This window comes from Prionailurus viverrinus, chromosome A2 (assembly GCF_022837055.1).
Source record: "Prionailurus viverrinus isolate Anna chromosome A2, UM_Priviv_1.0, whole genome shotgun sequence".
NCBI classification, from domain to species: Eukaryota; Metazoa; Chordata; class Mammalia; order Carnivora; family Felidae; genus Prionailurus; species Prionailurus viverrinus.
In genome coordinates, this window is record NC_062562.1 from 95,675,153 (window position 1) to 95,948,743 (window position 273,591).

The 273,591-nt window shown below is 36.4% G+C and overlaps 3 protein-coding genes, 1 long non-coding RNA gene and 1 pseudogene across 13 annotated transcripts; 3 read left to right on the forward strand and 2 right to left on the reverse strand.

The window, feature by feature from the left end:
- The first annotated feature begins 37,904 nt into the window (after window positions 1–37,904).
- Window positions 37,905–192,206, forward strand: AKAP9 (A-kinase anchoring protein 9). 6 transcript variants are annotated; one of them, XM_047830631.1, is made up of 51 exons: window positions 37,905–38,179; window positions 60,503–60,730; window positions 64,269–64,313; window positions 74,004–74,057; window positions 74,423–74,593; window positions 75,812–75,967; window positions 76,812–77,009; window positions 82,214–84,601; window positions 89,957–90,170; window positions 92,020–92,099; window positions 94,782–94,920; window positions 95,361–95,446; window positions 99,414–99,525; window positions 100,194–100,392; window positions 104,619–104,715; window positions 105,907–105,999; window positions 112,971–113,312; window positions 114,559–114,783; window positions 115,857–115,997; window positions 116,485–116,588; window positions 117,326–117,421; window positions 118,988–119,193; window positions 126,577–126,809; window positions 144,353–144,515; window positions 145,429–145,641; window positions 148,013–148,245; window positions 149,177–149,296; window positions 153,434–153,610; window positions 154,239–154,343; window positions 159,454–159,606; window positions 159,960–160,139; window positions 160,979–162,052; window positions 163,415–163,555; window positions 164,034–164,522; window positions 165,191–165,254; window positions 165,570–165,691; window positions 166,273–166,464; window positions 166,729–166,917; window positions 171,989–172,133; window positions 173,458–173,677; window positions 174,383–174,533; window positions 175,909–176,577; window positions 177,261–177,469; window positions 178,103–178,208; window positions 179,704–179,886; window positions 181,099–181,299; window positions 182,155–182,387; window positions 184,293–184,378; window positions 185,544–185,673; window positions 187,085–187,224; window positions 191,662–192,206. In XM_047830631.1, exons 1-51 carry the CDS (start codon window positions 38,132–38,134, stop codon window positions 191,694–191,696), a joined length of 11,778 nt encoding a protein of 3,925 aa, XP_047686587.1. In that variant the 5' UTR covers window positions 37,905–38,131; the 3' UTR covers window positions 191,697–192,206. The 6 variants fall into 6 exon arrangements, with proteins under 6 accessions (XP_047686587.1, XP_047686603.1, XP_047686610.1 ...); XM_047830647.1 differs by lacking the exon at window positions 117,326–117,421; XM_047830654.1 differs by lacking the exon at window positions 115,857–115,997.
- LOC125161420 (uncharacterized) lies at window positions 121,523–121,653 on the forward strand (annotated as a pseudogene).
- Window positions 192,207–193,941: 1,735 nt separating the features above from the next.
- On the reverse strand, window positions 193,942–215,010 carry LOC125150647 (lanosterol 14-alpha demethylase). 4 transcript variants are annotated; one of them, XM_047830802.1, is made up of 10 exons: window positions 214,883–215,010; window positions 212,108–212,206; window positions 208,431–208,607; window positions 207,072–207,198; window positions 205,412–205,586; window positions 203,534–203,653; window positions 202,683–202,878; window positions 200,992–201,087; window positions 200,241–200,409; window positions 193,942–194,201 (listed from the first exon to the last, which is right to left on the reverse strand). In XM_047830802.1, the coding sequence occupies exons 1-10, from the start codon at window positions 214,922–214,924 to the stop codon at window positions 194,023–194,025; spliced, it is 1,380 nt and encodes a 459-aa protein (XP_047686758.1). In that variant the 5' UTR covers window positions 214,925–215,010; the 3' UTR covers window positions 193,942–194,022. The 4 variants fall into 4 exon arrangements, with proteins under 4 accessions (XP_047686758.1, XP_047686773.1, XP_047686765.1 ...); XM_047830817.1 differs by lacking the exon at window positions 214,883–215,010 and adding an exon at window positions 213,893–214,118; XM_047830809.1 differs by lacking the exon at window positions 214,883–215,010 and adding an exon at window positions 213,701–213,798.
- Window positions 215,011–233,950: 18,940 nt separating this feature from the next.
- LRRD1 (leucine rich repeats and death domain containing 1) lies at window positions 233,951–257,172 on the reverse strand. Its single transcript, XM_047830722.1, is given in 10 exon segments — window positions 233,951–234,119; window positions 234,121–234,135; window positions 234,780–234,897; window positions 237,178–237,339; window positions 251,230–251,428; window positions 255,165–255,463; window positions 255,466–255,648; window positions 255,651–256,693; window positions 256,695–256,797; window positions 256,800–257,172. Coding segments are annotated over 10 exon segments (2,592 nt in total). The 5' UTR covers window positions 257,101–257,172.
- On the forward strand, window positions 253,082–266,040 carry LOC125150668 (uncharacterized). Of its 2 annotated transcripts, none has more exons than XR_007146431.1 (4): window positions 253,082–253,372; window positions 257,016–257,111; window positions 265,035–265,121; window positions 265,658–266,040. It is a non-coding gene; the product is annotated as an uncharacterized LOC125150668 (long non-coding RNA). The 2 variants fall into 2 exon arrangements; XR_007146434.1 differs by having other exon boundaries at window positions 253,082–253,232.
- The last annotated feature ends 7,551 nt before the right edge of the window (window positions 266,041–273,591 follow it).

The following is a 273,591-nucleotide window of genomic DNA, read 5'->3' on the forward strand; positions in this document are numbered from 1 at the left end:
TTAGCCTGGCAAATTTGCTGATTCCAGACACGATATGATCCTGGATTCCCACAGTAGTTAGAGTGCCACCATCAGCAGGACAGAGTTGGCCAAGTGAAACACAGTAATAATTTGAGATCCCATTCAGCCTCAATTCCATTCAGCCTGGTGAGTTTAAATACCTTGTGGTTGTCTGATCTTATAGTACCATGCTTTCAATTCAATTTCGATTCTTAATCACTGGTGGAAAATAGTGATCTTACCACAGAGGAGGGGAGTAAATATTCACAAAATAGAATAAGATCTTCCTTGTCCAAAACTGTCTCACTTCCTCTTTACAGTATTTCTTGAAATTCCACCTTTAGAAATTTATTCCTTGGTATTTGTAGCATGGTGATTTTAAATGCTAAACATATGTTCTAAATTTAATTTTTATTTATTTGAGAGAGAGAGAGCATGCACATTTGAGTGGGGGATGGGGGAAAGGAACAGAGAGAGAGAGAGAGAGAGAGAGGAGAGAGAGAGAATTGCAAGCCGGCTCCACACTCAGCACAGAGCCCAATGCAAGACTCAATCCCATGACCTGGGATCATGACCTGAGCCAAAATCAAGAGTAAGATACTCAACTGCCTGAGCCACCCAGGTGCCCCTAAATCCTAAACATATTTGAAAGTGTAAATAAATTAAGCCAATAGTCAGCAAGCTTTTTCTATAAAGGGCCAGATAGCAAATATTTTAGGTTTTATGGATCATATACCAGCTTTTTTGCACATTCTTCTTTTTTCTTTCTTTTTTCACAGCCCTTTAAAAAATGTAAAAACTGTTAGCTCAAAGGGTACCTGGCCACTGGTCATAATCTGCTGACACCTACATTAAACTATGTTAATAGTATTTAAAAACATCATATAACACTATCTGCCAGATACTATTCTAATCATTTCACCTGTATTACTCCATTTAAATCTATGATGGAAATAATGTTATCTCCATTTTATGCATGAGGAAACTGAAATAGAGGCTAAGTTGCCTAAGCTCACACAGCTAATAAGTAAGTAGAACCTAAGAAGTCCACTCCAGAGTGTGTAATTGTAATTGCAATGCTATGCTGACACCCAGAGAAACAATATTTTAATTCACTGTGGAAACTATAAAAATAGAAATATTTTTCTATAGAAAATAGAAAAAGAGGGCAAAAAAATTCACCCATAATTCTGTCACCTAGAAATAATCACTATTTACATTTTGTTTATATTCTCCCAGAATACTCCTAAACATAAAATTCTTTTCTTTATTCAGCCTACGAGGTAGGTATAATTTATACATGAGGAAACTGAAGCTTAGATGGATTAAGTGAATTTTTCAAGATCATAAAGGTAATATGTGTGTGGAACTAGGATTTCAACCGAGGTTGTTTCTTCCAGAACCTGTGCTCTTAACCCCTGGCCTAGACTGTTCTTGAGTTTATGCTTACTTGTCACATTTAACAAGACCTTTTCCTTATCATATTTATAAAAAAGTCACTCATATTTTCTTCCAGTACTTAATTATTTTTCTTGTTTTTCCTTTAAATCTTTGAGTTATCTGTATTTTTTTTAATGGTTATTTATTTTGAGAGAGATTGCATGTGCACATGAGCAGGGGAGGGGCAGAGAGATAGGGAGAGAGAATCTCAAGCAGGCTCCATGCTGTCATCACAAAGCCCAATATAGGGCTCAAACTGCCAAACCATGAGATCATGACTTGAGCTGAAATCAAGAGTTGGATGCTTAACTGACTGAGCCACCCTGGTGCCCCAAGTCATCTGTATTTTATTTTGTAATAAGAAGCAAGGTAGAGATTCAGTTCTGTTTTTTTTCCAAGTTGGTAGTCAATTGTTACAACATCATTTAATGTGTACTTTCTTTGCCCACTGCTTTGAAGTGCGTCTTTATCGTATACTAAATTACAAAGTAATCAATTTTGAATGACTGCATTCCATTTTTGGAAGAGATTTCTCAAAGTTTTGTTGTGATGATCTAACTTAAGGGTTGATATGAAGAAAGGAAAGTAGATTTCAGCCTGGTGTTACGAGAATTTTTCTTTATGGGTGATTTATCCCTTAAAAAAAATAAATACCAAGAATTCAGATGAGCATATTTAGCTCCAACTCTACAGCTCTTATACAAGTATGAAAAGTGGAAACTCAGCTTGAAGGAATATTGATGATTATCTTGTCCAACCCCCAAATTTATAGGTAAGGAAATGGACCCAATGTGGTAAAAGATTACTTTTCTAATAAATAATAGTGTCTATATACTACATAGACTTCTTTCAAATGCAAGCAAATACAACTCAACTAATTCAAGTAAAAAATGGGGGAAATTTTTTTATCTTATAACATGAGAGGAAAAGGGGCTGAGATTTCCTCAGGCATTACTAAATCCAAGAATTAAATTAGGTCCATAGCTCTCTCTGCATCTCATCTCAGATACAGAGGGATGCTTCCCTCTGTATGTATCCCTCATTCTTTCAGTCTCGTCTGTGGGACAAAATACTGGTTGCAAGCATCTCTAAGGCTACATCCTTTTAACTAGAAACTCAAGACAGAAGAGAGAAATTCTCTTAATCTTGAACATAAAATCCAAAATAAGGATTCTGATTGGCTTTCCTGGAGTCATGTGACCACCCCTATTATTTCAGGGGAAGTGTGAGGCAAGCAGCATATAATGTGATTGGTGTTATTGTTGCTAGAATGAAGAAAGGTAAGTTGGGCAGACAAAAACTCTATTACTATAGTTGGAGAGCCAGAATTGGACTTGAGATCTTTGATCTCCTGTCTCAATCCCCTTCTCATTCCTGCATTAATTCATTTAATACATATTTACTGAGCAGTCTAGCAAGATTGTATTTAGCTGCAAGTAACAGTGGTAATTTACACAGCAAAAGGTCTAGAGATAGGAGTGGGTTTTGGCATTGTTTTATATCAGGTAGCTTCACAGTTTCCCAAGCACAACACTGTACTTCCTTGCCTCTGATCCTTTGCCCACTCCTCTGTTCACCATCTCCACTTGTCAGGTACTCTCTTAGTCTCAGTTTGTTAGGGCTATTATAACACAAATGCCATAGACGAGGTTGTTTAAACAACAGACATTTATTTGTCACAGTTCCAGATCAAGGTGGTGACAGATTTGGTGTTTGGTGAAGTCCCACTTACTGGTAGTTGACTGTCTTCTCACTGTGTCTTTACACAGCAGAAGGGAGTAAGAAAGCCCTTTGTGGTCTCTTTCATAAGGGCACTAATCCCATTCATAAAAGCTTCAACCTCATAACCTAATGACTTCCCAAAGGAAGGCCCTACTGCCTAACATCATCACATTGGATATTAGGATTTCAACATATGAATTTTGGGGGAAACACAAACATTGAGTCCATAATGGTCACTTAACCTAGAAAAGGTAATACCATCTCTCCCTGAAGCCTTTCCAGACCCCCATTCAGAATACATCTTTCCCATTTCTGTATTTCTGTAGCACTTTATGTAATCATTGTTAACACCAAATTTATTCTACCTTGTATTTAAATTAATATGGTGCATTCATATCAATCTCTGTTATATCGCAATTTCTTAAGGGCACAGACTCTCATTCATCTTTGTGGAATCCAGGTGCCAGCTGTCCTCCCATCATCTGGTTCTGCCAGCTGTACATCCTATCCTCCTTTCTAGACCCAGAAGTCTAGAACCCAAAACCACTTAGAATTCTGCCAGAGTAAACCATATCACCTGAAAACATTAGTGAGCAAAGCAGACTCCACTGCAGGCTTTGTCAAGGAAGTTACATAACACATTACACAGAAAATCAACTCTCAGGGCACCTGGGTGGCTCAGTCAGATAAGCATCCGACTTCAGCTCAGGTCATGATCTCACAGTTCATGAGTTTGAGTGCCACATCGAGTGAGCATGAGCTCCACTTTGGGTGAGACCTGTTTCTTTCTCTCTCTCTCTCTCTCTCTCTCTCTCTCTCTCTCTCTCTCTGTCTCTCTCTCTCTCTCTCCATCTCTGCCCATGCTCACTTGCACCCTCTCTCTTCAAAAAAAAAAAAAAAAGGAAAGGAAGGAAGAAAAAGAAAGAAAATCAACTCTCAGATCCTCACTGGCTCACATTTTCTTCTTCCTGGGTCATCCTCCAGACTTCAAACTCCTTTCCCCAATTTTTTGCCTAAATTCAGAGGTGCTCCAGCCCTATCTGTACACTGGCACACCTAAACCCAGCATTAGGCTCCATAAAATAAAGTCCTGTCTAGGTAACAGGTCTCACTCTTCCCAGTAGTGGGGTTTCAAAACAGATAATATTAAATCATGCTTGTAATAGTTAACATTTGTTATTTACTGTGTATAATGTACAGTCATCCCTGCAAGGCATATGTTATTTCCATTTTACAGTTAAAAAAAAGGGAAACAGGAAAAGGGTAAATAAATAAATAAATAAATAAATAAATAAATAAATATTACACAGCCAGAAAGTAAGAATCAGAAATCAAAATCAAACCCAGGAAATTTGAACCCAGAGTCTGGGCCCTTAATAATTAAACTCTACTAACCTCTATAGCACCTAATACAATGCCTTTCCTGGTAAGTACTCCAGATATTGGTTGGATTAAATTTACTTATATTTCTAAGATCATCAGAAATATCCTAGTTTCTTATGTTTCTTTTTTTTCCCAGAAGTAAAAATTTATTTTTGTTTATGAAATACCAAATATCCATTGTAGGAAAAACAAATTATGTTAAACTAAAGCAAAAATTATGAGTATATTGCAACTTTTTGGTAGTTTTATTTTTCTCAGCTTTATTGAGATATAATTGGCAAATAAAAGTTATATAATATTTAAAATGTACAGCATGATGATTTGATATATCTATCCATTGTAAAATGATTACCATAATCAAACAAATTAACATCCATCGCCTCACATAGTTACTATTATTTTATACTGTGGTAAGAACACTTTAGACCTATTGTTAGAAAATTTCAAATGTACAATAATATTATTAACTATAGTCACTAATGCTGTACGATGGATATCTAAAGCTTTCTGTTTGTTCTGCTATTAACTGAATGAACGAACTGACTAATTTACTGACTATGCAACTCAGCTCCCTTATCTGAAAATTCATTCATTCAGTTGGTCATTTAATATTTATGCATCTACTCCGTGGGCACTAGAGAAACAATGAAGCATAAGAAACCCTCCCTGCCTTTTAACAGGTCTGTGGAGATATTCACAGTCCAAAAGAGAAGTGTTAAACCAGATAATATTGAAGGTCCCTTCCAGCTCTAAAATTTTGTGATTCTGTTGAATGGGAAGTTTGCTCTGGTGGTAGATTACTGTCCTTGTCTAGATATTGGGAAGGAGAGATGAGAGTGCTTGTCGAAGGATCACTGAGGACAGAATTTAAGGCTGCCCCTAAACCAAATAGCAAAGAACAGGAACCCTTGCCTACTGCCCTCCAGCCTTCCTCACTGTACTCCTAACTCCACTATGGGTTCAGATGGCTGGTATCCTCCTGCTTCCCTTTGAGTCCTCCAAACCCCATTTTGACACGAGGCAAGCCAACTGATTATGAAGTGTTCCCTACTCCAGAGCTGCCCATAGAGTATCTCTCTTCACCTTTACCCATGATCTTGACCTTTCCACTCTGTTTCTCTGGTATCCTGCTGTTCTCAGTCCTAGTTGCACATCACCCAGGGAGCTTTTTGCACATACTGACACCCAGCTCTCCACCTCACACATACTGATGCCCAGCTCTCCACCTCTAGGGATTCTGATTTAATTGGTTTAACATGAGGCCCAGATACAGCTCTAGTTTTGGGGGGGGGGTGTTTTGTTTTCTTCTTAATCCTCAGCAGATGATTCTAATGTATAGCCAGAATTGAGAACTACTATGCCTTAGCCACAAATAGCTTAATTTTCCCCAGCTGTTTAAGGCCACTCTCTGGATTCTGGGACCAATTCTGTTTGCAGCCGGTAAAAATTCAAAGAACCTTAGCTAGCAGCTCAGCAGCTCAGGGCTTAATCCCGCTGTGGCCTAGACTCCCAGTTCCAGCAATTAAAGACTGTTGTTATTCCTTGTGATTAACCTCCTACCCCAAAGGAACATGGGGGAGTAAAAGAAGGTGAAACGGTTGCTGGAGAGGCAAAGCTAGAGTTAAGCAGGTGTTTACTCTAATGCCCTCACGCTCCTTCTGCCCCTTCTGCCATTCCCTGCTTAAACCTCGGTAACAATAAAGAGTATTATCCTGAATAAAGAGTGTCACTTGGTGACAGCCATAGACAGGAAATTATCTAACCTCACATCTCTCAGCCACACATATGTCAACCTGCCAGATGTTTTTGTTTATTTCAGTACACACACTTCTGTTAGTGATACCTGAATAATCTCTTTCCCTAAGATATTTCATCTTTAATCTCCTTTCCTTTTTTCTCCCTCTTTTAAACTTGTATTTAGCTAAATCCAGAATCTTCTCCTATCTCTTAATCCATTTCTACAAACCTCCCTCGACATAACTGTGATCATGCCTAAGCATAAGACTAATACCAGCAGTGTCTTTAAACCAGAACAAAGGGAGGTAACATTTTTGAAAGTGCAGTTGTGACATGAAAAGAAAACCTCTAGAGTCCATGAAAGTGCTAATAAAACTCTTCACAATTCCCACAAAAATCTATATTCTCTTTATTGTCCTCTAATAAAACCTTTTATTCAGGAACCAGCATTCAACTTAAATATTATTTTTAATCAGTTTGTTGTTTTCTGCTTTGATACTTGTTTTACACAGTTTTGGTTTTTACTGTTTTATTGAGCTGTTAATTTCCATATATATATTTTTTAATTTACATCCAAATTACTTAGCATATGGTGCAACAATGATTTCAGTAGTAGATTCCTTAATGCCTCTTACCCATTTAGCCCATCCCCCCTCCCACAACCCCTCCAGTAACCCTCTGTTTGTTCTCCATATTTAAGAGTCTCTTATGGTTTGTCCCTCTCCCTGTTTTTATATTATTTTTGCTTCCCTTCTCTTATGTTCATCTGTTTTGTCTCTTAAAGTCATCATATGAGTGAAGTCATATGATTTTTGTCTTTCTCTGACTAATTTCACTTAGCATAATACTGTCCAGTTCCATCCACGTAGTTGCAAATGGCAAGATTTCATTCTTTTTGATTGACGAGTAATTCTCCATTGTATATATACACCACATCTTCTTTATCCATTCATCAGTTGATGGACTCTTTCCATACTTTGGCTATTGTGGATAGCACTGCTATAAACATTGTGGTGCATGTGCCCCTTTGAAACAGCACACCTGTATCCCTTGGATAAATACCTAGTAGTGCAATTGCTGGGTCGTAGGGTAGTTCTATTTTTAATTTTTTGAGGAGCCTCCAGACTGTTTTCCAGAGTGGCTGCACCAGCTTGCATTCCCACCAGCAATGCAAAAGAGATCCTCTTTCTACACATCCTTGCCAACATCTGTTGTTGCCTGAGTTGTTAATGGTAGCCATTCTGACAGGTGTGAGGTGGTATCTCCTTGTGGTTTTATTTTGTATTTCCCTGATGATGAGTGATGTTGAGCATTTTTTCATGTGTCGGTTGGCCAACTATTTTTTCTACTATTATTTATTATAGCACTTTATTTTATAGATTAGAGTATTCCCCACCCCCTTACTCTCAAAGGACACGTTCCAAGACCTCCATTGGATGCCTGCAACCGTGGATAGCACTGAACCCTGTATATACTATTGTTTTTTCCTGTACATACTTATCTATGATAAAGTTCAGTTTATAAACTGGGCACAATAAGAGATCAACAATAATAATAAAAGCAATTATGACAATATACTGTAATAAAAGTTACATGAATGTTGTCTGTCTCCCTCTCTCAAAATATGTTACTGTAATGTACTCACTCTTCTTGTGATGGTGTGAGATGATAAAATGCATACATGATGAGATGAAGTGAGGTGAGTGATGTAGGCATTGTGACATAACATTTGGATACTATTGACTTTCTGCTGATTTCGTCAGAAGGAGGATCATCTGCTTCCCGACTGCGGTTTACCGCAGAAAATTGAAACCACAGAAAGTGAAACCACAGATGAAGGGGCCTATTATATTCTCAGATTAGCACCACCTATAACACTGTCTTAATCTAAAATTCTACTTTGGGTACCAAAGCTTTGGAACCCAGTTCATCTGTAAATTGAAGACTACACTCCCTTAACTAAGAAGTTTGCTTTCTAAGGTCACAGGAACTGTTCTTAAGGTTTGCCAAAGGAGAGGAATGAATATGACACAGATTTTAATGGCATCTGCTTCTGTTGATAAGATTGATGACTTCCCAGCCATATGTGAGATGGAAGGAGTTACTCTCTTCTTTTGCCCAGGGGACTCTACTATATATTTGATTTTCTTAACTCCAAGGAAAGCATGGTGACATAGTACCACATGTACCCATTTAATTCCATGACAATCTGAAGAATTGATCCCTAATTATAATGTCTACAACTATTCTCAGAAGATTGCTTTAAAAAATCAAACATTAGTCTAATTAAAGATACATTCTAAAACATATTAATTTTTTCACATTAAATATAAACTTTAGTTTGATTTTTTTTCTCTATTTTGACCAGGTACTGTTATTCTCTGTGAACATTAGCAAAAGACAAAAAAAAAAAAAAGAGGGTGAGAGAGAATTTTCAAATATTTTAAAGCACATGAAACAAAATTTTTTTCTGTTATATAGTGAAGTATGTGTTCTGTATTGCTCTTGAGAATATCACAATCATGATTTATGATCTTTATGTATTTTTAGTACATATTTAAATTAGTCATTGTGAATCAGCTATCCTAAGATCATTTAATTAATTACCTGCATTATCTAACCCCTACTTAAATTTCTTCTCTAGACATATTACTCCTACAGACTAAATTATTCATCTCACTAAACTTTCTAAGCTGACAAAGCTAGCTAAAGTGCTATTGTGAAAGCAAGTCTCAGCTCAACAAATACTTTCTCTTTTATTAAAAGATAAGGGTAAAGAACTATCATGTCTAAAAATAGATACTTGGAGCTTAAAATCTGTCAGACCATATGTTGTACAACTCCAAGATCCAGGAAACAAAGACATCTTTCTCCTGGGGGTATGTATTATTATAGTCATTCTAGGAGATCAAGTGCCAGTCCATATGTATGATTATATAGTCATTTAAATATCTTTAGAGGAGAAACAGATTATGAATTCCTGGGGATGGTGAAGGGAAAACATTAGTCAGCTGGCACTGATCTGATCTGCATGTATTTGTACTTAGTTGTGAGAATGCATGTGACAATGTGATTTTTTTTTCCCAGTTTCCTTGAGATTTCTTTTAAGGAAATTACTTTTCTTGTTTCTCTTTAACAATCAGTGGGATGACCACAAAATATAAGATTTGAGGCTATCTTTACCTATAAGCAGGATAGTATTTTACAAAATGTTATATAATCTTTGTAATTCTTTTTCTGTATTGAAATTTTAAACTTTTTTTCTTGTGTATGTATGATTTTATTGTTTTAAAATTTAAAAACTCCTTTTAAAACAAATATGTTTTCAAACCTACCTCAATTAATCTCTAAATATGTTTTACATATGTAGTACACATTTTATAACATCGAACATATTCTATATGGTGCAAAACCAACCATATTCAGAGATTTAATTATAGTTTGATGCTAAAATATTGTTCCGAGACTGTCTACATAGTACACTGAAGCAATTTGGCAGTTACTGAGTTCGGACCACAAACAGTTCCAGAGGGGATTCTTCTCAACTTTTATAACTATCAGATCTCCACTTCTCTTTAAATTGCAGAGACCCAACTACATTGGCATATTTACAAAGCCAAACACTTTTAAAATGTTAAGGGTAGGGGCAAAATGGGTGGCTCAGATGGTTAAGTGTCTGACTCTCGATTGTGGCTCAGGTCAGGATCTCACAGTTCATGGGTTCAGGCCTCGCACTGGGTTTGAGCTAACAGTCCAGAGCCTTCTTGGGATTCTCTCCCTCTCTCTCTCTCTGCCCCTCCCCTGCTCGCTCTCTCTCTCTCTCAAAAGAAATAAACTTTAAAAAATGTAAATAAAATGTTAAGAGTAAGAGGTTCAACTCTTCTCTAATTTCTTGGCAATGATTGCACAGGCTCCTTGTAAAAGTAGAAATGTCTGCTCTTTGTCAACTATCAAAAGACTTTCAGTCCTCTTCAAGTGATGGAAAGGGAAGGAGGAAATGAATAGCAATATCAGACAGTATTTCTTCAGAGACATGAGGTTATATTTCTTTTAGGTTAGAGAAATGTTTGTATGTACTTATATGTGTATGTGAAGAAAAATGTACATACATGATATAAAGATACAAAAGTATATATAATATAAATTTAAATCTCTCTCCTTTTCCTCAGTTACCCAGTTCCCTTCTCTGGAGGCAAACACTGTGCCCAGTCTCTTAGAGATTCTTCCAATGATAATCCATACATTTGCCAACATACGTGTATAATTTCTTTCTCTTTCTCTTCCTTCATTCTAAAGGTAGTATACCATTTCCTTTTCTCTGTTCCTTGAGTTTTCATTCTTGAGTATTGTTCCAAATAAGTACATACAAAAGTCATTATTCAAGCTGTTGTCTGTATAGTAAGGAATCCACTGTACAAGTATACCATAATTCATCTAGACAGTTTCTTAGTAGCAAGCATTTACTAATGTTTCCCATTTTTGCTATTACAAAGGGGCCACAAAAAATATTTCATTTGCACATATTTTCTGTTGTACATATGCAAGATTATGGAATAAAAACATCGGAGTTGAAAGTACTGGGTGAAAGCGTATGAACATTTTAAATTTTGACAAATAGAACCAAGTTGCCGTCCATGAACACTGTACCAGTTTTCACTCTGGCAGTAATTTATGAGAAGGCAGCAATGTTTTTGACTAGCGCCCACTTCATATTTGTACTCCAAAAGGAATCAAAGCACCACTGTATTTTCTTACATGTTATAAATGTCAGGAAACTCTAGCATTTGAAAAATGGAAAATATAAAGAGATAGAAAGCTGACAGAATATAGTAACCATTCTATTTGTTGAAAAGCAAGAAAATTACCATGTTACGAGAGAATTTTGAAATATATTTTCTCAAATCATGAAAACTATTAAATATTTCTATTTCTATTGATAATGCTATTATTAAAAGTAATAAAGAGTCATTGCCAATAATAACAAAAGAGATATTGAGTAGAGTATTCAAAATTTTCATGATACATAAAACAAATATATAATTGGACTGTGACTTTTTAGAAATATGTATTGCAATAATAGGAATCATAATGTTCAAAGACTCTAACCCTCAAATTACTAATAGCTATTCTGGAAGTACATCTTAAAATAATTTTGGAGAAAAAAGCCCTTGTACGTATATTTAGTTGAGCTATAAAAATTCTTGACCAGAAGACCAGATACTATGTTATTCATAAAGTGAAAAAAGCTTTATAGATTTATAAAAATAGCAGAAATGGTATAGAAAAATCTAAGTGCATAGTTTTGGAGGTAAGAGTCTTAAGCAATATGAATATAAAAACAGATAGTTCTGCCTTTGGTAAGGTTTCTATGAGTACTGGGTGATTGTTCCATAAAAAGGACAATAGGTATGTATTGACACCAGCTCAGATTGTCACTTCTAGATTTTTGTGATGTAAATAGATAAAAATGTAATTTTATGAACCGTTGATGGAGGCACCTGGCTGGCTTAGTCAGTAGAGCTTGTGACTCTCAATCTCAAGGTCATGAGTTCAAACCCCATGTTGGCGTAGGTGTGGAGCCTACTTAAAATTAAAAGAAAAAAAAAGAAATGATAAATTAAGATCAGAGCAATCTGTTCTATAAAATTTTGTAACAATCAGAAACAAAATTAAAGTCCCCTTTATTAAGAAAAGATTCTCAATAATTCTCAACCATCCTTTTGTCATCCAAAATTTATTTTGTCATTCAAAATTCATGCTTCACTGAAAGTTAATACCACTGTGTGTATTTTTCTCATAATATTACAGGGATTGGACCGATAGTTCAGTGGGAAACCTCATTATTGAAACTCTGATTATAGAAATGACTGAACAAGCAGTTTAAAAGACAGAGTTCCACATAGCTGGTTATCACATTTAAATTGTGTCTAAAAAATACCAAAGAAAACAATTTGGTCAAACAACTCGTCAAGTCAATGAATGAAACATAAAATCAGTCAAACCAGTCTTCTGACATCAAGTAATGGGCAAACTGTCACTTGTCTGGATTTTTCATATTTCACTCAAACATTTGTCATTCTGTAATTGTAGCCCCTATCCTCAGGTGACAGCAAAAAAGGTGGGAAAAACACTTCTTCACAATAGTCCTTTAAATTAACCTAATTATATAACTGTCACATATTTCAATACAACGTATTAGTCAACAATTAAGACTACAATGAAGGATGCACAGCCCATGACAGTGAAGCAGTGCTGCTCTTCAAGAAGAATGGGCAAAATCTACTAAAATGATTGTGTTTAACACTAATATTAAATCTTCTGGCCTGATTCACTCACAGTTGCATTTTCATCATCGTCATCATTCCCATTCCCATTTCTAACATCTGCATCATATATGGTACCAAAAAACTAAGTAGTTCTAAGCTTAAAGGCTCAATTCTCTTTATCCTCTTGTCTTTTTGGCACTGATCTCATTTCTGCAGCTATTTGATGTTGGCCATCATTAAGATGTCCTGGAATTTTACACACTAGTATCTTCTCTCTCAAGAGGATAACATTTCATGCAATTCAGAAGGATAAAGAGAATTGATTTGTTATCTCTTCAGATAAACAGGTCTCCTGGTACAAACGTAGGCGTCAATCTCAGGATTTCTAGAATAATGTATCTTACATGTTCCCCAGATTCTGCTACCATGGTGACAGACTAACTGGTAACATTCTGGATTGCTTTATTGTAACAACTGGTTATGTTATTTCTTAAAGCAGAAAAATGATTTTAAAAAATAAGTGACTAAAATGAAATGTTTTTCAAATCGTTGTCACTTTTTCTATTTATTTATGCTGTCCCAGCTAAACACAAGATCTAGACTTACTTAATATCCAACTGAATTTCTGATGTGCTTTTTCTACTGTTTTCTTCATCCTTATGCCTTTGGAAAGGCATTGAATTCATTAATAAACAGGACATTTAGGCACCCTGACAAGCAGTATCTGCATAGCCAACTAAAAATCATCCATACTGGTTGACTGGATTCAATTATTAAAATATCCAGAAAAAACAGGATGAAGTATTTCTTTTTAAATTATGTTTGTTCTTGAAGCAAAGATTACCAAATGAAGAAATTAGCCAGACATGTAATTACTTCCTTTCACACTTTGCACTTAGAGTCTTAAAAAGACTCTAAGATAAGATCACAATGATTTGTTTTCTATAAAAATAGCTATAGGTAATGAATGCTTTACTTTTATTAGCTCACTTATGTCTTACACCAATCCTAGAAATTAGAAAGTATTGTCCTTGCGTTACAAGTGAGGAGAGTGTGGCTCAGGAGAGTTAGATAACTCGGCTACAGTTACACAGTTAGTGAGGTTGTGGCAGAGCTGGACTTGGAACCAGATCTATCAACTCTGAATACCAGGCTCACTTATTTGTAAGTGAAAGCAGAGACATTTCATAGATATTCGTCTCCAGAGAATAGAGCCAGAGGAAATTAAATCATAACAGGAAGTATCAAAGATATAGAGAAAGCTATTTTAACAGTGAGGATGGGATGGGGAAAGAAGCATCCAGGGGTTATTACTATAGCATTGGTAGTGTCCCAGTTCTATTGAGTGGTGGCTTCACTGGTGCGCCTTATATTACAATATTTTATCCCTTATGTATGGATTATATTTTCAGTATGTATTGAAGTATGTAATAAAACATTTTAATTTAATTTTTTAATGTTTATTTATTTTTGACAGCAGGGGGTGAGAAGGGCAGAGAGAGAGAATCCCAAGCAGGCCCTGCACTGTCAGCACACAGCCGAACACGGTGCTTAAACCAACGAATCGTGAGATAATGACCCGAGCTGAAACCAAGAGTCAGACACTTAGCTGACTGAGCCAGGTGCCGCTGTAAAAAAAACAAAAAAAAACCAAAAACAACAAACAAACAAAAAACAAAAATAAAAACATTTTAAAAGAAAATTTTAAAACAAATGAGGGGTATTGTGAAATTTTTGTCTAAGTATCTTAAAAAATAAAAACAGATATTTTCCCCTGAGTAAATGTAATTAATGTGTGGGTTCCATGCAGCCCCTCATGGCACACATAGAAGTTCTGGCCAAATACTTAACCTATCATTACTGTTTCTTTGCTATTTCTATGTCAGAACTCAAATGACTCCACTTGGTATTAGAGAAAATCTGTTGCTAAAATAATATTAGAACAAAATCCCAAGAGGATTAATTCTTCTAGGAAGGTCATTTCAATTCAAGTGGACAATTTTGAATTTGAATTTCAGTATTTGGGTAACTCCTATTAAACCAACACATACCTCTCCTTGATATTAAGATACTAGATTGAGTGTTTAGAATGACAAACCATTGTAATATCATCACATTAAAGTGCAAATATATCCATTTTCTCAAAATAGTAATGGTTTCTTTTTGCTAGCACAACTGACTTAAAGGAAAGCAGACCAATGCACAATTGCTTCAGTATTATCCCATTCTCACAGATACCTAATAGGCCAACACATACTGTGGTTTGGTTTTATTAATTTTATTTTTTTAATTTATTTTATTTTTATTTATTTTTTTGAGAGAGAGAGAGACAGAGTACAAGCTGGGGAGGGGCAGTGAGAGAGGGAGACACAGAATCCAAAGTAGGTTCCAGGCTCTGAGCTGTCAGTACAGAGCCCTATGTGGGGCTTGAACCCACAAACCGTGAGATCATGACCTGAGCCGAAGTTGGAAGCTTAACCGATTGAGCCGCCCAGGCTCCCCTTTAAGATTTTAAGTAATCTCCTGACCCAAGATGGGGCTCAAACTCACAGCCCCAAGATCAAGAGTCACCCACTCTACTGACGTGAGCCAGTCAGGTGCCCCTGGTTTTATTTTATTTATTTATTTATTTTTAATTTTTTAATGTTTATTTATTTTTGAGAGAGAGGGAGACAGAGCGCAAGCAGGGGAGGGGCGGAGAGAGAGGGAGACACAGAATGCGAAGCAGGCTCCAGGCTCTGAGCTGTTAGCACAGAGCCTGATGCGGGGCTCGAACTCACGAACCGTGAGATCATGGCCTGAGCGAAGTCGGATGCTTAACAACTGAGCCACCCAGGCGCCCTGACCCTGGTTTTATTTTTAATTGTAAAAGCTATCAAGCCTATGGTCATAAAAAATCAGCCCCTAATCCCACGTTTCAGTGGTAACCATTGTCTTTTACTTTTTTTTTTTAAGATTTTTTTCTTTAAGTAATCTCTGCACCCAATATGGGGTTCAGACTTACAACCCCCAGATCAAGAGGTGCATACTCTACCGACTGAGCCAGCCAGGTGCTCCTGTCTTTTACCTATCTATATTTGGTTCCTTTTATTTCTTCCATAACTCTAAATGACATTTTCATAATGCTGTTTCTTCATTTCATGTCAACTTCTTAAATTTTAATTCTTTACTTTTATTGAAATAACATTTATATAACCTAAAAAGTCAAATAGTACTACAAAGCTTAAATGAGAATAGTAGACTTTGAGGGTCCTGTCTATTTCTGTCTCTCACACTCAGAGTCCAGAGGCAGCTTCTTTCTTTCAACTCTTTTATCTCTTTCTTTATTTATATTCATAATTCTAAATAATATGCTTATACTATTCTGTTTATTATTCCATTTTGGATGTGTATATGTCTCCTTTTTACTATGAAAAATCTGGATTCAGTTCCTCTATCTAACTTCTCCACATTCCTTTTTATTTTTTAAGATTTTATTTTTAAGTAATCTCTACACCCAATGTATAGAGATCACTCACAATCCCTAGATCAAGAGTCGCATGCTTTACTGACTGAGTCAACCCAGCGCCCTTCCCCCACATTCCTTTTTACTCACCTTCCAACTTTTGGTCAAATCATTTGACCATTATTTTACATAATTATTACTATTCAATATTATTCATAACTAAGCCACACAGTGTTGTTTCTATTTATCTGTCATAATTGTTTCATGAACTCTTCAACAGTGCAGAAGTCCTTATGAGCAAACATCAGGTGAGCTCTCAGTTCTGGTTTTCTTCTCAGAGACATTCCTCATGGGGTCCAGCGCCTCCTGCCTCTGTCTGGATTGATCACTCTCCAGATGTTCTGCATGGCAACAGCCTAGAATTTTACTAAGTATTATCCTAGCTTTGGATACTAAGTATTATCCCAAGTTTTCCCTTTGTGTCTCCCCTTGTGTTGAATCTCTTGTTTCCTGGAGCCTATATCTTCCTATTTCTTGTTTGTTTTTTTTAAATCTCATTTTAATGAAGTCTATCATCAATAACTTCTTAAAGAGTTCATGAGAACAATATTTTTTAAATCTTGCAAAACTGAAAGTGTCTTTAATTTACTCTCCTTAGCAGTTTGTCTCGTAATCTGGAGACTATATAAATCATTTTCCCCTACATTTTTTATGTTGTTGGTCTCTTGTCTTCCAGTTTCCAGTATTGCTGTTGAGAAGCATTGTGCCATCAGGATCCTTGGATCTGGGGTGGGGTTTTTTTTCCCCTCTATGGGAGCTTTTATAAACATACATTCCTTTATTCACAAACATTTATTGAGCAGCCATTTACTGTGCCAGGTTCTGATTTAGAAGCTAGGAACTATAGCATCAAGAAAACAAAGGCATATATCCCCATTTTTGTGAAGCTTACATTCTAGTGGGGGAAGGCCCACAAATAATAAACAAGATAAGTAAGTAAAATATGTAATATATTAGATAATTATAAGTATTTGAGCAACAGAGGAGAATATGAAGTATAAGAGGTGGAAATCTGGATCCCTTAGAAGGGAACTTTGAGGAAAAACTTGAAGGAAGTGAAAGAAAAAGCCCCCATATCCAGGGGATGACCATTCTGGACAGAGAGAACACTAAGTGCACAGGTCATAAGACCATTGTTTAAGGAGCAATTAAGAAGGCAGCATGACTGAAGCAAAATGAACAAGGTAAAAGGCAATGAGGTCAGATGGAGTCGGATCTTACAAGAACTTGGCTTAATTTTTTAGTTATTTAAATCCAATTAACACACAGTGTAATATTAGTTTCAGGTGTACAATATAGTGATTCAACACTTCCATACATCACCCAGTGCTCATCACAACAACTGTACTTCTTAATCCCTATAACCTACTTAAACCATCTTCCACCCACCTGCCACCTGGTGACCATCAGTTTGTTCTCTGTGGTTAAGGGTCTGTTTCTTGGTTTGCCTCCTCTCTCTCTCTCCCCCTCTCTCTCTCTCTCTCTTCCCCCTTGCTCATTTGTTTTGTTTCTTAAATTCCACATATGAGTAGAATCATATGGTATTTGTCTTTCTCTGAGTGATTTCACTTAGCATAATACTTTCTAGCTCCATTCGTGTCATTGAAAATGGCAATATTTCATTCTTTTTTTTAAAGTTGATTTATTTATTTTGAGGGCATAAGAGAGAGGGGGGAGGGGCAGAGAGAGAAGAAAGAGAATCCCTAGCAGACTCTGCACTTGTCAGCTCTCAGCCTGATGAGGGCTCAAACTCACGAACTGCAAGATCATGACCTGAGCTGAAATCAAGAGTCAGATGCTTAACTAACTGAGCCACCCAGGTTTCCCAAGATTTCATTCTTTTTTATGGCTGAGTAATAGTCCTTTGTATATGTATACCACATCTTCTTTATCCATTCATCAATTAGTGGACACTTGGGCTGTTTCCATAATTTGGCTATTGTAGATAATGCTGCTATAAACATTGGGGTGCATGTATATATCCCTTTGAATCAACATTTTCATATTGTTAGAGTAAATACCTAGTAGTACGATTGCTGAATCATAGGGTAGTTCTACATTTTTTAAAGTTTATTTATTTATTTTGAGAGAGAGAGAAGAGACAGCAGAAGCAGGAGAGGGGCAGAAAGAGAGGGAAAGAGAGAATCCCAAGCAGGCTCTGTGCTGTCAGCATGCAGCCCAACACAGGGCTCAATCTTATGACCATGAGATCATGACCTGAGTCAAAACCAAGAGTCAGACGCTTAGCCAACTGAGCCACCCAGGTGCACCTATTTTTAACTTTTCAAGGAAACTCCATACTGTTTTCCACAGCAGCTGCACCACGTTGCATTCCCACCAACAATATAAGAGTTTTTCTGTTCTCCACATCCTCGCAAACACCTGTTGTTTCTTGTGTTTGATTTTAGCCATTCTGATAGGTATGAGGTAATATCACATTGTAGTTTTGATTTGAATTTTCCTGATGATCAGTGATGTTGAGCATCTCTACATGTGTCTGCTGACCATCTGTATGTCTTCATTGGTAAAATGTCTATCCATGTCTTCTGTCCATTATTAAATTGGATTATTCATCTTTTGGGTGTTGAGTTTTATAAGTTCCTTATGTATTTTGCATACTAACCCTTTATCAGATATGTCATTTGCAAATATCTTCTCCCATTCCATAGGTTGCCTTTTAGCTTTGTTGATTATTTTATTTGCTGTGCAGAAGCTTTTTATTTTGATGAAGTCCTGATAGTTTATTTTTGCTTTTGTGTCCCTTGCCTCAGGAGATATGTCTAGAAAGAAGCTGCTACAGCTGATGTCAGAGAAGTTACTGCCTGTGTTCTCTTGGATTTTTATGGTTTCCACTCTCACATTTAGGTCTTTAATCCATTTTGAATTTATTTTTGTGTATGGTGTAAGAAAGTGGTCCACTTTCATTTTTTTGCATGTTTCTGTCCAATTTTCCCAGCACCATTTGTTGAAGAAACATTCTTTTACCCATTGGATGTTCTTTCCTGCTTTGTCAAAGATTAATTCACCATATACTGTGTGTTCATTTCTGGGTTTTTCTATTCTGTCCATTGATCAATGTGTCTATTTTTGTGCCAGTACTATACTGACTTGATTACTACAGCTTTTTAATATAACTTGAAGTCCAGAATTGTGATGTCTTCAGCTTTCATTTTTCTTTTTCAAGGCTGCTTTGGCTATTCGGGGTCTTTTGTGGTTCTATACATATTTTAGGGTTGTTTGTTCAAGCTCTGTGAAAAATGCTGTTGGTATTTTAATAGGGATTGCATTAAATGGGTAGAATGATTTGGGTATTATGCACATTTTAACAATACCTGTTTTTCCAGTTCATGAGCATAGAATATCTTTCCATTTTTTTGTGTCATCTTCAATTTCCTTCATCAGTGTTTTATAGTTTTCAGAATACAGGTCCTTCACCCATTTGGTTAGGTTTATTCCCAGGTATCTTACTGTTTTTGGTACAATTGTAAATGGGATTGAATCCTTAATTTCTCTTTCTACTGCTTCATTATTGGTGTAGAGAAATGCAACAGATTTCTCTATGTTGATTTTGTATCCTATGACTTTACTGAATTCATGTGGCAGTTCTAGCAGTTTTTTGGTAGAGTCTTTCAGGTTTTCTGTATATAGTATCATGTCATCTGCAGATAGTGAAAATTTTACTTCTTCCTTGCTGAGTTGGATGCGTTTTATTTCTTTTTTAAAAATATTTATTTATTTATTTTTATGAGAGAGAGAGAGAGAGAGAGAGAGAGAACACAAACAGGGGAGGGGCAGAGACAGAGAGAGGGAGACACAGATCCGAAGCAGGCTCCAGGCTCTGAGCTGTTAGCTCTAACCCATGAACCATGAGATCATGACCTAGCCGAAATCAGATGCTTAACCTATTGGGCCTACCAGGCGCCCTGGATGCCTTTTGTTTCTTTTTGTTGTCTGATTGCTGTGGTGGGGACTTCCAGTACTATGTTGAGTAAAAATGGTTAGAATGGACATTCTTGTCTTGGTCCTGACCATAGAGGAAAAGCTCTCAGTTTTTCCCCATTGAGGATAATCTTAGCTGTGGGGTTTTCATTTATGGCCTTTATTATGTTGAGGTATGTTCCCTCTAAGTCTACTTTTTTGAGGGTTTTTATCATGAACAAATGTTGTATTTTGTCAAGTGCTTTTTCTGTGTCTATTGAAATAATTATATGGTTCTTATCCTTTCTTTTATTAATGCAATGTATCATGTTGATTGATTTGTGAATATTGAACCACTCTGGCAACCCAGGAATAATTCCCACTTAATAGTAGTGAATGTTTTTTTAATGTATTGTTGGATTCAGTGTGCTAGTATTTTGTTGAGAATTTTTGCATCTATGTTCCTCAAGGATATTGGCCTGTAGTTCTCTTTTTTAGTAGTGTTTTTATGTGGTTTTGGTATTGGGGTAATGCTGAGCTCATAGAATGAATTTGGAAGATTTCCTTCCTTTTCTATTTTTTGGAATAGTTTGAGAAGAATAGGTATTAACACAAGAACTTAGCTTTTTATTCATAGGGTGCCTGGCTGGCTCAGTTGGTAGAGCATGCTACTTTTGATCTTGGGGTTGTAGGTTCAAATCCCATGTTGTATGTAGAGATTACTTAAAAATAAAATATTTTTTTAACGTTTATTTATTTTGAGACAGAGAGAGACAGAGCATGAACAGGGGAGGGTCAGAGAGAGAGAGGGAGACACAGAATCTGAAACAGGCTCCAGGCTCTGAGCTGTCAGCACAGAGCCTGACGCGGGCCTTGAACTCATGAACTCATGAACTCATGATCATGACCTGAGCCGAAGTCGGACGCTTAACTGACTAAGCCACCCAGGCGCCCCAAAAATAAAATATTTTTTAAAAAGCTTTTTGTTCTAGGGGCGCCTGGGTGGCGCAGTCGGTTAAGCGTCCGACTTCAGCCAGGTCACGATCTCGCGGTCCGTGAGTTCGAGCCCCGCGTCGGGCTCTGGGCTGATGGCTCAGAGCCTGGAGCCTGTTTCCGATTCTGTGTCTCCCTCTCTCTCTGCCCCTCCCCCGTTCATGCTCTGTCTCTCTCTGTCCCAAGGATAAATAAACGTTGAAAAAAAAAATTAAAAAAAAAAACCTTTTTGTTCTAAAAAAAATTAGGTGCTGTTGGAGAGTTCTGAGCAGAAATGTGACTGCTTTGACTTTTGTTGGCTGGGTAAATAATCACCTGTGGGCAGAGTAGGGCAAACACTTAGAATGCTATTGCAGTAATTCAGATGAGAAGTAGTGTGGCTTGGACCACAGTGGTCATAGTAGGATATGAGAAATGGTCAAATCCTGGGTATATCTTAAAGGTAGAGCTAACAGTTTTTTCTGACTTACTAGATGCAGAGTGTGAGAGAAAGAGAGGAGTCAAACATGACTCCGAGGTTTTTGACCTGCAAAAATAGAAGAAAGGAGTTGCCTTTGAGGGAGGTAGAGAAGCCTGTGGGAGGAACAGGTTGGAGGGTATATATCAATAACTCAGTTTTGTTCATATTAAATTTGAGATACCAAATGGAGATAACAAAAAAAGAGAGTCTGGGGAGAAGTCGAAGCTGAGATGTAAAGGTAAGAGTCATCGGTATACTGATGGTATTTAAAGTCATGTGCCTGGATTAGATCACTCAGGGAATGTAGTAGATTCAAAAGTCCAAAGACTGAACCCTGAGGCACTCCAACAATTGGAGGTTGAAGAGATAAAAAGGAGTCAGTAGAAAAGACATAAAAGGAATAGCCAGAAAGTTAGGAGGAAAACTATGTAAAAGTTATATATCCCTGCAAGTCAAGTGAAGAAGTTTCTCAAGGAGGAGAGAGTGATTGTGTGTGTCAAATCCTACTGATAGATCAAGGAAGATGAGGCCCAATAGATGATCTTAGACTTGGCATCATGGAGATCATCAGAAACTTCTGGTAGAGCAGTTTCAATGGCATGATGGAGATGAAAAAATGATTAGAATGGGCCTAAGAGAAATGGGCAGAGAGAAACTGGAGACAGCTGGAGAGTTGCTGAAAAGAGAAGTAAAAAAATAGAACAATGTCTGGGGAAATTAAGCTAACAGAAAGTTGGTTTTACACACACAAGTAAACAGAAAGAAAGAAAGGGAACATATTTATATTCTAATGAAAAATGATCCTGTAGCAAGGGAAAAATCGATGATTCAGGAGAGAAAGGGGAGACTTGCTGGAGCAATCTCCTTGAATGGGCAAGAAAGGATGAAATCTAACACACAAGAGGAGGAGTTTGCCTTTGCCAGAAGAGCTCATCAAAAGTGACGAGAGAAGGTAGGACATGGGCCTCACAATGCAGGTAGGAGGATGTTGTGGTGGTGAAAGTTTGTGGAAGATCTCTTTTAATTGTTTCCAATTATCTCTCAGCAAAAGAAAACAAGGTTGTTAGCTGAAAGTGAGGATGGTGGAAGAGGGTTAGAGTTCAATAAGAGAGGAAAAGGTATGAGGTAGTTACTAAGAGAATGAAACATGGAAGTATAGCACGAGTAATGTAGCATTAAGAACCCACTAGGGGTGTCATTAATTTAAAGTGAAACCGATTCAGCATGGGTTTTTTACAGTCTTCTTGCAGAGGGTTGGGTACAAAGAGTGAGGTTAGAGCTGTATTTAACCAAAATTGTTGTTTTCTCAAGCAAGGGCAAAGAAGGAAGAAGAGCAAGGAAGATGAGGATACAAGATCTCCTTATCCCTAGAGTTCTGTTATTTCTCAGTGACTGCCTTGGTGGAGTACTTCCATTCATTATGCTAGGCAATCTGTAGGCTCTTTCAAAGTGGAATGTCATGCTCTTTTGTTTTGGGAAATTCTCATGTATTATTTCTTTCGTATTTATCTCCTCCACTTTCTCTGTTATCACTTTCTAAAATTCCTACTAGCATTGGATGTTAGATCTCTAATTTTCTTATTTTTTCTCATGTATCTCCTTCTCTGCCTTGTTTTGTTATACCATGAGAAATTTTCTGAATATTAGCCTCTAACTCTTCTATTGAATTTTTCATTTTCACTCTTCTTTTTATTTTCTAAGAGCTTATTCTTGGCCACTAAATATTACTTTTTTTATAGCCTTCTACTTTTGCCTCATGTATACAAACAATACCCTCTCTTGATCTCTGAGGATATACATTATATGTGCTTAAATTTTTTTTCACTCTCTACACTTTCTCCATTTTCTCTAAGTTCCTTGGTTTATTTTGGCTTCCATTTTAAATGTTAAAAGTTTCCTTCAAGTTTCTGGTAATTCTTGATTGTTTGTATGCAAATATATATATATGTATGTGTATATATATATTTGTATGTATAGGGAGGGCTCACTGATGAGTGGGCTCCTGTAAGGGAGATTTACCATGACTATTGAGTTAGAGGGCTTCCAATTACTTTCTCATCTTCTCTTGGAGTTATCCATTTCCTCAGGATTCTTTCAATACCCCATATAGGAGTATTTGTCCAGCCTCCAAAATTCTGGAAGCCAAGAAGAGAAATGGGAGCAGAGAGGTTTGCTAAATCTTATATCAGTTTAGTGCTTTATTCCTAACCTCAGCTGTTCCTGGTATTTATAGGTTCAGAACCTCTCTGATTCAAAATTTCTAGATAGGACTTCTGATACCCAGCTCGGCACATAAGGAGCTTGGAAATCTGTCCTAATAAGTAAAAAGCTGAACAGGCTGAAAAATCAACAACTCTTCTTTGATCCATGAGAGGGGAAGACACAGGGCGAATAGCTGCTCCCAAGAGAGACGGGTGAATACATGGAAGTCATGACTAGAGCAGAGACTTGTGGGTGGAACTGGCTGGGGGAACCAGTCAATTGATGAATTTCTGGAGGTTCAGTGTGGACAAGTATAAGAATTAAAAACTTGGATGTTTATATGAGGTTGAGAGTTAAAAACTTGGACGTTTATATGAGGTAGATAATTGAGGCTTGACCACTAAATATATATCCATATTAGACATACAAGAAATTAAAAATAATTCAACAGAATTCAACAGCAGCAGTTCTTAATTTTATCTCTTTGCATTCTCCAACCCTGCAGAAAATGATTAGCAGATTGTAAATGCTGCTTCTGTTTTCTGAGAATGAAAGAGCATAGTATAATAGCAAAGCTTCATGACTTGACCAAGAACTATTTTTATGAGGATTTTCCAGATGCTTTCTTTTTTATTATTATTTAAATTTTTTTAATGTTTATTTATTCTTTGAGAGAGAGAGACAGAGCATGAGTGGGAGAGGGGCAGAGAGAGGGGGAGACACAGACTTTAAAGCAGGCTCCAGGCTCTGAGCTGTCAACACAGAGCCCGTCGTGGGGCTCGAACCCACAGACCATAAGATCATGACCCTAGCGGAAGTCAGACGCTCAACTGACTGAGCCACCCAGGTTCTCCCCCACCCCCGTACTTTCATCAACTGAGTGTGTGAGGGGGAGATGCTAGTCTCTATTTGTATAATTTTACTAAATGTTTTCTCAAAAGGTCTTTGATTTTTTTCCTTGTTTGGAAAAAAAGGTTATTTAGTGTTTTGAAACCACTTTTTGACTGACCAGTTTTAATTAATGGTTTTGCAATTATGCCACCACTGTATCTTAAAGATTAAAAAGATGAAATTGCAAAATTGAAAATATTCTAGTTACGTTTAGAAAGTTTCACTGTGGGAGCACCTGAGTGGCTCAGTTGGTTAAGCTTTCAACTCTTGATTCTGGCTCAGGTTATGATTTCATGGTTTCCTGAGTTCAAGTCCCATGGTGTGTGCACTGATCATGCAGAACCTGTTTGAGATTCTCCCTCTCTCTCTCTCTCTCTCTCTCTGCTCCTTCCCCACTTGCACTCTGTCTCTCCCAAAATAAATAAATAAACTTTTTAAAAAAAGTTTCACTGTAGACATTACATGTTATTATCATTTAGATTCTTTGAGATACTACAATGATCTTCTTAACAGATTATAACTGATCATTATTTTAATATCTTATGCAAAGTTTTACCATCATTTAAATGTTAAAATGAGGACAGATTATGGAATGTGTCAAGCCACAGAATTGCAGTGTGGTCTACAAGAACTATGATTAATAGCCACAATATCTTTCTTTCAAAGTAAGATTGCCTTTTAATTTTTAAGAAAAATCCAGTTTTTGAATAAACAGTTACAAGAACACCCTATGGGTGATCTGAAATTATCATAGTCCTTTTCATGTATTTATAAAATTCATACAAAATATATTTCATATGTTTAAAAAAAAGTCCTGCTTTAAACCTAATAAAATCGTGATGCATTGTCCTTGGAAGCAGGAAGAAAGCAAACATAGTCATGGTTAAGGGTACTAAATTTTACCATCTGAAAGACCCAAGATCAATTCCTGTATCTGCCTTTTATCAGCCCCATGACCTTGGGAAAGTTGCATAATCTCTCTGCAGTTCACTGTCCTCATACCAATGTGGAGATAATATGTTCTTCATAGAGTGGTTAGAATTATGTTGAGATAATGTGAATGAAGCATTTAGACCATGACTGATAGGTATCAGCCTGCATAATTTCTTCCTTTTTTAGCAACTGTAGTTTTGTTCCCTTTTAGGAACTGAAATTCTAAAACAAAAAAATGTGGTGTAACAACTTGTTTTTTATTCTTACTTGTTCTCTTCTTTATTTAAAAACCAATACTTCAGTTTTGTAAATGCACATTCTAGTCTATCATTACTAATATTTAACCAATAATGAGGTAAATTTCCTTGATATGCCTGTTGTTCTCATGTCAGTGCTTCTATGATGATAAACCATTTGGGGCCATTGTCGAATCCCATTGGGTGATGTGGAATGTAAACAAGTCACATAATACGAAATCATTACATCACTAGGTTCATCCAGAAGTCCAAGTAAGTGTATTTTTAATTTCATTGATTAACCTAACTATGGTAGCTAGAACAAATCGGAATTTATTTTTCTGACCTAAGAATTCTGGAGGTGAACAATTTTCAGTGGCTTAGCAAAGTTAGAGCAAATATCTCTGCAATTTTCTTGGTCTTTGAGCACAGACAAAATGACTGTGGGAGCTCTAGGAATTGTGTCCAGGAAGAAAGGGTATTGGCTGTAGAACACATGAGTCATCTCTAGTGCTTTCTTTATCCTTTTTTTTTTTATTGTACTATAATTTATATGTAGGAAAATGAACTATCTTCAATATACCAATCCATGAGTGTTAACAAATCTATAAATCAACACATAGAATATTTCTGTCATCCTTGGAAGTTCCCTTGTGCTTCTTTTCAGCCAGTTACCTCACCCACCCGAAGCCACTGTACTTCTGATTTCTATCAGTAAAGCTTAGTTTTGCCTTCTTGAATTTCATAAAAATGAAACCACACAATATATACACTTGTCTGTGTTTTTTCACTCAACATAAAACTTTTGAGATTCTCTTATGTTATATGTATCAAGAGATTGGACTTTTTATTGCTGAGTAGTATTTCATTGCCTGTGCCTTTTTAGTCAGAATACCAAAAACTTTCTAAGATACTTGTCTAGTAAATATCTACTTGCATCTCATGGGTCATACCTGGTTACGTGGCCAGTCCTTGTTGCAAGGGAGGCTAGGAAAGTATTTGTCTTTCTAGCTTCTATCATGGGAGGTTAGAAAAGAGGATCAAGTTGGGAATGGCTTTTGAGTAGCCAAACAACAACACCTGCTAAAATGAATTTCAAATTTTTAAATTTTATGATGAAACTTAGGTTTAATTCTTTTTTTTTTAATTTTATTTTTAGAAAGAGAGACAGAGACGGAGAGAGCACCAGTAAACACACAAGCAGGGAGAGGGGGAGAGGGAGAAAGAGAGAATCTCAAGCAGGCTCCACATTCAGCGAGGAGCCTGACACAGAGCTCGATCCCATGGCTGTGAGATCATGACCTGAGCTTAAATCAGGAGTCTGACGCTCAATTGACTGAGCCACCCAGGCGTCGGGGTTTCATTCTTTTTATTAAAAAGTGCTGGTTATCTTGTTTCTCTTATTTGTATATTACTGTTTGAGAGGCACAAAAAATTCCAAGGTAAATATAAGCTTTAATTGGAAAGAAACCAGTGAAAAATATTTTAATGAGAAATGAAGCTGTTTGCTTCACAATTAAGAAAATTTTCTTAAATTACAATATATAAATTGTTTGAAAGAGAAAAATAAAAAATAAAATTATGAAATGTGTAATTGGAATACTAAAAAATATTGTACAAAACTGCACTGTCCAATATAATAGCCACTAGCTGCATTTGCCTACTTAACATAAAATAAAATAAAATAAAGTAAAATAAAATAAAATAAAAATTTAGTTCATCAGTTTCATTAGCCTCATTTGAAGTATGCAATAACTGCATACTTCCATGTATGCAGATATAGTGGCTACCATGTTAATGCAGATATAGAATATCTGAAATATATAGAATATTTCTTCAGTCATTGTGGAAAGTTCTATAGGGCAACACTGCTCAAGAAAGAGGGACAAGATAACAAATAATAATTATTTGCCATCATTGGAATAGAATCTTAATTGATTTGGAGAAATATAAAAGAGTGGTGGGTAATTTTACTACAGAAAGATTTAGCTAGTAGATTTGGAGAACTAATCAAAGAATGGTGGGGGTTTTACCACAGAAAGATTTAGTTAATATTTAAGTGAATATTAGTGCCAGAGAGGGAGAAAGAGAGAAGTAAAATTTTTTTGTCAGTAAGTACTTATTGAGCACGCATGATGTGCCAGACTTTGGGAGTATACCAATGAACAAAATAAACAAAATCACTGTTTGGGGGGCATTTCTGGCATGAGATGGAAGACATAATAAACAAATGACACCAGGTAATGACAAGTGCTATGAAAAAAATGAAACCACGCAAGGAATGAAGGAGGACATTTTTATAGAGTATTCAGGAAAGGCCTTCTCTGATACAATGATAATTGTGCGGAGACCTGAAGGGTATTAGAAAGTGAGCGGTCTGGCCACCAGCAGAAAGAGCATTCTAGGCAGTGGGAATATCAAGTTCGAAGACCCTGAGTCAGATAACACTTGGCTTTTTGAAAAAAGGCCAATGAGGCCAGTGTGGCTGGATCAGAGTAAGTAAGACAGAGAGGGTAGATGAACTCAGAGATGAAATCTGATATGCTTTATGAGGATTTGGGATTTTACTCTAAAAGATATGGAATGCAATTGAAGGATTTTGGGTGGAGGAATTGATATGGGACTTATATTTTATAAGGATCAGTCTGACTACCATGTAGAAAATATACTGTGAGGAGGCAAGGGGAGAAACAGAGAGGCCAGTTATGACCTGAGCAAAAGTCAAGGTGAAAGATCATGGTGGCTTGGACCAGGGAGGTACTTGTGGAAGTGAGGATAAGTGGCAGGGTTATGGATATATTTGAACACAATTTACATTAGACTGAATAAGAGTCATGAGAGAAAGAGAAGGGACAAGGGTGACTCCAACATTATTGGTCTGAGGAACCCCTAACGTAGAGTTACTATTTACTGGGAGAGGGTAGACTATTGGAACAGCAAGTTTGGACATATTTAAATGTATATTGCATATTCAAGTAGAGTTATCAAGTAAGTGATTAGATATTTAAAGTTGGAGTTCAAGAGAGAGTCCAAGCTGGAATTATATGTAGGCAGCATAGAGGTGGTGTTTTAGGCAATGGCACTAGGTGAGATCACCAAAGTAGTGAGTGGAAATAGAGGAAAGATGAGGACTGACTTTGGGCACTGAAGCATTTAGAGGTCAGGAAAATAAGGAGGAAATAGATGTGAGCATTGGATTTGGCAACATGTTGGCCATTGGTGACCTCGACAAAAGCAGTTTGGGTAGAGTTGTGGGGATGAAAGCTTGCTCGCCACTTCTAGCCCCAATGGCACGAAGGTCTTGGGAAGAAACAGCTTCCACTTAAGAAGACTGCAGGGAAAGCAGTATGGTAGGGGAGAGTAAGTTTCAGCAGATGAAAAAGCAAAGGAAAAGATCAGAGAAGAGGTTTCAGATATTTGAGATTTTGCTGACTATACTTGGTGAGTTCCAAAAGGCACATTGGAAAAGTTTGATTTGAGAGATGAAAGAGAAATAGTTGGAAAGGAAGCAAAAGATAGGGGTTGTATTACAGAATATGTGAAAGGTTCTACCAAGTTTTAGTTTAAAATAAGAAGAAGAGATCCCTCATTGGGAATGCTGGCCTTGGAGAGCCAAGACAACCAGACTTTGCTCCAGGCTCCTTAGCCATGTTTGTCTGAAGTGGCCTTTAGCACTGTACTTCCTCCACAAGAACTGTGATTAGCTGGCTATGTTACTGCAGGACTGGTATGGTGTGTGTGTGTGTTCTTCCTGTCCATTCACTGTGGGTTCCAGGAGAGGTTGGAGTGTGTGTGTGTGTGTGTGTATTTTAGAGGGAGAGGCTAAGAACCTTTGGACACAGGAGTCATGCTCCCTCCAGTTACTGAACTGGTGGACATTTCCTGAGAGAGGAGTTGTGTGTGAATTGTCTCTTGGGTCTCTGGGGCATTCGTGGTGTTAGACGAAGATGAGGGACCTAGAACCACCCAGCAAGTACCACTGTGGTTTGTCAGCTGCTAAACTGGAGAAGCATGTGCCCTACAGAGCAAGCTATTGCCTCCAGTGTCTGCAGGACCCTCCTCTGCTGTGACAGCACTGCTGCCCCAGGGGCAGTGGTGTTTTTCAAAGGGACCTATTGTAGCCACTTTATGATCACAAGCCTTAGTGTGACTCAACACTTGTGGGCTTTCCATTCTGTCTATATCTATGTGCATAGTAACACCTAATCTGGCAGAGGTGGGCAGAATGTCTTCACAATGTCATATTGCTACCAGATGTCACACTGGCCTCTGAGGAAACTGTACTGTCTTGTTTCTACATTAAGTACGTAGTCACATGAATATACTGCCATGTCACTGTTAATATTACTAGTTTTATACTTGGAAAATGGTACTTGCCTCTTTTAAATCTTTTCTCTATTTAACCTCCTTTTTCCCATCTCAGTGCTCCCTTCCTAATTGAACAATGTCTTAAAAAGCAATTAAGTAATTAAATGTCTCTAATCTTTAAAAAAAAAGTGGAGAATTAAAGCCATTAACTGCATGATTCAGTCATTTGCTGTGCTCAAGTGTTCTAGAGTATTGCATTAATTCTCTTGTTTAGGTTGTATCATGCAGATACAACTTCCATAAATTATCAAAGATAAAACATATGGAATTAAAGAAAGGGAATCAAAATTGCATATAGGCTTTGTGAATTTGTTGTTTCCACTACTTTCTCATCTCTAGTTACTAGAGGCTCATACATGATTGATACAATAATTTGGATTAAAATATATGGAACAGAAATTATGACAACAAGGATTGAAAACCAATACATGTTTTTCATTAACAACAGGTAATTGGAAGAAAACCAATCATGGAAAGTACAGCAATGCCAATCATAGAATGTGTGATCTGTTTCCAATTTTATGTCTTCACACATAAGCCTTTTTAATTTTTTAATTGACTCCCTTGGTCTGTCTAGGTAGGACTGAATTTCATTGATATACAAATCAATATTCCCTATTACATAAGAACGCAGAACTAATCAGATGTACATGCTGGTAATGAGGACAAATTCGGTGAAATCATTATTTATAGCAATAGATAAAGCACAACATGCTTAAAAATACTTATTTTATTTTATTTTATTTTATTTTATTTTATTTTAGAGAGAGCACGTGTGCAGGGGCGGGGCTAAAAAGAGAGAGAGACAGAGTAAGAGAGAGAGAGAATCCTAAGCAGGTTCCATGCTCAGTGCAGAGCCCAACACAGGGCTTGATCCCACAACCCTGGATCAATCGAATTCAAGAGTCGGATGCTCAACTGACTGAACCACCCAGGTGCCCCTTAAAAATATTTTTATATAAATGAGTTGTATATCCTGTATTAATAGGTTTCTTTAGAGTTATTCAGGTCATGAGTATCCTTATGAATAAAATGAAAATCAAATATTGATTGGCAATATTCTTAATCAAAGACTTTACAACCAATGCTAAATCATCATGCTAAATATACTGTTTTTATATATAAGGGTTGGAAAAATAAATAATGCCTTTTGAGTTATAAAATATATTCTATGAATACCATCTTTATTAGACTTTCACTGATTAGGACTCTTGTGTTTTGCCAACCTGGTGTGTTTGAAATAGTGTCTGAGTATAGTTGTAATTCACATTTGTTTTATTATGAGCTAGATCCAGCATTTTTCCATATGTTAAAGAGCTATTTACATTACTTTTTCTGTGAACTGTTAATATATTTGTCTGTTTCTCAAACATAGATTTAAAGACTACCTTCCTTTATTAGAATTATATCATATATACATTTTGCCAAATTTAAATTCTACAGCAAAATCTATACTTAAAATGGTAAAAAAGAAATGCTAATTTCATATCTGTGTTGGTAATGTATTTAGCATTGCTTATATAATAGAATCTGTCTCAGTCTGTTTGGGTTATGCTAATAGAATACCATAAACTAGGTGGTTTACAAATAAGAGAAATGTATTTCTTGCCGTTCTGGAGGCTTGAAGTCTGAGATCAGGGTACCAAGGTGGCTGCGTTCTGGTGAGAACTCTCTTCTGTGTTGTAGAGCCAACTTCTCATTATATGTTCACACGTCAGGAAACGAGGAGGGGACTCTCCAGAATCTCTTTTATAAGGGCACTAATCCTATTCATGAGGGCTCTGCTGTTGAGACCTAATCACCTATAAAAGGCCCTACCTTCAAATATCATAACAACACGGGTAAAATTTCTACATATGGATTTGGAGGGGGACACAAACATTCAGTATATAGCATCACTCACCTCAGACCACCTGCATCACTGACACAGTAGGTTGCCTATTAAATGTGCAGATTCCTAGGTCCCTTAGGTCTGAATCAAGCCTTCTGACCTAGAAATTTACATTGCTGATAAGCACTCAATGTAATTCATATGCATATTAAGGTTTGAGAACCCCTGTAGTAGTAGAAATCAGCAAATGTGGACATCAAAAGAAAGCCAGTATAGTAATACTTAGACAAACTAGATTTTAAATCAAAGACTGTGACAAGAGATGAAGAAAGGCACTACTATATCATAATAAAGTGGACTATCCAACAAGAAGATCTAACAATTATAAATATCCCCAACATGAAAGCACCCAAATATATAAAACAATTAATAACAAACATAAAGCAACTCATTGATAGTAATACAATAATGGTAGAAGACTTTAACAGCCCACTTACATCAATGCACAGATCATCTAAGCAGAAAATCAACAAGGAAACAATGGTTTCGAATGACACACTAAGCAAGAAATCTGGACATTAACAAAATATAAAAAAAAAATTTTTAAGCTACTATAGAAATGTTTAAAGCTTGAGGTTAAAATCACTCTTGTAAAGGAAAATCAGCAAACTTTATAATTCTAAATCAATTATATCTGTAGACTTTGAAGTTCTATATTTTAAACCAGTAACTTAGGGTATTTTCTTTCAAAAATTAGTACTGTCATATCTAATTTTATCAATATAGATGTCAGATTCAATTCCTTCTAATACATTAACTCTTTTAAATCTTTAGATAGTTTTTAGTACATGATTGCCAGAGAATTCCAACTGGTATTCTAGTCATTAGGTTAGAAAAAGGAGTTTGTGGGCACCTGGCTGTCTCAGCTGGTGGAACTTGCAACTCTTGACTTTGGGGCTGTGAGTTAGAGCCCAGTGTTGGATGTAGAGATTACTTAAAAATAAAACCTTTTAAAAAAAGAAAAAGAATTTTGTGATGATTTTTGGCTGATAACTTATTCCAAGAGACTCGCTAGTAAAATTTTATAGACTACACACACACATGCACACACAGAGGAGTATATAAACACGTTCAGAATTTTCTTCCATACCTTCACAGAGGTGAATTCTATTCCTGGTTTCTTGGATGAATGATGAGAGACTGGAAATTAATGTGAAAATACATAGTAAAAATATATATTAATTCTGGAGATACACAAAAAGTTCAAATATTTTATATTATTTTGCCTATAGTTTAAATAGAATACTGTTTAATAGATCTTTTTGTTAGGTTCCTTAAAAATGGAAAGAAAAGTTATACTCAGATCACCTTTGGCAATGGAATTTTAGTACAAGGATTTACTGAGATATAAGGTAGCCCAGGACAATATTCCTGATTCAGTTACTCCAGGAACTTCCCAGACTGGAAAGTATAGCGTGACAGGTCTCATGGAAAATTGGAATCATGCCTATATTCTCTTAGTTCATAAGGAATTTTTACTTTAGAGAGGGAGAGAATGTGAGTAAGCCCATATACAACCATTCAAAATGGAGTGCCAAAATTGGTTAGAATTTTAATGCCACACCAACACAGGAGTTCAGCCTCCTTTGTGTCCAGTCTTCACAGAGGTTCAAACATTTGTAGCCCAGGATGAATAGGCTGGTTTCACTCAAATCTAACACAAGTCATAGCAACTCAGAGCAGTTTGCTTAAGGAGGACATCATAAGTATAGTGGGTATTCAGCATTTCACAAACACAGCTGAAACAGAAGAGACACTGAAATACTAATTGTTTAAAATTTCCTTTCATATTTAAACTAAATGTATCTTGACTCTAAAAACTACATGGACCCTTGATACAACTCTTTTGGAAACTCATATAGTTTATATTTTTTGCTTGGCAGTATTAAAATCCTTGAAGATCTGAAAATACAATATATTCTATTCAGTAATCAATTGCAATGTCTTGGATTACTGGTTTATAATTCCATTTTGATGATAGTAACACCTTAGGTTTCTCATCATGGGTTTATTAAGCCACTTTAAACAAGTACTAATTTCATAAGTCATGAATAATCTTTTGAAACTTAAAATATTAAGCAAAAATGTCTTAAGTTTTACTTAGTACATTCTGTAAGTGTGTACTGATTTTGTTTGGAGAAGCGGTTTAGCAAAATGGAATAACACTTAGATCAGGGATCTGGGACTAGGACATGGTAGGACTTTTCCTACCTAACCATGGAATTTGGGCAAGTTATTTAATCTCTTAGGCCTTTGTTTCTTATTCTACAAAATGTGGAAGATAAATCACTATTCTTCTTCCTATATTCTTTATTATATATACTTCATTTCTATTAATAAGTAAAAATAACCATTTTTGGTTTTAGCATTTAATGTCTCCTTTTTTTTCAGTTTAACCTTAATTACAAAGGGCCCTAGTCACTTCTGGAAAATAAACTAAATAGTATGTCCTGTAAATATTTGTCTGACGAAGCCTGTGACATTGTGTATGGATTTCTGGCATTGCAGGAAATGTGATTCAGCAATCAATGCATGGGGAGCCCCATGAGCACCTGTCCGACTAGAATGGGGAGTTGGTGAAAGAGGGGAGTTGGAGTTATGAGGCATAGTAAAACTGGGATAAGTTATGTAAGGCTTTGAATGATGGATTTAGGAATTTGAAGTTCATCTTACATGCAATAGGGAGTCATGTTTTAAAAAAAATTTTTTTTAATGTTTATTTATTTTTGAGAGAGAGAGAGAGACAGAGCGCAAGCAGGGGAGGGGCAGAGAGAGAGGGAGACATAGAATCCGAAGCAGGCTCCAGGCTCTGAGCTGCCAGCACAGAGCCTGACACAGGGCTTGAACCCAGGAACCATGAGATCATGACCTGAGTTGAAGTCAGATGCTCAACCGACTGAGCTACCCAGGTGCCCCAGGGAGTCATCTTATAATGGAGTGAAAGTTGTATCTTAGAAAGGTAATCTGACAGTTATGGGGATTAGTACGTAATGGGGAGGAATGAAGCCAATATACCAGTTTGGAATCTTCCAAAGTTTTCAAAGTGTGAGATAATGAGGGTCTAATCTACCATGTTGACAGTGGGAAAGGAAAAGTTGAGAAGGAATTAAAATCTGGGAAAGAAGGCAAAACAGGGCATGTTCCTGATAGATATGATGGATGAGGTAGAGACTAATACAAGATGTCTCCAAAATTTTAATTTGAGGAAACTGGAAGAAGGTCATTAACTGAAATAGAGAAGTTGGAAACGTTGCTATTGGAGGGAAGATCTTGAGCTTTGTTTTAGGCAATTTGAAGGGCAAATGATGGTGAGAAATGTTTAGTGCCATTGGTAGCTGGTAATGTCTTCTAATTAGGGAAGAAGCAAAGCTGTAAAGATTGACAAAATGGTGAAACAGCAGCATAGATACTGTATTTGGTTTAGCAGAAAAATATAGATGAAAGTTTTGTCTGAATAATTTTTGACCAGGTTATAATAAGATAACAGTTTAATATCATACAATCTTGTATCTGCATAGAAGACCTGTCTCCTGAACTCCAGACTTAGAGAGCCAATTGATGTCTTTGTGACATCAATTCTTGGATACCTAATATGTGTCTATAACTTATGTCCAAAACTGAACTCTTGGTCTCCTCCAAATTTGCTTTTCCCTGTCTCACTTACTGGCAATTCCATCGTTTGATCAGGCCAAAAACATTGGAGTCAGCCTTGATTCCTCTCTGTCTCAAACTTCACATTCAACATACAACTCCTATGGCACTATTAGTTGCATGTTCAAGATATATCCAGATTCTTATTTACCATCACTACGACTGTCCAAACTCCCATTATCTCTTGTCTGGATTACTGCAATAGCATTCAAACTGATCCCCCATAGGCCATCCTTATAACAGCCATATGTACTTTAACAACATGTGCCAGATCATGTCACTCATCTCAGCATTCTCCAATGGCTCTCTGTCTCACTAAGAGTAAAAGCCAAAGTCCTAATGACCTTCAGAACTCTATAGGATCTGGCCTCCTGTTACTTCTCTGACATCATCTCCTACTGTTCTCTTGGATCACTCTACTCTAGCCACCCTTATTTCCTGCTTTTTCTTTAATATGACAGCCATGTTCTAGCTTCAGGGCCTTTAGACTTACTATACCCTCACTTATCCCCATGGCTCATTCTCTCATCTCTTTCAAATCTTTGCCCAAATACCTTCTCAGGGAATGGATGAATGAATGATGTGAATAGGTGCCATCAGGAGGCATCAGAGCACTAGTGCCACATGCCCTTCTAACAGAAGTCAACACATAATTACCTTTCAACATTTATTGAACACCTATTACATATAAAACAGATGTGTATGATTGGCCGGTGTTAGTGAAGGGAAACGTTGAACTAATCTTGTTGCTTTAGAAGGTTCTTGAACATATTTAGCACATACTGGAGCAAACAGCTGACTTCTGTAGTCACTGAGAGAGCAGTATCTATTAACAAGCAAATATCTTGTCAGATAACCTAGGGCTTCCACCTTCTAGGCAATCAGGATCTACAAACGTAATCCTTCAATCCAGGCAGTAATGAAATCACTGCACGATTATAACACCTGGTTCTAGTCCCAGGTTGACTCTTAGCTTTGATGGGTGACTAAATTACTTCTCTTATTGGCTCAGTTCTTTTATTCTTATGATAAAATATCTAATCTCATCCATTGCCCAATTCAGGTTAAGGTAACAGGTTAGTATACACTCAGGTGTTACAACTGGCACATATATGTATGCATTGTGGAGTTTGAGAATACAAAGTCTTTTTTAAATGTAAGAATTTCTAAATTAGAGCTATTTAAAACTAGTCTTCAGGTTGTGGTAGACTTTAAAACTTTAATCTTTCCACTTTTAATCCTATTTTCACTAGCACCACTTCTGTGGTTGAACTCATAGCTTATTTTAGTTCACGCCTGCTAGTATTTGAGTCCACCCTAGCTCAAAACAAAGGAGAAACATGATCAGCCTGAGTTGTCAACCTGAGACATTAACATGTGTAGCTCACCTCAGAAATGCCTTTGAGGGTAAGACAGGCAGTCACAGATATTGACTCACATATATTAACAACCCTTCCAAAACTTCCAGGTAAGCCGAGGGAGAATCAGTAACTTGTTCAAGGTCATTCAAGCTAGAAAGTGCATACTGGCTTTTGTTCCCAACCCAGGTTCCAAAGCCGAGGTTCCTTTCAGGACATCATTGCTAAGAGGGAGATCCAAAGCGGAGTGGAAGGAGAATAAGCTATGGTTGGATACTTCTAAATGTGGTGGAGGGAACAAAGAGATCATAAAACCTATTTGGGGCGGCGTGTGAGGTGGGCCTTGAAGGATAAACCGGAGATTGGGCAGGCCGGTGTGGGGAAGAGCGAGGCGCTTTCAGCTAACGAAGTAATGAGAGCTGCTGGCCGATCTCCCAGTTCTTCGACTGGAGGAGTCGTTCTAGGTTGAAAAAATAACGTCCGGTGGGTCTTTTCTTCTCCCCCTACCCCAATCTTTTCCTTTGGGGCTTTTCAACGGTCACCGACTTCACCGTTAGGCATATATTATTTTTATAACTTGAAAAATCTCCATGTTTTAAAAAAGCGACCACTGAGTCCCTTGCACAGTGGGTGGAGATCCCACCAGACCCAGGCACACCCCCTCTCTCCCAGCTCCTTAGCCCGGCTGCCACCAGGGGAGTGTTTGTCCCCGGGGAAGGGCGCTCACCCCTGCGGTGGTTTTTGTCTGTGGGAGCCGGGGTCCGAGCAAGGGTTCTGGCAAGGGCGGTCCGGGCCTTGGCTCGCCAATCTGGCGGGGGCGGGGCGGCACGTGGGGCGGTGCCGCGGGCGCACCTGCCCGGCGCGGCTGGGCTCCCGGCGGCTGCGCGGACCGACGTCTTCCCTCCTCTATTTCCCCCTGCCTCCCGCCTCCCGCCTCCCGCCTCGCCGTGTGTTTACGTGGAGACGAAGATGGCGGCGACGGTGACGGCGTTGCCCGTGCGGCTGAGCACGGTCAGCCAGTGAGCTCGTAGACTGGTTCCACTTTGGGCGGAGGGAGCGCCAGGCCCGGCCCTACTCCCTGGGACCGCGGAGCTTGCGGTCCCACCTCTGTCGGAATCGACCTTTCCTTTTTACCCCCGACCTTCCCTGTGTTCCCCCAGCCTTTTCTGCAGAGGCCATGGAGGACGAAGAGAGACAGAAGAAACTGGAAGCCGGCAAAGCTAAGGTAAGAGAGCCGGAGGCTGCTGGGCCCGCGGTGGGAGGCGGTGGCTGGAAAGGGGTGGGAGAGGGCCTGGGAAGCGGAGATCGCAGTCCCGGTTCGCTGCCCGGGAGGGAGGTGCCGCAGGATCTGAATTTTCCCCTTGCCTTCTTCTTTCCTTCTTCCAATTAAAAAAGCCTGGTATTACTATCTAGCAGAGGATACTTCCGTGATGATTGGGTAGTGTGTCTCCTTTCTTGTGAATGCCCAAATTAAGTCCCCTCCTTTACTGTATTGCTATAAGCTGGTATTTATTGCTTCTAAATCTCCAGCCTTTCAGTTTTAGGGAGTTCCCTGGGTAGTGCAGGCATTGTGCTTTTCAGGGTGGGGATTTAGAGCTTTTCTTTATTTGGTGGGGGATTTGTACGCTGATCATCAGCTTAGCTTTCTTTGGTGGCACGCTGGCACTCTTGGATATGTGATTGGCCTGTGACAGCTGCGTTAGCAGTGGCTTGAGTGTGCCACAAGTGCCAGCTGTGAAGTTCTCGTTAGGGCTGTTTTTAGAAGCGTAGCTTTGTATACTTGTGTTTGGAGGTCTTTGTCACGGCATGCGCTTTTGTATTGTGTGGAATGTTAATGCAGTCTGTGAATGGAACTGCGGGAGACGAAAGGTTCCATATTATAAGCAACACCTATAGAATTCCTTCTTTAAATAATTGAATTGTTATCTATGTCTCTATGAGTCCCTATTTTATGTCTGTGTGAAAGAAAAAAACGTAAAACAATACAAGACTATGCACAGGTACTATTTACTGGGCTTCGTGAAAAATTTAATACAGTCAAGATATAAATAAAATAGCATATTTCTTTTAAAAATTACATATTCGAGTATATCTTCTAGCTGGCTTCAAAGGCCCCCTTCCTCCTTATGACAATGTTACTTTTATAGTTTATATTCTGTCTTATTAGAAATAATTGTTAGCAATCATACTTGGACCACAATTAAATTATAATATTAACTGTTTTTTCTGTCTTCCTCTCCTTTCCAACCTAAAAATAAAAGAAAGGGGATCCATGATTTCAGTAATCATTGAAGGGTCATACCATGGAGAGATGCCAAGTAGATGCTCAACACAAGTTTTTTAAATGAATATGCATATAAACCAGCTTCATATTTCTGAAATACATTTGGCTTTCCCATAAGTTTCTTCTAAGATCAAAGCTTAAGTGCTTTTATGTTACCAGGTAAATTATTACTTTAAAGTCTGTAAATGGAGGGAAGGGGGAATCATGACATCTTCAGAAGCCCAAAGTTGCTTACATTTCTGCAACCTGAGGGTCTGAGCAAGCTCTGAATCCAAGAAGGTGGAGGTAAAATGTGTTTCTTCTTTGAAAGCATAGATATTCTAATTAGACATTTTTGTTACTTCAGAATTTGGATTCCCTGCCCCCAGAAGCATCTTTCCTAAAGGTATATATAAAGCAGTCTTACAAAACATTGTTTACTTTGGGCCATACATATAATAATGGATTTATTTAAATTGATGTGGCCCCACCCCCAAAAATTCTGGTTTATTTGTATGTGTGTTTTGTCCTCCAAAACTCTGCGTATAGGTTAAAAATCTTTTTCTTTTAATAATCACTTTTATTGTAGAAGATTATCACCTCTAGAGTTGAGCCCAATTTTTCTAGTCAGAAATCTGTCAGATTTATAAGGCAAGATACGTTTGTTGGAACGTTAGCTGTGTAATGTAGAAACACTGGAAACAACAATCATAGAAAATATTAGAATAAATTGTTTTTTCAGCCATATCATGTAAGTTCGGTGGAATATTATACAGCCATTAAGATTATGAAGACTGATAGAATATGGAAAATAGATTGAAAACAGCATCATCAAAACTAGTGTGTATACATTATTTGTAGAAACTTGTGTGCTTTTAGATTAGGACTTAAAAACTTTGTATTGTAAAGTCATTTAGCAAACCTACATTGAACTCCTGTTTTATACCAAGAGTTGGAAATTTAGAGGTGGTGACAGTCTCTGTTCTCAGGTTGCTCACAGTTTAGTGGGAGAGACAGACATTGAGTAAGAACAATGAAAGAGAAGAACAGTAGGATTTTGGATGAATTTTTTCATTTGTAAAAGTGCGATAAATGTTGCTACCTTGTTTAGGACTACTTTACAAAAGAAGGTTCTTGATGTTAATGCCGCCAGGCATGGTGCCTACTACATAGTAGGTTCTCAATAAATATTTGCCTAATGAATGAATGAGCAGAATAACCATGAGTCGTTCATAGTACTACTTTACTAGCAAGTTATAATTTAGTAACAGTAATCCAGAATTCCCTTAATTGGAAATTGTTATAGCTGGCCTCAGAAATCACTTAAAATGATCATTCCCAAAACTTATTTAGAAACTTGGTTTTCTAAATGGCTTGTTTATTCATTGGACTTAAATATTGTATTTGATAATACAGTAGTTTTATGAATCACAACTTCTGCATTTTTTTCTTAGTGTTTGGTAAGCTAGTCATTGAAAAATTTCCTTTTTGTATCTAGACTTTATAAATGATTATTTTTATGACTTGAGTGCAGTATAGTATGCTTTATAAAATATTTTATAATAACCAAAATCTGCGATGGTAGAATAAATTCTGATATATGTAGCCACTAAAATAATACTAGGAAGACTTTGAGTTGGGAAAATGTCCACAAATAATGCCAGGTTAATAAAAATGTTACCATAAAAGATGTATGTACATATGTATATGTGAAGACACTTGAAAAAAATGCACTGAGATATAAATGATGGTTCTCTCTTGTGTGGTGGGTTATTGGCAATTTTGTTTTCTTTACACTTAGTATTTTCCAAATTGTCCACAATATATTTCTTTTAGGATTAGTAAAACATATTTAAATGCCATTTTTAAATACAGTAAAAGCTTATCAAATACAATATAAGGAAGAATTTGTTATATTGTAGTATGGTTATTACAGAGAATAAAAAAATGAGGCACAGAATAAACTAGGTTTCCAAAGGACCCTCAGTTTGGTGTAGTCCTGCAACCTTAGTTCTTATTGTTGCTTGTATTACATATTTGGGAGCCTATAGTAGACTTGCACAGACTCCCTTTCTGTTTTGTAGTTCTGTTTTCTTTGCTGTGTATTCTCATTGCCGTGGTCACAGTCATCTTGCCTTGCTCCATCTGATCTGCTTCTTCCCCTAATTTGCTATTTTAGATTTGCTGTGACTAGACAACCCAGTAAGTGAGTGTGATAGAATGGTTTATAAAAATCAAAATCAATGAAGCCCAGTTAGTGGGCTTTATGACAGTTCAGTTTTTCTACTACCTGTTGGTTTTTTTGGTTGCTCTTGGGTCCTCAGCTACTTCCTTGGTATTAATGTAGCAAGAAGCCGGACCCATGGAGATGTGAGACATTACTGCATTATTATGTAAATATTTTCACAGCTGGACTAACCCTATTTACCGGCTGCTAACAGGGATGGCACTACATAGGCTGTCCTTGTGTTAAACTACTTTAAGTGACTTCATTTTTTTTCCAAGTGAAATTATTTACACTGTTATATAAAGAAAGTATTGTAATGTTAGTGAACAAAATTAGAGGACAGTTGTGTATTTAATATTATTAATGTTAATTACTTCTGTAAATTCACATTGGGTATACTTGACATTCTATCATGTAGCAGAATACAGTAAAACCAAAGTTTTGCTATTCAGCATTGTATGTAATTGGCATTATTTGGTGAATAATTATTATTGCTATTTTTTTTTAATGTTTATTTTTGAGAGAGAGAGACAGTGCAAGCGGGAGAGGGGCAGTGCAAGCAGGAGAGGGAGACACAGAATCTGAAGCAGGCTCCAGGCTCTGAGCTGTCAGCACGGAGCCTGACGCAGGGCTTGAACTCACGAACCATGAGATCATGACCTGAGTCAAAGTCTGACCCTTAATCGACTAAGCTACCCAGGCACCCTCTTTTGGTGAATAATTATTAAAATTTTTGCCTCTTGCACTCAGTAAGTAGTAATTATATGATTTTTGTTTAATGAGCATTTTGAAGAGTAGTGCCAATTGTATGCAAAAAAGGACAGTGCTCTGTACAAGCTGTATATTAGGTTATTGACAGCTAGACTTTTCAGTTACTACTTCCACTCTGATAGACAAAGTTACTTATGGTGTAAAATTGTTCTCTGCATATTTCAGATACACTGCTCCACTACTAAGAAAGTTGCTCTTCATCCTTGTTTCTTTAAAATTTTTTCTTTCTCTCTTTCTTTCTTTCTTTCTTTCTTTCTTTCTTTCTTTCTTTCTTATTATCATTTACTGTAACAGTTCATTGTGACTTAAAAACTAATTCATGACCTTCAGGCTTTGTTGAAAAACAAAATATCATTTTTAGGTTACGAGCCTTAAGAGGGATAATAGGGAGAAAAGAATGAGTAGAATAAGCTTCTTAAAACGTATATTGAAGAAAGGTTTCTAAGGCAAATCCAAGAAATGTCAGGAATCAGATCAGATGAAAGATCCAACAAAGAGAGATTTAACAAGCAGGTCCCTCGTGTCAGTGAAACTGAAAGCTGAATGAGAACATGGAAGAGAGGAAGTGAAAAAGATAGGATATATCCAAGTGATTAGAATATCACTTGCCCAATAGACAAGATTGGACAGAAATTATTTTTACTAAACAAAAACTTTTAATACATAAAGGTTGTAGGAAGAGCTAAACAATGTCTGCAAAATATCTCTTATAGGCCTACTGATTTACTGAAATGTAAACAAATTTCTAGTATGGAACTAGAAAAAGTTCTCATGGTAAATTATTAAACATTAGATGATAAGGAGCATTATTTATATTTCTTTAAGACACCACTAAAATTGAAATTAGTCATTTCATTGGTTAGCATCTCTTCTAAAACTTTAATTTGGAAAAGCTTCAGAATTTTAAAAAGTTTATTTATAGAGGCTGTTTTGCATCTAGGGTCTATATGTGTGGGAATTTATCATACTGCTACTTGGCATACTAGAAAAGGCAGTAGGACTTTAGAGACATTTATTTGCTTATTTGTTCAGCTGACATTTTTGAACGCCTACAGTTGCGACTGTGGACTTTTACTTAGCAAGCATTATTTAAATTATCACGAATTGTGTACTTTATGATCTTTGAGAATAATCCTGTTGCAGGACATGAATCTCAACAGGTGTTGTGAAGAATAAGTGAGATAGTGATTGAGAACTTTTTGAGTTCTCATGCTAGATACAAAGAAGCTGTCTGTGATTTTTTAAAATTGAGATGAAATTCACATAACAAAAATTAACCATCCTAAAACAATTCAGTGGCATTTAGTAAGTACACAGTTTGTAACCACCAGTTCCATGTAGGTCCAAAACATTTTTATCATTCCACAATAAAACCTTGTACCCGTTAAGCTGAAACTCTCATTCCCTCCTTTTACCAGTCCTCAGCAACTACCAATCTGCTTTCTGTTTCTGTGTGTACCTATTCCAGATATTTCATATAAATGCACTCCTGTTTGACCCTTATCGTCTGGCTTTTTTCACTTGGTATAATATTTTCAAGGTTCATCTGTGTTGTAGTATGCATCAGTATCTCAGTTCCCTTTTATGGCTGACTATTCCATTTTATGTAGCATTTACTACATGTTGCTTATTCATCCATTGATGGGCATTTGAGTTGTTGCCACCATTTGGCTATTACAAATAGCACTGTGATGAGCATTCATATATAAGCATTTGAGTACCTGTTCTCATTTCTCTTGAGTATATACCTAGGAATGGAATTACTGGATCATAAATTAATTCTGTGTTCTTTTAAGGAATTGCCAAAGTGGTTTTCCAAGTCAGCTGTACCATTTTACATATCTGCCAGCAGTGTATGAGGGTTCTGATTTCTCCATATACTCACCAACGTTTGTTTTCTGTTTTGTTTTTTTAAATGTTTATTCTGAGGGAGAGAGAACATGGGTGGGGGAGAGGCAGAGAAAGAGAATCCCACACAGGCTCCCCAAGGTCAGCACAGAGCCTGATGTGAGACTCGATCTCTGGAACTGTGATATCATTACCTGAAATGAGCTGAAATCAAGAGTCAGACACCTAACCAACTAAGCCAGCCAGGCCTCCCTGTTCTCTATTTAATTATAGCCATTCTAGTGGTGGGAGGTGGTATCTCCTTTGTTTTGATTTGTGATTTTCTTCCTAGTGATTGAGGATGTTGAGCATCTTTTCATGTACTTTTTGGCCGTTTGTCTATCTTCTTTGGAGAAATGTCTATTCTAAAGTCCTTTGCTTATCTTTTAATTAAGTTGTTGCCAATTGTTATATAATATTATATTTGTATGCATTTTTTTCTGCGTACAGAGAATGAGAATACATGTGCTTGGGCAGACAGTAGAGGGGCAGAGAGAGACATACATTTCAGTAGGATCATCTTCCATCTTTTGCTTGTTTGTTTATTTATTTTGAGAGAGAAAGTATGAGTAGGGGAGGGACAGAGAGAGAAAGAGGGAGAATCCCAAGCAGGCTCCACACTGTCAGCTTGGAGCCCGATGTGGGGCTTGAACCCTTGAACCTTGAGATCATGACCTGAGCCAAAGTTGGATGCTTAATCTACTGGACACCTTGGTGTCCCCATCTTGCTTTTTTTTTTTTTTAAGCCCTTAAAAAATTTAAACTTAAAAAAGGTTTAAAGCAATTTAAACTGTTGCTTCCTTTGAATATTAGGTTCTTGGTGAGTTGATTAGAGCGTGATGCTAAAGTTTGATTTCTGTGTGGGCCAGTGAGTCATTCCATTCCCCGGCCAGCTGTTTTACAAGTGCATGCAATTGGTCCAAGGGTCACCTGTTGGGTTTTTGGCTTGATCGTTACCAATCCATTTTTACTGTGGGAACAAAGTAACCCAATCTTGTTTAGTAACAAAAGGGTCTGTCATTTTCATATGTGAACACACTTGATCTGTACCAGTATTTCACTAATATATTTCCCTTTTACTATTAGTGTTTTTGTGGTAGTAGTCATCAAAATATATTTAGGGTACTTAATGTGATCTTGTATGCTGCATAGAGTTTAGGTTGATTTGCACATGGGTTTGACTCCATTAATTGTTCCAGAAGTTTTTATATGTTATTTATTTATTTTTTGCCTAGGTTATTTATTTAAATCTATAGATTATTTTGTACCATGAGAAATTCCTTTATCCTTTTTGTTCATGAACAGTATAGTGTTTGTTTTAAGTTGACATCAGTGTTATGATTGTTATTGTGGTATATACTGTTCACTTAGATTTTTATGTGGTCTGAATGTTTTTCTGTCTTTTTTCCCCCTTTGAAAAGATCATTTCTTAAAGCCCCAAAGTTACTATGTCGACTAGTAAAAACTACACTAAACTTTAGTATTTAAAATCCTAATCTGTAAAAATTTGAATTTGGAAATTGTACTGATTGAATATGTTCTCTGATTTACAGTTCTCTGAAAAACAGGGTATAAAATCTAGAATCATTTTCCTTTTCTTTTTTTCCCCCCTTTTTTTGGATAGTGAACACACTACAAAATTCCTTGTTCACTAAGAATCATTTATTGTGGTCTTTGGGATTAAGCTGTATGTATTCCTCAGAAGTCTCACTTTTATTCAAGTTGATATTGCCTTATTGTTTTCCGAGGGAAGAAGATATAGTTAGGGACCAATCATAACTACAAATATTTGTTGTCCATATTATCAAGAATCAAATTTAACATATGAAAGTATGTGAAGGAGATGCAGGGGATTGCGATGGACTTAGGGCAGTGGTCCCATTTAATTAACACACCATTTATGGTCTGTTGACTGTGCATATGTATGTTGATTTCATAAGTCAAATAAATGAGTACATACTCTAAAGGACAAGGTATTAGAAAATGTGTAAAAACTGCAATATCTGCTGGAAGTTTATATATGAAATAATGGGTTTTGGCTAAAAATTATAGAAACTATTTTCTATTCATAGACAACTTAAGAATACTGGAAATATTTGTAGGTAAAGGATTTTACATTTTCCCAATTAATATTTAAATTTTAATTTGCGTAAATTCCTTTTGTAATGAAAATATTTCTCTAAGCCTTTTTACTCAGTGACTTCCCTTTAATAAGAGAGCTCACTTTTCCACTTCAACCAATAGCACTTATAAAGTTTGAAAAGAAGAGAATAATTCAGGATATATATATGTGTGTGTGTGTGTGTATGTGGGTTTTTTTAGTTGAGAAGAGCATATATTAAACTTTTTTTTTAAGTTTATTTTTTGAAAGAGACCGAGACAGTGTGAGTGGGGGAGGGGCAGAGAGAGAATCTCAAGCAGACTCTGCACTGTTAGAGGCAGGGCGAACGCGTGAAACTGTGAGGTCATGACCTGAGCCGAAACCAAGAGTCCAGCGCCTAACCGGCTGAGCCACCCAGTCGCCCCAAGAAGAATATATAATTTTAAAATTCGAAGGATAAAATCCAGTATAAGTCATTTTAATAGGCCTCAGGGTTTTAATCTTAGGACAGAAGAGTCTATATAAAGTATTTTTTCCTTTAGGATTTGAATTTAAACTTAAAAAATTTTTTTTAAGTTTATTTATTTTTGAGAGAGAGAGCACGCAACCAGGGGAGGAGTAGAGAGAAAGGGAAAGAGAATCCCAGCAGGCTCCATGCAGTCAGCACAGAGCCTGACTTGGGGGCTTGGTCCCATGAACTGTGAGATCATGACCTCAGCTGAAATCAAGAGTTGGAGGCCCAACCAACTGAGCCACCCAGGCACCCCAGAATTTAAACTTTTTCGATGCTCTACAGTTCTTTTGTATCTCATGTGCCATCATATTTATGAGGCCTAGTAGTTTATACCTATTCAGAAAGCATCAGTTGAAAACTAAGATCCTCTGAAGTATTCTGGGATTATTTTCCTATGTCCTGCAAACTCATAACCCAATCCTGTTTATTGTTTTTTATTTTTTATTCAAAATCTGTCTCATACTTAGCCTTTTTCTTCCCATTCTAACACCATTCAATCAGTACCCAGTAAAACCAGGCCCACTTTACCTCACTTCCCTGGCACTCTCCTTTACCTTTCAGATCCAAATAGTCACCATATTCTGCTGGTTTTACCTTCTAAATATTTCTTGTGTTATCCCCACTTCTGTTCTTCATTATCTCTCACTTGGACAATGGGAAGGTTGACAGTGGAAGAAAGAATATAAATTCAGTAATAATAATAGCTACTAATTATTGAGCACTAATGCTAGTAGACATTATGCTAAGGATTTTATATTTATTACCTCATTTAATACTTACAGCTGTTCTAAGAGCTGTGGATAATGTTGCTATTCCTATTTTACGGGTGGGAAAACTCAAGAGGTTAAGTCATTTGCACAAAGTCATAGTGGCAGAGCAAGGATTGAAACCCAGTCTGACCCAAGAAATTTTGTCCTTAACTTCAACCTTACATGTGCTTTTAAGTCTTTTTTTTTTAAATTTATTTATTTATTTTGAGAGAGAGAGAGAGAGAGAGAGAGAGAGAGAGAGGGAGGGAGGGAGGGAGGGAGGGAGAGAGCCAGCCATGCACCAGGGGAGAGGAGCAGGAGGAGCAGCAGAAAGGAGAGAGAATCTCTGTGCTGATTGCACAGAGCCTGATGTGGGCTTGATCTCACAAACCTGTGAGATCATGACCTGAGCTGAAATCAGTAGATGGGTACTTAACCGACTGAGCCACCCAGGTGTCCTGGTAATTGTTTGTTGTGAACGATAAGGAAGATGTTATCATCTGAATGTTTGTGTACCTCCCCAAATTCATATGTTGAGATCCTAACCCCTTTGTTGGTAGTATTAGGAAGCGGGGGGGGGGGGGGGGGGGCCTTTGGGAAGTGATTAGGTCATGAGGGCAGAGCTAAGAGGGCAGAGAGAATAGGAGAGTTTGAGTGAAATGGGTGTCTGAGAGGGGCACCTGAGTGGCTCAGTTGGGTAAGCCTCTGACTTGAGCTCAGGTCATGATCTTGCTGTCTGTGAGTTTGAGTCCCGCAAAGAGCTCTGTGCTGACAGTTCACAGCTGGGAGCCTGCTTCAGATTCTGTGTCTTCCCCTCTCTCTGCCCCTCCCCCACTCACGCTCTCTCAAAACTGAATAAACATTACAAAAAGAAAGAGATAGGGAATGTGGGCATGTTTGGAGGGAAAGAGCTATTTGAGTAAGATGAAGGTAAGTTTTGTTTTGGATATGTTGAGTTGGAGGTGCCTATTGGGCATCCTAGAGGAATGGTCCAGTGTAAAATTGAATGTGTCTGCAGCTTCAAGACAGAAGCCCATGCTAGAGATAAATATTTGGTTTGAAGATACTCGCTGGCACTCTGGGAATGAGCGGTTCACTCAGGAAGAAGACTAATGCAGACTGAGTTGAATCCTGTGAAAGCACCCATGTTTAAAAGGCAAGTGAAGAAGTATCTGCACAGGACACTGAGACACAAACTGTTCACAAAGCTAGGAGTTGATGATATCTGTGAAATGGAGAAGACAGAGTTTTAAGTAAGGAGGAGTAACTAGTCAAAAATAAGCAATCAAGTGTAATGGAGACTTGAAAAGTGACCTTTAACTTTAGCAGCAATTGGTCAGAAAGGGAAATGTAGAATTCAGATTGGGAAATGCAGAATTCAGATTGGGAAATGCATGGGAATCAGGTGGTATATGCTAACTAACTTTTCAATATATTTACTGTGAAAAGCAGTATAATTGTAGTCGTTATGAGCTTGGACTAGACCAGACCATCTGGGATCAAATTATGGCTCTGCCATTTTTTAGCTTTGTGAATTTAGGCAAGTTACTTAACTTCTCTGTGCCCCTGCTCCCATCTGGAAAGTGAGAATAAAGAATAGTACCAGCCTTGGGCTTCAGCTAATATATATAAAGCTCTTAGAGTATTGTCAAATTATGAAAAGTGTTTGAGAAGTATTTTAGCTATCATCATCCTCTTCATGTTGGAGCATGGAGGGTCAAGCTATATAGCAGAAAATTAGATTCAAGACATAGGCGGGGACCAGCTAATGAGACACCATACGTGTTATTTAAAATAGTGTGGATTTTATCCTAAAAGTAGCAAAAACTGTTAAAAGAATGTATAGGTAGTATGTTTAAGCTCTGAAGAGATTATTCCTTTCCAAAAACTATATCCCCTAGTCAGTTAGGTATGTTGCCACCAGGTGGCAGTTCTGTTATTGTTATACCGATGGAGCAGTAAAACCATTTTTTTAAAAAAATATAAAATATTGACTTGATTAACATAGCTAAATGTAAATGCCCTAATTCTAGTAGGGCTTTTTTATTCTCAAAAACCTGAGGTGTTATGTAAGTGAAGGAGAGAAAGTAGAGGGTTATTTTAAAGATAGATTTCAAAGGAAGGTAAATGAAGTATAGTTGGGCTTCATGGGAAACTGAAAAGGCATTTGGAACCAGTGCTGTTCTCTACATCATCTCTTATCTTTCACGGTATCTGATACTCCTTTTGCAAGTCAGCTTCCTTTGCCTGTGCACTAGTTTACACGTGACCAAAAATTATAGGATGAGTCATCAAGTCTTTCTATTTAATGAGGTTGTTTTTCACCATATACACTTTTAAAAAAGAGAAGGGGAGAGAACATTAAGGAGTGTAAGCATATTTCTTTATAGAATAAGTATCTAGCCTAGTGGTTCCCAAACTTTGCTGCACAACAGAAGCACCTGGGAAACTTCAAACAGTTTTGAGTCCTAGGTCACACTCCATCCCCAAATCAGAATATCTAGGCTGGGAGCCAGGACTCACTATTTTTTAAAGATCCTCACTATGCAGTAAAGTTTCAGTTCCAGAAGCATCGCCACTTTGTGTGATCTGCAACATTGAGTGATTATACATCATGTCCTCTCTCATAAGTCAGTTACTTTCCTTGGTGTGCAACTGAGGACGTAGGAGAACTGGCTGTGTTGGATACAGAGAAAAATATTTCAGTCTGCAATATTACTAGTAGGTTTATCATGTAAATTGTACTTTATGGTTAATTTCAGGGATATTTATAGATTTCTATGATTATCATATCATACACTGATTTTAGAATCCTTCATGTAAGATGCATCTTCCCTCTGTTACCTTTCTGGACATCTTTCTTACCTCCTTGTTCCCTAATTCCAGAAGAATAGAATAGACCTCCCTCTTTTCTCCTCAAACTAGAGTGTGAGGAGAGGCAGGAGTGTCACAGATGGTAGGAGCTATGAGCACTGGCTAATTTCTTCAGAAGGAAATTCTGCATACTTTAAAAATACCTAAATTAATTATGTTTCACCTACAAAAGAATAAATATAAAATGTATAGGTAAGATAAATTATTTAAAAAACTACTTTTATACTTACACATCACCCAGCTTAAGAAATATGTACATTCAAATACATTTGAAACTCTTCCCCCTCGTATAATCTAATCTCACCCCCGTCGCACCTCAGGTAACCACAATTCTGAATTTTATTGTTGCCTTGCTTTTCTCGATCGTTTATGTATACATAAACGATTTATTCATTCTGTTTTTTAAATTAATGGTATGTTGCAAGCAGTCTTTAGTGATTTGCTTTATGTTCAATGTTAACACAGAGAGTGTTCTTTCCTACATATGATATTCTATTATAGGAATTTGCCTTAGTATCAGTGAGCATTTGGGTTGTTCCCAGTTTGTTTGTTTTTGTAACTACTGTTGCTGCTGTGTTAACTTTTGTCCATCTTCTGATGCCCAGCACGTGCCAAGGGCCCTGATGTGTGCAGAGATTGTGATCCCAAGATCTGTCAGTACTTGGGGAGTAGTGACTGTGTTGGGGAATGTGGCAGGAAGAGGAACTGAAGCCAAAAGCAATATTTGTAATATTTGTGTGTTTATTACATATCTCATTACATCACAGAAATGATCTCTGACAGATGTCCTTCAGAGCTGTTGATGAACACTGGATACCTGATGGGATGGGCCATGAACCAACCAGATGTAGCAGTTCTTCTATTATTAAGTTGACTAGATTAGTTCTTCTTTTATTATCAAATTGATAATTCCTGCAAAAAGAAGATACATGTATCAGAATAGTAGCCTCTAACCTGTGGCTTATAAATGAAACCTCAAGTGATAAACTGGCATGTGTTTATGTTGCTGAGAGAAATAGTATATTACAGGTATACCTTGATTTAAGAATTCTCCTTTGTAAAAACTGTATACTTCTTTCATTTATTTTTAAAAGAGATTAAACTTCATAATAGAGACTAGATAAGATCAGGGCAAAGTGCCATTCTCTCACTGTTCATTGTTAATAACTGAGGTGATATTGAGAAGAAGCAGAGGTAGATGGTGAGTGAACAGTGAAGGTGTAATGACCCGTCAGTGTTGTCAGTCGTGCTTATGAGGAGGTGTGGTAACAGTGTCTGGAGAGGCTGATGAAAGTGGCTAGGTCCCAGGACAGCTTATTCCTGGAGCTCTGCCTTCTTTCTGCTTTTTTGGGATGAGATTTGTGGTAGGTATATAGTTGTATTATATCCTTTTAAAAACAAGTGATATTAGGGGTGCCTGGGTGGCTCTGTCTGTTAAGCATCGAACTCTTGGTTTCGGTTCAGGTGAGTTTGAGCCCCGCATCAGACTCTGTGCTGACAGTGTGGAGCCTGCTTGGGACTGTCTCTCTCCCTCTCCCTCTGCCCTTCCCCTGCTTGAGCAAGCTGTCTCTCTCAAAATAAATAAATAAACCCTAAAAAAAAAAAGGTGGTATTAATTCGGTTAGTGAATATTCTTTACAGATCTGTGGGGGAGGAAGACAAAGATCTTTCAAAGAAGAAAACAATCACCCATAGTCTGAACCCACAAGTAATCACTCTTAGTTTGTTGATTCTTGGTTTCTTTGTATATTTTTAAATTTAACTTGTATCATACTCTTTATGCAATTCTGGCTTCTTTTCCCCTGACTTTATCTTGAGAGCATTTTCTCACATTAAAAATTTTTTGAAAACATTTTTGACAGTTACATAATTTACAGTGTATGATTATGCAATAATGTAACCATGGACCAGATATGTAATCTTTTTTTAATAATTTTATTTATTTTAAATAATCTCTGCACCCAGTGTTCAGCTCAAACTCATGACCCCGTGATCAAGAGTTGCATGCTCTTCTGACTGAACCAGTTGGGCACCCCATCTGTTTATTTAATTTTTTTTTTTTTTAATGTGTGAGAGAATGAGTGCAAGTGGGGGAGGGGCAGAGAGAGAGGGAGACGGAGGATCCAAAGCGGGTTCAACACGGGGCTCGAACTGAACGTACTGTGAAACTATGACCTGAGCCAAAGTCAGATGCTCAACAGACTGAGCCACCCAGGTGCCCCAACTCCATCTTTTTTTTTTTAAGGGAACTGTGCAGATATTCTGAAGTTCAGAGGAATAATGCCTAAAATTGTTGCTTAGTGTACCTCTTTTTTTTTTAAGTTTATTTATTTATTTTGAGAGAGAGCATGCATGAGCTAGAGAGGGGGTGGGGGGAGAGAGAGTCCCAGGCAGGCTCCACACTGTCAGCACAGAGCCCAGTGTGGGGCTTAAACTCATAAACCATGAGATTGACCTGAGCAGAAATCAAGAGTCGGACGCCTAACTGACTGAGCCACCCAGGTGCCCAGTGGTGCCTCTTTTTTAATCATTCTTTTTTGTTCAACAAATACTTATTGAGCAGCTATGTGCAGGGGCATCTGGGTGGCTCAGTCAGTTAAGCAGCCGACTCTTGGTTTCAGCTCAGGTCATGATTTCACAGTTCATGAATTCAAACCCTGCTTTGGGCTCTGTGCTGATAGTGCAGTGCCTGTTTGGGATTCTCTCTCTCACCCTCTCTCTGCCCCTCCTGCTCACTTGCACGTTTTCTTCCTCTCTCTTTCTCTCTCTCTCAAAAAATAATCTAAACAAACAAAAAGAACCTCTGTGAAGGCACTCTTCTAGACTTACAGTATTATGTGGGCTTTGATTTTGATTAAAAATCCCTGCCTTCCTGGAGCTTATCATCTAGTTACCTGTTCAGAAATAAGTTGACCGCATAATCAGTAACATGAGCCTAAAACAGTATTTTGATAATTTTATGTACTTAGAGGAGATTTGTTCTAAACACTAAGGTCATTCTACTTTTTATTCCGTATATATCATCTTTTTTCATTTGGGATCATTTAGTAATAGATACTGTCTATTGTATTGTTTTTTCAGTGTTTTTTTAAGCTTTTATAATGTAAAATTTTAGTTTTTCCTCCTTTATAATTGAGAGTAGGAAGAGGAAAAATGATAGGGAACAATTGAAAAAAATTCTTCAGTAGAGCCCTTAAAACTAGAAGAAACCTTAAAAGATCCTTCTAATCTACCTCTTCATTGTGCAGTTGAAGGTACTGAGTTCTGCTGAGGTCAAGTGGCTTGTCCAGCGTCACAAAGCTAGCTTATTAGAACCTCTTTAGATACAGTGGTCCAGTACTCTATTGTATGTAATCCATATACTTTTATGAAACTTTTTTTTTTTGATCATTAGGGAAATGCATTTTAAAGTGTATTTGTTTTTGAGAGAGACCGAGACAGCGTGAGCTGGGGAGGGTCAGAGAGAGAGAGAGAGAGCGAGAGCGAGAGAGAGAGAGAGAGAGAGAGAGAGAGGGAGAGAGAGAGAGGGAGAGTGAGAGAGAGAGAGAGAGAGAGAGAGAGAGAGAGAGAGAGAATCCCAAGCAGGCTCCACGCCATCAGCACAGAGCCCTCTGTGAGGCTCGAACTCACGAAACCGTGAGATCATGACCTGAGCCAAAACCAAGAGTCGGATGTTTAACCGACTGAGCCACCCAGGCACCCCTGAAACATGACTTTCATTCAACAAATGTTTGTGCCTACTATGTGCCATACAATGAAATGTGTTAAAATGTGCAAAATTAAGGTGATTCCTTAGACTGCAGAATCTGTTTTCTTCTCAGACATGGTGTTCCAAAACTAATTTAAAAAATCTACATTGAATGAGATTATAGTATATAAATAAGACTGGGGACTTAACAAATATAAAGTTCTGAGGTCTTTTCGATATCTGATATGTTGGGGGCTATTTGGCACTGTTATTTGGAAAATATGCTTCAGAGCATCCTTAAAATGTTGCTTTTGTCTTCATTGCTTTTCAGTTGCCCTACATACAAATTGTCTTTGGGTCAACTGTTGTAATCTTCTTTTTGTTTCCATAGTTAGGCCCCTGGAGTTTTGTTGTAATAGTTTGTACAGCATTCTTGTGCAACATTCATTAAGGAATATTAAAAAGGTTTAAAGGCAGCAGTGACAAGTACCAATAGTCACTGTAATTAGAATTAATTAGGATTTCTTAAATTTTCTACAGCAAAAATAGAAAATGGCTCAACTTACAGCTGTTTTTGGAAACTGGAGAGACTAGCTAACATTCAAGAAATATTTTATAGTGTTCTCTTTGGGTGTGTGTGTGTTGTTTTGGGTGTGTTTTTCTCCCAGTCTTGTCAAAAAAGTGTTTGTTGGTTTGGTGATTTCATATATTCATGCCTTTAAATTTAGCATTCTGGGATTTAAAGTATAATGACAAACGAGGGAGGAAAAGGAACTCAGAATGCATGGAATATAAATTGGCATCATGGAAAAACTACTGGATTTGGAGTCAGGGGTTCTTGTTCTCTTTTGCCACTTAAAACTGATTATGATCTGAGGCAAGTAATGCCTATTTGTCTTTAAATCTCAGCTTCCACATTCTTTTTTTCTAGTTGATATTCCCTGACCTCTCCCTACATCCGCGACCATATTAGGTCTTTCCATCGTAGGCTTTCTTTAGTACCTGTACTTTTTTTCAGAGTGCTTTTTATCTCTTGAAATGATATATTTCTGTGTTTATATATATTCTTCCTACCTCGATTAGAATTCATAGCAGTACTGTTTGTATCTATTTGATTCATTACTACCTGCTCTGCCTTTAGCACAGTGGTGGATACATGATAGGCAGTCAATAAATATTTTTTAAATAAATGAACTACTTAATACCTGTCATACGCTGAGTAATTTCGTTCACAGATATAAAATTCCACAACCACACCTCTTACAGAAAGCCTTCTTTGAGGAAATCAGGATATGAGAGGCTCCTGTACCATCTCTTTAAAGATGTATATATGGGAGTACTTTTGTTCATGAAATTTTACACAAACTTTTGTTTCTTACAACTCAGTGAAGTAATGGGCTGGCCTTGACTAAAAGATCATACTAGTAGGACTATATATTTTGATTCATGTCTAGCACCGTGCCTAGCACATGATAAACACTCAATGAATACTCAATAAACAAATATTACAATTAGTAGTTTTTTTGAACTGCCATTATAAAAACTTGACATGTTTTTATACCACATTTTTTAAGTTTCTTGTTTTATTGAGAATGATTACTTATAAATATTGAACTTAAGGAATAAATTATCAGTCATTTTTGTTTACTCATTTATTCATGTTCTAATTAAAGTAAGATACTTGCTTGAGATCTGAATTCGTTTTGAAAGACAAGTGTATGTGGACATAATATCTTTCCAGTAAATCTTGTAACTATTTCTGTGCCTACATATGTTAACATTTTTATAATTGGCTTCCAAATGACAAACACAGATGGCTGTAGTCTGAAGTTTCAGCATGTTTTAGAATAAATGTTTTCCCAGTAATTTAAAGTGTATCATTTCAATATCAGATGATTAGCTAATTGAGTAGAGTTTCTGATTTTTGCTTATCTGCTAGCTTGCCACTTTACAGATTTAAAATAAAAATAGCTTAAATAGCTATAATAAATTAGATTTATGGTATGATCTTATTCCCTCTCTCACATTTTTGTGAAACAGAACTCTTGCTGAAAAACAGTTGTGGGTTTTATTTATTTTTAAAACTCAAAGTATAATTAACATACAGTATTATATTAGTGTCAGGTGTACAGTATAACAATTCAGCAATTCTATATATTTCTCTGTGCTCATCAGGATAAGTGTACTCTCAGTCACCTGTCTCCCTAGCCACCTCCCCTCTACAATTTCTTCTCTGTATTTAATAATCTGTCTCTTTTCTGTTTGTTTTATTATTTTTTAAATGTTTGTTTAAATGTTTTTTAAATGTTTGTTTATTTTGAGAGAGAGTGTGTGCGCAGGGGGGAAGGGAAGAGAGAGGAAGAGTGAGACAAGCCCAAGCAGGCTCTGCACTGTAAGTGCAGGGCCCAATGTGGGGCTTGAACTCATGAACCTGAAATAAAGAGTTGGATGCTTAACCAGCTGAGCCTCCAGGTGCCCCTGTTTTGTTTTGGTTTTTTTTTATTTCCACATGAGTGAAATTTATGGTATTTGTCTTTTTCAATCTTATTTCACTTAATATAGTGCCCAGGAGGTCCACCCACATTATCTCAAATGGCACAACCTCATTTTTTATGGCTGTGTAATATTCCATTGTATATATGTGCCACATCTTTCTTATCCATTTGTCTATCAGTGGACTCTTAGGTTGCTTCCGTATCTTGGCTATTGTAAATAATGCTGCAATAAACATAGGGGTGTATATATCTTTTCAAATTACTGTTTTTATTTCCTTTAGGTAAGTATCCAGTAGTGGGAGTACTGGATCATATGGTAATTCTATTTTTAATTTTTTGAGGTACCTCCATTCTGTTTTCCACAGTGGCTGCATCAATATGCATTCTCAGCAGCAGTGCACAAAGGTTTTCATTTTCTCCACATCCTTGCCAACACTTGTTGTTTCTTGTGTTTTTGATTTTAGCCATTCTGACAGGAGTGAAGTGATATCTTATTGTTGTTTGATTTGCATTTTCCTGATTATTAATGACGTTGAGTATATTTTCATGCATCTGTTAGCCATGTATACGTCTTCTTTGGAGAAATGTCTCTTCATATCCTCTGTTCATTTTTAGTCAGATTGTTTTTTTGGTGTTGAGTTGTATAAGTTCTTTATACATTTTTATGAAACAGAACTCTTGCTAAAAAGCTATTGTGGGCATTATTTTTGAGAATTAATTTTGTCTTGTTTTTTGCCTGATGGAGGAAGAGATGGAAAGAGGGATGATTTTGTGTTTTAAATCATTTAATTGCTAATTTTATTTCTAAGACCATGGAACTTTTTTATATAGTAGAATTAGATATGCCTGTTATGTCATCTTAATTGTCTGGTTCTGTGGATCAGTGCTTAAAATGATTGTTTAGTGGTGACTTTTTGTGAAAGATAAATTATCTTTTTTTTCACTCAACGTGTATTTTTTGAGTACTCTTCTGGACTTTGAATATATAGCTGTGAGGAGAACAAAAGTCCTTACCCTCATGCAGTTTACCTTCTGATTAATTGTTCTGAAAATATAGTATGACTTCATATTATCAGTAAAAGACCCAAAACAGTGTCTTGGTAATTTTATGTTCTTAGAAGTGAAGTGATTTGTTCTGAACACCATAATAGAACCATTCTACTTTTTAAACAAAAATTTTATTTATTTTAAGTAACCACTATCCCCCATGTGGGGCTCGAAATCTCAACCCTGAGATCTAGAGTCTTGTGCTCCTCCAGCTGTGTTAGCCAGGCACCCCAAGATCCATTTTACTTTTAATCCATATCTGTCCATTAATAACTTTTGCATTTGGGTTCATTTAGCATTGGATACGGTTGTCTCAGAGGTGTTTCTTAAAAAATAAAATTTTTTATAATGCAGTTTTAGTTTTCTCCTTTGTACATAGAAATAAATATTAAATATAAGGGTGCCTGGGTGGCTCAGGTCATGATATCACGGTTTGTGGGTTCAAGCCCCACGTCGGGTTCTGCTGACAGCTCAGAGCCTGGAGCCTGCTTCGGATTCTGTGTCTCCCTCTTTCTCTGCCCCTCCCCTGCACGCACTCAAAAATAAAGAAACATTAAAAATTTTTAAAATATTATAAGATGTGTGTGTGTGTGTGTGTGTGTATGTATATATATGTATATAAAACAAATGGGAATTTCAAACAAAATTCTTCATCTTTGTCTTTATATCTTCTTCTGGGTATATTTTCTAACACAACATGGAATTTTAAGAAGTTTCTGAAGTTGAACTTAAATATTAAAAATGTCATTATTAACATTTTTCTTAGTTTTGTGCTCTCTGTGGGATCTTTTGAAATGTGCCTAGACTTTGATTCTATTTACAGATAATATATAATAGTGTTTCGGTTCATTCATTTTTAATGGAGGATTTGCTATCCTCCAAAGTAGTTTAAATGCATTCCAGCAGCTTACTAATGTACAAATAGAGGCAACTGGTCTTGCATCTGTTCCTTAAGCAGGCATGAAGTAGGAAAACAGGCTAGTTGCTAAATAACTGGGGAAAAATTTTTTTAATGTGATCTATTTTTACATTCTACAAAGTCAGTGATTGATATTTCCGATTTATGAATTAGACATATTTATTAAGTAATCACTTTTATATAGGTCATGTTTTTCTTCATCAGCAACAGACAAAATAAATATAAAATATGCTGTATGTTATTCTTTGGGTTCTGGTATTTGTCACATATTTTGATAGTTAATATCAGCATCATTATTAAGATTGCTTTAATACCTCATATGTGCTTGGTCTGAGTAGTTATATAATTAATATACTGATACTATATTTCTTCTTTTTAAGACACGAAGGGGTTTACACCTGTTCCTATGCTTTTGTTTCTTTCCTCTCAATGATCAAATAGCTCAAATTAAATTTAATAATTGGTGGTTAGTAGTTGCTTCATATAAAATTTAGAAAATTTGTTGCATAAAAAAGCAAATTTTGAATAAGTATAAGGAAAAATACCTGTAATCTCCAGTCTGGAGAGATACCAGAGTTGTGGTTATATTCTTTCAGAATTTATGCCTATGTGTATAATGTTATTAAAATTCAAGCTAGTTAGAATTGTTGAAGGCTGTGTCTTTGTTGAAAAAGAGAAAAAGATGGACACCATTTTCATTTTATTAAGAAACGGTTCTATTGCATATTATTTTATATACACTACTATCATAAACATGTTATTCTTTCATGTTTTTTGTATAAACATCTTTATTATTATTGCTTTATTAATATTGCTTTAATTGAGTTAATCCAGTATTGCCCAAAGTATGTAATGCATACTTCTGATTTTAGGTGATGACAAGATATTTTAGGTGATATCCTGATTCAGTATTAAATAATAGTGAATAGTACTGTAAGAAAGTTAATACCTTTCTAGTTTTTTTTTCATCCCATCTGCTTACAATAAGCCAAAAGTCTATTTGCTCATATATCCTTAATATTCCTTTAACACTTGCCTGTTGCTCTATAACCTTCAGCAGTAATACCTAACTAAAATTTTAATGTAGTTTTATTTTTCATTACGTTCATTTCTGTTTACTGTTTTATTTAAGGAAATCACAAGTAATACTAGCTTTTAATTTACACCAGGATAGAAAATCTCCTTTTAAAATAAATTTAGACAAGTATGCTAGTTAAAACATGTTAAGTTAATGATGAGTACAGATGGCAGTAGGACATTGCAGAAGTGCTGCTGATGATGTGCAAATGGTTAGGGGATAGGAAGCACTGTTGTTGGACATTTGAATTATTTCAAAATTTTTCCCATTGGATAAAAGGCTGCAGTGATCATTTGTACAACAAAATCTTTTGCATGGACTAATTACATTTAGTATAAATTAGAAATCCCAGAAATTTCACAAAGCAAATGCATTTAGAACTCTTATCCAGAGATTGCACTCTGACCAAGCAGTGACTGAGAGTGCCTGTTTTCCCTTATTCTGCCTATCTCTGGGCTCATTTTTTTTCTTTAGACGTGACATTTTCAGTTCTCAGTATTTGAATAGCATTATTCAGAAGTATCTTACTTCTTTGCAATTCAGTAGTTATATTAAGGATTCTAATAGTTGTCCTTTATTATTTCACTGATGATTTGATCTTGTAAAGAAAGTAACTCCAGGGGCGCCTGGGTGGCTTGGTCGGTTAAGCGTCCGACTTCAGCCAGGTCACGATCTCGCGGTCTGTGAGTTCGAGCCCCGCGTCAGGCTCTGGGTTGATGGCTCAGAGCCTGGAGCCTGTTTCTGATTCTGTGTCTCCCTCTCTCTCTGCCCCTCCCCCGTTCATGCTCTGTCTCTCTCTGTCCCAAAAATAAATAAACGTTGAAAAAAAAAAAATTAAAAAAAAAAAAAAAAGTAACTCCACAGATACTTTTTCTTGATCACCACTATGAAAAAAGCAAGTATCTCTAATGATAATGACAACTTTTTTTCTGTAGCTTGCCCAGTTTCGACAAAGGAAAGCTCAGTCTGATGGACAGAATCCTTCTAAGAAGCAGAAAAAAAAGAAGAAAACTTCAAGCAGTAAACAAGATGTGTCAGCATACCATGCTTTGAATCTTGAGCACTCAAGGAGTGATGAAATGTACATAAATAGTTCTCAGAGAGTAGGAACAGCTGTGACTCCTGAATCCACAATAATCAAACGTGACGAGATCTTTGTTGAAGTAAGTATTCATTTAAATTTTGAACATTAGAATTCTAAGTGGAAAGTTGTTGTAGTAACAGTACTCATTAGCACCCTGTGCAGTTTTTGTGTGCTTGATTCAACAAACGTTTGTAATACAACTGTGATATATCAAGGATTCAGCACCACGGATGCAAAGGTAGATATGACAATCTCTGCCCTTTAGGAAAGTCAGTCTAGGGGGGAAGGTGGATGTAAGATAGTCTGTGTACTCTGATTACAGCTGTGGTAACAAAAATGCATATGGTACCCTAGAATACCATGATTTGGGAGAATGCTAAATCGGCGTTAGCTATCAGCAAAGAAGTAGGCAAGACAACCTCTGTGGTAAAGAAGCAGCATTCACAAAGACATGAAACTGTGTGATGTGATTTGGAAACTGTAGGAAGTTTAGTTTTAAAAGGATCACAGAATGATGGGGATGAGTGGTGGTAAAGATGTGGGGCAGGAGATTGCACCTGGCCCAGAGAAGGCCCTAAACAGAGGCTAGTTTTCTTCTTCTCATTAATGGTGTAATTTCCAGAATATGGCAAAGAGGGAGAATTTAAAAGTGGATTGGGATGGTGGGTGGGATCAGCCACCAACTAAGACCAGGAGTAAAGAAGGTTGGGGTGCTTAGGAGAAAGAGTGGTGGAAAAGGCAGATAATAATTATAATTTGGATTGTGCCCTGTTATATTTATGTGGAAACAGAAAGACTTAGATATTATTTAGGATTTGAGCTTTATTCAAGAGGTCAGGAATGTTAGAGATTTGCTGTTCATCCTAAGAATGGATCTTTTTGAGATTTTCCTACTTAGAACTTGTTGAGCATCTTGGATATGTAGATTAGTGTTTTTCATCAAATTTGGGAAGTTTTCAGACATTGTATCTTCAAATATTCTTTCTGCTCCTTTCTGCCCCCTTCTTCTGGATCTCCTGTTATGCATGTTGGTATGTTTGATATTGTTGTACAGATCTGATGCTCTGTTCATTTTTCTTCATTCTTGTTCTTATCTTCAGACTGCCTAATTTCAGTTGAACTATATTAAAGTTTGTGGATTCTTTCTTCTTCCTCAGATCTGTTAAGCCCCTCTAATGAATTTTTCATTTCAGTTATTTTACTTTTAATTAATTAATTAATTAAAAAAAATTTTTTTAAATGCTTATTTATATTTGAGAGAGACAGAGGGCAAGTGGGGAAAGGACAGAGAGAGAGGGAGACAGAATCTGAAGCAGGCTGCAGGCTCTGAGCTGTCAGCATAGGACCCAGCGCAGGTCTTGAACTCATGAACCATGAGATCTTGACCTGAGCCGAAATTGGACACTTAACCGACTAAGCCACTCAGGTGCCCCCCTTTTTAATTTATTATTAAAAAAATTTTTTTAAACTAATCTCTACACCCAGCATGGGACATGAACTCATAACCCCAAGATCAAGAATTGTATGCTTCACCGATGGAGCAAGCCAGATGCTCCTCTTTGGTTCTAAGTTATTTCTCTTTAGTGATCTTCTCTATTTTGTAAGGCAGTATCCTTATAGTTTTCTTTAGTGTTTTAGACTTTATTTTATTCACTTAATTTTATTCACTTGAACATATTTAAAATGGCTAGGGACTGTTTCTAATGACTGCTGTTTTTCTTATGTATGGGCCGTACTTTTCCTTTTTCTTTATGTATCTTGTAATTGTTGAATCTGAACCTTTTAAACAGTAGAATATGGCAACTCTGGTGTTTGCTATAGTTTGCATATATATTTGTTATTTTTTCTGCAAAACATATCGGTATCTGGGCTTTTCACTAGAGTTAGCATTTCCACTGCAAAGAACGTCTTGTTCACCATTTTATCCTCAGTACCACAGCTTTTAGTACACAGTATATACATTTAATCTATAGCTGGTTAAAGGGCATAAGTGAATGAACCATGAGGGCTTAGGTCATAAAAGTATTTTTTTTTTAATGTTTATTTATTTTTGAGATAGGGGGAGACAGCATGAACGGGAGAGGGTCAGAGAGAGAGGGAGACACAGAATCTGAAACAGGCTCCAGGCTCTGAGCTGTCAGCACAGAGCCTGACACGGGGCTCGAACTCACAGACCGCGAGATCATGACCTGAGCTGAAGTCAGACACTTAACTGACTGAGCCACCCAGGCGCCCAGGTCATAAAAGTATTTTTGATTTGGGGTGCCTGGGTGGCTCAGTCAGTTAAGCGTCCGACTTTGGCTCAGGTCATGATCTCACAGTCTGTGAGTTCAAGCCCTGAGTCAGGCTCTGTGCTCACAGCTGGAGCCTGCTTGGATTCTGTGTCTCCCTTTCTCTCTCTCTGCCCCTCCCCCACTCATGCTCTGTCTCTGTCTCTCAAAAATAATAAATAAACGTTAAATGTTTTTTTAAAAAAGGTATTTTTGATTTAAAAGAGGGGTCACATAAGTTAGCAATCACCGAGACAGAATTTTAGAATAGGGTTAAGTTTATTTCTGTTCTTGGCATCAATTACTACATCAGAGAGTAGGTAGGCTTAGAACTTGGTATTGAGTGCTGAATAAAATTTCCTTAAAGTCTAGGTGAGAAAGGAGTCAATGATGGTTTATTTTTGTTGAATGAATATCTAGGTCTCTTTTCTCACTTGTAAAATGAGGGTCTTAGATGAGTGGGTGAACAGTAAAAGCAGTAAAAATTTAAGTTTCCTCCTTGACTCTTTCTAGTACCTATAAGCTGAGGGAAGCTTGGAAAAGCCATTCACCTTATACCCAAATTCCAGGGATGTAAGGATGAAACAGGGATGTCTTAGAAAGTGTTTTATAAGCTTCAAAGGTGTTAATAACAACAAGACTGTTATATTTCTTCAAGTTGTTAATCCTTTTCTAGCATCAAGATTTGATGGTTTTTTTAACCTTTTTTTTTTAATCTCTAGGTCCAACATGGGGCTCAAACTTATGACCCCAAGATCAAGAGTCATGTGCTCTACCAACTGAGCCAGGCACCCCAATGATTTTTCTTTTTGGAAAAACTGAACCCTTTTGACTAACATTTTAATAAAGATCTTTTAGTTAAAAGAGACGTAAGAATTTGAGGGATGATACCTTATTTGGTGCTTTTGTCTTATGAATGATTTGTATGTAGTGTATGTATGACTCTGTGTGAAAGAAAGTACCTCTTGATACATTTATATTTAGAAAAATGCCTTGTGATAAATAGCATATGTGTTATATAGCCATTGTGATTCATAATCAGAGTGAAAATTTTACAGGTTTGGGGGCACCTGGCTGGCTTAGTCATTAGAGCATGTGACTCTTGATCTTGGGGTTGGTTGTAAGTTCAAGCCCCACCTTGGGTGTAAAGCTTACTTAAAAAAAAATGAATAAAATAAAATCCACATACTTTAAAAATTTTTTTAAAGGTTTGAATAATTTTTACTAGTTTTTTAGTGATATTTTTATGTGAATTTTCCATCATATGTTACTAATAGTAATGGGTTAATAGAGTACAGTGGGAGGGAAAAAAGACCTTAATCTAATCAATTTTTACTTTTGTTTTAGCCAGAAAGTGAAATTTCAACTACAGCAGATGATTATAGTTCAGAGGTAAGAAAAATTAATACTATGTATAAATGACTTTTTATATTGATTTTGAAACTTCTTGATTATTAATACTTTATTTCTTACAACTCACATGCTTATGTATTTTTATAAATATAATGAAATATAGCATAACAAAATATAATGTAAATGACCTAGAAAACCTGAAGGTTTATGTTTTTCTCTATATATTTTTGCAGATTGTTAACTAAGGTCTTAAATCTGTTTGCATAGCTTTGACCTTAATTAAATAGAGGCCTTGAGTTTCTAGGAAAGTGATATTGAGATTCTAGGATACATGATTGTCATAAGGTATCCATATTCAACACCGTAAAATATTTCATTATACAGACTATTTCACCTTTTAAATAATGCTTTTTACAAATGCTTGAATTCTGTAGAATTATATGAATTCATTTATTGAAATTAATGTTGCAGCAGTGATTTTTAAAATAGGTGATAACATGTAATGTAGGCATTTGTCACATTAGGAAATATCTTTTTTATGTGTTGTTAATATATGTCATATGTTATTGTTTTATTATTCTTTTAGGTATCATTGTCATTTCTTTGGTCCAGAATTTGAGAATATGGAAAATTATTCTTTACTTTAAATAGTTCGGCAACTCAGTGTATTCCATAAGTTTTGATACATTGTAGGTTTCTAATACAAGGGGGAAAAAAGACAACTTAATATTCTTAAATGAACAAATTACTGTTTTGAAGTGCTAATACGAGTGAAAACTTTGATACTCCAAAAGTTTAATGTGCTTAAAAGCTGGGAATATACTTATTAGTAATCTGATCAGGAAAATAATTAACCAGGGTTAAGTAAATAAATTGGCACCTTGTTTACGCTATATAAAGTTGCCTATATGGGAAATATCTCAGTTTAAAATCACAGCTTGCAATTCTGAAAATCTAGCCTTGAGAATTTAAATTTGAAGCTTACATATGAAAACAACACTGTTTTTCCTTTTCTGTAATGCCTTATATTCTTTTAAAAATTTTTATTAAAAAAATTTTTAAGGCTTATTTTTTAGAGAGCGAGAGAGAGAGAACACAAGCAGGAGAGAGGCAGAGAGAGAGGGAGACAGAATCTGAAGCAGGCTTTAGTCTCTGTGCTGTCAGTGCAGAGCCCGACATGGGGCTCAAAATCATGAACTGCAAGATCATGACCTGAGTCGAAGTCAGACACTTAACCAACTGAGCTACCCAGGCCCCCCTAAAAAAATGTATTTTTATTCATTATTTTAAAATTGAAGTATAGTTGATACAAAATATTATAATAGTCTCAAGTGTACAACATAGTAATTTGACATTTATATACCTTACAAAATACTCCCACAATAAGTGTAGATACCACCTGTTATCATACAAAATTATTATTTTTTAAAGTTTATTTTGAGAGAGAGTGTGTACAAGAGCAGGGGAGGGGCAGAGAGAAAAGGAGAGAGAGAGGATCGGGCTCCAACTCAGGGCTTAAATTCACAAACTGAGATCATGACCTGAGCTGAAATCAAGAGTCAAACACTTAACTGACAGCCACCCAGGCGCTGTTACCATACAAAATTATTACAATATTATTAACTATACTCTTTATGCTGTACTTTACATCCTTGCAGCTTATTTATTTTATAATTTGAAGTTTCTATCTCTTATTCCCCTTTACTTGTTTAGCCCATTGCCCTACTTTTCCTCCCCTCTGGTAACCACCAGTTTGTTTTTTCTCTGTATGTACGAGTCTGTTTCTGTTTTATATGTTCATTTGTTTTTTAAATTCTACATATAGATGAAATTATATAGTATTTGTCTTTCTCTAACTTATTTCACTTATCCATGTTGTCACATATTTCATTCCTTTTTATGGCTGAGTAATCTTCCATTATACACAGACGTGCACACACACACACACACACCCCACATCTTCTTTACTCATTCGTTTGTCGATGGACACTTAGGTTGCTTCCATGTCTTGGCTATTATAGATAATGCTACAATAAACATAGGGATGCAATATATATTTTTGAATTGGTGTTTTCCTTTTCTTTAGGTGAATACCTGGAGATGGAATTAATGCATCCCATGGTATTTACATTTTTAATTTTTTGAGGGACTGCCATACTGTTTTCCATAATGGCTACACAAATTTACATTCCCACTGACAATGCACAAAAATTCCCTTTGTCCCATGTTTTCAGAAACACTTGTTATTTCATGTTTTTTGAAAATGGTCTTTCTGATGAGTGTGGGGTGATAGCTCATTGTGGTTTTAGTTTGCATTTTCCTGATGATTGGTGATGTTGAGCATCTTTTCTTGTTTGTTGGCCATCTATATGTATGTCTTCTTTGGAAGAATGTCTATTCAGGCCCTCTTGCTCATTTTTTAATTGGATTAGTGTGTGTGTGTGTGTGTGTGTGTGTGTGTGTGTGTGTGTGTGTTGAGTGTAATGAGTTCTTTTTATTAATTCCGGTATAATGAACATACAGTGTTATATTAGGTTCAGACATACAGTGATTCATCAATTTTCTGCAACACTCAGTGCTCATAATGATGTGTACCCTTTAATCCCCATCACCTATTTCACCCATCTCCCTTCCATCTCTCCTCTAGTCTCCATCAGTTTGTTCTTTATAGTTAAGTCTGTTTCTTGTTTCTTTTTTTTTTCCTTTGCTCATTTCTTTTGCTTCTTAAATTCCACATATGAGTGAAATCATATGGTATTGTTTTTCTCTGACTTATTTCACTTGGCATTATACTCTCTGCTATGAGTTTTTTTAATATATTTTGGAAATTAACCTTTCAATAGATATATCATTTACAAATATCTTCTCTCATTTAGTACATTTAGTAGGTTGCCTTTTAATTTTGTTGATGGTTCCCTTCATTGTGCAAAAAGTTTTTAGTTTGATGTAGTTTCAGTTTATTTTTACTTTTGTTGCCCTTGCCTGACAAGACAGATAGAAAATATATTCTAAGATTGATGTATAAGAGTTTACTCCCCATGTTTTCTTTTAGGACTTTTATGGTTTCAGGTCTTGAATCCATTTTGAGCTTATTTTTGTGTATGGTGTAAGAGAGTGGTTTCATTCTTTTGCATGCAGCTGTCCTGTGTTTTCAGCACCATTTATTGAAAAGAATATCTTTTCCCCATTGTGTATTTTTGCCTCCTTTGTCATAGATTAATTGACCATATAAACATGGGCTTATTTCTGGGCTCTCAGTTCTGTTCCATTGATCTATATATCCATTTTTGTGCCAGTATCATACTGTTTTGATTACTGTAGCTTTGTACTATGGTTTGAAATCAGGGACTATGTGTCCTCCAGCTTTGTTCTTCTTTCTCAAAATTACTTTCAGTTTTTTGGGGTCTTTTATGATTCCATACAAATTTTAGGATTATTCTGTGAAAATGCTATTATAGTTCAGATTGCTTTGGGTAGAATGGACATTTTTAACAGTATTAATTCTTTTGACCCATGAGCATGGTCTATCTTTCCCTTTATTTGTGTCCTCTTCAGTTTCTTTCATCAGTGCCCTAGGTATCAGTACAGGTCTTTCACCTCCTTGGTTAAATTTATTCCTAGATACTTTATTCTTTTTGATGCAGTTATAAATGGTATTTTTTTTAATTTCTCTGCTAGTTTGTTGATAGAGTAGAGAAATCGATAGATTTCTGTATATTAATTTTGTGTCCTGCAACTTTACTGAGTTCATTTATTAGTTCTGATAGTTTTTTAGTGGAATCTTTAGATTTTTTTATATATAGTATCCTATCATCTGCAAATGATGACTGGGCTGCAGCTGCTGTAGCTGTACTGGTGGACGGGGATGGCCCCTAGCAAGGCTGGCCAAGAGGCCAGGCTGAAGCTGCTGCAGGTATGCTGGCGGGTGGGGTAGTACGCAGTGTGACTGATTGGGAGGCTTGGTGGCCACTGTCTTGAGCCTGCAGGTGGGTGGGACTCCCTAGAGCAGGAGTCACTTTGGAAGGGCCCCTGCCAGGGCAGTTGGGTTGGTTGGGGTGGGTTCACAGGGGCAGGGAGAGTGGTGCTAGGAAGAGAGAGTGTCAGAACCAGGACCCAGCTGTGCTGAAGGAAGGCAAGAAAAATAGTGTGCGCCAGCACTTCCATTCCTGGAAAAACTTCCTGCAGATTCTTGCCCCTGGGGCACACACCCTAAAATTAATAATTTTTTTTCACATATAATCCAGCTGCTTTTCAAACTGCTGTCTTGTCCTGGGTCTCCGAGCAAGTGATGCTGTACACTGGCCTTTTAAGAGCAGAGTCTTGGTTTCTTATAGCCTTCTGGCTCCCCCAGTTAAGCCAATTTAAAACCAGATGTTTATGGGGGCTCATATTTCTAGTGCATATACACAGTATGAGGGCTTCCCGCTGTGGGGCTTGAACCCCTCACTCCTTGAGGAGGGCCTTCACACATGTGAGATCTCTCTTGCTTGTGGGTCGCTGCACAGGAAGTTTAGTTTCTGATCGTGTCTCTGCTCCTCCTACCCTTTTCCATGTGGCTTTTTCTTTGTATCTTTAGCTGTGGAAAACCTGTTCTGCTAGTCTTCAGGTTGTTCTCTGACAATGAGTTGGGGTGTATGTAGTTGCAGCCTTGGTGTGTTTGTGGGGAGAGGTGAGCTCAGGAACTTTCTACTTGGCTCTCTCTCTCTTTATAATGCCTTAATTCTTCTTCTTTTTTTTTTTTAAGTTTATTCAGAGAGTGTGAGCAAATGAAAGGAGCACAGGCGGAGGCGGGACATAGGGAAAAGGAGAGAAACTATCCCAGCCAGGCTCCACACTGTCAGCCCTGGCTTGATCCCACAAACTATGAGATCAGGAAGTCTAGAGTCGGTTGCTTAGCTGACTGAACCACCCAGGCACCCCTTTTATAATGCCTTAATTCTTATAGTGTCTTTCTTGATTAAAAGTTTCAGGTATTTTTGTTCTTGAACTGCCTTTGTCTTTGGGACACCCAAAGACTGCACAAAATGCATTTTTTTCTTTACACTAAGTTGAATTTTTTTTTTTTTTTAAATAAGCCAAATGGCTACAGGTCAGACCATCTCTTATATGCCTGTGAAATTTGGTTAAATTTATATAGCCTTTTTCTCACTTTTGGGATAAGAGAGTAAACTTTAGTTTTTATTAATATAGATTTGAAAGGTAAAAACATTAAGATTGTGGTTTTCAAGTTTTCTTTTTAAAAAACGATAATATTGGAAATTCTTGCTACAATAAGATATTTTTTGCCTAGATTTTTTAAATTGTAAAACTGGTGGGTATTGTGAGGTCCAGAAAAATGTATTCAAACTATTTATCTGTGATACCTAATAAATATGTGTTTTGAATTAAGGTACAAGTAATATTTAAATGTAAATCCTGCAAATAAAAGTTAGAATATGTTCACAATGATTCAACAAGAAAAATATTCTATGTGTATATGTGTATAATTTCTATATATTTGCATGTATAATTATATATATGTTTTATCATTGTATACATGAATGATTGTGTACATGAATAAATATATGCCTATACATACATGTGAAATTTTTTTCCAAACAAAAATTTCAGGAAAGATACTTCTCTTTGCTATGTGACATATCCTTTGATACTTTCTCTTTTTAATGCTGGTCACAAAAACCAAATTGAATAATGACCTATAATTTGAAAAAATAGTTTCTTAGAAGATTACATTGAAAACAGGTATTTATGAAATAATTTTTGACAGATTGACCTGATTTCAATCATAACCCTTGTGATATTATATATTTTGGGCCTGGATTCAGAATGGTTATGCTATGACAAGGTTACATATTCACTTTGTAGAAAACAGCAGAAAAATTTATTATGAAGTATTTGGTAGTGTCCCATTAAGATTGCTAACACGGAGGCTGGTTGAATCCATGACACTGGGCTAGTTGTGGGGGCTTTAGCCATTACTTTTGGTGATGTTAAAACTGGTGTGACTGGAGCTAGAATTACAGGGAACTTGTAAGCCATAGTCACACTTTCAGGAGGCAGAAGAATCATCAGTAAATGAAATTTGTCAATTAAGACGTAAATTGACCCTGTAATTCTTTTCATATTGGAAATTTTAAGGAATTATCTTTTAGTATCACACCCTCCCCACCAAAGGAAATTCCTTTCTAGGAAACACATAGATTACAACTTCATTACAAATGCCAGGTTTGCAGTGTTTAATAATCTTGATTACTCTTGTTTGCCCTTGAGTATTTTTAAAATTTCAAAATTAAAGTTTTTAATTGTGGGCTACGTAATTATCTTGTGTGTTATTTAAATATCACTGTCATTTTTCTGGGTTGTAGGGAAGTAAGGTAACATAAAAAAACAGGAGCTTTGGAAACTTGTGTTCAAATTTCACCTTCATCACCTCCGTGGTGTATCAACTGGGGCCCATCACTGAAACTCTGAAATGTAGTTTTTTTCATCTGTAAACAAGGATACCTACTTAACAGTGTAGTTGTGAGGGTTATCTGATAATAATTAGTATGGTGTTTAGTATATAAAAGACAATCAACAAAGGTTTTGTTTTTTTTTTTTTTACTGTTCTTCAGTAGAAATGTGCTCTTCCCACTAAGCATATGAAATGATTAATGAGAATTCTTTTAACAAATTATTCTCAAAAGGAGTTCAGAGTATGATTACTAGTTTAGAAATTTTCTGCATATAAATATGGTGTGCATTTAATTTTCTTGACTTCTTTGGCCGGTATTTTCGTTGGGTTGACTGATGGATTCAGGCTTAGAAATAATTAGATAATATTTTCCTATGACCTACCTAATAAGATCGGTTTTGAGTAAATATATACACAATTACATATACTAGAGAAATCAGACTGGATAAAAAAGTAGCCTTCTTACAAATTAATTTAAATTATATGTAATCTGTTAAGTCCTTCATGAAGGGACATTTCATATCCAAAAAGCCATATTAACATGAAATATTTTTATTGATACCCTTTGAGCAGGGTTATCTGGAGGAAGCTGTGAATATTGTAGGCAACCTAGACACAAGATAGGTAAATAAATGTACTATGCTAAGTGTGGAAAGATGAAATGATAGTAGAGCATACACTCTCATGGATTTCATGTGATTATTCAGTGCTTCTTAACCAAGTTGCTTATACAGTTCATGATATTTCTGAAATGGCAGGCTGGAGTTGGAGACATAGCCTTTAGCCATAAAGTTATATAAACTTAGCCTTCCAACTTTGACTTGGGTATGGTGTTTTGTTTTGTTTTGTTTTAGTGTCACCTTATTTTTTTTCTCACTCTCTGCATCAGTTTTATTGAGGTATAATTGACAATTAAAAATTGTATATATATTAAGTTGTGCAATGTGTTTGATATTCAACTTGACTTTCAATAAATGATTTTAGCCTCGTTACTTAGCTCCAATTTCCCCTAGGCACATTGAACTCCTGTAATTCTCATACACTTTTAGGAACCATCAGATTCTTACTTTATTAAAACATTATTAATATTTTTGAATATGTGTAAGTATAAATTAAGTATTATAAGGATATTAATAGTCTATTTAAATTAATGTCCAATGAAAGGAAAAAGTTTTGGTGTGAAGGCCATTTTATGGTTATAAAAAAGATCATCCTCTGAATCTTTCTGAATAGCAGTATTTTTATGAGGTGATACTTACCTCTACAGAACATTTAAAAATTTAAAATGTACCTGACTTGTACTTTCCCTAGTCTACATGTTATCCATGTAAATTGAGTAAATCTGTGAATTCAGAAAGAATATATTAGTACAGCCTAAAGGTTTAAGTAACTTTGTGCCACAGTAAAAAAAGGAGATTAAGGGAAGTTTAGGCTTTTCTTTAGCTGAAGGAGTTTGTCAATCTAATCTTCATGTTTCACGTTACTAATTTACTTTCATATTACAGTTTACCAAGTATGGTGTTAGAAGACTAATATAAGAAGGGTTGAATGCTCTATCTTTTAGGTATCAATAAAATATTATCCACATTAAAACAATAGAATAATTTAATGTTAACTGTTAGTGATTCCAATATTCTGAGTATTTCTATTCTAACTTCAGAATATAGTTTATTTTAGTTTAGTGCTGGTGAATAATCTTTTACCTATTTACATGGTATTAAATTTTTAAAATTTATTAATACTGATTTTTATGTTTATTATAAGAACATGTAATTAAGTTTTGAAAATGGTCTTGTATTTTAAGAAGCCAATACATACGAGTTTTTCAAATGTAGTTTTGCTTAAGTTAGATAAAAATTAAGCTGAACATTGGCTGTATAATGTGTTGGATACAATTATTATAAATCAGTAACTTACTACAGAGTTATATCATTTCCACTTAAGGAGTATCCATTGCTTACTATTATATTTGAAGCTTTTCATAAAATCTATTTCATAACACTGTTACTAGAAAGCAAACATTTTAGTAGATGCTTATTAAAATGCTTTGTTCCAGCATCAAGAAGAGCTAATTGAAATTTAGAAGGATTTAATTGGAAAGTTAACTTCAAGTGACTTGATATTAATAATTTTAATAGATCTAGTACTCTTATCTTCTGATAGTTTTTCACATACTGCAATATTGTGTTGCCATAAAGATGAGGTTTTTTGTTTTTTTTTTTTACTTTAGTTTTAAGAAAAACCAAGGAATGAAACTCTGTTAAAGAACTCCTAAATAGTATCTTCACCTTTTTTTTTTTTTTTAATTTTAAGTAGGCTCCACACCTAAAGTGGGGCAGGCTTAAACTCACGACTCCTAGTCCAGAGTCCCCTAGGTCAGGAGTCACATGCTCTACTGAGTGAGCCAGCTAGGTGCTGCAGTGCTTCCACTTTTTAAAGGGATGTGGTTCATATCCTAATTCTGGGATAGCCCGTCCTATATACTTCAGCAGTAAAAATTTCATTATCTTGGATTCTATTAATGTAGAATTCTATTCTATTCTATTAATGTGGAATTGTGAATAATTAAGATGTAAACAGGAATAAAGTTCTTTTGTGCACTGTTGGGGGAAGGAGGAGATTGTTAAATAGATTAATTGACCTGAAATTAATCTTCCACCAGGTCAACCCAGGAGACGTACTCTGTCATCCTTCTTCCTCCCATCCCCAAATGTTTGTGGTAGAGGCAGTAATATGTTATGGAAAATCTCTACATCAGTTAGGGTTGGCATGGCTGTCATTTCCCCAGGGAAAAGTTGGGGGAGTGTTGTTTACCTCTTCATCTCATACCCTTTGACCTGATTACCAACCTTCAGTGAATTTGCACAAGCAAATGATTTTACTTTAAAATGAATAGAGCTTAATCAAAAAACAATTATTTAAATGATTATAAGGCAGCATTTTGTAGAAGAGGATTTTAGTAACTTGAGGTCTATAATTCCCCTTCTGAAGACAAAATATAAACTGCACTTAGAACTTTGATTCATGTAAACAAAAATGTATAGTACAGTGTCTTCTGCATTGTAAGCCCTCAAGTGTTTTAGGAATCATTGGCATTTGAAATGATCATACTGTCTTTTATATATTTAAGTTTAATCGCTGTATCTGTTTTTGCCAATGAGGCATTTTCCCTATCCATAAAATATGCACGAATACAGTTAGCAGAATTATAATTGTTAGCTTTAAATAAAGTTCTATCTAAAATCATAATATATCAGGAAATTGTTTTTGTACAGGTAAATGGTTGCAGTTTTGTGGTGAGAACAGGAAAGCCCACAAATTTATTAAGGGTACAGTATTTAAAACTACTTATGATACTAATGTTTTACACTATCAAAAACCATCTGGCTTACTAACAAAGCTGTTTCCTGCATGCATTTCTTTCTGTGTGTGATTTCTAAATGCTTTTAATGTTTAACAAAACAAAATTAGCTGTCTTTTGTTATAAAGCTCAGTTATAACCAAATTTGTAGATATTTTGTTTTTGCTTTTAAGGTATATAGCACATTAATAACAAAGTAGGTAGTCATTCCAGTAAATTCTCAGGTGATAAGTGATATTTTAAAGTGGACTTTACTATGGAATTCAATATTTGAATCCCTCTTCCTGAGGAATGTTGTTAGTATGAATTATTAAATATCTTGGATTGATTTAGGAAGAAGAATTTGGTGCTGATGATTCTTATTCTGAACATGGAGCACAGTACAGTCAGACCCACTTAGAGATGATGGAAAATGAATTGGCTGGCAAACAACATGAGATTGAAGAGCTGAACAGAGAACTAGAAGAAATGAGAGCCACCTACGGGACTGAAGGGTTACAGCAGGTATGCCTACTTTATGTGGCTTTTGTTTTGTTACAAAAACAAAAACAGGAAATTTGAATGCTAGCATATGTAAATAGTACATAACTTAAGTCATAGTAACTTAAGTTACCTCATAATATTCTTATACATATCATAAACAACTTACTTAACACTAAGATTCCATGAATAGGGGTAATACAATCTGGAATCTTTTGTTTAACTTTATGAGATAGCTAGGCTGAAAGCACTTCAGTAGAATAGATGTTTTTGTAATCAGCCTGAGAGAAAATATGGTGCAAACCGCATCAGAATGTTATGACTTAAACTCATTAAAAATGTCAGCGAGTCCTTGTAAAGGGACCTCTTGTGGTTGAAATGACATCTGTTGTTTGTGGCAGTCAGTTATAAAACCAAGGTGAAAAAGACCATTGATGAAGACGACAGAATACATTTTAGTTTCATCCTCTCCAGGAGCAAGTGAGAATCGAACAGGTCTATGATGATGTTGCCTGGGAACAGATTGGGGCACCCCTGAATATAAAGGCACTTGTCCTTCTAGAAGCAGATAATCGATAAGTTAGACCTAGTGTATTTTGTTCATCAGGTAATTTTTTTCAAGTTGTTTTGGAAGTAAAACCAATTTCTGCAAGGTAATTTTTTCCAATATGGATGAGATTGCTTACAATTATAATCTGCCTGGGCACCTGGTTGAGCATTTGACTTAGGCTCAGGTCATGATCTCACGGTCTGTGATTTCGACCCCTGCATCGGGCTCTGTGCTGACAGCTCAGAGCCTGGAGCCTGCTTCAGAATCTTTGTCTCCGTCTCTCTCTCTGCCCTTCCCCGCTTGTGCTGTCTCTGTCTCTCTAAAAAATAAATAAACATTAAAAAACATTTTTTTTAATTACAGTCTGACAATGCGTTTTGTATATTTTTGAATAGTTGCCTGTACTAATAATCAGTTTTGTTCTAAAAATAAGTCTGGCAGGGGCACCTGGATGGCTCAGTTGGTTAAACATCTGACCCTTGATTTCGGCTCAGGTCATGATCTTATGGTTCATGGGATCGAGCCCCACTCAGGCTCCAGGCTGACAGCATGGAGCCTACTTGGGATTCTCTCTCTCCCTCTCTCTCTCTCTGCCCCTTCCCTGCTTGCACACACTCCTACACCCATCTCTCTCTCTCAAAATATATAAACTTCAAAGTCTGGCACTTACTATTTTCACTAATGTCTTTTAGTTACAAGAATTTGAAGCTGCCATTAAACAAAGAGATGGCATCATAACCCAGCTTACTGCTAATTTACAACAAGCAAGAAGAGAAAAGGATGAGACAATGAGAGAATTTTTAGAGTTGACAGAACAAAGTCAGAAATTACAGATTCAGTTCCAGCATGTAAGTATTACTAATAGAACAAAATTTATTAGATTTTTGGTAGTGAAGTTTTTAAAAAATGCTCATGAGTTTTAAAACAAATTTAAACTTAAAATCACATCTACTTATAATGTATCATGTTGGAAAAAATAACGAACACCTGTTATTAGGTTAACCAAGAATGTAACTAGTTCTTTTGTGGTTTCTTTGCTGTTATTTTCTTTGTTCATCCTTGTCTGTATACTGAAAGTCTACAATATCTTTTAAGTCTGATGGGTGGATTTTTGCAGAAATTAACATGTAGCCACATCCTACCTTTGCCAACCCTGGTATGATTTTATTTTATTTTCTAAAATGGTAACCAGATAGAATATATTTCATTTACCTTTAATCAGAGCCATAAGAATGTAATTGTATTAATCAAGGTTTCTGATGGCAAGTACAGAAAATAATTTGAGATAGGTTAAGCAAAAGGGAGAAATTTAAATACAGGCTTATATTACAGAATTCAAGGTGGAAATACAACCAGGCCTCTGAAAGGGATTGGAATCAGAAACTAGAAGGATATCAGGAATCCAGGAAGTACTGTCTTTCAGGCCCCTTTTCTTTCTGTAGGTCTGCCTTAGTCTTCCCTATTTTATTAGACTTTTTCTGCTTTGTCATGGGATAATCTTACTGTTCAGCTTGTATGATGTGCCCATACTCACCTGATAAGCCATGACAGCATGTTTGCTTGGGTTTCAAGCCTATGAATCTAGCAGATTTCCCAGAGAGCAATTGTGAGCTGAGTAATATCCCAAAAGATGTCTATTCCCTAGCGTAATCACTTCAGAATTTAACTTGGGGGTTTCTTTCTGTTTTTAAGTTACAGGCTAGTGAAACTCTGAGAAACAGCACTCATAGTAGCACAGCTGCAGATTTGTTACAAGCCAAACAACAGATCCTCACTCATCAGCAACAGCTGGAAGAACAAGACCATTTATTAGAAGATTATCAAAAAAAGAAAGAAGACTTCAAGATGCAAATTAGTTTCTTACAAGAGAAAATTAGAACATATGAAATGGTATGTTTATTTTAAGGAAGTTAGCCAATGTACAGCAGCTTTATAATTGAAGTTTTTTATGCAAGTGTTTATATTTTTTGTTATGTACATGAATTACAAAATTTCATAATTAAGAAATGTTCTTTATATAAAACAACTTATTTCAAAAGCAATCGGGAGTCTTACAATAATAGTTCTTAAGATAATACTAATTACTGAGTTCCTTGGAAGTGATCAGCCTATGTTAAAGTGAGTTCTCAGGAGAATCTAAATTTATAAACATAATTAACATTCTTTTTATCTTTTCATCTATAAGTATTTCTACTCATTTTACCAGTGGTTATGAAATTCTGAAAATATTTCCAAGAAAAAATGAAATTTTATGGATTTTAATTAGAAAAAAATAGTGGATTCTCCTTTCATGATAGTTATGTTTTATAAAGTTCCATGGAATACTTATTTAGCAAATAAGTGGTAATAGAGGAAAAGGGGGGAAATGTATTATATATTATGTATAAATATGTAAATATGTATGTGTGTATATGTATGTGTTTATACACACACATATGTATTCTAGAGAATATATTTATATATACATAGATACACAACATATCTCATAAGATTATAATCTTAAATCCTAAAAGTCACTCATCCCTGTAGGTTATATTTTATTTGTTTTTCAAAAGAGAAAATGGGGTTCACCTATGTTAAATGACTTGACTGAGGGTACCCTGCTGACACTTGTCAGACTTGTGATTCAAACCCATACAGCTGGCCCAGAGCCATATTTCTTGTGCTTTACTGCACTGCCCCCTCTTGCCTCCATCCTCTTCACCATCCATGTTTTCCTAATAAGATCTGCCTTCATAAAGGAAGTGACTCAGGGTAGGCTTTAGGAGGAGAGGATATTTGAGGCAGGTCTGGAATAATCTCTCTCTAATTATATTTCATTTTCTCAGCAATAGTTCTGTGTGGCACATAGTAGCTACTCAGTATTCATTTGGTAAATAAGCAAATACATTATGAATCTGAACTGATAGAGATAGGAAGGACATTTTAGAGGGGGAGTGTACATAAAGACCCAGGACAAAAGATGTTAAAAATAGATAGGTAGCAAAAAATAGTTTAACCAGAAATAGTCTTTGAAAGTCAGCCTTTGTAGGGGCACCTGGGTGGTTCAGTTGATTAAGTGTTCAACTATGGCTCAGGTCATGATCTCACAGCTTGTGAGTCTGAGCCCCACGTCGGGCTTTGGGCTGACAGCTCAGAGCTTGGAGCCTGTTTCGGATTCTGTGTCTCCTTCTCTCTTTCTGCTCCACCACCATCCCCCCCCCCCCCCCCCCACTTGCGCGCGCTCTCTCTCTCCCTCTCTCTCTCTCAAAGATAAAACATAAAAGAAATTTTTTTTTAAAGTGAGCCTTTATAAAGATATTTTTAACATGTATAATATGATGAAATGAAGCAATAAAAATAAACATTTCCTGGGGAGCCTGGGTGGGTCAGTCAGTTGAGTGTCCAACTTTGGCTCTGGTCATGATCTTATGGTTTGTGGGTTCCAGCCCCATGTCGGGCTCTGTGCTGACAACTCAGAGCCTGGAGCCTGCTTTGGATTCTGTGTCTCCCTTTCTCTCCGCCCCCTCCCCTGCTCACACTCTATCTTCTGTGTCTCTCAGAAATAATAAATAAATGTTAAAGAAATTAAAAAGAAAACAAAAGTGAGCCTTTTCAGGAGGGAAGAGTGGAGAGATACTCTAGGTCTCGTTATAAGAGCCTGGAAATTGGATTTTGTTGTATTTATTATATTCAGCAGGCAGTATTATTTGAAAGTATTTAAAACTCAAATAATTCATTATTTTATTTTTTAAATATTTATTTATTTTGAGAGAGAGAGAAAGAGAGTACACAAGCAGGGGAGTGGCAGAGAGAGGGAGAGAGAAAATCCCAAGCAGGCTCTGCATTGATTCCACACCTGAGCAGAAATCAAGAGTCAGATGCTTAACTGACTGAGCCACTTAGGTGCCCCAAATAATTCATTTTCATAGGGGGGAAAACCTTTGTTTATTTGAATGCTAGCAGAATTTTTTTTTTTTTTAAGTTCATTTATTTTGTGAAAGAGAGAGCGCGTGCACAAGTGGTGAAAGGGCAGAGAGAGGGAGGGAGAGAGGATCCTAAGCAGGCACCTCGCTGTCAGTGCAGAGCCCAATGCAGGAGCTTGATCACACAAACCATGAGATCATGACCTGAGCTGAAATCAAGAGTAAGATACTTAACCGAATGAGCCACCCAGGCGCCTCTGTTAGCAGAATGCTTTTATTATCAGTCTCTTCTTCTTTTTTTTTTAAATTTGTTTTAATTTTTTTTGAGAGAGAGAGAGAGAGAGACAGAGCATGGGCAGGGGAGGGGCAGAGAGAGACAGAGGGGAGACACAGAATCTGAGGCAAGATCCAGACTCTGAGCTGTCAGCACAGAGCCTGACCTGAGGCTGGAACTCACAAGCCATGAGATCATGACCTGAGCCGAAGTCAGATGCTTAACCAGTTGAGCCACCCAGGCACCCCAATTATTAGTCTCTTCTTTATTATGTATATATTTTTAAAATTTTCTCTCTCTCTCTCTCTCTCTCTCTCTCTCTTTTTTTTTTTTTAACTTTGAATGACTCCCCCTGAGCAGTAGTTCCATCAGATCAGCTGAGGGACTAGAGCATTAGGGTGATGGTTGAAACTGTCATGGTGATTCCAGCCTCATTCTCTTTACTCATAATATTCTGAACTTCCCATGGTGCAGTGGTCACAGGCAAGAAGTATATTATTCCCCACTGCCTCAAGTCTGTTTCCAAAAATAGAGGGATTGTATCTTCAACCACAGGGCTGTCTTTTCCAACACAAAATATATGGTTTAAAACCATATATTTTGAAATAAACAGTACTAAGAAAAATGAACCATGAATTTATTTAATAGTTGAATGAAGAATTATTGTTGCTTGCAGTTATATCACATGTTGGACAATTTTGAATTAAGTGACACTGTTTTATGAGGATTCCTCCTCCCCAATAGAAAAATCAGGAAATGGAAGTATTAACAGATGTTAATATTCCAAGTCTAAGTGCTTATTTAACAGTTCAACTGAAGTTGACCTCCGTGAACTAATTTTATTTTCTTATAGGTTCCAAATGCCTTCTAGATACTTTCTAGTATACAAAGATATTACATTTTTATATAGCACAATGTGCATAAAATACGTTAATACATTCATTTTCTTTTAGCCTCAAACATATTCTATGAGATAGAAGAAATGGTATTTATTTTACAGGTGAAAACACTGCAATTTAAGAGATTAAAGTGATTTAAATGTCATATTATAGTACAGAAGTCAGAAGGCTCAGCATTTGGTAATCACTTATGGTGACATTGGATGGAATATGTGATACCAAGAAAAAAGCTGATAGGATTTTGCTCAAGAGGCTTCACAGTATAGCTCTCGTTGCCTTAGTTAATTTATATAGTGCATATTCTGGCCTTTGACTTGTAGGCTCAGAAGTCTGGTTTTTATCCAGAGAGGGAGGCAAACCACAAGAGACTATTAGCTATAGAGAATAAACTGAGGGGTTTTTGAGGGGATAGGCTAAATAGAGGATGGATGTTAAGGAGGGCATTTGTTGTGACGAGCACTGGGTGTTATATATAAGTGATGAATCACTAAATTCTACTCCTGAAACCAGAAGTACACTGTATGTTAGCTAACTTGAATTTAAATAAAATCTTGGAAGAAAAAATAATTCTGATTTTTATCTTTTATCATCTGAGACTTGAGCTATCTCAGAGGTGAGCTCAGATTTTCCAAGTTCAAGAGGCTAAATGTTTAAATCTTGAAGATGAGATTATTAATTTACAGTGAGAAATGATTATCACCAGGACCTGCATACTTCAGGTTCATTGGATTTTACTTTCTTTCTCTGGGCAAATGAATTTGAAAAGCCAAATAATAATAATAGAAAGTTTGTTTAGTGAGCATGAGATTAAAGGATATTAGAGGAATCAAATGTTCAATAGCATTACGCTATGATAACCTGATGTATCCATCTCACAGAAAGAAAAGTCATGCCTGTGGACTGAAATTCTTAAATTCTGTTTGCTACAACCCCTTACATTGCTTTCTGTGTTAAGTATGGTTTTCCCAGAGTGATCAGAATTCGCAGTCTCACGGCACCTGGACTGTGGTGGAATGTGTACTGCCAACATTTCTGTCTCACGCCTTCCTTTTTCTAGGCTTTGACATTCTTTATTTAGATATATTAATAAATCCATTCAAGGTGCCTTTAAGTCCTCTTGGCCTTAGGACTCCTGACTCATTTAGGTGATTTTACTTACCTACTTGTGTTTGTTCCATTCTATGGATTATACTTTCTTTGTAGTTGGGACCTCAGCCCTTAAATATTTAGGCAACTAAGTGACAGAGGCAAAACTTTGTTTCTAGGGCTTTTGCTTGACTCCCTTATGTGATAACATTCTTAAGGATGATTGTGATTATGAATATGCCTTGGCCTGTGTCCTAGGTTTAGGCTTATATACAGTTCCACAGTAGAGTCCCAAGTCAGACGCGGAAAAAAATGTCTGCCCCGCTTTCAAATTTCTATTCAAACCCAAAGTCTAGGACCACGTTGATTTGCTATAAATGGTGTAGTTGTTTTGCATGTCACTTGAGGTCAGCCACAGGAATGAAACTAAGGCAGACCCATAAGAACCTGTTTTTGTTGTTTTAGTCTTTTCATAGCATTTGCTCATCAGACACCTTTAAGTCACTACAATACATAGAAGGAATCTTGATTTATTTTTAAGACTTTCTTCTGGAACTGTAAAGAGTACATAGTACTATACCTATAGAAGATACTAAGTTTATTAGTTAATAAGAAAGATGGAAATATAATGGTTTAGACATTTTAATCCTACTAATTTTGAAATTAATATTTTTCACCATAGCAGTGTAAGAAAAATTTCTTTCTTCAAGAAGACCAATGCTGCTGTAGTGTTTGCTCACAAATAGTGTTGGGTACACAGGTCTTATCTCACTGACTTGGGAAAAATTGAAGGGCAAGCCTAGCAGTTACTATTTATAAAATTATTGAAAAAAACAGACTTCTCTCAATATTTTGGTATTGAGATTAAGCAATGTAAGTTGCCAGGAACTAAAACTGACATTTTTATATTTTCATTTTTTCTTTCTAAAGGAACAAGATAAAAAAGTAGAAAGCTCAAATAAAGAAATACAGGAAAAAGATGCAATCATTGAAGAACTAAAAACAAAAATAATAGAAGAAGAAAAAAAAACTCTAGAGCTAATGGATAAAGTCACAGTTACTGATAAATTACTGGAAGAATTACAAGAACAGGTTGTAGGAAAGAACCAAGAGATTAAAAATATGAAATTAGAGCTGACTCATTCCAAGCAAAAAGAAAGACAGTGTTCTGAGGAAATAAAACAGTTAATGGGGACAGTTGAAGAACTTCAAAAGAAAAATCATAAAGATAGCCAATTTGAAACTGATATTCTGCAAAGAATGGAACAAGAAACACAAAGAAAGTTAGAACAGCTCCGGGCAGAGCTGGATGAGATGTATGGGCAGCAGATAGTACAGATGAAACAGGAGTTAATAAAACAACACATGTCTCAGATAGATGAACTTAAAATACGGCATAAAGAAGAAATGGAGAATGCTTTAAGATCATATCCATGTATTACTGTTAATGAAGATCAAATAAAAGTAATGAATATGGCAATAAATGAACTGAATATAAAATTGCAAGATAGTAATTCTCAAAAGGAAAAACTCAAGGAAGAACTAGGAGTAATTTCAGGAGAAAAGTCTACTCTACAGAGGCAGCTTGAAGACCTTTTTGAAGAATTGAGCTTTTCAAGGGAACAAATTCAGAGAGCTAGACAAACAATAGCTGAACAAGAAAGTAAACTCAATGAAGCACATAAGTCCCTTAGTACAGTGGAAGATTTGAAAGCTGAGATTGTTTCTGCATCTGAGTCCAGAAAAGAACTAGAATTAAAACATGAAGCAGAAGTTACAAATTACAAGATAAAACTGGAAATGTTAGAGAGAGAAAAGAATGCTGTATTAGACAGAATGGCTGAATCACAAGAAGCTGAATTAGAGAGGCTGAGGACACAGCTTCTGTTTAGTCATGAAGAAGAACTTTCCAAACTGAAAGAAGATTTAGAAATTGAACATCGAATAAATATTGAGAAACTTAAGGATAACTTAGGCATTCACTATAAACAGCAGATAGATGGCTTACAGAATGAAATGAGTCAAAAGATAGAAACCATGCAGTTTGAAAAAGATAGTTTGATAACTAAGCAGAATCAACTAATTTTGGAAATTTCAAAGCTAAAAGATTTGCAGCAGTCCCTCGTGAATTCAAAATCAGAAGAAATGACTCTTCAAATCAATGAACTTCAAAAAGAAATTGAAATACTCAGGCAAGAAGAAAAGGAAAAGGGTACTCTTGAACAAGAAGTTCAAGAATTACAACTTAAAACTGAATTGTTGGAGAAACAAATGAAGGAAAAAGAGGATGACCTTCAAGAAAAATTCACACATCTTGAAGCAGAGAATAGCATTCTTAAAGATGAAAAGAAAGCCCTTGAAGACATGTTGAAAATGTGTACTCCTGTTAACCAAGAAGAAAGATTACTTTTCACAGACTCCATTAAGTCCAAATCCCAAGACTGTAACTGGCAAAAAGAAATAGAAGTACTTACAGAGGAAAATGAGGACCTCAAAAAGCAATGTATTCAGCTAACTGAAGAGATTGAAAGGCAAAGGAACACTTTTTCATTTGCTGAAAAAAATTTTGAAGTTAACTATCAAGAGTTACAGGAGGACTATGCTTGCCTTCTCAAGGTGAAAACTGATTTAGAAGACAGCAAAAACAAACAAGAAGCAGAGTATAAAAGTAAGCTTAAAACACTTAGTGAAGAGCTTCATCATTTGCAAAGAATAAATCCAACTGTGGTAAAAATGAAAAGTTCAGTCTTTGATGATGACAAAACTTTTATAGGAGAACCCTTGGAAATTGGTGAGGTTGTTGAGAAAGATACAACAGAACTTATGGAAAAACTTGAGGTGACCAAGCGAGAAAAATTAGAACTGTCAGAGAAGCTGTCTGATCTTTCTGAACAATTAAAACAGAAACATGGTGAGATTAGTTTTCTGAGTGAAGAAGTTAAGTCTTTAAAGCAAGAGAAAGAGCAAGTTTTATTGAGATGTAGAGAGCTAGAAATCATCATTAATCATAATAGGAAAGAAAATGTAAATGCATGTGATGTTCCATTAGACTCTTTAAAAGATGGATTTGTGACAAGGACAAGCAAAGATTCTGGAGAGTCAGTTTCTGAAATAAATAAAGATTTTGGTGAAGAATCAAAAATAATGGAGGAAAATAAAATTCCTTTGGAAAATAGGACTGTTGGAAAAGAAGGCAAGCAAGAACAGTTGTTTTTGGGTCACTTGCCATTAGTGACAAGTGGATCATCACTTAGGACGACCGAACCAAGTAGAAATGATAAACTTCAGTGGGAACTTAGTGTACTTAAATCAGAGAAGGTATGTTTACTTACTTATATATGTTAAAGCACAGTGAAAATGTACATTTCATGCAAATAATGTTTTTATCTTCCTAAAACATAAATTTTACAAGAGAATGAAAGGGAGCCCTGTAATGTAATTCTCATTTGGGCCTCTCTTCTATCATTGCCTTTATCTATTTTTACTTAGCACAACTTTTGATCTAAGAGTTATGAATTTGGGCCCCACGAAGGGCGTAAAGATTGCTGTCTTTTTCTTAAACATTGTTGCCTTTTTTTCAGTTAATTTATGTTACATAGTCTGTTCATAAATAGCAATGGTTTCACATTTTCTTTGGAATGGCAAGAGTTTAAATAACTTTGTAAAGAAGTTACTTTGTAATATTTTGTTGTAATATCAAAGCTTGGTTTCAGCATTTTGTTTCACATTAGTGTTTTAAAAGTTCCACAACTAAAAATTAACTCTTAAACTTTAGTACTTTATATAGTATTTATTCAGTAGTTATAAAACCATCTTTCCCTGAAAGAAATCTCAACTTAAGTCCCAGAGTTTTCTCTGAGTACTGTGTAAAGCTGAAGGGGGTAAAAAGTATTCTACTTATAACTAAAGAATTCATATAATGAATAATAATAGATATATAATATCTGATGTTATATATAATAGTAATAGAAAATAATTCTGTATTAGACACAGTCTAATACAGTTAGGTTATAATATCTACTATTGTATATAATAGTAGATCTTATGTATTTATTAAATATAATAAAAATAGATATATAATAATAGATTACTCTTGACCAATATGCAGTTTGCCAGTTACTAGTATTAGAAATAACTGGAAAATTCCACTGGGTATTTTGTGTAATGCTGCTAAGTAAAGCTTTACTTTTCTTCACTTATGCAGCATATATTTATTGAATGTCTAACTAGGTATAGGGAGTATAGTAACAAGAGAAAGAAGATTCCTTCTGACAGCAGGAATATACTCTAGTGAGGGAGGCAGACGATAGACAAGGAAACAAGTGGAGTAGTTAGAAGTGGTAATAAGTCCTATAAAGAAAATAAAGCAGGGGCGCCTGGGTGGCGCAGTCGGTTAAGCGTCCGACTTCAGCCAGGTCACGATCTCGCGGTCCGCGAGTTCGAGCCCCGCGTCGGGCTCTGGGCTGATGGCTCAGAGCCTGGAGCCTGTTTCTGATTCTGTGTCTCCCTCTCTCTCTGCCCCTCCCCCGTTCATGCTCTGTCTCTCTCTGTCCCAAAAATAAATAAACGTTGAAAAAAAAATTAAAAAAAAAAAAAAAGAAAAGAAAGCATAATGTGATAGAGAATGATGGGTTGTGGTGGTGACAACATTAAATACTGAAAGGTCTGTTCTAAGAATTGACCTTTGAACTGAGATCTGAATAATGAGGAGGAGCCTACCACATGCAAATTAGGGCAATTGTAAAGACCTGGGTGAGTTGGAGGAACCAAATGAAGGTGTGTTTAGTTGAGTTTGAAAGCAGGAGAGTGGAAGGAAAAATGTTTGAAGAAGAAAGAAGAGACTAGATCTTGGAGAGCCTTTCAGACTTTGTAAGAAGTTGAGACTATTCTATACACAGTAGGAAACCATTGGAAGGTTTTCTCTTTTTACTTCTAATAAATACAGATCTTATGGAGTTACGTTACAATAAACCTATTGTAAATTGGAATATGTTAAGTTGAAAATGAAGTTAATGCACTTAACCTACTGGACATCATAGCTTAACCTAGTCTACCTTAAGCATGCTCAGAATACTTGTATTAGCTTACATACAGTTGGGCAAAATCATCTAACACAAAGCCTATTTTACAATAAAGTGTTGAATGTGTCATGTAATTTATTGAATACTATACTGAAAGTAAAAAACAGAATGGTTGTTGGGACACCTGGGTGGCTCAGTCAGTTAAGTGTCTGACGTCGGCTCAGGTCATGGTCTCACAGTTTTTGTGAGTTTGAGCCCCGCGTCGGGCTCTGTGCTGACAGCTCGGAGCCTAGAGCCTGCTTTGGATTCTGTGTCTCCCTCTCTCTCTCTCTGTCCCTCCCCTGCTCATGCTCTGTCTCTCTCTCTCTCAAAAATAAATACACATTAAAAAGGTTAAATTAAAAAAAAAAAGAACGGTTGTAAATGTATTGGCTGTTCATCCTTGTGATCATGTGGCTGACTAGGAGCTCTGGCTCGCTGCTACTGCCCAGCACAAGAGTGTGCCATACTGCGTATCACTGGCCTGGGGAAAGATCGAAATTCAAAATTTGAAGTACAGCTTCCTATTGAATGTGTATCACTTTTACACCATTATAAAGTCGAAAACTCCTGGGTCATAAGTTGGGGACTGTCTGTATATTTGCATTTATGATCTTATATTAAATGTAAAGATATTTTATATTTTAATAACTTAAATAGAGTTTAAAAATTCAAATTGCATAACGGTTAATGCTTCGTTAATTATCTGCAGTGGTTCTCAAAAGCATAATGTGATTACAGTTCAATTACTCCTGCAAATGTCAGAGATCATTTAAATTTTTTAAAAAAGACTTAATTGGAGTGAATTTGAAGCTGTCAAATGGTCAAATTTTCTCAGTAAGAATTTTACTTTCTCTACTGAAGACATTTTCAGTGACATTCAGATACCCTCTCCTTGACATTAACTTACATAAACTAAAGAGAAGCAAACTGGTAAATTCCTTCCCAGTTGTCACTACCATGACAAACCCTCTTACTGGGAGAGGGGAGTAAAGTGAGGGTGGGGGGAAGGAGATCACAGAAGAAATAGATGGATAATTTTATACAACAGTAACACCTACAAGCAATCTACTTATGCTTAGAAATAATGCTGACTCCCCCCAGAATACCATACTCTTGGATGAAATTGTCTAATAAACATGAAAAGGTGCTTTCAACCTTATGAGTCTCACAATAAAATGTGGTGAGGATATGGGGAGATGAGTACTCACATATGCTGTTAATGTCAATATAAATTGGTACAATTACAGAAAACATAGTTTGGTAAAATTTAATACATTTAATGTACATTACCTATGACCCTGCAGAACCATTTCTAGGTGGTTGTCAGTGTGGTCCCTGACTAGCAGTATCAGCAGCACTTGAAAACAGGTTAAAATTAAAATTTTGGGGCCCCACACCAGACTTCCTAAACCCAAAGCTCGGGGAAAGGGCCCAGCAATCTGTTTTAACAAGGACTCCAGGTTATTGTGGTGCCTGCTAAAGTTTGAGAACCACTTTATGAGGGAAACACAAGTATATTTGTACAGGGGCATATCTAAGAATTTACTGCAGTATTTTTGAAATATCAAAAAATTAGAAATAATAGTTGGTCTCCAAGAAGGAAATTGACAAATCATGTTGTATTCACAGATACTGTAGGACAGTTAAAATAAATTAACCTGTATCTACATGGATAGATCTCAGTATATTGAATGAGAAGAATGATTTGCAAAATAAATACCATTTTGCACCATTTATGTAAATTCTCAAAAACATAAAATATATATTGTTTACGTGTACTGAAAAGTGACAGTATAAGAAATGGAGTGGACTTGTTGCAAATTTATGATAATTATTGCCTCTGGGAAAGGAGGAATGGGAATATAGTGGATTAAATTTTATTTATGTTTTCTTTCTAAACCAAAAAAGTTTGTAGAAAGGAGAAAAATGGGGGGGGGGGGGAGGAAGACAAAATAATTGTATTTATTTGGGTTGTGAGTACATGTGTATTACATTATTCTTTTCATTTCTCTATATTTAAAATATTTTTATTTTTTAAATGCTTATTATTTTGAGAGAGAGTACAAAGTGGGTGAGGAGGCAGAGAGAGGGAGAAAGAATCCGAAGCAGTTTCCATGCTCTCAGCACAGAGCCCAATGTGGGGCTCACTCTCACAAACTGTGAGATCATGACCTCAGCTGAAATCAAGAGTCGGGTGCTTAACCAACTGAGCCACCCAGACAACCCTAAAATATTTTTAAATGATGAAACAGGCCATACTACTACTATACCATCTATCAAAGTTTACAGTAAAGTTGCGGTAATGGCAATATTGTGCTACTTTCAAAAGATAGGTAGATCAGTGCAACAGAATGAAGTGAGAAAAATCAGACTTCTCTCTTTTTTTTAATATATGAAATTTATTGTCAGATTGGTTTCCATACAACACCCAGTGCTCATCCCAAAAGGTGCCCTCCTCAATACCCATCACCCACCCCCCCCTCCCTCCCACCCCCCATCAACCCTCAGTTCTCAGTTTTTAAGAGTCTCTTATGCTTTGTCTCTCTCCCAGTCTAATCTCTTTTTTTTTTCCTTCCCTCCCCCATGGGTTTCTGTTAAGTTTCTCAGGATCCACATAAGAGTGAAAACATATGGTATCTGTCTTTCTCTGTATGGCTTATTTCACTTAGCATCACACTCTCCAGTTCCATCCACGTTGCTACAAAGGGCCATATTTCATTCTTTTCTCATTGCCACGTAGTACTCCATTGTGTATATAAGCCACAATATCCATTCATCAGTTGATGGACATTTAGGCTCTTTCCACAATTTAGCTATTGTTGAGAGTGCTGCTATAAACATTGGGGTACAAGTGCCCCTATGCATCAGTACTCCTGTAGCCCTTGGGTAAATTCCTAGCAGTGCTACTGCTGGGTCATAGGGTAGGTCTATGTTTAATTTTTTGAGGAACCTCCACACTGTTTTCCAGAGTGGCTGCACCAATTTGCATTCCCACCAACAGTGCAAGAGGGTTCCCGTTTCTCCACATCCTCTTCAGCATCTATATAGTCTCCTGATTTGTTCATTTTGGCCACTCTGACTGGCGTGAGGTGATATCTGAGTGTGGTTTTGATTTGTATTTCCCTGATGAGCGATGTTGAGCATCTTTTCATGTGCCTGTTGGCCATCCCGATGTCTTCTTTAGAGAAGTGTCTATTCACGTTTTCTGCCCATTTCTTCACTGGATTATTTGTTTTTTTGGGTGTGGAGTTTGGTGAGCTCTTTATCGATTTTGGATACTAGCCCTTTGTCCCATATGTCATTTGCAAATACCTTTTCCCATTCCGTTGGTTGCCTTTTAGTTTTGTTGATTGTTTTCTTTGCTGTGCAGAAGCTTTTTATCTTCATGAGGTCCCAATAGTTCATTTTTGCTTTTAATTCCCTTGCCTTTGGGGATGTGTCAAGTAAGAAATTGCTGCGGCTGAGGTAAATTAGACCTCTCTTATATAAAGTTTTAAACTGTAATTTCATGTATTTCCCCCTTGTGGTCAGTAAATGCAGAAGATAGAACTTATTTTAAAAATGTAAGTTGTTTAAAAGTATTCTAATGTGTACATACATTCACTTTAAGAATGATTTAAGGCTACAGATGGAAGCTCAGCGTATATGCCTCTCTCTGGTTTATTCAACTCATGTGGATCAGGTTCGTGAATATATGGAAAATGAAAAAGATAAAGCTCTTTGTAGTCTTAAGGAGGAACTTATTTCTGCCCAAGAGGAAAAGATAAAGGAACTTCAGGAAATACACCAGCAAGAGCTACAGAATATAAAAACACAAGAAACAGGTAAATGGCTTTCTAAAAAAATTATAAGTACATGAAATAAGTAAATATCACTTAGAGCCCACCATTCCATGATTCTGTCCTGGTCTTAGAACCCATAGAGGAAGGTAACTGTATATCCAAGTCTTGGATTCATCTGTTCATATAATCATTGCACATTTTTTTAAGTGCTTGGGAAATCTAAAATTACTGAATCATTTTCCCACAGAAGTTGTAATCAAGTGGGAAAGCAATATAAAATAAACTCTTAGAAAACAATAGATCAATTTCTGTAATAGAAAAATGACTAGAAAGAATGGAAGAAAAAAGGAAAAAAGACTTATACCTCCTGGGAGGAGGAGGGAGTGAGGTTGCAGGCAGGAGTAGGGTTGTTGGAATTTTAGGGAAGGTTCCTGAGTCTTAAACACAGAGGTGTGAGAGATCGTAGCCATCTTGGAGAATTGAGAGTTCAAGTTACGTGAGAAAGTGGTGGGCTATAAAGCTGTTAAGATTGACAGGAGCTTGGTTAGAAAAGGCCTTATATACTCTGACTGAAGCATGTTTAAGCTTTATGCTATTGGTGATAGGACCTGTAAGATTTTAAGTAGTGGGAGTAACAGTAAAATTTTTATTTTAAGGTAACACCATGAGGCAAAGTAAGGAAGGTGATTAGTTCTAGGAAGACCATTTAAGCAACTTTGGAGGTAATTCTGCTAACAATAAGGGGCTGAATAAAATGTCATTGAGGATGGAAGAGAGAGTCAAAGAAGTAGGCTGTAGTCTGCAGTTGATATTAGGAGGAAAGGGGGAAGAATTGAGAGTGGTCCGTAAGTTTCTAGCTTGGGTAGCTGGATTGAAGGGGGGACTAGTCATGAGGAGTATGCAGAGCAGATCTATGGGAAGAATAATAAATCCAGTTTGGAACATAGTGAGTTAAAAATACCTTTTGGCTTAAAAAAAAAGTTATCTAGTAGGCAGTTAAAAATAGAAGTCTGAAATGCAAGAGGTTTAGGCTCAAGATTAAGATTTGGAAATCCAAAGATCATTTGAGGCCAGAGAAAAGAATGAGATGTCCTAGGAGACTGTACAGTAGGCACTGTGAGAAGCAACAACATATAAGGCATCTGAAGTAGAAGACTAGTTGTAGTTAGCTTTTATCTCTACTAATTGTTTAATCACTCTATTAAGTAGATTTCCTGTGTTCAAAATATCTGTAGGTTTTCACCCTTGACAGATATACTTTTGAGAATGAGCTGGTTCCTAAGTTTGTCTAGTTGCTCTGTTGAACAGAGTAGAATTTAGGGAGTGGCTTAAATATCATTTTTCCACTTCAGGAGTTCTTTAGGTTTGAATGTAATAAGATTTTAAGCATGTATTATTTTTAATGATATCCTCTAAAGGATAGAATCTGTCCAGTGGTTTTTCAACTATAAGTTAATTAATGGGTCCACTAATGGTTGATGCAGTTAGTGAGTAATGGCCAGCATTTTTTTTTTTTTTTTAGTAAATAAAAGAATACAGTAGAACAGGAAACATTAAAAACATATAGTATATATAAAAAAAAAAGTAAATAATCTGTGAAATTCTTGTTTCAGTTTTCCATGGATGTGTATAATAGGTTACAATATATGACATACTTCTTATATTGGGGAGTAGTAAAATTTGTAAATCACCACTTCATACCATTTTGTAGGATATAAACTGAGAATCTTAAAAATTATCTGAGACCATTAACATTGAGCAGTGGAAAATAAGTTTTAAAGAAGGAATTTAAAACTAATCTTATTGTAAGGGAAGCTTCCAGTTGACATAGGTTTAAAATGATAATAGTACTTAAGTAGATAAATGTTTAATACAGTATCTGTTCTATTAGGTGATGAAGTGAAGCCTTTACAAATGCTTATTGGAAAACTACGCAGGGCAGTGTCTGAAGAATGTTTTTATTTTACACAGGTAAGATATTAGTTAAAAAGTACTTTTAGGAATGAAATCTTGCCATTTGCGACTACATGGATGGAACTACAGGGTATTATGCTAAGCGAAATTAGAGAAAGACAAATATCATATGACTTCACTCATATGAGGACTTTAAGAGACAAAACAGATGAGCATAAGGGAAAGGAAACAAAAATAATATAAAAACAGGGAGGGGGACAAAACATAAGAGACTCTTAAATAATGGAGAGCAAACGGAGGGTTACTGGAGGAGCTGTGGGAGGGGCGATGGGCTAACTGGGTAAGGGGCATTAAGGAATCTACTCCTGAAATCATTGTTGCACTATATGCTAACTAATTTGGATGTAAATTTAAAAAAATTAAAAAATGTAAAAGAAATACTTTTAGACAGGAAATACTATACTTCAGAACTGCACTTAGAAAATATTCCTGGGTTTGTAACTTTAAAATGAGCATTTAAATGTTTTCTGATAATCTTTTGAAACAAAAGAGATTGGAGTAAATTATCTCAGCAGTGGAACAGACAAAAGGTATACCTAATACAAAAAAACAGTGGACCAATAGAACCCAAAAAAAGTCTGTTTCCTGCCCCTGCCAACTTTGGTTGTTGAGTGCATCCATTCACTTACCTGGGGAGATTGCACAAGATCGATGAGATATATTTCACACTTCAGATTGCCAAAGTCTAAAAACTCTAATTATGCCAAGTATGTTTGTGAACTTAGAGTGAGATAGAAGCACTTACACACTCCTGGTGGAAATGTACTACCTTGAGAAGGAGATTGGCAGGGTATATTTTTGAAGATATATGCATCCTACAACCCAAGCATTTATTTGTGCACAATCAGATCTGTTCATTGCTAGAGTGTCTTTATTAAGTTAAAAATGGGAAACAACTCAAGTTTCCATGAACAGTGGTAATAAATTGTGTTATCTCGATGCACTGGAACTCCGTTTAGCAGTGTTTGATGTCGGTACTAACGTCAGTAAATCTCAAAAGTATAAAGTATGTATGCTCGAATAATTACCTCTGGATAGAGAGAAAGGTGCATAAAATGGATAAGCAGCACTTAAAATAGAGAGCTTCAAATCTATATGTAATTTTCAGTTTCTTTAAAAAATACGGAGATAATATGACAAAATTGACCATTTGTTAAAGGTAAGTAATAGATAAACTATTTTTCTGCATATTTGAAATAGTTCAGAATTTATAATCTTTGCTTTGGTTTGTCCCTAATCTCTATCCTGGGCTTTTATATTTATGGAGGAAGAGGGTGGTATTAGTTGGGACAGGTAGAGCTACCTTACTGATTTTGATTACCTATAAAATTGTTCAAAGAACAGTGTTGCAAAAACCTCAAAAAGTAAGAAGCAACCACACCTAACGCATGTCTTCATTCAGCTACTCAGCAGTGTCCACCTCCACTTCTGAAGCGTTCAGGCATTGTCCTTTCGTATCTATTGTTGATATTCAGTAAATAATGGAAAGAGAGCCCAAGTTGAATTAGTTAAGTTATAAGCTGACTTTATGTTTTTTTCCTTTTGTTATTGTCTTTACCTGATCCCTAATCTCAAGTTGAAATATGAATCACTTGTTCTGATAGAGGGGTCCTCTGGGGTTCTTCATGAAACCTGGTTTTGTCACTAATCATGTTGCCATAGACTAGTTTTTTCATCTTTTTGAGTCCATTTCTTCGTTAGTAAATGGGGTGATCAATCAGGTTTCTGCCAACCCTAGTATGATAAAATTCCATTTTAGAAACTGCTGAAAATTTAATACACTCAGTTGTTAATTGACAGTATAGTTAACTTTTAAGCGAATCTCAAGAAATAGTAATAAACAATTTGGTTTTTTCCAGTTGTGTGCAGGGCAAAGGTGAAACTTATTTTGAGGGCTTCTGAAATGATTATGGGTCTTGTGTTGTTTTTAAATGATGGTAGAATTTTCTGTTGCTCAGGAGAAAAAAACTAATAATGTGTCACATATTTGTAATTTGTGCATATAAAGCATAGATGTGTTACAGAAAAGTACATGAATGTGATCTACTTCATATAATTTTTTTTTTAATTTAAATTTTAGTTAACACACAATGCAGTATTGGTTTCAGGAGTAGAATTCAGTGATTCATCACTTACAACACCCAGTGCTCATCACAAGTGCCTTCAGAATTTATAGACTACTTTCCAGTCATAATTTTTTTATTTTGAGTAAGCTCTATGCCCAACATGGGGCTTGACCTCATGACCCCAAGATCAAGAGTCACATGCTCTGCCAACTGAGACACCCCTAGTTATCATCTTTTAATTTCTGTCCTTGTCTTCTGGTGTTTTTTCAAGGGTAGTTGGCATTACAGAGATAACATCAATCTAAGACACAAGCTAGAAAGTGGTAGATTGCAGTACAAGCTATATTCATTATTAGAAGCAGAAAAAATAGTTTTGTGCAGTTAGGATTATCAATATTTTTCCACTGTAGGAAGTATTTTATGTCCTAGAGAGAGAGAAAGATTTAGATTTAACCATTTCTTTTGCAGACTGATTTGGTGTATGGAATAGTGTTTCCTTGCTGATTTTTCTGTGCCATTTTGACTTTTACATATAGGAAAATAACATTTAATGATTTTTCAGAGGCAGAAATCAAAAATTTTTAATTCTGTAAAATACTAATTTTGTTAATAGACTTTTTGCAATGTCCTTGGTGAACATCATACTCCTGCTATAAAATGTGGCATAAATATAGAAGAGAAAGAGAGTTCTGGTGTGCATACTTCTGAAAATCAAGAACAAGAATTGCAAGATTATAGATATGAAGTTCAAGGTAATAAAATCTTACAGTCTTTTTTCTTTTTTCTTAAATATTTATTTGTTTGTTTTGTGAGATAGAGTGCAAGCAGGGGAGGGGCAGAGAGAGAGGGAGAGAGAATCTTAAACAGGTTCCACACTCATTGTGGAGCCAACCCAGGGCTCGATTTCATAGCCATGAGATCATGACCTAAGCCAAAACCTAGAGTCGGACACTTAACCAACTGAGCCACTCAGGTGCCCCTTCCCACATTATTTTCTTAAGTCAGTTAATGTGATGAACTTTTACTTTTAATCATAATTCAGTCATTTAATATCTTTTGGGATTCATGAAATCTTATTTTTAATATACATTTTTATTTATGTAATGCAATAATTGTGATATAAAGAGAATCAAAGATGTCCACAAGTTTGCTTGTGAAATGAAATTATTATAATTGTTTATTTATCATCTAGACTTTCAAGAAAATATGCAAACTCTTCTCACCAAAGTAACAGAAGAATACAACAAACTCTTGGTACTTCAAACACGATTAAGTAAGGTCTGTGAAATGGAAAATGTATTATGTTTTCATTTATTGTGTCACATGCTGTTTTGTAAGCTTCATCAACTAAGCATTTCTAAAATAAGTGAACATGAAAAAGATGAAGGAAAAGTTACATATTCATAGTATCAATGAACTAAGGGAATATCTGCAAGTTGAATACTATTTTACCCCATTTGAGAGTTTTGGAAATCCTGATAAAGTAAGATATATATAAAATGTCAGATTGTAAACTTGGTGAAGCAGCTGTATTTAGTTTTCTATATAGCAGTTTTAAAGTAGCGGGTCTGTTTTAGAGAAAAATGGAATTAGTATAGTTGTTTAGAACATAGCTAATTAGTTTCACACAGTGTTAGATATGTCAAATTCCTTTCAAGTTGTTTTAGAAATGTATGCAAGAGAATATAGATGGCATAGTGTAATTTATTAACTGTATCAGAAAAATAAATAGCATATATTGGCAAAGATAAGTGTTAAGATCTTCATGTTGTAGAAAAAATCCAGAAGGATCTCTATGTCTGTTTATTTGGGGTACTTTTGATGTCATTCTACTTAACTGGGCAGATTTGAAAGATTTAACTGACACACAGCTCAAGTTCTATTGCTTATGAGGGATGCTTTGCTGAGAAAATTAGATGCAGATGTGGTTTGGTAACACTGTGTAATCATGGTCTGACATCAACCAGACCTCAGGATCACTTGACAATTCTTGTTCTTCTTTCTCTTCCCCTCCCTCTTTCTCACCTTCTGTCTTCCTCTGTTTCTCTTTTCCCCTTTCCATCATTCCTTTTCTCTTTCTCTTCCTCTGCAAGTAAATAAACTATCCTGCCTTTTCTAAAACCTATAAACCTACTCCACTGTCTTACAGATAACTATGTAGGAGGGCAGGTGGATAGATAAAAATCCTTATTTAACTCTACATTTCCCTACAATAATTACTTTTCTTTCCACTTCCCCTCATAGCCAAGATGTTGATCCCTATTCAAAATCATCATACCATTTTCTTACCAGTACTCTTAGCAGTTTGGATTTTTTTGTTTTTCTACTGCCCTTATCCTGCCTCCAGGGATCCTTCTTCTCTAGTCATACTTGGGTTTGGATCCTTCTTCTCTAGTCATACTTGGGTTTCTGAGGGCTGCTTAGAAAATTAGAGGCAAATGTGGTTTGGTGACACTGCGTCATCATGGTCTGACATCAGCCAGACCCTCAGGATCACTTCACAGTTCTTTTATGTGGTACTTTACTTTCTCACAATCCCTTCAGTGGATGTTTCTCAGCTTTACAACTTTCCTCAAGTCATATATTCTACTTCTGGTCCCCCTTTATATTTGGCCTTATCTCCTATTTCTCTACAAATATCAGAGCTATCAATTATAAATTATCTCAGCCTGCTACCTCTAGACCATATGTATTTCTTTAAATCTCTGAATGCCCTAATTTTCCTTCTATCTCAGAAGTTATTCCTTTCCATAACCAAGGTTATTTTATTTCCTGTGACTTTGTTAATATCCCTTTCTACCTCTTCCAAGATTGATAACATGTCCCTTCCCTCTCTTCTGTGATTTCAGCTCCTTTGCTTGTGTTTTTCTCTGTTTCTGTCCTTTCCCCTCGCACATTCCTCACGTCTCTATTTAGAACATAACCGGTCCTCAATGCCACATCTTCCTTTGTGGTTCTCTTTCTCCTTCACGGTCACATTGTTTGAAAGAAAGAATAGACTATAGCGGGAACTTCCCCATCTGCTCCCCTCTCCTCCCCATTGTAAACAAGCTTCCAACTTGCACTTCACTAAGCTTTCTTTGATCAAAGTCAGTGGTGAATCCTTAACTGTCAGATTTCCTTTCTGTTTTCTTACCTTCCTTGTTTTCTTTCTTTTAAAAGTATGTTGCTTTTCTTCATGGCAATACACAGTTGAAACTATTAAATAGTGTAGGAGGGCTTATAGTAAGCAAGTAATCCACAGTGATGGATTTGTGAGTCAGTGAATGATGTGTCATTTTGCCTTTTTCTTTTTAGGGCACTGAGTAGGGAACAGTTTGGTTTGATGAGAGAAACACCTCCCTTCCCCAGTACCAGAATGTGGGAGGCTTACTTTGGAACACAGATACCCACCCTAACTTCTTTAGTTCTCCCCAGAAAAAAAATTAAAAAGTGAAATTCACATGTTAACCCAGTAAGGTAGCTCTCACCACAAAGGCATCCAGAGGTTGGTTGAGATCAGTCTCAGCACTGCAATACATCACTGTCTAACCTGTTAGCTTCATCTTCTAACCCTCCTCCTCCTCATTTTAGCCATACTGAAATACTCCTAGAGTTTCCCAAATGTACCCTGATCTTTCACACCTTGGCCTTTATTGAATGTTTTTTTTTTCTGCCTGACACTGCCATCAAACTCCAGTCTGCTTGGTGTGTTCTTCCAGTTGGTTCAGATGTTATTTCCTTTGTGTCCTCTTTACCTGTCTTCCTAGACTTAGGCATTTCTTCCTCCATTCTGTTGGCCTTTGGTTACTGCATTTACCTTTTTCTGTTAATTATAATAACAAGAAAAATAATAAATGCAAGTTTGTACAAAGAACTATGGCAACAGGGAAAAGGGGGGAGGTAATGATCTATTTAAAATAATTCCTAGATTCTAAACCCTTCAGAATCAGGGAGTCTTGTCTTTATTTTTATTTCTTCTTAGTGTGGTCCTTGGTTAGAGCACATGGTAGAGGTTTAATAAGTGCTGAATGAATTAAGTGAAGAGATATATTTGGAAAAGTAGGCTGGAAACTGAAGAATTTACCTGATGGTCTTTATTTTCTTTGGGAAATTAAGAGGCAAGGTCTTCTGTTGAAGTTGTACTAGGGGTTAGGCACGGGGTAGCGGACTTGATAAGAATAGTAACCAGTAAAGTAGCCTTCATGGGAAATAGTTTTATCCTGTGGCTCACCTGCTTTTTGTGGTATTATTTGTTCATCTAGCCGAGCAAGTCCAAACTCTTTCTCCTTGCTTTTAAGGTGCTTTGTAGTCTAAATCTATCTTATTTACATAGCCATCTTCCCCCATCCTTATCCAAATTAAACCCCTCTTTACAAGATAGTTTTCTTTACTAGTTATAGCATTAGGCTGTTCATTCACAAATGGCTTATACTCTTTTTTCAGTATAACCTTTCTGATCATTGCCCAAAATGACTGAGGCCTGAATCAAGTTTGACTTACTCTATAACTACTCACACACATCATTCTTTCTTCTCTGTTATTGTCCTTACAGTCAATTATAGTTTAGTGCTTCTCTAGTTACTTAATTTTATTTCCCCAACTAGTTGACACATTCTGTAAGGGCAGATACACATTTTTTTTTCTTTTTTTACTGATTGTATCTTAGTCTCTCTTGTCACAGTGCTAGCCATGTAGTAGATGATTATTAAGTATTCTATGAATAACTAAATTAAGACACCTAAGCATCTGACAAATTGCTGCCTAATTATAATAGTTAAGGAAATAACTTGAGGTTCATCTGTTTTCATTATTTTCCTTCCTTTTGTGTAAAGAACCATACCATTTGTCAATTACTTGGATGTACATAGGTTATATCCAGAGATTCATAAAGTTATATTACCAAGTATTGATAAACATAAAATTTAACAGTGTATGAGTTGAAATTCCGAAGACCAAGTCATATTACAAATACTGTATGAGTTATATACCAAGATTCTGTGCAGCTTCTGTTTTTGTATTAAAATGAACTTCTTTCTGGGTATGAAAGAACAGTACACTTACTAATATAATTGCAGTGCTGTGAAGGGAATGTGAATCACTGTCAGAAGAAAGCGTGGAATAACGTAGAAGCAAAAATATTTATATCAGAGTATTAAAATTCTAAGTGATTTCAAAAACATTTTCAATGTAAAGCTGCTTTAATACAACTTTCAAAATGCTACATCATATATTTATGTCACTCCTTTTCTGTTCTTTTCAATAGATACATGGACAGGAGACAGATGATGTGAAGCTTGAGGTTGCAGAAGGAGGTCTACCAAAAGAGGAAACAGAGTTTTTATCAGCCTCTCAGATGACCAATTTGCATGACATTGGTAAATTTTGATTATATGCCACAGTATAGTATTTTTATACCAAATATTTAATCATTTGATTTTTTTTTTTTTTTTAACTTTTGAGAGAGAGAGAGCACAAGTAGGGGAGGAGCAGGAGAGAGAGGTAGAGGATCTGAAGCAGGGGCTCTGCCCTGACATTAGCAAGCCCAATGCCAGGCTCAAACTCATGGTCATGACCTGAGCCAAAGTCAGATGCTCAGGTGACTGAGCCACCCAGTGCCCTAGTCATTTGATTTTCTTACTTTACAATTTGAGATAACCTCGTGACCTTGGGCATTTCAGTATAATCTCTCCGGTCTCAGTTTTCGCATTCTTAAAGTGGAAGATTTGGACTATTGCTGTCTTTGATCCCTTCTCACTTCTTACTCTGTGATTCTAAATTGTTTCCAGTTTAAAGACATAAAGTTGGTAGATTTAGGGGTACTACAGACATGAAGATTAAAGAAATGATCTTGAATTGCACGATTCATTTTGTTTGTTTTCTTGAGTCAAATTGAGTTTAAATTGAAACTTGAGTTATTACTAGTAAAAAAAAACATTATTTTTTCGAAGAAGAATGAATATCTCCACACACAAAAAAGTGATTGTGGTATTTCACTAAGAAATTTCTGTTGAAGTGTTTATTTTCTTCTCTTCATATAACTTAGATGTCAGTCATAAAAGCAAGTTATCTGCTCTGCAAGATTCTGAAAAAATTAGGCGACTGGAAGGACAAGTTCAAGAATTAGAAAACTTCATCTCCTCTTTGCAGCAACAATTGAAAGAAACTGAAGAAAACCATGGGGCAGAGATCCATTGTTTGCAGGAAAGGCTTCAAGCTGTCAGTGAGTCTACAGTTCAGCCAAGGTATCTGTCTACTTATAATTTCATTCAACAGCATTTGTAGAGTAGTAATAGTCATAACATGATTGTTTTCCAGAAGAAAATGTGACTTAAGGAAAATTGGATGAAAGAGATGGGGATGTAGCATTATCAAGAAATAAGAATAAGAGATAATTCTTTGAAATGTGTGAAATATTATAAACTGAAGACATTATAGGGATTTTACTTACACCTTATTTTATAAAAATGCTGGTTGTTGTTAATTTGCTGAGAGAGTGTGCATATATTTGTTTTCATATGCCTGGTCTTTACTACCTTGATGTGGGACATACCCAAGAAATATAAGATAGGATCATTCTAGTCATGATTGGACTTTCTCCACTTTGTTGTCTAATATTCAGATTCACCATGTCCAGAACTCTGGATCTTCCCCTTGAAATTTGTTCCTTCAGCAGCCATCTCTATCTGAGGTTACTCTTCTTTCTCTCATACCTCACTTCCAGTCTATCAAAAAATCCTGTTATTTCTGCCTCCAAAACACATCTAAACTGGACCACTTCTCACTAGCCCCCTGCTGCCCACCATTGTCATGTCTCACGTGGATTACTGCAACAACTGATCTCTCTCCTTCTACCCTAACTCTTCCCTAAAGTCTGTCCTCAGCACATTTCCACAACTAGATTTAAGACATGATCAGATCACATTAGTCCAGTGCTCTTCTGTCCTTACAGTGCCTTACTAGGTCCTACATGATGGTTCCCTGTTACCACTTTGACTTTATCTCCTGTTGACTCACCCACCGGTCACTATTCTCATGCCGCACATTCTTCTTGAGATCTCAGACCATCAGTATGCTCCTGCTTTAGAATGATCTTTCTCCAGATATTTACATGCCCAACACATTACCTCCTTTGGGTCTTTATGCAGATATAATGTTCTTATGATGTCTATTCTGATTACCCCCATTTAAATTAAAATTGTTCTTTAGAACTCTGTATGCTAATTTCCTGCGTCATTTCTTTCTATATTGCTTAATATTATCTGTTATATATATATAAAGGTATGTATGTATAAGATGAAAACCAAGTTTATATATATTTACAGGGGAGTTTGATTTTATTTGTTTTGTTTAGTGTCTTTCTTTTATGAAAGACTTCAAGCTTTGTAAGGGTGAGGATTTTTGCCCATTTGAGTCATTGATGTGTCCCAGACTGTGTAATTATTCCCTCTCCTAGTAGGTGCTCAGTAAATATTTGTTAAATGAATGAATGAACAGTTCATAATTTAGTTGGGGAGTGTGCTATAATATTTAGCTCTGTGCAATGTTCAGAGATTTCATCTAACTTTGGCTGGCTCTGCTCTTCTAGGACTGTCTTCATAGGCACTTACTAATGGGACCTCAAGACAAAAAAACATTTCTTTCCTTGAGACAAGATATTGAATGTCCACACTTTTGGGGAAGCAGTCTGTTCCTCTTTCTTTTATTCAGGGTCTGTTTGTAGGCTTTGGAATCATTTGCCCAGCCTGGCACAGCCTTCTAAAGCTCCCATTTCATTTGAGATCATTAGCTCTTTAACTTGACCATGCATCAGAAACACTGGAGGCTTTTGAATACTTAAAATTAGATTACTGGACTATACATTTGGAGAGTCAGACTTAACAGCTTTGAGATAGACCATGGACATGTGTATTTATAACAAAATAATTCTGATACAGAAAGTCCCATGAATTGACGTTTGGAAACCACCACTCTAGGTTTTCTGATATGAAAGAAAATAAGTAGATAGCAAGAACTCTCTAATTATTAGCTATAGTATTTCATATAGCCTTCCTTTAATTAGTGATGCTTTCTCTCTAAAGTGTGAAGAAAAGGGAGTCTTTTGGAAATGTAGACTTATTTGCTGTTACTACAGTTGGGCTTTTGTCAGCTCACCACCCTCTCTCAGAGTTTCTAGAATATTCAGTGGAAGTGTGTTGACAGTACCTTTCAACTAAAACCATTAGTTTTCTCCCACTCCCCAAAACAGAGGTTACTAAGGACCATGTTCACTCCTGCTAATAGTGATGAGTCAAAGTTATTTCTTGTAAATGTCATCGCATTTTTGGATACAACTATGATGCTTTTTGAATTAAAGTAGATTTGAACTTGTTTAAAAAAATAATTGAGTCATTCATTTAACATGTATTTGGAGATGTTATATACTAGGAGACTCTTAGGGATACAGTATAGGATTGGAATGACTAGAGTCAGATCTGCATTTGACACCTGATTTAACCTTTTACTGGCTATACAATTTTTGGCAGATTATTTTAACATGTCTTAGTAATATGAGGGACAATAAAACTACCATTAAGAGTGTGAGGATTAAATGAAACAATGACTGGGATGGGCCTTAGCTAGATGCCATGGAAGGAGCTATAGATGTATTTAAGTGGCCTTTTCCCTCAAGTGACTTCAGTCTAATCACTGAAATAATACTTATTCACAAAATAATTTTTAAGAAGTAGTGGTTAAGGAATATAACATGGTGATAACAACCAAAGTGCTGGAATTTAAACCCATGTCTGTGTGGCATCTTTTACTGCACATTTTTATGATAATTGCTTATTGGAGTGGTTCCAGAGGAAAAGAAAATGAAGGGATGACTATGAGATGTTGGGATAGAAGGAGGAATGTTGAGAACAAAGTGAAGGGGAAAAACAAAGATGACACTGTGTTGTATGAGCTAGAGAATATGGAGAATAATGATACATTAATATAAAATAGAGAAATTAGGCTGGTGGAGAGTCAGCTTAATATTAAGAGGGGAGCAGTGACTTTGGTTTTAGCCAGACTATATTTTGAATTTGGGATGAACACTTTCAAATGCTATAAAGCCATAGAATGAAATTGTGGACTAAGTAGAATTTTTTTATTAGAATTTGGGTCTTAATAGACCCAAAGTAATCAGGAGGGCTTCTCAGCTATGAAAAAAAGAATCAAAATATGGAGCCAAGGATCAGAATAGTGTGTGCAAGAAGCAGTAAGGAAACAGACAGAATTGTGAGACAGAAGAACCAGGAAAGGACAGAGAAGAAAGACAGGGGAGATGAGTTTTTACAATCATTTATCATGAACAAAGAACACAAATAGGCAGTTCACAGCCGAAGAAACTTATATGGCCAATGGAAGCTGAAGGGTATGTAATCTCAAAAACAAAAACAGAAATGTTCTAACAAAGTTTTAAAACTTTGAGTTGCTGAAGTTTTGAATAAATACTTACATGATAACTGTTGTGGAAGTAAAGTTAATGTAACTTTTTGGAATGTGGCGTTATATTAAATTTTTAAATATTTATAAGATTTATAATACAGAAAGTCCATAGATGTTATGAGGATTAATATTGTACCATTATTTGTAATAGTGAACATTTAGAAACAACCAAATGTTTATCAGTAGTGGGTTAGTTATATAAGTCAGGAAATGGGATGATGATAACTTATATCTGGCCAGTTTGGGACAGAATGAAAGAAGAGGATAGGAGAAATAAAGGAGGAGTTGGGCAAAAGGGGAGTGGAATAAAGAAGGCAGTGTGGATGCACATTAAAAGTGAAGTGAGAAATTGTATTAGCTAAAACAAAATTATAATTTGCCCCTTTAATCTTTATCCCATGGTTGCTAAATATTAATCTCACTTTATTTTTATGACCCAAGTTAAGCATTTTAAGAAAAAAAATATTTTTTTACAAAATAATGATTGTAAAACAATTCAGAATAAAGACGCGAATGCCAAAAGATGCATGAATAGATTAAAAACAAAAAAAAATGTAGAAGTGGTTGTATAAATTAAGAACCTTCTTTTTGCTGCCTCTGCTCCCCAGTTCCACTTAGAGATAATCATTGTTACTTTTGATGTCTATTCATCCAGATTTTTTTCTGTTTGTGTGTATAAATAGTTTTTTAATAAAAATGAGCTTTTATGGGCTTTTACTCAGTAATAGCATAGATAACTTTTAGAAAATGTCTCTACCTGTAAATAGCTCCATGTCATATATTTGTAGTACACTTCTTAAAGTGGCATAAAATTCAGTGGTGATGTGTTGAAGTTCTCTGTCATTGAAGTGTGTTACTTTAATTTTAATTGGAAAAATCAGTCAACAATACAGTTTGAGTTACAGTACTTATAACTCTATGCATGCTATAAATTTGGACTAACAGTAAAACTCATACACAACTCTTAATTCGTTCACTCTCTTTTATTCATGTTTAGTTTCTCCAGTGATTCAATGGTAATTACTGAATCTGATGTCCAGAAAACAGTATACCCTGGAAGTTGTCTTAACCAGAACATTGATGGTACAATAGAGGTATTATATTTTTAAACTGTTGTGTGCACTGATACTGTTTCTCTGTCATTTTTATGTCCGTAGTAAGACCGTTGTTAAGAAGTAAGCATAATAAATAAGAGGATAACACATTATGTAAAAGACCCAGAAGAATATATAAGCAAAAAAATTTAATGTATTTTCATAGCATAGGAATAACACAAAGTTAAAATTGAGAGTTTTTTCCCCCTAAATATGTTCTGGTTTAAAATTTGTCTTGTTTTGTGTGACATGAGCTATGTAACAAATTAGTTTCATACCCTTGCCAACAACTTTTCGTCCCACTATGGGAAGTTGAGTCAGACTATCTCTAGAATAGTGTTTAGGGATCCCCAAAATTCAAGATGCTATGGCTAGGACAATAGTTGAGGCTTCCTTGAGCACATGCCATATGATGTATAAAAGCCCCTCATCTTTTACAGTGTCGGCCAGCTAGCTAAATCACATTCTGTCTCTCCTCAACATTGTATATATTACCAATTTGTGGCCATTTTTCTGAAACTTATAACTACAAAACCCTGGTCTTCATTCAGTGGATTTTTAATTCTTGACTCATATAGAAAACAAAAATCATTGCTTTCTCTTGTTTTGGAAACAGAGGAGAGATGTTGGCTACATATCTTGTTTGTACCATACTCCTCCTATATGGAGTATCTATTTGAATGCCATTCAGGTAATTGGTAAACAAATACTTTCATGCTGAAAATATGTTTACATTTTAAAAAACTGTTTATAGTTTTTTCTAGTTACAAAAGTAGTTTGTATTTGTGGGGAAATGGATACTATTAATAAACATCAAGAAAAAATAAAATTTGCTTATAATTTCATAAGCAAAGATAGCCACTGTTAGCATTACTTAGATACATATCTTAATTATATTTAAGAAGTATCTTTAGCCTACTGTAGAACTATGTTAGTAATTGTAAATATGTAAATATATTTCTGACTTTGCATCTTTAAGTTCACAATACTAAGTAGGTTATTTAGAATTCTACACTAGAATTATTCACCAGAATTATCGTTTTTAATTAAGAGCAGAACTGAAATTTACTTATTAAAACTCAGTTTTCTAAGAAACATTGATCTTTTGAGGATATTTGAGCATAGAAGTTTAAAAATAAGTGATGTATGATTAGTATAAACAAATCTGTTACATTTTGCTTTTTAATTTAGTTTTCTGATGAATTTGGAGTGAAAAAGGAAACAAATATGGTTACATTGCTGGAAAAACAGTACCAAGAACGATTAGAAGAAGAAGTAGCTAAGGTAAGTTTATAGTTTGTCAGATTATTTTGATTTATATTCCTTTTGAGCCTTCAGAAAACATAGATTTTATTGATAGTAATGACCTTTTTTTTTCAAGTTTTATTTATTTAAGTAATCTCTACACCCACCATGGGGCGCAAACTCATGACCCCAAGATCAAGAGTCTCGTGCTGCACCGACTGAGCCAGGCACCCCTGCACTTTTTGTTACAAGTTTTGTACATAGATTATCTTTAAATTGTCAGTTACTGGTATCAACCACAGTTGCCTTTCAATGGAATATTCTGTGAACTTTTCCTTTAGAAAAATATTTTCTTCTTGATGTGGAATAGTAATCAGAAACTTCTCAGAATGGCCAAACAAGTCTTTATAAATTTGTTACCTGGGAGTAGTACCTTGTGATGGAGTTTGGCCTTCCTTTAAAAGTAGGGGATATGGTAGGAAATGAGAAAGAAGGTGGTTTGTCTTTTATATATTTTCTTTGCCTATCTCTTCCTTGAGAAGTGACTGTGATGTTTGTGACTGTAGATACTCTTAGCTGTGCTATGCCCAGAGCCATTCTTTTAAATTCTTGAATACCAAGCATATCACCTAATCTACCATTATGATTCCATTTCTTTTGTCTTTGTATTCCCTTTCAGAATGCATATATCTGGGGTGCCTAGGTGGCTCAGTCAGTTAAGTTGACTGACTCAATTTTGATCATGATCTCAATCATGATCTCGTGGTTCATGGGTTCAAGCTCTGCATCAGGCTCTATGCTGACAGAGTGGAGCCTGCTTGTGATTCTCTTTTCTCTCTGCCCCTCTCCTTTTCTCTCTGTCTGTCTCCCACGCATGTGCGCACACACTCCTTTCTCAAATAAACTTTAAAAATAAAAAAAATAATAAAATGGATATACCTGATTGGGTTCTTATATTGGAACAGTTGAATTCTGACTTTTTCTGCTTTTTAATAATATTTCAACTGTTTCAATATAACAATCCCAGTGGATATATGCATTTTAAAAGAGGAGAATTGATCGATTATACAGGAAATGCATAAGGAGTTAGGTTAAACATAAATTAGAAGAGAAACATAAATTAGAAGAGGAAGTCAGCACTCAAGGAAATATGTGGGCCATATGGACTTAATCACTTCTGTGTCTGAATTGAATGTTTAGTTCCTGGAGATCAAAGTAAAAAGCGAGTCACCATTGCTTATATAGCTCTCATTATCTAGTTCTTTAGAGAAATGCAGATTTTCTCTTGCCCTTAGCTCTTAGAAAAATTTCTCAAGTGGAATGTTATAGCAGGGCATCATAGCAATTAAGAGCATGAGGTTTGGTATAGGATATACCATGCTTTAAATTCTTGTTTTTCGGGCTTACTTCTTGTTTTTGGGTTTCCTTATGATCTTAGGAAAGTTACTTAACTTCTGAGTCTATTTCCTCTGTTAAAAGAGGGAAAAATAGGGGGCGCCTGGGTGGCTCAGTCTGTTGAGCATCCGACTTCAGCTCAGGTCATGATCTCACAGCTTGTGAGTTCAAGCCCCACGTCGGGCTCTGTGCTGACAGCTCAGAGCCTGGAACCTGCTTCATATTCTGGGTCTCCCTCTCTCTCTCTGCCCCTCTCCTGCTCATGCTGTGTCTCTCTGTCTCTCAAAGATAAATAAAGATAAAAAAAATTTTTTTAAAAGAAGGAAAAATAGGAATAAGTAATTTTTATAAGGATTCAGTGACCTAATATAAATCACCTACCAGATGATAGACTCATAAATGAAACTTTTAAAGTGATCATATTATTACTCTGGTAATGATGATGATAGAAGTATGTCTTGTAAAGCATCATTCTTCTTAAGCAGATAACAAGAGCACCAAAATGTAAGTCATTGAAAACCGTTTTGAAGACGTCCAGGGTACAATGGTCCAAGGGATAACATTTGATGGCCCAGCTTGATCCTAGAATAATGTAGATTGTTGACATGAGCCACCAGTACTGATGGGATTATGCTGTATACTATACTCTTTAGGTGGGACTGTTGGAAAAAGATTGAGAACCATTGCTTGAAAAACACAGGGTATATAGGAAGCCCAGTAGGGGTAGTGATTCCCAATATAGATCACATTAGATTCAACCTGTGATTTGTGTACCTACTACTGAAAATAGACATTTATTTGCATTTCATTGCCAGGCAGTATTCCAAGTGTTCGGGTATAGCAGAGGTAAAAAAAAATGAAGTGTTTGCTCCCATAGACCTTACATTCTGTCTAGTTGGTGCAGAAAGATGGTGGTAAATACCATGAAAAGAAAAACAGACCTGGGTAATAGAACTGTTAGGAAATTCCATGGGGAGTTGAGATGGTGTTATTTATATAGGGTTATCACAGAAGACCTCACTTTTAGAGTGATAGTAGAAAAAAAACCTGAAGGAAGTGAGAGAGTAAATCATGAAGGTAACGGATTGAATATCTTTTGAGAAAGTGGAATGCAAGAGAAAAAGTCAAGAATTACACCAGTGAATGTTTCAAAGAGGTGGCCAAGAAGAATGGCAGGAGTGTGAAGGCCACTTGCCCAACTGTCAGCTCTGCTGAGTGAGAGGACAGTTTTAGTCCTGCCACCCCACAGTCAGGGGACCTATTTGGTGAAATATTATTTATCTTCTTAGCAAATGAGACTGGGTACAGGAGGAAGAAGAAATAAAGGAAAAGGGGCAAGGGCTGGGGGAAAATATTACTCTAGGTTATTTGACATAAGCAGCTGGAAGAATGGAGTTGCTATTAGGTGTCAAAAGACTGCAAGAGAGTATTTTTTGGATAGGAAAGATAGACTTGAGATTTTAGCTTAAGAATTCAGACCCATTAGGGTGCTGGGTGGCTCAGTCAGTTGAGTGTCCAACTTTGGTTCAGGTTGTGATCTCGTGGTTTATGAGTTTGAGCCCTGCATTGGACTTGCTGCTGTCGGCATGGAGTCTGCTTCAGATTCTCTGGCCCCCTCTCTCTGCCCCTCCCCTGCTTGTACACTAAAAAAAAAACAAAAAAACCATTAAATGCAAACACTTACTAAATGTTTAAAAATAAATATTGAAGAAGCAGTTGGATATATATATCTAGAGTTCAGAAAATAGGTTAAGACTAGACATGAAAATAGGGTGGTAAATAGGGCAACGTTTTTCAAACTGTGAGTTGCAACTCGTTTTTGAAGCATGAAATCCTGGTTTTGGACCAGGATTTTAAAATACTGGGAAAGTTCAATTATATAAATACACACAAAATGTATGTGTGCTTTGGGTCACAACATAAAATGTTTTTATTGTTGTGTGTGTGTTTACCATGGTTGCAGTGAAAAAATTTGAAAAACAATTAATGTAGTAGTGTAGACAGAGCAGAGGTCTGGGGGCTGAGCCTGGATAACACCAATGTTTAGAGATCAGAGAAAGGAGGAGGAATAAAGAAGATAGAGAAAAAGCAGTAAATTAAATATGGGAAAAACAAAAGTAAAAATATATCAAGAAGAGAATTTATTAAACTGTGTCAAATGTTTTTGATACATCACGAATGATTAGAACTGCAAATTAATTATTGGATTTTACAATGTGAAATCATTGGTGAGTTTCACAGGAACACATTTGATGGGGTGGTGCAGACAAACTGATTAGATTGGATTTGAGAGAGTGAAGGGTAAGAATAAAGAGATGAAATTTAGAGTTTTACTTGAAAGAGGAACAGAGAAATGCAGTGGTATCTCAAGGGTAATGTAGAGAGTCAAGCAGCAGATTTTTGTTGTTGGTAATTTGTTTCTGTTTAAGAAGAAAGATGTCATATTTCTTTGTTAATAATAATTATTGAGAGAAGGAAAAAAATTCGCTAAGTCAGGAGAGAGAGACAGTTGTTGGAGCAGTGTCCCTGATTAGAGGAGAGGAGGTACAATGCCCTGGAGGGTTGCCATTAGATAGGAGCATGGCGATTTAATCCATGATAACAAGAAAGAAGGCAGAGAATATTTGGTTCATCAGGATGTTTTCAGATACGGTATTTGGAGCCTGTGGAAGTTCTCTTCTGATTGCTTCTGTTTTCTCACTAAAAAAGAAGCAAGGTCAGCACCTGAGAATGAGAAAGGAAGGGAAGACATTGAAGCTTTAAGGAGAGAGGGCTTTCTAGGAGAAGGAAAAGACCAGGGAAATTGAGTAGAATTGCCCAGTATCCTGAAGGACTCAATCAAGGGTAGTAGTTATGAATTTAAAATAACACTGTTCAGCTTGGTTGGATTTTTTTTCCTCATCTAAGTTTAGCTTACACAGGCACAGAGTAGGCAGTTCCCTGTAATCACAGGTGGAATTTGGTTAGATGGTATAGTGAAATGGAAAGGAGAGAATAACAAGGTAGTTGAGTCCTTAGTTGAGTTTTTTAGTTTCCAGGCCATACCATTCTTTTAATTATTTCTGTTACTCATTTCTGATCTAAAGAAAGTGATTCTTATTGTACAAATTTTTCAAAATTTCAGAATCTTCTTTTGTGACTTAACATATGGTCAGATTTTTGTTGTTTGTCATTATCTTTACCGAGGTATAATTTACATACCATGAAATTCACAGGTTCCAACTGCAAAATTTGGTGAGTTTTAACAGATGTATGAAACCAACGGCATAATCAAGATATAAGACATATCCATGACCCCTAAAGTTTCTTCATGTTCCTTTGTAGACAGTCTCCTTTTTATATTGCTTGATTCTGTTTGCTAATATTTTGTCCAGAATATTTATGTCTGTATTCATGAGGGGCATCATCCATAGTTTTATTTTCTTGTAATGTCTTTTGGCTATGGTATCAGGTCAATGCTGGCCTTGTAAAGCGTTAAAATATATTCTCACTTCTATTTTCTGGAAGAATTTATGTAGAATTGATACTATTTTATTCTTAAATATGGTATAGAATTTGTTAGTGAAACTAACGGGGCCTGGAGTTTTGTTGAAGATTTTATTAAACTATGAATCTGATTTCTTTAGTAGATTTTGTTTTACTCAAGCAATCTGTTTCTTTAGAGTGAGCTTTGTTAGTTAATGTCACTCAGGGCATTACTCCATTTTATCTATGCTGTTGAATTTACGTTGGTGAAGTTGTTTATAGTATTCCTTTATCACTTAATGTCTGCTTTCTCACTTTTTTCTTTGTCATTCTGTCTAGAAGTTAATTGTATTGATGTTTTCAAGGGTCCAGCTTTTGGGTTTTTTAAAAACTTTTTGTTTTATTTTCATTGATTGCTTTTCTTTATTTTTTACTTGTTTCTGCTTGCTTTGGGTTTAAGTTGCTTTCTTTTTCTGGTTTCCTAAAAGACCTTTCTTCTTTTCAAATATATTCATTTAATGCTATAAGTTTCCCTTTAAGCACTCCTTTAAGCTGCGTTCTACACATTTTCATTCAGTCTGAATATTTGATTTATTTTGTCACCTCCCCTTTGATTCATGGGTTACTCAGAAATGTGTTGTTTAGATTTTCACATTTAGAGGTTTTCAGATATCTTCCTGTTGTTAATTCATTGTATAATTTTTAATTTCTTTGTGGTCAGACATACTTTGTATGATTTCAGTTTATTTAAATTTATTGCCTTAAATATGTTCTGGTTGAATGCTGCATGCATACTTGAAAAGAATGAGTATTCTGCTGCTCAGACTTTAAGTTTTCCTCTCGTATTACTACCTTCAGCCTGAAAATTTTACTGTAGCATTTCTTTTTGAGCAAATCTGCTGGCAACAAATTTGACATACAACATATTGTATGTCATCTAATTTTGAATTATATATTGAATATTTTGAATATTGTGTAGATGCTGAGTCTTAGGATGTTCTGGAAAGTGTGAAAAAAAAATGCTTTTTAAATAGACAACCCATTTAGGTTCAGGCCACAAGTTCTTTCTCACCTTCCCCATACAGATTTCTTCTTCAAGTTTTGACTCCCTCTGCAATTTGCCTGCTTTTGTTTACTTCTCAGAGTTTTCTGGTAGTTGCTTTTGTATTTTGTTCAGTTTTCAATTGCAATCAATGGGGAAGAGAGGCTGTAGTGGGTTTAATTTATGCTAATTGGAATTACAAGTCTCGGTCTTAGGTATTTTTATTTCACAATTTAGATAGAATTATTGCTTTATACCCATCAGTGTTAGGTTATCCACATATTTACAAAAAGAAATTTTAATGCTCTCATCCTTTCTGCATCTTATGCCTTCCTTCTAGCATCATTTTCTGCTTTTTGAGGGACATCCTTTAGAAGTTCTTTTATGGATCATCTATTTATTGGGAATAAACTCTGTTTTTATTTGTTTTTATTTCATGTTATTTTGCTTTCATTCCTGAAAGATGATTTTGTTGAACATTCAAATCTGGGTTGACTTTTTTTTTTTTTGTCAGAACTTTAAAGATAACATTTCATTATTTTCTGACTCCTTCTTGTTTCTACTGAGAAAGTCCTTGTCATTTTAATTGTTGTTCCCCATAGGTAATACATCTTTTTTCTCTGGAAACTTTAAGAATTATTTGTTCTTGGTCTTCTCTTTATTTGTCCTTCCAAAATTCGTTGGTCTTGACTCTTAGGAGTAGTACCTTTGGTATTCTCACCTGTTACTTCATGAAATAGTTTATTTCTGTTAGTCTCTAATATATGCTTCTAGAACAATAATTAGATGTTGGTTGAATATTCTCGTTCTATCCTTCACTCTGCTTCTCTTTCATATTTTTAATATTTTTAATCTTTTTGTCTTTGTTGCATTCTTAGTATTGAGAGACAAAGAGACAAGCAGGTCAGGTTCAAGACAGGAAATTAAAGTAAAAGCTAGTCTTGAGATCTTGACCACAAGTTAGAGAAGATTGAAGGTATGAGAATCTCTCCATATCACTTTCTGTAGGATTTCTTTTAGTTTAAAACCATTTTGAGTGGTAACTTGCTTTTTAAATTCCTGTTGGTTTTTATAAATCTGATCCTTTTCATTTACTTTATTTCTTTAGGTCATTGTGTCAATGAGTATAGCATTTGCTCAACAAACTGAACTGTCTAGAATATCTGGGGAAAAAGAGGATGCTACATCATCAAAACAAGCACATGCTTTCTATCAGCAAGAAGGTTATTTAAATGAAACGAAATCATCACAGGGTCAAGCTTTTGAAGAAATGGACATGAAATTTAAAGAAGAATTTAAACCACTTAGTAAGGAGTTAGGAGAAAATGGAAAGGAAGTTCTGTTATCAACCGATGGTAATCTTGATGATACACTACAATCGGAAGACCATGAACTGACTATTTCAGAAGAAATGTTCTCCAAAGATAAAACATTTATAGTCAGAGAATCTGTAAGTATGTTTCCTTGTATAAAAATTTGTGACTTCCTTCATTATAAAAATATTAGCAGTAATATTCCTTAATGGGGAAGGAAAGTATCAGATCCAATCTTGACTTAGGGATTTGCATTTTGAATGTGTTTTATTACTTGTAAAGTATATGAATAAATGATTTACTATTTTATTAAATAAAATAAGTCTGGCTCATAATATTTTTGTTTATGTTAGACATATATGCATGGTAAAATCTCATTGTAAATTATATGTACATTAATTTTGTTTCAGTCAGTTTAAGATTAATTATCCTACAATATGTCTGAATAAAAGGTTTGCTTCATTTAATGTGATGATAACATCACATGGAAGTAGCTTCCTGTTTAAGAAGATAATTTAAAGCATTGTACTCTGTAAATACTATTTCTCTTCTTCTATACTTACTCATTAATGGAGGATCTTTTCTGTGTCTGTACTACAACTGCCTGTGCCTTTAATGGAAAGAAAGAAATCCTTTTTTTTAATTATCTAAATTAAATTTTTTTATTAATGTTCAGGATAGGTTATATCGTGTTTAGAGGCATACTGAAATAAAATTGTCAACTTCTTTATGAAGTACAAAACTGAGATACTTGTGAAAACCTCTTTAATGTACCAGCATCTGTTCAAGGCAGAGTGCTTCAGGAACTGAAGTACTTATAGAAATTCATTAAGGAGTTGATTTCTAATGAGTATGAGAAAGTGGAACATAAAGCTTTTATTTCCAAATAAAAATTATTGAAATTTGTTTCTTATAGATTGTTATATATTCTTATATGTTATATTGTTGTCTATAGTACTGTGGTGACCACTGCATAATTAGGTAAAATTTTTCATGTTTTATAAATTTAATTTTAAATTACAAGTATTCCATTTATATTATCTCCCCATCATAAATGTCAAGAGGGATAAGGGAGCTACAGCTTCATTAAGAGCAGAAGGCATTTTGAGGATTTTTATTCTTTATTCTTCTCCCTTAGATTGCATTTAAACTGACAAATAGCTATTTTGCTTTTGGAGAACAACATGTGTAATGGTAATAAACTTCACACTGATTTAGAATTATAATTAAGACAGATATCTTTTTTAAATTTATGTTTTAGTTAAATAATGGGAATAAAAATTAGGCACTTTAGTAGTGGAATTGCTTTTATATTAAAATATTGATGCTGACAGATTGCCACAAAATGTTTTATGATTGCCTCTTTTTTTCCTACCTTTTTAGATTCATGATGAAATTTTGGTATCAAGTATGGATGCTTCTAGACAACTAATGTTAAATGAAGAACAGTTGGAAGATATGAGGCAGGAACTTGTGCGACAATACCAAGAACATCAACAGGCGACAGAACTGTTACGGCAGGCACACATGCGTCAGATGGAGAGACAGCGAGAAGACCAGGAACAGCTACAAGAAGAGATTAAGAGACTGAATATACAATTAGCCCAGGTATGAGACTTAGCATCTCTTTTCTCCCCAATTAAAATAACAGTATTCTTTAGATAGCCTTTATTTAAAAAGTCAAAACTATTGCCAAGATCTGAATAAAAACAAGTGTTTAACATTAAGAACAGACTCCATCAGCACAACAGCCTTAGATCTTGTTAGGAACACCTGACTCAACCTTGGAGTGCATTGGGTCTGTGCCATTTTATTTATCTGCCTTTTTAGGCATTGGAAAAGTGGCTACAAGGCTGTTTGTATATTTGTTTTTAATCATTCCATTGATCATACACGCAAAAGCATGGTGATAGTATTCTGTGACAGAAATTCTTTGTGCTGAGGTGCAGTTGATACTCCATTTTCCCATATTCATTTATAGTTTTGTGAGTCCACCAATTAGCATTTCCAAGGTTTACCTTTATCTTTAATCTGTCTTTTTAATCATGAATGGAAATCTGAAGTAGTATGTTTCTGGGACTTTCTCCAGGGAAACATCTCTTCTTGATTTGAGAAATGCAAATTTATATAACGTTCTCATCCCTTTTTCTGACTCCTTGGCATTTGGGAGCTGGATTCTTATCAATTGCTGTATATAGTATACTCACAAAATCATTACAGAAAAGCAAGAAATATTTTTACAAAAGTTCCTATAAAAACAAATTTATTCCATTTATTTTGAAAAGAGATAAAAAATAGAGAAAACTTAAAACATGTTCTTTCCGATATAGAATAGGAAAATTGGCAGTTGAACATAAAACATCATTTGAAAAAATTGATTTTGCTTTTCTTCATCGCATTTTGTGAATTTAAATTTCTGAATTTTCAATGCAAAATTGACATATGAATATACTATTAATTGAGCTTCACAAATTCCTGAATATTCTAGCCCTAGTTTTTTATTTTAACTTTCAAATTTTGCATTGAACTTTATATACGCTTTTAACCCCTAATCATGGGATGTGACTCATATGTAGAAAGTGCCTTCTCTTGGTCCCTGGGTTAAAAGAAATCTGCTTGTTATTTCTGCTTTTTTCTTCTATCGCAAACAATATTCTCTCATGACCTTTTTTCTTATTTAGAGATCCTCAATAGATAATGAAAACCTGGTTTCAGAGAGAGAAAGGGTGCTTTTAGAGGAGCTGGAAGCACTAAAGCAGCTGTCTCTAGCGGGAAGAGAGAAGCTGTGTTGTGAGCTGCGCAACAGCAGTACGCAAACACAGGTAGTATGGACTCGGGCCCACCTAGGGTCCAGGGGTCAACATGCAGTAGGATCTGTTTGTCTTTGTTGTCCGTGGGAAATATATTTTTTATGGGTGTGGAGCTTAACAGATTTGTGATTGTTTACATGCCAGGTAGGTGGAGTCAAGATTCTTTACGTTCCATTTACGGTAATTTGAATCAGACATTACTGTAGCAGCAGCTGTTGCTTCACCACGGAGCAGCCTAACAAACTGAATGTCACACTACAGCATGCGTTAGCCTGAACCCAGTGAAACTGTTTTCATCTGTGTATTAGGCTGCCTTAGCTTTTTTGATAATGCTAATCTCTTAATAAAATGTAGTTAAATATTATTTCAAAGATTATCTATTTTGCACACAGAGGTTTCTGTTTCACTTTATAGCACTTTAGAAGAATGACATGGTGTTTCCAAGATGACAGGTTTTCTTTCTCTTTTGTCCTCTCTACCTTTACACAACCTTAAACAGAACGGAAATGAAAACCAGGAGGAAGTTGAGGAACAGGCATTTAAAGAAAAGGAGTTAGACAGAAAACCTGAAGATGTGCTTCCTGATATTCTGACCAATGAAAGGTATACAGAATGTGTATTTTTTCAGTACAGAGGGAATTAAAATAGTTGTTTCAGTGTGATAAACTTTATTTGTCCTTGTTTTGATCTTGTACATTTGTTTGGTCCATTTTACTCTGTGTGTAAAGAATTACCAACCTTTGATAGGCAAATTTTTAAAAATATTTTTTATATAGAGTAATTTTTGATTCTATACTAGTCACGTACTTATCTCAGTAAATGGTAAGGCATTATTTGGTTACTGAACCTTTCTTGATTAATTTTATTCTGCTCATATGCTATTTTTTATCCTTAAAAACACAATTGTACATGTGTGTATTTCTTCACTGTATGGACGTACATTCAATATAAGCCACCTCCCTTGTTTGTGATGAGAAAAAAATTAAGTGTGATAGTCTGCAGTTAGCTTCTTTCATTGATTTATTGCATATCAGATGAGAACTTTCAATCCATATCCCACTTTTGATAGATCCCACTTTTATATCATGAATAAATTAATGATGTTAACAAAACTTTCCCTGATTTGATTTTGTAGAGGTTAATATAAAAATGTAAAATATTAAGTAAGAATAGTTACCCCTATGTTAAGAACTGTAGGCATAGTATTTTAAAATTTGTTCTGTTCAAATGAAAATAATTTCTTTAATTTTAAATTAAATTAATATCTACTAACTTAATTTCCTCCTTTTCCAATTTCTGTGACTGTCAACCCTCTGTGTCCTCCTAACCTCCTTCCTCAGCTTGCATGGAGGAATTTGGCCCCTAAGATTTTGGCTTCCCCATTGGATCATCAGTATGGAACACAGTCAGTATGGAACTCAAACAAGAAAGACAGTGTATGAAAATTAGAGTTACCACAGCAATATAAAATAAACAGTTTGTTTATTTTATATTCTTTCTCTCTAATTGGTATATTTTTAAAACTATGCAGTATTTAATTTTTAGGAATTTTTGTAGTGAGTGCTAATAAATGAGTATTCATATTTTATCTCTCTTTACCATCATATTAATTTTAATCATTTCTCTGATTTAGAAATATTTTCAAGTTGTCCTAATCCTGATGTGTTTGGGGCTTGAACAAAACTTCAGAAGAAGTTAAATAAAACCCTTGACTTACTGCCTACTAACTAAATTACTTAGAGTTTTATTTTTAATATCCTCACCTCATGTAAGCAGAGAACTTGATATAGGTGCAAAAATAGAACTAGTCTCTTTCACTTGACAAATACTGAAGGAAAACTTGCCCATTTATTACCTTGTCTAAAAATAGTTATGTCATGTGCCGGTGAAAACAGATATCCTTTAACCTGATTGTTGGTGATCTCCCACAGAATGAAGCTGAGATAGAAAACAGTCTTAAAGCAGTGGACCTTTACCATGAAAGTCTCTTATTCTACCTATATGTATTAAATATAAAGTTTGCCACTGTAGTACTCTTAATGATTTAAGCCGTTAGGATAAGAGAATTGTTTAGTTATTCAGAAAATTAATCCGATAATTTTCTGAATTACCATTTATGGAAGTATATTTCTTGACATGAAAAGATGTTTATGTTAAGCAAAAAAAGAAAAACCTTACAAAGACACTTTGTCCTGGATAACTCATTTTTGTTTTTAAAATGTATATATTTATGAGGCAGAGGGAAATCTAGAAAGAGAGGCATTAAAATGTTAACACTGATTTTTTTGCTGAGATATTTAAGTGGGTGGTTAGCAGTGTTTTCTAATTTTTTGAAAATGAGAGTGTTTGACATCTTTTAAAAAAGAGAGATCCACCATTGATTCCAATTGGTTGAAAATAGGTTCCTTCTACTGGCTGCAATGAATATGGTTTATATAACTGGAGAAATTTCTGTCTCTGTAGCAGATGTAATAAATGATACTTCCTCTGGTGTTGGCAAATAGTGATATTGCACAATAGATCTTGTTAAAAACAGGTCTCTGCCTGTTTTTGTAATTTAATTATCTAGATTATCACCAGTAGGTTGTAGAAATACATTTTCTGGTGGAATTTTTTAATTACATTTTAAATTATATTGTTTGACACATAGAAAGATTAAATGTGAAGTGTGTATAAGAACAATAAATGGTACTATCAGCTTGCATATGCTTGGATACTACCACAATTTTTAAAACAACTTTTGCATCTCCTTAAAATTTTCTTCTAATTTGGAAACTCTACTACCTTAAAATGTCAGGTGTTTCATACTTTAAGGTCAGTAAAGTACTGCACATTTGTAAAACACTTCATTTTAAGTGCTATGCATATTATTTTCATAGAGAATATCATGATATTTTATTATTCAAGTCAGATATTTTGTGGTACATTTTGTGTGGAACATAAGCACAGTGTTTGCTTCAAAAAGATTAAGCATTTTAATAAATGTTTCTTTCTCTACACAGGTTTGCACTCCAGAAAGCTAATAATAGACTTCTCAAGATCCTCTTAGAAGTTGTAAAGACAACAGCAGCTGTTGAAGAAACAATTGGTCGCCATGTTCTTGGTATTCTAGATAGATCTAGTAAGGTCCAGTCATCTGCCAGCTTGATTTGGAGGCCGGAAGGAGAGGCACCTATAAAGTCATGTATCCATGAGGAACACACAGGAGGTACTGGTTTTATATGCTGTTGAGACTGTCATCATTATCTCATAAATCTTTCTGAGAGCAAGGCAGTTTGCTATGTGTTGAAAACCCGGAAGAGAGAATGTTAAAGTTGTTTCCAACAAAAAGATCTTCAGACACATATTTTGGAACCACTGTTTTCAGAACACCATGATTGTATAGGTTTTGCAAGTGGGTGTGTTAGAGTTGTTATTGTACATACTCAGGAATACTGCTGTGCTACAGAAACCAGAGGCTATTTAATTTCTCCACCAATAAAGGAAAAATTCTACATCACTTCTCAGGACTTTTTTCCATGAGATATCCAATATCCATGAGGTATTGGCAACATCCTGAAACCACCCTTTAAGATTAGAAATAAAGAGTTTTAGGAATCAAGCATCAGTTTCAGATATCTGTTCAGAATGGTTAAAAGAATGTCTTTGTGGGGCGCCTGGGTGGCTCAGTCGGTTAAGCAGCCGACTTCAGCTCAGGTCATGATCTTGCGGTCCGTGAGTTCGAGCCCCGCGTCGGGCTCTGTGCTGACAGCTCAGAGCCTGGAGCCTGTTTCAGATTCTGTGTCTCCCTCTCTCTGACCCTCCCCGTTCATGCTTTGTCTCTCTCTGTCTCAAAAATAAATAAACGTTAAAAAAAAAAAAAAAAGAATGTCTTTGTAAGAAACCTAAGGCTTGAACTTATCTTTAGGCTGTCCTCTGCTAGCTCCTTTCTTCCTTTTGGAAAAGTAGTTTGAAGTGTGACAGAATATGTGTGGATCCAGAGGTTGGGTCCTGAAAGAATGTAGCTCTCTTCCTAATTCTGTCTTCTTCCAGCTATGTGAGCCAGAATTTCTTCTTGGAATTTCTTAGTTTCACACTTGCTGACATCCAGTCTCTCTTGTTTTTTAATTCCTTGTTGATAAGGGAATCAGGAAATCAAAGGGTGAGAAAATTTTTGTCAAATGGGAAAAGATAGGGTCTGGACTCTCAGATACTGTAGTACACTCCACACCCAAGTATGTCTCCCCAGTTAGAGGCAAACCTTCTAAGAGTGCTAATATTTACAGTTTTTGAGAGCATTTTGTTGAAGTTTCATGTGGAGAAATGAAAAGAGATTATCCCACTTACAGAAAGTTTACCTGATTACAGTTTGGCCAGTAGCATGTTTCTAAGTGCAGAGAAAAGTTTGAAATTGTAAGTAAAACTGCCTCAGTTGAGTACAAAGATAATTTTTTTTAACTTTTTTATTTTTTTAAATTTACATCCAAATTAGTTAGCATATAGTGCAACAATGACTTCAGGAGTAGATTCCTTAGTGCCCCTTATCCATTTAGCCCATCCCCCCTCCCACAACCCCTCCAGCAACCCTCAGTTTGTTCTCCATATTTATGAGTCTCTTCTGTTTTGTCTGCCTCCCTGTTTTTATATTATTTTTGTTTCCCTTCCCTTATATTCATGTGTTTTGTCTCTTAAAGTCCTCATATGAGTGAAGTCCTATGGTTTTTGTCTTTCTCTGACTAACTTCACTTAGCATAATACCCCCCAGTTCCATCCACGTATTTGCAAATGGCAAGATTTCATTCTTTTTGATTGCCAAGTAATACTCCATTGTATATATATACCACATCTTCCTTAACCATTCATCCATTGATGAACATTTGGGCTCTTTCCATCCTTTGGCTATTGTTGATAGTGCTGCTATAAACATGGGGGTGCATGTGCCCCTTTGACACAGCATCCCTGTATCCCTTGGATAAATACCTAGTAGTGCAATTGCTGGGTCATAGGGTAATTCTATTTTTAGTTTTTTGAGGAACCTCCATACTGTTTTCCAGAGTGGCTGCACCAGCTTGCATTCCCACCAGCAATGCAAAAGAGATCCTCTTTCTCCGCATCCTCGCCAACATCTGTTGTTGCCTGAGTTGTTAATGGTAGCCATTCTGACAGGTGTCAGAATCTCACTGTGGTTTTGATGTGTATTTCCCTGATGATGAGTGATGTTGAGCATTTTTTCATGTGTTGGTTGGCCATCTGGATGTCTTCTTTGTAGGAGTACAAAGATAATTTGAAAAACCTCTTTTCTTTTCTTAAGGTGTTTTTGGGGGGTTTTTTTGGTTTTTTTTTTTTTTTGAGAGAGCACGTGCACAAGTGGGGGAGGGGCAGAGATGGCAGGGAGAGAGGTAATCCCAAACAGGCCCCACGCTGTCAGCACAGAGCCCAGTATAGGGCTTGCACTCATGAACTGTGAGATTGTGACCTGAGTAAAATCAAGAGTTGGGCACTTAACTGACTAAGCCACCCAGGCATCCCTTAAAAACCTCTTTTAATAAGAGCTGAAGATCGCTTCTTGGCCTTTTGGCTAAGATCAAGTGTGGTATCTGTTCTTATCAGTTTAATGAGAGCTGAAATAATAACTGAATTTTTTGTTTTTGTTTTTTTTAGAGAGAGAGTGAGAGAGCGCGCAAGCAAGGGAGAGGCTCAGAGGCAAGGGTAGGAGAGAAAGAGAGAGAGAGAGAAAGAGAGAGAGAGAATCTTAAGCAGGCTCCCCGCTCAGTGCAGAGCCTGACACACGGCTCAGTCCCACTTGGATCATAACCTGAGCCGAAATCACGAGTCAGGTGCTCAACCAACTGAGTCACCCAGGTGCCCTATAAATAATACTGAATTTTTAAACTTTCTGTCATATTCATTCTTTTCAAACTTTGTAGAAGCATTTTTTTCAAATTAATGTCACCCTTTTGTTAAGCTCTGAATCAGGGGTATTTTATTTCTACAAATGGATCTTGATGTATAGGAAAGAATTAGGTAACGCTTTCTTGATCTTATTGTAAAAGTATTTATCAAACTAATTAGGATGACCATTAATATCACTGGAGGACACTTACAGATCCATTTTGCATCTTGAAGAGACTATTGAATTAATAGAGTTTATAATTTAAAACTTTAAATTTTCTGATAAACTTTGAAGAATATATTGGTTTTAAAAATTGACACTTTCATTTATAAGAATTTTTTCTGATGTTCCTTAATATTTTTCATGGAAGCATTATTGTAAAAACTAAAAGGAACTATTGAAATATTTCTTTTATGTCTTATTTAATATAACAGAAAGTTCAGTCTTAATCTGATTATGAAGCATCATTTGCTTTTCAGTTTTTATGTATCATTTTTTTTTACTGTAGGTAGTAGGACTTGTGATTTATTTCCAGCTTTCAAGTCCAAACTTGTTTAGATTTTAAACATGTATAGACTTGTTAACTCTCTAAAAAAGTAAATAATTGATTTGCTCATGTTTGCTGCCACATAAGAGGGACCTAGTTTATGAAAGTGAAGGGAGATTTTGAGCCAGTATCAAATTATTTGAATTTGAGTGAATCTTAAAGTAGTTCATAAGAATGAGTTCCCCTAGGATGTGTTGAAAGAAAATTTCTTTGAGGCCAGCACTGTAATGGCACAGGGGTACAATGCATACCTCTCTCTTAGGTAGCCAAGCACTGAGTTTCATCTGCTGCATCTTCCTTTTGGAGTAGTGTGATGTGATAGAATGCTCAGTTAGTTATCTGGAGGCCCTGGATTCTCAGTTAGTTATCTGGAGGCAAATCTCTCCCAGGGCTTCAGTTCAATTCACTCATCTCTGAGGTATAAGAGGCAAAGTAGAGTCCGTGGTTTCCAATTAGGGCTCTAGAGATCTTCAGAAGGCCATTGGTTTAGGGAATGCCCTATCAGATCACCTTCCCTGCTTAACCTGAGAACATACAGAATGAACATGGTATAAGTCCATAAAGTAAATGGCTAAAGGAAATGCTTTAACCATCATCTGCTGTGTTAACCATTATCTGCAGAGAAATCAGTGGTTCACCAATTTGAAATCATGAGTCTTTTCACCAGGCTGGCAATTCTGAGGTTTCTATTGGTATTTTATGACATTGCCCTGTTAATATGTTTTTTTCTGATTTTTTCCCCCTGAAAACTCTTACAAATGCAGCATAAACTTGCTGTATTTCTCATTCTTTTATCGCATTGGAATAAACAAAAAAAAATTCAATTTTTTCATTGGAACATACATTATTTTTATTTGTTTATATCTTCCACATGTTACTGTAAAATACAGTAAGCTAGTTGACATCTTCATCTTTTAGAAAAGATACTTTAATCTGTATTTTTTATTAGCATTTGAAAAAATTAACTTTCACTGACCTTTCATAAGCCATTTTGTTTTATGTGTCTTTTGTAGTTTGTTGCTTGAGATTTGTTCCCATGCAGTATACAATATCTTCAATTGTTTTCCTCACCATTGATTTTTAATATATATAAAATAATATATAAATAATTCATAATATAACAATATTCATAATATATTTTTTTCAAGTACATTGGTTCTTCTTAACTTTGCTCCCCACTCAAGATAAACCTTGACAGACTCGATGAGGGGTTAGACCAACCCGTACTTGTACCAGTTTCGGTTCCTGTTCCTACCACAGTTGCTCTCTGTCAGGACAGCAGTGACCTCCCAGCTATCCAATACTATCTTCTCAGTCCTTCTCCTGTTTGAGTGTGTAGACAAATAACATTACTGACATCTCTACATTTTTTGCAATGTTCTCTTCTTGTCTCCTTGTCTTTCTGTGACTTTTTTTACACACATTCTTTTGTAAGTTTATTTTACTATGGAGGCTCCAACTATGTTTTTCCTCCTTCTCTCCTGAAACAGGAAAGTAGTTGTTTATTGCTTATGAAATAAATGTATCCACTTTCTAGATTTTGACTCTCACCTTAATAAAAATGACTCCTAAGTCTCTGCAGACCCAAATTTCTAAAAGTTGACTCATCTTTTCCACATAACCCATTCAGACTTACCATTTTTTATGCCTACTCTGTGTACTGTCTCCTGACTTTCAGAGTATTTCTCTTAATGACTTTTCTTTCACCTACAAATCAATCTACACTTGAACCCCAGGATCATCTTTTACTACTTTTCTTTCTCCCTAGTTTTATGTATGCATTTAATCTTCTCTGGCTGTGCCCAACCCCCCCCCCCCATCTTTATCTCACGTTTCAACACATCTCATCTATTCTTCCACTCAGTCTCTTCTTATCCCTTCCTCTGCATTGCTACAATTTGCTTCTTGATTTATAGATTTGATGTCTTCCTGTGCAAAAATCATTCACTGCCTCATTAATTTATAGCACAACTCCAAGTTTCCTATAAAAGTTCAGACCATTCACAACTTGGATCGAGCCTCCTTTCCAGCTCCCTTCCTTCTGCTGTCTTCCCTACCTCATCCCAGCTTCTCTCCACACTTTGACTCCATAAAGCCTTGACTCCCCATCGTATCAGACTATTCTCTTTCCTCTGATTTGTCAGATTCTCTGTACTTATTAGAAAAGGTCACTGTAGAATGCATTTAATTCCTTAAAGATGCTATATAACATGTATTTTTAGCTTTAAATACCACTTATAAACTATTTCTTCCATAGTTTTTTCAAAAATATTTATTTTCTGAACTACATTCATTTTGTTTAGTAACTTTGTAATATACATTGTACTGTACTTTATATGAATTCATTTTGAATTCCAAGATCATTTTGAACTCATGAATACTTGTAAAGTATTGATCCCTCTTATCAAGACATTCAATTTTGAATACCTGGAATAACATAAGTAAATATTAGTCTGGTTGCTGTCTGTTTTTAAATTTTGAGAGTAAAAATACAAAGGGAAAATTGTATTAGCTGTTACACTAAGAATTAGATAAACTATGTGATAGCAAACATTTAAAATCATTTCCTAGGTGGGGCACCTGAGTGGCTCAGTTGGTTAAGTGGCCGACTTCAGCTCAGGTCATGATCTTGTGGTCCATGAGTTCGAGTCCCACATCAGGCTCTGTGCTGACCACTCAGAGCCTCAAGCCTGCTTTGGATTCTGTGTGTCTCCCTCTCTTTCTGCATCTCCCCTGCTTGCACTCTGTCTCTCTTTCTCTCTCACAAATAAACATAAAAAAAAATTTTTTTTTAAATCATTTCCTAGAATCCAGTCTTGGATTCTTTAGCCAGTGACTTGTACAGAGGAGGTACTTAGTGAATGTTGAACTGTGCTGCATTCAGATCTTGCATCTGAAACTGTATCTAATACTGTTCATACATGAGAGTGAGAGAACTGCACACACCAGCTGCTTCAGCAAGACATTTTAATAAATAGCTCTTATTCTCCTGGATGACTGTATCAAACTGAATATTCTAAGTACTTTGGAAATTAAAGTTTGCTGTTAATTTGTTAACTTTCTACAGTTACTGATAAGAAATACATACTACATGTAATAAAAGAATAGGAAATTCTTCTTTAGGACATTTTGTTGTTGGGTTGTATTGTGCTGCCACAGATGAGTATCGTGTTCCATGACAGCAATGAGTAACCTATGCTTTTTTTTTTTAATTTTTTTTTTTTCCAACGTTTTTATTTATTTTTGGGACAGAGAGAGACAGAGCATGAACGGGGGAGGGGCAGAGAGAGAGGGAGACACAGAATCGGAAACAGGCTCCAGGCTCCGAGCCATCAGCCCAGAGCCTGACGCGGGGCTCGAACTCACCGACCGCGAGATCGTGACCTGGCTGAAGTCGGACGCTTAACCGACTGCGCCACCCAGGCGCCCCCCTATGCTTTTATTTCAGTTTACAGAAAACACGTCCAGATTCTCTGCCCGTGTCAACTCAGTTTGTCTGAATAAAAAATGAGAATAATGTGGATATATATGTCCATAGTTAAATGAGTACTGCTCATTAGCCTACTAATCTCTTTGTAGTATACCTCTTACAAAAGTTTCCAGCTGCAAAATGATCTTAGTCCCTTTTACTGTCTAGCCTGAACTGGTGATGCTTCCCAGTATTGTGCTCAGAAATCAGAGGATCTGTTCCAGACAAAATCAAGCCCTTCTTCTATCCCTCCATACACCTGAAATATTCCATTGCAGTCTTTTCATGTCGTTTATGTATTTATTTTCTCATTATATGGTCCTTGAGGATAGGAACCAGATCTTGCCACCTGTAAGTCTCCATTACTTAGTAAATCCTACATGGCGGGTACTTAGTAAATACCTGTGGAAAGTTGTTTTAAAAGTTTTTATGAAAGAAAAAAAATACTGAATAACCCAAGTATTAATTTCTAGAAACCCTCTTAGCATAGCATTCTTCTTCTCCTACCTGCTTTGTTATCAAATAATACTACATTCTGTATTTGCCTATTTATTATGCTGCAGTGTTGTCATTAAAAGACCTTTTAAAAAAAGACCTTATAGTTCAGTGATTTCAGGTTTTAATTTCATTTTTTTTTATAACCTTTTTTTACTATAATTACTAAACATAATTGGTTTATGCCTTTAAAATACTGTTATTCCAGTTACAGATGAATCTATACCCTCTTATTCTGGAGGTGATGTGCCAAGAAATGACAGTAGTATATGGTCAAAAGTAACTGAAGAGGGGACAGATCTCTCAGAACAACTCATGAGGAGTGGTTTTGCTGGAACTGAAATAGACCCTGAAAATGAAGAACTTATGCTCAGTATTAGCGGTCGACTACAAGCAGCAGTTGAGAAACTCCTGGAAGCTATAAGTGAAACGAGTAGTCAGGTAACCTCTTAATGTTGCTAATATGTACTAAATTTGCAGTAGGTTTTCTTTTAAGCCAGTGAACATCTAAATGTTTTCTTTCTATTGTCTCACGTAAATTTAGTCAAGTTCTTCTTAATAATTGGTTGTCTTTGTAACAACAGGGATCTTTGATATCACCGGGTTTCTTTTCAGGTGGTAAGAGTTCATTTAATGTCCTGATGGACTTTTCAAGTTCAAAATTCAATGTTGTTTTAATTTTCAGATTTTCTAGACTCTTGAACATTACTTTTTTGATATCAAAAGAGATTTTTTTTTTTAATATATGAAATTTATTGTCAAATTGGTTTCCATACAACACCCAGTGCTCATCCCAAAAGATGCCCTCTTCAATGGCCATCACCTCCCCTCCCTCCCTCCCACCCCCCATCAACCCTCAGTTTTTAAGAGTTTCTTATGCTTTGGCTCTCTCCCACTCTAACCTCTTTTTTTTTTTTTTTCCCTTCCCCTCCCCCATGGGTTTCTGTTAAGTTTCTCAGGATCCACATAAGAGTGAAACCATATGGTATCTGTCTTTCTCTGTATGGCTTATTTCACTTAGCATCACACTCTCCAGTTCCATCCACGTTGCTACAAAGGGCCATATTTCATTCTTTCTCATTGCCATGTAGTATTCCATTGTGTATATAAACCACAATTTCTTTATCCATTCATCAGTTGATGGACATTTAGGCTCTTTTCCACAATTTGGCTATTGTTGAGAATGCTGCTATAAACATTGGGATACACGTGCCCCTATGCATCAGCACTCCTGTATCCCTTGGGTAAATTCCTAGCAGTGCTATTGCTGGGTCATAGGGTAGGTCTATTTTTAATTTTCAAAAGAGATTTTAACTTTACCCTTATTTGTAATATTCTGCAATGTATGTTATTTATTTGAAGGTATAGTATCAGTAATCTCTTAAACTATATGCTCCAGTATGTCCTAACACACTAACTACTGTTGTCATGTGACAACAAATCATACCTGTAATCCTTCACATTTTTACTTCCTTTTCATGAACGTTAATAGATTACCTCATTTTACTGTCTCTTGGTAGGCAATATCTCTTGGTAGTGAGGGACAGTTTCTACGTTGAAGCACAGTTTTTATAGAAATTTTAAAGGGACACAACCATTTATAAGTTAAAATGCAATTTTCTCTGTCTATAACATTTTTTACACTACGGTAATTATTTCTTAAGTTACTGAAGTTACGTAAAAGAAGCTGTAGAATCATAGCTATGGTGTTATTTGAATGAGTACTCCATTGTCATCAGTTAGAGCCAGTATTAACATTTTCATTGATACCTTTATTCAGAGTATCATAGATCCATGTGTATTTCAAACAGAAGTTGAGAAGTTGAAAGACATGTCTTTCATGTCTTGTTATATCTTTTTTTTTTTTTAAATCTTTTATTCATTTTTGAGAGAGACAGAGTATGAAAGGGGGATGGGCAGAGAGAGAGAGGGAGACACAGAATCCGAAGCAGGCTTCAGGCTCTGAGCTGTCAGCACAGAGCCCAACACGGGGCTTGAACCCATGGACAGCGAGATCATGACCTGAGCCGAAGTTGGACGCTTAACTGACTGAGCTACCCAAACGCCCCTATGTCTTGTTATTTCTAATGTCTGGCTTTTATTGATGTTACTTTTTTTCCTCTAAGAAATTGTTCTGTTATGGAATGTCTCTGCAATAGCAGTGACTGTAGGATGTACCATATTTGGCAAATATTGTTATATATTTTGTGTTTTAATGCCAAATTCATTTAGGTTAAGTTAGTGATTGGGTCCTCTCCTTGTTACTGACCCTTGAAATCACTTGTTAACCACCTACTATTTGGTTACTTTCTCATTATCCATTTCTTTTTATCTTGGCAACTTGCTATTGGCATTTAACAAAGAAGGCATTATCAAAACAACATATTTCCAGTGAAATATTTGCCTTCTGAATAGTCACCAGATAACCAGAGTTTTTCCCAGGTTCATTTTTCTTTGTAAGGAGGTATTCTAAATTCTTCTCTGGGATAGAATATAGACTGTATCTTTAAGAGCAAATTACCAGGGACGCCTGGGTGGCTTAGCTGGTTAGGTGTTTGATTTGGTTTTGGCCCAGGTCATGATCTGACAGTTTGTTCAAGCCCCACGTCAGGCTCTGTGCTGACAGTGTGGAGCCTGCCTGGGATTCTCTCTCTGCCCCTCTCCTGCTCACTCGCTCGCTCTCTCTCTCTCTCTCTCTCTCTCTCAAAAATAAATAAACTTAAAAAAAAAACAAAACCAGAAAACAAATTACCACTTGGAATGAGAATTCACCATTTGGCCAGAGGAATGTATCATAATATATCTACTGTTAATTTTCTGCATTGTACCAGAAAGCAGTTTGATTGGCCAAACTAAGGTATTCATATTCAGTTAAGCAGGTCTCAGAAATGTTTTCATAGATAAATTCTGAAGATATGTGTATGTATATATGTAACAGAAGAAATTGCTGTCTTTGGGCAATTCTTGTTTTTCTGAAGCTTTCTTTCAGAGCAGGTACAAAATGATTAAAAGTCAGTTATTTACAGATTTCCTTGAGCATCACAAAGAACTGAAAGAAGTACAGTAGTTTTGAAAACTGAAATCTTTGTGTTGTTACTAATACACAATAAAAAGGATAACTATACAAACAATAGTGGTCCTATCTTTCACTAAAACCACAGTGAGTTATTTTTCATTGCCAACATCCTAAGTGATGGTAAGAAAATGGCACCAATAAAACCCAGCTTCATTTGTGTTATTAATTTAAGACATTATACTCTTGGATCAGAGAATTTCATGTTTATTATATTTTTCTTCGGCCTTAGGTAGACTACTGAAGCTCAAACATTGAAATTCTGAGTGCTACATCATAATAAGGAATTCCATAGCTATTATAAGAAAATAATATTTTCTACTAAGATTTACTATTTTGTCTTTTCTAAATTATTATAAATACTGGATTGGCTTTCTTTTAGAATGCTTGCATATAAACCACTTTAACAATATGCTACTCTACTGAGTCAGCTGATCCAGGTCCGGCGTTTTCAGCTGTTGCTTTTCACCACTTTTAAAGTTTGAATACATATGTGTCATAATTACCCCTTTTATTCTCTGCAGTCTCTGATAGTCTTGCCTCTTTTTTTTTTTAATATTTCAGCTACATTAGTATTGAATTTCCGTGATTTGTACTCTTTCATGCTATGAAAAACCTGATAATACTTTCCCTTTCTTGACCACTGTTAAATACTTTTCACCTGGATCTTGAGCACTGTTAATACTGTCGCTGCCACTTGGTATCATTGTAAATTATGGACAGTCTAGTTAATGCAATACAGTTGACCTTCGAACAGTACAGGTTTGAACTGTGTAGCTCAATTTATATGGAGATGTTTTTCAGCATATGCGGCACAGTACTGTAAATATATTTTCTCTTCTTTATGATTTTTCTTAACTTTTTTTCCTAGATTACTTTATTGTAAGAGTACAGTATATAGTATATAACACATATACAAAATATGTGTTAATCATTTATGTCATCAATAAGGCTACTGGTCAACAATAGGTTATTAGTAGAGTTTGCAGGGAGTCAGAAGTTATATGGAATTTGGGGGCATCTGGGTGGCTCAGTCGATTAAGTGGAGGACTTTGGCTCAGGTCATAATCTTGCGGTTCAGGAGTTCAAGCCCTGTGTCAGGCTCTGTGCTGACAGCTCAGAGCCTGGAGCCTGCTTCAGATTCTGTGTCTCCCTCTCTCTCTCTGCCCCTCCCCAGCTCACGCTCTTTCTCTCTCTTTCTCAGAAAAATAAACATTAAAAAAAAATTTTTTTTAAGTTATCTGGATTTTAAGGGGCGCCTGGGTGGCGCAGTCGATTAAGCGTCCGACTTCAGCCAGGTCACGATCTCGCGGTCCGTGAGTTCGAGCCCCGCATCAGGCTCTGGGCTGATGGCTCACCTGGAGCCTGCTTCCGATTCTGTGTCTCCCTCTCTCTCTGCCCCTCCCCCGTTCATGCTCTGTCTCTCTCTGTCCCAAAAATAAAAATTAAAAAAAAAAAAAAAAAAAAGTTATCTGGATTTTTGTGCAGGGGATCCGTGCCCCAACCCCCGCATTGCTCCAGGGTCAATTATATAATATTTTGACAAACACCATGGAAAATGGTAAATAAATCAGAAGGGATCTGTGGTTGGACTTGTTCCTATAGGCTATTATAGAGAAACTTCCCCCATAATCCATGAATAGTGCCAACAGAAAAGTATGTGGGATCCAACTGAAATACTCGTTTTCCCAGCCCAAGATCATACCTCATCACATCTGCTTATGTGATCAAGTTGTGAGGTACCGTAGGAGCCTGACCATGTCATTTTTCCAAATTATTCGCAATCTGTCAAATAACTGAAATAGCGATTTGTAAAATAAAAAATAAAATAAGATAGCAATTTGTTATTAAGCTTTTATCATATTGTTTTACATATCAATGAACAGGTCACAAAAATTTTGCCTAGAGCACTAAGTAGTTCTCAAACTGCAGTCTCTAAACCAGCAGCATCAGCATCATTGAGGACTTGCTGTAAGTTTAAATTCTCAATCCCCGTCCCAGACCTACTGAATGATGGAGCCCAGCAACCTTTGTTTCAGCAGGTTCTTTAGGTGATTCTGATAACGCACTGAAGTTTGAGAACCACTGTTCTAGAGATGATTAGTATAATGTTCACATTATTCTAACTGAATTTTGAAGTGTTCTACTAATATCTATTATATAAAAGGTTAAAGTAGTTGTTGACATTTGGTATAAAAATCAGGTGTTTCTTAGGTGATTTCTTTTAATCCAAATTCAATACACCCACTACTCTTCCATGGATAGATGTTTAAAGCCATTGACTTCTTCAGAATATTGTCATTAATAACGAAAATTTTCTTGAACCTAATAAATCTTATTAATAGCCTGTCAGATTGAGATAAAATTATGTGTAATCACCTCTGTGAAATAACTTGTATTCCATTTTTGTTTTAATGTGTCATTGTTTGGTTATTCATAATAGTATAGTTCCCTTTTACCTTTTTTTTTTTTTCACTTGTTACAAAAATTCTAAGGCAGAGTTGAGAGACGTTGCTATAGTATATCAGTGCTTGCAGTGACCAAGAAGTTCAGGTAAGTAGCTCTGTACAGTATACCCTGAGACCAGGAAAGAGAGTAGCATCTCATACTTTGGAGTAAGGTAGGCCCAGGTAGAGTTTATTGGAAGACTTGATGCTTGAGATGAATCATTGATTCATCATATTTATTGAGTACCTACTATATAGCAATTGCTATTTTATATACCGGAAGTATAGCATTGAATAGAATAGACAAAATCCTTACTTTTGTAGAGCTTACAATTCAGCGGTGGCAACTAACAGTGTATAAACATACAGTGTGTCAGGTGGTGATATCTTCTGGGAAGATACATAAAATAGGGGAAGGTAGAACATGATGACGAAAGGGCACATTTTATATAGGAAAATGGAGGAAGACTTCTCTGATAAAGGAATAGTCAGGCATATTTCATACGGAAGATTAGGAGACAGCCATATAGGTAAGTATGAGAAGAATGGCTTAGGCAAAGGAATAACAAGTGTGAAGGCCCTGAGGAGGTCATGGGCTTGTTCTTTGTGTGGCTGACAAAGAGGCCAGTGTGGCTGGAGCAAGGAGAGTGAGAAGAGTGGAAGATGGGGTCAGAGTGATACTTGGGAACCAGATAACATGGAACTTGGAATTCAATTCTTAATGAGATATGGAGTCATTATGTATAACTTTTTAACTTTTTATTTTGAAATAATTTTAGACTTAGAGAAAAGTTGCAAAAATAGTACAAATAGTGTTTCCATGTACCCTTCATTAACCTCCCCTAATATTAACATCTTGCATAACCATATTATAATTATCAAAGCTTAGAAAGTAAAACTGGTACAGTGCTATAAACTGAAATACAAACCATTGGATTTTACCATTTTTTCCCACTACGTCATTTTCCCATTCCAGGATCCCACATTGCATTTAGTTGTCATGTCTTCTTCAGCTCTCTTAGGCTATCTCTGACGGTTAGTACCTGAGTCTCTCTTTGTTTTTTATGACCTTGACACTTGATAAGGACTGGCTAGTTATTTTGTAGAATGTCCCTCAATTTGGATTTGTCCGACGTTTTCTCACAATTACCTGAATCTTAAGCATTTTTGACAAAAATATCACAAAAATGATGTGCCTTCTCAGTGTGTCATGTCAGAGGGCACATGATGTCAATATGTCTTACTACTGTAATGCTAATCTTGATTTCTTGTGGTGTCACCTGGGTTTCACTCTACCATTACTATTCTTCCCTTTGTAATTAATAAATATCTTGGAGGAGGTACTTCGAGATTATGCAAATATCTTGTTTCTCCTTAAACTTTCATCCACTATTTTGAGCATGCATTGGTGGATCTTGCCTGTGCAGTTATTACTGTGGTATTCTAATGGTGATTTTCTATCTTCCTCATTCCTTAATCTATTAGAATTATTACTCACATTTATAATCAGGATCTATATGTACTCATGCCTGTTTATTTTTTTCAGTGAGTAATAATCCAATACTATAGTAGTTTATTTTGTTCCAGCTTTGGCATTGAGAACTCTTTCAGGTCGGCTCTTATACCTTTTCAAATTACTTCTTTTTTTTTTTTTTTTTTTTGAGCATTTGCACTATCAGAGGCTCCAGACCAATTTTGTGTTATTCCTGCTCCAGCCCTAGAATCCACCACTTCTCCAAGGAATTTAGGCTTCTTGTTAGAGAATGAGATTTACAAACCACGATCTGGATGTTATATGAGTTCACTTTTAACCAAGTGTATCATGACTTGTAGGTTCTCTTGTAGACCGTTTGAAAATATATGGGGTATATTAACCCTTGCATCTCTTTTTATTTCCATATCTTTATGTATATATAGTAAAAACCTAACTTCATATATTACCTCTTATTCTGATCCAGTACCACAACATTCATTCTACCCCTTCCCCTTCTCTTTGTAACTTTATTCTCCATCAATGAGAAACTAGGCTCTCATTTTACTTATTTGTTCAGCCATATATACCCATAAAGTAATTTCACAATTGCAAGGCTATACCCCTGAGGAGAACATATTTACATATGTACAGTACTTTTTGTCTTTAGCCTTACATAGTCAAAAATACTGTTTTTCAAAGTATGTTAGGTTAACTCTTTTCTTCCTCACTTCTTAAGTGGTTTTGTTACTCACTTTTAATACAATTCACTTTTAATACAATTAGAATTATTTGTTACAGTTTTTATTCCATTTTGGGTTTCCCTATGTTCTGGTTAATTTTTTTTTTAATTTACATATGGTGAATTTCACTCATTGTATGGGTAATGCTTTCGATTGTGACAGATGCATAGAGTTTTATATCTACCACCACAAACATGATACAGAATCATTCCATCCCTCCAAATTCCCCAGTACTTCTCTTCTGTAATCAGCCCTTCTACCTCCTGCTACTGGCAACCCCTGGTTGCTTTCCATGCGTATAGTTTTGCCTTTACCAGACTGGTGTAAATAAAATGATACATTATCATTGTATCATTGTTCTTTTGGGCCTGGCTTCATTGTCTTAAAGTGCTTGTATGATTCATCATCAATTCATCAATGTTGTTACATGTATTAATAGTTTGTTCCTTTTTATAGCTGAGGAATATTATATTGTATGGATGTGCCATATAATTTATTCAGAGGACATGCAGATTGTCTCTAGCTTTGGATGGATCATTAGAAATTATTGAATAACTGGGGGGCGCCTGGGTGGCGCAGTCGGTTAAGCGTCCGACTTCAGCCAGGTCACGATCTCGCGGTCCGTGAGTTCGAGCCCCGCGTCGGGCTCTGGGCCGATGGCTCAGAGCCTGGAGCCTGTTTCGATTCTGTGTCTCCCTCTCTCTCTGCCCCTCCCCCGTTCATGCTCTGTCTCTCTCTGTCCCAAAAAGAATAAATAAACGTTGAAAAAAAAAAAAAGAAATTATTGAATAACTGATCTAACTTCTATTTTTCCAAAGGATCATTTTGACTGCATTGTCAAAAATAGACTGAGGGGATGGAGAAGTCTAAAGCAGAAGCATAGAAACCACTTAGAGAAGTCACTTCCCCAGACATACAAGTTAGGTGGTGGGATTAGAATTTGAACCCAGGCAGTCTGGCTGTGCTCTTAACTGCCAGTTCTTCTGCCCTTTGAAAATGAATGAGGTCAGTTACTGCTGACTGGTCATGTTATTCACAGACTAAAGAATGGATTTTGAAATTTGGGCATCATTGGTAGTCTTACAAGAGCACTTTGGTGGAGTAATGGAGATGAAAGTGTAATTCAAGAGAAAATGAGGGGAAAGAAGTGAAAGACTTAAAAGACAAGTAGAAACTAAGTAGGTAGGTCAGAAGAAAATTTGTGACGAATGGTATAGTGTAAACCAGCATGATATGTATGCAGACAGTGGATAGTATTGTGATATGAAACTTCAGGGATGGAAGATGGAAAACTGATAGACGGTAAAGGTAGAGAAATAGCCAGTAGTTACATGTCAGAGTCCTTCATAAGCTAACTTTATGTTGTAAAATGTGGAGAGTCATTGAAATACTTTTGATGGGAATAGAATATCAGAGGTCCCTGGGTGGTCTAGTCAGTTAAGCAACTCTTGATTTCAGCTCAGGTCATGATCTCATGGTTCGTGGGTTCAAGCCCTGTGAAGGGATCTGCACTGACAGCACGGAGCCTGCTTGGAATTCTCTCTTTCCCTCCCTCTCTGCCCCTCCTGTGCACATGTCTCTCTAAATAAATAAACATTAAAAAATAATAATGATTAAATTTGTGTCTTAGATTCCTTTAGGCAGCGGTTTGATAGGCAGATAGGCAAGAATATGGTGAGGAGAGATGCTGAATGTAGGAAACAGAAGGCCCTTATAATATATTCCAAGTAAAAAGTGATAGAAGTAAAATTAAGGCAGGAGGAAGCGATTTTAAAACTTTTAGGAAATTGAATTTAGTAGCATTTGGTATGACTGGATGTAGGGGATAAGGAAGAGAAGAGGAAACCAAGCATAAATCCTTAACCAACCAAGTTGTTGTATTTCATTTGAAATGCATAGAAGAGGCATCAAGTAAAGATAATCACTTTTTGGGTGATTTGGGAGTTTGGGTAGAACTAGATTGGAGGTTGTTATTACTTAAAGACCTTGAAGCCATGGTTGTAGAGTGTATACAGAGCTATTTTTGTACTGGTAGAATGCTGACATTTAAAAGAGAATAAAAATTGGGGCGCCTACGTGGCTCAGTTGGTTAAGCGTCTGACTTCAGCTCAGGTCATGATGCCACAGTTCATGAGTTTGGGCCCCACGTGGGACTGTGCTGACAGCTAGCTCAGAGCCTGGAGCCTGTCTTCAGAGTCTATGTCTCCCTCTCTCTTTATCCCTCCCCTGCTCGCTTGCACTCTCTCTCTCTCTCTCTCTCAAAAAAAATAAAAATAAAAATAAAAGAGAATAAAAATAGTTAAGTCTATGGGAGAGAGCGAGAATGAGAAGTAATTTTTCCAAGAGAATAGTGTCATAAAAGCCAGATGAGAAATGATTTTTCCAAAAGCTGTCACTTACTACAGAAAGTTATAGGTGGCTGATGATTTAGTGTCCATTGGATATTTCATTGTGTGTGTTAACAGTGACCTTGATGAGAATGGTTTCATGGAGTTGGTGAAGGAGTATTCAAAATTCAGAGTTGGAGAAATAGAGACAGCAATTTTGTGACTACTAGCTGTGAAGAAAACAGAATACTGGCTTGAAAAAGGGAAGGTGCTTTTTTTAAAGGTTGGAATGGTATACCTTGAGTAGAAGTGGAGAAGTTGAAGATTGCAGGTCACAAACAGATGGGCTTTCTTGAGCCAGGTCCTTGGAATAAGTGAAGATGGAATCCAGAAACAAGTGGAAGGTGTGGTGTGTGGATCAAAAAGACTTGCCTCCTTTCAGATTGGAGAAAGATTATTGCAGATTATTGTGGATTTATGTTTGGGATGGAGGAGGGGTTTCATTGAAGTCCCCGTAGCCTAAGTAAATATTGTCAGATATTCAAGATTCTTTTCTTTTTAACAGTGTGGATTTTTATGTTGTGTGATTTTAGTAGAAGATAGGTGATTAAGCCTTGTATTTAGTTTTAAGGTTTAGTATGCTTTGGGTACCATAGATACATCCTGCTTCAACAAAAGAACTAGTGAGTTTGTTTACTAAGTATCAGGGTTTCTATCTGGGCTTATTTCATAACATCTATTAAAGGATTATTTTACTTTATGTATTTGATTTGACAGGTGACTTGCCCTGTGGTATATACATGCAAATCCATATAATGATACTCTTAATGTGATGAATTGTATTTCTCTTTTGCCCAGATAGGCTACCGTAAAATTAGGCTTATATTCAATCTATTGCAGTTTCCTATTTGTTGGGAGAGTTTTCATTATGATACGAGGGAAAGTGCTTAAAGACTACCCACAGGCCCTTAGAAAGGTATCTCTTTAACATAATCTTTATTCAGTAGTCTCTTTGTGGTACTGCAGAAAAGTTATCTTTGAGAGTATGGTTTCAGATTCTTGTTTCTTGAATCAGGTAGAAAAGGAATTCAGTCTGTTCGATGGGAGTAGCCTTTTCAGCTTTTCCAGAATTCAGAGGTGCTACTGAGAGATTCCTTTAGGCCTTGGAAAAAATTAATGAGGAACTTCCTCCCACAGAATGATGATTATTATAGGTAACTCTCATGAGTTTAGTATCATTTTTGAGAATAATGGAATCTAAGCGACATGTTTCTATATCTTCTCAAAAGAGAAGACTCTTTCTGAGGATAAAACAATAGTTTAAGATTTTGTTTTGTCAATGTTAAGGGTTTTTTTTTAATTTTTTTTTAATGTTTATTTTTTGAGAGAGTACGAGTCAGGGAGGGATAGAGAAAGAGGGAGACACACAGAATCTGAAGCAGGCTTCAGGCTCTGAGCTGTCAGCACGAAGTCCGATGTGGGGCTCGAAATCACGAACCGCAAGATCATAACCTGAGCTGAAGTTGGACACTTAACCAGCTACCTGAGCCTCCCAGGTGCCCCTGTCATTGTTAAGTTTTAAACATAATTGTAATCAAAGTGTTGAAATGCATTTTCCCATTAGGGTTTCCCCCACTGTGCTTATTATATTGGTCAGGGTTCTGTCAGAGTATTGTATCCAGGATTCAGCCCCTCTATTAAATAACTTACAGAAATAAGTGAACAAGTCAATATCCAAAAGAGAGCAACAGAAGTGTTTTACAATTTGAAAGAAATGTTTAAGGGGGAAAAGGTTAAATATCTTAACATTGTAGGATTCAAATAAAGCTGTTTAGTTAGGGAAACAAACGTAGCTCTATACAACAAGTTAATAGCCTTCCAATATGCCTGAAATCTTGATTATCTGGAACCTGGGAACAATGAGCTAGTCTAAATATTTAAAGGGCATCCTCCTAAAAATTGAAGTCATTTTGCTTTAACTGCTTTTGATCGTAAAAAGTTTTATGTGCTTTCTAAAATTAAAAAAAAAAAAAATAGAATTTGAATTATTCCAATGCAGAGTAATCTGTCTGAACATCAGTTAATATACCATAGGTTAATATACTGTTGTTAGGAGAGCTATTTTCCTCTATCTTAAATCACCTCTACTGCTGTTTTGAGTCCTTTTTTTCCCTCCTTAATTTTACTATTTTTTTTCTTTGTGGTTAGTTTCTTAACTTTGACCTATGTTCTGTTATAAGGGTCTACATCTTGATGTTTTTGTTTCACATGGATGGAAACAAGTTTTACGTGCTTTCAAAAATTGGAAAGATATAATTTGGACTATTTTAATTTAGGGTCACCTTTTTGAACATGAATTAATACAATATGCCATTAGTTAATATTCTATTGTTATAAGGACTGTTGGCCTCATTCTAAATCATCTTATTAATCTGCTTTTTTGAGTCTTTTTTTTCTCCCTACTTTTTTTTTTCTTTGTAGTTAGTTCTTACCTTGACCTGAATGTTTCTGTTTTTAAAGAGATACTTCTTGGGGCGCCTGGGTGGCTCAGTCGGTTAAATGTCCGACTTCAGCTCAGGTCATGATTTCGCGGTTTGTGAGTTTGAGCCCCGCATCGGGCTCTGTGCTGACAGCTCAGAGCCTGGAGCCTGCTCCAATTCTGTGTCTCCCTCTCTCTCTCTGCCCTTACCCCCCTCATGTTCTGTCTCTCTCCCTCTCTCAAAAATAAACATTAAAAAAATTTTTTTTAAAGATACTTCTTACTTTCAGAGTTTTGTTTTTGCTTCAAATACGAGAAATTGGACACCACATTATCAAAATAAACTAATTTCCAGAGGGAGCGAGGAAAGAGTATTTTGAGAACTATATGATATGCTAAGTAAGCATGGGTCCTAGCAACCAATTCATAAAGCTGAGCAGCTAGGATACAGATGACTTTGTATCTGCTGAAGATCAAAAAAGTCAAATTTGGCTAAACCAGTGTACTGTTAGGCCTCCATTTTGTGAAAATGTTAAGACATCTTCACAGACTAACTGGCAAACTAACAAAAAAAAAAAACATGAACAAAATTTTGTCCTTGCCTAATCCAGAATTAAAAGAGGCAGCTGCCCCAGAACATCTGCCTGTAGATTCTGGGCTCTCTGTAGAAAATCTCATTTTCTCTCCCCTAATTATTAGCCTACTATGAAGGCTTTGAGTGTTAACTCCTTTAAATAATTGCATATAGTGAAAATGGCTGTAAAATGGATTTTTGTTTATATTACCTGCTTGCTTTCGTAGGGTTTTTTCCATAGTAGATAAAAGGTTTTGGTTTTTTGGGTTTAGGCTATTTAGTTACTGGATAGAGAAAAGGCACCACAATGAAAGCTTTTTCATTTATTTGAAACAACTCTTACTATTGAGGATCTTTTGATGTTAAAAAGTAAGTTCATCTTTTAAAACTCTGAGTGTTTAGTTTATTCAGTATCACTGACATTTATTATATGCAACTTGCCCTTTTGAGTTTTAGTCCGTGTTCATAGAGTATCTTAAGTGGTGTAACTACCGAGAGTTATGTATAATGCAGCTTTTAAAAAGAGTGTTTTTTTTTTCCCCTTAACATTCACTCTAAAAACAATTCAGTGTAGAAATAGGTTATAACTAAACTATCTATACTTAGTTCTAGTGACTGCTTGAAAGAATGAGTATTATTTTAAGGAAATATCAAAAGGAAGTACTAACTTAGTTTTCTAGAAATAATTATGATTATTTGATATACTTTAAGAACTACTTGGTAGTAGACTCAAACCTACTTGATTTCACATTTTCAAATTAAAACAATTTTTGAATAGGATGGAAAAATACTAGCTTATCTTAGAAACATCATAAACGCGTCTAAATACCCTTTTCAAAGCTCTGACGTGGAACTTGGATCCTGTTAGGCAGGCTTTTTTGTGGGCGTATTAATTCACACTCCACCTGCCAGTACCTATAGGTAAAGACATGAAACCACACCCTCTGTTCTGACCTTTTCCTCAGGGGACACTGACTAGAATCCTTTGGCTCAGCATGAGAGGCTATTTGAATAGCTCAGTTCCGAGGAGCTTTTACTTTTGAATTGAGTGAAGCAGCAAGAACAAGGGAAATAATGTTGCAGCTACACTTGTGAAGACTGCTACTATGGAGATTTAAAACTCAACCTTCCCTGCCAGGTTGTTTGGAAGGCTTATTTCCACAGATATGTTTGATACTGAAAGCAGTTTTATTGCTCAGCTGATTAGATATTTATATTTTCATTCTTCTATTCTTCAAGGATTTAATTATTCTAGTTAAAAAGGTGTTTTATTTTTGTTGTCTTTGTTTTTCTTTTGTTTTTGACGAAGACTCATGGAGATGTAGTTTTTAAAATAGATTTGTGGGGTTTTTCTTTTGTTCAGTTGTATGAATTAATAAAATGTTTATTTGACAGTACTAAAAAGAAATTTTCATACAACTATGGTGTCTCTTGATAAACTAAAAAGAACTTTTTAATGTAGTGGAAAACTGTTAAAGCGAGTGAGGAAAATTGGCAGCTGCATCTTCTAGAATGGATTCTTACAGGACCTATTTGGCAACTGTCAAACTCAGTGGCTCATGGTTGGAAGAACAAGATGAAGACATTTATGAGGTTGAATCTCGTGTGCCTTTACCATATCCTTTTCCTCTGTGTGAACATTTGGATGAAAATAACTCAGTAATTATTAATACTTCTATTTTTCATTTTATTCATAAAAGAAATGGGCACATATTAAAACTTATTTCTAAAATTTCACTGCCTACCCCTCCTTATTCAGTAAGTATAAAAAACTTGGTTTCTTTTAGTTTTAGTTCATGCTTTCAGTTTTTTATACATCTAATTTAAAAACCTGTATAATGAGAAATGAACTTTAAATGTCCTTAAGTAGAATAGAATCTTGTTTTGTTATTGTTTCATATGTTACTACTCATTTATCCTAGATGTATTGAAGGGCTAAATTTGTTCTAAGAGCCCCATCTTGGCTATGTTTTTGATTCCAGAAAGCAGAGTGAGATAGTATTACAGTTCTCCCATGCCAGGCAAGCTGTTTAAAAAGATCCTGCTTCTCCTTAAGAATCTTGCTTTTATATGTTTATGGTGCCAATCCTGAGTAAAAATGGAGTGATTAAAAGGCAATAGGCATTATGATTCTTAAAACAGCCAAGTGAGCCAGTTAGGAATTGTTTACAATCATATGGTGTATTGGCTGTAGTTCCAGACAAGGAAAAAGAAAATCTGGATTCTAATTTTAATTTTCTTGCTAACTCATAAGGAACTGATTTTTAATATGCCTACTAATCCTGTGAGGAAATACTGTTTTCTACTTTTTATGTGACATGTATTTTATAAACATTGTTAAGGGTAAGTACTTAGCATAGTTAGTACTTCAGGTTTCTTTAACACATAAATATGTTGTGAATGATTCACCTCAAGTTATTCAATATAACTACAAGTTATTCAGCACTTTTTACGACTTTCGTGGCTTTAATTGTAATGCACTAGCTAATATTTAACAAGACAGATGGTTTTCAGAAGTTTTGTTACCTCCCCTGAAACTTTTATATTAAAGTGACACTATATTGATGCTTTATAATGTAATGCTTTTTAATATAATAAGTTTCTTAACTTATTTAGAAGTACTGAAATGAAATTTTCATGTATTTCATATTGTTAGGTATTAGGAATAAGTCATAACTTAACAGGATAGAAGAGGCTTTTTAAATTATATTTAGATGAACATTTGAAAGGGGAGTCTCTTATTCCAGTAAAGTATGAGTGCCATCTGCTATAATAAATGAAATTTGTTTGCTAGCTTTACTGTACTTGATTCTTTAATTTTTTTGTTTTGTTTTGCAAAACTAAAGCTATTTCTCATGGTTCTATGCTAACTATTTAAATGCATTTAAAAGCTGCTTTAGATCTTGTTAAGAAGTAGACATAGAAGCAAAAACAATTTTTTTATGTAAATCAAGTATTTTTTTTTAATAAATGCTGAATGCTTCTTGTACAGTAAATTTGAAAAAGGAATAAGAAACTATCCTTTTTAGTCAGAGCTTTGAACTCTTTCAGAGTTTTCATGTATTTACCAGGCAACCACTTTATAATAAACAGAAAAAGTTACCTATCTACATATGTAGAAACAATTGATACGTTTTAAAAATACAGGCTGTGACTGTAATTCAAAAGAGTAATTATATATAAATTAGTTCATACTTTGTGATCATGTTCTTTATAGTAAAAAATCAATGTTTATTAGCTATCTACATTTAAAAGAAAATACTCTTTTCCCAGTCAAAAGTAGAAATATATATAGTTTTATCTTTGTTGAGGTAGCATTGACATGACAGATGTTTTAGGAAATATTTTGTGATTTGAAATGTATGCTCAACTATCCAGTACAAGTCTTAAATGTGTATTCATATTATCTCCAAATAGTAAGTTGTAATAATATTTAACACATCCTATTAAATAAAACAAGAACAATCACATACTTGATATTTTGGAAATTGACTTAGAGTGACCATAAAAGGCTTTATTTAGTAACTCTAAAATGTGTTTGCTATGGTAAATACTACTCAGATGTGAAGAGCAGAAGTCTTTAAAAATAAAATATTCTTAAATATCATAATTTGATAATACATTATTGATATTTGCCTATAAATTAGAAACCACTGCATTTTTTAAAACATAAAACATGGTAATATCTTTCTACTTTATAATTTTACAAATTCTTATGACACTGTCAGCCTATTTTTAATATGTATATATATATATATGGTGATTGCTTTTTCAAAATTTTTAGTGTTATAGAAATACTAGAAACATTTGAGCTCAGTTTTTAGTTTAACTAAAAATAAGAACTGATAAACAAGTGCTGGCAGTCAGAAGCTCAGAAAACAAAGGCAGAGATGGTGCTTTTCTGTAATTTCGTGGAGCTGATAACAATGATCACTGTTTTTTGAGAGCTTTGGCCTTGAGTCTGTACTTGACTGTCATCTTAAAAATTGTTTAAGAATATAGTCATGCCAATAACAGCATTTAAAAAGAGGCTGTATTTATGAGTAATTACGGGTAATGCCTCTGTATTGTAAGATTTTGAAAATAAATTGAATATTTATATAAAGTCTTGTAGCTGTTTCACACTTGGATAGAAATATAAAGCTTTTAGTTAAAATGTGGGTTATTTTTTTCATCTTGTTATGACACTATGATTTTGTTAATTGATGCCATTATATGAATCATATACTCCTCACAGTGTACAGCAGGAGTCCACAATCAATAAATGTTAAATATAAAAGAAATTAAGTTTTACATAGAGCACAATCACATAAAATTCTTCCACAAATAAAGAGCCTATGCGTTACTAACTTTATATCTTTCTTTATATTATAGAATACAGATGTAGTGATATAAGTTGGTTTATTTCCAAAAGAAGCATTTTTTAAATTTTGTTTTTAATGTTTATTTGTTTTTGAGAGAGAGAGAGGCAGAGTGGAAGTGGGGGAGGGGCAGAGAGAGGAGACACAGAATCGGAAGCACAGGCTCTGAGCTGTCAGCACAGAACCCGACATGGGGCTCGAACCTACAAACCATGAGATCATGACCTGAGCTAAAGTCGGACATTTAACCAACTGAGCCACCCAGGCACCCCCAAAAGAAGCATTGTTTTGTTTGTTTAATAAAACCAGAATACATCTCTTATGGAAAGTTATATGTAGGTAATCTACTTGTATACTGACTATCCCCATTTAATGTTAGCATGCACTAGAAATATTAAATGGTTACAGTTCAACAGTTTATTTTTATTTAAAAACCCTTTCTTGTTAAACTTTAGTGGGTATTCCCAACACTTTGTCTTCCTTCATGTATGCTTTCCCTCCTCGTTTAGCTTGAACATGCGAAAGTTACACAGACAGAGTTGATGCGGGAGTCATTTCGACAGAAACAAGAAGTGACAGAGTCCCTTAAGTGCCAAGAAGAATTGCGAGAGCGCCTTCATGAGGAGTCCAGGGCTAGAGAACAGCTGGCTGTGGAGCTCAGTAAGGCTGAGGGTGAGCAATTTGCTATTGGCAACTGAGTGTGGAAAAATTTCAAGTTTAAAAGTAGAGATTTTGATGCAAGCCAAATTTAGAAATCACAAGTGTATTCTAATGTAGGGTGAGCACTGAAACATAGTTGTAATTTGTCTTCAGACTTTCTCCAAGCAACTTTAAAAGCTATATATTTTTAATTATCAAAAAGTGTTTAATAGAATTATAGAAAGCATTAAAATTTTTAGAAAATATAGAAATGGATGATGGTGATTTGTTACCAAAATTCCACCATCCTGAGACAAGTCTTGTACTTTAGCAATGGAAAGACTGAAGCCAAAAGATGTTAATAAATTGTTCAAGGTTGGGGCGCCAGGGTGGCTCAGCTGGTTAAGCATCTGACTCTTGATCTCAGCTCAGACCTTAATCGCAGGGTCGTGAGTTCAAGCCTCGTGTTGGGTGTGAAGCCTACCTAGATAGATAGATAGGTAGATAGGTAGATAGATAGTTCAAGGTAACCATTAAATGGTGATGCTGGGCTTTAAGCCTCTGAAGCCTCATACTGTTTATATTCTGCCATACCATTGTGGGTGTTGGCCTTCTAGAATCACTTAAAACATCAACTTTCTCTAGTATATTTAAAATGTGACTTGGTTTACAAGCATCTGATTTATATTAAGCTTTCTTGTCTGTTTACATCTGTTTGATAAAGTGAGTTATCACGCACATGATGTGATACCTTAGCATAGCAAAGTAATAGAAAGTTCAAAGGAACATCATATTTAGGCACAAAGGTTAAATAAGAAAAAGCCTGCATTGAATGTACCATAACTGCTGCTGTCATCAGCAGATTCATTCAAGATATTTATAGAACGCCTAATGGTAAGATTTAAAATAAGTTTTAATCCTGTTCCCTGTTAATTTTATTTTATAGGTGTCATTGATGGCTATGCAGATGAAAAAACTCTTTATGAAAGGCAAATTCAAGAAAAAACTGATATAATAGATCGTCTTGAACAGGAATTGTTATGTGCAGGTAATAGATTGCAAGAATTGGAAGCAGAACAACAGCAGATCCAAGAAGAGAGAGAATTACTGTCCAGACAAAAAGAGGCTATGAAAGCTGAGGCAGGCCCAGTTGAGCAGCGTATGTATTTTTAGACTTTGTGAATGAAACATTCCTTAAAAGTTCAAAGTGGAACTTTTCAATGCCATGATTCATGTATTTCATATGGGGGTTGAATAATTACAAGAAAATCTACTTCATTGATAAAGGTTTTATTAGCCAACTATGTGGAGTTTGTTTTTTTTTTTCCATTTTCCTTTGGCAGATTTTAACAGGAAAAGATAATTCCTTAAACTTCTGCCTCAGGAGACAGCTGTGCATAATGTAGCAGGATATTTTTTAAACTGTGTAAGATTCAGTTCTTTTGATAGCAGAAAGGCAGCAAAAATGTATACTTGGATTAAGTAAAAGAGCACTGATCCAGCACTAGTAGCAAGCAGGTGGGGGTGGATTTCGGCCTGCAAGAGAATAGATTGAAAAGGTCAGTGACTGTTACACTGACATCTAGTTTAATCTGTGTACGAGTTCAAAGAATATACAATTTATAAATAACATTTAATCTTTGCTGAAATGAGAAATTATGTGTAATAGCTTAGTTTTTTTAGCAGTAAAAAACGTCAGTCATTATAACGGTGGAACTTCAAATCCTTTTTATCATATACTCTCACTTTTATATTACACATGCAGTTGGAATTATAAATATGTAGTTTTATTAGTTGAATTTTGCTAATTGAGAAATACAGCATGCATTTTTGTAATATGGTGTAATATGGTTCTGGTTGGTCAAATTTGTTTAACACAGGTTTAGGGTTGGTGTTTTTAATGTGCAAAGTGTATGTATCATACATGTAAAACATTCACGAAATACTGGTACATCAAAATGTTACAAATGATAATAATCAGTGGTTTTAACTTTTACTTCTAATTCTTTTGTGTTTACGTATTATTCTGTTTTAGGAAGTAGACATGTAAATTATATCTTTGTTCTGTGTGTGTGTGTTTTTTCTTTCTATTCTTATAGGACTAGTAGATGCTGCAGTCGATGCAGCACCGGGAGCAGGTGTGTTTATACAATTGCATGGCCAGTCTTTGGGTGGTAAACTTACAACTCCAAAAACGGGGTGACCCTTAGATTTTCAATCACATACCTCTACTTTTCCAACTAACATACCTCTAATTTTGCTGTTGTGTTTCATACTTACAGTTTTTTTCTTTAACAAAAAAACTTTTCTTACAATAAAAATACATATTTATATTTGAAATTAACAACTGAGATTCGTAGTGATCATCATCTTATATCTGTTTTTCCACAGAGCTTAAGACAATTTCAGTTTCTTACATAAACAAAATGTATTAAATTCTCACCATATGACTTTTCAAAATGCTCTTTCTAAATCAGGAAATATATAAGATGATGGTATCAAGGATCAGTGAAATTTAGTAAAGAGACTTTCTGGTTCATTTAGTTTTATATTAACATCTAAATCACTATTGTTTTAAAAGGAAAGCTATTTTCTATAGATTCCTAGTCCTGAGTACAGTATTGGCAGACTGGTTAGTGTAAGGACTCTCAGGTTATGTTCCTTTTTTTTTTTTCATTAGAGTATTGTTTTACTTTGCTATATACTTTATTGTTGTATTACTAATGTTAATAATAATAGCTAACACTTATATAGTGCTTACCATACTCTAGGCACTATTCTTTGTATATATTAACTCATTTGATCCACAATAACTCGTAGAGATCAGTAGTATTACTATCCCAGTTTACATATAAGGAAATTGGAGGACATCGTGTTAAGTATCACACAGGAGATAAGTGGCAGAGCTAGGATTTGAATCCACAGTCTCTGCTCCTAAGCACTACACCATACTGCCTCTCATAGTCAGTTTTCCCTTGATACATATATGTGTGAGCGTGCAAGACTAACTCAGGAATATGGATCTAATGAGGAGAAAGACTAACAGGAAATTGATTGTAGTTGTATTTTTTTTCTATAACTCTTACTTGCCTTGGTTAAAAATTTACAGTCTTTGATCTTCATGTGTATTGTGTATGCATATAAAGTGACTTTATTGGTTTGGAATGAATTGATTTTTGCCTGAGGTGAGTTATTTCTGTGCTTAAATTTAATTAGACTTTGTTCTTTTCCTTATGGTGAAAGTGGACTTTTTTTTTTTTTGGTCACTTGCTATGGCATTTTCACAAAATACTGTTTTTAGTGACAGAATGTTTCTTTTTGTTAATATGGTATAATTTTTTTGATACCAGCTTGCTTACTTCTATAGGAATATGTTGCTTTGATATTTTCATAGGAACATTTTCCTTTCTTACGTGTGTTTAAAGTAAAACTCAGATCTCTTATTTCATGAAGGTAAAATTTGAGCGTTGTTATGGGTGATTTCACTATTACTTTGATTTAACTTAGTATATTTTTATATTTGTAAACAGAATTACTACAGGAGACAGAAAAATTAATGAAGGAAAAACTAGAAGTACAGTGCCAAGCTGAAAAAGTACGTGATGACCTTCAAAAACAAGTGAAAGCTCTCGAAATAGATGTTGAGGAACAAGTCAGTAGGTTTATAGAGCTGGAACAAGAAAAGAATGCTGAGCTAATGGATTTAAGACAGCAAAACCAAGCACTGGAAAAGCAGTTAGAAAAAACAAGAAAATTTTTAGATGTAAGTATTCTCAACTTGAATATTGATTTTGTCACTGGAGTGCTTACTTGCTGCTAGTCCAGGTTGTGAATTTTAAATTATGAAGAAACTTGAATTCTAACATTTTCATCTACCTGTGTTTTTTACCAATTAACTGAAAACTACTATTCCAAATAAAAATTCTAATAATTTTTATTACATACCTATGACAATTGAAAGCAGTACAGGCAGATTATGAGTAAACCCTACCAGTTAGCCTTTCTAAATTCAGAGTTAACAGGCTTGTCCAAGACTTTGCTTTAACCAACTGCTAAAGCAGGGTGAGGATCCTGAGAGCTAACTGGCCAACACTGTTTCACCCACAAAAGATACACACAGAGTAACACTGTGCTCTTGGAACAGTTGTTACGCTGTCATTACTGTCTTCCAAAATGATACTAAATCTTTAACCTCATATGGATTTTCTTCTTTGGGGTTTCACTTAAAGCCTGATATTCTTTTCATATATCAGGGAATCAGATTCTGACAGATTTTATTATTTTAGATACAAAACCTAGATTAGGATGAAAGAAATTGATTTACTAAACAGTTTGTTCTACTTACTATTTTTTTAATGACTAAATTAACAGTGGAATTCTTCCTTTGCTCCAAAAAAATAAATTCATTTTTGGGAGAATATTTTTATCTCATTCTGTATTTAACATTACTTGAATTATTAAAAATGTCATGCTTCAAATAATATTTAAATGCAGACATTCCTGTCAAAGATTCCAAATAGACTATGTACCGTACAACAGGTGTTCTTTTTTTGAAACCTTTTGGTTTGGGGTATTCTGTGGCCGTCAGTTGTTTATCTTAAATAAAACTGTATGTATAACTAAAAGAAGTAGCAGTAATAATAGCTTCAGTATATATTGTTTCTTCAGTTACTGTTATTGTTATTAAACTTCAGGAGCAAGCCATTGATAGAGAACACGAAAGAGATGTATTCCAACAGGAAATACAGAAACTGGAACAGCAACTTAAGGTCGTACCTCGATTCCAGCCTATCAATGAACATCAAACTAGAGAGGTAAGAAAGAACTTTACTGATATTGTCTATGCTACAGCATATTGTGTGTCATAAAAGATGTCTGTTGTGAAGAACTTAAAATTTTATTATATATAAATCTTCAAGATCAGAAAATTATTACTTCAGCGTGAAAAGTTCTTGAAATTCTAAAAATTGTTTACATTGGTGTTCCTGGGTGGCTTAGTCAGTTGAGTGTCTGACTTCAACTCAGGTCGTGATCTCGCGGCTTGTGGGTTCAAGCCCCGCATTGGGCTCTGTGCTGACAGCTCAGAGCCTGGAGCCTGCTTCGGATTCTGTGTCTCATTCTCTCTCTGCCCCTTCCCACCCCCCAAAAATAAACAAACATTAAAAATTGTTTGCATTGAAATTTGGGGTCATTTCTACCTGCATTTATCTTCTAGTTTTGCCCAATTAAATAAACTTATCTATTTCTTTCTCTCTTCCTGTTCCTAACAAAACTGATCAAGAGTTGTCTGTATTCAGACAATTTTATTTCCCCATCTTCTATTCTTCCCTCAGTCCAGTGCAGTGCAGTGACGTTCTAACCCCTCTGTCTCAGTGGGGTTTTATATCCTCTCTTTTGTTGAAATTGTTCTTGTGAAAGTTACCATCCTCCTGGCCATGTCCACAAATCATCTCTGTCTTCATCATACGCATCCTCAGAGGCTTTCATTGCAGCCTTCTTCCTGAAACACTTCCTTCTCTTGGCTTCTGTGACATACCTACTTCATTTTGTTTCTTTCCATAGTCTTTGTTTCTCAACCCAAAATAAATGATGGAAGACCCAAAGACTTAGTCTTTGGCCCCCTTTTTCTTTCCTATTAATTTTCTCTTCCCAGGTAATTATGTGTAAATGACTGTGTGTTTATATCTCCAGCCCTGACATCTCTTTTTTTTTTTTTTTTAATGTTTGCTTATTTTTTTAAAAAAAAAATTTTTTTTTCAACGTTTTTATTTATTTTTGGGACAGAGAGAGACAGAGCATGAACGGGGGAGGGGCAGAGAGAGAGGGAGACACAGAATCGGAAACAGGCTCCAGGCTCCGAGCCATCAGCCCAGAGCCTGACGCGGGGCTCGAACTCACGGACCGCGAGATCGTGACCTGGCTGAAGTCGGACGCTTAACCGACTGCGCCACCCAGGCACCCCATGTTTGCTTATTTTTGAGAGACAGAGAGGGACAGAGCACTAGTGAGGAAGGAGCAGAGAGAGAGGGAGACACAGAACCTGAAGCAGGCTCCTGGCTCTGAGCTGTTAGCACAGAGCCCGACACAGGGCTAGAACTCACGAACTGTGAGATCATGACCTGAGCTGAAGTTAGCGCCCAACTGACTGAGCCACCCAGGTGCTCCCCTGACATCTCTTTTGAACTCTGGACTTGAATACTCAGATGCTTTACCATCTATCTCCATTTAGATGTCTCAAAATTAACATGTTTAAAAGAGAGCTCTTGATTCCTGACTAACCCCCATCAGAGAAAGACAAGAATAAAACATGTTCCTTCTTCTTTCAGTAAATATGATACTATCTTCACCTTTCTTATTGCTAAGACCTAGAGTTCATTCTTTATTCCACTTTTTTTTTCAACCCCTACTTCCAGCCCCTTGGTGAGGCATGTTGCACTACATCGTACATCTTCCTGTTCTTTCCATTTCATTCATCTCCTTAAATCCTGGCTGTCACTGTTAGCCTGGATGGTTTTGGTAGCCTCCTTACCACTCTCCCTGTTTCTCCTTTTTCATCCCAATTATCCACTTCCTCATTTAGAAACATAGTCAGAACTCTATATTTGCCAAATAAATGCTACATGAGTGAGGGAAGATTTATTGTATAAATTGCAAGGATGGCTTGTTACAGTTATATAGACATCGTGCTTGGGGTTACACCATCCTAATTTGAATCAATAGCTCTGTTATTTACCACATGTGTGACAATGGCTAACTCATTAAAACTTTCTAAAACTCATCTAGTCATTTCTAAAACAGAGATGGTGGGGTGCCTGGGTGGCTCAGTCAGTGTGCTTCCAACTCTTGATTTCAGCTCAGCTCATGATTCCAGGGTCGTGGGATCAGGCCCTGCATTGGACTTTGTGCTGAGCATGGAGCCTGCTTGGGATTCTCTCCCTCTCCCTCCCTCCCTCCCTCCCTCTCTCTCTGTCTCTCTCCCCCCCTCCCTTCCCCCACCGCCTGTCTCCTGCTTACACTCTCTCTCTCAAATTAAATACATATTATAATAGAACCCATCTCATAGGAATATTGGCCTGGTACATAGTGAACATGTAAAATTATTTTCAGAAATAGTAATAGTTAAATTTTATTTTAAAAAATCTTATAGGGGCCCCTGGGTGGCTCAGTCGGTTGAGTGTCCGACTCTTGGTTTTGGCTCAGGTCATAATACCATGACTTTGTGGGTTTGAGCCCCACATAGGGCTGGTGGTGGGGAGCCTGCTTAGGATTCCCTCTCCCTCTCTCTCTGCTTCTCCCCAACATGTGTTGTCTCTGTCTCTCTCAAAATAAATAAATTAAAAAAAAAAATTTTTTTTTTTTCAACGTTTATTTATTTTTGGGACAGAGAGAGACAGAGCATGAACGGGGGAGGGGCAGGGAGAGAGGGAGACAGAATCAGAAACAGGCTCCAGGCTCTGAGCCATCAGCCCAGAGCCCGACGCGGGGCTCGAACTCACAGACCGCGAGATCGTGACCTGGCTGAAGTCGGACGCTTAACCGACTGCGCCACCCAGGCGCCCCAAAAAAATTTTTTTTAATAGTACATAAGTATATTATTTGTTATATTTGAAAAGTGTGACCTGCCTCATTCATGAAACTTTAAGAAACTAATATGGATGTGTGTATTTGATTTTTCTCCTGGAACATTGTGATCCATTGGTTCTGTCCTTACCTTGCCAAATCTGATTCCCCAGATGCTGATTTTCTCAAGATCTAAATAATCTAACTCTTACAGTATATTGTACTATTTTGCTGCTTTGTGGTCTTTTTCCTTGACTGTACTCCAAATCTTAGCCCACCCATTATTGTTAAATTTTCTCCTCAGTGGCTTTACTATAGTCATCCTTGAACATGTAGTTATAGGTAAGTTTGCATTTCTTTTAATGTTTTGGGGAATAAGTATCGTATTTAGATAATTTCCTTAAAGTGTCTCACTGAAGTAAGGTAGAATTCCTTTTTTTTCTTACCATCACACTAATTTTTTAGCAAGCTTTCTCTCTTTACTTGATGAGAACTAATTTCATAAGCTATCTTATTAATGCTTCCTGAATCCTTCTGTCTCAGAGCCATTCTCTTAAATGGACCCACATTATCAGAATTACTTGGGGAAACTTTCGGTGTGCACAGATTCTTCTCACCACCCAGTATTCTCATGTCTGTTCTGGGCTGCTGGAATGTGTAGGCTGAAAAAGCTTCTAAGTGACTGTATTAAAGCTCCCCCATTCCCTCCCATCTCTGCGTTGTTTAGAACCATATTATTATACGTCTCAATTATAACCATTTGTGGAAAGAAAAATAGAATCCATTAAAGATTTCTTAAGATTATCTTATCTGACATAAGAGTGTAAGTCAGGGGGCACCTGGGTGGCTGAGTTGGTTAAGCGCCCGACTTTTGATTTCAGCTCACATCATGAACTCACGGGGTTTGTGAGTTCAGGCCCCGCTTTGGGCTCTGCGCTGACAGAGTGGAGCCTGGTTGGGAGTGTCTCTCTCTTCCTCTCTCTCTGCCCCTTCCCCACTTGTGCATATGCTCACTCTCTTCTCTCAAATCGATGAATAGTGTAAGTCAGCACTCTGCAAACTTGTCATCTTTATTAAGTTGTAGTGTTATTGTACCATTAGAGCTTATACTTTAACATTATTCAAAAATATAATCTTTTCTCTCCTCCTAGCTGCAGGTCTTAGTCTTAAGAGAAAGAATTTTTTGTAAAGGGTTGGTGGAGCAGTATTTCTTTTTTGTTAGTACTATTTTATCAACTCCGAGAATGTCACCATAGTTGGAGACAATAGTTGCTATCCTTATCAAAAATACTTAGCATGGCTTCTGAAAATACTTTTTGAAATGAGGACAGGTATGTTATTAGCTTGTTGAAATATTTTTAAATTACAGTTTTTGCTTATTATATGTCTAGGTTGAACAGTTAACAAATCATCTGAAAGAAAAAACAGACAAGTGCAGTGAGCTTTTGCTCTCTAAAGAGCAGCTTCAGAGGGACGTACAAGAACGGAATGAAGAAATTGAGAAACTGGAGTTCCGAGTAAGGGAACTGGAGCAAGCCTTACTCGTTAGTACAGACACTTTCCAAAAGGTATGGCATTTTCTTCAGGCTAATTTTATGAAGTGTTTTAATGTGGATTGCTCTTAGTTACCTGAACATCAGTTCCTTTAAATAAAAAATTACTAGTGACTTTTTGTTGATATTATTACAAAATATAAATATACCTTTATGTCTCCAGTGACATAACTATATCTGTTTCTTCTTACCTTCAAATGTTACTTGCATACCTTAGTCCTGAAAAAGGAAAAGTAAGTAAACCAGAGGAATTAATGATCCTTTTCATAATCAATAGGTTGTGATTCTAAAATAATAGCCAAATGAAAAAGCTGTGGACACCAGTTGAGTCTATTGCTTTATCCCAGAGTAAGAGTGAAATCTATCCCCACTATACTGCAGAAAACAAGAATGAATCAAAGAAGAGCAGGATAAGGAAGCTTGGGAAGGGGGCATATTAGGGGATAGTCTCCATTTTATCTGAGGAATGAATTTTAAGAGTGTCAAACATTCCTGTGTTCCTGCATTCAAAACTGAGGATCTGTAACTTTGATTATTCACTAATGTAGATTATCAGCTGCTAATGGCATTGCTATTTCTCCAGTTAAAATGGATAATTAGATTTAATGTCTGAAGTTTTGAGAAAATTTTTGTATATTTAAAGGTAGAGGACCCAAAGCAGTCTGGAGCTCTAGAAGCTAAAACAGAATTGTCGCTAGAAGTACAGTTGCAGGCTGAGCGAGATGCTATAGACCGAAAGGAAAAAGAGGTAAGAGGTATACTTTTAATGACAAAATGTGGCTTGAATTATTTTAAATAAGTCACCTTGAGAATGTCACTTGTACAGAGTGGGGTTTATACTGTTTAGACAGTTTCTTAGCTCGTTACCTAAATTGATCTTGAAGACAATAAGAGTTGAACAAATAGGCTGGTATGAGAAGTGTTCCACGTAGAGGGGACAAATGTAAAGGCATTGACACAGAAGAAGTTTGAAGACAAAAAGAAGGTATGAATGGAGTGAAGAGGAGACTGGAGAGAGAATTGTATTAGCACAAAAGGCAGGATCTCTCTTTTTCCCTTCTTTACTGTGAGCTTTGAAGTTTTGCTACTTTGCCGTAGGGTTTGGGGGTGGGTTGTTTGTTTTTTTTAAGTTGTATTACCCTGGGAGGTTATAGCGCTGGTTTACGATGTATAAACATGTTCTTAAAAAATTAACAATAAGGTAGTTATAGGAAAGTTCTCCTATGTTTTCCTACTCCCTCCCTTTTCAAAAAAAAAAAAAACAGAAAAAGAAAAATCTACTTTTAATACTAATTTCCAATTTCAAGCTAATTTAAATGTATTTAAATTTTTGTCTATTAGTTTTTCTAAAATATACTGTACTCTACATTATTTAGCTGTATCATAGCATTATAAATATTTAAGATTTTTTTTAAGTTACATTTTCATTTCTATATAATTTTTTCAGGATATTTAATAGATTTTAACAAATACTTATTGAATTTAAACAGTATAAATGTTAATAAGTGCTTTGGAAAATACAAGAATGAATTAGACATCAACTCAAACTCTAGCTCAGGCAACTTGTAGTTTTAGGGGCACCTGGGTGGCTCAGTTGGTTGAGCATCTGACTCTTGGTTTAAACTCAGGTCATGATCTCATGGTTTGTGAGTTTGAGCCCTATGTCAAGCTCTGCTCTGACAGCACAGAGCTTACTTGGGATTCTTTCTCTCTCCCCCTCTCTTCTGCCTCTCCCCTGCTTGCACACACACTCTCTATCTTTCTCAAAATAAATAAGTAAACATTAAAAAAATTTTTTTAAACAATAGGAATTTTTTTAAAAAAGAAAACTCATATTTTAGAGGAGGAAAAAAATCCATATAAATGATAAAAAGAAATGATCATCTCCATGAGAAGGATTATTTTCTTGGTATCAAATAATACTGACTGATGTTTATCTAAAAGGTTCTTGTTTATTTTGCTTTTTTGGTTTTTCCACAAAAAGCAGGGAACACTTGTTTATCTGTAACCACTTCTGTGTGTTCTGAAAAGAATTGGGGAGCTTGGCTGGTTCAGTTAGGGGAGTATGCAGTTCTTGATCTCAGGGTTATGAGTTCAAGCCCTATGTTGGGCATGGAGCCTACTTAAAATAAAAAAGGAAGGAAGGAAGGAGGGAAGGAAGAAAAGAAAGAAAATAATTAACATTTAAATATAAAGATTTACCTTACACTAATCAAAAAAAAATTGCTTTCTAAAAAGATAGACCTTCAAAACTGGACCCCAAAGCAGTGATAGTTGATTATGGGTAGATAATTAAGTTTACTATATTTTAATTATCTTTTGAGTGACGTTACTAACACCTTAATTTTTCGCGTAACATTACTGACACCTTAATTTTTTGAAGTGAGTATCCAATAGCAATCTACCTTTTACTCAGACTCATAGTTTATCAGAACTACAAAGAGACCTGTCAGCCAGCTTCTGTCAGCCAACTCCCAGTTTTTATAGATGAGATGGAGCCAGACAAGTTGAGTTAGTGAAGGGTTAAAATGATAGCTCATCCTGGTGGACTAGTTTTTAATCACAGCAACAAGTACTCTGTCAGAACCCACTTGTCTGTAACTGAAGACTGAAAGAGAGGAACATAGAATTAAAACCTAAATCTTTTAATGAAAATCACTTCTTAAATACTCTCTCCTATACTAGGCAAATATCTGATGGAGTATAAACATAAGATGTCTATATGCGTCATCATATTTTTAGATATTTTCCATTCTTATAGGCTTATAAGAATGCTTATATATTTGTATAAAACTTTTTTTTTCAGTTTATTGTATGTTTAGAAATGCAGAATGAATAGAGCAGAAACTGTAAAGATAGTTTAAGGATGATGAGAGAAGGCAAATAATGTGGGGAGAAATGGAAGAGTTTCTTTAAAAAAAAGATGCCTTCAGTAGGTTTTAACTGTCTATATAAAGCTAATAAGATATAGCTTACAGATGGCAGTAATAAAAAGTAATGGTTAACTTTGTTGAGGTCTGTGCTAGAAAGTGGTATTTTAAATGCCTATGCCATTAATCCTTACACTCTCCCCCTCAGGGAGAGTATAGCCTAGCACTAGACCGGCTCTAGTGTTATCTCCATTTTACAGATGAGTAAACTGAGTCTTTACGAGAGTTTAAGTAAGTTGCTCATGGTCACACACTAAGCAGTTGAGGAAGAATTCCTCCTGGATTTCTCTGGTTCTGGAGTCCTGTGATATTGTACTGCCAAAGAATTGGGGAATAAACATTCCTTGTTAGTGAGAAGTATTAAAGACTGCCACAGAACATCTATTGGGCTCTTAACACGTGTTGACTACCACTCTCCCAATTGTAAAACCAGCACCAGATTTCAAAGAATCTACTGTCTAAGAAGTCGTATACACATTTGAAAGCGATTGAGAAGACTCGAAAAGAAAACACAAATAGTTGCAAATTTATTTGATCCAAACTACCTAGATAACATTTGGTAGCTAAATTAAACAAGATTAAAACAAATAACCACCATTCTATTTTTAAAGCTTAATAATATTCTTGTGGTTTTTGGTTGTAATAGACTCAGTAACAGGACAGCCTGGAAATGACACTGGCTGAATAGGAGGAAAGAATCATACAGTGTCCTCTTTGGGAATTGAAGTCTCTATTGTGGTGACTCAAGTTCAGCTGCTTCTAACAGAAATGTTAGTGCTTTAAACCAGTGCTTTTCAAACTTTAATGTGCATATGAATCCCCTGGGAATCTTGTTAAAATGAAGATTTTGAATCAGTAGGTCTGGGATAGGGTTTCAGAATCTGTTCATCTAACATGTTCCCAGGTGATGCCAATTCTGCTGCTCTAGGGACCACACTTTGGCAAGACTTTAGATCAAATTTAGAATTTGACCATAAACTGATAGATCAAAAAAGAAAGTAAAACAAAACAAATGAACAAACAAAAAACCAAACATGCTCTAAATACAGAGAACAAACTGGTGGTTGACAGAGGGTGGGTTGGGGGAGATGGGTGACGATGATTAAGAGGTACCCCCCTAAAACAAATGGCATTTGAGGTGGAGCATCGGTTTTGAACTTCAATGTCTATGTATATATTAAAGTAGTACTTTTTCATCAAAAGCAGTTGTGGAAGATAGGGATTGGTATAAGTACTATTACATTAGATAACTTTGAAGAAGATATAATCACCATAGTTTTCACCAGTCTAACCTGATAATTATATATGCACAACTACTAAATGTATTTAAGGTGTGTCTTCTGAGTCTAATGCCAGTGTACAGAAAATAATTTAAGTGTAAGTTTTGGGCATTCGTTATTAGAAGCAGGATAAGTGATAGTTAAGAACGTAAGGCTCCACAGGTAAACTTCTCAGGTTCAAAAGCTAGAGCCTGTGACCTAAGGGCAAGGTACCTTGCTTTCAGTGACTCCATTCCTCATCTCTGAAATGGGAATAATTTGGATTATTAATTAAAGATTTCATAAGATTATTACAGACTTTAAAAAAATAATATATATAAAGCACCTTATGCAGCGCCTGGCAATAAAGTGTCTATAAATGATGGCTATTATTAGTGTCAGTACTATTTCTGTTAATGAACTATTAGGCTAAATGATTTTGAAGGGCTTTGCCTTGCTTAGTGCTAAGACATGATTCTGATTACATATCTGGGTGTAAGCAGCATATGGTTCCTTTCAAGTTCTAAGGCAATAAATGATTTATAGGCTGCTCTCTGAGCCAGCTCCACTGAATAATGTTGCTCCTGCATTTTACGTTGCTTGTAATGCAGCAATTTGATCATCAGGTAAATACATTCTTGGAAATCCATTCATTATTTATTAAGTACCTACAAAGTACTGTGCCAAATGATGATTCCTTAATCAAACCCAACTTTTAAAATGATAGCTAGCACTTAAAACTTGTCATTAGTTTCAGTCTCTTTATAACCATTAAAGAGCAATTGCTTTACTGTTAATAGTAATTTATGCTCAGAAAAGAGCTAAATTTTTCTTGTCCTACACATAGGAACTCTCTAATTTTCTCCTAAAATGGTATTAATAACTCACTGTTTAAGTTTCTGTATTTCAGACGTAAGGATCTCACAGCCTTAGTGTCTACCTTTACTTTCTCCTACATAAACAAGGCACATGGCAGCCAGACCTTTCATTCGGTTAAGTATTAATATGGACTAATTTGAGCTAGTCTCACTTGGTAGCTAAAACAACTGACCAAATCCTGCAGCTTTTTGAACTTTTTGATAGCAATTAAATTTAACATGAAATAAGATTTAAAATGCAGGCCCTTTCCCTTCCTCCCATGACTCTTTTCTGCTATATCAGAGGGTATTTTAGGTAAGAAATGGCTCCTTGTATCTTTGCTCTGAAGGGCTCCTCTTTGCTTTGGGTAGGATGATTTAAGGGTGGTGATCAGTTTGAAATACATAGAAACCACACAGTTACATCTGGCTTAGCGAAACCCCTTTATTCTCATCGCTCGTATCTCTTAAACACTTAATTATGTTTTATACAGCTACTGCAGCACTCTTTCTCTCTTGACAAATAAACATTTGTAAACAGGTTGTCAGGAGCACCTGGGTGGCTCAGTTGGTTAAGTGTACTACTTCAGCTCAGGTCATGATCTCGTGGTTTGTGAGTTCGAGCCCTGCGTTGGGCTCTGTGCTGGCAGCTTGGAGCCTGGGGCCTGCTTCGGATTCTGTGTGTCTCTCTCTCTGCCCCTCTCCTGCTCATGCTCTCTCTCTCTGTCTCAAAAGTAAATAAAACATTAAAAAAAATTAAAAATAAACAGGTTTTCATTTTATCTTTCCTTTCGATAATTTTGGTATCAAAGATAACAAACTTAGAAGAACAATTAGAGCAGTTTAGAGAAGAACTGGAAAATAAGAATGAAGAAGTTCAGCAACTACATATGCAATTAGAAATACAGAAAAAGGAATCTACTACCCGCCTCCAAGAACTTGAACAAGAAAACAAATTATTTAAGGTAATTAAGAAAAACTTTGCTTACAAATAATTCATAATTTTTGTCTTAGTATCAAACATTTGCTGGATCCAGCTGCTAAATAATACTTAACAAAGGAATATTACCTGCAAATGGATTTGCATGCAACTTATTTTCCACCCAACATAAACATTTGACTGCATCATGAGAGAAAAAATTCTTAGAACTGTTATCAAAATATTTTAAGAATTATTCACTTACAATTACTGTATGTTATCTGATTTTGTTTATTTGTACATTTGGGTGCTTTATCTTTTGTAAGATTCAATTGAAACAATATTCAGAAAATGGCATATAGTGATCTGTCTAACTGGGATGGTTATTTTTGTTCCTAGGATGAAATGGAGAAACTGGGATTTGCCATGAAGGAATCTGATGCTATCTCTACTCAGGACCAACATGTGTTGCTTGGAAAATTGGCTCAAATAATGCAGGAAAAAGAAATAGAAATTGAGCAATTAAATGAGCAAATTACAAAACTTCAGCATCAACTTAAAATTACAACAGATAATAAGGTAAACAAATTTAAAATTACTACATGAAATTAAGCTACAATTGTAGGGGCAAATGGTTATTTTTCAGCTTCTCTTTGAATATAAACACTGAATAAACCTTAATTCTCTTTTACCCATTTACTTTATTAAGACACATTGGTTTCGGGTGTCTGGGGAGCTCAGTCAGTTAAGCATCCAACTTCAGCTCTTGTCTTGGTCTCAAGGCTTGTGAGTTTGAGCCCCACGTCAGGCTCTGGGCTGACAGCTCAGAGCCTGGAGCCTGCTTCAGATTCTGTGTCTCCGGCTCTCTCTGCCCCTCTGCTGCTTGCACATTTGCTCTCTTTGTCAAAAATAAAAACACATAAAAATTTAAAAAAAAAAAGCGACTCCTTGGCTTCATAAGCTATGTGTATTTTTTTTATCCTCTCCTAATATTGTCAAAGATTTTTGGTGTTTTCCAGAGAGTCTCTGGTGACTCAGATTTCATCATATCATTCTAACCAAATCTAATAAAAATTCTTCTATTTGATATGAATTAAATCTTCTGGAGACCATTTTTATTTTAATACTTCATTCTTTTCAAGTAGAATGCATTGATGTTAACTATTTTACTCACAGGAAATCAGCTACTAAAGTGTAAATCACTTTATATTTAATAGAACTTTCTGAGCAAAGTTCAAAATAAGGTCATTGTTTGATCTGATGAGGACTCTTGGTCTATATTAAAGTTAATCTATTATGTCTGAGAAGTAAATTGTGTGAGATCAACACTTTCAGTTCCTGCCCTTAAAATAAAAAATAAAATTCCCAAAATATAAATAATGTATTTATTATGTCTGTTACCTGTTTTTCATTAACAGGTTATTGAAGAAAAAAATGAACTGATAAGGGATCTTGAAACCCAAATAGAATGTTTGATGAGTGACCAAGAACGTGTGAAGAAAAATAGAGAAGAAGAAATTGAGCAGCTCAATGAAGTGATTGAAAAACTTCAACAGGAATTGGCGTTAATTGAACAGAAGACATCAGTGGATGCTACTTCTTTTCCAGAAGAAGCAGACAGTTTAAAACATCAATTGGATATGGTAATAGCTGAAAAACTGGCTTTGGAACAGCAAGTAGAAACCACTAATGAAGAAATGGCCTTTACAAAAAATGTACTTGAAGAAACTAATTTAAAAATGAATCAGCTAACTCAAGAATTATGCAGCTTAAAGAGAGAACGTGAAAATATGGAAGAAATCCAAAGTGTACCAGAGAAAAGCATTAACATGGCCATAGATGATCTGAGCAAAACCAAACCTGAACTGGAAGTAGTCCTTTCTGAGAATGCTCTTAAACCCCTAGAAAATCAGACTTACTTCACATCTTTTGAAGAAAACAGCAAAGGTTCCATTAGCAGTTTGCAATCAAAGGTGCTACAACTTGAGGGCACTGTGAGTGCAAAGGACTTAGAACTCACCCAGTGTTATAAACAAATAAAGGACATGCAAGAGCAAGGCCAGTCCGAAACAGAGATGCTGAAAAGGAAGATTGTAAACCTACAGAATGTGCTTGAAGAAAAAGTTGCTGCTGCTCTTGTGAGTCAAGTCCAACTTGAAGCAGTTAAGGAATATGCAAAATTCTGTCAAGATAAACAACCAGTTTCATCAGAACTTGAAAGAACACATGCACAGAATTTAAATCAAGTTACAGATAATGAGATGGAGTCAAATGTATTAGCATTAACCTTGAGAATATCAGAATTAGAAAGCCAGGTGGTTGAAATGCAGACTAGTTTGATTTTAGAAAAAAAACAGGTAGAAATTGTAGAGAAAAATGCTTTGGAAAAAGAAAAGAGGCTACTAGAACTACAGAAGTTATTGGAGGAGGAGAAAAAACAGGGAGGTAAAGAAAGGAAAAGAAGCCCTGAAGGAAACTTTGAAGTTCTCAAGGTTAGTTTGTACTTAATTTTTTTCACTTAAATACCCTAAGAAATTCTCTTTTTTTTGTTCCATAAGCTTGATTGCTAATTTACTAAATTAAATATGGTGTTCTTTATATCTAGCAATTCATATATAAAGGGCTTTTATAAAAATACTACTTTTCTGTATACTCCCATTATCACTAAAATAATGGAAAAATCGATATTTTGTGGTCTTCAAATCATGTTATTTCACTAGCATACTCATTAAGTAGAGCAGTCAGAAGAAGGTGAGAGATGTTTTAGAAATGATAAGTTTAGCAAATGTCCTTTGGAATTTGGGTTTTTTTCCTGTTCCATCTAATATGCGTGTTTTGTGATCATTTTAAGTAATGGAAAATGATAAAATATGTTAATATTCCACTGAATTAACATATCAGTAAGAAGTCATTAGCTTTTGCAGACTTTTATAGCTGGTAATAGATTCTTTCCTTTCTTAGGAATAATTTGTATTTCACCCTTGTAAGTCTGCTTATGTAACAATCTGAAATTGCATTTATTTCTTAGCATAGGACAGATATAGAAGGACTTTAATTTTCACAACCTCACTTTATATATTTATAATATTGAGTACTAAATATGCAGTCTTATATGAATACCAAGAGGTTAACTGATGTATCTAGATTCTATTAATATATAATTTGTTTTACAAAGGATGATAATTCTGGGGTGCCTAGGTGGTTCAGTCAGTTAAGCATCTGACTCTTGATTTTGGCTCAGGTCATGATCTCACAGTTCATGAGATCAAGCCCCGTGTCAGGCTCTGTGCTGACAGTGCAGAACCTGCTTGGGATTCTCTGTCTCACCCTGTTCCTTGCTTGCATGTGCACACTCTCTCAAAATAAACAAATACACATTAAAAAACAAAAACAAAGGATGATAACTCTTTCCATTTACTAGGCTTTTTTCTCTTCCCCAGAACTATAACTGATTGTAGTCATTTTAAAATAGTAATGTGACTTTCCATGTATATAAAACGTGTAAGAAGTATCTTAGTAAGACTTGGCATTTTTTGAGGAAAGTGATATAAATACGAAAGTTTTTGAATGGTAACAGTATTTCATTAATAATTTATAAATAGGGTACATACTAACATGAAGTACCTTTCATTCCTAGAAAATAACTTTTTTCTTACTGTCTCCAGAACATAAAGTGATCGTTCTAAAAAAGTTTTCCTGTTTGTTGAAAGAGCATGAATCATTTATTTCTACACCGTTTTATTGGATAGGCAGTCATTCCTGAAAAAGCTTCATTAGAATGTATAGGTACCTTGAAATTGGCTGTATTTTTTTTGTAAATAACATGTTTCTAAATGTTTTCCACTATCATTCAGACAACTACTGAGCTAATGCATACCAGTGAAGAAAGTGGATTTTTTGGTCAACTTGAGGCTCTTAGAGCTGAATCGTCAGCAACTAAAGAAGAACTTGCCAATTATAAAGAGAAAGCAGAAAAGCTTCAAGAAGAGCTTTTGGTAAAATAAGTAACATACTTTCTAATTCACTTACTTTTACATAATCTTAATTTCATTTCAAAGTATATTCTCTTCTATAAACCCAAACCAAATTTATAACTTAAAAGCTGGAAACAAATCTTTTATGGCTTTGGTTAAAAGTTATTACAAATTTCTTTACTACTATCTTCTTGCTTAATTTTCCTGGAATATTTTTTAGCAAGATGCTTTTAGTCTCTAGTCTCTTAATGAACAAGTAGATAGACAGATGTTAAAGAGAACTCTTATCCCATGAAAACCAAAAAGATGAGGCTGATAAAATAATTTCATTTCTAAGGTCATCTATGATTTTACATATAATGCAAATATATATATGGAATCTAGGAGTGTTTCTGAAAAACTTTTCCTATTATTCTAAGGAAAATGAATATCCTCTCTACCTTAAATTCTACATTTAATATTTTTAAATGAATGTTCTGTTCTGTTCATTATGTTTTAGATAAAAGAAACAAGTATGGCATCTCTCCAGAAAGATTTAAGCCAAGTCAGGAATCAGCTCATAGAAGCAGAAGAGAAATTATCCTACTTCTTAGAAAAAGAAGATAAAACTGAGTTACAGGAAAACAGAAAAGTCTGCATATTAGAGGCACTTCCTAATAAAGTGGGTAAAAGTTTGGCATCCCAGACAGAGGGGACTCTCAAGGTCAATAGCAGCAGTCAGACTCCACAAATTCTTGTCAGAAATGCAGGAATCCAAGTTGATTTACAGAGTGAATGTTCATCAGAAGAAGTCACTGAAATAATCAGTCAGTTTACTGAAAAAATTGAGCAGATGCAAGAATTACATGCTGCTGAAATTTTGGATATGGAATCCAGACATATTTCAGAAACTGAAACCTTAAAGAGGGAGCACTATGTTGCAGTTCAGTTACTGACAGAAGAATGTGGTACCTTGAAGGCAGTGATACAGTGTCTGAAATCGAAGGAGGTATTTGGTTTTCATAATACATGTTTTTTCAACATTCTGTGTGTGGTTCCCCCCCCCCCAAAATTCTTTGTTTTTAAGAGAGAAAGAAATTTGGGGTAGCCTCTTCCTTGTGATAAGATTATAGATCTAAATCTTCTTTACCTCGTGTATTCCAATAATAATTTCCTACCAAGTTCCTCTGCAAATTTGGAATGTGATAATATCATTCGTTAATTCATGAATGTTTGCGATGGTAATATCCATTAAAAAAATTGAAGACTGGGGCGCCTGGGTGGCGCAGTCGGTTGAGCGTCCGACTTCAGCCAGGTCACGATCCCACAGTCTGTGAGTTCAAGCCCCGCGTCGGGCTCTGGGCTGATGGCTCAGAGCCTGGAGCCTGTTTCCGATTCTGTGTCTCCCTCTCTCTCTGCCCCTCCCCCGTTCATGCTCTGTCTCTCTCTGTCCCAAAAATAAATAAACGTTGAAAAAAAAAATTAAAAAAAAAAAATTGAAGACTTATAAACCATGGATAGTTCCACTTAACTGTGAAAGATGTGACAGATTTAATTGAGTTTTTCGCTTGTTTTTTGTTCTTTGACAGCATTACAAAAGAACAAAACTATTGAGTTCCTATTTCTATTTTTATTAAGGCCAAAAATGTTATGTATTCTTTTGTTTTCTCTAATTAGGGATCCTCACTTCCCGAATTAACACATTCTGATGCTTACCAAACTAGAGAAATATGTTCCAGTGGTAAGTTACATAAATTTCTGACATTTTTGTAGTACTTATTTAAAAAGTGTTTGTTTTGAGGCGCCTGGGTGGCTCAGTCAGTTGAGCGTACAACTTCAGCTCAGGTCATGATCTCACAGTTCATGAGTTCAAGCCCTGCGTCAGGCTCTATGCTGACAGCTCAGAGCCTGGAGCCTGCTTTGGATTCTGTATCTCCCTCTCACTCGGCCCTCCCATTCACACTCTGTCTCAAAAACAAACATTTAAAAAAGATTTTTTTTTAATAAATAATAATTGTTTCTTTTCAATAGTCAATTGTTGTTTTCTTTATTTTAGATTCTGGATCAGACTGGGGTCAAGGAATTTATCTTACACAAAGTCAGGGATTTGACACAGCATCAGAAGACAGAGGAGATGAAGGCGAAAGTTCAACAGATTCATTTCCAAAAAAAATAAAGGTACTGAAAGACAGCTGTCTTTTAGTGAAACTTAGCCAGTCTGATTTCTGTATTGAACATAGCAGTTTATTAGAACATAGTAAGTTTCTCTCTGAAGAGAGAATTGCATAGCTAGAAGGAATCTTGGGGATCTATATAGGTTTATCCTATATTTTACAGATAATAAAGTATAATATATGTAATAATTATTTGCATAAAGAGATAAAGAGTTAAATTTTTTTTTAATTCCTGTTACTTTTGAATGCCAAAATTATTAAAGCAATCTCAAGGACTAGAATTTATCTCCTACATAATTCTTTTGACCAAATTAGTGGCTGATCATTAAATCCAAGAAGAGTGCATTAGATAAATAGAAGGAACTTACAGATAAGAGCAACCCAAAAGACAGTGTCTTCTGGGATTGGCTTACTCCTCCATTAGAAGAAGGCAGTCAGTAATGGTAGCCTGGTATGTCCTTTCTGCAGTGACTCTTCTAAGTCAGGCTAACTTGATAAAGGTATCTTGCTTAAAATTTAGTTCTGTTTGTATGTCTGTTTTTGAACAAGTCGTCATAATTCTAGCCTTTGGGTTTTGATTTGTAGGGATTACTAAGAGCTGTCCATAATGAAGGCATGCAGGTGCTCTCCCTCACCGAGTCTCCCTACAGTGATGGAGAGGACCATTCTGTTCAGCAAGTTTCAGAATCTTGGCTAGAAGAAAGAAGAGCTTACCTCAGTACAGTTTCAGCTCTTAAGGACTTAATTACCAAAATACAAGTGCAAAGAGATGCCGAGGTACTCAATACTATGCATCTTAACAGTTTTATATGCCCTTTATTAATAGTAAGGCACTTTATAATTTAAATTATTGTCTTTTATGATGTATTTTCACATGAATTACTATGTATTATTTAAATGCCACAAGCCATACTCTTGAAAGTAAATCTATATACTTTTTGGCCTCTAACATTTAATTTGGTTAGTAAATAAATATCATTTTTAGACTTTTTATAAGCCTACTTATTTGAAAATTAACTTTTGTTTTTTATTCTTTGTTAGGTTTACAATGGTTCCCAATCTCATGAGAGTTTCCCAGACTGGCGAGGTGAACTTCTGCTTGCTCTTCAGCAAGTTTTCTTAAAGGAGCGCGGTGTTTTACTAGCTGCATTTCAGACTGAGCTGACAGCTCTAGGTACCAGAGATGCAGTTGGATTATTGAACTGTTTGGAACAGAGAATACAAGAACAGGTATCAAAATAAAATGTTGAAACAAAGAGTGCTTTTTAATAGTAGTAAGAAAATGAGTTATTGATTACTTTTGGAGAAGGTCTCAAAGTTAAAATTTTAATAGGAGCCACTAAGACTATTCGGAGAAAAATTATTACCTTAAATGTTTTATCTCATTTTAGAAATAAGACTGAAAATTAATGAGCTGCTCACCCAACTTAGGGAGTTAGAAAACAGCAACAGAATAAGCCCAAAGAAAGTAGAAGTAAGATATGGTCAGTTCTCACTGTCTGCAGTAGTTAGATTCTGCAAAGTTGTTGAGCGTGCTGAGCCATTGCTACTAGGGGAATACTGCAGGCAGGTTCCTGTGAGCCCCTGGTTGTGACATTTGCCAAGACACCTTATTTATATGTATTGCTGATTCATTAACCTTGAATCCATGGCCCGTAGCACTATATAACTCCTGCCTACAAGCAGCTTATCACTTGTATTCTCTGCATAAAATACCGCCTTCTTGTGCTTAGGAACACTAGATAGTCCTTCATCATTGTGCTTGGGGACCATTCTAAACAGCAAAATCACCATTAAAAAGCACAGAAATGCAAAAGAACACAGCACTGAATAGATGGCAGGAAGGACACTTGTTTGCAGTTTAAGAGATAAAAAAAAACATCAGAATGTCACCTAGTGCACCTTCAGCTCAGAACATGCACAGCTGGCAGATTAAATGTTTTGCCACCCTTTGCATGTTTAAAAATGATTGTTGAAGCAATGCTAGTATTAATTCTGGGTTACAGATAAGTTTTGGTGAATAGGCAGATTTGTGGATACATAATCCACAAATGAGGCTCAACTGTAATAAAGAAAAATGAAGTTAGTGAAATACATACACCGGTATAATAGAGAAGATAGAAACTTTAAAAGTTTGTTCTTTGAAAGGCTAATAAGATAGAAACTTTTTTTGGAGAATTGGTTAAGGAAAAAGGTAAAAGCACACTTTAATAAAAAGCATACTTTTATAAAAGGTAAAAGCACACTTCTATAAAATGTGATCATAACTAAAAATAACAGAGATATAAAATAATAGAATATTATGGATAATTTTACATCAATTCAAAGCTGTGGGACAAATACATTTTCTAGAAAAATAATCACTTCCCAGAATTCATTCAGGATGAAAAGAAAACCTGAAAATACCTATAGCTAGTAATAAATAAATAAATAAATAGATAGATAGATAGATAGTTAAAAAAACTCTTAAAATACTTAGTGCCCAGGTCTTAAATTTTTAACTACATTCTCCATTAAAAGGAACTAGGACTTCTTGGAGAAATGTCTGATTCCAGGGCTGGAGCAGGGAAAGTACAAGATGAACCTAGAATATCTTGTTTTACTGACAAGGAGTTGCTCGAAGAATGAAGGAGAGATGTCAAAAGATCACAGAAGCCAGCTTGAAGGAGTTCCCAATGTCCACATTCAGGACAATTAGAACATCAAACTAAGTAATGATAGCAACAGATTATAAACCAAAGATTAAAATAAGAATGCATGAATTCATACTGGTATACATAAATGAATAAAAATTCTTTCTTGTAGAATGCCAACTAGTATGTAGAAGAAATGATGAAGTTAATAAAGTACCTTTTATTAAAAAGTAAGAACTCAAGTAATAATCGGCAATGGGTCCTAAAGCTAGTGTGAAAGTGTTTGATTAGAAAAGTATGTCTACATGGTCTCAGAGTAAATCCCAGGAAATCTTTTTTAATTATAAAAAGAAAAGTAATAACTGTATAGTAGCGAGACCTTGCAGATACCACCTTAACCAAGTGATCAGAATTAATATCATCAGTAACAGAACAAACCAGACATCATGTGCTTCTTGATACAAAGTACACTACCTCACTTTTGTGCTGAACTAAAATCTACTCATAGAGATATATTAGACCAAAACAAATTGAGGCCACAATACATCTATTAGAATGGCCAAAATAAAAATTAGCAAAAGTACCAAGTGCTGGTGAGGATGCAGAGAAATTGCATCCCTCATACATTGCTAGTAGGAACATAAAATGGGAGAGTCAACTGTGGAAAATGATTTAGCAGTTTCTTATAAAGTTAGATATACAATTACTATATGACCTAGAAGTCACACTTGTGGTATTTATCAGATGGTAATGAAAACGAATGTCTCTGTAAAAATCTATACAGGAATATTTCTAACAGATTTATTTGTATACCCCCAAACTGGACACAGCCCAATGTCCTTTGACAGGTAAATGGATGAACAAATTACAGCACATCCATATAATGAAATACTACTTAGCAATTAAAAAAGACCAAACTAAGGATACCCTAAACCTCCTATATGTTACATAATACTTGGATTGACAAAATTATAGTGATAGTGAAGAGATCAGTGGTTATCAGGGGTTAGGGTTGGGGAGAGGATACACCTAGATATATACAGGGAGAGTGATAGAGCAAATGTGGTTTACATTTAGAGAATTTGGAAGAAGGCTATATGGGGATTCCTGTACAATATTTGGAGTTTTTCTGTAGGTCTGAAATTATATCAAAATATGAAATAAAAATAAAAACCTACCCAGAAGAATTATACCCAGCTCAAAAAAAAAAAAATCTTTTTTTTTTTTTTTACAGGTTTTATAGGTGAAGTCTAGCATACGTTCAAGTAATAGCTAATTCCAGTCTTAATCATATGCTTCCCATTGTTGGATGACTGGGGCAATGCCCTGTCTTTTTGTTAAGAAGCAAATGTAACCCTATTGGGAAAATCAGACAAAGAATAATACAAGAAAGAAAACTTACAGGCCTGTTTATCCATGAACGTAGATGCAGAAATCCTAAACAAAATATTAAGCCAAATCCACCATTGTATATTTTTTAGAGACACAGTCACCTTATACTTATCCAGGAATGCAAAGGTAGCATACCATTAAAAATAACTCATGTGACTCATTAACAGTTAAAGAGAAAATAAAACTAGTGATCATTTCAAGAGATACAGCAAGTTAAATAAATAAAATGAAGAATTTTATACTTTAAAACAAATAAGCTAAAAACAAAAAGAAATTTCTTGAACTACATAGGGTCTATTTAATAAACACAACCACCATTATACCTATAGTTAAATGTTAAATGTTTAAATTTTTTTTTTTTTTTTTAACGTTTATTTATTTTTGGGACAGAGAGAGACAGAGCATGAACGGGGGAGGGGCAGAGAGAGAGGGAGACACAGAACCGGAAACAGGCTCCAGGCTCTGAGCCATCAGCCCAGAGCCCGACGCGGGGCTCGAACTCCTGGACCGCGAGATCGTGACCTGGCTGAAGTCGGACGCTCAACCGACTGCGCCACCCAGGCGCCCCTAAATGTTAAATGTTTAAAATACAGTTGAATGTATTTAACTATAGTTAAAAATACAGTTAACTTCATGGGCGCCTGGGTGGTTCAGTTGGTTAAGCATCCAACTTCGGCTCAGGTCATGATCTCACAGTTTGTGGGTTCAAGCCCTGCATCGGGCTCTGTGCTGACAGCTCAGAGCCTGGAACCTGCTTTGGATTCGGTGTCTCCCTCTCTCTCTCTTCCTCACCCGTTAGTGCTCCCTCTCTCTCAAAAATAAATAAACATTAAAAAATTTTTCTTTAAATACTGTTAACTTCAGTAGCTTGTTCAACCTTGTCCTAAAGATTTAGCTAACAAAGCAAAGCAATAAAAATAAGAATTAGGGATGAGAAGACCTATCATCCATACGAATGGATGTTTTCTATGTTCATCCATATAGAAAACAAAAAAGGACCTATACACATGGTATTTTAGAATTGATAAGAAAGTTTGGTAATGTTGCTGGATATAAGATCAAGATGGAAAAATCTGATTTCTTGGGGCACCTAGGTGGCCCAGTTAGTTAAGCGTCTAACTCTTGATTTTGGCTCAGGTCATGATCTCACTGTTCGTGAGATTGAGCCCCACATTGGGCTCTACGCTGACAGTGCTGATCCTGCTTGGGATTCTCTCTCTCCCACTTTTTCTGCCCCTCCCCTGTTCATGCGGTCTCTCTAAATATTTTTTTAAATATTTTAATAAGTTTTATTTTTAATCTGATTTCTTAACATCAAAATGTAACTTTAAAAATAATTGTTTCTATAGCCTTGTAAACAAATTTCTAAAAATATACAAACTACCAAAATTTACTCAGAAAAAAATAGAAAATCTGAATAGACCCATTACAAAGAGTTAAATTAGTAATTTTTAAATTTCTCACAAAGAAAAGCCTGTGATGGATCAGATGGCTTCACTGGTGAATTCTACCAAGCATTTTAAGAATTAATACCAATCCTTCCCAACCCATTCTGTGAGGCCAGTATTTCTCTGATTCTTAAACCAGGCAAAGGCATCATAAGAAAAGGAAACTAAAGACCAGATATCCAATGAGAATAAACCACCACTGGAAAAATGAACGAATGATACAAATATGTGCAAACAAAAAAGTAATAAGTATATGAAAAGAAGTTCAAATAAAATGTACTGTATTATTCATACTATGAAATACTATTTAACGTTGAGAATGATTGTGAAATAGAGCTATATGTGTTATTCCGGATAGTTCAACATGAAAATCTCTTAATTTCATTAAGTGAAAATACCATATGATGTTATTTAGATAGTAGTACTGTAGAACAGTACTGTATACTATTTAGGGTGTGTGTATATAACATAATATGCAGAGTGCATGAAAATAAGACTAGACTTCAAATTTGATGATTTCTCAAGCAGGTGGTACAGAGGAGGTGTTTGGGGAGTTATACATAGAGGGGCTTCAGCTATATAAGTGCTATTTCTTAGGCTGTGTACATGGGTGTTTATTATATTTGTGTTTTGTTGTATGTTTAAAGAATTTCAAAATAAATGTAAAGATTAATAATTAAAAAGTAAATCCTAATGAGTAGGAAGTGAAAATTAGCATCTTACCAGAATTTTAGCATGTGTGTTTCATTTTTTTCCAGAGTTCCTGGTTGTTAATTTTATTCTTCTTACAACTCTCTTCACTTGCTTTTTTATTTTGCATTATTACAGAATGTTGAATATCAAGCAGCTATGGAATGCCTCCAGAAAGCAGATAGAAGGAGTTTGTTATCTGAAATTCAAGCACTGCATGCTCAACTGAATGGTCTGAAAATGACTCTGAAAAGAGAACAAGAAAGCGATCAACCAAGCCAAGGTATGCTGTTTGTCCAGCTCACGTGGTAACAACAAATAGGTGGAAATATTTCACTTTGTTTCCCCTCTTTGTATTCATTTAAAACACATTTCCTTTCAGTCACATTTTCTTCTCATTCTCATATAATGGAAATAATTTACATTAATTACTCTGGGAATTAAAGGTTTGTCCAGTTGGTTTTTAAACAGATATATTTAAAATGGGGACGCCTGGGTGGTTCTGTCAGTTAAGCATCCGACTTCAGCTCAGGTCATGATCTCACAGTTCCTGAGCTTGAGCCCCGCATCTACTCTGTCAGCTCAGTGCCTGCTTTGGATCCTCTGTCCCCTCTCTCCCTGCCCCTCCCCTATTTGCTCTTATGTTCTCTCTCTCAAAAATAAACATTTAAAAAATAAAATAAACAGGCATTGCTTTCATCAGGTTGTTTAGCCCATTAAGTTCATTATCTTTTCTTAGTTCTGAAGCTCTTTGTGAGGTTAACCACCTGAAAGGAAAATAAATTCACAACGAAAGTAATTATTTCTTTTTAAATCCTTTTCTTGTTGTAAACTTAATATACATATAGAAAAGTGCAAAATGCAAAAATATATAACAAATCTTTAAGTGAATGAATTGTGGAAACTTCACCTTTGTTAAGTACCTCTGAAGCTCTTTCCCAAACACACACACCTCTGTAGTAACCTAGACGTAACCATTATCCTGATTTTTCCTTAGTTTTACTACCTATTTGTATATTCCTAAGCCATGTAAGTTTAAGGTTTTCCTGCTTTTGAACTTTATTATTCTATATGTATTTGTGCCTTACTTCCTTTACCTCTCTCTAATATTTTTCTGAACATCTGCATTCATCTCCAATTCATTTATTTTTGTTACTGTATAGAATTCTCACAATGTATATATCCATTCTGTTGTTGAACATTTGGATTGTTTCTATTTTTTTTAGATATTACAACCAGTGCTGTTCTGCACATTGTTGGTAATACTATGTTTCTGATATATACATACATAAGTTTTCTTGGTATATATACCCCAGGGGTGGAATTGCTGAGTGATAGAATACATAATTTCACATTTATTTGGTAACGCCTAAGTATTTTCCAAAGTAGTCCTATATATTTATAGTTCTGAAACCTTAACCATTATTAGCACTATGAGGACAGTATTCATATGTGTTTCTATAAATTGCCAACTTTGGGACTGTAATCTTTTCACGTTTGCTTTGTGGCAATCTCCTAAGTTAAAAATCAGTTCTCTCAACAAAGTATTTATAAACCAGATACAAGTTGAGAGGTCGTAATGTAAGTATTAATAATTTTGCATTTAGAACTCTTGGAGTATAATATGCAGCAGAAGCAGTCCCAAATGCTAGAGATGCAAGTGGAGCTCAGCAGCATGAAGGACAGAGCAACAGACCTGCAGGAACAGCTGAGTTCTGAGAAGATGGTGGTTGCCGAACTGAAGAGTGAACTTGCACAAACTAAGTTGGAACTAGAAACAACGCTCAAGGCACAACATAAGCACCTAAAGGAGTTAGAGGCTTTCAGGTGTGTCAAACTTCCTTATTAATAAACCTGTATCGGTGAAGGAATTGGAGTAATTTTGTCAGAGACATTGTGCAGATCTTATAAAAGCATAACATACATAATGTGTAAATAACATGAAATTTTGTTATTTGTAGGAAAAACTACAGTGGGAAGGGAAAATCTCCAAATTTTTCTAAATGATAAATTCATGGTTAGGTTTTGGCATATTCGCTGCTGTGGGTTCCGTCTCTTTGAGACTTGTTGTATGAGATATACATTACCACCAAGTAATTTGAAATGGTGTTTATTATCTCAATAGAATTTGTGGTTCATTTAGCCAAAATATGCAAAATGTTTTAAAATATAATGCTTGTGAAAAGGATAAATTGTTGGTGTAAATACTGAGATGTTGTGCTTGCCAAGGACACATTACAAGGACATTTTTTGTTTTGAACATTGGTGATTCTCGTGTTCAGTAAAAGACAAAGGAAAATTTTTATTGTTATTTTGTAAAAATGTTTACAGTGGTAAATAATAGTTCATAGCTACATTACTAGAAACAGTTAATGTGAAATAAACCACACTCAAAAATCTTTATTATGTGGCTTTTATTTTCCTATTAGTTGGTTTATAATATGCCTCTGCTCATCAGTGGAAGCTCTCTCTCTTTTTCTCAATACAAACTTGGTTGAAGTAATTTTATAAAAGTTCATTTGTCTGATTTAGGTTGGAAGTTAAAGATAAAACAGATGAAGTACATTTGCTTAATGACACATTAGCAAGTGAACAGAAAAAATCCAGAGAGCTCCAGTGGGCTTTGGAGAAAGAGAAAGCCAAACTAGGACGCAACGAAGAGCGGGATAAAGAAGAACTTGAGGTATTGTTATCTTTGTCTTTAAATGTCTGTGGAAAATCCAAAACAACAGGGGAGAGAGAGTCTGGAGACTGTCTCATTAAACTGTCAACCTTAGACTCTTCATGAGGCACGATAAGTTTTTTGCTATATGTGGAATACTATTACAATGTTACTTGTATTAAACTGTACCATCAGGAAATGCTAATGGTGTGGTACATTTTTGTTTTGCTATGTCCAAGGGTGCGTTACAGACACTTCTGCTACAGGGTGTCTTTTTGGAAATTTGAGTTAGCGCATATGCAATTGATAAATAGGGCAACCATTCAGGTTAATGCAGAATAATTTTGGTTCCTGTTTTGTCTAGGGAAGGGGAACAGTGACACTTCTCTGGAAGCAGAACCCCTCACTGCCATATTGTTTAAAAATTTTAAATGAGTCCCTTCACACTGATCTCTCTTCCAGCCCTTCACAGCTGGCAGCTCAGAGAAGGTCATGTTGCTACACACAGTGCCCACTTATGGTAGCCCCACTGGCTCAGAGATCTTCCATCCATGCGTAGTACTCACCAGCTGTATGCTTAAAAACTGTGTAGCTGGCATTTCTGCTCTATTCTGTTTTCTTTGTTGGGGTTTTTTTGATTGTCCATCTTGGTGGCCTCCATGCATAGTGAGGTCTCCACCTGGCAAGGACATGATATCCCCTTGGGTACAGATTACTATTTAAAAATTTTTTTTTCTTGTTTGTTTGTTTAGAGAGGATTGCGTGAGTGAGCACAAGCAGGGGGTGGGAGGCAGAGAGAGAGAGGGAGAGAGGGAATCCCAAGCAGGCTCTGCACTGTCATCGCAGAGCCTGACCTGGGGCTCAATCCCACAAAACATAAGATCATGACCTGAGTTGAAATCAAGACTCAGACGCCCAACCGACTGAGCCACCCAGGTGCCCCTACTGTGTTTTTATCCTTACAAATTTGTGTAAGTTTTGAGTAGTTAGTCTATAACCCTGCTTTCCCCACAAACCACATTATTTTTAGTATGTGACATTGGACAACATGAGGTTTTTCAGGAACTCGTGTCATGTTATATTGAAAATATTTGTATTTTTAAAGGTCATTATTTCTAGAAGAAATGTACTCTACTTCATATTCCTTAACTAGATATGATTAATGTTTGGAGGAAAAAGTATTATTTAGCTTATCTTTTGTTTATGTTCTTTGATGAAAATCATTTGGCTCTCCCAAATAATTATGCTCTAACCACTGAAAATTTGAGTTAATAAATTGGGTAATCAGTTCTGTTCCCAAATACTACCAACTTAGTACTAATAAAGGCACAATGGTATACTTATAAAGGATTTTTTAAAAAATATTAACATTCTTTATTCAACTTTGTTCTACAAGGATTTGAAATTTTCACTTGAGGGTCAGAAACAAAGGAATATTCAGCTAAATCTACTGTTGGAACAACAGAAACAACTACTAAACGAATCACAGGAGAAAATAGAATCACAAAGAGTGCTACATGATGCCCAGTTATCAGAAGAACGAGGTCGAAACTTAGAGCTGCAAGTACTTCTTGAATCCGAGAAGGTTCGAATACGGGAAATGAGCAACACCCTGGACAGGGAGCGGGAATTGCATGCTCAGCTGCAGAGCGGGGGCGATGGTGGGCAGCCTGGGCCCTCGCTGCCCTCTGAGGACCTCCTTAGAGAGCTACAGAAACAGCTGGAGGAGAAACACAGTCGCATTGTAGAATTGTTAAATGAGACTGAGAAATATAAACTGGATTCTCTGCAAACAAGACAGCAAATGGAAAAGGATAGGCAGGTTCACAGGAAGACATTGCAGACAGAACAAGAGGCCAACACTGAGGGGCAGAAGAAGATGCATGAGCTCCAGTCCAAAGTGGAAGATCTTCAGCGCCAGCTGGAAGAGAAAAGGCAACAAGTTTATAAGTTAGACCTTGAAGGAAAGCGACTGCAGGGCATTATGCAGGAATTCCAGAAGCAAGAACTAGAACGAGAAGAGAAACGAGAAAGTAGAAGAATTCTCTATCAGAATCTCAATGAGGTAAGTTGATGATGCTCTTTTTAATTTTTTTTTTCAACGTTTATTTATTTTTGCGACAGAGAGAGACAGAGCATGAACAGGGGAGGGGCAGAGAGAGAGGGAGACACAGAACCGGAAACAGGCTCCAGGCTCTGAGCCATCAGCCCAGAGCCTGACGTGGGGCTCGAACTCACGGACCGCGAGATCGTGACCTGGCTGAAGTCGGACGCTTAACCGACTGCGCCACCCAGGCGCCCCTGATGATGCTCTTTTGAAAGAACACTACAGCCCTTTGAACATGTAATTTTGATACTCGACTAATTTATTCATTCATTCATTTACTTTTAAATGTTTATTTTTGAGAGAGAGAGCGAGAGCAGGGGAGAGCAGGGGAGGGCCGGGGAGAGAGGGGGAAAGAGGATGAACCAGGCTTTGCGCCGAGAGTGGAGAGCCCAGTGTCAGGCTCGAACTGGCAAACCATGAGATCATAACCTGAGCCAAAGCTGGACACTCAACCAACTCAGCCACTCAGGTGTCTCGATATTGTACTGAATTATTTAAATAGTTATGAACAAATCATATCTAAAGGAAATCCATAGAAGTTTATTTGGAGTATGAACCACAATTGTGTTCCTTTAAGAAAGAATATGATTCGTTGTTCATTTATAATTACTCCTTTTTCTTTTTCTGTCGAAAATTGCTAGCCAACCACATGGAGTTTAACCAGTGATCGAACTAGAAATTGGGTTCTTCAACAGAAAATAGAAGGAGAGACAAAGGAATCAGGCTATCCTAAACTGATTGAGATGAATGAAGGAGGAGCTGGCTGTAATCATGAATTAGAAATGATCAGACAAAAGCTTCAACGTGTGGCTTCAAAGCTGCATCATCTGGCCCAGAAAGCCTCCAATAGGTTAGATTTTTTTTTTCTCCTGACTTCTGGAAATGACATTCTTAGACAAACTGGATAGAATCTGTCCCTCACTAAAAGCTAGCCAAGGGTGGGGAATTGAAATTTTTTTTTAAGTTTATTTTTGAGAGAGAAAGAGCATGAGTGTGGGAGGGGCAGAGAGACAGGGAGAGAGATCCCAAGCAGGCTCTGCACTGTTAGTGTAGTGCCCAACATGGGGCTCAGACCCATGAACTGTGAGATCATGACCTGAGCCAAAATCAAGAGTCAGTGCTTAACAGATTTTTTTTTATTTATTTTATTTTATTTATTTATTTTGAGGGAGCAGCGAGGGGCAGAGAGAGAGGGAGAGTTGCAAGCAGGCTCCACGATGTCAGCATAGAACCCAATGTGGGGCTCAAACCTACAAACTGTGAGATCACGACCTGAACCTAAATCAAGAGTCAGACACTCAAGTGAAGTGATACACTTCAACAAAACTCATATACCTGAAAACAAATATCTTAACACTGTAGAAAGAGAATACTTAATGTAAGGGAGAAGTGGTAGATGAAGCATAGCATCACCTCATCTATAATGTTTGTGCTCAGTACCACTAATTGAGAAAGGTATGTTTCAACTTTTTCTCTCTTAAAGACTACAGTTTGAAACAGCAGATGATGAAGATTTCATCTGGGTTCAGGAAAATATTGATGGAATTATTTTACAACTACAGAAGTTAACTGGCCAGCCAGGGCAAGAGGTAAGACTTTAAAAAACTCTTTATAAAAGGTATCAAGAACAAAGATTTAATGGAGCTATATGAACCATTTAAAGCTGGCACCATATTTTCTAAAGAGTTTTAATTTTATCTTTTTGTTTATTTTAAATATTTAAAATAGTTTATTTAAAATATTTATTTATTTTAAATATTAATAATAATATTTGCCTTTCCCAAATAGAAGATACTGAAAGTTTGAAGGGAAATTAACTTTCGTTATCATTATTGAATAATTATGGTGACATTTTATTGTAGTATAACCAAGTTTCTTAAAAGAATAGTCTCATTTCTAGCTCTCCACTCATAACCACCCACAGAATGGTATCAGTGTCTTCAGAGTTGACTAATCTGAATCTTTTCATTCCCTGTCTTTGACTTCTTTGTAGCATTTGACACTTTTGACCTCTCCCATCTTAAAAACTCTTGTGTGTGTCAGTATTCTCTCATTTCTTCCATTTCTTTTCATCAGTCACCTTCATGAATTCTTTCTCTGTATCTTCATCCATTTTTTTTTTCTCTCTAATTGTGAAAGCTCATTCATTCCCACAGCCTGAGTTCTCAGTAGACTTATTTACTGAACAAATACTTATGTCAGGCACTTGTTATATGCCAGGTACCATCCTGGGTTCTGGGCTTCATCAAACAAATCTTATAAAATCTCGCCCTTAGGAACCTTATCTTCTTTTGTAGTCTATACCTTTATCCTGTGGTCCAGGTTTATATTTTCCATTAGGTACTGGAACTCTTTCCATGGGGAAATGTACCCCATAGTGATCCCTTAGGAACCTTATAGGCACATTCCAAATTGAGCATCACCTTTCTTCTTCCTGTCCCAAACCCTCATTTCTGGTCCTGATATCACCCAGTTTAGAAAGCTGAAGGTCACCATGGACCACCTTCTTTCACTCTCACTTGTGTATCTAAGCAGTGACTAAGTCCTGTGCTTTTACCACCTAAATACCTATTCCATGTGTCCTTAGTCATTACCTTTTTCAGGCTTTCAGCATTTCTCACCTGAACTGTTGTGATGACTTTGTCATGTGTCTGCCTGACACCAGGATCTGTCTTCCTTAATTTACTGTACTTTGCATGCTGCTACCAAAGGAATTTTTATAACACGTAAATTTTGTGTCACACTCTTGTCTCAAAACCGTTTATGACTCTCCATTGACTACGTTTAGGTATATTATCCATAAGTAAAGGCAGCCTTTACTCTAGCCTTACCACGCAAATTGTAGCTCCCGAAAAGCAAGACAGTCTCACACAAAACCTTTGTGCCTTTACACATACTATTCCTTCTGCTTAATATGCCCTTCCCTATCTTCTCTTCTATTAAATTCTTCCTTGTTATATAAGACTCAACTCAAACACCACTTCTTCATGACATCTGTTGTTCTCAGTGCCTCTTCATATTTTTATGTGCATTGTGTATAAATATTTATGCTTACACAACCTTAATATCATTTTATTTTTCTAGCCTAGCTTAGTGTCCCCAGGTACTTCTTGTGGCTCATTGACTGAAAGACTACTGAGGCAAAATGCTGAGCTAACAGGACATATCAGCCAACTGACAGAAGAAAAGAATGATTTAAGAAACACAGTTATGAAGCTAGAAGAACAGATCAGATGGTATCGACAGACAGGAGCTGGCAGAGATTATGTACGTCTGTTTTTAGCATGCCACATTAGAAGTGTTGCAAAGTTAGTTTCTACTTTCTAGTTTCAATTTTTATCCCTAGCAGGGTACGAATATTAAGTATCTGATTCTTAGTAAGATCATTGAAAAATATTATAGGGTTGACAATAATGATAATAGATATTATTTATTGGGAGCCCTCTCTGTGCCAGATCCTGGGTTATATATGTTCAGAATCTCTCATCCACATTCAGGCTTACACATGTGAAAACTGAAGTCTGTAGTCAAACCAGGAACTGCTTCTCTCCAAAGCCACATACTTTGCTACCTATGGGCCAGCAGTGGACACACGTAAAGAAATGTTCAAATGTGAATTCTGACTGTTCTCATCAAGTATTTATCGGTTATTATGTGTGTAACTCAAGTGAAAGATGCCATTAAATTATATATTACAGTCTAATAAACTACTCTGGCCATTTACTGAAATTTTTTCCATTTAAAAACTACAAAATAAATTGCTAGCATCTGTAATATAAAAATAAGAACATAATATAAAGATAGGAAAGACTTGTGCGACAGCTGTGTAGTCAAATACATAATCATACATCCACAAAGCTTCTATAGGGACCCACTTCTCTATGTACGTGCCTGGTTATTTTTTTCCCCACTTCTCCAGTGTACTGTTTCAGGCCCAGGCTCTACATTTGAACCCAGATGGCCCCATTTATTAAGTCTCTAGACTTTTTTATTTAAAACAATTTTTTAATGTTTATTTATTTTGAGAGCGAGGAAGAACAAGAGCGCAAGCAGGGGAGGGGCAGAGGGAGCAAGAGCGAAAGAATCCCAAGTAGGGTCCGTGATGCTAGTGTAGAGTCCAACACAGGACTCGAACTCACAAACTGTGAGATCATGACCTGAGCCTACATCAAAAGTGGGATCCTTACCCAACTAAGCCACTGAGGCGGCCCTCTAGACTTTTTTATTTTAAAACTCTGCAAAATCTAAACACTTTCTTTGGGGCTAGGCTTTCACGGGGATTTTTAGTTTTAAAATTAATCTACTAAGCAAAGGATATTAGTGTATATTCTTTCATGTCAGTTGAGATTGGCTTTGAACCCTCCATATCTGAGATTGGAAAGCTGATATCTCCTAGGGTTACCTTTAATGTGTTTAATTTAGGTTTTTCTTCAGAGACTTATTCCTAAAAATCATGAAAGTGTACTCTGGTTTCTGTAGTCTTCTAGGTTTTCATTGAGTGGTAGTGCCAACATTGAAGCAATCATTGCTTCCGAAAAAGAAGTCTGGAACAGAGAAAAGTTGACTCTGCAAAAATCCTTGAAAAGAGCAGAAGCCGAAGTGTACAAACTGAAGGCTGAACTAAGAAATGAAGCTTTACTTCAGAATCTGAGCTCTGATTCTGAGCATGCCACTATAAAGGTAAGAGACGTCTTGCATCTAAACATACACCAGAGCTGGTCCTCTGCTTTTGCCTTGTTTAATCTTTCACTAATCTTAACCGAACAGAATGAAGAAATTAGGTGGCATTCAGGCTGTCCTTAGGTCTCACTATTCAGTCTGTGTCATGAATGCAGGTCCCTTGCTGGTCACAAAAACTTTGTGATGAGGCATGTCTCAATGGCAGCACCCTGAGCTCATGGTCCACTTCCCACCATGTCATCTCTAACAGACCAACAGAAAGTTCTCTTTTCCACTGCCAACAGAAGCTCTGCTTCCTTCAGTGTCAGAGCGTCATTCTCTGTGAGATCATAAGCCCTCTGAACAACCTCTGCCATGGCTATGATGAGTATTGTAGGAAAACTACTTGTAAAATGTTAATATAAAATCTGAAAGAAAAATGTTTGGAATATTTGTTTTAACTATGGAATGAACATAAACTTATGCCTCTTAAAGGACAGAGAACATTAGCATTTGAAAATTAAATATTTTAGCAACTACACTAGTAAAAGTAGCTACACAAGTAGACAAAAAAAAACTGAGATGATAAGGGAATGACCAAAACATTTGCAGTAAGTATGAATGGGGGCTAAAATCCAAAAACATAGATGTAAGGTTTGTGTTCACATTCCACTGACTAAAAAGAGTCAGAAGTGTGAAATTTAAGGTTGATTATCCTTACTTTCAACTTTGCTGATAAAGGAGAAAACAGTAGTAGGGTATCTGCCATTCTACTTTTTTTTTTTTTTTTAATAAAATCTAGGTTATCTTTTTCTAGAGAACAATTTGAATGGCTTCTTAATAATGTCTTTGTGTTCTTCCCTTTTTTAAACATAGAGAATTTACGGTAAATATCTGAGGGCAGAAAGTTTTCGGAAAGCTCTCATTTATCAGAAGAAATACCTGCTGCTGTTACTGGGTGGGTTCCAGGAGTGTGAAGATGCCACACTGGCTCTGCTCGCCCGGATGGGGGGGCAGCCAGCCTTCACAGACCTAGAGGTGATCACCCACCGTCCAAAGGGATTCACCAGGTTTCGGTCAGCTGTCAGAGTGTCCATGGCAATTTCAAGGTAAATGTTTGACAGAAAATGCATTTTAATAGACACTAAAAGGATTTAGATTTTTAATCTACTCTTCTCTCTGCCTGTTGTGCTCTGTATTCACACAGTATGAGACATTTGCCATACTTCTTTCTTTCATCCTTTTAGCAGGGATACTTTATGTTGTACTGTGGAGACCCTATGAAGAGGACTCCCAGGTGCAGGCAGCTGGTAACTCAGAGCTGGCACATCCAGTCTGGATTGTTTTGTTCTGTTATGTTTGGTTTTTAACCCTGAATAAGCCCATGAAGCAGCTCAGACGTATAAATAAAAGGGACCATAAGACGGAAAATATGTTTTTGAAAACTTACTTAGGCTACCTGCATTCATTGTCTTCCTTGCTAAAATAATGCCCTCTTGGGTCTTAGCTACACAGAGCCCTGGCCTAACTCTGCATTCAAACCCAAGATTAGCCTTTAGGGCATTGGACTGTGCTAGTGCTTTTGTCATGCCTTTTCTAGGAGTTCTAAGCCGGCAACACTGGCACTCATTCTGTTTGTAGTTGAAATGGTGCCAGGACTCAAACTCCCTTGAGGACCTGGCTTCCTGCAGTCCTGTCACCCAGGTGCGATATACCCCGACACCTCGGTTTTTCCATGCTTCCCCTCCCTTTTATATACGTAGTAACCAGGCAGTCTCAAAAGCACTTCAGTTTTTAAAGTTCTTCCTGTCATGTCACATCTGATATGTCTTCAAAGGGTTTTGTCCTTTTTCCTTTACCTTTCTTTGAAAAATGTGACAATTTTTTTAACTGAAAGCTGTCTGAGATCACCTGGTCCAGAATACCATCTCACAGGCAAGGAAACTGAGGCACAGCAAGTTTGCGAAGCCAGTAGTGATAGAGCTAGGATAATCAGCCAGGGCTCCCAGTTCTTATCCATGTTGGCTCTGCAAAAGGAACTCACGTTTTATCTTGTTAATGGTCTGAGGCCCTCCTTGCCTGTTCTTCTCCACATTGTTGTCAGGTGATTCCAGTTTCTCCTTCCTCATCTTTCATTCCTTTCATCATCTTGTACACCTTGTACAGGCTTAAGTGCTAGGAGATGCACTGATAAAGAAAAAATGCATAATCCTTGTCTGAATCCCTTAAGGCAGCTTACTTCCTAGGGAGGAAGACCAGTGTGCTCATAACTTGGAAGACACTAAATGACAGGTCACGAGAGTTTAGGTATTAATTTTACTGGAACGTTTGGGAAGGCTCTATGAAAGCCAGTTGCCATTGAAGGACGTCATCCTAACTCCTTTTTCTTGTCCTCTTACATGTTGATTGTATTTTCACCCTCCTAAAACTGGGCTTCAAAACTGATTGGAATTAAGAAATCAAAATTGGTGTTCCAGAAAGTTCCTTGGCCCAGGGGTGGGGCAGGCAGCAGCTCGCTACCACTGGTTGGCAGCAGTGCCACCACCACCACCCCTTCCTTTTAATGCCTCGTTGTTTTTCATCCCTGATCACATGGCCTCACTGCTTCTCCAGCTTTCCCAGCTCAGTGGCCCCGCTAGTGTAAAGGTCTTTTATTTTCTTTCCATCTCATTTGCTTTGTAGTCTCTCTAGTCTTTTCTCCTTTCATTATTTCTTGCCCTTTGTCCATCTACTTTTCTCTTTTCTACTTTTGCTTTTTGTCTCTTTGAGTCCTTTATACCTCTATAAAGTCAGAACAGAAGAGACCTCTGATGCCTCTTGGAAAGTCTATTCTAGTTAATTTTGCCCCAGACTAGGGGACATTTGCATGATTTTAGATTAGGCAGTCATGTGATTGTGTTGAAATTTTTCTGTGTTCACATTCAAATGTATGACTTGAATTTTGTGGGAAATGTATATTTATACTCTTTCTGTTATAGATGTGCTGTGAAACTTTTTCTTGGCATCTTTTTTAGAATGAAATTTTTGGTTCGACGTTGGCAACGAGTCACAAGTTCTGGTTCCATCAATATTAACAGGGATGGCTTTGGACTGAATCCAGGTGAAGTCAGAATAGGATTTCTTTTCTTATGTTTAGGATTCGTTTAAAATTGCTGTACATGTAATATCTTCCAAAAAATGTGTTCTGGAACTTGTGTTGTCCAAAGACCCCTTATAAGCAACAGAGCTGGGGACCTTGCTGATTTTTAGAGTTAAAAAGAGCTCATTTTTATGGAACACTAGCCCTGCTTTTTCCCAATCCTGTATATTTTGCCAATCCTGTGAGGTAAGTACAGTTACTGTTATTCTCACTTTACACAAGAAAAACTGAGGCATATAAAGCATTTATTGTTGGCCCCAGAGCCAGCGCTGAACATTGGCAGTCTGGCTAGAGCCCACTCTCCTTACGGTTGCATTAAGGCTCTGATTCAAGAAGGATTGCTGTTATTCAGCCATATAGAAGTTACAGTTTGAAATTTTCACAGTACTCAGGTTTTGAGTTTACAAATAGGTTGTATGTAATGGTAACAGTTAAAATTCCTTCTCTCTCGACCTAAAAGTGGAAACAAACATTAGGACTTCAACATTTTAGGCATAAGGATGAGCTTAGAAACTGGGAAGGACACAGAGTTTCAGACACGGAGCGTAACTGTATTCATACAGGTACATATTGGTATTAAACCACCTTTACACATTCTGCCAGTAGCTGAGCAGCAGAGAAAAATATTTGGTACCCTAAGCAAAGTGGTCTGAAATATGCATCCTTGTACATAAACAGCTGAAATTTGCACTATAATGAGCTTTCTGTTGTAAGTTAGCAAATCTTGATTTCACGTTTTTTCTAATAAATCAGTAGAATGGTGTGATGTAGTATTTTTTATCCACATCATCTTTTTCTCTAAACCACTCACACTCAGATACCCCTCATCTCACTTCTAGGTATTACTAAGAAGTCTTTTAAAAAGAAAATACTCCAGTTAAAAATAGTTTATTTTCTTTGACATATAGTTCCAGATTATCAGAAATACTTGAAGGAAAATAAAGCAATAGTTTGTTCTACTGTTTCTTCTCTTCTTTGGGAAGAATAACTAAAAATGACTATAAATAGGTAATGTTGTATAGTACGGTATAGTAGTCTTTTGAGCCCTTACCTATTTTGTAGAAATTTTCCAAGGGCTTGATTTTTTTCCCCCCCTTAAAGTATGTAACATTTTGGATTACTTTAGGTGCTGAAAAGTCTGACCCATTTTATCATTCTCCTGGGGGGCTGGAGCTATATGGAGAACCGAGACACACAGCATATCGCTCAAGATCAGAGCTGGACTATCCTAGGTCTCCTTTACATTTTCAAAATAGGTAAGTGTGTGACAAAGCTGCCAAGATTCGTTACATATACTAACACTTAACAGAGAAAGGAGGACACTGTTAGGGCTTTGACTCCTTTGCTTTGAAATAGCTGGTGTGTCTCAGTTGTATATGATTTACATAAGCTAAGGTCCAGAATCAAAAACATTTTTTTAATATAACTTATTGTCAGATTGGCTTACATACAACATCCAGTGCTCATCCCAAGTGCCATCCTCAATACCCATCACCCACAAAAAGAGTTTTTGGTTTTTTTGTTTTGTTTTTTTTGTGTTTTTTTTTTTACATTTATTTATTTGTGAGAGAGAGAGACACAGCATGAGCAGGGGAGGGGCAGAGAGAGAGGGAGAGACAGAATCAGAAGCAGGGTCCAGGCTCCAAGCTGTCAGCACAGAACCCGATGTGGGGCTCGAACCCACAAACCGTGAGATCGTGACCTGAGTCGAAGTCGGACGCTTAACCGACTGAGCCACCCAGGCGCCCCCAGTTTTTGAATTTATGCCTGGTTTCCAAGGGTATTGGAAACTGAACTAATCAAGTGTTATTTAGTATATGCTGTGGTTAGACATTGGGAAAAGTATTAACTAAATCGACAGTCTCTGCAGATCGTGAAAAAAACACTAAAGTCTCCACAACATACATTTGTACATACACAGTGCTCATTGAGGGCTTCTGCAACAGGCATTCTACTGGACACTTTCATGATGACTTAGTAGCTGCTTTAAGTTTATTGAAATTTTTTCGCCTTGTGCATCACAAACTCAGAACCTTAGGGGATATAGATTAGGCCTAGCTTAGTGTCCCCAAGTACTTCTTGTGATTCATTGACTGAAAGGACTACTGAGCATAATGCTGAGCTGGCACAACCTATATCAGCCAACTGAAAGAAGAAAAGAATGATTTAAGAAACATGGTTATAAAGATGGAAGAACACATCAGATGGTATCAGCAGACGAGAGCTAACAGAACATGTCTTTTTAGCATGGCTACATATTGGAAATATTGTAGAGTTGCAATTTCTGCTCCCTAGTTTCAATTTTTAACCCTAATAATGTACAGATATTAAGTATCTGATTCTTAGTCTCTTTGCCAGATCCTGGGCTGTATACTTTCAGAATCTCTAATCCATATTTAGCCTTGCACATGAAAAAACTGAAGTCTGTAGTCAAACCAAGAACTACTCTCCAAAGCCAGATGTTTTGCCACCTATGGACCAATAGCAGACACGTAAAGAAATGTTCAAATGTGAAAGAATTCTGACTGTTCTCGCCAGTTATCAGTTATTATGTTCATAACTCAAGTTGAAGATCTAGCTTTTGAGGGCAGGATGGTGGCAGGTTGTTAAGTTACTTGCATTATTTGTGGATAATTTGGATTCATGTTCATATTTTTAATGTCCTAGGTACCCGGGCCCTCCAGCTGATTTAAATCCTGGTTCCTTAGCATGTTCTCAGCTTCAGAATTACGACCCTGACAGAGCTTTGACAGATTATATCACTCGGCTAGAGGCACTGCAAAGACGACTTGGAACTGTACAGTCAGGTACTCTCAGCCTAACTGTGTAATACTGGCAGCCCCATCGTGCTGGACAGACCCAGAGCTCCCCTTTCTCTTTTTGAAACTCCTTGACCTTCTTCATCAGGATAATTGAATCCCAGAGCTTAGTTCATGAGGTACCAGGTTAGACTTAGGAATTCAACTCCAGAAATGATTTACCACCCTAGTTTCACTCCCACAAAAAAAGATACCCTACTCAGATTGATTAGATGAAATGTACAACAGGCACCAAGGTACAAAGGTCTGGGAGGTTTACAGTGTCTGCTGGAGAAGGTGTTCCTAATTACAGTGGGCTCCTAAACAACCCAAGGCTGAACTGTACAGCTCCATTTATGTACCGTGCTGTAAATGTATTTTTCTTCCATATGATTCTTATGATTTTCTTAACATTTTCTTTCCTCTAGATTATTTTATTGTAAGACTACAACATATAAAAATATCTGGTAATTGCCTCTATGTCACCTGTAAGGCTTTCTCAGTCAGTAGTAAGCTATTAGTAGTTAAGTTTGGAGGAGTCAAAAGTTACACATGGATTTTCAACTGTGCAAGGGGTCAGTACCCCTAGCCCCCACATTGTTCAAGGGTCACCTATATGAGGTGAGGCATGCAAATTAGGGGTGGGGAAATGAGAGAAGGAAGCATGTATCTTAAGCATTTAATGCAGCTGTTGTCCCTACTAGGACCCAGTGCTTTTATTCATGATCCATGAAACCTGTTCCATTCAAAAGACTTTATAAAAATGACCATTTTTTTTCCTCTGCTTAAAAACACAAAAATTCATACTTAATAGAAATTGATTCCCTATTCATTATGGGAAAGTCTATTTTCCCTGTCTCCCTTCAATTCACTCCTGATTCAAGTGTTTGAATCATTTTAATGTGCTTTAAATTAATTTTAAATCAGCTTTTACATTTTGTTTTTATTTCTGTTAAAGACCCTTTTTTTCCTACTGTTCCCCCAAACTAGATAGGGTAGTAGTTTGTCTCCTCATACAAAAGATCACTTAACCCAAGCAACTTGTAGTCCTAGGAAGCTGTTAGAATCATAGCTGGACTTTGATTGGTAGGGTTTGCTGTGGTTTGTATCTTTCACAAGACTCAGATTTTGAAGACCAAAATATTTTTCAAGAGGCAGGAGGTGTAGAATATAATATAGAACGTTCAACCTGCAGGGCACTTTAAAGAGAATCTTAGCGGGGCACCTGGGTGGCGCAGTCGGTTAAGCGTCCGACTTCAGCCAGGTCACGATCTCGCCGTCCGGGAGTTCGAGCCCCGCGTCAGGCTCTGGGCTGATGGCTCAGAGCCTGGAGCCTGTTTCCGATTCTGTGTCTCCCTCTCTCTCTGCCCCTCCCCCGTTCATGCTCTGTTTCTCTCTGTCCCAAAAATAAAAAACGTTGAAAAAATAAAAATAAAAAAATAAAGAGAATCTTAGCATTAGTCTTACCTTGCTACAGAGCAACAGTGACTTTTAAGTATATGTTCAAAATCTCTTTTAAAAATCAGTTCAAGTATGGATGAGACTTTTTTAGAAAAATAAAAAGCAGTTTTTTAAATGGCAGGTAATAGTAATCTTCTGCCCTTCATGAACTGGTTAGTCTGGTGTAGGTAACAATCCAATTTGAAATCACTACAGGCATACCTCGTTTTATTGTGCTTTGCTTTATTGCAATTTACAGATAAGCTTTTTTTTTTTTTTTTTTTTTTTTACAAATGAAGTTTTGTGGCAGCCCTGGGTTGAGCAAGTCTGGTGGTGCCATTCGTTCCAACACCATTTGCTCACTTTCATGTCTCGCATTTTGGTAATTGTTACAGTGTTTCATACTTTTTCTTTAGATTATGATCAGTGACTTTTGATGTTACTATTGTGATTGTCCTGGAAGCACCATAAACAGTGCCATATAAGACAGCAAATTTAATTGATAAATGAATGTGTTCTGAGTCCTCCACGGACCAGCCATTCCTCTGTCTTTTTTCCTGTCCTGGAGCCTCTTTCTTCCCTGAGACACAGCAATACTGAAATTAGGCCAGTCAATAACCCTGCAGTGGTGTTTTAGTAGTCATGTGAAAGGAAAAGTCACACATCTCACTTAAAGGCTAGAAATGATTAAGCTTAGTGAGGGAGACATGTCGAAAGCCAAGATAGGCCAAAAGGTAGGCCTCTTGCACCAAAGAGCCCAGCTATAAATGCAGAAGATAAGTTCTTCAAGGAAGAGCTCATCCGTATGCCGGTTCCTCAAGGAAATTGAAAGTGCTTGCACCAGTGAACACGTGAATAAGAAAGCAAAACAGCCTTACTGCTGATAAGGAGAAAGTTTTAGTGGTCTGGGTAGAATATCATACCAACCACAACATTTCCTTAGGCCAAAGCCTAATCCAGAGCAAGGCCTTAATTCTCAATTCTTTGAAGGCTGAGTGAGATGAGGAAGCTGCAGAAGAAAGTTTGAAGCTAGCAGAAGTTGGTTGATAAGTTTTAAGGAAAGAAGTCTCCACAGCATAAAAGTGCAAGGTAAAGCAACAAGTGCTAACATAGAAGCTCCAAGAGATCTAGCTAAGATAATTCATGAAGGTGGCTACACTAAACAGATGTTTAATGTAGACAAAACAGCCGTCTTTTGGAAGAAGATGCCATCTAGGGCTTTCACAGCTGGAGAGGAAGAGTCAGTGTCTAGCTTCAAAGGATGGGCTGACTTTCTTGTTAGGAGCTGATGCAGCAAGTGAAGCCAGTGCTCATTTACCATTTCAAAATTCCTTAGGCCCTCAAGAATTATGCTAAATCTGCTCTGCCTGTGTTACATCAGGATAGAACACTCTGCATCTCTTGACAACAGGATATCCTGAATATTTTAAGCTGTGTTGAGATCTGCTCAGGAAAAGAGTCCTTTCAAAATACTGCTGCTCATTGACCATGCCACCTGCTCACCCACAAGCTCTGATGTACAACAGGATTAATGTTCACATGCCTGCTAACACAGCATCCGTTCTGCAGCCCATGGATGAAGGAGTAATTTTGATTTTCGAGTCTTATTACTTAAGAAATATAATTTGTAAGGTTCTAGCTCCCATAGATAGTGATTCCCCTGACAGATCTGGGCAAAGTAAATCAAAACCCTTAAAAAAAGGATTCATCATTCTAGATGTAAGAACATCTGTGATTCATGGGAAGAGGTCAAAATATCCACATGAACAGGAGTTTGGAGGAGGTTGATTTCGACCCTCTTCCATGACTCTGAGGGGTTCAAGACTTACAGTGTAGGAAGTAACTGCAGATGTGGTAGGAACTGCCAGGGAACTAGAGTTAGAAGTGGAGTCTAAGGATGTGACTGAATTCCTGCAATGTCATGATAAAACTTGAGTGAATGAGGGTTCCTTCTTATGGATGGGCAAAAAAAAGGGGTCTCTTGAGATGGAATCTGTTTCTAGTGAAGATGCTGTGAAGACTGTTGAAATGACAACAAAGGATTTAGAATATTACATAAAACTTAACTGATAAGGCAGCAGGGTTTGAGAGGATTGACTCCACTTTTTAATTAAAAAAAAATTTTTTTTTAATATTTATTTTTGAGAGAGACACAGAGAGAGACAGACAAAGTGTGAGCAGGGGAGGGGCAGAGAGGGAGACACAGAATTCAAAGCAGGCTCCAGGCTCTGAGGAGCCCGACATGGGGCTCAAACTCCCAAAATGTGAGTTTGTGACCTGAGCCAAAGTCAGCCGCTCAACTGACTGAGCCACCCAGGGGCCCTTCTTAATTTTTTAAATGTTTATTTTTGAGAGGGACAGAGTGCAAGCGGGGGAGGGGCAGAGAGAGAGGGAGACACAATTCAAAGCAGGATCCAGGCTCTGAGCTGTCAGCACAGAGTCTGATGCGGCATTCAAACTCACAGACTGTGAGATCATGACCTGAGCTGAAGTCGGACACTTAACCAACTGAGCCACCCAGGTGCCCTGACTCCAGTTTTGAAAGAAGTTCTACACTGAGTAAAATGCTGTCAAACAGCATGACATGCTACAGAGAAATTGTTCATGAAAGGAAGAGCCAATCCATACAGCAAATTTCATTTTTGTTTTATCTGAAGTAATTGCCACAGCCACCAGCCACCCTGATCAGTCAGCAGCCTTCAACATCAAGGCAAGGCCCTCTACCAGCAAGGATTACAACTCCCTGAAAACACAGATGATGATTAACATTTTTTAATAATATTTTAGACCTAATCCTATTGCTCACTTAATAGACTACGGTATAGAATAAACTTTTATTTGCCCAGGGAAACAAAAAAACTTGATTCTCTGTATTGCAATATTCACTTTATTACAGCGGTCTGAAACCAGACTTGCATCATCTCCAGAGAATGCCTGTACTAATTGGTCAGGTATAGATCGCAATTTAATTTGAAATAACTTACATATCTTGTTTTTCTCTCATAGGTTCAACCCAGTTTCATGCTGGCATGAGAAGATAATCCTTTGATACATAAATCAAAGTGATTTTAAACAAATTCCCTTTTGTAAATCACTCGTTCTTTTGTGCTTTTGTATTGTGGATATTCAGCGGGACCAACATGAACACAGCTTATGATTGTATACAAATCCCTTGCCAGCACATGAAAACAAACTGGAGTTTGTATATATTAGCATTGTGTATGTATTCATGCACAATAATCATTAAATTACATGTATATTTGTGGAATGCTAATTTAAATGATTAAATTATAAACCTTGTGTATTTATCGAATGGGTGAAAAGATTAAACTTTTGCGCATTATGATACTGCTGAATGTGTAGCTTGAGGTGTCCTGCACTTTTCTTATAAGGCTACTGAAGTTACATGTTTCTGCCCTAATATATTTGCTACTGGTGATGAAGACAGATAATATCACTTGTAGAGACCTATTTTTGTATAATGGTAGAAGTTTTGAATTTTATGGGGTATTTTGTCAAGTACTGAAATAAAAATGACTTCACCATTTTAACCACACTGTTTTTTGGAACCTCCTTAATCCTTGAGCCATAGTTTTTGGTGTATGTCTTAGACCACTCAGGCTGCTGTGACCAAATACCATGGACTAGATAACTTATAAACAAATTTATTTCTTGCAGTTCTGGAGGTTGGGAAGTCAAGGTACCAGCAGATTTGGTATCAGGTAACAGACTGCCATCTCCCTGCTCTGTCCTCACATGGCAGAAGGGACAAGGGAGCTCTCTGAGGTCTATTTTGTAAGGACACTAATCCCATTCATGAGACTTCTGCCCCCATGATCCTATCACCTTCCCAAATGCCCCACTTCCAAATACCATCACATTGAGGATTGGGTTTCAACAAGAATCTGGGCTGGAGTGGGGGTAAACAAACATTCAGTCTTTGGCAGGGCAGATTATTTCATTATCTCAAATATGTATACTTTGAGATTCAGAAAGTTGTCCTAATCTTAGATAGTATTGGTATTTTTCTCTCCCTCTTGAGGAAGAGTTTCTCTTGCACGTTTCTATCAACTTCACATCTGTAGTATTTTTTTAAAGCTATATTGATATTTTCATTATTAGCCTAGTATATACTAGTATAGTTTGTTGCTTAAATTCATAAAGGAAATAGTTTGAAATTAGTACAAAGATGGAATTTTTTTCCCATTCCTAGTTTCCTGAATTCTCACTGAAACACCACTTTACAATTAGTGAATAGACTACATTTTTTCTCAGAAACCATTTCAAGAAATGAAAAACTCCTTCAGAAATAGTTTAACATGAGTGGGGAGGAAAATATTTTGGCCTTCTAGTGAAAACAGACTATGTGGTTAAATTACAGGTATATAGTCAAGCCCCCAGTTATAATTCGAGTTGATTCTTGAACACAGGCTTCAACACAATGTGACCAATGATACTACCCCCAAAGACCCTATTTTATATTACCTTTATCTTAAAGCCAGAGTTCCAGATCTCCAAGTTTGTATTTAAAAAAAAAAGTTATTAACCTACGTTAAGTTTTAATAAACAGAATAACAGAAACATCCCTAATTCTAGAGAGGAGGAAGAAAACCACCTAGAGCCAAAGAGAACAAAAAGTATCCTTTAAGGACTTTATTTTGGGCTTTCACACACATGTGACTATGTGGAACCAGATACAAATTTATCTGTAATATTTAATTAGATCAAGATACATGTGCAGTCTTTAGTATTATTAAGTCACTGTTAAGTCTCAATTTCCTGGAGACAATACTTCCAGTTAAAATTTCAAAGGACATTCAACTACAGCATAGCTCCATCTTTGCTGGGTATCATCATACCAAAACAACTGATGGGATTCTCTTTTATCCAAGGCTTTAAATGTGAGTTTCTTCCCTACCCACTCATCTTCACTCACACACACAAACATTACCGAGTAAATAAATAACCTAAGGTTTCTAAGAAATCTCCCTAGGCATTTATACTTATAGATCATGATTTGAATACCCTGAACTTATTTGCCAAGAGCTATTTTTGTTGTTAAATTTAATATCTAGAAACTATGTTTAGAGTCTGTCAATTACCAAGATCCCCCTAATTCCTTATTAATGAACTTGATTTTCTTAAATAAAGCATCTACAGTATATACCCATCATAAAACTATTAGGAAATACCTCAAATGCCATCAGATTTGATGTAACCATTCAGTTAAGAAAATATAAAAACCATAAGTTAAGCTTTTTAAAATTACAAAGAATATACCACAAGTTGTTTCGTAAACTTCATTCACTTCAAATGCTTTTTGCAGTTTACAGTGATGTTCCACATATTAGTTCCTTGCAGCCTTTTTCATTTTGATCTTCGTTTGTATCGGATAACTGGGTTTTCAGGGGTGTGAATCATGGTTGTATAATTCACAGTGGGAAAATATCCATCAATGAGATCAAATTCATATAAACGAAGCATAGTGGACCAAATTGTCTTGATTTGAACATAAGCAAAATTCTCCCCAATACAACGATGACGCCCTATTAAAAAAAAGAAAGTCTTCATAAGAATCAGTTGAAATTCTTTTCACCTGGAGTGATTAAAAAAAAATCCCAGATTTTCAACATTTGTTTTTAGGGGAAACAACACGTGGATAATTATATAAGGACTCTTCCAATTAGTTTTTGAAATGTCACATCTATCCAAGTTTATATGTAAGGACTGAAATCTAGAATATTCTTAGCTTCTGTCCCAAGAGAGCCCTAGTTAAAATCAATATGAACCCTTCAAAACTTTCAATGCCAGGGCACTGTGCTGGCTCAGTTGGTAAAGCAAGTGACTCTTAAGTTTGAGCCCCACAGTGGATGTAGAGATTACTTAAAATGAAATCTTCAAAAAAAAAACAAAAACCCTCAAATCTTTCAAAATAAGAAAAAGGGATTTAATAATCCCCAAATAGCAACACCTATCAAGATCAAAATGTAAAATGTCAATACATGTAAAAACTGTTGATTCTAAAATGCATATCGACACAAATACTAATTTGAAGGGATACATGCATCCCAATGTTTACAGCAGCAAATTATGGAAACAGTTCAAGTATCCATCAACTTTATCAATAGATAAAGATGTGGTGTATGTGTGTACATACACACACACACACACACACACACACACACACACACACAATGGAATATCAGCTGTAAAAAATGAAATCTTCCTGTTTGCAATGGCATGGATAGAAGTTAGTATTATGCTAAGTAAAATAAGTCAGAGAGAGACAAATACCATATGATTTCACATGTGGGATGTAAGAAAACAAGCAAACAGGAAAAGAGAGGGGACAAACCAAGAAACAGACACTTGGGGCACCTGGGTGGCTCAGTCAGTTAAGCATTCAACTTTGGGTCATGATCACGCAGTTTTGAGCCCAGCACTCAGCTGTCTACAGTCAGCACGGATCCTCTGTCCCTACACCCCCCACCCCCGGCCCCCTCTTCTGCTTGTGTGCGCTCTCAAAAATAAGCATTTAAAGAAACAGACTCTTAACTGTAGAGAACAAACATGGTTACCAGAGGGGAGGTGGGTGGGTGGATGGGGGAAATCGATGATGGGGATTAAGGAGGGCACTTGTGATGAGCATCAAGTGATGTATGGAATTGCTGAATCTCTATTATACACCTGAAACTAATATTATACTGTATGTTAACTAACTAGATTCAAATAAAAACTTTTAAGAAAATGCATATAGAAATGCAAAGGAGGACCTAGGATACCAAAGCAGTCTTTGGGAAAAAAAAGAAAACCAAGTTAGAAGACTTAAAACTTCAAACCTGATTTCAATACTAAAGGTGCAACAACTGTGATGTTGATCTGTAATAAATAGGTATTTGTTCTTCCTCCCATTCTTGCCAGAGAGTTCCTCAAACATCTTGGAATTTAAGTGAAAAGAGCAATAAAAGAAGAGGACGTTTTATTCAAAACAGGCCCATGTCAACCACCCTTGAGTTTGTTAATGAGACTTTTGGAAATCCCCTCAGAGTGGGGCCCAGCTGCCAGGGAAACCAACCTAGTGATTAGAAAGTTAGAACTTTTAGCCCCACCCTCTGACCTCTAGGATGGAGAGGGACTGAAGGTTGAATTAATCACCAATGACTGATGATTTAATCAATCATGCCTACATAATGAAGCCTTCACAAAATCCCTATCGTATGGAAGGATGGATAGGTAGTGTTCAGAAAGCTTTCCAGGTTGGTGACCATGTGGAGATGCCAGGAGTGTGGTGTGCCCAGAGGACATGGTAGTTCTGGGCCCCTTCCCCCATACCTTGTCTTAAGCATCTCTTCAATTAGCTGTTCCTGAGTTGCATCCTCCCTTTGTAAGAAACTGTTAATCCAGTAAATAAACTTTTCTGAGTTCTGTGAGCCATTTTAAGAAACTGTGGAACTCCAAGGTGGGGATCCAGAAAACCTCTGGTTTACAGCCGACTACTCAGAAAAACAGGCAGCAACCTGGACTTGCAGTTGGTATGGGACTAAGCCCTTAACCATTGGGGTCTGTGGTAACCCCAGGTGGATAGTGTCAGAACCGAGCTAAATTGTCAAACACCCAGTGGGTGTCCACAGAGAATTGGTGTGGGAAAACCACCACACATTTGGTGACCAGAAATGTCAATAAAGTGTTCTGAGAGTTGGAGTAGAAATTGGATTTTCCCTTTCACAGCAATTTGGTCCCGGATAGGGCTCCACCTACAGATCAGTGGAATACAGCAAAGAGCCAAGACATACTTTTAGGGTTATTTCATTATCAACAAAGGCACTAAATAAAGCAAGTCAATGAAGAAAAGAAAGTATTTTCAACATAGTGCTGGAATAACTAGATATCTAACATTAAAAAAAACAAAAACAAAACCTCAATTCCTGTCTCACACTATACTCAAAAACTAATTCCAGATGGATCATAGACGTAAACATAAATACTAAAACCGTCAATTTTTTAATTATTATTTTTGGTTTGGGGTAACCCCGATGTGACTTGAATAGAACCATCAAATTTTAATAGGGAAGAACAGGAGAATGTCTTCATGACTGGGGGCCAAAGGTTTTTAGACAGGACCAGAAAGCAGTAACAATTTTAAAAATCGATAAACTAGATTTAATTGAGGTTATTCATGTGTGAAAACTCAACATTATTATTTCACTGTGAAACTTAACAAAATTAAATTTTTGAACTGCAAATTATATACTCACTGAAAAATTCAGGGAGATGTACACTGATGTGTACAGTTTACTTTGAAATACACCTAAAAAGTAAATGGATTGATAGATGGGCAGATATGTGATAAGTAAAATATGAATGGCAGAATCTAGATAATGGGTATACAAATGTTCACTAAAAAATTCTTCTGACTTTGAAATTTCTTACTAAAATGGTGGGGAAATTTTAATAATAGAAAATATAATTTGTGTATTTTTAAAAGTTTATATATAAAAGCCAGAGAGACAAACTTCATAAAAGATGGTATCAGAAATATTTAAGCCAGAAAGAATAATGCCTTGCAATCTCTCCTGCCCATCAAAACCTCATAAAGTAGTAAACTCAACAACAAAGATGGTTTTTCAGGGAGCAGAAAAAGATAAAGCTAAATTACTGGAATTTGAGAAAAGCCTTGCTAAGCCTTAGTTTCCATTTCTGAAAAGTGAATAAAATAGTCCCTTCCTCAGTGTGATTGTGAAGATTAAACAGAGAAAAAAGCTAACATAAAATGCTTATCATTAGCACAGCACTAGTGTGGTCCATTAATGCACTTACTTCTAGGAGCCATATTTAAGAAGGGTGTTTACAAACCATTCCATATTCAAATACAACAACTAAGGAGAGGCTTGGCTTACAGGGAGACTGGTTAAGGGATTATTTTTATTTATTTATTTTTGAGAGAGAAAGAGGAGGGGAGGGGCAGACAGAGGGAAAGAATCTAAAGCAGGCTCCACATCCTGCATGGAGCCTGATTGGGAGCTCTATCCCATGACTGTGAAATCATGACCTGAGCTGAAGTTGGATGCTTAACCACCGAGGTGCCCCTGGCTTTAGAGAGAGAAGGAATCCCAAGCAGGCTCTGCGCTGTCAGCTTGGATCCTGATACAGGGCTCTGCCTCACAACTGTGAGATCATGACTTGCGCCAAATCAAGGGTCAGACACTTAACCCACTTAGCCACCCAGGCACCACCAAAAGATTATTTTTAATAGTTGCAAACTAGAAGTGTCCTATGAATTAACAGAAAAATGGGTAATTTCACAAAACGTAATATGAAAATGAGTAAGCTACATGCTATACGCACCAACACAGAAAAAATTACAAAGTAAAGGAATGATTGAAGAAATTGGACATTCTTAACACAATCATATGGGGTAGAACCGTGTCCCCCCCAAATTCACAGCCACTCAGAATTTCTAAAGTAACCTTATTTGGAAATCAGACTTTGCAGATATAATGAGTTAAGATGAAGTCAAACTTGGTTAGAGTAAGCCTGAAATCCAAGGCTGGTGTCTTTCAAAAGAAAGCAATGCAAAGACAGACACCCGAAGGGCAGAAGGCCATGTGAAATCAGAGGCAGTGACTGGAGTGATGTAGCTACAAGCCAAGGAATGCCAAAGACTGTAAGAGCCAGTGAAAGCTAGGAACAAGCAAGGAAAGACACTCCCCTAGAGCCTTCAGAGAGAGCAAGGCCTTGCCAATGCCTTAATTTCAGACTTCCAGTTTCCAGAAATGGAGAATAAGTGTCCATTTTTTTTTAAGTTTATTTTTTAGAGCATGAGCAGCGGAGGGGCAGACAGAATACCAAGCAGGCTCTGCACTGTCAGTGTGGAGCCTGATGTGGGGCTGGAACTCATGAACCTTGAGAGCATGATCTGAGTCGAAACCAAGAGTCAGACACTTAACCGATTGAGCCACCCAGGTGCCTCTAAATGTCTTTTAAGTCATCCAGTTTGTGGGAGGTATAGTAGCCCTAGGAAACTAACACAATGATGAAAGATTTGAAGGAACATTAGATCTACATTCAGATAGCTCAGAGATACATAATACAGCTTCAGAGAACACAATTAGGACTGTAAATGGGATGTTGAAACAGATGGCAGTTTTTTGTTTTTTTTTTTAAAGTAAGCTCCACACCCAATGTGGGGTTTGAACTCCCAACCCTGAGACCGAGTCGCATGCTTTACTGACTGAGGCAGCCAGGTGCCCCCAGATTATAGCTCTAATACAAATTTTTAAAAATGGGAGCTGTCTGGGGCACCTGGGTGAGCGTCACAATCTCATGGACCATGAGTTCGAACCCCGCGTCGGGCTCTGGGCTGATGGCTCAGAGCCTGGAGCCTGCTTCCGGTTCTGTGTCTCCCTCTCTGCCCCTCCCCCGTTCATGCTCTGTCTCTGTCTCAAAAATAAATAAACATTAAAAAAAAAAAAAATTAAAAATGGGAGCTGTCTAAAAAACTAAGTGAGCTACCATAGAAGGTAACTGAGCCACCTGTTACCTAAATAAGTTCAAGTGGAAGCCAGGTAATTGAATAATCTATGACTTTTTCATATGAGATTTTGTATACCATATTATTAAATATGTTTATAAGATAATAAGATCTGAAGTTCCTAAAGGACTTTATACTTTCCTTTACATATGGAAAAAGTGTGACCAATGACAAAAAGGTCACACCACTTAAAATCTCTGGAAAGACTGAACAAGAAGTCCTAGAATACAGTTTAATCTGCACAGTACCAGTGAAATGGGAAACTACTGCAGGAACAAGAGTCTGCCTGGATAATATAAGGGTATTAACTGAAAACGTACGTTTTCAAATGTATGTTTGCAAACCTATGCACAACCTGCCCAAATTTAAAGACCATTTTATCTTAAGGATACAGGCAGAGAACCAAAAAGTTAACTAACAATCCAGAAAATTTTCAATTTAAAAAAGACTGCTTTTACTCTTTTCTGAAACAAACACTAGTAAGCTGTAATATTTAATCTGAAATAACTGCCTGAATGGTGTGCTAATTCCAGTGGCTCTTTAAAACAACTCATAGCGTCCGACTTCAGCCAGGTCACGATCTCGTGGTCCGTGAGTTCGAGCCCCTCGTCAGGCTCTGGGCTGATGGCTCGGAGCCTGGAGCCTGTTTCCGATTCTGTGTCTCCCTCTCTCTCTGCCCCTCCCTCGTTCATGCTCTGTCTCTGTCCCAAAAATAAATAAACGTTCAAAAAAAAAAAAATTCTTTAAAACAACTCATAAAGAGCTTTAAATACTATTTTAAGGGAAAAGAGAGTGAACTATCAAAATTAACCCTGATAAAACTAAATTGGTTAAAAGGTAAAAGAGCATTGTGTAAAAATTCATAAAACTATTTCCTTTAGTACAAATAAAGTACTTTTTCTAACTTGGCAAAGATTATACTCATACAAATGTTTACAGGAATGTCCGTATGAGGAAAGGAAAAGGTATTTGTAAATAAAATTCACATGGGTTATTTTGACAAACATCAACACATTCTCAGAACAAAAATTCCAAATGTAAAATGGTATCTCACCAGCTCCAAATGGCACATAGGCAAACTTCTCTCCTGATGCTGGATTGTCCTGTAAGTAGCGATCAGGATTAAAGTCCAGGCGTTCTACCCATGAGTCTTTAAGTCTTTGATTGACAGTAGGAGAAACACACACCTGATGTCCTGGAGGAATGGTATACCCTGCCACAGTCTACAAATGAAAGCAACACATTTCCTTAGAAAATATAACAATATTTTACCAAATAACCAGACCACAGTGTAATAAAGCATTAACCCACATGAGCTATACTTATATTTAAAAACTAGCTAGATGACAGGCCAGCTGAAAATTATTTTAACTCAAGATGACTTCCAAGTGACCCAAAATGGGGCTGGAAATTAAAAGAAGCTATAAACGCCTCAGAGGTAGCAGAGGGATTTCAAGGAGCCTTTCATAATCCAATTCATATTCTTCCATACTGTCAGAATTTTCTTTAACATGTTTTTTTTTAAACCAAGAAAAAATATATTACCATTTTAAAAACCCTAATTGTTAAGTAAAAATGCAGGGAACAGATTAGAATGTATATATTCTGCAATTATTTATATAAAAATATCTGTATAAATTGAATATATAATTATATATCAAGAGTTAGAATACATAAAATTGAAATTACACAGAAATGATTATTCTTTCTTAATTAGAAAAATTCTCTTTGCTATTATAATATTTCTTCTTTTTGATAAATACAAACTGGACACACGAAAGGGGAAATCTAACCAAGAGACTTACCTGAGGGGTTTTGGCCATTCTCATCATAGTCATTATAGGAGGTCGAAGTCTTAATGTTTCTTTTATACAGCGATCAAGTACATTTAGATCCTTGAGCTAAAAAAGGAAATCATTTCCTGAGTTTTACAAATTTTAACTTACTTCAATAGTATGCAATATTATTTAAACTTCTGGGTTATTATAAGATAGTTTAACTTCTGGTAGAAGTACAGAAGTAACTAGTTCAGTAGCTGAGATTATCTTGTTCTATTACTAACCACAGTCAACAAGAGAAAGGAGGCAAGACACCCACAGGAGAGGTAATCACCCTGAAGAATGGCATAGTAAGGACCTGCAAAAATTTACTTATCTAAAAAAGTGAAAACACTAGCAAAAATCATCAATGTCAGCTTTTTCAAAACCTGTGATTAAATGTTTGGAGCGGCATTATTCATAATAGCCAAAAGATGGAAACAACCTAAATGTCCATCAACTGATGAATAGATAAACGTGGGATATCCATACAATGGAATATAACTTGGCAATAAAAAAGGCCAAAGTACTGATACATGCTACAACATGGATGAAACTTGGAAACATGCCAAGCAAAAGAAGCCAGTCCCATTTGTAGGAAATGTCCAGATAAGGCAAATCCATATAGACACAAAAAGATTACTGGTTGCCAGAGGCAGGAGAAATGGAGCATGACTGCTAATGGGTACCAGCTTTCTTTTGGAAGTGATTTAAGTGTTCTAAAATTGTGATACCATCACAATTCTGACTATACCAAAAAAACACTACATTGTACACTCTAAATAGATTCTATGGTATGTAAGTTATGAATCAATTAAGATATTGTTTTAAAAGTTATTGGGGCGCCTGGGTGGCTCAGTCGGTTAAGCGGCCGACTTCGGCTCAGGTCATGATCTCGCGGTCCATGAGTTCGAGCCCCACGTCGGGCTCTGTGCTGACTGCTCAGAGCCTAGAGTCTGTTTCAGATTCTGTGTCTCCCTCTCTCTGACCCTCCCACATTCATGCTCTGTCTCTGTCTCAAAAAAATAAATAAACATTAAAAAAAAAAGTTATTAAATCAGGAATGAAAAAGGAGACATCACTGCTGACTTTACAGAAATAAAAAGGATTGTAAGAGAATACTATAACAATTTTAAGCCAATAAATTAGGTAACCTAGATGAAATGGACAAATTCCTAGAAAGACATAAACCAAAGACTCAGGATGAAACAGAACACATGATCTATAACAAATCATCAAACAACTTCCCACAAAGACAAGCAGACTGAGATGGCTTCACTGGTGAATTCTAACCAGACACATAAGAAAGAATTAATACCAATCCTTCATAAACTCTTCCAAAAAAAATAAAAGAGGGAACACTTACAAACTTATTCTATTAGACCAGCATTACTCTGATATCAAAACCTGTCAAAGACGTCATGATAAAACTATACACCCAAAAATAAAACTACACATCAATATCCCTTATGAATAGATGCTAAATTACTCAACAAAATACTAGCAAACTGGATCCAACATTAAGACATTTCAGGGAGGGCTATGGGGAGTTTTCTAAAAATAAAGAAGCTAATTTAATTTACAGTAAATAGAAGATCTCAAATTGTCCCCTCTAAAAATCAGCCACTCATTAGATACTCAAAGTCATAAGGCAGCAATGAAATTAAAAATCCACAAACCTGATCGTAAGTTAAAGGAGGCAGATCTTCTCCGCAGACTGTCTTCTGTTCTAAATAGCATTTTTCTTGAAGTGTTTTGTCTCTGGCCAAAAAGAAGCCCATCCAGGCACTCGTAGTTGAAGATGTATGCTGCCCTGCCAAGAGCAGTCCAATAAGCATGCCTGCCACTTCATCATCTGTCAGAGGACGCCCATCCCTATAGAGTGAATCACAAACACAAATTTACCATTGTGGCAGACCCATTTCAGGCCTCAACATTTATTTATTATGTTTATGTATTTATTCTGAGAGAGAGAGAGAGAGAGAGAGAGAGAGAGTGCAAGCGGGGAAGAGAGGCAGAGAGGAGAGGGAGAGAGAATCTTAAGCAGGAGCAAGCTCCATGCCCAGCGCAGAGCCCAAAAGGGGGCTCTATCCCATGACTGTGAGATCATGACCTGAGCCAAAATCAAGAGTCAGAAGCTTAACCGAGTGAGACACCCAGGTGCCCCTTGTCAACATTTAAATAAAGGGTCATGGTGAATACATTTTTCAGGTATAATAGTCTCTTGCATTTGCCCATCACAAGTGAGAATTTTTCCCCCTTTAGGGAAAAGAGACAGACCAAAGACAAACAGGATTTTGATTACAAAATACTTCCCTGCAGTTTATCAGCAAACTTTTTCCCATGCACAGTCACTTGGGACTTCACTAAGGCATAGGTTCCCAGTATTTTATGTCTCATCCATTGAAAAAGTCCAAGGGTCACAGCTACTAATTCTGTCAGCATCATTACTTTTTAATTGTAATTATTTAACTATGTTGTAATGTGTAATTTCCTGCATTAGCCTGACACATGCTAAAAGAGCTCTTACTTGTAAGTAGAATCTAGTAAAGTTTGGAGAATGTCATCAAGTTTTTCTTCTGACTGTCTGCGTTTCTGGATTGCTTTATAGAAAATATTCTTGATCTCTCGATGAGCTCTGTCCCTGCGTCTGCAATTCAAAGATGAAAATGACTAAAAAGTACTTTCTGGCATCAGTTCATTTTGAAAATAACCTTATTTAACTAACTTGAATAACTCTATAATAATCGACAAAAAATCAGAACCAAGAGAAAAAAAAAAAAGCCATAAAATTCTTATACTGTTAGAAATGTCCAGGGTCCTTAAAGGCAAGAAAGGTGTCTTTACATATGTGACCCTGACTATTAACATACCACCACCTGTGTTCTAATGAAGGTCTAACATAAGACTTGTTATTATTCCTGTAGAATCCATTTCTGGTTTAACAGAATAATCCTTTAAATTAATGAAATTAATTAAAATTCCAATTTTGACCAAATTAATTCTTGAAAAAGATAGTCATTCTGGTTTTTCTGTAGGATTCAGGATTTGAATAAACTTAAGATTTATTTAGGATTATATAAAATCTAGGATTTAGAACATGACTATAGCATATAGGATTTGATTCTTTTTATTTTCTGAGACCACATGTTTTGTAAGGGGCAAAAACACTAGTAGAGTCACAAAACAAACTTCAGCTCCCCAAATCTTACCTTTAAAGTAGGGCACTCACTGGGTAACAGGTACTCTAAGTGTTTTACATGAATTACCCACTTTGACCTCCTGTGAGGTAGATGCTATTATCCTCAATTCACAGGTAACTGCATGAGGTCACTAGAGCCAGAAAGCAATGCAGCTGAAATTTAAAACCAGGCAATCTGACTACCTAGCCCCTTTGTAACCAAGTCTTCTAATAAAAATTGCTGCCCTGCTTTGTTTGTAAGACTGTCACTGAGGATCAACTGAGATAATGTGGGCAGAAGAAGTTTACCAAAATGAACACAGCAGTACCACGAAAAACGTAAGGCCTGTTTAAGAAAAGCAATGGAATAATTTGGTTAAATCAGTTGGTTCAGGTAAGACCGAGAAAGACTGGGCTGAAGTGTGAAAGGTCTATTGTACCAAGCTCAGGAATTTCTGACTTCATCCAGGAGGCAGAAGAGGTAAAACAGACTTGATGCACATTTCTGGAGAATCCATTACAGGCTATGCATGAAAGAATTCTGAAAACTGCAAAGCTCCTTATAAAGTATTACGAGTTCTAAAGAATTCCAGAGAAACCCTCCTGGTTTCCCTTTTTTCTTCCCCTCTTTATCCTGTAACTATATAGAAGTAGCAGAAGGAAAAGGGAGTACCAACTTAACTCCTCTCCATCTCTCACCTGAACAGCAGTGAATCAACAGGTACAGAGAGCCCACTGATACACAAGCTGTATGTCAAGTCCTATAAGCAGTATTTCTTTGTATCAGATGGTCCCTGCCCTTAAGGAAATCACAGTATAGTTGTAAGAAGACAGACAAAATTAAAGAAAGCCACTAATACTTCAAAAGAAAGATATTTCACAATATACTATAAAAACAGTCAAATATTTTCAAATAAGTGCATAGAGGGGTGTATCACCTTCAGATAGAGTTGAGAGACTTTCCTGACTACAAGGAATATGTGCGATAAGTAGGTTTTAAAATATTAGAACAGTTGGACAACAAATCACTGCTTTAATAAACTGAAACTTATCTTCAGTGAGCTCACCTATATACAGAAAACCTGTCTTGAATTCTTATAGAAGAATGGGGGCTCATAATCTCCCCTAATTTGTCTCTTTTATTTTTTATCTTTGTTAACATAAAGTATACTGACATTACAGCAGTTCTACAGTGAAATAAGCAAGCATAGTTTTTTTTATCCATACCTGAAACTCGGCAAAGGGAGCCAACCTGGTAGCAGCCAGGCTGCATGGCTGAAACCTCCATCCAAATCTGCATACAGTTGTGCCACTTTCTCATTGAGTTGACTTCTGATTTCCTTTCCATGCAAACAATGGCTAGCTGTTAAAATTATGAGCTCAGAAAGAGCTTCAAACAAATCTAGAGGAAAAAAGATCATTCCCGTTCTATTACCAAATATTCTTTTGAAATATTCTGTTTTCTTAGAGATATGAAAGTATTAAAAAGGAAAATTAAGAACAAAAACCAAAGATCCTTCCTGTTCATATCATCAAAAAAAGCCTACAGACAGACATGTGGACACAACAAAGAGAGGCAAGAAACTCATGATGGGAAGCACTCCCAAGTGGCCAAAACAGGGGCCACAAAGACATCTTTAAACCTCACTCATGACTCTTCAACTTGAAAAGATAAATTGAAGACAAAAACGAATATAGTTGCAGGAGTTCCAGGTCGCAGTGTAACAAAAGCAGCAAAAGGTTATTTAGTGCATCGGAGATGCTTCCCAAAGAACAGCAGTCCAAAGACGGAAGAATGGGTTATTTCCCAGGTCAAAAGCACGAAAATCAGGACAATTTGAAGTCTTGACCGTATATGAAAGAAAACTGTAACTAATCACCAATTGGTATATCCCAAATTTTAGACCAATGTAGGCAAGCATGTTTGGATGACATTTAAACGTCCTAAAAATTACCCAGTTGCGCCTTGCTCTTTAATTCCACATGTACCAAATGAACTTCCAGTTATCACCTGGCTTTCCAATGAGATTTGCCAATGAAGTTAGGCAAATTCTGGTGTTCTCAGTGCTACAACTTTGTCGCACTTGTATTCATTAAGTTGGTATTCTAGTTTATACATCAGCTTGTTATATGGTTAGAAACAGATCACATCAACTTTAGGTGTATTAAAAATAAAATCAAGTTTCTGGACCTTTTATAGAAACTGAAGACCATGCCCAGAAAAAACATGGGGACCTAAGAAGAGGTCTTGATGCTCTGTAGGCAGATGTTGCTTCCTGCTTTGGGCATGGCAATTTTCTCTGAAAGGAACACTTATTGTCCCATTTACAGAATGGATTCATACAAATATCCAAAGAATGTCAAATTATACTCCGTATACTTGTACATAACGCAAGAGAGCATATAATACATTTGGTGGTAAAATAAACCTATGTATTTAAATTTACTTTTTTCATGAATTAAATCATTCTCATACAATATTAAATAAATAAGGTATTATATACAAAACTAAATCGCTTAGATTTTTACTTGCCCACTGGGGTGAAAAAAAAAAGTTATTTTATTGTCTTAAAATGACCTTGCAAAAAGTTTTACATTCAGTTTATTTTAACCTTAAAAAACGATTTTTATATTATTTGTACAAATGAGCTGAATAACCTGCATGTTAGTTAACCCATTTTAAAAGTTTTGCTAAATGAGTGGTAAAATCACATCCTCTTGGGTCTTTTTAACTCTATGGTTATCAAAACATGTTCTTGCCATTAAATCTAAGGAGGTTTCACAAATGCTGGAGTTTGTTTTTTTATACATACCATATATTCTTATGTTTCTAGTCATAAAAAAGTAGAAATATTAGGATAAATGCAAAACCAAAACATTTGCTTACTTTTTTCTCCACTTTCTCCCCAACTTTGAAAGTATTCCTTTGTTTCTTTTTCAATTATAGAAACGTGCTGTCTAAAGTGGGCTATGTTAAGGCCACTTTTTAACATTTTCTTCTGCTCCAAAAACACCTTAAAAATATTAACGATATAATACCAAGCATTAAAACACAATTTTGTTTTGTCACAAGATTCATTTAGGCTATTATAAGAACTCTGTAACACACAAAGAAAACAATATTCTGAAAAAAGATTAAAAAAATAAAAGGATTTTTTTTTAAACTACATCAGACATGGGAAACTTAGCGCGTTTACATGGATCTGAAGTAATGTGTGGAGAAATACCTGGTGCATGGGCCCTAGACTAACAATAAATTAGGAACCCCACCTCCGCCTTCCTTCCTACATACACATTTTGCCACTCCTCACTCCAGGGCTTACCTTTCCTATCCTGTTATCTTCTGGTATTCCAAACCAACCCAGACACCAACAGCATCTCCCAAAGGTTCATTACACTTTGATATCATTTTTATCCTACTTCACATATTCTCCCATTCTATTCCCAAACAAGTATCGTTCCTTTCACTACCTTCCAGAAGTTTAATTATGATTTAATATAGTCTGACTAAAATAAACTCACCCTAAGACAGCCAATGGTTTTAAACCATTGGGACATTTCTATTTTAAGAATCTGATCAGCAGTATGAAAAAAATAGATATATTTGACCACAGGGGTTTTCCAGGGCTCTTGCTTTTGGCCTTGAGGAGCCATTCATTCCCCCACAGCTTCCCCCACCCACCCCCATCCCCAGAAATAACACTTGATGTTGACTCCTAACTGCTGCACTGGGATACTAGGTAACGTGTGGTAGGATCTCAGCCAGAGCCCACACCAAGCAATTGAGCCAATGATCTCATTTGTGTTTTTTGTATCAACTTGCAACACTTTAATACTGGACTTTAGGAGGAGGAAAGAAACCAAACTTCTAAAGCCAACAATCTCTAGCTCAAAACAAGCTCTTATGCTAGAATTTCAGAGGAGTGGGATGGCAGAAGGACCTTCTGATTAAAAAATGGGATTTTCTTGTCACCCAATGGACTCAAATTCCAATGCACTGTTATCATTGGTTGTATTTCTCTGTGCAGGAAACCATTCAAAATTGCTTAGCCCATGCCTGCAACTACAAAACAAATACCCATTCTTTGTCAGTTACCTAGGGGTTTTTGTCTTTTGAATGTCTCATGCTTCAGATTTTTGAACCAAGGAATGAATTGTCTCCACATTTTCCATGTACAATATTACACTACTACCTATAACATTATATTATAGATATGTCTTTCTTGGCGAGAAGAGCATCACCTACTGGATTAGGGACATCATATGCAACTCCCTTCCCAAACACAGGTGTTGTCAGGCGACTGTAGACATCTTCTGCATTCAGGTCTTCATTTTTACTATTAAAAAGCAGTGCAGCAGCATCACTCCCCAGAAGGTAAGTAAATGTCTTGCCCACCATGGTAAAGCTAAATACAGGTCCATACTAAAGAAAGAAAAGCAGCCTTAGTGATGATGCTAAAAAATATGGAGCACTAAAGAAATACTAACCTCTTCACTTTTGAAAATTAAAACGTGCATAAGCCTTAATGCAGTTATTCACCCAGTCTTTGTGCAGATTTATAATTTTATTCATCCAGTTCCAAATGAAATATGAATAAATTTTTCATTTTTTTCAGTTTATACTGAAAATATTTACTATCCTTTACACAAACATAATTTTAATAATTATTCTTTCATTATTGGACAAATGGGTGATGTGTCAGTTTTTTCATTTCTTATGGATATTTCTGCAATGAGTATCTCTGAGAATATAGATTTTTTTTCCCATTGGTTAAAGAAAAGTTTATAGGAGTCACCAAAGGTTATGACCTTTATATTATTATACAAGTTATATAGTATTTGCTGTGTAAAGACATCGGAAGTTTATTTAGTTACCCGTTTTTACTACTATCTCACCAACACTAAATGATTTCATTTTTAATTCTTTGTTAATCTGGTTGAGTGTTAAATGCTTTCCCTTGCAGTTTTCTGATTATTTTGAAGACAAGGCTCTGAGGATATAATTGTGAACAAAAATACTGTTCCAGACTCATGACGCTTAATCTACTGAAAAAGATACCACTTAAAATCAAATAATCACATCAACAAATGTAAAACTGCAAATGTGACAAGTACTACTGGAAGGTAAGTATCTCTGTGATAAAAGAACTGATACAAGGGAGACCAAAGAGAGGAAAGACCACCTGAGCTGAGGCTCCAAGGATGAGGAGGAATTAGCACAGTGGCCAGACATGCACAAAGGTCCTGAAAGAAAGAGTGGAGGAAAGGACAGAGGAGCATAGTCTGCAGAGCCTACACCAGAGTCTCAGAAGCCATATTCAGTTTTTTCCTTACAGGCAATGAAAAGCCATAGAAGATGTTAAACTGCATACAAGAGACACACTGATGTATGCATATTTTAAAAAGAAAGGTCCCTCTGGCTGTTATAGGAAGAAGAGGGAGGAACAAGAACAGAAAGAATACCAGAGGACGAGTTAGAGCCTATTACAGGAAACTGATGATGAAAACTTGCCACATGGTTAATGGTGGGACAATGCCCATAGAAGCAAATGTATACGGAGTTATTCTGGAGAATCTGCAGATGGAAATGGATTAAGAGAGGGAGAGGGAAGTATCAAGAATGAATCATAGGCTTCAGTTCACTGTAAAACAGAACAATGGTGAAAAGAAAGAACAGGACAACCAGGATTGGAGAGAGAAAAACCAAGGGTGAGACTTTAGAAATATTGGATTTCTGATGCTTTTGAGACATCTCAGAAAAGAATCACGTGAGAGGTGAACATCCAGGTCTGGAGCTTATTAATTTGGGTGTCATCCATATATGGCTGGTAACTGAAGCTGCAGGTAGAGAGGAGATCACCTAGGAAAGAATAAAGACCAAGGACCAAACCAACATGAACCCCAACAGTAAATGGCCAGGCATGAGCCCACAAATGAGTTAGAGAAGACACAGTCAGAGAAGCAGGGGGAAAAAATGAGAGAAGCCACATTTAAGGAGGAGGGAGTAGTTGTGGTTACCAGTGACAAATACAGCTGAGAAGTCAAGTTCATTGAATTAGGAAATGGAGCTCATTAATCAAGGGTGGTATGAAGAGTAAGTAAACAGGAGATGTGGAAACAAAGTAAGTACAGAAAACTTGCTAAAGGGGGAAGGACATGAGAGGAGACTGAGTGGTCAACAGAAGCTCTGGTCCTTTTGACCTTTGAAAAATTTTTCAGAGAACATGGGAAAGATCCAGTTGAAGAAGTCACTATAGAAAGAAGAAAAACAGCATAATGTTCCTGAGACAAAAGATGGATTGAGACTTTAACTTCCAATAGGAAACAAAATAAAAACCAAGGTGACAGCACCTAGTAGGCTAGAGCCCAAGATTCTAGAGCCAGACTACCAGGGTTCACATCCAGGGTCCTCCAAGTATTAGCTGTTGTGACCTTGCTCCTACAGACAGAGAATTTAACTTCTCTGTACTTCAGTTTCCCTCATCCATAAAATGGAAATAATGATAGTTCCTACTATTATCAAGATTATATATACATATATATATATATACATACAGATTATATCCATGATGTGTATGTCAGATATAAATATATTATAGAAGAGTATGTTGGCTGTAGTAAACATTACATGTGTTGTATTACTATTATTATTATTAAAAGCATACAGAGTTGGAAATCAGACCATATATAAATCCTGGCTTCACCACTAACCAGCAGGGAGCCCAAGAGCAAATTATATAACCTGTTTCTCAGTGTTATCATGTATAAAATGGATATACCTGAAAGGAATTTGTGGAGCTTCAGTGAAATAATCTATCTAAAGCACTCAGTATTGGCACAAAGTAAGTGTTTTATAATTAGTGTAACAGGAAGAAAAGAGAATGTATGTTTCAAAGTGGGAGCATGAGAGAGTTCTCTTTGGATGGTTATACATCTCTCTTTAAAGAGGAGACGAAATCATCTGCTTTGATAGGAAGATTCAGAAGTTTAGAAAATGAAGGTCTGAACTGTCACTGTGGCAAACACAAAGTATGCCAACCATACTTTGGCATGATACGACGACTGTTGAGCAGTGTTCAAAGCTCATTCAAGGTAGGGAATCATGAAGCTAGGAAGGAACTTCCTAACTGGTGCAAGAAGAAAATGACTAATAGCCTCCCTCCAAGGTTGGGGTTTTACCATGTAAGTAAAATGAAAAGGAAACGTATGGTATTGGCTAAAGTGTAACTGAAATGGTGGACCATGGTGCCAGACTGGAAAAAGAAGGAAAGTAAAGAGGCTAATAATAGATGAGGAGAAAGTAAATGGGACAATGGACTAGAAGATCTAATGAGGTCAAAGAATGGTTACAATGGAAGGAGCTGTACAGGCAAGCTGGGAAAAGAAGTTATGGTCTCAGAATAAAGTGTCTAAATTTATACTGTGGAAATGAAACCATTAAGAGTGACAACCATTCAAAGTGGGCCTGTGGAATAAATGGTTGAATCAGCACGGGAAAGCTTGTTAGAAGGGCAAAGATCTGAGTGGCCGTGGCATCACCTAAGTAGACAAAACTGAAGTCACAGAAGAGATTTAAGGCAGGTTAGAAAATCCCACAGATGACTGGTTAAGAAAAATAAGGGTCAATCAGTATCAATTTTAACTATGATCAGTAAGTACAAAATTTAGGCTAGTGGTTTTTAGGCCATAGCTGCCAGAACTACAGGTTCCCTCAGGTGATGTTTCAGAGATCACCCAGGACATGGAAGAGATTAAGAGGATCTCCAAGACCCTTCCAGCTCTTAAACAGGAGCAGCTCTAATTTAATCTGTTTCCTATACTGGGGAGAAGCACAAGATCACAAATTTTTTTTAATGTTCTGCCATCTAAAAGAAAGTTTGAAAAGCACTAATTTCTTTTCCTGTAATTATTTGGAAGACTTACCTTCTCATATGCATTTTCTAGGAATTCAATTGGACTTTTCCCAAATGCTATGGCATGTCCAAGGAATGGAATTGGAGAGAAAATGTATGGTGGACTTTTCTGCAAGAGAAAACAAAATTTGGACTCACATTTCATTCTAAAGGAGAAATCCAGTTTAGGTTCATGACCAAACAAATGAAATAAAAAATAAAGCATCAATAGTAACTTAAGAACAGCTAAACTGCAAATATCTTAGGAGTGGCCATAGTAAACAGAAACTCAGAACGTGATGTAAGATAAATAACTAGACAAACACAAAGGTATTGCAACTGCACATGCTGAACACTGTCCAGAATATTTATTTGTGGCTCTAGGCAACTTTCTTAACCAACAGCAGTGGAAAAAAAAAAAAAAAAAAAAACCAGGAAAATCAAACAACAGCATCTTCACCACTACCACTCACAATTTTAGTCCCAGATTCTTTCTATACCTAAAGAAGGTATAGAAAAAGACAAACAGTAACGTGTACAGAAAGTGAAATGTTTAAGAAGCTACATTTATCAGTAAACAAAACACATCCATTGATTTTAAAGAGAGGGTAGATCAGTCCTAGCAGGTGCTTTAGCACTCACTATAAAAGGCACTTTCATAAAACTTTTAGTTCGTACATTCCACTGTACAAAGGCAGTGGAATGTAAAACTGTAAAAGGCAGTTTTAAAAGCTACTTGGTGTTCGTTGGTTAAGGATGCATTCATCAAATATATTCGGTAAGTATGAAGCTAATGGTCAATAAAGGCACTAAATTAAAGAAACCGATACTTCACTGGCACAAGAAGTGACAATCCAGTCACTCTTACCCTACCAAACACTCCCCCCTTCAGACTGATATTAAGTCGCCATTAGGGGCAATATCACAGGCCGCAGGACATTGAACCCCACAAGGGCGCAGTCATCAAGACGACCGCCACAGGGACCGAAGCTGCCAGGGGCATCCCATCCCCAGTAGGGACTCCGCCAAAGTCTGTAACACCACTATGATCCTGGAGGTCCTGGCCAGCCGGACCCCCAGCACCAACGCTAGCAAGGTCAAGGCAGTCTCGACCATCAGCAGCAGAGTTGCGGCCACCTCCCAGCCCCCAGTGCGCCCGCTTCCACCGCCCAGCCAAGCATGGCCGTGGTCACCACTCCTGCTAGCCCTTTGGCCGCCTCTGTCGTCGCCTGGCTCGCCCTTCGGCCACAGCGGTCGCTGCGTCCCCCGCCCGGGTCCCCGGGGTGCACTTACCGCCCCGGGCGGCATGGGGACCAGGTGGCCGACTGCAAGGCGGAACAGGTAGACTAGGCCAAGCGTGAAGGCGCAGGCGATTAGCAGCATGGATAGGAGGTTGCCGCCGGTCACCCTCTCCATCGCCTGCCCCAACACCGACCCGCCCGCCTGCAGTAATCCCAGCAGCAGCATCCTGGCCGCCACAGCATCCACTACAGTTCGCTGGAGACGCTGGAGGCCGAGGTCGCGGCCGCTCCTCCGAATCCACGGAGCGAGAGAAGCCGGCAGATGGGAGACCGGACACGGCCCCGGCCCCCAGCTCTCCCACTAAACCGAGTCCCACCCCTACCCGTGGCTCCCACGCGCACCACCCTTGGCGTCACAGAACGAGGCGGGATCCGATGCTGGCCACGCCTCTCAAGTAAGCCTGCATACCACCGAGGTCTCCTTACGCCAGGAAAAAGGACCTGAAAAAGCAAGTAGCACTTATGGTATGGGTGGTACAGAGAAAGAAGAGAACTTGAGTTTAGGAGGCGATTACCTCTGGGAACCTCAGACAACCTGAGCCTGCGTGCCGTGGGTGCGGGGCGCCACGATTCGGTGCGGGGAGGGGGCGGGCGGAGGGATCTCAGAGCGAGGTTTGCGAGTAGACGGCGGAGACCGCAGGGCGCTCGATGATTGCACCGCGCGCTCGTGAGGTGATCTCAGCATACATCACGTCAGCTGGGCGGGTGGCCTGGGCGCCGCCCCTCGCCCGGGCTCGCGGGTCTGCTGCACCTGATCCTGCTTAGGGCCGGGGTGCGGAGGCCTCTGAGAGACCGCCCACGGAGTCAGGAAAAGGGGAATTTTGAAAGACTGCTTCTGCACACTGAAGGGTGGGACGATGAGGTCAGTCCCACCCCACCCCAGTTAAAACCAGTCTGACAGGTATTAATATACGGCATAAAGGTAACAAATCTTGGTTGTTGTCTGGATTATCCAGAAACAGGTTTCCGAAATAAATCTGTGTTATAGGCCGTCGCGACCTGTCTGAGGCAACATTCCCCAAGAACTCCACTTTTGCCTGTTGAGCCGCCAGAGATTTAAAGCGGGAGTTCAGTCCTACAGCTACCGTCATACTGCTCCACCCACTCCTGTGGTTTCAAATAAGCATTTATATAATGACTACCAAACTTAATTTTTTTTATATTATTCTCACGAGCTCCTGACCGTATTTAGGTATTTATTCAGTCAACATTAAGAGCTAGGCACTGGGGATACAGCAGCGAATGAGAAAACTGCAGGGCTTTCAGGGAAGGAGCAGAAATATCTAATTGCCTGGTCAACACCTCTAGAGACCTCACATTCATCTCATTGTCAATAAACCCAAAACTGAATTTATTATCTCCTCCCACCCGGCTGTCAACCTGCCCCTCCTGTAATGCATATGTAGGAAGGGCATCGCTATCTACCCCATTGCCCTCCTCCTTCATTCTTCATAGTTAATCGCTACATCCTATAATTCCACCACCTTGAAAGTTTCTCCACTCACCTTAGGTCTCCACTCCACTGACCTTGGGTCAGGCCTCATCATTGCTTGTCTGCATTGCAAAAGTACTCTACGAGGTCTCTGCTTCCATGCTGGTCTTTAATGAGTCATCCCCCAGTGTTGCCACTTCTTGTATCTCTAAAGCTATGTTGTAATCATCTCTATAGGTTTCCTCTGTTAAAAGATAAACGTGAGAATAGGGATCATGCCTTAATTGTTTTTATATTCTGGGTTTATCCTAATACCTACCATAGCAGTTCTCAAACTGTGGTCCATGGCCCTCTGGGTATCCCCAACACATGTTCAGAGTATCTGCAAAGTCAAAGCTCCTTATAATAATACTGTTATTTGCATTTTAACTGCTGGAATTTGCACTGATAGTAAAATCAATACTAAATAAAGCTTCTCCGGCCTTAGCACAAATCAAAGCAGGGGCACCAGACTGAGTCATTCATTATTCCTCACTGCCATGCACTTGCAATTAAAAAAAAAAAAAAATATCTATTTCACTTAAGAATGTCCTTGATGAAATAGTGAACGTTAATTTTATTAAAGTTCAACCACTGAGGACATGTATTTAGCTACTTCTTTCATGGAATAACATTTTTGCTTGAAAGAATGACTGCCGAGTGCCAGTCATTCAGATTTGGGTATTTGACAGACATTTTCTTGAAAATTAAATCAGCCTGTTTGTGCTTTTAAAGAAATTCATTGGCAATATTTGTTGTCAATGATAAAATATTAAATGTTTCAAATAAAAATTAAGAATTTTAGAGAACAATCTACTATATCAACTTGACAACTTACTAATTCTTGAGACTTTTCTGCAGAGGAAAATTTAGTAACAAATGGATTTTGTATACGATGTGTCAACATTAGAATCTTTGCATAATTCATTAAACCAGTATTTTCAGATGCCCAGTGCATGATGTTACAAAATCATGCCTGGGTAAAACATTCATTCAAACTACAAGCCGAAACAATAGATTTTCATGTAATATAAAAAGTTCATTGATATACTTTCAGATTCTAGACTGCAACTTTTAAGATACTACAACTTATAAAAAAAATAATTATCTGGAAAAGTTATTAAAATATTCCTGCCTTTTCCAACTACACATCTGTGTGAAGCCAGGTTTTCTTAATATACTTGAACCCAAACATTGCACAACAGATTGAATACAGGAGCACACATGAGAATTCAAGTATCTTCCATTAAGCCTGGCATTAAAGAGATTTGCAAAAATCTGAAATAGTACCATGTTTCTATTTTTTTATTTGAAAACATAACTGTGTTCATTAAAATACACATGTTTATGTTAACATGGGTTATTTTTAATAAATTAGTATTTTTATTTCTTCCCTTTAATTTGCATTACTGTCAATACATATAGATGTAACCCACATTTTTTTAAAAAGTTCTTTAGGGCTCTTAATAATTTATAAGATTGTGAAAGAGCTCTGAGACCAAAAATAATGAAAACTGCTAACCTAAAATTGAGTTGTGGGGCTTCTATTTTTTTTTTTTTAAGTTTATTTTTGAAAGAGAGACAGAGTGCCAGCAGGGGAGGGGCAGCGAGAGAGGGAGACACAGAATCGGAAGCAGGCTCCAGGCTCTGAGCTGTCAGCACTAACCGTAAGATCTCACTAACCATGAGATCATGACCTGAGCAAAAATTGGACACTTAACTGACTGAGCCACCCAGGCGCTCCCGGGTTGTCAATTTTTGTTCTCTCTGGAACCACATCCTATACCACCAGTATGATCTTCCTGTGAAATAGTTTTAAAGCAAGACCTTTTACTCATCAAAACTTCAAGGTAGTTCTCATTATTATATAACCATAGTTTTTGTTATTTTAATGTGAGTTTTCCAAAGTGATATTTCAGAAGTACATCATAAAGTGAAAAGGGAGATTGTTGGGAGAGGGCCCAAGATGGCAGAACAGCATGGAAGTTTTTTGGGGGTCTCTCGTCCCTGAAATGTAGCCAAATCAACACTAAACCACATGCACACCTACAAAACTGATTTCAGGATTAACACAACAATCTCTACAATCTGAACCACAAAACTCAGCAGGTACGAGTGAAGAGGTGAACTGGGGGAGAGAGGAGCCACAGAGGTCAGGGAGCTGTTTTTTGCTTGCAGAGAGAGGCCGGAGATGGGGGGAGAGTACCAGAAAAGCACCTCTTGCAAAAAAACAGCTGGAAAGAAAGTGGAAAAGTGGAAACATCTCCAGGGACTGAACAAAAAAAGGAGAAAGGAGAGGGTTTAAATTCCATTAAGACTCTATAAACAGGGGAGCACAGAGTCTGAAACTCAGCAGCTCCATACCTGGCGATGCTCTGGTGGGAAGGGCGAATCCTCAGGAGCAGAGAGTGAGGTCCAAAGAGTGAAGAGTCCAAGGGCCACAGGGGAAGAGGCGGTTCCCCTGCTGGGAGGACATTTGGTAGAGGCTGTGTGCTCCCTGCCTCTGGGGCAAAGACCCCAGTGGACCCAGGAGAACAGCCACATTCACTGGTGCTGAAACAAGCACTATAAGGGTGAAGCCAGGCTCCAGGTGTGTGTTGTGATTTTTCATAAACTCTGAAACGCTGCTTCTACAAGATCGCGCGAACTTTTTCTGGGGCAGGCTGGCACCCAGCCACAGGCTCTGAGCATCGGCAGCAGTGCGGTCTCCGAATGTTCCTGGGTGCAGCCAGCACCTGGCCATTGCTCAGTGAGGCCCTCCCCCTGAAGGTCTGAGCAGGTCAAAGCTGCAGTCCCTCAGAAGTGAGGGGTTGGGAAACACAGCCAAATTGTAGCAGGATTCTTGCACAGAGAGTTGCACAGAGAGTCGTAACAGAGGCTTTTCTTTCCAGGAAGCAATTTTATTCCTGCCAGCTTTGAATAACACTGGACCAGATGGACTTAACAGATATATTCAGAACATTTCATCCTAAAGCAGCAGAATACACGTTCTTCTCCAGTGCACATGGAACATTCTCCAGAATAGATCACATACTGGGACACAAATCAGCCCTCAACAAGTACAAAAAGATCAAGATCATACCGTGCATATTTTCAGACCACAACGCCATGAAACTCGAAATCAACCACCAGAAAAAATTTGGAAAGATAACAAATACTTGGAGACTAAAGAACATCCTACTAAAGAACGAATGGGCTAACCAAGAAGTGAAAGAGGAAATTAAAAAGTACATGGAAGCCAATGATAATGATAACACTGAAGCACAAAACCTCTGGGATGAGCAAAGGCGGTCATAAGAGGGAAGTATATAGCAATCCAGGCCTTCCTAAAGAGGGAAGAAAGGTCTCAGATACACAACCTAACCTTACACCTCAAAGAGCTGGAAAAAGAACAGCAAAATAAAACCCAAAACCAGCAGAAGACAGGAAATAATAAAGATTAGGACAGAAATCCATGCTATCAAACCCCCCAAAAAACAATAGAACAGATCAATGAAACCAGAAACTGGTTCTTTGACAGAATTAACAAAATTGATAAATCTCTAGCCAGTTTGATCAAAAAGAAAAAGAAAAGGAACCAAATAAATAAATTCAAGAATGAAAGAAGAGAAATCACATCCAACACTGCAGAAATACAAACAATAAAAAGAGAATATTATGAGCAACTATACACCAATAAAATGGACAATCTGGAAGAAATGGACAAATTCCTAGAAACATAAACTACCAAAACTGAAACAAGAAGAAATAGAAAATTTGAACACACCCATAACCAGTAAAGAAATCGAATTAGTAATCACAAATCTCCCAAAAAACAAGAGTCCAGGGCCAGATGGCTTTACAAGGGAATTCTATCAAACATTTAAAGAAGAGTTAACACCTATTCTCTTGAAGCTGTTCCCAAAAATAGAAATGGAAAGAAAACTTCCAAACTCTTTCTATGAAGCCAGCATTACCTTCATTCCAAAACCAGAGACCCCACTAAAAAGGAGAACTACAGACCAATTTCCCTGATGAACATTGATGCAAAAATCCTCAACAAGATACTATCCAACCAGATCCAACAATATATTAAAAGAATTATTCACCACGACCAAGTGGGATTTATTCCTGAGATGCAGGACTGGTTCAATATCCACAAAACAATCAATAAATACATTACATCAATAAAATAAAAGACAAGAACCACATGATCCTCTCAATAGATGCAGGAAAGCATTTGACAGAATACAGCATCCTATCTTGATAAAAGCCCTCAAGAAAGTAGGGCTAGAAGGATGATACCTCGAGATCATAAAAGCCATATATGAAAGACCCACTGCTAATATCATCCTCAATGGGGAAAAACTGAGAGCTTTCCCACTAAGGGCAGGAACAAGACAGGGATGTCCACTCTCACCACTGTTATTCAACATAGTATTGGAAGTCTTAGCCTCAGCAATCAGACAACACAAAAGAATAAAAGCATCCAAATCAGCCAGGAGGAAGTCAAACTTTCACTCCTTGCAGATGACATGACACTCTGTATGGAAAACCCAAAAGACTGCTACAACCAAAACACCAAAAACACCAAAAACTGCTACAACTGATCCATGAATTCAGCAAAGTTGCATGATATAAAATTAATGCACAGATATCAGATGCATCCCTATACACCAATAATGAAGCAACATAAAGAGAAATCAAGGCATTGATACCATTTACAGTTGCACCAAAAACCATAAAATACCTAGGAATAAACATAAACAAAGAGGTGAAAAATCTATACACTGAAAATTATAGAAAGTTTATGAAAGAAATTGAAGAAGGCACAAAAAATGGAAAAATACTCCATACTCCTGGATTGGAAGAATAAACATTGTTAAAACATCGATACTACCCAAAGAAATCTACATATTCCATGCAATACCTATCAAAATAACACCAGCATTCTTCACAGAGCTAGAACAAACAAGCCTAAAATTTGTATGGAACCAGAAAAGACCCCAAGTAGCCAAAGCAATCTTGAAAAAGAAAACCGAAGCTGGAAGCATCACGCTCCTGAACTTCAAGACTTATTACAAAGCTGTAATCATCAAGACAGTATGGTACTGGCACACAAACAGACACTCAGATCAATGGAACAGAATAAAGAACCTAGAAATGGACCCATAAGCATATGGCCAACTAATCTCTAATAAAGCAGGAAAGAATATCCAGTGGAATAAAGACAGTCTCTTCAGCAAATGGTGCTGGGAAAACTGGACAGCGACATGCAGAAAAATGACCTGGGCCACTTTCTTACACCATACACAAAAATAAACTCAAGATAGATGAAAGGAAGTCATCAAAATCATAGAGGAGAAAGCAGACAAAAACTCTTTGAATTTGGCCACAGCAACTTCTTACTCAACATGTCTGCGGAGGCAAGGAAAATGAAAGCAAAAATGAACAATTGGGACCTCATCAAAATAAAAAGCTTCTGCACAGCAAAGGAAACAATCAGCAAAACTAAAAGGCAACCTACAGAATGAGAGAAGATATTTGCAAATGACAGATCAGATAAAGGGTTAGTATCCAAAATCTATAAAGAACTTATCAAACTCAACACCCAAAAAACAAATAATCCAGAGAAGAGATGGGCAAAAGACATGAATAGACACTTCTCCAAAGAAGACATCCAGATGGCCAACCGACACATGAAAAATTGCTCAACATCACTCCTCATCAGAATTGAGAGGAGGAAATACAAATCAAAACCACAATGAGATACCAACTCAACCTGTCAGAATGGCTAATCTTAACAACTCAGGCAACAACAGGTGTTGGCGAGGATGAAGAGAAAGAGGATCTCTTTTGCACAGCTGGTGGGAATGCAAACTGGTGCAGCCACTCTGGAAAACAGTATGGAGGTTCCTCAAAAAATTAAAAATAGAACTACCCTACAATCCAGCAATTGCACTACTAGGTATTTATCCAAGAGATACAGGTGTGCTGTTTCGAAGGGGCACATGTACCCCAATGTTTATAGTAGTGATATCGACATAGCCAAACTATGGAAAGAGCCCAAATGTCCATCGATGGATGAATGGATAAAGAAGATGTGGTATATGTATACAATGGAGTATTAATCAGCAGTCAAAAAGAATGAAATCTTGCAATTTGCAACTACATGGATGGAACTGGAGGGTATTATGCTAAGTAAAATTAGTGAGAGAAAGACAAATATCATATGACTTCACTCATATGAGGACTTTTAAGACACAGAACAGATGTACACAAGGGAAGGGAAACAATAATATAAAAACAGGGAGGGGGACAAAACATAAGAGACTCTTATTTATTCTTGAGGGGGAGAAAGCCAGAGTGAGTGGGGGAGGGGCAGAGAGATTGGGAGTCACAGAATCCAAAACAGGTTCCAGGCTCTGAGCTGTCAGCACAGAGCCTGATGTGGGGCTCAAACTCACAGGCTGTGAGATCATGACCTGAGCTGAAGTCAGACGCTTACCCAACTGAGCCATCCAGGCACCCCAAGAGACTCCTAAATATAGAGAACAGAGGGTTACTGGAGGAGTTGTGGGAGGGGGGATGAGCTAAGTGGATAAGGGGCATTAAGGAATCTACTCCTGAAATCATTCTTGCACTATATGCTAACTCACTTGGATGTAAATTTTAAAAAAAATTTTTTAATTAAAAAAGGGGTGCCTGGTAGACTCAGTTGGTTAAGTGTCTGACTCTTGGTTTGTCTGACTCATGATCTCGTGGTTTTGTGAGTTCAAGCCCTGCATCAGGCTGAGCTGGCAGCCCAGAGCCTGCTTGGGATTCTCTCTCTCCCTCTCTGCCCCTTCCCCACTCACGCTGCCTCTGTGTCTCTCAAAATAAATAAATAAACTTAAAAACTTTTAAAAAAAATTTTTTTTAAATGACCTAAACTGATTATCAGACATTTATAAGCTTTATTTATCCCATGTAGTGTGGAGACTCATATTTTTCACTACAGAAATATGGTTTGATAGTGGTACTCTGGTATCCCAGGTTCTGCCGAAGGTGTTAAATGTGCAGAATCTGTATGTCTTTCATTTTTAAGATGTGAAAAACTCAGATGGCAAAAATAATCTATTTTGAGGGTCTCAGATACAGATCATGGACTTGTAATTCCTTCTCTATGTGATTTGACAAAAAATTTCTCAGTTTATTTCCTAGTTTCAAGAAGAACCCTTCCTGTATGCACAGGAATATTGTCTCAGATTTCAACTCCTCTCCCCAGGACCATATTACCAGAATGCATCACACCAGGCCTAATATCGTCTTAAGAAATACATAAATATAATAAAAGAAGTGGCTATTTTCTAAAGCACATAATTCAAAATATGAGGGTTTTTTTTTTTTTTTGGCTTAGACAACAGAATTTAATATTCTCACAGTTCTGGAGGTTGGAATTCCCAGATCAAGGTGCTAGCTGATTCAGTTCCTGACAAGAGCTCTTTCCCTGGCTTATAGACAGTCATCTTCTCACTGTGTCCTCACATGGTGGAGAGAACTCTGATGTCTCTTCCTCTTCTTATATGGATGACACCACATAAAACAAACAAAAAACAACAAACAAACAAAAAGGATGACATCAGCCTTGGATTAGGGCCCCTCCATTATGACCTATTTTAACCTTTATCAGTTCCTTACAGGCCCTATCTCTGCATATAGTCACATAGGAGTTAAGGGCTTTAACATATGAATTTTGTCTTCATTACTGTACCTTTCTTATAAGTTTGAAATTGGGAAATATGAGTTTTTCAGCTTGGTTATTAATTTTTAGGACTGTTTTGGTTTTTCTGTGTCCCTCAAATTTTTATATGGATTTTAGGATCAGCTTATCAATTTCTTTAAAAAAAGCCAGCTATCCTTTGATAGGGATTACATTGAATCTGTGGATCAGTTTGGGGAGTATTACCATCTTAACAACATGAAGTCTTATAATCCATGAACAGCGATGTCTTTCCATTTATTTAAGTCTTCTTTAATTTCTTTGAATGATGTAAAGTGTTCTGTTCATCAGCCTTCCACTTCTCTTGTTAAATGCATTTTTAAGTATTTTATTTGTATGACATTATACATGGATACATGGTGTTATACATGGGATAATTTTTCTCTTTTTTTCTTGTTTTTTTTCTTTCTTTCTTTCTTTTTTTTTTTTTTGAGAGAGAGAGGGAGAGGGAGAGAGAGAGAGAGAGAGAGAGAGAGAGCGAGCCCATGCATGCCAGTAGGGTAGGGGCAGAGGGAGGGAGAGAAAATCTTAAAGCAAGCTGCATGCCCAGCACAGAACTGACACAAGGCTCAATCTCAGGACCAACCATGAGATCATGACCTGAGCCAAAATCAAGAGTCAGACACAACTGAGACACCCAGGCACCCCACATAGGATAATTTTCTTAATTGCATTTTAGATTGTTCATTATAACTGTATAGAATTATAGTTGCTTTTTGTAAATTGATCTTGTATCCTGCTACCTTACTGAACTCACTTACTAGTTCTAATAGGTTTTCAGTAGTTCATTGGGATTTTCTATATACAAGATTATGTCATCTGCATATATAATTTTATTTTTTCCTTTCCAGTATGATTTCTTTTTTTTTTTTCCTAATTGTCATGGCTTGAAACTCCAGCACAATATTGAATAGAAATGGTAAGAACAGACACCCCTGATGATGCTGGCTGTGAGTTTTTTGGTAGATACTCTTTATCAGATTGAGTTAATTCCCTTCTATTATTAGTTTGTTGAGTGTTTTTATCTTGCAGGGGTATTGCATTTTTTTCAAATGACTTTTCTATGTCTCCTGAGCTGATCATGTGGCTTTTGTCCTTATTAATATATCATATTGCATTGATTTTCATTTGTTGAACCAACCTGGTCATGGTATATAATTATTTTTGTATGTTGCTGGATTTGATTTGCTTGTATTTTGATGAGGATCTTTGCATCTGTATTCATAAGGAATATTGACTGCCCTTTTCTTAGGATGTCTTTGTTTGGTTTTGGTATCAGGATAATACTGGCCTCATAGAGGCCATTTGGATCTAATAATTTAATTTGCTGTTTTTTTGTTTTGATTATTGTAGGCTTTCTGTGCTGAGGATCAGCCTAAGGTTTAAACTTAATGTCTTTTCTGAGTCTTTCCTTGGGGGTTGCTCACTTTCTGATTTTCCTTGTATGTGTAATTGTTTTTGAATGTCCTGGTCTTTAATGTCTGGCTCCCAAAAGAGGAAAAAGAAAAATGAAGGGAGAAGGGAAGGGCACTAGCCCTTTAAATCCCAGAGAAGTCACTTCAGCCTGGGGGGAGGGTCTTGCAATATCTAGGAGAGGTGCAATAATGGTCACCTATTTATTGACTACACCTCTCTATTTAGAAGCAGCAGTCAGCCAGAAGAGCTCAGATATCTAATATTTGGAGGACAGGGTCCTTTTTTTGCCCATTCTGGCTCCTGCAGGTTGTGTGCAGGCTGCTCCTGGAACATGTGCACAACTGCCTGTGAGGGGATTGGGATGGGGAATGGTAAATACACAGGCTATTTGATTTTATTTTAATTCCAGTATAATTAACATACAATATTATATTAGCTTAACGTATACAATATAGTTATTCAACAATTCTATAAATTAGTCACTGTTCATCAAGATAAGTGTACTTTTATTCCCCTTCATCTATTTCACCCATATATATATATATATATATATATATATATATATATATATGGTAATATATATGGTATATATGGTATCCATATCCTTGCCAGCGCTGGTTGTTTCTTGTGTTTTTTATTTTAGCCATCCTGACAGGTCTGAAGTGATATCTCATTGTGGTTTTGATTTGCATTTCCCTAATGATTAGCGATGTTGAGCATTGTTTCATGTGTTTGTTGGCCATGTGTATTCATGTCTTCTGCCCATTTTCTAATTGGATTGTTAGTTTTTTTGGTGTTGGGTTGCATCAGTTCTTTGTACATTTTGGATACTAATCTTTCATTGGATGTGTCATTTGCAAATATCTTCTCCCATTTAGTAGGTTGTCTTTTAGTTTTGTTGATATTTCATTGACTGTGCAGAAACTTTCTATTTTGATGTAGTCCCATTAGTTTATTTTTGCTTTTATTTCCCTTTCGTCAGGAGACACATCTGGAAAAATAATGTACTGGCCAATGTCAGAGAAATTACTGCCTGTGCTCTCTTCTAGAATTTTTATGCTTTCAGATCTCACATTTAGGTCTTCAATCCATTTTTAGTTTATTTTTGTGTATAGTGTAAGAAAGTGGTCCTGTTTCATTCTTTTGCATCTAAATGTCCTGTTTTCCCAACACCACTTATTGAAGAGACATTCTTTTTCCCATTAGATATTTTTGCTTTCTTTGTCAAAGATTAATTGACCATATAATTGTGGGTTCATGTCTGGGTTCTCTATTCTGTTCCATTGATATGTGTGTCTATTTTTGTGCTACTAACATACTCTTTTGATTACTACAGCCTTGTAGTATATCTTGAAATCTGGGATTGTGATACCTCCAGTTTTGTTTTTCTTTTTCAAGATTGCTTAGGTATTCAGGGTCTTTTGTAGTTCCATACAAATTTTTGGATTGTTTGTTCTAGTTCTGTGAAAAAGGTATTTTGATAGGGATTACGTTAAATCTGTAGATTGCTCTGGATAGTATGGACACTTTAACAGTATTTCTTCTTCCAATCCATGAGCATAGAATATCTTTCCATTTGTTTGTGTGATCTTCAATTTCTTTCATCAGTGTTTCATAGTTTTCAGAGTACAGGTCTTTCACCTCCCTAAGTTTATTCCTAGTTATTATTTTTGATGTAACTGCAAATGAGATTGTTTTCTTGATTTTTCTTTTTGCTGTTTCATTATTAGTGTATAGAAATGCAACGAATTTCTGTATATTTTGTATCCAGCAATTTTACTGAATTCATTTATCAGTTCTGATTGTTTTTGGGGGCAGTCCTTAGGCTTTTCTATATGTAGTATCATATCATCTGCAGATAGTGAAAGTTTTACTTCTTCCTTACCAATTTGAATGCCTTTTATTTCTTTTTCTTGTCTGATTGCTATGGCTAGGACTTCCAGTACTATGTTGAATAGAAGTGGTGAGAGTGGACATCCTTGTCTTGTTCCTGACCTTACAGGAAAATCTCTCAGTTTTTCACCATTGAGTGTGATGTTAGCTGTGGGTTTTTCATATATGCCTTTATTATGTTAAGTATGTTTTCTCTAAACCTACTTTATTAAGAGTTTTTATCATGAATAGGATGCTGCACTTTGTCAAATGCTCTTTCTACATATGTTGAAATCATCATATAATTTTTATTCTTTCTCTTATTGATGTGATGCCTCATATTGATTGATTTACAAATATTGAAACATCCTTGCATCCCAGGAATAAGTCCCAGTTGGTCACAGTGAATGATTTTTTAATGTATTATTGGATTCAATTTGCTACTATTTTGTTGAAGATTTTTGCACTTATGTCCATCATAGATACTGGCTATAGTTCTGTTTTTTGTAGTGTCTTTATCTGGTTTTGGTATCAGGGTAATGCTGGCCTCAATACATAGGCAGTTTTAAAAGCTAACATATTATAAATTTGGTTTGTAACTCTATATTTTTCTATATATTTAAGACATTAATGCCTTTAAAAGAATTATTAATTTATGTTTGGGGCACACATTGTATAATTTTGTGACATAACAACCAAAGGGACAGAGCTGTAAAGAAGCAGAGTTTTGTATGTTATTGAAGTTAAGGTTGCATAAATTCAAATTAGTGTTACAACTTCGGCATGTTAAATGTAATCCCCATGGTAACCACAGAGAAAAAATAGCTATGAAATACACATGAAAGTAAATAAGAAGAGAATTTAAAGAGTTCACTGCAAAAAAAAAAAAAAAAATCAACCAAGCACAAAAGAAGACTGCAAGGCAGGTAATGAAGGTCAAAAATGTTATATGGCATATAGAAAACATACAGCCTAAGGACAGAAGTTAAATCCTCCATCAGTAATTACTTTAACTATAAATGAATAAGAGAGTCACAAAAACACAAAAACACATGATTCCACTTATATGAAGTACTTAGTGTAGTCAGAATCCTAGAGACAGAAAGAATGGTGGTTGTCGGGACTGGAGGGAAGGAGAAATGGGGAGTTATTGTTTAATTAGAGTTTCAGTTTTGTAAGACAAAAGTCATGGAGATGATGGTAATGATGATTGCATAACATTATAAATATATTTAACAGCATACTTAAAAATAACTAAGATAGTAAACTTTGTTGTGTATTTACTGCAATAAAAATTTTGAGGGGCGCCTGGGTGGCTCAGTCAGTTGATTGTCCGACTTCAGCTCAGGTCATGATCTCGCACTCCATGAGTTCGAGCCCCGTGTCGGGCCCTGTGCTGACAGCTCAGAGCCCGGAGCCTGTTTCGGATTCTGTGTCTCCCTCTCTCTCTGCCCCTCTCCTGCTCATGCTCTCTCTCAATGTCAAAAATGAATAAATGTTAAAAAAATTTTTTTAAATAAATACAAAAAATTTTTGAAAAAAAAAATGTTTAATGCAGCAATGGCTATGAAAGCCAAGTATTGGAAGCAACCTAAATATCAACTGCCTAACATTTTTAGACCAAGACGATCCTTGAATAAGATGGGTTTGAACTGCGTGGGTCCACTTATATATAGATTTTTTTTGATAAATACAGTACTGAAAATGTATTTTCTATTCTTTATGATTTTCTTAATAACATTTTATTTTCTCCTAGTTTACTTTATTGTAAGAATACAATACATAGTACCTATAATATACAAAATATGTATTACTCAACTGTTTATGTTATTGGTAAGGCTCCTGCTCAACAGTAGGCTATTAGTAGTTAAGGTTTAGGGGAGTCAAAGTTATATAAAGGGACTCCTGGGTGGCTCAGTCATTCAAGTGTCCGACTTTGGCTCAGGTCATGTCTCACAGTTTGTGAGTTCGAGCCCCACGTAGGGCTCTGTGCTGACAGCATGGAGCCTGGAGCCTGCTTCGTATTCTGTGTCTCCCTCTCTCTCTGCCTCTCCCCCGTTTGTGCTCTGTCTCTCTGTCTCTCTCTCCCAAAAATATAAGCATTAAAAATATTTTTTAATTAAAAAAAGTTATATACAGATTTACAACTGCCTGGAGGGTCAGTGCTCCAACTTCGCATTGCTCAAGGGTCAACTGTACTTTATTACTATATTTCATAATGGAACATTAAACAACAGATGGAATGCTTACCAAAATATAATTATGAAGATCATATAGAAAAGTGGGGAAATATAAAATTTTAATATATATTAATAGTTGCTAATTACAAAAACATATGTGCTAGAAATTGGTTTTTTTTTTTTTTTTTTTTGCATTTAATCCATTATATACACTAAATCTTCACCACAGCATGACACTTTAGGAATTTTTTTTATCAGAAGAGAAAATCAAGAGGGGTGCCTGGGTGGCTTAGTCGGTTAAGCAGCCGACTTCGGCTCAGATCATGGTCTCACGGTTTGTGATTTCAAGCCTGCGTCGGGCCCTATACTGACAGTTCAGAGCCTGGAGCCTGCATTGGATTCTGTGTCTCCTTCTCTCTCTGCCCCTCCCCTGCTCATGATTGCTCTCTCTCTCTCTCTTTCAAAAGCAAATAAACATTAAAAAAATTTTTTTAAAAAAAGAGAAAATCAGGGGACAGATTAAATGACTTTCACAAGACCAAGGAGTTAATTAGGGATGCAAAATAGTTTGGTTCCAAAGTCCAGTATTTTACTGTACTGCTATTATGTAAAACAAACTATATACATATGTTATAAACTCGAAGGTAAAAGATAACATGCAAACATTAAATTGGCTATGTTAAGAGAATAGGATCATGTGACTTAATTTTTACTCTTTAAAAAAAATTTCTTTTAATGTTTTTATTTATTTTTGAGAGAGCAAGAGAGAGACAGACAGAAGATGAGTGGGGGAGGGGCGGAAAGAGGGAGACAGAATCTGAAGAAGGCTCCAGGTCTGACCTGTCAACACAGAGCCCAATGCAGGGCTCGAACTCCAAGATCTTGACCTGAGCTGAAGTCAGATGCTTAACTGACTGAGTCACCCAGGTGCCCCCATTTTTACCCTTTTTGTAACATGTACTCATTGAGAAAAAAGTGGAAAATACAAATGAGCAAAAAGAAAATTAAAGTTAACTGTCATCTCAGTCCCCCTAGATTTAATCACTGTTACGTTGTTTCCTATTTAAAAACTTCTTTTACTGTTATTTCACCATGTTTTCTAATTAGAATAATAAAATAGATGCATACTACACATGATAATAAGCCAAGGTAAACAGTGGAAAATTCAGTTATAGTTTCCTCAAGGAGCATAATAGACAGTCATAAAGATTAACAGGGCTTACAATGTTTAAATGTTAAACAGAACTCTATTAATAGCTGGTATTTATTAATCATCTATATGTGAAGCACTTTTCTTTTTTTTAATTTTATTTAATGCTTATTCATTTTTGAAAGAGAGAGACAGGGCACAAGCGGGGGGGGGGGGGTGGGGGGCGGACAGAGAGGGGGGACACAGAATCTGAGGCAGGCTCCAGGCTCTGAGCTGTAAGCACAAAGCCTGACACTGGTCTTGAACTCATGAACCGCGAGATCATGACCTGAGCCGACGTTGGACACTCAACTGACTGAGCCACCCAGGCACCCCATTGAAGCACCTTTCTTTTGATGACTCTAGAGAAAGTTTCAGCCGCCGCTCAGTTTTTCTAATCCCTCCTTTAATTCTGCCAATAAGGAGGAATGCTAATATAAATGAAAAGGAAGGTAAGGGTATTTACTGAATCATAAAACCCTTACAAATTTCTCTTCCAAGACTTTGGCATGAGGACAGTCCTGCATCTGCTCTTGCTTAGGCTACTCCTATGGTTAGGGTAGGTTAACTGCTACAACAAAACACCCCAAAACCTCAGACTCTCAGTAAGTTTCTCACTTATGTAACAGTACAAAATAGCCATGCCTAGTTGAGGAGCTGTGTTACAAAACAGGACTTCCAGTTAGGGAATGGAATGTCTGTTTAGAAGCTAGGTCTGGAAACAGCTTAATCATTTCTGCCTGTTTCATTAGTGAGAATTCAATCACAGTAGACCCACATAACCACAGGGATGTTTAGAAATGTAGTCTCATAGCATGCCAAGAAGGAAAAGAAAATGGGGTTTGTTGTAGAGGTAAGTGGTAACAGTAACCACATATGTCTTAGGCTGGCCTGGGAGGAGTGGATGGATTATGCTATGTTCTAGGTTTAGGATGAACAATTTCCTTTTGCTGGTATTCTTTAAATTTGTCTTTCTTCATCATCATAATTTGAAAATAAGGTTAGGGATAAAAGAAACTACTCACTTGTTTTGTTTATAATCCACTAAAATATATCAGTCCAAGATGTAGGCTCAGTACAAACCAAGCTAATTGGATTCCTTTTCTAGACTATCTAGATACAAAGAAATAAATGAACTTTTTTTTAATGAGCTACCAAAAGGATGTCTCTGTGACATCCTTTGTCACAGAGAAGAGCCTGAGAAAATGAGGCTAAAACATAGACTCTGAGTCAAACGAAAAGCAAAGAATCCTGATACTGCTCAGTTTCTCATGTAGTCGTGAAATAAAAATAGAAGGCGCTCCTTCTCATTCTTTAGGGAAAAAAATATTTTAAAAAATATTAACTTTCTCTTTAAGAATGAAAGTTAGCTTCTTACCAGTAAAATTTGTTAGCTAGATAGAAGGCCAAAAGAAACATTTTTGTTTAACAACTTACTTTTCACAAGATAAAAATTTTCTTTGTGAAAATAAAGTTACTAGTTTACTTTTCTGTTACACAAATGAAGACTTTAAAGATTTTATTGCTTCAAATGTTTGTGAAAAATTATTTACCTAATTTAAAAAGTCACAAAATAATAATTCTGAAAATTAGATAGTTTTACATTATATCTGTTTGTGTAAATTATGCAACAGTAAGCCTCAGCTTTTTTTTTTAATACATTGAACTCTAGAAACTACAGTTTTAACTATTTTGTTCTCTTCCTACTACAAGTAAAAATTTAATGAAATGATTTTAAACAGTTTTTGCCCCTAGAACCCAAACACAATGCAATGCATTTTGTTTCATTAAACTTTTCTTCTTCACAGTTAACTCAAAGTTAGTTTCACCTAGGTCTTCTCTGGCTTCAGTTACATGAGCAAGGTTTTTGTTTTTGTGGTTTTGTTTTGTTGTTGTTATTGTTGTTGTTGTTGTTAAGTAGATAAGGTTTCTGTCCTTTGCAATGGAAAGAATTTTGACAAAACAGCACTTGCTTGATCTCATTCTCCATTCATAGGGCCTTCTTCAAGTCATCAGAGGGTGACTGGGACAAAGCAGGATTCTAGATGTTGAGTCTCAGACAAGCAGCATCACCCAATTTCAAAATGACTGGCAGCCTTTTTTTTTTAATCCCCACAATAATCCTGCAAAATATTGTTAATGCCCTCCTCAAATCTCCTAGATATGTCCTATTCATGTTATAGATAATGTTGTCCTAATGTATGTACCTGTAACTTTCCAACTTAACAGCTTTCTCTTGGCTAGCCTGGGTAGGCCAGAAGTGCTGTGGAATCCCTAGAAGTAGCCCCTCAGCCATGATGAAAGAGAGTTAAGAAATAAGTACCATTCTGTACTCATACAACCATTCTGTTTTTCACTTTCAGTATTCAATAAGTTACATGAGATATTTAACACTTTGTTATAAAATAGGCTTTGTGTTAGATGATTTTGCCCAACTGTAGGCTAATGTATGTATTCTGTGCACATTTAAGGTAGGCTAGGGTAAACTATGATGTTCAGTAGATTAGCTGTGTTAACTACTTCTTTTAAATTAAATTTTTAATTTTAATTCCAGTATTGTTAACATACAGTGTTATATTAGTTTCAGGTGTAAAGTATAGTGATTCAACAATTCTGTTCATTACTCAGTGCTCTTCATAATAAGTGTACTCTTTAATCCCCATCAGTTATTTTACTGATCCCTCACCCAACTCCCCTCTGGTAACCATCAGTCTGTTTCTTGGTGGGGATGGGGGGAGAAAAGAGTCTGTTTCTTGGTCTGTCTCTCTTTTTTCCTTTACTCATTTAGTTTCTTAAATTCCACATATGAGCAAAATTATAGGGTACTTGCCTTTCTCTGATTTATTTAGCTTAGCATTATGCTCTCTATCTCCATCCATGTTGTTGCAAATGATAAGATTTCATTCTTATTGGGATGCCTGGGTGGCTCAGTCGGCTGAGCATCCAACTCTTGATGTCTCCTCAGGTCATAATCCCAGCGTCACAAGATCAAGGCCCACATTGGGCCCCACCCTGAGTGTGCAGCCTGCTTGAGATTCTCTCTCCCTCTTCCCATCTTCCCCATTCATGCTTTCTCTCTCTCTCCAAACTAAAAAAAAAAAATTAAGACTTTATTCTTTTTTATGGCTGAATAATATTTTATTGTGTATAGATACCACACCTTCCATATCCATTCAACAAAACTAAAAGGGAGCCTACTGAATGGGAGAAGATATTTGCAAATGACATATCCAATAAAAAGTTAGTATTCAAAATATATAAAGAACTGATACAACTCAACATCCAAGTAAACAAATAAACCAGTTAAAAAATAGGTGGGAGACATGAACAGACATTTCTTGAAGGAAGACATACACATGGGCAGCAGACACATAAAATGATGCTCAACATCACTAACCATTGGGGAAATGCACATCAAAACTACAATGAGATATCACCTTATAACTGTCAGAATGACTAAATTAGAAACACAAGAAACAAGAGTTGGTGAAGATGTGGAGAAAAAGGAACCCTCTTGCACTGTTGGTAGGAATGAAAACTGGTGTAGCCACTGTGGAAAACAGTATGGAGGTTCCTCAAAAAATTAAAAAATAGAACTACCCCTTGATCCAGTAATCACACTACTGGGCATTTGCCCAAAAAATGCAAAAACACTAATTCAAAGGGATGCATGCACTCTTACATTTATTGCAGCATTATATACAATAGCTAAATTTGGAAGCAGCCCAAATGTCCATCAATAAATGAATGGGTAAAGAAGATGTGGTATAAACTGCTTTTTGGATTTACATTATTTTAAATTCATATTGGATTTATCAGGATGGGACCCTATTAAAAATTGAGGGAGATCTGTAGAGGATTACTAATCTTGGCTCTGGTTTATATTTAACAGAGCTCTCCCATTCCTAATGGAGAAACAGTAGGAATGGTACATGAATTTCAGTTTTAAGCTAGCCTCTAAAACAAAATTGCCCTGCTTTCTAACTCCAATGAAAGTTAGTAATTACCTTATTACCTATAAATCCTGGGTTGTATAAAAGCATTATATAACAAAGAATTTAAAATTTTTTTCTAATGTTTATTTATGAGAGAGGAGAGAGAGACAGAGTGCAAGTGGGAGGGGGCAGAGAGAGAGAGAGAGAGACATAGAATCTGAAGCAGGCTCCAGGCCTGACGGCAGGGCTCGAACCCACGAACCATGAGATCATGACCTGAGCTAAAGTCCGGCACTTATCTGTCTGAGCCAACCAGGTGCCCCTATAACAAAGAATTTTTAAGTGGAATTATTTCTTTTTAAAAATCATTACCGAGACATGTGGGTGGCTCAGTCAGTTAAGCGTCCAACTCTTGATTTTGGCTCAGATCATGATCTCACAATTTGTGGGATTGAGCCCCATGCTGGGCTCTTACTGACAGCACAGAGCCTGCTTGAGATTCTCTCTCTCCCTGTCTCTTTGCCCCTCCCCCACTCTTTCTCAAAATAAACAATTTTTTTTTATTATAATCATAATTCCAGAGCAACATGACAAATACACAAACCAGTGTCTGTGATATTTTATTATCACAGTGATTAAAGTGATAGCCATAAATTATCATTATCTCTTAGGAATGCATGAAAAGAGACATGACATGCAATTCTCTTTTATCCAGTTTCAATTATGTAAGTACATTATAAATTTTCAGTTTTTATTATGAGTACACTGTTCAGAATTTAATTGCACGTGTAAAAACTTTTAGAGCTGTTATTTTGTCCATAATTTCATATGCTCCTATCATCATTAGTGCCCGAGTTAGTTGGTCTGTTAAAGCAGCTGTAGTTAGTGACAGGTTGTTACTTTCTGTTTTCCACCTATTAAGTGCTTGGTGGACTCTCACTTAATGAAACAGTGCTGAAAATTTTAAAGATAATATTATTTTAATGACCAATGAAGAACATTGTTTTAAGTTACTTCAATATTACTCCCCTACATTTTCAAACCAATTTACCTGATTGAAGTGAGGATTAAATTAATTGATGAAGAAAGTTTATATAAAATTTAGCACAGAGCTTGGCAAACAGTGAATGAATGTTCGCCCCATGCCAACCCTTATTTCCTGGTAGGAAATCAATTCAATTAACATTCAGTTCTAAGAGAGATTTACTCAAGATCTCAAAACAGTAATTGTGGGTTATTTATTCTCAGGCAGTGTATTACTGCTGTAGTACTACATGCTTAATAATTTAATCTCATGACACTCTTTTAGTTAAATATATCTATTTTACCAGTGGAGAAACTGAAGCACCTGTAAGTTAAGGGACTTATACAAGGTCACAAAACTCGTTGTGATTTAAAGCCAAGCAGTTTGCCTTGAGAGCCCTTACTCTTAACTACTCTACTCACATGATTCACAAATACATAGTAAACTAAAATCAGAGTCTTTTACAGCAAATTAGAATTCATGTTAATATGACTGTTTCAAAACCTTATAATATCAATATGATATAAACCAACATGAGAATAAGCTTATACCACATATTGTCACTCATACATACCTCTTTGTAGGCATATCTGTTTCTGAGATTGCCAGGCTTAGTTTTTGACACAAAAACTTAAAATTTGTTTCAGTGATATTTTTGGCAACTATGTTGAAGATCTTCTCTAGGATTTTCTCTACATTTGAACATAAAAGAAAATATAAGCCATCTCTTTTGAAAAATATACTCTACTTTGGGTTAATATTAAATCTGGGTTCCTTATTCTGTGCTCCTATCAAATGTCCATGTCAAGTAAAATTGAAAAGAAGATGCAGACCTAATTTACAAACTGAAATTTGAATCATTTGTTCTATTTTTTCTAAAATCTGAATAACCTACAACATAAAATGGCCATTTAAAAGTATATTATAAGTAACCTCAAAATGATTTTGAAACCCTTTCTTTAATCCTTTCACGGTTTGAAATGAATTTAACTCTTTCCTTTGATTCTGGCTTCTTAATGGGCTTCTTCATGTACCATCATGAGAAACCGAGTTCACATCTACTATAGATATAGTGTGTATATGTATATTTTATATTCAAATGACTTATTTAATGAATGCTAGCTTAGATGTAAGTAGAGAGCTTTTAGGTTTGTTTTTTTTTTAAGCTTCTAACTATCTTGGATTAGATTTATTTTGTTGACTAAGGTACTTTGGGAAGTTTCAAGAACTATCAATCTCCCACCCCTCTATAATCATCTCAGTCCCTCAGGCTAGATTGTATACTAATGATATAAATGAAAGTCCAATATCCTAAGCAAAATCATAAGGAAGAAACCCCATGTTCTTTGTTAATTGGGGAATAAATACATTTCTCATGACAACTTCCTCTCTACTGTCCCTGGGTGCCTGCAGTATGAAGGCCCCTTGAACATAGAAAGGAAAGGGGCACCTGAGTGGCTCAGGCAGTTAAGTGTCCAACTTGGGCTCAGGTCATGATCTCATGGTGGTTTGTGAGTTCAAGCCCCGTGTTGGGCTCTGTGCTCACAGCTCAGAGCCTGGAGCCTGCTTTAGATTCTGTGACTCCCTCTCTCTGCCCCTCCCCTGCTCGCACTCTGTCTGTCTCTCTCTCTCTCAAATATAAACATTTTTTTTTTTTAAAGGAGACAAATGGCTAGGGTTCTCTCATTTTTGCTGACTTTGATCTGCTGCCATTTCCCATTGCACTTTCCCCATTGAGGATAGAATGACATGAGTCCTCCCTCCTTGGGAACTTGAGTAACAGAATTTTAGCAGGGAAGTTCAATTGTGTAACTATACAGCCCTTCTCTACAGTACTGTATTCCTAACAGAAATACTTTATGGATCCTTGGAAACTTCTAAAAAACTTTATTTTATAGAAATAGTTACCACAAAACATACCTTTTTAATGAAAATAATTAGGAGAACCAACTTGCTTAGCAAGTTAGAAAAAACAGCTACTGTGACTTTTAATTTTATCTCTTAGGTTCCTTCCATCAGTGAGGCCCAAATCTTGCAAAACTTCTGACTGGTAGTGATGCATATGGATGTATATTGTGGCTTAAAGATACTGTATATTTTTAGTGACCCTACCACTAGATTATGAGATTATGCTGATGCAAGCTTCTGATTACAAAGACAGGGAACATAGTAGAATGATTTGGTTGGAGAGTTTTGTATATTCCCTTTCCCCAAATCTGGATCAGTACTTATTAAATTGATTTAATGCTTCTTAAGTTCTGCGTTGAATTGGAGGACCAAAATCTGAATCCAGTCTAACGACTGGCTATAAGAAACAAAGTCAGAGTCCTAGCAAAAAGCTTAGTTGTTGGGAATCTAGCTCCAAGGAAAAAATTGGACAGTGAAACTTCCATCCCAGAGGCTTGGAGAAACCAGTCTCCATCTGGTCCAGTGGAAAGACACTTAAAGAAAATGGACCTTCTGTGTGAAATAATCAGGGACAACCAAAGGAATGCTTAAGGACAAAGAATGAAGACTACCCACAGACTGCAGATAGGTGATCATAGTGGGCCAAAACCTGATTGGGTTCAATGGAAATATGGAAGGACTTTCTTCAAGGCCAGATGAGAGTTTTAGAGCAACTATATATGGTGATACAGATCAGAACCAGTGAATAAATTCTTGTGTGGAATATCTAAGTTTGGCCACAACCATAATGAAACACCTGTTGAAGGGCATTGAGGCCAACAGGTGGAAAGCAGCTCAACCTTCCACTTGGGTTTGCCTGTTTTCAATAGTTTAGTTTGTGTGGACACAGATTAAATAATATGAATTATCAAAATAAACTCCTAACCTTCAGAAAAGGGAATATAATGAATATTTTCATGCCTATGTCAGATTGAAAACCTCTAATGAAAGCAAACTATTTTCTAATTTATAGATGATACTAGAAAATGACATGTAAACTAGTCAATCACTCACTTATCACTTACCATCTCTTTGATCTGCCCTCTCTAGATAGTGTGCAATCGTATAGAGTTGTTTTCCTTTACAGATTTCCATTGGAGGTCTCAGCAAAGTGTTATCATCAAAATTTATCTCCTTCAGTGAAAAAAGGTTGTGGATACCCCTAGGCAGATCTGTCAGATTATTTCCTAGTAGAAAAAAATTAAAATTGAATTATACATTTCTGTATAAAGAAAAATATGAAGATAAACAACTACTTATGGAGCATTTACTGTGTCTCACTGGCACAGTACCAGAGGACCCTCACAGTGCTGGCAGATGTAAATTCTTACTGAAGTCCACTTGTTGGGCGTGAAAAGGAGGATGTATAGAAACTGAGCTGTGGTTCCATTCTCTCAGAGGATGGAAAAATGAGTTAAGAGGCTGTCCTCTTACAGTACGGGAAAGGATTTTACAGAGTAAGTGTGATGGTAATTTTTTAAGGATAATTAGATTGTTTAGAATAATTTCAGATTTACAGCAAGTTGCAGAAATTGTAGAGAATTCTTGAATATGGATTCCTCATCCAGATTTAGTTTCCCCTAATGTCATCATCTCACATTATCATATTATATTTGTTAAAATAGGAAACTAACATTGGCACATTACTATTAAACTTCAGACAATTTTGGATTTCATTAGTTTTTCTATCGGTGTCCTTTTTCTGTTCCAAAATCCATGCCAGGATAATACATTGCGTATAGTTATGTCTTCTTAGTCTCCTCTGGTCTGAGACAGTTTCTCAGTCTTTCCTTGTTTTTCATGATCTTGACAGTTTTGACTAGTACTGACTAGGTATTTTGTAGAATATTCCTTAGTTTGAATTTACCTGATATATTTTCTTATGATAACACTTGGGTTATGGGGTTTTTTGGAAAGAATGCCACAGAAGTGAAGAACTCTCATCATATCACAGCAAAGGTACCTAATACCTGTATGACATCACTAGCGATGTTAAGCTTGATCCCACAGCTAAATTAGTGTCTTGCCAGGTTTCTCCAATATAATGTTTTCATTCTTTTCTTGTCCATACTCTATTTTTTTGGAACTGAGTTCCAAACTTAGCTAAGTCTAGTCCACCATCAAGGAGTGCGAATTAAACTCTACTTCCCTAAATATGTTTTCAACATCACCTTAATCAATATAAACTGAACATAAAAAGTAAAATTGTGGTAACTGACAAGAATTTGTAATCATTTAGAGAGGAACTGGCCTAAAGTTTGCCTTTATTTATACATTTATAGTTATATTATTTATAGTCATAAATAAAGGAACCTGGTTCCTTTTAATGAAGAATGGCATTCAGAAACCAAGATCTGGGGGCACTGGGTAGCTCAGTTGGTTGAGCATCCAACTCTTGATTTTGGCTCAGATTGTGATTTCATGGTTGTGGGATAGCTCTGCACTGGGCATGGAGTCTGCTTGAGATTCTCTCTCCCTCTCACTCTGTCCCTCACTCCCTTGCTTGTGCATGCTCTCACTTTCTCTCTCAAAAAAAAGAAAGAAACCAAGATCTGGAGATCTGGATACTAGTTTTGCTCATTGCTTTTGGGAATGGGTATGTGCAGATAGATGTACAAATACATACCTACCTATGTATATGGGGTTTTATAAACATTGTAAGCCCATAATTATAAATATATAATGTTTATGCATATGTATAATAAATATAAGTCACAACATATTCTATTTAGGGTTTGACTTCAATTTAGCATAAGACATTAGAGATTTATTGGTGTCTATTGACATTTTTATTAATGAGAAGTATTCCATTATATGGATGTGATAATTTATCCATCCACTAAATAAGTGATGTTTAGAAAGATTCCACTTGATATGAATGAATAAATAATGAAAAATAATGAAATGAAAAATAATGAATAAAACCACTCTATATATTTGTACTCAGTTTTTTATTGAATCTAAATTTTCATTTCACTTAAAAGTGTAGTTGGAGTGTGATTGATGGGTTGTATGGTAAATATACATATAACTTTATAAGAAATTATGAAACCGTTTTCTAGAGTGTGTACCCTTTTGCATTCCTACCATCAGTGTATCAGAGTTCCAGCTGTAGTTCTTGGTACTGTCAGATTTTAATTTTAGTTATTCTAATACAAAGATCTCATTGTAGATTTAATTCATATTTCTCTCATGACTAATGATATCATTATATTTTCTTACGCTTATTTGCCATTCATATACATTCTTTGTAAAGTGTTCACAATTTATGCCAATTTTTCTTTTTTTTTTCAAGTTATTATTTACATTCCAGTTAGTTAACATACAGCATAATATTAATTTCAGGTGTGGAATTTAGTGGCTCATCACTACAAGTGCCCTCCTTAACCCATCACCCACTTAACCCATCCCTCACTCATCTCCCCTCTAGTAACCTTCAGTTTATTCTCTATAGTTAAGAGTCCGTTTCCTGGTTTACCTCTTTTTCCCATGTTCACCTACTTTGTTTTTTAAATTCCACATATGAGTGAAGTCACATGGGATTTGTCTTTCTTAGACTTATTTCACTTAGCATAATACTCACTAGATCCATCCATGTTGTTGCAGATGGCAAGATTTCTTTCTTTTTTATGGCTGAGTGATATTCCATTGTATATATGTCCCATATCTCCTTTATCCATTCATCAGTTGATGGAAATTTTGGTTCTTTCCGTAACTTGTATGCCAATTTTTATTGAGTTAACTGCTCAGTGTTGACTTTTGACAGTTATTTTTTGTATATTCAGCAAATATTTTCTTCCAGTCTGTGGCTTTTCTTTTCATTCTTTTAACAACACTTTTTGAAGAGCAGAAGTTTCTAATTTTGATGAAGTTCAATTTATTAATTTTTTAAGGATTGTGATTTTGGTGTTATATCTAAGAAATATTTGCCAAGGTTACAAAGATTTTCTTCTATGTTTTTATCTAGAAGTTTTTTTTTTTTAATTTTTTTTTTCAACGTTTTTATTTATTTTTGGGACAGAGAGAGACAGAGCATGAACGGGGGAGGGGCAGAGAGAGAGGGAGACACAGAATCGGAAACAGGCTCCAGGCTCTGAGCCATCAGCCCAGAGCCCGACGCGGGGCTCGAACTCACGGACCACGAGATCGTGACCTGGCTGAAGTCGGACGCTTAACCGACTGCGCCACCCAGGCGCCCCTATCTAGAAGTTTTATAGTTTTAGCTTTTACATTTAGATCTGTGATTCATTTTGAGTTGATTTTTTTTATATGGTATGTGGTGTGGATCAAAGTTTTATTATTGTTGCAGTTTATCTTGTTTTTTGGCTTCTGGTCATCTAGTTGCTCCAGCACCATTTGTTGAAAATACCGTCTTCTCTGTTGAATTACATGTGCATATTTGTCAAAAAATCAATTGACCATATATGCATGGGTCTATTTCTAGCCTATGTATTGTGTTCTACTGATCTATGTCTGTTATTTTGCCAATACTATACTTTACTACCATAGCCTTTCATAAGGCTTAAAATCAGGTTTCAGGAGTCCTTCAACTTTGTTCCTTTTTCAAAATAATCCTAAAATTTGTATGAATCACAAAAGACCCCAAATAACCAAAGCAATCTCGAAAAATAAAAATACAGCTAGATGTATCACAATTCCAGACTGCAAGATATATTACAAAGCTGTAGTAATCAAAACAGTATGGTACTGACCCCAAAATAGATACATAGATCAACAGAACAGAATAAAAAACCCAGAAATGAACCCACAATAATATGGCCAATTAATTTTTGACAAAGCAGGAAAGAATATTAAATGGGCAAAAGAATGTCTCTTCTATAAATGGTGTTGGGAAAACTGGACAGTAACATGCAAAAGAATGAAACTGGACCACTTTCTTACACCATACACAAAAATAAATTTAAAATGGAATAAAGACCTAAATGTGAGACCTGAAACCATAAAAATCCTACAAGAGAACACAGGCAGTAACTTATTTGACATCAACTGTAGCAACTTCTTTCTAGATATGTCTCCTAAGGCCAAGGAAACAAAAACAAAAATGAACTATTGGGACTTCATCAAAATAAAAAGCTTCTGCACAGTGAAGGAAACAATCAGCAAAACGAATAGGCAACCTATGGAATGGGAGAAGATATTTGCAAATGACATATCTGATAGTTAATATTCAAAATATATAAAGAACCTAGGAAACTCAACACCCCAAAAATGAATAATCCATTTTAAAAATGGGCAGAAAACATGAATAGACATTTCTCCAAAGAAGACATACAGGTAACAAACAGACACGTGAAAAGATGCTCAACATCACTGATCATCAGGAAAATGCAAATCAAAACTACAATGAGATATCCCCTCACACCTGTCAGAATGGCTAAAATCAACAACACAAGAAACAACAGGTATTGGCAAAGATGTGGAGAAAGGGGAACCTTGTGCACTGTTGGTGGGAATGCAAATTGCTGCAGCCACTCTGGAAAACAGCATGGAGGTTCCTCAAAAAGTTAAACATAGGACCTTACGATCTAGCAATTGCACTACTAGATATTTACCCAGAGAGTAAAAAAATATTAATTCAAAGGGATACATGCATCCCAATGCTTACAGCAGCATGATCAACAATAGCCAAATTATGGAAACAACCCAAATTTCCATCGACTGTTGAATAAAGAAGATGTGATACATGTAATACAATGGACTATTACTCAGCCATAAAAAGAATGAAATCTTGTCATTTGCATTGACACGGATGGAGCTAGAGAGTATTACGGTAAGTAAGTCAGTCGGAGAAACTGACTTCACTCATACGTAGAATTTAAGAAACAAAACAAAAGGGTAAAAAAGAGAGAGAAAGGCAAACCAAGAAACAAATTCTTAAATATAGAGAACAAACTGATGGTTACCAGAAAGGAGGTAGGTAGGGGGGGTGTGTTAAATACGTGATGGGGATTAAGGAGTGCACTTGTAATGAACACCAGGTGATGTATGGAAGTGTTAAATCACTATATTCTACACCTAAAACTAATATTACATTTTATGTTAACTAAGTGGAAAATAGTGTGAGATTGGCATAGGTTTGACATACAGACTAATGGAATAGAATTGAGAGTCCAGAAATAAATCCACATATTATGACCAATTAATTTTTTTTCTCTAATTTATTTATTTTTTATAATTTACATCCAAGTTCATTAGCACATGGTGCAACAATGATTTTAGGAGTAGATTCCTTAAGCCCCTTACCCGTTTAGACCATCCCCCCTCTCACAACCCCTCCAGCAACCCTCTGTTTGTTCTTTATATTTAAGTCTCTTATGTTTTTTCCCTCTCCCTGTTTTTATATTATTTTTGCTCCCCTTCCCTTATGTTCATCTGTTTTGTATCATAAAGTCCTCCTATGAGTGAAGTCATATGATATTCATCTTTCTTTGACTAATTTCGCTTAGCATATGCCCTCTAGTTCCATCCACGTAGTTGCAAATGGCAAGATTTCATTCTTTTTGATTGCCGTGTAATACTCCATGGTGTGTGTGTGTGTGTGTGTGTGTGTGTGTGTGTGTGTTTATACCACGTCTTCTTTATCCATTCAACCATCGATGGATATTTGGGCTCTTTCCATACTTTGGCTATTGTTGATAGTGCTACTATAAACATTGGGGTGCATGTGTTCCTTTGAAACAGCATACCTGTATTCCTTGGATAAATACCTAGTAGTGCAACTGCTGGGTCATATGGTAGCTATATTTTTAATTTTTTGAGGAACCTCCATACTGTTTTCCAGAGTTGGCCAATTAATTTTTAACAAGGGTGCTCAGATCATGCAAAGGGGAAAAATAATCTTCAAAAAATGGTGCTAGAATAACTACAAATCCACATGCAAAAGAATCATAGTGGATCTCTTACCTCACACCAAATATAAAAATTAACTCAAAATGAATTAATAACTTAAAGAGATGTTTTTATTTTATTTTTGAGACAGAGAGAGACAGAGCATGAGCAGGGGAGGGGCAGAGAGAGGGGGAGACACAGAATGTGAAGCAGGCTCCAGGCTCTGAGCTGTCAGCACAGAGCCTGACGCAGGGCTCGAACTCATGGAGTGTGAGATCATGACCTGAGCTGAAGTTGGACATTCAACCGACTGAGCCACCCAGGCACCCCAAACATAGGGACAAATCTTAGTGATCTTGGATTTTGCTAATAGATTTTTAGTTATGACACCAAAAACATAAGCAACAAAAAGAAAGACTAGATGATTGGAGTTCATGAAAATTTAAAACTTTTATGTATCAAAGGACATTATCCAGAATGAAAAGACAGTCTATAGAAAGGAAGTAATTAATTGTAAAACATATCTGATAAGGATCTTGTATTCAGAATATATAAGGGGCTCTTTCAACTCAGCAACAAAATAACCCAATTAAAAACCAATTTAAAAATGGGCCACAGACTTGAATAGACATTTCTCCAAAAACATATGCATATGGCCAACAAGCACCTAAAAAAGATGCTAAACATCATTAGTCATTAGGGAAATTTCAATCAAAACCATTTCACATTCATTAGCATAACTGTAATCCAAAACTTGTAAAACAACAGATATTGACAAGGATATGGGGAAACTGCACTTGTTGTACATTGCTGGTGTGACTGTAAAATGGTTCTACCTCTGTGGAAAACAATTTGACAGTTCCTCAAAAAATTATACAAAATTACCATATGACACAGGAATTCTATCTCTAGGAATATGCCCCAAAGAATTGAAAACATACCGAAATAAACACATATGTGAACATGTTCATAGCAACATTATTCACAATAGCCACAAGATGAAAGCAGCCCAAATGTCCATCAGAGGATGAATGGATCATCAAAACTGTAGTATATACATACAGTGTAATACTATTCAGCCATAATAGGAACTACTCATACAAGCTACAACATGGATGAAACTTGAAAACATTAAGTGAAAGAAGTCAATCCAGAAATGTCATATATTATACAATTCCATTTGTATGACACATCCATAATATTAGGCATCTTCATAGAGGTGTCCTGCACATTGATGGTTACAAGAGGGAGAGGAGAGGGGAGAACAGAGAGTAACTGTTTAATAATGAGTAAAAGCTTCCTTTGGGGTTGATGAAATGTTTGGAACCAGATAGAGGTAGTGGTACATTGTAGTACTTTGTTAATGTGATAAATGCCACCAAAATTGTTCACTCTAAAATTGTTAATTTTATGTTGTGTGAATTTCACCTAAATTATAATAAAAAACACACTTAGGCACAACATAGTCAAACTGCTGAAAACTAAAGATGAGAACATCTTGAAAGCAACTAAACAAGAATAGTTCAACAAGAAGACAGAAAAAGAGTTAACAGAGGAGAGAAACAGAAAACAAGTGGTGAAATGGCTGATCTAAATCCAACTATACCAATAATTACATTAAGTGTTCATTGACTGAATACTCCAGTTAAAGGCAGGGATTGCCAGAAAGGATGAAAATCAAGGCCCAACTACATTTTGTCTACAAGGGATGTACTTTATTTTGTAATACTTAGTTAGCTAATCAGTTATTATTTTACTTAGAGAGGAGCAGAGAGATGAGAGAGAATCCCAAGAAGGCTCCATGCTGTCAACGCAGAGCCAGATATGGGGCTTCATCTCATGACTTGAGCCAGAATCAAGAGTCAGAGGCTTAACCAACTGAGCTATCCAGGTGCTTGCAAGGGATATACTTTAAATATAAAGACACAGATATGTTGAAAGTAAATTGATAGTAAAGATATACCATGTGAACAGAAAGCTTAACAAAACTGGAGTGGCTATCTTATTAGATAAAATACCCTTCAAGATAAAGATTATTACTGGAGATAAAGAGGGACATTTGGGGATTTCAGATGATAAAAAAATGTATTAGAATTGAAGGTCATAATAATCATATATGTGCATTTTCTTATAACAGTTCTTCAAAATACATGAAAAAAGTTGACAATGAAAGCAACAAATACACAATTACACAACCATAGTTTTGGATTTTAACACTATTTTCTAAAGCATAACAAGATAATATACCAGTAAAGACAGAAGATTCCAACAAAACTATCAACCATCTGGACTTAATATGATATTCATAAAACACTGTAGCTAACATTACAGAGTATATTTTTTAAAGAGTATATAGTGTGTGATTGCACTATTGATGGGAATGTAAACTGGTGCAGCCACTCTGGAGAACAGTATGGAGGCTCCTCAAAAAATTAAAAATAGAATTACCCTATGACCCAGCAATTGCACTAGTAGGTATTTTCCCAAAGGATACAAAAATATAGATTTGAAGGGGTGCATGTACCCCAGTTCTTATAGCAACATTATCAACAATAATCAACAATAGTCAATAAATGGATAAAGAAGAGGTGGTATATATATATACAATGGAATATTACTAAGCCATCAAAAAGAACGAAATCCTGCATTTACAATCATGTGTTTGGAGCTAGAATGTATTATGCTAAGCAAAATAAAGCAATCAGAGAAGGACAAATCCCATATGATTTCACGCATATATGGAGTTTAAGAAATGAAACAGATGAACATATGGGAAGGGGGAGATGGAGAGGAGAGAGGAAAACAAACCACAAGAGACTCATAAAATAGAAAACAAACTGAGGGTTGATGGAAGGAGGTGGGTGAGAGATGAGCTAGATAGATAATGGGTAGGAAGGAGGGCACTTGTTGTGATGAGCATTGGGTGTTGAATGTAATTGATGAATCACTGAATTCTACTCCTGAAACCAATATTACACTGTTTGTTGACTAAAATTTGTATTAAAAAAAGGGTGTATGGTGTATTTATCAAGGTAGCCTATATGCTGAGCCATAAAGCTAGTCCAAATAAATTTAAAAGGAGTAAAATCATTTTTTTACTGACCACAAGAATTGCTTTTCTGCTAAATGTTTATCAACAGCAGAATATGAATAGCACTGAGAGTGAATTGTCCACAGCCACCCAGAGTAACATGAGTGAATTTCACAAACATAATGTTGAGTGAAAGAATCCAGGTATAAAAGAGTATATACTTCATGACTTCATTTAAGGCCCACTACTGGAAATCATGATAGTGTTTACCCTTGGTTGAGAGAAAGGGGAAAAGTGACTGGAATGACATAAGAAAGGGTTTCTGGGAATGTCTTGTCTCTTGATCGAGGTTCTGAAATATGGGTTTGTTCAGTGTGTGAAAGTTCATTGAGCTGTATACTTAAAATATGTACTTTTAAAAAATTGAATTATAATTGACATATAACATTTTAGTTGCAGATGTATAACATGATTCAACATTTGTATATTGTAAAATGGTCAACATAATAAGTCTAGTTAACATCCATCACAACACATAGTTACAGGGTGCCTAGGGGACTCAGTCAGTTGAGTGTCCAACTTCTTCTCAAGTCATGGTCTTGCGGTTCATGAGTTTGAGCCCCACATTGGGCTTGCTGCTGTAAATGCAGAGCCTGCTTTGGATCATCAGTCCCCTCCCCACCTCTCTCTCTGCCCCTCCCTCGCTTGCCCTCTCTCTCTCAAAAATAAATGAGCATTTAAAAAAATACATAGTTACAAATTTTCAATGAAAATTTTTAGGATCTATTCTTTTAACAACTTTTAAATATACCAAAAATATTATTAACTATAGTCACCATGCTGTACATTACATCCCGGGACTTATTTATTTTGTAACTGAAAGTTTGTACCTTTTGTTACCCTTTATCCATTTTGCTCAGCTCCACCTGTGGCAACCATCAATCTGTTCTCCTTATTTATGAGTTCAGTTTTTAGATTCCACATGTAAGTAAAATCATACAGTATTTGTCTTTGTCTGGCTTATTTCACTTAACAAAATGCCCTCCAGGTCCATCTATGTAGTTGCAAATGGCAAAATTTCCTTCTTTTTATGGTTGAATAATACTCCATTGTGTGTGTGTGTGTGTGTGTGTGTGTGTACATGCCACATTTTCTTCATCCATCCATCCATCCATTGATGGACACTTAAGTAAATAATGCTGTAATTAACATGAGGTGCACATATCTTTTTGAGTTACTGTTTTCCTTCAGATAAATACCCAGAAATAGAATTGCTGGATTATATGGTAGCTCTACTTTTAATTTTAATCTCTTGAGACAGTATGTACTCTTTTTGTTATGTATATTATACTTTAATAAAAATGTTTTTAAATACGGGCAGCAACAAAGTGAGAGAGAGAGGCTATATAGGTAAGACTCCTTTCAGAGGCTGTTACATTAGTACATGTAAGCAGTTGTGCTATTTAAAATATTTAACAACTGGGGCGCCTGGGTGGCTCAGTTGGTTGAGCATCCAGCTCCGGCTCAGGTCATGATCTCATGGTTTACGAGTTCGAGCCCCGCGTCGGGCTCTGTGCTGACAGCTCAGGTCCTGGAGCCTGCTTCGGGCTCTGTGTCTCCCTCTCTCTCTGCCCCTCCCCAACTCATGCTCTGTCTTTCTCCCTCAAAAATAAACATTAAAGTTATATTTTTAAAAATTTCTTTTAAAAAATTTAACAACTTATTTGGCACAAGCACTGACCCATCAGAACAGACGCCAGCTGTAAACAACAGATAGAACAGTACTAGCTTAACTAGCTGTCTTACAGGTAGGAGAAGATGCAAACCTGCAGGGTAGAATTATCAAGGCCTGTAGAGAGAACTGTAAGGCAAGATAACTGTCCTTCTCCATGAGGACAACCACAGGCAGTTTACATGACAATCTACTTCCTTTCATTTGTTATTTTGGCTTCTTGGAGAGAGGCTCCAACACCTGTTTAAGACCTATATTGCATCAGTTTTTGTGCTTAGTAGTTAACCGTTTAATCCTCACAAATCAAAGAGTAGATACCATTTCCATTTACAGATTAGGAAACAGAAGGTTAATGTTAAAAAAAAATTCCTGTTGAAAGATGGAGCTAGAATTCTAAGGTCTGTTCCACTCCAAAGCCCATGCTATGAGCCCATGCTATAAATCCCTTTCATTGGTATATTACCTCACATTTGTGAAACTATTTTCATAAGTTTTATCTAATTATATTCCCACAAGTCTGTGAACAAGCAGAAGTTATAGCTTTCCCATCTTGCTGATGGTTCATAAGGGTTATCTTCCTAAATTTGCTAGCTTGTGACAGAGACGATTATTTCACAAGAGTGTATGAACATCTTTTGCTTGAATAATGCTTTCACAGTATGCTACCTGCTTTCAAAGTCTCATTCAGTCTGTAAACAAATCTATAGCATAGATATTCTGTTAGCTTCACTTTATAAATAGAGGAAACAGACTAAAAGACAAGACTCGAACTCACCCCTTCTAAGTTCAAACTTGGCAATAAAAGCTGGTGACTTGTAGCATGCCAGTTGCTTAGCGACTGTCACTTACTCCAAACCTACTTCTTTGCATTTCTTGACAGTTTTTCCTTTTACTGTCACCCTGGCAACAGTCGTACTCCATCAGCAACACGAACTGAAGTTTGTACTTGTCCCAACCCTCACAGAACTAGCGCTAGCGCTCGCGCAGTCTCTCCCATGCACCCGCGCACTCTCTTCTTCCTCTCTCTCCCTCCCTCTCCCTCTCTCTCTCTCCCCTTCCCGCCCCACCCCCAAACTGAAGTGGCCGGAAGCTAAAACTCCTGCAGCAAGCTAAAGCTCCCTCACTGTGAGATCATGACCTCCGCAGGTGCCGCTCCTGCACTGTGAGATCATGACCTCCGCAGGTGCCGCTACCCGCCAATCAGTACTGCAGCCGCCAATCACTACTGACTGCCACGCAGGCCATGATCTCACAATTCAGGAGTTTTTTTGGGGGGTGGGCAAGAGAGAGACCCCTTCCTTCAAGCTTCTGAGTGTTCATAATTCTGTCTTTTCTACTTTATTCTCTTACCCATAGGGTGGTTATTGCTTCCTGCCATTGCTACTTTACCATGAACTTCGAATTCTCTTTCACTCTTTCACTTCTGTAGTTAACAACATGTATATATACTTAGTTATTAAGTTGTGATTTCTGTCTCCTGGTTGGATCCTGACATATATTTTTCTAATTCTCATGCGGACCAGCAGAGAACACGCAACACTTGCAGAAAAGTCTTTGATCTTCCCATTCTGTCTTGATTCAGTACCAGAAAGCCTCCAGAGAATTATGCTTCTGATGCGTCGTTGTATTTTCCAGTGGGTCAGAGGGCTCTTGTCAGCCTCTGATTTTTTTGTGTACAAATAGTAGTTGAGTGGAGTGTATCCTGCCCTTGGACAAACTAGGTAACCTTAAAATATAGAAAAACTTGGCCAAAACACAAAGGTTGAGCAAAAAAATTCAGTTGCCGGACTGAGTTTTTACAACTCACTTCAAGTTGTTGCAAAATTAGTAAAATGACTGATATGTACCCGCACAGCCAGCTTACCGGGAGTTTGGGAGGTTCAGGAGAAAAATGTCAGTTCTGTTATATCTAAGTATTGATGCATTACTGTACGTTTTACTGTGTTACTAGGACTATTGACCAAAAAAGATGACCTTTGTTGTTTTATTCTGAAAATCCTCTGAATCTAAGAAGATGCAGGGCTCCGGTTGTAAACACTACTTCCAACTGAAAGATAAAATTTCATAAATACAGTGGTTCATGTGCTTAGCTGGTACAACCACTGGAGATCAATTTGCCCAAATCTGGTAAAGTTGAAGATGTGCATACCTTCTGATGCAGCAATTCTACATATAGCTATACGCACTAAAGAAACTCAAGCAGAGGTACACAAGGAACATGTACAGGATGTTTATAGTAGCAAACACATTGGAAACAACCTGTCTACCAACCAGGTAATGGATTGTTATTTAACTGTATAATTGAATATCATATAGGATTTAAAGTGAATGAAATAAGTCTATGTATATATTAATATGGATTAATTTTAGAAATATGACAAATGAAAAAAGCAAATTTTAGAGTAGAAAATCACTATCATATAGCATGATAAGATTTAGTAAAATTTAAAAACTCAAAATAGTATTACTTGTTTATGGTTATATATATGTATAAAAACATGGAAGGAAAAAAGATACATACCAATTTCAGTATAGTGGTTACTTCTAGTTTGGGTAGAAGGACAAAAGAAATTTCAACTCCATTAGTTTATTTCTTAACAATTAAAAATATATCGAGTAAATATCACAAAAATGTTAACATTCCTTATATCTGGGAGTAGGTACCTAGGTATTTATTATTTTCTGTAAGTTTTTCATAATAAATTTTCTGAAAGTATTTCATAATAAAAATTATTTTTTTAAGTTTATTTATTTATTTTGAGAAAGAGAGTACGAGTGGGGCAGGGCAGAGAGAGAGGGAGAGAGAATCCCAAGCAGGCTTCATGGTGTCAGCCCGGAGCCCAATGTGGGGCTCAAATCCCATGAACCATGAGATCATGACATGAGCCAAAATCAAGAGTTGGACACTTAAGTCACTGAGCTACCCAAGCACCACCATAATAAAAATTATTAAGAAAAATACCAATCTGGTATTTATTGTGCTTTGGAAAATCGTTTCTGGTACCTTTAGAGTGAGTGATTCACTTTTTTGTTGTTATTTAATGATTTACTTTGTAGAAGACTATAAGGTATCTGAGTATTGTAGTGTACAGGGGTAGGATTAGGGGAACCAGAAAGGAAAATACAGAAAATGCTGACCTAAGGTTATGTAGGTAGGTTTGTGTAGAGGGAGAGATGAGGTCAGGTTCAGAAAGGGAAGAAATACTGAATGACTGGGTATAGACAGAGAGGACAGAAAAGAAATGAGAATATGTTCAAGGTGCCCAGTTTGGTTATAACGTCTTTCAGAAAAGCAACAGGACCTTGTGCTGTGCTCTTATTTTCTGTACCTTGGATGTGCATTTCCTTCCAATGAGCACTTAATGCATTATGTTGACTGCTGTTCTGTCTTGTCAGCAAAATTTGCAACCTAGACACGAATACTCTACTTACTGATTATGCTTATTGATTACGCTTTACACTCGCCACTGAAATTTAGTTGCTGGAGATCATGTAAACATAGAAAACATGGGGGCAGATAACGTATTTGATTGTTGTATGCATTTAAACTAACTAAACTTCTCAATTCCCCTATATTTCTTGGAATCTCTCTGATTACATTATTTGAGATATCAAGTCTTTTAAGTTGAGTCATATTAGACAGCTCTTCTGGAAGTCTCGTTAACTGTAACAAAGATTAAACAATTATATTTTTAATAAATATTTCTATGACTAAAACCTTGTCTAAAATGGAATTTTGGTTTTTTGGTCTTAAAGAGGGATATTTTCACCCTCCTCGCTAAAATCCACAATATATTTTGTGGAGGCACAGGCATCCAAGTGCCTCCCCGGTCTGACCAATTCTACCCATTCAACCCTATGGCTTATTAACCCACTTTCCTCACTCTCCCAGAACTTGATGTTCCTTACTATCCCTTTCTTTCCTCCCTAAAGTCTTTACCAACTTTTCTGTACCACATTTTATCTCTTTATTCCTGTTCTCATCAGCAGTGCTTTTTAAAGTCCCTTGGTGTATTTTCCTAGGATTTTTAAATGACATAATATACATTTCATACTTTTTGTGTACACATTCCCAATCATGATATATTTTGAGTAAATGCTCAGTAAACGCCTTTAGAATGGACTCACACAGGTTGGCAGTATAGCCTCAAAAAAGCATTGCAAAATAACAGGAATTAAGATACCCTGATATGGTGAAGAAGAAATACATGTATTCAGAGAAAATATGGCCATCACAAATGGCTTTTGAAACAAAGGAAGTTCTACAAGTGAACAAAAGAATTTTGAATTGAGAAATAACCAAACAAGGTAAATACTGAATATTGTGCTCAGTGTTCTTCCATATATAAAAGAAGCATAAAAGACAGTCCCTAACTTAAAGGAGATTAAAATTTAGTTCAGGAAACAAAATACACATATATGAAACCATCAGAAAAGAGTATTAAATGATAGGTAATCCAGTGCCAAGATAAAGGGTACAATAACAGATATGTGGAAGTTAGGAGAATGTGTATCAGTACAAATCAAAGAACTAAAGGAAATCTTTATGTAGCAGATAGGACTTGAATGTCCCCTTAAGAATGAATAGGATTGAGGGCACCTGGGTGGCTCAGTTGGTTAAGCATCTACCTTTTGGTTTCAGCTCACGTCATAATCTCACACCACGTGGGATAAATAAATACATATTTTTTTTAAAAAAAGAATGAGTAGGATTGAGTAGAAGTCACAGGACACTTAAGGCAAGACAAATACCATGCATAAAAATGGGCCAGAGAGAAGGTGAACAGTAAAGACAGGTGATAGGAAGCAGAGGAAGGTATGTTTGGAGAAAGAAGATGGAACTGGGCCATGGCAGGCCTTAAGAGTTGGCCCTAGGAGGTAGGAGTCAGGTCAAGACAGGTGGGTAAGTTCATAATTTGACTTTCCTTCAGACAAATATTCTTTTTCGCTATTTGCTCAACATTTATTAGATGAAGTACCTAAGAACTGTGTGCTAGTAGAGCCACTATGAAAGGAAGACTCCTGTTGGGCATCCTTCACTTAGCAAAATAAAAGCCCTCTGATGAACCTGAACTTATCTTCTTTAAATGACTGTTTAGTGACCCTCTGCTGTTATAAATTAATCCTTTAGGCACTTCACTTTCACCTCAAGTGGGTTATCAAAGTGATATTTCCAATTATATATATATTTTGAAAAGAGTTCTTATAAATCATTTTTCCATCTGGTGATTTTTCTTTTTTAAAGGGTATCCAGCTTTATTTTACATGGTTGCCTACTCTTTCTTTCTTTTTCTCTCTCTCTTTTTTTAAGGAAGCTCTATGCCCAGTGTGGGACTGGAACTCACAGCCCAAGATCAAGAGTCGTATGCTCTATTGACTGAGCCAGCCAGGCACCCCATCTGGTGATCTTTGAAGTGATGTTGTAATAATGTTGCCCTTGGCAACCACTCGCCACAAGTAGGCTATAGGTATGCAGTCTGGATTCCTGAGAATAGTACTCTGTAATTTTCTCAGTAAGGAAATCTGATAGCTTTGACAAGTCCTGATGAAAGAGAAGACTGAATCAAAGAGAATACTCAGGAGGCTCCTGGAGTAGTCTAAACATGAAGTAAGTGATAACCATGGACCAGTTGGACACAGTGACACTGGAAAATGAAGTTGATCCAAGAGCTTTTTCAGAGGAAAAAATGAGACGATTTTGGTGTAAGTTTCAGTATAACTAGTGATGGAAAGGGAAGAAAGTTGATTTCATGATTTCTAGATTTAGTAGGTCTGAAGAAAGCAGCATTATAGACAGAAATGGAGTTGTGAAGAGAGTTACATTGGAAAGAAAGAGGAGTTTGATTCTGAAGTCATGTTGAGTTTGAGACAATAGAAGAACAGGGAATTTCCAGGGAAACTGAGAACTAAGGGACTAAAGTAGTAGTGGAGATCAGTTCCAGTTACGCAGATTTGAGGGTCATGTGCATGGTGTGGTGAGGTCTGGGATGAAGTTAATAAAAAAGAGGAGATTAAGGACGCAACCGTGTAGATCTGCACAGTAAAATACAGGAGGAGAAAGTGAGAGGATTATAAATCAGACAAGAAATTAGTTGATGATTATAATGCAGAACCAAAAAGTGCCTGTTAGTGCAATAACAACTTTTGAAACACATGCATCGTTTTTCACTCCAGCTACTTAAGCAACTATTCCCTGGAGTAGCCTTTCTGGAAATGTATTATATAGCAGGTGTTAGGTTTAAAAAGGGTAAGTAAGTTTGGGAAACGTGAGTTAAATAGAAACAAACCAATTTCTTTAGTGCAGGACTCTACAGAGCTTTTAATACACTAACGTTCATTGTGATTCTTTAAGAGAAGAAACCAGTGCTTCTCAAAGCTATGTAATCACAGGAACCCCTCTCCCCCCTACCCCACCCCACCCACCTATTTTTAAGGAGCAGTTCACAGGACTAGTGTTTTTAAGGACAGACTTTGGGAAATCTTGCTCTAGATAATAGTCCAGCTCTATCAAAGCACTTTAATTTGACTGATGGTCAAATTAAACTTAGCCAGATAATAGCTGGGTCCTTTTCATTAGTTTACTAAGATCTTAATATAAATCAACATTGTTTGATTTTTTTAAGTATTTCCATAAAATTCATTCTTATGTTCAAGTAAAATGCTAAACTATAAGAACATTTATTCCCATTTATCTAGCAGTTCTTTAGGAAAAGTTCCCTAAGGAAATAAAATATGAAGAAGGTTGTTTTTATGAAGAAGTTCATCATAGCCTTATATATGATGAAAAATTATAATATCTCTAAATACTTAATAACAGATGATTAGTTACATAAATCATGTATTGGCTCTAACAATTAATTACTGGGAAGATTTGTTATATTATGTGGAAATGCTTACATTAAGTGAAAATAGAAGAAACTAAAATTGAGTGTAGAAACTTTTTATAATTGCTTATATAAACCACATACATTAAAAAAAACACTAAAAGTAAGTTGTATCAACATATGACCAGTGGCCCATAGTTATATTTACAATAGTATCCTTCTGGAATGATTTTTTTTTTTACTTTTCTCAATTTTTCCAAATTTTCTGTAATGTGTTTATATTATAATCCATGGCTTTAAAACTCCTTTTTATAATTAAACTGAAATAAAAAGAAATCTATAAAATTGACAGCTTTAGTTACTTAGAATTTCATTTTAATGAAATATTTTTCTGTGAATCTTTCATGTTGAGAAATATATTTTTAAGGCATGTTTGGGGTTTAAAAGAAAAAAGCCTATTTAAAACAAATAAAATATTCCAGCTAATTTTAAAACATACACACATACACTACAGTTTAGATTCTAATCCCCTCCAATGCCAACTTCCCTCCAAGGCCAAAAATATAAATTTCTTGCCTTTCTTCCATTTATCTGATTTATATTCAGCTCTTCCAGTGATTGAAGTTGGCACAGCTCAATAGGAAAATATATAAATTGATTGCTTGAGATGTTTAATTTCTGGATTCTTTTTAGGTTACAGATATCTGAAGGGATATTCTGTATTTGGTTTGTTGAAAGATCAAATACTTGCAAATTTTCTAAGGTACATACTTCTGTAGGAAAAGCTTCAAATTTATTACAGCATAAAATCAGAACACAGAGTGATACCATATTGGAAATAAATGGTGGAATTTTCCTTATTTGGTTTTTACCAAATCTAGATATTCAAGATTAAGAAGAGAACATAAATACTCAGAAAATATGAGGAGTTTATTTTTATTTAACTCTAAATGAAGCAATTGTTTCATGAAAGATATATCCACAGATATTTCTGAAATATAATTTCCATTAAAATTCAAATAATAAAGAGAATCTAAGGCACACAAACCTACTGGAAAAACATTATTCTGTTATAACTCAATTCAACTTTAGTTATTTTTCTACAATTTTTTACTTCAATGGGAACATCTGTGATTACATTTCCTGAAAATTCTAGACTGAACATACTATTAAGATGTGAGATATTTTCAGGTATTCTCACTATATTATTTCTGTTTACATGGAGTTTTCTTAAATTTTTTAGCTTATGGATGTTCTTAGGAAGTTCTGTTAATTTGTTATTACTAAGACTAAGGCATTTCAACATTACACAGTGGGAAATTTTCTCTGGTATTTCCTTTAATAAATTTTTATCAAGTATTAGAATTCTGAGTTCCTTAAAATTCTCAATTTTCGGTGAAATAACTTCCAGTTTATTATCAGTTAGTAGGATTTCTTTCATTTTGAGCAATTGAAAAATCTCCACAGCCAAAAAAGTAAGTTGATTATGATCCAGTAAAAGTTTTCCTAAATGTTTAAGCTCCCTAATTTCTTTTGGCAAACTGCTTATCAGGTTTCCAGTAAGGTTTAGTGAAATTAACTTTGGAAGGAAGCACAGAGCTTTAGGAAATATTGTTAACTGATTATATTCCAGATTGAGAACCGTCAAGTATTTCAAACTAGACAGAATGTCTGGTATATGTCTTAAGTTATTTTTAGCCGAACTTAAAATTTCTAAGTTTCCAAGACTTTCTAACCCAGAAGGAAAATTCTCAATATAATTGTTATTAAAAAAGAGTTGCCTGATATTCCCAACCTGTGATATTTCTTTAGGTATATGTGATATTTGATTATGACTGACATTTAATATCTTTAAATTATGAAGTACCTGAATTTCAGATAGAAATGATGATAACCCATTTCCTTGCAAGGATAGAATTTCAAGTCCTAGCAGATCACCTGAGTCTGCCCCTTTAAAACTTTTGATTTGGGTCTCATCCAAATATAGATATTTTACATATTTGATTTTTAAGATGTCCTTAGGGAATTCTTGTAAACCCTTGGCCTTGAGGTTAACTGTAAAGTTATCTGATCCTAAGCCAAGTCCTTTCTGATTTTCCTCAGAGTTGTGCACTGTTTTTTTCTAATGTTTCATGAGATAAGCCAGTGAAAGCCTGATTTTCAGCAACCATCTCAGTCATTGATAATGGTGGACTTTGTGAAATAGCCCTTTTGACTGAAAGGTGTCATATAGAGTGATTGTTTCAGAAAATTGAAGAGTTTTCCTTTGTTCTTCATTTCTCTTAGATTTATTTTCGGGGGGCAATGCTGATGTATCATCATATATACCTAATTTATCATTTCTAAGATGTGTTTCACAAATCTGACTGGAAGGTTTCCCATCACAAACTTCCTCTAATGAATTTGATGTTTCTTTAATAAATTCAGGCTCTTCTGACCATGATCCAGATTCTTTCCTACGTTGACTAGTGATATCTTCTAGCTCTTCTGAAGTACCCTCCTTTTCAGACATCTTATTTGCTGGTATGTTTTATACCAAAACAAGACTGTAACTCAATTTTAATTTTCATGTTAAATTTCTCCTTTGAACCTACAAAACAAATGTGGATGTTAAAAGAAGAGATATAATAAAGATATCAAAATTACAAATTAATTTTAAAATAATTCGTATTCCATAATGAATAATTTAACAGATATAAAATAATACATTTATACCTAATAAGTTAATTTTACATATGATTGCTAGTTAAAAAAATAGTTTATTGATTACATACATGTATCACATGATACTTTTGAAATCACATTAAAATTATAGAAAAGAAAGGCATCTGGGTTGTTCAGTCGAGCACCCAACTTTGGCTCAGGTCATGATCCCACGGTTTATGAGTTGGAGTCCGGCGTCAGGCTCTTTCCTGTCAGCGCAGAGCCTCCTTCAAATCCTCTGACCCCCAATCTCTCTGCCCCTCCCCAGCTCCCACGCACCCTCCCCCTCTCAAAAATAAACATTTGGGGCACCTGTCTAGCTCAGTCAGTTAAGCTTCGACTTTGGCTCAGGTCATGACCTCGCAGTTGGTGGGTTCAAGCCCTGCATAGGGCTCTCTGCTGTCAGCGGAGAGCCTGTTTCAGATTCTCTGTCCCTCTCTCTCTCTCTCTCTCTGCCTCTCCCCCTCTCATGTTCTTTCTCAAAAATAAATATTTTTAAATTTTTTTGATGAATTAACATTTAAAAATTTTTTAAAGGTTTCTCTTTCTAAAAAATTATAGAAAGGAATAAAAAAAGTCAAAGAAAATGAGAAAAGAGATGTGAAGGAATGAAAGAGTTTAGCAAATTTTTGGAAGATGGAACACCAGACCTCCCTGACATGCACAGAGTGCCATTTGCATTGTGGACATTATAGGTTTATATATGGTACTGAAGTGTCTTTTCCTAACAAATTCATTACATTATGATAACTTTCTAATAGGTGGAAGTAAAATATCTTAATAAAGAGATGCTTTCTGTAAGAATAACTAGAAGTAAAACAACTTTTTAAGAACTGAAGCTTGACTGCAAGTCTTTTGTGTGATTTCTGAAGTACCCACACAGCTGGCAGGACCCCCTCAGAGGTCTGGATCCCAGCTCTGTAGGTCTGTCCTGTGGGTGTGGAGTTCTTAATAACCCAACCTCTTTCCCTGGTCCCTTCATCCTTTACCATCTTCTGTGTTACTGAAGTTCCCCCTTTACTTTTCTGGTCTCCAATATTTGTCTGCATGACTCCATATATTAAATCCTTTCTATTAAACTGGTATGGTGTCAACATTTCACAGACTCTCCAAGAGGATAGAAAAAGAGAGAACATTTTCCAGCTTGTTTTATGACACTCACATTAACATTGACATCAACACGTAGTACGGACAGTATGAAAAGTTACAGGCCAACTTTACTCAAGGCAAAAATTCTAAACATTATAAAAGTTTTAAATATTATAAAAGCCAGCAATATGTTAAATGCTGTTTTTTCTGCTCTCTTTTCTTGCCAAAAATGCATAAGCTCCGTCAAATCAGGAAAAAAAATCACACAAATCCAAATTGAGGGACATTCTGCAAAAAAACTGATCAGTTATCTTCAAAAATATTGAGGACATAAAATACAAAAAAGACTCAGAAATGTCATAGACTGTCAGAGACTAAGGGGACTTGACAATTAAATGTAATATGGGATCCTGGGTTAGATTATGATACAGAAAAAAGACCTTAATGAAAAACATAAATTTCAAATAAAGTCTATAGTTTAGTTAGTAGTATTCTTGTTTTGATAATTGTACTATGATTATGAAAACTATTACTATTAGGAGAAGCTGGGTGAAGGGTAGAAAGGAATTATCTTTACTATTGCAATTTTTCTGTAAATCTAAAATCATTTCAAAATAAAATAAAAACAAGACCTGAGCTAAAACATTCTAAAGTCTATTTTATCTGAGGTAGATGATAAGTTGTTCAGTTTTAAGACTGTGTTAGGCATGCTTGATAAAATTTGATAATTTTTTTAAGTTTATTTATTTATTTTCAGAGAAAGAGTACAAGCAGGGGAGGGGCAGAGGGAGAGAGAAAATCCCAAGCAGGCTCTGCGCTGCCAGTGCAGAGGCTGATGTGGGGCTTGAACCCACGAACCACGAGATCATGACATGAGCCGAAACCGAGTTTGGGATGCTTAAATGACTGAGCCACCCGTGCACCCCGATTAATTTTTAAGACTTATTATCAACAGAATGAAAGTAGAGAGAATAAATACCAGACTTGTAAAGAGAAAAACTTTAAGGAGAAACACAGGAGAAAAAGAGGAGAAAAGGAAAAGAGGAACAATAACAATATTCAGTCAGAATTTTTAAAAAGTACTAAAGGAGAGAAAAAGAAATTGGACAGAAAAATATTTAAAAGTAAGTAGAAACAAGTCCAAGCATATTATGATCAAAATAAATGTGAATGGACTAAATAACCAATTCAAAGTCAGATTAAAAACAAACGAACAAACAAAAAACCTAAGTGCTATTTATGAACCATGACTCTAAAGCATAAGATCATAAAAAAGTTGAAATTAAAAGGAGGAACATGACAAAGGTGGCACTAAGATCACTATAGAAAGTATGCCTTTTGATTCTGGGTCAACTGGGAATTCATATAGAAAGAAAAAGATATTTGACTCCTATCTTGCCATCCACAAAAATCAATTTTAGGTGGATTATAGATTTAAATGTGAAAAATAAAACAGTGAGATTTCAAGTATATGAAATTGGAAGATGTCTTCATGACATTAGGATAGAGAATGAATTCTTTTTTAAAATATATTTTTAAGTTTATTTATTTATTTTGAGAAAGAGAGTGCACATAGGGGAGGGGCGGGGGGGGGGGGGGAGAGAGAGACAATCCTAAACAGATTCCGCACTGCCAGCATGGAGCCCAATGTGGGGCCTGAACCCACGAACCTTGAGATCATGATCTGAGCCGAAACCAAGAGTCGGATGCTTAACCAACTGAGCCACCCAGGTGCCCCAAGGATAGAGAATGAATTCTTAAGTGGATGCAAAAAGCATAGTTTTTAATAGTAACATATTAGAAATGACATAAATGTCCATTATAGGAGGCATATTAAATAAATTATTTTATATCATGCATAGAACTAATTTCAGTAGAGCCTTAACCACACCAGGCCAGACTGTGATTTAATCAATATATTTTTGGCTTTTGTTTAACTTAGTGCTAAAGATTATTAAAATTATCTGTGTCCAAATCATCTCCACTCAAAGTTTCTCAAAATGTATGGCCTTTGGCTTTAACTTTAACCATGGCTAAGTCCAAGTATTTAGGTTTATGATTTTCTATTTCCACAATGTGTTTTGTAGTGTTTTAATTTTATGGTTTTTGTTTTTTGTGACTTGAAAAAGTCTTCTATATTTACTTCTGTATCATACGAGAACATGATCCCCTCAAATTCAAAGTCTGAATTTGTAAACTTGAGGAAAGTTTAACAGTTTATTTACAAAGGTATGGGTAGAGTGTAGGGAAATCACAGAGGAGAGTGTTGTATCCTAGAGCTAGTACAGTAAGCCCCACTGATACTCCTAAGCCTGAAGTGGAAGTGAGAGAGAACCCAGACAGTACACTGTGGACAAAGGCCACCTAACTGGAGCTTGGGCCCTGGTGAATGAACACAGCCTGCAGCAATGCTATAACAAAGAGAGCCAGGGGAATAAATCCTCATTCTCATTCTCCTCCATTCTTAGCTTCTGCTGCAGCTCCCTGTTGGCTAAACTAATAGGGAAGCCAGAGAGCATGAGGGACCCTTGATGAAGTCCCTACAGTTTAGCCCTTTGGGGCACAAAGCAGAATCAGAGAATAGAGATTACAAAAATGGCCACAAGTTTTTCCAATGTCTGTATGTGTACCAAGAAGTAGAGTCTATTTCCTCATCTCTTGAATCTCATGTTGGCCATGTGACTGATTTTGGTCAATGGGGCATTAGCAACCAAGATACAGACAGAACTTTGAAAAGCACTCAGACACTGGGAGACTGACTGTCCTCTCACAGTTTTTGAGACCCCTACCATCTATGCTGTGTGAAGAAGTCTGGATAGCTTACTGGATGATGAGAGACAGTTGGCTACTGACTCCAGCCTTCAGCCAGCCAACACTCAGAAGCAGAGTGATCTAGGTGACAGACAGCTGACCACAAATGCATGAGTGAGCCTAGCCACCAATATCAGAAGAATTGTCTAACTGAGCCAACCCCAAATGGCTTACAGAATCGTGAGCTTAAAGTGTTTCCTATGCAGCAAAGACTAACAGATGATGTAAGTGGTAAATGGTATATATCCAGCACAATTTTTTAAAAAAATTATGCTTTGTCTCTCACAGTTAGTTCTTTAATCCATTTGGAAATTATTTTGCATATGCTGTAAGGAAGGGATCTAATTTAATTTTTCAATATATTCAATAGTAAATTCTTTCTTCACTGATTTCTAATGCTGCCTCAGTCATATGTGTAGAGCTGTTTCTGACTTTCAGTTCTATTCATTTTATATATTTGCCTAAGTTTGCATCAAAGCACATGTTTTAATGATTATAACTTTATAATAAATCTTGGTACCTGGTAGAGATAGTCCTCTTCCCTTATCCTTTTTCTTCAAAACTATGGTGGTTATTCTCAATCCTTTACATACCCAGATCAATGTCAGGGTCCAAGTTCCACAAAATATCTTGCTTGTATTTCAATAAGAATTGGATTAAATTTGTGAACTAATTTGGGAGAGAAGTGATACATTTATGATATTGATTCTTCCTATTTAATAACATTGTATATCTCTTTTGCTATTAGGAATGATATCTGATTTCTATGTCTTTTTTTAGTTTTTTAAATATTGGTATATAGGAACACTAATGGTTTTTGTTTGTTGATCTTGTCTTCAGTAATATGACTGGGATTTATACATCCTCCTAGATTTTTTTATAAAGACAGTGTCATAAACATTGGCAGTATTTGTTTCTTCTTATCCAATTCTCTGACTCATGTATTGTCTTAGTGCATTTTTCAAGCCCTTCAGTAAGTACAATGTGGAATAGGGGGAATGATAGCAGCTATCTTTGTCTTATATTTTTAATCTGCTAATGTGGCATATTACATTAATAGATTTGCTTTATTGAACATCTGGCATTCGGAGGGTAAATCAAACTTGGTCATGATACATTGCTTTTTAATTCACTTCTGAATTACATGTAACATTTACTCAGAGTTTTTATGCCTATATTATTAGCAATTTTGTTGATAATTTTACTTTTTTGTAATGTTCTTATCCAGTTTTGTTGTCAAGGTTAACCTCATAAAGTAAGCTAATTATCTATTTGTTGAAGCATTTTATGTTATAGGGATAATCTGTTCCCTAAAAGTTCTGTAATTTTTTTAAATTTTTTAACATTTTTTATTTTATTTTTTGAAAGAGACAGAACACAAGCAGGGAAGGGGCAGAGAGAGAGGGAGGCACAGAATCCCATGCTGGCTCTAGGCTCTGAGCTGTCAGCATACAGCCCAATGCGGGGCTTGAACTCATGAATTGAGAGATAATGACCTGAGCTGAAGTTGGATGCTTAACCGACTGAGCCACAAAGGTACCCCTGTAAAAATTTTTTTTGATCTCTTACTTATTATATGTGATGGTTACTGGTTTGTCCAAGTTTTCTTTTTCTTCTCAAGACGTGGTGAAGTAACTACCTTCTCCTGGCTTCATATTTCTATATAGAGGAAACTCCATCTGTGTAATGCCCTTGGCCTTGAACCTCATCTCCAGAATATCTCCTTTACAGAGAACACTTGAATAACTGATGACCTCAGCTCCTTCTGGGTTCCCTCCAGGTCTTTCTGCCTACAAGATATGTGTTCTAGGGGGCGCCTGGGTGACGCAGTCGGTTAAGCGTCCGACTTCAGCCAGGTCACGATCTCGCGGTCCGTGAGTTCGAGCCCCGCGTCAGGCTCTGGGCTGATGGCTCAGAGCCCGGAGCCTGTTTCCGATTCTGTGTCTCCCTCTCTCTCTGCCCCTCCCCCGTTCATGCTCTGTCTCTGTCCCAAAAATAAATCAAAAACGTTGAAAAAAAAATTAAAAAAAAAAAAAAGATATGTGTTCTAGTCAGCTGGCTTGCATAGAATAAAAAAGGGTTGAATACCTGTTAAGGGAGCCAAGATTGTCCATCTGTGTGATGACAAAGTAATTATGTCAAAATTGGGGGGGAACTGGGATACCTGGGTGGCTCAGTTGGTTGAGCATCCAACTTCAGCTCAGGTCATGATCTCACAGTTCATGAGTTCAAGCCCACGTTGGGGTTTCTCTGATTCTGGAGAAATTAAGTCTCTGGGGTGTTAAGGGTCCATGGTTTATGGCTGTAGAGGTTTGACCTCGACATTTTGCAGCAGCCCAGATTGTGCATTTGACTTTTGTGGGATGGCTTTTTCAGGTGGCTGTAGCCCTAGGGCTTTCTTTGTAAGTGTGGCATACATGGGATTGTGATCTTGATGGGTTACCACAGTTCACGGTAGTTTTTTCCCCAGGTGTATGGTTGTGTTTCTGCAAAAGGGTTGTTTTTATTTTTTTAATTGTGGTAAAATATATGTAAAGTTTATCATTTTAATTATTTTAAAGTGTGTAGTTAGTAGCATTCGGTACATTCACATTGCTGTGTAACAAAAGAGCGTAAGATGAAACACTTAACTACACAAGGGCTGCTCTGGTCTTTGTGTTAGATACCTACAAATTAATGGTGAATGCTGCATCCAGTTTGGACTGGTAATAGAGGAGAAATAGAGTCAGAGATGAGATCGCTTATTCTATTGGCCCAAACTAGGTCAAATGCCCAATCTTGTATCAATGACTGTGGCCAGGAGTCAGAGTAATATTATTTTAGATAGTATGGCTCACCCCCGTAGCCAGGGTTAGCATTTGCCTACCCCAAATATCATAGAGGAAATGTGTGTGTGTGTGTGTGTGTGTGTGTACGCATGCGTGCTCAGGGAGATAGAGCAGCCCAAACCCAAAGGAAGAACAGATGCTGAAGAAGCAACTATGATGTTTTCTATAAATGCTTCCTAGAGATAACCAGTGGTAATATCATAAATACTACTATTGTTTTTTGTTTTTGGTTTTTTACAAAATTGAGACCTTACTATATAGCATCATTGTCTACTATGGTAGCAGTAGCTACACGTGGCTATTTCAATTTAAATTAAAGAAAATTATAATTTAGCTTCTCAGTCACACTAGCCACATTTCAAGTGCATAACAGCCAAATGTGCCTAGTGACCACCTTACTGAACAGTGCAGATATTGAACATTATCATCATCACAGGATATATACGTTGTAGTTAACATACTGTGATTTGAAATAAAATATTTGAAAAGCATTATCTTTCCTGCCTGCCAAATTCTGTTCTCATCTGTGTTATCAATTGTATAACCATTAGCATGTAAATATTTTGAAGGCTGATCCACATAGCAAAATAACATTCTTAAAATCTATAGGAGAGAGTCTTTTTCCCCCCTCATTTTCACAAGCACTGAGAGACTCACTTAAAAGTAAATACGGGGGTGCCTAGGTGGCTCTGTGCCTGGTAAGCTTGCTACTCCTGATTTCTGCTGTAGTTCATGAACTTTTGGTTCCTGAGATTGAGCCATCTGTGTGCTGACAGCACTGGAGCCTGCTTGGGATTCTCTCTCTTCCTTTCTCTGGCCCCTCCCCTGCTTATGCACTCTCAAAATAAACAAATAAACATTTCTTTAAAAAAGAGTAAATACTGCCAACCTAATAGGCAAAAACAGATCCCAACTCTGTTTTCATAAATACTAGCCAAGTTGTACAATTCTATGTAATTTGTTACCTATTTGAAAGACCTGGACACTAACCGCAGGACGTTTTAATATCTTGCAGCATTAACAAATTGTTTCCTGGAGTGTGGAATAAAGGCCCCTCAACAGAGGCTAAAGCAATGTGAGACAGGACTCACACATGCCAGAGGTGGGTATCCCTGGGGCATGAAGAGGGAGGACATAAAGAGCTGTAGGTGTTGAGGGGAAATGGGAGAAGAAAACTTGGTTTTGGATTTGAGGATGGTGGCCTAAATAAGTCACAGCTCTTTGCTTCACCTGGAGCCTCTCAGCGGCTGCGACTCAAGTCGCAGACAGGGCAGGGATGCGGGCAGGGAAGCATCCAGCAACTCGGGCGATAGCGGAGACCTGCTGTCCCGCACTGAAGCCACCCTGTGCCCCCAGCGTCTCGGATCCGCCGCGCCCCTGCGCGTTTCTGAGCTGGCCTGGGTCACACTACGACACCGGCGGGGAGGCCGGGGTCTCCGTTCAGTTCTCCTAGAGGGACGCGCGCCAGCGGCCACGTTTAGGTTAGAGAACTCCAGGTGCTTCTACCGAGCATTGTTTTCCTAACTGCGAAGTGAACAGCAGGCTACAGAGCCAGGTGAAAATGGCACTTAGTGACGTGGAAGACCCAGTCTATCACTGTTCGCTCAAACCGCCTCACGGAATCTCTTTTGGTCTCAGCAACCCATCTGGCCATTCTTCCACCCCAGCTGGGGTCCCAAACCACGAACCAGGCTGAAGGTGCGCTGCCAGGGCCCAGGAATAACTGAGCTTGCTCATCTCGTGAGGTGACGACTGCACCACTGTTTAAAGGGATCGCCGACATCCCAAGGGTTTGGAGATTTGCAGGCGGGTCTGCCTTTGCAGTTCCAAGGAAGGATACTGGGAAGAGAGTGTGGACACAGGACAGGGGGCTGCTATTTGAGAAGGTTCCAGGAGTGACTGTGACCTGCCTTCTCCTTTCATCTAAACGAGAAAGGTTGAGGTTACAAGACTGATTTGGTTCTAGACTAGTATAACCAAACCATGGCAGAAAAAAATATAGGAAGTTTTTGTAGTCATAAATATGAGATGTAATTGAAAAACCTGATATTAAGTTTTTAGAAAAAAGAAATAGAAAACTTAAAAATGATCTTGTTTGGTTTACTAATACAAATATTTAAAATATAACAAAACTGAACCAATGAGTTTTACTACAACTGAATAAAGTATTCTAAAAACATCGCTTGAATTCATTCATATCTTTTCATGAACACTATCACATCCCTATTTCAAGGTGGTGTTTAAAATTTTCTTAGAATACTAAATTAACAGAAAATCTCCAATGCATATTATCCATAGACTCACGTCAAACGCTCTCCTTTCATTTGCAGAGGCCTTTGCAGAGTAGGGCACTCCACCTTGGTGAAGAGTCACCGTTCTCCTGGTTACCAGGGTGGTTGACCTATCACTTTCCCCAGCCCTTTTCCATAGCTTGCAACAGTTCAAATTGTTTTAGTGTATGGATCTCCCAGGCCCTCTGTCACCGCCAAATTCCAATTTGAAATTTGAAGTTGAAAAATGAATGCAATTAGCTTCTTAGAATATATGGAAAGCATTGAGGTTCCCTTTTCTATAATTCTACATGTGTAGCCTTTTAGTATCCTGTTTTGTGGATTTAATTGGCAAGTTGTCATCTGCTTAAAGTTAAGAACTTTGTGACTAATTGGAAATACGTATAATTTGCTTGTGTTCCAGAAGTCTATATTTTGTCTTTTTTAAAACTGAGATATAATTGACATATAACATTAGTTTCTGGTGTACAAAATAGTGATTTGATATTTGCATATGTTGCAAAATGATCACCACAGTAAGTCTAGTTAACATCCAACACCATACAGTTACAAAAACTTTTTTCCTATGAACTTTTAAGATCTACTCTTTTAGCAAATTTCAAATATACAGTAGTATTAACTATAATCACCATGATGTATATTCCCATGACTTAATTCATAACTGGAATTTTGTCCCTTTTGGACTTCTTTCACCCATTTCACCCACCCCTTACCCCCTGCCTCTGGCAACCACCAATCTGTTTTCCCTATGAGCTTGCTTTTGTTTTTGTTGTTTTAGATTCCATGTATAAGTGAGATCATATGGTATTTGTGTTTCTCCATCTGACTTACTTCACTTAGTATAATGCTCTCAAGGTCCATCCGTGTTGTTGGTAATGGCAATATTCCCTTTTTATGGCTGAATAATATCCCATTGTATAAATATATAAGTATGGCACTTTTTAAAACCCATTCATTCATTCATTGATGGACAGCTAGGTTGTTGTTATGTCTTAGCTATTGTAAATAATACTACAGGGAACATGGGGGTACATGTATTTTTTTTTTTGAGTTAGTGTTTCCATTTCCTTTGGATAAATACCCAGAAGTGCAATTGCCAGATCATATGGCAGTTCTATTTGTAATTTTTTGAGGAAACTCCATACTGTTTTCCATAGTGGCTGTACCAGTTTACATTTCCACCAGTAGTGCACAAGCATTTCCATTTCTCCACACCTTTGCCAACACTTTTCTTTTAAATTTTTAATTCTATTTTAGAGAGCACAAGAGGCGGAGAGGGTCAGAGAGAGAGACGGACTCATAAGCAGGATCCACGCTCAGTGTGGAACCCAACGCAGGGCTCAATCCCACAACCCTGGGATCATGACCTGAGCTGAAATCAAGTCAGTTGCTCAACTGACTGAGCCACCTAGGTGCCCCATTTTCTTTTTGATACTAGCCATTCTAACAGGTGTGAGGTGATATCTCATTGTGATTTTGATTTGCATTTCCCTGATGATGAGTGATGTTGAGTACTTTTTCACATGCCTGTTGGCCATCTGTATATCTTTGGGAAAATGTCCATTCAGGGGCCCCTGGATGGTCAGTCGGTTAGGTGTCTGACTTCAGCTCAGGTCATGATCTCACGGTTCGTGGGTTGGAGCCCTGCGTTGGGCTCTGCACTGACAGCTCAGAGTCTGGAGCCTGCTTCAGATTCTGTGTCTCCCCCTCTCTCTCTCTCTGCTCTCTTTCAAAAATAAATAAATAAACTTAAAAAAAATGTCTCTTCAGATCGTCTGCCCATTTTTAAATTTTTTTTTTTTTTTTTGCTATTGAGTTGTATGAGTTCTTTACATACCTTGGGTATTAACCCCCTTATAGATATATAACTTGCAAATATCTATTGGTTGCCTTTTCATTTTGTTGATGGTTTCCTTTGCTGTGCAGTTTTTAATTTGATGTAGTCCCATATTTACTTATTTTTTGCTGCCTTTGCTTTTGGTGTCAAATCCAAAAACTCCTCACTAAGACCGATGGAAAGGAGCTTACCCCCCTATAATTTCTATTTAGGAGTTTTATGGTTTTGGGTCTTATATTCAAATAATTAATCCATTTTATGTTAATTATTGTGCATACTGTTAAGACAGTGGTCCAGTTTCCCCAGCCCCATTTATTGAAGAGACTGTCCTTTTCCCATTGTATATGATTGACTCCTTTGTTGTAAATTAATTGGCCAAATATGTGTGGCTTTATTTCTGGGTTCTCTATTATATTCCACTGCTTTTAACTAATACTGTTGGAAATACATATGATTTGATGGTGTTCCAGAAGTCTGTATTTTTTGTTTTTTCAATCAAGGCATTAAAAGCTGCTGCTTATTATACTTACTTTCCTTACTCAGCATAAAGCAGAAGTGAAAAAAGCTTCTTAATTTTAATATGTCTATTTGTATTACCTTTGGTCTTTGGAATACAGGTAGTTTTCTTATTATTTTTTTTTTTCATTCCCTTTCTTTTAGGGAGTTTATGAAGTTTCTGACTTGTGATTTAAACTCCACATTAAAAAGCAAATTAGATTTTCTTTACCTAGAACTGTCTCAAAGTTTATTCATAACTAGAAAATAAGTTTCAAAAACATTTTGTCATGCTCTCATCATAGTGTTTATTTAATCCATCTTGGAATTGTAAATGTGAATGATATATTTTACCATTTTTTTCAATGACTGATTATGACTTAAGAAGGGAAACTTAATAACTTGATAGCAGTTAGTAAAGCCCTATTTTTAAACTGTTATGTAACATAAGATATGTGGTCCATATATTTTCAAATAGTAAATGATTTATCAAGTAAGTCAAAGTTCAGATAATATTAATTAAAATCCAACTTTTAACTATATACACTTAATTACTTGTGAGTGAAATAGTTGAAATAAATTAAAAACCCATACTGGCTTTTCTTCCTCCTAGTGGTTGTGTGTACAAAACTATTCCAACATTAACTGGAAGCAAACAATTTAGAAAGGAAAAATAGCACACATTTGACTTAAGTGAAATTTTTTTATCCATTTTTCTGTCTGCAGATGACTTATCCTTTCATGGCCTCACTGGTATATATTCAATAAATACAAACACAAAGTATAATCAACATCTGTAAAATGTAACTGGGAAGGCGTGTTATTAAAACATCACATAGCACATTCCAAAAGTCAACAAATGATTTGCTAATTACTGGTGTGGGATTTATACTTGCGTTATTTGCTTATACAATTGAGTTGATGACATAATTTTATGATTTCTAACTAAAGCTTTTAGTATGCTCTGGCGGAGACTTCCTTTAAAAACAATTGCTTTGGATATGCATTATTTTTAACTCTACAATTTTCATTTTTACCGTCCTGTTGGAAAACTATTATTTTTTTCCCCTCGTTGAATTGGAGCACATACAGTCTACTCTCTAAGCAAGCAGGAGAAATTATACCAGTAAAGCACTGCAAATGAGAAAGTGAGGTCAGTGGGCTCATCCTTTGAGTGTCCTCAATGTGGGGTCAATTCAAAGGGGGTAAATATTTTCCAGACTGTTTTACCAAAAGATTAAACCAATTTTTAGTAGCAACCAGAAATATTCTTGTATGTTGTCTCAGTCCTGTGCCAACATTGATTTTTATTAATGTAATTAGTTATTTCATAGAATTTAAATAATTTAACAAGATTTTGCATTTTTATTAACAAAGTTTTATATTTCCCCATATTTTATTTATTTTTGAGAGAGAGAATTTAGGGGAGGGGCAGACAGAGAGGAAGAGAGAGACTCCCAAGCATGTTCCACACTGCAAGTGCAGAGCCTGGTGCAGGGCTCAAACCCACGAACCGTGAGATCATGACCTGAGCCAAAATCAAGAGTCAGATGCTTAACCAACTGAGCTACCTAGGTAGGTGTTCCCCCCATAATTTAAAGTTGTCTGCATTTCTGAACATATAGTCTCTCTGTTAACCTCTGACTACTCCCTACTGGAATGTGAATACTGACATTTCTACTAAATTTTTATATATTTTTGGTAAATTTTCAACATTTACATAACAAGTTATGATCTTTTATTTTTTTTCAATTTTTTTTAAGTTTATTTATTTGGGGAGAGAGCACAAGTGGGTGAGGGACAGAGAGGAGAGACAATCCCAAGCAGGTTCCACTCCATCAACACAGCCCATTGTGGAACTCGAACTCACAAACTGTGAGATCATGACCTGAGCCAAGATCAACAGTCAGACGCTTAACTGACTGCACCACCCAGGCACCCATGATCTTTTCTCATATGTGCTTTTAAAATTTATGTGTAGTAAAATTTCCTATTTTGATGTACAATTTCATGAGATGTGACAAAGATATACTATTCGTCAATCAGTCAAAATATAGAACAGTTTTTTTACTTCCCCAAATTCCCTCATGCTCCCCCTTTATAGTCCCACATCTCCTCACTCCCATTCTAATCCTCTGATGATTACTAATTGTTTTCTGACTTCATTACAGTTTTGCCTCTCCCAGAATGTCATACAAATGGAATGTTACAATTTGTAACTTTTTGAGTCTGGCTTCTTTCAGTTAGTATTTGAAATTCATCCATATTGTTCATGAATTGTTTATTCTTTTTTGTTGCTGAGTAGTATTTGATATGGATGTATCTGAGTTTGTTTCATTCACCATCAAAGGATATTTGGGTTGTTTCCAATTTGGGGCAGTTATCAATTGTTATATCTCATATGAATTGTGAAAAAAAATTGAAAGTGTAACGTATATACATCTGATTACAGATTTTTGTGTGAATATAAGTTTTTATTTCTTTGATAAATTTCTAGGAGTGGAATGACTTGGTTCTACAGTAGGTGTTTTTTTTTAACTTGGAAACTACCAAACTCTTCCAAAATGGTTTCACCAGTTTGCATTCCTGTTAGCCAGGTATGAGATTCGGTTGCTCTAAATTCCTTTATTCTTTTTCTTTCCTTTGTATTGTGTACATTTAAAAGGCATTTTATTCTATTAAAAAAATACTTTTAAACATTTATTCACTTTTTTGAGAGCCAGAGAGAAAGCGTGAGTGGGGAAGGGGCAGAGAGAGAGGGAGACACAGAATCTGAAGCAGACTCCAGGCTCTGAGCTGTCAGCACAGAGCCTGATGCGGGGCTCAAACTCACGAACCACAAGATCATGAACTGAGCTGAAGTCAGCCACTTAACCAACTAAGTCACCCAGGTGCCCCTAAAAGGCATTTTAGACATCTCTTATCTCTTATGATATCCATAAATGAATGTGCTCTGCCACTAAAATATACTAGTCTCTTTTTCTCTGTTGACATTTAGATTTAATATTTAATTTTTGGCCATATGAAATTTATTGAATACAAACTATGCAGGATGGTACCAAGTTATTTTTTTTTTTTTTCGCATACTGATGTCCATTTGCCTAATGAGATGCTTTGGAGCTGCTCTACCTTTGCCTGTTTCTCAGTGGAACTCAATACATTTCGCCAAATGATTTCCATTCCTTATATTAGGCAGTATGATACCATTTTCCAGTTGCCCAGGACAGAAAGACGAGATTTATGACTCTTATTTCCCAAACCCAAAAGGTCACTGGGTTTTGTCAAAACATGAATCCACTTCTCCCCACTGTCTTATACTTTCTCACTCAGACCCCTTTTAGCCCTTCTGTACACTGGCCCAGGGTGATCTTGTAACACACCAATCTAAGTTAGTCAAGTCCCAAAGGCTCCAATGGCCCCTCATTAGCAGGGAACACAACATCCTTCAAGATATAGTCGCTTTTTTTTTTTTTAAACCTCTTCATCTCCCTCTCCTTTACCTGACAAATGTCTGAATACAGAAGCCAGACTGCCAAATTTTGAATTCTGACTCTAGGATGGTTTTTGGCCTTAGACAAGTAACATAACCTCTCCATATACAATTGTCTTCAAAGTTATACAATATATGAAAGTGAAAACATTTACAACACTGTTAGTAAGTTTGACTCCTAAGCTTTTTAGAAGAAAACAAATATCTTGTTATGTTTTTATTATAATCTTACACCACGGTCCTGGTTCATTAATACCCTGAGGCAGACTGCCTAGATATGAATCTGAGCTCCACCGCTTAATATTCTCTTTGGCAAAAGCTACTTAACTTTCTGTTTCTTCATCTGTAAAATGGTAATAACAGTATCTGCTTCAGAGTGACTATTGTAAGGGTTACATTAATTAATATATCTAAAACAACTGCAAGGCACATAGTAGGCACATTTTAAGTATTAGCTATTGTTATTATTTAACTAATGGGTATGACCCTAATTTCCCATCCATGGTTGGTGCCCTTCCAGCAAATCCTGAATAACCAGTGCTTCCTTCTAACATAGAAATTGGTACAGTGTATTGCAATTACCTTTCTCACACTCTAAGAAGTCTGAAATATATTTCATTTACCTCCAGGCCACAGGCCTCTAAGAACTCCTAGCACTTACCCTTCTTTTGCTTTAGGGCCTTTTCGGTCTGCCTACCTCTGCATTGACATTATGAATACAAACTTTAAATGAGAATCATACCATCACAAGTGGATTTTTGCTGAGAAAGTATTTTTTGCATGGACTCAAGTCACTTTAATTCCTTCATCAGTTTTCTACACAGCAAAAACAATTTATATTTTTTCCATTTTCATTTTACTAAAATTATTTTCATTGGAAGTATTTTTTACTGAATAAGTTATAAAGCAAGGAATTGATTCATCAAACAGTTTTTTGCATATATCAAATTCTTCTAATTACAGTTTTTGCTATTGGGTTCCTCAGGATCAAATTTTATTTTATTTTTTCATTTATTTTAAGTGTATTATTTATTTTGAGAGAGAGCAGGGAAGGGGCAGAGAGAGAGAGAGAGAGGAAGAGAGAGAATCCCAAGCAGGCTCGGCTCTGTCAGCATAAGCCTAATGCAGGGCTTGATCCTTCGAATGTGAGATCATGAACTGAGTTGAAACCAAGAGTCAGTCGCTTAACCAACTGAGCCACCCCGGCACCCTTCAAATTAAATTTTAAATTTTATTGAAGCAATTTATCCATTAAATTTGGTCAAGAACCGTGGGCCCCTGGGTGGCTCAGTCGGTTGAGTGTCTGACTCTTGATTTCAGCTCAGGTCATAATCTCATGGTTCATGAGACTGAGCCCCACGTTAGGCTCCAAGATGACAGAGCATAGCCTGTTTGGGATTCTCTCTCTCTCTCCACCCTCTTTTCTATCTGCCCCTCCCCAACTTGTGCTCGCTTTCTC

What these genes read in the sequence shown, in the direction of transcription:
- LOC125150647 (XM_047830795.1), bottom strand. Translation starts at nt 213,543, where the DNA reads ATGCTGCTGCTGGGATTACTGCAGGCGGGCGGGTCGGTGTTGGGGCAG. An exon ending in TTACTAGATTCTACTTACAA is followed by an intron (nt 202,879 to 203,533) that starts GTAAGAGCTCTT and finishes TTCACTCTATAG; the next exon opens with GGATGGGCGTCCTCTGACAG. An exon ending in CTCCTTTAACTTACGATCAG is followed by an intron (nt 201,088 to 202,682) that starts GTTTGTGGATTT and finishes TTCCTTTTTTAG; the next exon opens with CTCAAGGATCTAAATGTACT.
- AKAP9 (XM_047830631.1), top strand. Translation starts at nt 38,132, where the DNA reads ATGGAGGACGAAGAGAGACAGAAGAAACTGGAAGCCGGCAAAGCTAAG. An exon ending in TGAATATACAATTAGCCCAG is followed by an intron (nt 114,784 to 115,856) that starts GTATGAGACTTA and finishes TTTCTTATTTAG; the next exon opens with AGATCCTCAATAGATAATGA. An exon ending in AAGTGCAAAGAGATGCCGAG is followed by an intron (nt 166,465 to 166,728) that starts GTACTCAATACT and finishes ATTCTTTGTTAG; the next exon opens with GTTTACAATGGTTCCCAATC.